Source organism: Coffea arabica, chromosome 10c (assembly GCF_036785885.1).
Source record: "Coffea arabica cultivar ET-39 chromosome 10c, Coffea Arabica ET-39 HiFi, whole genome shotgun sequence".
Classification (NCBI taxonomy): domain Eukaryota; kingdom Viridiplantae; phylum Streptophyta; class Magnoliopsida; order Gentianales; family Rubiaceae; genus Coffea; species Coffea arabica.
In genome coordinates this window covers 5,198,299-5,473,651 of record NC_092329.1, presented here as the reverse complement: position 1 = coordinate 5,473,651, position 275,353 = coordinate 5,198,299, and the positions used below count along the sequence as shown (strand labels likewise).

At 36.4% G+C, this 275,353-nt stretch overlaps 26 protein-coding genes and 5 long non-coding RNA genes across 48 annotated transcripts; 15 read left to right on the top strand and 16 right to left on the bottom strand.

The window, feature by feature from the left end:
* The first annotated feature begins 11,226 nt into the window (after positions 1-11,226).
* On the top strand, positions 11,227-13,401 carry LOC113714999 (putative receptor protein kinase ZmPK1). The gene has a single exon (XM_027239146.1). The coding sequence runs from the start codon at positions 11,242-11,244 to the stop codon at positions 13,399-13,401; it is 2,160 nt and encodes a 719-aa protein (XP_027094947.1). The 5' UTR covers positions 11,227-11,241.
* A 3,613-nt stretch (positions 13,402-17,014) lies between these two features.
* Positions 17,015-19,410, bottom strand: LOC113714391 (uncharacterized). The gene is made up of 3 exons (XR_003453702.2): positions 19,108-19,410; positions 17,688-17,746; positions 17,015-17,286 (listed from the first exon to the last, which is right to left on the bottom strand). It is a non-coding gene; the product is annotated as an uncharacterized lncRNA (long non-coding RNA).
* Positions 19,411-28,093: 8,683 nt separating this feature from the next.
* Positions 28,094-30,193, top strand: LOC140015698 (uncharacterized). The gene is made up of 3 exons (XR_011822322.1): positions 28,094-28,409; positions 29,788-29,910; positions 30,009-30,193. It is a non-coding gene; the product is annotated as an uncharacterized lncRNA (long non-coding RNA).
* Positions 30,194-36,090: 5,897 nt separating this feature from the next.
* Positions 36,091-41,377, bottom strand: LOC113714998 (uncharacterized). 3 transcript variants are annotated; one of them, XM_072069618.1, is made up of 9 exons: positions 40,948-41,377; positions 40,636-40,739; positions 40,336-40,489; positions 39,195-39,446; positions 38,302-38,478; positions 37,831-37,912; positions 37,618-37,725; positions 37,268-37,366; positions 36,091-36,626 (listed from the first exon to the last, which is right to left on the bottom strand). In XM_072069618.1, the coding sequence occupies exons 4-9, from the start codon at positions 39,444-39,446 to the stop codon at positions 36,316-36,318; spliced, it is 1,029 nt and encodes a 342-aa protein (XP_071925719.1). In that variant the 5' UTR covers positions 40,336-40,489; positions 40,636-40,739; positions 40,948-41,377; the 3' UTR covers positions 36,091-36,315. The 3 variants fall into 3 exon arrangements, with proteins under 3 accessions (XP_071925719.1, XP_071925718.1, XP_071925720.1); XM_072069617.1 differs by lacking the exon at positions 40,636-40,739; XM_072069619.1 differs by lacking the exons at positions 37,268-37,366; positions 40,636-40,739.
* Positions 41,378-43,172: 1,795 nt separating this feature from the next.
* Positions 43,173-48,911, bottom strand: LOC113714320 (uncharacterized). 7 transcript variants are annotated; one of them, XM_027238108.2, is made up of 8 exons: positions 48,073-48,911; positions 47,378-47,463; positions 45,754-46,003; positions 44,699-44,878; positions 44,533-44,614; positions 44,132-44,239; positions 43,647-43,808; positions 43,173-43,556 (listed from the first exon to the last, which is right to left on the bottom strand). In XM_027238108.2, the coding sequence occupies exons 1-8, from the start codon at positions 48,109-48,111 to the stop codon at positions 43,345-43,347; spliced, it is 1,119 nt and encodes a 372-aa protein (XP_027093909.1). In that variant the 5' UTR covers positions 48,112-48,911; the 3' UTR covers positions 43,173-43,344. The 7 variants fall into 7 exon arrangements, with proteins under 7 accessions (XP_027093909.1, XP_071925860.1, XP_071925861.1 ...); XM_072069759.1 differs by having other exon boundaries at positions 43,237-43,556; positions 45,754-46,026; XM_072069760.1 differs by having other exon boundaries at positions 43,237-43,556; positions 48,132-48,911.
* Positions 48,912-50,235: 1,324 nt separating this feature from the next.
* LOC113713796 (uncharacterized) lies at positions 50,236-55,956 on the top strand. The gene is made up of 2 exons (XR_011822575.1): positions 50,236-50,539; positions 52,159-55,956. It is a non-coding gene; the product is annotated as an uncharacterized lncRNA (long non-coding RNA).
* A 7,099-nt stretch (positions 55,957-63,055) lies between these two features.
* On the bottom strand, positions 63,056-64,638 carry LOC113714611 (transcription factor MYB44-like). The gene has a single exon (XM_027238543.2). It carries the CDS (start codon positions 64,506-64,508, stop codon positions 63,447-63,449), a length of 1,062 nt encoding a protein of 353 aa, XP_027094344.1. The 5' UTR covers positions 64,509-64,638; the 3' UTR covers positions 63,056-63,446.
* Positions 64,639-74,272: 9,634 nt separating this feature from the next.
* Positions 74,273-76,824, top strand: LOC113715178 (probable carbohydrate esterase At4g34215). Of its 2 annotated transcripts, XM_027239418.2 has the most exons (4): positions 74,273-74,471; positions 75,180-75,781; positions 75,894-76,098; positions 76,550-76,824. In XM_027239418.2, the coding sequence occupies exons 2-4, from the start codon at positions 75,182-75,184 to the stop codon at positions 76,567-76,569; spliced, it is 825 nt and encodes a 274-aa protein (XP_027095219.1). In that variant the 5' UTR covers positions 74,273-74,471; positions 75,180-75,181; the 3' UTR covers positions 76,570-76,824. The 2 variants fall into 2 exon arrangements, with proteins under 2 accessions (XP_027095219.1, XP_027095220.1); XM_027239419.2 differs by lacking the exon at positions 74,273-74,471 and having other exon boundaries at positions 75,001-75,781.
* Positions 76,825-77,253: 429 nt separating this feature from the next.
* On the bottom strand, positions 77,254-82,207 carry LOC113714588 (putative receptor protein kinase ZmPK1). Its single transcript, XM_027238507.2, has 2 exons — positions 82,080-82,207; positions 77,254-79,801 (listed from the first exon to the last, which is right to left on the bottom strand). Exon 2 carries the CDS (start codon positions 79,758-79,760, stop codon positions 77,370-77,372), a length of 2,391 nt encoding a protein of 796 aa, XP_027094308.1. The 5' UTR covers positions 79,761-79,801; positions 82,080-82,207; the 3' UTR covers positions 77,254-77,369.
* Positions 82,208-82,246: 39 nt separating this feature from the next.
* LOC113714590 (probable carbohydrate esterase At4g34215) lies at positions 82,247-83,848 on the top strand. The gene is made up of 2 exons (XM_027238508.2): positions 82,247-82,852; positions 83,391-83,848. The coding sequence occupies exons 1-2, from the start codon at positions 82,247-82,249 to the stop codon at positions 83,664-83,666; spliced, it is 882 nt and encodes a 293-aa protein (XP_027094309.2). The 3' UTR covers positions 83,667-83,848.
* A 4,147-nt stretch (positions 83,849-87,995) lies between these two features.
* Positions 87,996-93,779, bottom strand: LOC140016201 (uncharacterized). The gene has a single exon (XM_072069661.1). The coding sequence runs from the start codon at positions 93,777-93,779 to the stop codon at positions 87,996-87,998; it is 5,784 nt and encodes a 1,927-aa protein (XP_071925762.1).
* A 2,301-nt stretch (positions 93,780-96,080) lies between these two features.
* LOC140015599 (probable carbohydrate esterase At4g34215) lies at positions 96,081-97,829 on the top strand. The gene is made up of 2 exons (XM_072068298.1): positions 96,081-96,833; positions 97,372-97,829. Exons 1-2 carry the CDS (start codon positions 96,228-96,230, stop codon positions 97,645-97,647), a joined length of 882 nt encoding a protein of 293 aa, XP_071924399.1. The 5' UTR covers positions 96,081-96,227; the 3' UTR covers positions 97,648-97,829.
* Positions 97,830-103,214: 5,385 nt separating this feature from the next.
* On the bottom strand, positions 103,215-105,472 carry LOC113713330 (probable isoaspartyl peptidase/L-asparaginase 2). Its single transcript, XM_027237031.2, has 4 exons — positions 105,172-105,472; positions 104,577-104,810; positions 104,038-104,124; positions 103,215-103,929 (listed from the first exon to the last, which is right to left on the bottom strand). Exons 1-4 carry the CDS (start codon positions 105,331-105,333, stop codon positions 103,435-103,437), a joined length of 978 nt encoding a protein of 325 aa, XP_027092832.1. The 5' UTR covers positions 105,334-105,472; the 3' UTR covers positions 103,215-103,434.
* Positions 105,473-124,061: 18,589 nt separating this feature from the next.
* Positions 124,062-126,111, bottom strand: LOC113713563 (cyclin-D3-1). Its single transcript, XM_027237316.2, has 4 exons — positions 125,396-126,111; positions 125,081-125,282; positions 124,852-124,982; positions 124,062-124,732 (listed from the first exon to the last, which is right to left on the bottom strand). Exons 1-4 carry the CDS (start codon positions 125,927-125,929, stop codon positions 124,427-124,429), a joined length of 1,173 nt encoding a protein of 390 aa, XP_027093117.1. The 5' UTR covers positions 125,930-126,111; the 3' UTR covers positions 124,062-124,426.
* Positions 126,112-133,074: 6,963 nt separating this feature from the next.
* Positions 133,075-137,055, bottom strand: LOC113713441 (protein DCL homolog, chloroplastic-like). 2 transcript variants are annotated; one of them, XM_027237167.2, is made up of 3 exons: positions 136,640-137,042; positions 135,406-135,520; positions 133,075-133,585 (listed from the first exon to the last, which is right to left on the bottom strand). In XM_027237167.2, the coding sequence occupies exons 1-3, from the start codon at positions 136,957-136,959 to the stop codon at positions 133,415-133,417; spliced, it is 606 nt and encodes a 201-aa protein (XP_027092968.1). In that variant the 5' UTR covers positions 136,960-137,042; the 3' UTR covers positions 133,075-133,414. The 2 variants fall into 2 exon arrangements, with proteins under 2 accessions (XP_027092968.1, XP_071925911.1); XM_072069810.1 differs by lacking the exon at positions 133,075-133,585 and adding an exon at positions 134,185-134,346 and having other exon boundaries at positions 136,640-137,055.
* A 6,128-nt stretch (positions 137,056-143,183) lies between these two features.
* On the top strand, positions 143,184-146,988 carry LOC113713224 (uncharacterized). 2 transcript variants are annotated; one of them, XR_011822220.1, is made up of 5 exons: positions 143,184-143,615; positions 145,328-145,397; positions 145,483-145,564; positions 145,933-146,013; positions 146,121-146,988. It is a non-coding gene; the product is annotated as an uncharacterized lncRNA (long non-coding RNA). The 2 variants fall into 2 exon arrangements; XR_011822219.1 differs by having other exon boundaries at positions 143,186-143,615; positions 145,483-146,013.
* A 9,381-nt stretch (positions 146,989-156,369) lies between these two features.
* Positions 156,370-158,309, top strand: LOC113713495 (F-box protein At1g47056-like). The gene has a single exon (XM_027237226.2). It carries the CDS (start codon positions 156,516-156,518, stop codon positions 158,151-158,153), a length of 1,638 nt encoding a protein of 545 aa, XP_027093027.1. The 5' UTR covers positions 156,370-156,515; the 3' UTR covers positions 158,154-158,309.
* A 1,706-nt stretch (positions 158,310-160,015) lies between these two features.
* Positions 160,016-164,276, bottom strand: LOC113713496 (mannose-P-dolichol utilization defect 1 protein homolog 2-like). Its single transcript, XM_027237227.2, has 8 exons — positions 163,980-164,276; positions 162,923-163,076; positions 162,649-162,721; positions 162,476-162,542; positions 162,272-162,331; positions 161,108-161,168; positions 160,973-161,014; positions 160,016-160,377 (listed from the first exon to the last, which is right to left on the bottom strand). Exons 1-8 carry the CDS (start codon positions 164,133-164,135, stop codon positions 160,274-160,276), a joined length of 717 nt encoding a protein of 238 aa, XP_027093028.1. The 5' UTR covers positions 164,136-164,276; the 3' UTR covers positions 160,016-160,273.
* A 1,604-nt stretch (positions 164,277-165,880) lies between these two features.
* LOC113713700 (uncharacterized) lies at positions 165,881-167,654 on the bottom strand. Of its 3 annotated transcripts, none has more exons than XM_027237486.2 (4): positions 167,409-167,654; positions 167,260-167,319; positions 166,458-167,180; positions 165,881-166,345 (listed from the first exon to the last, which is right to left on the bottom strand). In XM_027237486.2, the coding sequence occupies exons 2-4, from the start codon at positions 167,306-167,308 to the stop codon at positions 166,227-166,229; spliced, it is 891 nt and encodes a 296-aa protein (XP_027093287.1). In that variant the 5' UTR covers positions 167,309-167,319; positions 167,409-167,654; the 3' UTR covers positions 165,881-166,226. The 3 variants fall into 3 exon arrangements, with proteins under 3 accessions (XP_027093287.1, XP_027093286.1, XP_027093288.1); XM_027237485.2 differs by having other exon boundaries at positions 165,881-166,360; positions 167,409-167,641; XM_027237487.2 differs by lacking the exon at positions 167,260-167,319 and having other exon boundaries at positions 165,881-166,360; positions 167,409-167,638.
* A 4,360-nt stretch (positions 167,655-172,014) lies between these two features.
* LOC113715193 (protein RER1A-like) lies at positions 172,015-174,668 on the top strand. The gene is made up of 3 exons (XM_027239433.2): positions 172,015-172,536; positions 173,898-174,078; positions 174,205-174,668. Exons 1-3 carry the CDS (start codon positions 172,154-172,156, stop codon positions 174,259-174,261), a joined length of 621 nt encoding a protein of 206 aa, XP_027095234.1. The 5' UTR covers positions 172,015-172,153; the 3' UTR covers positions 174,262-174,668.
* Positions 174,669-178,414: 3,746 nt separating this feature from the next.
* On the top strand, positions 178,415-180,644 carry LOC113715094 (truncated basic helix-loop-helix protein A-like). 2 transcript variants are annotated; one of them, XM_072069836.1, is made up of 8 exons: positions 178,415-178,560; positions 178,680-178,866; positions 178,978-179,031; positions 179,115-179,246; positions 179,344-179,452; positions 179,577-179,618; positions 179,694-179,750; positions 179,844-180,644. In XM_072069836.1, the coding sequence occupies exons 2-8, from the start codon at positions 178,703-178,705 to the stop codon at positions 180,375-180,377; spliced, it is 1,092 nt and encodes a 363-aa protein (XP_071925937.1). In that variant the 5' UTR covers positions 178,415-178,560; positions 178,680-178,702; the 3' UTR covers positions 180,378-180,644. The 2 variants fall into 2 exon arrangements, with proteins under 2 accessions (XP_071925937.1, XP_027095060.2); XM_027239259.2 differs by having other exon boundaries at positions 178,416-178,592.
* Positions 180,645-183,111: 2,467 nt separating this feature from the next.
* On the bottom strand, positions 183,112-186,910 carry LOC113714646 (low-temperature-induced cysteine proteinase). Its single transcript, XM_027238621.2, has 5 exons — positions 186,316-186,910; positions 184,721-184,956; positions 184,491-184,631; positions 183,600-184,049; positions 183,112-183,498 (listed from the first exon to the last, which is right to left on the bottom strand). The coding sequence occupies exons 1-5, from the start codon at positions 186,782-186,784 to the stop codon at positions 183,397-183,399; spliced, it is 1,398 nt and encodes a 465-aa protein (XP_027094422.1). The 5' UTR covers positions 186,785-186,910; the 3' UTR covers positions 183,112-183,396.
* A 12,407-nt stretch (positions 186,911-199,317) lies between these two features.
* On the bottom strand, positions 199,318-199,922 carry LOC140016205 (uncharacterized). The gene is made up of 2 exons (XR_011822546.1): positions 199,526-199,922; positions 199,318-199,375 (listed from the first exon to the last, which is right to left on the bottom strand). It is a non-coding gene; the product is annotated as an uncharacterized lncRNA (long non-coding RNA).
* Positions 199,923-209,140: 9,218 nt separating this feature from the next.
* Positions 209,141-211,183, top strand: LOC113715139 (probable WRKY transcription factor 7). The gene is made up of 3 exons (XM_027239348.2): positions 209,141-210,079; positions 210,269-210,394; positions 210,645-211,183. Exons 1-3 carry the CDS (start codon positions 209,280-209,282, stop codon positions 210,805-210,807), a joined length of 1,089 nt encoding a protein of 362 aa, XP_027095149.2. The 5' UTR covers positions 209,141-209,279; the 3' UTR covers positions 210,808-211,183.
* A 5,412-nt stretch (positions 211,184-216,595) lies between these two features.
* On the top strand, positions 216,596-218,342 carry LOC113714318 (uncharacterized protein At4g06744-like). Its single transcript, XM_027238106.2, has one exon. It carries the CDS (start codon positions 216,962-216,964, stop codon positions 218,216-218,218), a length of 1,257 nt encoding a protein of 418 aa, XP_027093907.1. The 5' UTR covers positions 216,596-216,961; the 3' UTR covers positions 218,219-218,342.
* Positions 218,343-225,257: 6,915 nt separating this feature from the next.
* Positions 225,258-231,249, top strand: LOC113713552 (probable inactive receptor kinase At5g67200). The gene is made up of 2 exons (XM_027237305.2): positions 225,258-227,238; positions 230,512-231,249. Exons 1-2 carry the CDS (start codon positions 225,807-225,809, stop codon positions 231,093-231,095), a joined length of 2,016 nt encoding a protein of 671 aa, XP_027093106.1. The 5' UTR covers positions 225,258-225,806; the 3' UTR covers positions 231,096-231,249.
* A 1,962-nt stretch (positions 231,250-233,211) lies between these two features.
* Positions 233,212-235,632, top strand: LOC113713575 (uncharacterized). Its single transcript, XM_027237328.2, has 2 exons — positions 233,212-233,644; positions 234,999-235,632. The coding sequence occupies exons 1-2, from the start codon at positions 233,483-233,485 to the stop codon at positions 235,362-235,364; spliced, it is 528 nt and encodes a 175-aa protein (XP_027093129.1). The 5' UTR covers positions 233,212-233,482; the 3' UTR covers positions 235,365-235,632.
* A 928-nt stretch (positions 235,633-236,560) lies between these two features.
* Positions 236,561-248,404, bottom strand: LOC113713669 (kinesin-like protein KIN-4A). 4 transcript variants are annotated; one of them, XM_027237451.2, is made up of 26 exons: positions 247,958-248,404; positions 246,108-246,254; positions 245,848-245,997; positions 245,487-245,740; positions 244,633-244,820; positions 244,423-244,547; positions 243,497-243,533; positions 243,299-243,390; positions 243,079-243,189; positions 242,841-242,954; positions 242,625-242,712; positions 242,338-242,450; positions 241,376-241,474; positions 241,178-241,291; positions 240,965-241,081; positions 240,790-240,870; positions 240,478-240,549; positions 239,811-239,889; positions 239,527-239,558; positions 239,344-239,441; positions 239,147-239,245; positions 238,775-238,996; positions 238,090-238,270; positions 237,631-237,777; positions 237,234-237,546; positions 236,561-237,019 (listed from the first exon to the last, which is right to left on the bottom strand). In XM_027237451.2, the coding sequence occupies exons 1-25, from the start codon at positions 248,099-248,101 to the stop codon at positions 237,319-237,321; spliced, it is 3,132 nt and encodes a 1,043-aa protein (XP_027093252.1). In that variant the 5' UTR covers positions 248,102-248,404; the 3' UTR covers positions 236,561-237,019; positions 237,234-237,318. The 4 variants fall into 4 exon arrangements, with proteins under 4 accessions (XP_027093252.1, XP_027093251.1, XP_071925363.1 ...); XM_027237450.2 differs by having other exon boundaries at positions 239,796-239,889; positions 247,958-248,403; XM_072069262.1 differs by having other exon boundaries at positions 238,108-238,270; positions 247,958-248,402.
* An 11,111-nt stretch (positions 248,405-259,515) lies between these two features.
* On the top strand, positions 259,516-264,704 carry LOC113715078 (SUMO-conjugating enzyme SCE1-like). The gene is made up of 5 exons (XM_027239236.2): positions 259,516-259,686; positions 259,889-259,972; positions 263,891-264,043; positions 264,144-264,257; positions 264,346-264,704. Exons 1-5 carry the CDS (start codon positions 259,618-259,620, stop codon positions 264,406-264,408), a joined length of 483 nt encoding a protein of 160 aa, XP_027095037.1. The 5' UTR covers positions 259,516-259,617; the 3' UTR covers positions 264,409-264,704.
* Positions 264,705-267,134: 2,430 nt separating this feature from the next.
* LOC113714366 (nuatigenin 3-beta-glucosyltransferase-like) lies at positions 267,135-269,046 on the bottom strand. Its single transcript, XM_027238175.2, has one exon. The coding sequence runs from the start codon at positions 268,804-268,806 to the stop codon at positions 267,346-267,348; it is 1,461 nt and encodes a 486-aa protein (XP_027093976.1). The 5' UTR covers positions 268,807-269,046; the 3' UTR covers positions 267,135-267,345.
* A 3,134-nt stretch (positions 269,047-272,180) lies between these two features.
* Positions 272,181-274,852, bottom strand: LOC113713774 (uncharacterized). The gene is made up of 2 exons (XM_027237563.2): positions 273,650-274,852; positions 272,181-272,993 (listed from the first exon to the last, which is right to left on the bottom strand). Exons 1-2 carry the CDS (start codon positions 274,581-274,583, stop codon positions 272,497-272,499), a joined length of 1,431 nt encoding a protein of 476 aa, XP_027093364.1. The 5' UTR covers positions 274,584-274,852; the 3' UTR covers positions 272,181-272,496.
* Between the last annotated feature and the right edge of the window lie 501 nt (positions 274,853-275,353).

Here is a 275,353-nt window from a genome sequence, read left to right as displayed (position 1 = left end):
CTGAGGGAACTTGGTTGCCTCTCCGCATACATCCAATCCAAGGCGATTTTGGCTGAGAAGTGGTAGAAGCAGACTCCTGGTATTTCCTTCTCATATCTCATGGACGACCGAGTCATTTTTGACCGGCGAATCATTTAGGTTGGTTGACTGGCGAAGAACTTGACTCTGCATTTAAGGATGCAGAATCGAGTTTGTTAAATGCAGAATCGAGTTTGTTGGAATCCTTCAAATCCAATTCGAGTTTCAATATACTGAATTGGTATAACCACAAAAATCAGAATGGTAACACGTGACTTTCTTGTTTAATCATGGGGACCAATCGGCAAAAACATATGTGTTTGGATTCACTAGTTTTTCAAAAATTAGTTTTTCAAATACTGTAAAAATTTTTAAAAAACATTCTAAAAGGTACTCTAAAAAGTAGTATACATTTTTTTTAATATTCAAAAAATATTTTAAAAACTCTACTACTCTTAAATATTTCAAAATATTTTCTAAAAATATTGCAAAATATACTCTAAAAATCCTGCTATAGTAAAATTTTTCAAAAATACCTCCAAAAATAGCTAATCCAAACGGAAATAAATTGCATTTTTTCCTTTTGGGGGAAAAGTGGCAATAAATATCTCTCTTTCTCCCTTATTGGTTGTACAGGTGCTAAAACTGTGTAGACTTGTTGACCCAACTCTCTGAAATTATGGTGTTGGATTATGAATGATATAAGAATGAGTTGTGGTCGAAGGGGGTTTGAATTCCAATCTCATGGATGAGGCTTTTTGGGAATATGGAATGTTATGTAGTTTTTTTTTTAAATTTTCGGTACAACTGAGAGCAGCATGTGTTTGGGTATATTTACCGAAATGTCCTCATTTTGGTACATTTAAATCTTTGATTTATAGAGACATTTGAGTATTTTTGGAATATGGAATTATTTTACAACTGTTTTGCATCGAGTACAACTCATATAAGCTTATGTGTTTGTGTAATTATTGAAATGGTGTTATAGACATATTTAATTGAAGTGTGACTTTTGTTGTGCAATTAACATAAAAATATATTAAAATATTGTGCAATTAACACGTTGCTATAACTAACCATTGAAGGGTATTCCTTTGTCTGAAACAACTTATATCTCCTCTTAGGTGATTTTTAACTGATATCTGTAGGGGACTTTTGGGAATGGTAAAATTGTAAAAATATTGATAAAGTAAAGTATACAAATGTGTGTTGTAATTAGAATGTACTATTATTAATTTTGTCATATTTGATGACTATTTTTTTTCTAAAATATACTATTTTTTGTCTAATGAAAAATTTTCTTTAATCATAGGTACCATACAGCCGCGCGATGCGCGGGCACGCCCACCTAGTTAATGGAAATATTATTGTGCTCATCCAATAGAAAAACTCCAGAAATGCTGCTAAGGTGTGATGTCGTTGTTTTACTAGAGAGTACTCCATATTATTAGCATGGGTTTCAATTGACAGATATCTTAATCATGGGTGGAACCAAATTGTATGATTAATTCGAAAGAAAATGGGCAATCCATCAAGTACTCTCTCTCTCTCTCTCATTGTTTGTCCTGGCCAAAAAGTTCTAGACTTTTTGTTTTAAACGTCTAAAAAAATGTGACTTTAGATTCACATGCTTCTAAGGTTAGGGACTTATCCTCCCTCAGCCAAATGTGTACAAGTGTTGCTACAACTTAGAAAAACAAAAACTTTCTAACTTGAAAATGCCAAAATGATGGGACCAGAATAAGGTGGTTTTTTCTTTCTTGATATTCTAGAAGTTGGAACTTGGAACGTGGAAATAAAGTCGAGTGATGACTGATGAAGCAAGCAGATTACATGTGACAAATGATAAAGATTATCTAAATGGTTCATGACAGCTAGAGATATCATCAGAAACAGGGAAAGGTGCTGCAACATTTCCAAATCATCTAGACGTTTTAGAGAACTACGAAGCCTAGCCCTGGACAGTGAATGAAGACTTTGAAATTTGCCAGCCAACAAAGAAAGAACTCCATCAATATATTCGTTGCCCGAGAAAAGCACCAAAGTAATTCATGAGTCTTATCTGAAATTAAGCACTGACAAGTACTGCTATAAATAACCACCGGGCAATGGCTCAGTGGTCATCAGGAAGGGACTTGGATTGTTGGTGAGGGTTCAAACCTCACTAGTAGCGAAAAAAATCTAAGGATTGTGCCATAACACTCCCTTGATTTAGTTGGGTCTGGATACCCACTAACCCTTATCACAAGCTCCTTAGGCTCCCCCTCCCCCTAGATTAGGATAGAGTAGATTATATAAATGTATTATTACTGATAAAAAAAAAAAAAAGTACTGCTATAAATACTCTAAAAGATTTGTGCAGCCCTACGTGACAATCTAGTGTGGCTTGCCATTTTGACCAACTGGATGGGATGTGGTCCATGTGGATATTAATTTTAATTATACACAACTTTCCCGCTATCTTATCCGAATGCTAGAGAAACTAATTGCATGTTTTACACTTTTCTTCGTTGAAATGACTGATTAAGATTTTAAGAAAATAATCACTTAGAATGGCAAGAACGACAGGGAACTATAAAGATTAGTTGTTTTTTCCCCAAGATATCATCTAGAATAAATTAGAATAACTTGGAAAGAATGATTTGCCTATGACCTTACACAAAGTAGAGTTTTCTTTTTCTTTTTTTTTTTGGAAAAAGCACAAAGTAGTGTTTTTAATTAAGGATTCCGTAAAGATAATTCAGTCTCTGCATTTCAGTAATTAATTGGCATCGCTATTTGTCCCATCATATTGAAACTTCGGCCCCGACGCCGACGGTACATTTTTTTAGTCAATAAATGAGACAAGCGATATTTTGACCCAAAATTAAAAAAAAAAAAAATGAGACAAGCGATAGTAGTATTGATTAGAGGTTTACGAAGACTATAGACTCTTGACTCATGACTCTCGACGAGGCCTGTAGTAATAAAAATAAGAGAGTCTAGCAGATGAGACAAAGGGGCTTTATTTTCTTCACTCCTCGAAACAAATTTCATCCCCCGGCATTTAGCGCTGCCAGAAGACTGTATAACCTGGTGGAAGCTATTTTACGCAGTAGCCAATAAATGACTAGGGCTCTTCCGTGCATTATGCAACTTGACTCAAAAACTAAACTCATGTATAATGCTACAAATGAGGTATGTACTAACAACTCGAATTTTTCTGTGTAAGATTACTTTTCTTTTTTTTTTTTTGTAATAAGATTACACTTAACCAACGACCAACATGTTACGATTCACTGAACATCTTAGCAACAGTTAGATCCTGTTCAATAACTCAGTTCAATATTTAAATTTAATAGATTCAAATTTTAATATTTTCAGACATGTTTGATTATTAAAAATAGAACATCTGAATTAATTAATTGGTACTTAATTACCTATGCGAAACTTATTTTAAAAAATAAGTGATAAATTATCCACTTTATCACTTAATGTGATGTACACTCAAATGTGATGTACACTCAAATGTGTCATATTTAGTATTTAACAATTCAATGACTTAATGGATTCAGATTTCAGATTTTAAATTTCAATTTTCAAACTGTAATTTGATCAAACACACCCTTAATCTTAACATGAATTCTGTGGGACATATTATTAGATTCATAGCTCACATCTAATGAGATTCAAAGCCAAAACCTATGCAATTACCAAAGGCATGTTGATTACTTGCTTTGGAAATTAACTTTTACAAATTCATTTGGACTGCTACTTTTTGAAATTTTTGTAAAAAAAAATAATAATAATACTGTAGCTATTTGATGTACATGAAATAAAAAGATGATTGAAAAATATGTTTACGGAAAACTTGAAAATTTTTTTGGAGAAAAATGGTAATCCAAACAATAAGTTTTTTTTTTCCAAATTCAAGTCAAAAGAGTTCTCTTTTCATTAATTCTTATTGAGGCATAATGGTTCTCTAGAATCTCCATTTATATGGATGGTCAACCGGGCCAACATGCACTTTGCCCTGATACCACGATACTAGTGCACAAGGATTTTGAGACGGAACTAAAAAGGAAAGGTACAATCCGGCGTCATCGGAGGCAGCGAGTACATACGCTAGTATCAAATCTAGGCTTTTACATGTAAATAATTTGTTTGCATGAGTGAGAAAGTTATAACTAATATGGTTTTGTTAATCAGAAAATTACGTATGAACACGTATTGTAACCCACCACGTAGATATTTCGCATTTGTAACCTGGGAAAAATCTTGGCCCAACGCGTAAATCGACGTTCAAGAAAAGCGAACTGGTGATGTTGTGGGACTTTACTAGTTCTCGCTGTTCAACGAAGACTTGCAAATTATGGGGATTAGAATGAATTGTACCTTTTACATGTTGAAGCCAAAAGGATTAACACGCCAACTCGGTTTTGTTTCAGTTGTCCAACGTTTATCTAATTTTTCCAATCCCTAACTTTCTGGAATGTTTTAGGTAATTATCTTGAGCCGGAAATGTATTTCCGGCTCAACGGAGAAGACAATTGCTATTATTTGACATACAACAAAATCACCAAATTATTGCCATTCATCTGCTTTAGTTAGCCTGTATTTAGGAGACATATTACGCTAAGGCAACCTTTATTGTCCCAATACAATATTCAGAAGTAAAAAAGAAAAAAAAAACTTTTTTTTCATCATCTTAATGGGTCCAATCACCAATGCAATATATGGACACATAGCTTTTTCTTCCTATTACCAATCATGAATAAAAACAAAAACTAAAAGAAACAGATAAAACTGTACTAACTTTGACAGAAGAGGTTTTTCTCAAGTGCTTCAAGGGAAAAGAGTGGTACACCTCCAAACAAGCGGCTAAGATTGGGACACATTGAAGTGGACACACCAAGAAAAAAGTTTGCATTTTATGAACGCAACAGACAAGACAAAAACATTCTTCATTTACCACAAGATTGGTGTAATCATCCAATTTGTCGATTTTTGATATTTTCAAAACTGATGACACAGTTTTGATGATGTTTAGAATTAAGTAATATTTGAGGTGACTTTGCCGTTCAGGCAACTGAAAAAGAAAAAAAAAAATGTGCCAGGCTTCTACGGTCTTTAGCTTACCATACACTTTAGTTTGTATTCTGATCCCACAAATTTAGTTTGAGCAAATTATTCGGATGACTACTGAGCTTTTGGAATCGTTGGATTTTAACCACTAAACTATTAAAAGTCTGATTTTGATCACTGAACTATTTAAAGTTTAAATTTCAAGTCATTTCGTCAAATTTAATCGTTAATTATGCCTCTTTCTTTTGTCTCGTGAATCGTGTGAATACTCAAATTTGTCATGTTTAACGATTAAATTTAATAGAATAGCTTGATATCCAAACTTTAGACCAGATTTTTAATAGTTCAATGGTCAAAATTCAACAATTTTAAAAGTTTAGTGATCATCCAAATAATTTGCTCGTGTAGTTTGTGCGCTTGTTTTGACTTCCAGGCAACTAGCCGATAAGGCAATGATGTAGTGGCTAGAATTAAAAATTAGGTACTAAACGATTTGGATACAAATTCTTTCTCCCGCTTCTTAAATACTTTTCCGTTGGAAAACAAGGTTAGAGAGAAAAAAAAAAAGGACCTCCAGGCAACTAAAATATTATTGTTTAAGCAAGAGTACATTAATCATCATGAGCACAGCCGCTGAACAAAACAAAAAAGATGACATGGTTTGCGATTGTGACTGCATGCTTGGTAGGGTGTATACAAGATGTATAGCAGTAACCGATATGCATAAACATCAAATTGGCCGAAAAAGAAAAGAAGAAATGAATCAAATTGGCAAAAATTAGCAAAGTTGGTAAAATTACTTTATCACACAACACACACCACTAAAATAGATAGTAGCCCTCATTCTTGCTCCGCAGCCGCTCCTCTTGGTTTGGATTGGATGCAGAGGAAGTGAAGAGGTCTTTATCCCCTGTTTGTCACCTCATTTGTAATCCACACATTATCGTATTATTATCCACTCTTGAATCAACTAACCTCTCCTTCTCTTGCCAACTGACCAGTGGAGAACGGAGACAGTCTAGAAGTGGTATCATTAGTTTTTAATGTACCAAACATTATTATTATTATTATATTTTTTTCGGCCTGGCGTGACACGTCATTGCTGGTTTAACTTACATGTGATACCAACATTAATTAATGAACCAAGATTTTGGACCATTTCAAAAGTCAAAACCCCTCGTCCAAGACTTGCCCACTAGATTTAAATCTAAACAAGCACATAATAAAAATTCTAATGTCCATATACTGTTGATTATTATAATGGATGCAAAAAAAGAATTGTATGGTCAGCAAGGAATATTTCAATACGGTTTTGTGTAAAGTTCTATACTTCTATTAAACCCCCATCCAAGAAGTCAAAGAAACACCAAAAACTCTATAGAAGCTTCCGCCGAATAGCGAATACTGAGTTAATTTTCTTGTACCTCAATTCAGTTTGACTCTTCCCGTTGGATCTAGTCAAGTCTTCGCAGCTGGCTCTTCCTCTTTATATATGCTACCATTTTATTTCTCCCTGCCCCTCTAGATTCAATTCACTTCCATACTCAATCCAAGATTATTAACTGTAATCCCGTATACAATCCCTTCTCTCCACTGATTCCCTCTTCATTTCCAGATGTTGCCTCCTCTTGTTTGTGGCAGTTTCAGCGGTCAAGAAGATGAAGATGATATCGATGAACTTCTCGGCCCGTGCTCAACGCCAAAGAGATCAAGAAAGACGAGTTATTCCAGTAGAAGTAGAGATAGCAATAACCCTTATGCAAATCGAGGTCTTGAGAAGTTCTCTGCAGTTTTGGCCGAACTTGAAGACAAGAAGCAGAAGATTTACACACAAAAAGGCTCAGAAGACATCTCCTTTGTTCGTTTTGTATATTCGAATTCCAACGATTGGAAACCGATTGTTGTGAAGGCCAGGGACAGGAAGCAAGGAAATGGTAACAATCATGTTGGCAATGTTAAAGAAAAGCAGATGTCACGCATGAATTCATTACCATCAGAAGATAAACATGCAATTGAGACCTCAACCGTTGTTAAAGAAGTTCGACAACAACAGAAAGAGGAATCCAGCCAAAGACCTGCAAAGAAGAGCATTAGATGGAGCTTAAAGTTGAAAAATTTGAGGCGCCCCTGTTGGTACATGCCGGTTATGATGGTCTTGATTCTATTGCTCTTGGTCATGTATGGAAGATCATTTGCGATACTATGCACATCCCTTGGATGGTATTTAGTACCTATGATTAAACAAAGGAGCTCAACTTCGGAGGAAACAAAGAAGACCAAGAAAGATTATGTAAGAAGATTAGGCGAAAAGAATATGGTGAATGACAAAGTGGCATCTCCAAAAAGTTCTGGATCGTCTTCTCCTAAGAGTGTGCTAAGTGAACCAGCAGAAAAACCAACTGGGCTTCATGCTCATAGAAAAAGCTGGTAAATCTGAGAATGGTCGTCCCAATCTTAATTTCTTGTGTATTCCTTTCTCTGATCCTCCTCCTTTCTTTTTTATTTTTTTTCCCAAGTTTAGTTTTGAGTAGAATTGTTTTTGTGATTCATGTAAACGTACGTTAAGCGTTTTTGATTGGATTGAAAAAGCAATCCATCTGTTGACGTGTTCACCGGTGTAAATTATCAAGAAACCAATCTGTATTCATGACCTGTTCAAGCCTTTGAGGAAATTGTCTCTACTTAGTTTTAAGTACTAGCTCGTATATGTTTCATTCGCTTCATTTAATATGGCACTCCCCTTAGGGACTGGGAAATCTGATGCTGCGGTCCGGTGATTGATGACGAAAAACTCTGAGCAGTGAATGGAGAACAAGAATTAGATGCAGTAGTCAATTTGTTAAACAAAGAAGACATGTTTTTATCATACGGAAAAAAGATATAGATGCATAAATCAAAATTTATAACAGGAATATCTTTTTGATTACTTATTTATTTATTTAACATTTTTTTTGGTGAAAAATGTTAAAGAATGTTGTACTTAGTAATAATATGTTTTCAATAGTGTTTTTTTTTCATATGTCTATATTGTAACTGTGCTTATCTTCGACAACCTCAAGCAAATTTATCACATTAACTGCATTTCGGTAAAACGTTTGAAGACAAAATGTAGGACTTTTGAACAATTAGCGTGTGCAGTATGTGATTGACTTTTCATACGCTGATGCAATTGGAATATCGTAGTAATCACTTGCTTCTAATAAGAGGAATATTTGAAACGGCAATGGGTTAATTGCAACTTACCCTCGCCAAGAATGTCGATTTCTCACTATGCTCTCTAATTTGTTCAATTGGTTCAATTCACCCTTTAAGTAGCGAAATTAAATATGATCTCACCATGTGACATGTGCCCTTAGCATAGAAATCCAAATAAACACTGAATAAAAGAAGTTTTTTTTTTTAATTTCGATTGAGAAATAACACATGAGAGCATACTTAGCTCACTTTTTTTTTTTTTGTGTTCACAAATTGTTAACTGGGTACGTATTTTTCGTTTCAATGTACGACAATACATGTTCCCGACCCAATCATTAATTTCATCGAGGGCGTATTTATCCTTTTCTGGCAACATATACGTCTCACATGGCAAAAACTTAGTTCTTTTATTAAAAAATAACAAAATTTATTAACGAATTGCTGGAAATTGTTCAGCACACTATGCAACCTTGATATTCTTTAATTGAGAAAAAGGCAACAACAATAGGGGTTGGATGGATTCAATTGAAAATGAGGGCGGGTGCAATAATAGGGATTTTTTGTTGACCTGATTTTTTAATGTGGTTATGACGATTGAAAAAATCAATTACATCAGTCAAATCTCGATATCTATAGAAACGAAAAAATGAAGCAACATGGACACAACCGTCCCCTCCCACACAAAAAAAAGGAAAAAAAAAATCCCACAATCCTTCATTTCGGTCAAATTCAATGAATTTATACTCAATATACATGTCGTAAATGCGTGAAAGGGGATAGCCTGAAGTATTTTTGCCGAAGAATTGAATCAAATAAACTAATTCTATTACCTTTCCCAAGGACGTTTAAGTGAAGCGCAAATCTTTACGAAGAAAGTGTGAAACACCCGATGGGACCTCATCAAAGTCGGCATAAGATAGGATTGCATAGGCTTCAATTTTCAGGCCATGAAATTTTTTTTACCCCCTTAATTTTAGGTCTGAAAGAAGGCCAAATGCCATGAAATCTTCCTTATGGGAGACAAAATAATTTCGGTTAAAATTGATGCATCCCATTCGTAGTTCTAGAACTCGCAGCTGTACAATATTACCTGTAGAAAATTCAGAGAGATGCAAACGGAATAATGGATGTTAACTTCCTCCTTTTTTTTCCTTTTTTTTTTTTTTTGTAACATGAATGAAGGAGAAACTCTAGACTTTACAAGTAAAAAGGGAAGACTGAATCGGGACCTCACGGTTGCCTACCGGAGTTGGGTTTCTGGGATTAATGGTTATTAAGGGTGCGTTTGATAAAATTGAAATTTAAAAACTGAAGTTTGAAATCTAAAATTTAAAATTTGAAAGTTGAATTTATTGAATTATTGAATTGTCAAGTGTTAAATCTAATATATTTGAGTATATATCACATTCAGTAATAAGTGAATAGTTTATCACTTAATTTTGAGAGCAAGTTTTGTCTAGAAAATTCAGTGTCATTTGCTATCAAATGAGTCTGAATATATTAAAATTTGAATTCATTAAATTTAAATGTGACATTAGATTATCAAAGAGGGTCTAAATCTTTTTCTTTTTCCAATACAAGGAGAACTCTTTGGAAGTGAAGAAAGGGAGGGCATAGTTAAGGACACGTGATTGCCCGACAGACACATATTGCGGACAATAGACATGAGGTAGCTGGGGATGCAAATTTATCACATTAATAATTGATCACCAAAGGTTAGATGTTGGGGACAAATGGGCTGTAAGTAGTGGGCTCCCCAAGGTTAACACAGTATTTACTTCTTTTTATTCTGAAAACATATAGAGAAACCAGTGACCCAATCCCCTCCGGCCTCAACCCAATTAGATTTTTTTTTTAGGGGAGTCCGGTGAACCATCCCCAGTTTAGACGGGACGCCCATGCACCTGCTAAATAAACATTTCCAGGAAAGCTTGAATGTTAGAATGTAGGGTAAAAGATTTGATTCATTGTCTTACATCCAAGTAGAGCATTGAAACTCTTTTAGTGATCAACTATTCTAGAAGTGGTTGGTTTGTAATGACAATTATCCAACTTACTCTTATTCTTAGTCTATGAAGGGAGTTTAAAGAGACTTGCATGGAAGTTGGGATGAACCACCCAATTAAATGAAAGGATACTTACCGAGGGGGACGAGCTGGTGACTAGGATATGAAAATGTTTCCAGTCCAAATCAGGAATTGACAAAAAAGAAAAACGAAAAGAGAGTGTTCTGTGTATATTAGGCTTTTCGTTGTATGTTCTATCTCTATCACCAGATTTGAGGATTTTAACAAGCCTCTAAGAAATAAAGTGTCATAGTTCTAGTAAGTATACAGGAAAAAAAAACTCGAGCAAATTATCTCCATAACTGGAAGTGTGCATCTCTAGTTTACATTTGAGCGATGATTCCCAGCTACACCAGTCTAATCAAAGCCAAACTCCTGAGAAAATTAAAAAGCAAAGTGGTTTGACTTCCAATCTGCAACAAGTAATTCCACAAACCACAAGAAGTCAAGAAGTCATGTCTTACGAGATACCACTCATACTATCAAAGTGGCTTGACTTCCAATATGCAAAAAGTAGTTCCACAAACCACAAGAAGTCAAGAAGTCATGTCTTACGAGAGACCACTCATACTATCTATATATTCCTCTACTTTCTGCCATGTTTGTCCACAAGAAGTTTGCATGCATGTACTTGCAAAATTACACTTCTCCAACTCCAATGGGTCTATTCTTTAATGCTATCTTAATTTCTGTTTTAGCTTTGTTATTAGCATTTGTATCATCCTCGAAAAGCACTGATAGTTTGACTACAGGATCATCACTTTCTTCTAAAGATGTTCTGATTTCAAAACCGCATGGAAATTTCACTGCGGGATTTTTCAGTGTTGGCGAGAATGCGTATTGCTTTAGTATATGGTTTACTGAGCTATATGATCATGGAAATTACACCATTGTCTGGATGGCCAATAGGGACCGACCGGTTAATGGAAAAAATTCCAGGCTTTCCCTGCTCAAGTCTGGCAGTCTTGTGCTGACAGATGCAGGACAGTTTACTGTTTGGACAAGTAGCACGCAATCAAACTCTTCTCTTCAATTGCAACTCCATGACAATGGCAATCTTGTGCTGAGCAATATAGAGGGCGGAAATCTTTGGCAAAGCTTTAACTCCCCAACAAACACGCTTCTTCCAGGGCAGTCGCTCACCCAAAACTCTGTTCTCATATCTTCCCGAAGCCTGACGAATTATTCTTCTGGATTCTACAAGTTATACTTTGGTGATGATAACGTCCTTAGCCTATTGTACCAGGGTCCTCAAACAGCAGGTATTTCATGGCCTGACCCATGGAAACATAGTTGGGACAACGGGAGGTACCCTTATAACAACAGTAAGGTTGCCACTCTTGATTCATGGGGGAGATTCCAGTCATCAGATCAGTTTGACATTATTACTGTTGATTATGGTCCAGGCATACAAAGAAGATTGACCGTGGATTTTGATGGCAATGTCCGGGTCTACAGTCTTGATATGGCAAGTCGGAATTGGAAAGTTACGTGGCAATCCACACTGCAACCATGCACAGTTCATGGGATATGTGGAGAAAATAGTTTGTGCACTTACGCCCATGAGACCGGAAGAAAATGCACTTGTGCACCTGGATACAAAATCAAAAGCCAGAAAGATTGGGCTTATGGATGCGAACCAGATTTCCAACTGCCATACAATGATAGTAATGCATCAGGTTTTCTTCTTCTCCAAAATGTTGAATTTTATGGCTATGATATTGGTTTCTTTAGTAATTCCACGCTTGATAATTGTCAAAATTTATGCCTCAACTATTGCAGTTGTAAAGGCTTCCAATTCAAATTTGATAAAGATAAAGGCTATTATAATTGTTACCCTAAGGCCAGTTTGTTCAATGGGTATCGTTCAAGTGGTTTTGATTTCCCAATTTATCTAAGATTGCCCCAATCTATTATAACCTCATTTGATCAAAAGCCTCTTCAACAAACCAACATAAAGTGCACAGTCGATGCTGCTTCACTCGGCCGAGCATACCAGAAAAAAGGTCAACATGGGTGGGTAAAGTCATCCTTGCGGTGCACTTTGGCAGTTGGGACTTTTGAGATCATCTGTTTCTTCACTTACTTGTTCAAAACCCGACGAGGACCTAGTGCAAGAATACAGGGTTACACTCAGGTTGCAACAGGATTCAGGAAATTCACTTTTGCTGAGTTGAAAAAAGCATCAAAAAACTTCAGCGCAGAAATAGGACAAGGAGGGGGAGGCATTGTGTATAAAGGCGTGTTGACAGATAATCGAGTTGCTGCCATAAAGTGTCTCAATGAAGCCAACCAGGGAGAAGCCGAATTTCTTGCAGAGTTGAGTACTATTGGCAAGTTGAACCATATGAATTTGATTGAGATATGGGGATATTGTGTTGAAGGTAAGCACAGGCTATTGGTTTATGAGTACATGGAGCATGGTTCTCTAGCAAAAAATTTGCATTCTGGCAGACTTGATTGGAAAAAGAGGTATGATATTGCTCTTGGTACAGCCAAAGGACTTTCTTACTTGCATGAAGAGTGCTTAGAGTGGGTTTTGCACTGTGATGTGAAGCCTCAGAACATACTCCTAGATTCGAATTACCAGCCGAAGGTGGCAGATTTTGGCCTGTCCAAACTATTGAATAGAGGTGGGACAGATAAATCAACGTTTTCTAGGATAAGGGGAATTAGAGGCTACATGGCCCCTGAATGGGTTTTCAATCTACCCATAACCTCCAAAGTTGATGTTTATAGTTATGGAATTGTTGTGCTGGAATTATTAACCGGAAGAAGCCCAGTTGAAGGCCATTCTATGGAGGAAAGCACCAGTGCAATGGAGCCAAGGAGACTAGTTACGTGGGTGAAGGAGAAAATGCACGAAGCTAATGGAAGAGCATCACCAATAGCAATTGCAAAAATTGTAGACCCTGTCATAAATGCTGAATTTGATATGGCAAGGGTGGAAATTCTTGTTCAAGTTGCTCTCCAATGCGTAGAGGAAGACAAAGATGCAAGACCAACAATGAGCCAAGTGGTGGACACGTTGCTCCATCAAGAAAGTGATGAATATTAGGATACATCTCACATACTTTTCAATGAGTTGTGATCATCTTAAATTGCTGTGTGTTAAAATTAGATATTTGATGTTCATATAATTTATATGTTTCCACCTTACTGTTGTAAATAAAATATTAAAGTAAGAAATATTTCTCTTTCTGAATTTAAGGCAAATAGTAATTTACTTTAAATGACAAAACAATCCTCTTATTGTTGAATAATAGAAAGAATTGTGGTTTTGATCTCAAATGTTTAGGGCATGAGCAGTTTTAGTTCATAAAGTTTAGATGAAAGTAAATGTGGTCCCAAGTATTTCAATTTTTAAGCACAATTAATCCCATTGACTGATTTTTGTTAATTGCTATCCAAGTCTAGTCACGTACCGTCACATGCTAACAACTAATTTTTTGAAAAAATTAATAAAATTTATGAAAAAATGTTTGTTAGCCATAATCTTTTAATAAAATAGGACTAATTACCCACGTAATCACGTTAGTAATAAGTCTTTAGCTCAGAATAGAATAGCACTAATTACTCCAGTGTCGATCACGTCACATGGGTGAAAGATAAGATGCTTGAAACTAATGGAAGAACATCACCAACAGTGATTGCAAAAATTGCAAACCTTGCCATGAACGTTATGACAAATATTGAAGTTCTAGTTCGAGTTACTCTCCAACTCACAGGGGAAGACCTAGATGCAGGACCAACAATGAGCTACGTAGTTGACAAGTTACTCCATCAAGAAAGTGACGAATGTTAGAATGCATTTCATATGCTCTTCAATCAGTTGCAATCATCTTGAATTACTGTTAGTATGTGTGTTAAAGTCAGATATTTTCTATTTATGATTGTGGACGAAATATTTGTTATTCAATGATTTTAACGTAAATAGCAATTTCCTTAAAATACCGCATAATCCTCCTATTGTTCAATAACTTCCCTATAAACTTTCCACCTTGTAGATTTATATAATATGTAAAATGTTTAAGGAAATACCTCTACTTAACCCCTGGTGATATGAATAAAGATGCCTTTTAGAATGTGTTTGACTCTAAATATTTACAGAAACTAGGAAGACATGGGTATTTCTCCTCCTAAACATAGATAGGAAGTCAATTTGTGTAAGAAAGAAAGAAATAATTAATTCATAATTGTACTCTTCATCGTCTAAAGTTCTTTTGGTTCTTTTTACCAAGCTGTTTAGAGCATATATAACTGGTTATATTCTCCATTTACAAGAACAAAGGACAAAGAGTAGAATTTTTATTCTTTTTTATGGATCTATCATCATTTTCCTTTTTAATCAATTTTTAATAGACCTATAAATAAATGCCAAACAAATATCATAACTTACTTGTTAAAGACCATATTATTTATAGTGGTTTAGAAATCATCATTACAAACTGTCAAAAAATTTAAATAAATTGTATATTATTAAATTAAGGCCAATTGAATAAATAAAGTTTTTAAGCTATAATAGGAAGTAGTCCCTTATTTTCTATTTTTAGAGTTAAATAGGAATCTGTTCGGCATTTGTGATTTATGGTCTTCAATTGATACAACTACATTATGTTCTATATTTTATAATACATGATAAAAGTTAATACAATAAATATCATAAACGTACATATAATTGTATTTTTTTGAGCATATTTCAATTTAATATCAACCACCTTACATGTGTATAAATAAGTATTTGTTATGTATTGTCTAAATTAGTAGATATTGTTGTCACACTTTATTGGTAGAAAATATGTGTTTCACTCCATAAAACACAAAACATCCAAATATCATCATCCATTTTGCAACTTATGCATGAGATGCTATACATTTGACAATAATAAATAAGATCTATTATACAACATATCAGAGTGTATAATAAATAAGAAACAATATATTTGTTAATGCATGTGTATTTTTTTCATATCTTTGTATGTTTGTTAAGATTAGTTAGGGGGAATTATGTAATAGATACTGTTGATAGGTTGGGGGTTTGTCGATTTGAAAAGCCTAAATCGTGGTAAGCTTATCTAATGAAGTTGAAGGATAGCGAGATAACAAAAGATTTCTGACTATTTGCATGTCAATTTCACTTGGGATGCAAAAACATATTTTTGATCCATGATTATGCACGTCCATCATTGATAGGAAGTAGAAAGCAAGCCACGTCCATGATCGATAGGAAGTAGAAAGCAATCATTAGAGCCGCTATCATCAAAGATTTTACAAGAATGTTTCAATCCTACCCTAACCCTTCTCCTTCAATTAGAGATTTCAAATGCGCCCCAAATATTATGAGCAAGCATAGAAAGTATCAACTAAATCCAATCCATCATAGGCTTCAACCAGAGACATGCATGTCAGTTCTTAGTCATTTGCCATCGTGCCCAACAACAAATTGTTGAACTCCTACCCAAACCCAACCATGATAATTACCAGCACATATGGACCACGTCATTATCACTAGCGAGAGAAAAGATTTTTGATCTTCAACTATGCATGCGCCTAGATACATAGCGAGAAAGTAGAAAGCAACCCCTAGGACAGTTTTTGCCAAACATTTTACCACTGAAAAAGTTTTTGTCCATTTGTTTTTCTTCAACCTAGAAATCACCAATTGCATAGCAAACACTACCAACACACCCAGAAGGCACAAAAAAAACACATTACACCACAGATGTTCATTAGAGAACTTCATATGATGATTCAAGCGTTTGCCATCAGGGCCAACGACAAATTGTCGAACTCCGACCCCAAACCCAACCATAATAATTATTAATACATATGGCTAGCGGCTGAACTTAACCAAAAATTTATAATTTTTCCTTATTTTCCTCAACATGCCAGCTGCCATGACAAGGTGGCTTTCAAGTTTATATAATTCCCAAGATCACCTCAGGCAGGAAGCTGTTAAAGCAAGCTTATGGTAAAACTATTGAAGAGTATATGAGAAAATAGGGTTTGGATGGCAAGGGTAGACATCTCAAGTAGAAGTACCAGGTGAAGCTGCCCACCCCAAGTATGTTAACCTCTAAGGATTATACTTAATCTTCTCTATTTAGATTACTGGATAAACTGCTAGGCATTTCATGTGCACCCATATTTATAATATTCAGAAAATATCTTTAAAATATGTATCGTGCAAAGCACAAACAGTACACTACAACCAAAAGCATTTATTAATCTGCGAACATGTAATTACAGAAGCTCTACTACTTCGACTTACATGGTCAAAATACGAGCATCATGCTATGTATGTGCTGAAAGCTTTACCAAAACCATTATCTCAATTGTTGGATGGACTATGAATAGTCATTTTTAAGTTCTTCCATCTTAAAAAAGGGGAAAAAGGCAATTTTACGCATTGCAATCTGGAAAATTTCACTTTCAGTCAAAACAAGATATGATTGAATCAGTTCTCAAGAAATGCAGGCCAAAGACAATATTGAATGACTAACCAAGCAAATAAAGCACCATTAAATCACCAGCATAACAAAATAAATTTTTATTTAGAATAAACCAAAGGAAAAATGATCAAAAGCTTAAACAGACTCAAAAGTCTTTAGCTTAAACTGTAACGACCCCACCTCCCCCTAAGGCGAACCAAAGGGTTTAGCGGGCCGCCTGCCCAGCTCTCGCCGGGACTCACTCACTTACTACATTCCTCAAGTAAATTACAAGGTACAACTCAAATAATACATCCAATTCTCCAAAATTACATATCATAAGCGAAGCGGAAACCAGTTCTAAGCATAAAATATAGATTTACATCCGATTCAATTCCAAATATTTATACAGCCCAAAAGTACATAAACCAAAACCAAAACTAAACTATACAAGATGTACGCCATCCAGCCACACAAAGATCCAAAAACAAGTTCTTCCTTTACTTCGATCCCTGTGGGGAGAAGAAGATAATAGGGGGTGAGCTAGAAGCTCAGCGAGTGACCAGTAAAATGAACAGCCAAGTATATTTCACAATCAAGCATTGATATGATGTCATGATGCAGTAATCAAATGTTCATTTATTGCTCATGTGAGCCAGTGAAATTCTTGTGCTTAAATATCCAATGCTCGTTTAGATCAAGTAACCGTGAAACAGAAGTAAGAAGCCATCGGGCTCCAAAGAATGTGTAAACAATAGTGGAGACATTGGTTCTAAGCACAAGACTTTCCAGGAACTCATTGGAGCCAAATTATGTCATGGCACACACACAAACACAATGATATGCAATTGTGCAATCAATGCAAGAGTCATGTCAAAAGTAATCTTTGAGAAGTAGTGGAGGGATCACTCACTCAAACTATAGTGCTTCACGTAGTCACGTTCAATTATACTCCAGGTTTGGAGTCCAGATCTGCGATTGAAATCCAATTTGAGAACTTTGAAACACAAGTAAGATTTGAAACTTAAACGTTCCGTTCATAAGAATCAACCAATTGAAATTCATTTGAAAGGCATTCGTGAAACACTTGCTCGCTTTTCAAATCATAAGGTTTTTATAGCATATATACTTGGAAACAATACTTGAGTTAAAAGTACAAGGAAATACAAGTTTACATTGGCCATTATATCTTTTCCTCAAGAGTACAAGTTCGTTTAGGTTTTTAACGTATAACCATCGATAACAAAGTAGCAAAAGTTCTCGCTAGTTCAAGTGGTAATCACTTAACCTTCACTCAAGTTGCAAATATAGTTTTCTAGTTCTCGAGTAAAAATTCGGGCAGCATGCCCTTTGTATTTACCTAATTTTCCAGCTATTTAGGCTTCATTATTTTTCTCAACCAAAATCCAACATCACATATATCAGCAATTCATGACAAGAGCCGTTCCATAGGCTCACAATATCATAATAATAAGATTCACAACGATAGCAAGTGCAGAAATTCAATCTAGCACAAAACAGATTTGACGTATGAAAGCGGAAATAACATATCCGAGGCTACGCTTATCGGATTGAGGTGCAACCTATGCCGTTTCGAAGCTAAGACACAGGGCTACAATGTTCATGAAGGTCACTTAGTCCAGTTTCTAGTGTAACTTGGTCAAATTCTCAAAATACTAAACCAGAAACCAATTCGTCGGCTGTTTAAACGCAGAACACTGTAATGGTCATAACTCAGTGTACACAAGTCCAAATCATGTGTTCTTAGAGGCATTTTAAAGCTACTTCAGAACACTACAACTTTCATGTTTTGGCCCAGAGCTAATTCAGAATGGATCCTGGTCAAAAATCGTGATAAACTGGACTGAACTGAAGAAACGGACTGCTGGGAAATACTTAGAACAGTAGGGGTATTTTGGACTTTTCACATCCTACGTTGCTCCGATTGAGCTGAAATTTTGTAGGTACCTATAAAATGCCATTCTCTACAACTTTTCTTCTTTGACCTAAGGCCAAAACAGCCTCTAACATATAGATAAAAATTCAGACAGAATGTTGAGACAATTTTCCAGATTTTGGAATTTTGAGTTTCTAGTGCAACTTTCCTTAATTTCTTGGTCTAATCACTACCACAACACCTTATAAAACCTCAATTGCAACATATGAGCATCATATAATAATTTGGGCAGAATTTCCATAAGCCCTAGTTCATCAAATAAATTGGGGAAAACTTCTAAAACATGCTAATCATCCATAATCTCACCATAAAATCAAGTTGCCAAGCTTACTTTAACAAATTTGAAAGCAAAACTTAGAGAGATAAACTCTCTTACCTTGAATAGAAGTCACTACAAGTAGCCCAAGCTTTCTCCTTCAAAAATCACACCACAAGCCACTAGCTAGTCACTCAAGAACAAGTTTAATCGGTTTACTTTGTTGGATTTCTTCCTAAGTTGTTGGATTTGAAGATGAAATGGAATGTTTTCCTTTGGGTTTTTCTTCTTGCTTCTCACGGCCAGCACCAGCAGAAATGAAGAAGAAATTGGCTAAGTGTTGGAGTTAAATGGATAGTAATGGTCTTGGTTAAGAAGCCATGAGGTGGTGACAAGTGTCACCACCACCACCTCTTTTTTTTCTCTTTCTTTCTTGCCTTTCTTGGCCACTAATTTCGGTCAACCTTGCTGCAATTTAAGAAGATATTATGTACAAAAGTCAACAAACTTGTTGGGTAAGAAAAATGGTGGTCAAGCAGTGCGTTCAATCGGTAATGCGCGGGACCCGCCGGTTCGCGCCGTTTTTCTTAAAAACTCACGTATTAGGGTTTTACTTCCAATTCACTAACCTTATATCATTGCCACTAGTCACATATTATTTCTCACTTAAAAGTTACTTTTAATCCCCAAAATTAATCCTTACTCTGTACCGAAAATTCATCCGGTTAAAAATCGCGAAAACCCTAATTTCGCTCCAAACTTGAAACCGAAGTGTAAAACCCTATTTTCTAGGTTTATTTACACTTGTGTGAAATAATTGGGTAGTGGGCTTTAATAAATAATAATTTTCAAATAAAAGGGTATTTTAGTACTTATTGGGCCTTATCGGAAAGCCTTAAAGAGCTGGCTCTTTAAGCTCTTTATGTGGACCGAATTTCTTCCAGATTTATGTGGGCCGGATTCCTCACAAAACTCTATTCACCAGAAATTTTTCCTTTTCTTCTGCCTCGGGGCGTTACATAAACACCATTAAAATAGGACTAATTACCCATGCAATCACGTTAGTAATAAGTCTTTAGCTCAGAATAGAATAGCACTAATTACTCCAGTGTCGATCACGTCACATGGGTGAAAGATAAGATGCTTGAAACTAATGGAAGAACATCACCAACAGTGATTGTAAAAATTGCAAACCTTGCCATGAACGTTATGACAAATATTGAAGTTCTAGTTCGAGTTACTCTCCAACTCATAGGGGAAGACCTAGATGCAGGACCAACAATGAGCTACGTAGTTGACAAGTTACTCCATCAAGAAAGTGACGAATGTTAGAATGCATTTCATATGCTCTTCAATCAGTTGCAATCATCTTGAATTACTGTTAGTATGTGTGTTAAAGTCAGATATTTTCTATTTATGATTGTGGACGAAATATTTGTTATTCAATGATTTTAACGTAAATAGCAATTTCCTTAAAATACCGCATAATCCTCCTATTGTTCAATAACTTCCCTATAAACTTTCCACCTTGTAGATTTATATAACATGTAAAATGTTTAAGGAAATACCTCTACTTAACCCCTGGTGATATGAATAAAGATGCCTTTTAGAATGTGTTTGACTCTAAATATTTACAGAAACTAGGAAGACATGGGTATTTCTCCTCCTAAACATAGATAGGAAGTCAATTAGTGTAAGAAAAAAGAAATAATTAATTCAAAATTTAATTCATAATTGTACTCTTCATTGTCTAAAGTTCTTTTGGTTCTTTTTACCAAGCTGTTTAGAGCACATATAACTGGTTATATTCTCCATTTACAAAAACAAAGGACAAAGAGTAGAATTTTTATTCTTTTTTATGGATCTGTCATCATTTTCCTTTTAAATCAATTTTTAATAGATCTATACATAAATCCCAAACAAATATCATAACTTACTTGTCAAAGACCATATTATTTATAGTGGTTTAGAAATCATCATTACAAACTGTCAAAAAATTTAAATAAATTCAATATTATTAAATTAAGGCCAATTGAATAAATAAAGTTTTTAAGCTATAATAGGAAGTAGTCCCTTATTTTCTATTTTTAGAGTTAAATAGGAATCTGTTCTGCATTTGTGATTTATAGTCTTCAATTGATACAACTACATTATGTTCTATATTTTATAATACATGATAAAAGTTAATACAATAAATATCATAAACGTACATATAATTGTATTTTTTTTAGCATATTTCAATTTAATATCAACCACCTTACATGTATAAAAATAAGTATTTGTTATGTATTGTCTAAATTAGTAGATATTGTTGTCACACTTTATTGGTAGAAAATATGTGTTTCACTCCATAAAACACAAAACATCCAAATATCATCATCCATGTTGCAACTTATGCATGAGATCCTATACATTTGACAATAATAAATAAGATTTATTATACAACTTATCAAAGTGTATAATAAATAAGAAACAATATATTTGTTAATGCATGTGTATTTTTTTCATATGTTTGTATGTTTGTTAAGATTAGTTGGGGCGAATTATGTAATACATACTGTTGATAGGTTGGGGGTTTGTCGATTTGATAAGCCTAAATCGTGGTAAGCTTATCTAATGAAGTTGAAGGTTAGTGAGATAACAAAAGATTTCTGACTATTTGCATGCCAATTTCACTTGGGATGCAAAAACACATTTTTGATCCATGATTATGCACGTCCATCGTTGATAGGAAGTAGAAAACAAGACACGCCCATCATCGATAGGAAGTAGAAAGCATCATTAGAGCCGCTATCATCAAAGATTTTACAAGAATGTTTCAATCCTACCCCAACCCTTCTCCTTCAATTAGAGATCCCAAATGCGCCCCAAATATTATGAGCAAGCATAGAAAGTATAAACTAAATCCAATCCATCATAGGCTACAACCAGAGACATGCATGTCAGTTCTTAGTCATTTGCCATCGTGCCCAACAACAAATTGTTGAACTCCTACCCAAGCACAACTATGATAATTACCAGCACATATGGCCAGAGGCCGATATTAACCAAGTTTATAATATTTTCATATTTTGATCAAGATGGCAATTACCATGACAAGGTGTCTTTGAAACAATGGGTGTGTGAGTTTTGAAAATGCACAGAACTTGGGTTTGAAGTGGCCCTGACTAAGTTTTTTTGGGTTTTGGAATGACGGTTGTGGTGGCTGCATGTGGTGTGATGAATTTGATAAAATGGATGGGAATAAATATGTAGGTAATTGGAAAGACTAAATAGCTGATATGACAATTAATGCATCAAAGAAGAAGACACTAGTACAAAGAGTAGGAACTCCAGTCAATCACACTATAAGCTATACCTTTGTCTGATGTTAGTTTCTTCACTTGAGTAGGAAAACCGTTATCCTTCAAGTTATACAGTTATAGGTACCTAACTCCATGTAAAACTTACTATTTTCATCATTTTTTACAAAGACATTTGCAACATAGGAAAAATTGATTATCCCAGTAGCATTTTTGAATCCAATCTATGGCCTTAAACAAACTTTTGCAGGTAAAACTTAAAGCAAACCTGTAGCACACAAAACCATATCCCCCTTAAGTCTCACCATTTGTATGGCAAATACTGCATAATAACCACAAGTTTCATGTCTCTGAAAAGTTACACACTGACATCATTTTGCATTACTATCAATGATAAGCATATCAAACTTTATTAACTAAAGACCATTTTATACCAAATATGACATACTCCAAAAAATATATACAAATGCAGAAACTTGAAAGATGGCAGGACACACAATTTGAACTGCAGTGATATTAACTCATAATAGCTTTTAAACAAACAATAGTAACAAACAAAAATGTATATTAGAAAGGGCAAAATATCCCAATGTCCCTCAAACTAGTATAAAATTTAATTTTTGACCCTTTAACTATTAATTGATAAGTTTAAACCCTTTAATTAATTAAAATATATAATTTTAGTCCTTTTGTCAACTTCAGTCGTTATGTTTAACAAAAATAGCATGACATGCACAACAGTGGCCTTCAAATGCCCTCCAGGACTTGGTCTGGCGGTTGTGGAGGGTGGGGAATAGTCTGTAGGGTCCACTCCCTGTGGGGGGTGTTTTGTCTTCACAAGACATATGTTAGGGTAAAGTTGTTTTACCCCATTTGACTCACAAATTAATTTACCAAATCTCCAATCATTGAATTTGACCAAAAGGGATGATTTAAGAAATTTCCCCTGAGATTTTTGACAATTACACAAATACCTCCAATATAAAAAATTACACTACTTTTCCCTTGATTGACATATTTGATAATAAACTAAATTCATGTTACAAAAATTAATCTTAAAAGAAATGAATCAGTCTTGTTAAACAAATTATATTCCATGTGTGTCCTCATTGAACTTACTAGAAAATGAGTTAAAATTTTGGACAAGAAAAATGGCAATAAAAAAAGAAGAAAAATTGGCACCAAGTTGATCCACTTAGGACATGAAAATAACATTAAACAAATCAATATTCTGGATAGTAAAGTCCTACAACAACCGTTGGAAGTGCAACGGTACTTTGTGGACAATATATAGCATAAAATGCTGATGAAAAAGGTAAAAATAAAGGCCAATTTCAACTGAATACAAAGGCAACCAGAGAAACATGTTTTCATCAAACTATCACCAAAGCTCATTTCATGCAAGCATATTATTGAGGATCAAAAACAGAAACTATGGGTGTTAATGCAAAGCAATAATTAAAATTTTCGAGTAGTTTGATGGCATCGAACCTAAAGAAGTAAGCAGTCGAAGACGAGAAGATCCAACGCAAGTTCAAAAATCAAAAAGCATTGGCAACAATGTAATGTCACCTATCCAAATACTGATAATAATGAACATGAGTTTACTAGCTATATTCATTTTCATTGAGATTGTAAAGTCCATTTGAAATATGGATAAAATTATAAGAATGTACCAATAAAAGTTGAGCCTTTGATAGTTATATAGTGGTTGAATCAGAAGGCCGCGAAATGGTGGATTTAAATTCATCTATAATATTTAGGAGTTCATTTATTATGCTTCAAAATCAAAGATTCTAGATGTACAAAGCACTATAAACTAAATAAACTAAAACAAATATTAAATATGATAAATAACAAGGTCATACGCTTCAAATTGGTTGAATACCCATAATAACCAATCCAAGGCAAAAAAAAATCATCTCAACAAGGTCATACACTTAATAGTGTCAAATTGCATATAAAAATACTAAACTTGGAAGACTTATATTTTTCCCATATTTCTAGTATTTTAGGGACAGATTTTGTGAGGGTATTTTAGTCACTTTATTACTATTGAATATGACATCTGGTCACATCAAAATGAAAGGAGGGCAGTGTAATTTTTGATATTGGAAGGTATTTTTGTATAATTGTCAGAAACCTCAGGGTGGTTTTTGAAATTATGCATGATCAAAATCAATTGAAATCCTAAAATCCAAAACCCTGAATAGAGAAATTTCAGTAAGGATAGGTAATTTAAATTAATTGAGTTGTCTTCACTTGAATTTAACACATTTTTGGTATTATTCCAAATTCATTGGGTTTATGTGCTTCTCTTGATGACATAAATCTAGCATACCATTCATTTTCTGAGAATATTTTAACAAGTCTTGGTTTACTTTGTAATAGTTTGAGAGTGCAAATCATGAAAGAGTAGAATTATACTTTTGAATTAGTTAGAGGGTTAAAACTTACTAATGAATAATTTGAGGGTTAAAAGTTGAACTTTGTAATAGTTTGAGGGCCACTAGTATCTTATGAATCCTTTATCTTTGTTAGATATAACGGTTCAAGTTGTCAAAAGTCTAGAATTATATGCTTTAATTAGTTGGAGGGCTAAAACTTATCAGTTAATAGTTCGAGGGTTAAAAGTTGAATTTTATAATAATTTGAAGGTCAATGGGGCATTTTGCCCTATTTGAAATATTTTTCTCGGGAAAGAGAAAAAGAATAGGTCCAAAATCACTTAAGCCAAAGTTACATTTCTCATGATGGAATTAAAAATTCACTAATAACATAACAAGTTTAAAGCAGTACATTTCGTGACAATGCTAATTGCTCAATTACCAATATGGTTTTTCCTTATTCTATGTTGCCCTTGGAAAAGGCCCGCCAAATAGTACAACCAACATTGAGAAAACACGCAGCATCTTTGAGAGAAATAGAATCAAGAACCTCAAAGACCTGACTAGCTGGTACCACCACTTTATCAGCATACCCTTCTCCATCAAGAATTGCACAGACCTGTATAATATGTTAATAATATTTCCTAAGCATGCCCTAAACATAAAATGGACTGACATGACATGAATGACTCTTGTCATAACCTATGGTGGAATGGATTTAGTTTTTGATTCCTATGCTTTTGATAATATTTGGGACATAGTTGGGAAAATGACTGGGATAAGACTGAAACACTCGTAAAATATCAAGTCAAAGGATTGTGTTCTATTTCTTGTCAAGTCAAAGGATTGTGTTCTATTTCTTGTCGATGTACGTAGGGACGTGCATAATTATGGATCAGAAATTTCTATTCCTAATGATATCTAACATGTAAAATTTTTTATTCTCTCTATCCATCTCAAAAATTTGAATAACTTAATTTCTTTTTTTTAAATAAACTCGTTTAAATAATACATTATAATTGTTGAGTTAAAATAATTAAAAAAATCATTTTAATCAGTATTGTATTGATATTCATGGTGCTTTGTATGAGCAAAGGTGGAGCCAATGACTAAAGAACACTTTAGAATAAATCACATCATAATCACATCGTGAATATAAATTCATCTGTGATTGGGTGATACACATATTTTTACCAACAAAATGTGACAACAATATCAACAAGTTTAGACAATATATAACACTATGAAAATGGTCAAATTATGGCTTTAAACTAGCATACTTATATGCATATAAATTGAAGAGCATCAAAAAGAAAAAAAATACAATTATATGTACATTCCTCATATGCAATATATAATATTTTATGTTATATTATATTATGGAAAACATAATGTAATTGAATTGAGTGGAGATCATAAATGTAGAATAGATTCCTGCTAAACTTTAAAAATGAAAATAAGGGATCACTTTTGTATTATAGTTTGGAAACTTTATTTACTTGATTAATTCTAATTTAATAAAGTATAATTTTTTGACAAAATAAATTTTGCAATGATAATATTTAAACCACTATAATTAAGATGGTATTTGACAATTACATTTTGGTGTTTAAATCTCCCTTGCCCTTTTTAAATCCTACCTTTCTCCTTCAAGGAACACATTATTTTTTAACTGGTGCATTAAGTGTTTGCATTTATTTATAGATCCATTGAAATTTGATTGAAAAAAGGAAAATGATGAATAGTCCTCAAAAAAGGACAAAAAACCTACTCTTTGTCCTATGTTTATGCAAATAGGGAATCATAACCATTTTTTTAATTTATAAACACTTCATTTTTTTAAATGAAAGATCTTGAATTCAATATCTCCTACTTATAACTCTTTTCACTTTTTTACCCAATTCAACCTTCTTCCCAAAAACATTTTTTCCTATCACTCCAAATGAGTCAAATCCCCATGGAACATAGCGTTAATACAGGAAGGCATTGCCTCAAACCACTCCACTGGTAATTCACTCATATACCGACTAGATAATGTGCCATTTCATTGGCCTGTCTCTGAATCTATTGAACTCTATATTCCTGGATATTGAGGAGAAATGACTTGGTATCACTTATTAAACTATGTTATCTATATGCAATACACAGTTTGGTAGAGAGAGAGACAGAAAAGAGAACTTTATGCAACGATAATGAATTAAATTCTATGAATCAATTTTCCCATCTTTTCTTACACAAATTGACTTCCAATCTATGTTTAGGAGGAGAAGTACCAATTACGTGTCCTTAGTTTCCATGAATTTAAAGTCAAACACATTTTAAAAAGCATCTTTATTTATTTCACTCTTGGGTTAAGTAGAGGTGTTTTCTACTCATTTTACACCATATGTAAAACTATAAGGTGTTTATATGAATATTATTGAAGAATAAGAGGAGTATGTGGTAATTTAAGGTAAATTAGCATTTACCTTGAATTCATTGGAAGACAAATATGTCTTACTTTAATGTTTCATTCACAATAATATGGTGGAAACTTGTAAATTACAGGACCAGAAAATATCTAATCAGAACACACATACTAGTCAGCAATTCAAGACTGAGCCATTTAGTCTAACTACTTGATTGTTGTTGTTGGTGTGCATCTGAAGAGCACATGAACTGCATCTTAATATTCCTCGATTTTTTGATGGAGCAACTTGTCCACCAATTGGCTCATTGTTGGCCTTGCATCTTTGACTTCCTCCAGACACTGGAGAGCAACTCTAACTAGAATTTCCATACTTGCCACATCGAATTCAGAATTTATGGTAGGCTCTGCAATTTTTGCTATCAATAATGTTCTTCCATTACTTTCGTGTATTTTCTCCTTCACCCATGCAACTAGTCTCTTTGGCTCCATCACATTGGTTTTTTCCTCCATAAAATGGCCTCCAACTGGGCATCATCCGGTTAACAATTCCTGCACAATGACTCCATAACTATAAACATCAACTTTTGAGGTTATGAGAAGATTGAAAACCCATCCAGCAGCCATGTAGCTTCTAGTTCCCTTAGTTCTGGAAAGGTTGAGTTATGTCCCACCTAGGGGTGTCAACGAATCGAGCTGCTCGCGAGCAGTTCAAGCAAAAGATCGGCTCGAGTTCGATAAAATCGAGCTCGAGTCGATCTCAAACTATTCGAATATTTCAACGAATTGAATTCGAGCCTAGAAATGCTATGTTCGATAGGTTCGCGAGCTTTTCGAGCTTAAGGTATATTTAAATATATATAATTTTATATTTGTAAAATTACTTAGATATATATAGTTGTAAGCTTAATTACATGTTTTACCTATTAAAATTTAAAATATAATTGGGGTATTCTTGTCTTTCCAGATAATTCCTTAAAAAAAAAAATTCACATATCAAAGTATCAAACTCTAATTAGGTCAAGCCGTCGAGAGCTTCAATTCAATCTTTGTCCAAAAACGCCGTCTTCTTTCTTCTTCCTCACCTCAGTGCACGGCTGTCCCTAATTACCTATTCCTTAATCCCCATTCCTCACCTCAATCCCTAATTCCAATTTCAAATCAAACCCATTTGGGTTGCTAGCTCCAGCCGTCCAGCTCCAGCCGTTTCATTTTGTTGTTGCTACTCCACCCATTTGGATTGTGCAGTCGGTGGCTCGGTGCAGGCGTGCGGCGACCGGCAGCTTGGAATCCTTGGATCTTGAAGCAGGTGCAGTCGTGCAGCAGGTAAGATGTTATCCTTAAGTAATTTGGCTGGTCCCAGCTTCGTCGCAACCTCGTCATTTTCATTTTATAAGGTTTGGCTTAAATTCTGTGATCTCTGGAGTATGATTCACTGAATAAATCTTAGCAAAATAGGCGCATAACTAGGGTTCATAATCTGTACGCTTCCGGCAAAAGATATTTACTAAGTTAGAGTAGCAATGGTTTTCTTTTACTAAATTAGCAGTAGCAACAAGCCCGGAAATGGTTTTCTGCTGCAAAACAGTAGCAATGAAGGTGATTACGACACAAATACTGGTAGTAGTTGGAAAAAAAAAGAAGAAAGAAAAAGAAAACCACCGACAGTTTTGCTTCCTGTTTGCGAAGGGAAGAGCTCGAGCTTTAAATGTTTTTGCGAGCTTTAAATTTAAATGTTTTTGTCAGCTTTGCTTTGTCTCTTCTATTGTCTAGTTAGATTTGCTTCTTTACTACTCCACCCTGGAGGCTCCGAGTTAGTAAAGACTCTGCATCCAGAATGGGAAACCAGGTAGAAGTCAACAGATGGTAACGAAGGGAAAAATTTTGAATTTCCCATACTCCTATATAATCAGCAATTGATATGATTCCTTTAAACCTCTGTTTAAACTTGTTCAATGTTTTGGGAAGGTTGTCCTGTTCTTTTGTAGTTTATGTGAAAACGGTTGAGTGCGCGAGTGTGTTTGTGACTGGCAGCATTCTGAGATAAAAGTAGCAACGAATTTAAGACTATTGCCATGACAGAGTGTAGGAAAAACTTTGTTCTCTTTTCCTGGGTATTGAGAATTAATGGAGGTCCAGTAAAATGGGATGGTATCCGTAATATTTTAACCCAATCACATGTTTTAGATTATTCAAACTTTTGCTAAAGTGAGAGTTCAGATTCCACAACCAATTTTTACTTCATACTTCCATCAATTCTTTCTTTAATACATTTCTTGAAGAAATTTATTCGTTGTTAAAAGGCTTCTATTAACTGATATAAAAGGAAAAATCATTCAATTAGCTTTTAATCTCTGGTCATTGAAGTTAGTTTTAGTTCGTTATAGTTTTTATTCTCAATCTTTATTAACTCTTGGAAGTAAAGGAAAAGCAACCAACTTAAAATTATCTATGACTGGTGCAATGCCTGCTATAGTTCTTTTTTAACCCTCTTGATTATTTTCAGGTTTGTTAAGTATAATTTTTTTTTATCTTCATTATTAAATTTCCTTGTATTATAGGAATTCGCTGTATTAGTTAAAAATGTTCAACTACTGGGATGAACTCGTTATGGAATTCGTTGTACTAGTTAGAATTAGCTCTTTTTTCTCATCCAAGTGCAGCTTTTGATTCGAAAATCAGCTAAAATTTCTTTTATTTTCAGGTCAGCCCATAACCGCAGTTGAATCTTATTCCAATCGAGTCATGTCAGGGGCAGATTCCTGTAATGTAAATAGGCAGCAAAAGAGATTCTACTTCCCATAAAATGAATGTGATAATTGGAAAGGTACATTATTTGTGTTTAACACTTCGATTTCTCTTCAAATATCTTGTTTTAGATTTTACCACTACTATTTTATTACTTAAATTATTTTTTTTATATAGGGCCTGCAGTTGAAATTGGAAAGTTGGAAAGGATTATCGTGGAATGGACAAGAAGTTGCTGTTTTACTGCTTTAATTGCAAAATTTGTTTCACTTTTTTAAGTATGATTATTTCTTGACAATTGACATTGCCTGTTGAAGACATTCTCTTGAATGTTGAGTTGTTGACACTTTGTCTTTGTTGTTTCTATTTGCGTGACTTGGTGGATGTTGGTTGTCTGACTTATCTTTGAATTTGGATGCTGGTTTTGATGTTAAAATATGTATGGATGCATTTGGATATTGGTTGACAACTTGGCATTAGGCTGCTAAATTTTTGACAGTTTGATGCTTTGGCTTTAAATTGATATTTAAAGCTGGCTTGTCTTAGATTCTCAATCATATGGATGAGTTTGGACTTTGGACAGTGATGTTCAGTGATTTGGTTCACATAAAAGGCTGAATGAAGGACAAATTCGGCTTAAAGATATTGCAGACTGACTTATTTGTGTTCTGTGTCCAGGTATTAGATGTATGATTTTAGCCTTAACATGTAACAAATGTCAAGGCTAAAAAGGATATTGCAGACTGACTTATTTGTGTTCTGTGTCCAGGCATTAGATGTATGATTTTAGCCTTAACATGTAACAAATGTCAAGGCTAAAAAGGAATCAGATGAATATGATTTTGTCTGACTAACAAGATACCTCTGCTGTCCCTCTTTGTGCTGCTTGAAATATTGATTACTAGAGTAGATAGTTTGAACGACATATTTTAACAATAACAGCTTGTGCAGTTACTTGGTGTATAAAAACGTCCTGCTCCAAGATTCAGTCAAACACATTTTAAAATATCTGTGTTAGTTATTAACGTTTTTGTGTTCTTTACCCCTTTCATTGTATTGCAAAATGTCGTTGATAGAGTATCTTTGTGTAGATCATTTGGTTCAGCATTCAGCAGGCTTTAAACGAGCACAATTTTAATGGACCTTCGAGCTCGAGCTCGAGCTCGAGCAATTTCGAACACGAGTTCGACCGTTCGAGTTCGAGCTCGACCACAATTCGAGCAATTTCGAACTCGAGCTCGACTACTCGAGCTCGAGTTCGATCGCTCGAACTCGAGCTCGATCGCAATTCGAGCAATTTCGAACACGAGCTCGATCCTCACGAATTCCTTACGAATCGAATTCGAGCATGTAAAATTAATATTCGTCGATCTCGAGCTCGATCTCGAGTCTCAAGCACCTTGTCGAACTCGAATTCGATCAAACTAATATTCGAGCTCAATTCGATTCGTTGACACCCCTAGTCCCACCTCTCTTCAATAGTTTGGAAAGGAAAAAATCTGCCAGCTTTGACTGGTAATTCGAGTCCAAGAGTATGCTCAGAGGCTTCAAACCGCAGTGCAAAACCCACTCTAAGCACTCTTCACGCGAGTAAGAGAGTAACCAACAGCAATATCATACCTCTTTTTTTTTCCTCCAATCAAGTCTATCAGAATGTAGATTTTTCACTGGAGACCGGAGAACCATGCTCCATGTACTCATAAACCAATAGCCTGTGCTATCGGTCCACTCAATACTATTGGGGAAATCATTAAGTTTGACTAAAAAACATATGCGCAAAGATAACCAAATCAACCTGTGAAACAGTAAAAAATATAAAATAAGGGTCATGAATTGGAGTACACAGATTTCAAGCATTATTTGTTGCCTGCTGTTTACATTAAAGAAATTACAGTCAACGTGTAATTTCAAGAAAGTCTTAATTATGACTAATAATAGAGGTCTTAGTTTGCCTAACAATATTAATTAAATTATATATATAATGTGAATGTCTTCAATAGTATAACTAATACAATTAAATAAATAATTATATATATTTAATTTTTAAAATTTATTTGCTTATGCAAGGGATATGGCGAATAATGTGGCAGGAGGCCCACCCCCCTCCGCCTGCCCCCACCGCCACGCCATCATTTCTATGCGCCCCAATTGCCATCCTTACCTCCGACCTGTCACGCCATCCCTACTTCTGACCTGCCCCAATTGCCATCCCTACCTCTTTATGCTGTTTACATTAAAGAAATTTCAGCGGTCAAGAAGATGAAGATGATATCGATGAACTTCTTGGCCCGTGCTCAACGCCAAAGAGATCAAGAAAGACGAGTTATTCCAGTAGAAGTAGAGATAGCAAGAACCCTTATGCAAATCGAGGTCTTGAGAAGTTCTCTGCAGTTTTGGCTGAACTTGAAGACAAGAAGCAGAAGATTTACACACAAAAAGGCTCAGAAGACATCTCCTTTGTTCGTTTTGTATATTCAAATTCCAACAATTGGAAACCGATTGTTGTGAAGGCCAGGGACAGGAAGCAAGGAAATGGTAACAATCATGTTGGCAATGTTAAAGAAAAACAGATGTCACGCATGAAATCATTACCATCAGAAGATAAACATGCAATTGAGACCTCAACCTTTGTTAAAGAAGTTCGACAACAACAGAAAGAGGAATCCAGCCAAAGACCTGTAAAGAAGAGCATTAGATGGAGCTTAAAGTTGAAAAATTTGAGGCGCCCTTGTTGGTACATGCCGGTTATGATGGCCTTGATTCTACTGCTCTTGGTCATGTATGGAAGATCATTTGCGATACTATGCACATCCCTTGGATGGTATTTAGTACCTATGATTAAACAAAGGAGCTCAACTTCGGAGGAAACAAAGAAGACCAAGAAAGATTATGTAAGAAGATTAAGCGAAAAGAATATGGTGAATGACAAAGTGGCATCTCCAAAAAGTTCTGGATCGTCTTCTCCTAAGAGTGTGCTAAGTGAACCAGCAGAAAAACCAACTGGGCTTCATGCTCATAGAAAAAGCTGGTAAATCTGAGAATGATCGTCCCAATCTTAATTTCTTGTGTATTCCTTTCTCTGATCCTCCTCCTTTCTTTTTTATTTTTTTGCCCCAAGTTTAGTTTTGCGTAGAATTGTTTTTGTAATTCATGTAAGCGTACGTTAAGCGTTTTTGATTGGATTGAAAAAGCAATCCATCTGTTGACGTGTTCACCGGTGTAAATTATCAAGAAACCAATCTGTATTCATGACCTGTTCAAGACTTTGAGGAAATTGTCTCTACTTTTAAGTACTCGTTTCTGTTTCATTCGCTTCATTTAATACAGCACTCCCCTTAGGGACTGGGAAATCTGATGCTGCGGTCCAGTGATTGATGACAAAAGACTCTGAGCAGTGAATGGAGAACTTATTTGTATGCCACAAACACAAGAATTTGATGAACTACTAGTCAATTTGTTTAACACGACATGTTTTTATCATACGGAAAAAAGATATAGATGCATAAATCAAAATTTATAACAGGAATATCTTGTTGATTACTTATTTATTTATTTAACATTTTGTCTTTTTTGGTGAAAAATGGTGAAGTAGGTTGCACTTAGTATTAATATGTTTTCAATAGTTTTTTTCCCCATATATCTATATTGTAACTGTGCTTATATAAGATCAATCTATATTTGGGACTTACTAAATGAGGAGTTCAAGTATTAATATATAGAAAAGAAAAATTAAATACGAAAATTTATAAATATAAGATAGAATTATAATTCTTAATGTCTTCATTTACATGATAAATTAGGTGTGATTTAAATGTAGCGCGTATCAACTAGGTACTAATATACCTGGCAATTGGGCGGATTTTGGGCGGATTAATATTGAGTTTTCACTTAAATGGGTTATATCCAATCCGTCCAACTTTAGATTGGGTTGATTTTGGGTTGGGTTATATTGGGTTGTCTCAAACCTATGACCCAAATATGACCCAACAGATTAATTAATAGATTTTAATACATAAACTTTTTCACATACATTTTAACACACAAAAAAAAAAAATTCACACATATAAACACATTTTCACATACATAAATGTATTTTCATGCACACAAACACACACTCACTTCTTATACTAAAAAAATTTAAAAAATCAGGAATCTTGTGATTACTTAAGATTATAATACCTGATCGAGAAAAGTAATACTACTACTATATCTGTTTGTAGCATATAATAAAAGTAAGAATTAATCTTTCTTACACTGACAATGTATACACTATCAGCGTTGGATGAATGACAACTGTGTAAAATTTGAATTTGAAATTCCAGATTGTTTTGAGTCTAGCAAATAATTGACAACCAATTAATTAAGGTGCACTTTGTAACTAGCAGAAGCAGAAGCAGGCTTTCCTTAATTCATTGGACTCTAATGATTATAAGTATAATAACATTATTAGTATCAACAATTAGAGTACTCTTGAAACCAAAATTTCGGCTTGCAAAGTTTATGCATTAGATATCGAGACCAAAAATTCTGTATCAGTCAGAATAGCTAGATTCGAAGAAAATGCTTTTGGACTACGTATGTGAAACGGTGTTCTAGTATTAGTATTAGGTATTCTCTTTATTTGTGTCCTGTTCAACATGTAGAGTCCATATGCCTTGTAATAAGTAAATACTCGTGTTCTAGAATGATTGTATTAATCACAACTTATAAATCAGTTTTAAGAGTTACATGCCTTTTAACAAATTGTCAATTTAGTACTTTAAATTTATGTTAGAATTTGTTTCACTACCTGCGGATCAATTGTAATTTTTTGTTAAACAGCAATCAAAAAGTATTGTGGATTTTTAAAAAAAAAAAATTTATCAGGGGAGAAAAAGAAGAGAGGGAAAGGACTGAATAATTATCTTCAGACCAATAAATCGGGTGGAGACATGATTTAAAAGAAAATAAAGATGGTGGCTGTCAAGTGTCATTTTGGTCATCTTGGGCATCTTTTTTCTTTTAAATAAAAGTTAAAAAAATTGATTGAAAATATATATATGAGAATTTTGAATACAAATTAATCAATGCATTATTAACACATGTCCAAATACAAATAGTTAAGCATATGTGTATTGAATAATGTATTTATTATTTTGAATTACTTTTAAACAAGTTAGGTATTGGATACCCAAATAAAAAATTCAACCCGTTCAATGAATAAGTTGGGTTGTTCTTATCCAATCCAATCCAATAAAACCCATAACCCAATTGACCCAACCCATCCTTTAAAATTAATGGACGGGTTGGGTGGGTTGTTGGGTGTTGGGCTTTTTTGCCAGCTCTAGGTACCAATTAGAAGAACCCATATATGATTCAATTATAGATCTGCCAAAATTGCTGGTCTTACAAAGTGGGTGGATGAGGATCAGCCGAAATGGCTTGCTCTTTCATCAAGAATTCTCAAAGACTCCAACCCCATGAATCACGACCATTCAATCTCTGCTTCATTTCTGTTATCTTCGACAACCGCTCCCAAAATAAAGGGTGTTAATTTTCTAACACAGCTCATATTGTTAACATAGCTCATATTGTTAATTTTCTTTCTGAAATTTTGGGACATTATATGTTCGGTGATGCTTTTAGACTCGTGTGTTGCGAGTTGAATGAGTTATTTCTTCGTAACCATGTTGACATAATTTGCCATGCTATTATTATATTTTCAAATAAGGACATGTGAAGGTGTATCTATTTGTTATAATTAATTTTACAAAACAAATGTTCTTACTTTTTTTTTCAGTTAATTTTTAACTCAGGACTATTATTTTTGTGCTAATGTTTCCAATTAGCAATGCTAAACAGAAACACTATCATGTTGAATCTGTATTTGCCATATTTTTTTATTCTTATATTGCTGATATTTTTCTAAATAAAATGTAATAATATATTTTAAATAATATTCTAGGTGGGCCCAAGCTGCGCCTTGGGCAGCTTGGTTTCCCTAGTAGTAAGACAAGAAGATAGAGGAGAGCGAAGGACGTGATGGGCGGCGAGAAAGAAGAGAGCAGAAAAGCCTTTCGATGCCTTCTTCTCCTTTCTTTTTTCTTTCAAAATATATAAATTAAAAAATTGGAATTTATGTGCTAATATCAGCACCCTAAATGAAAAAGCAACTTAGCAATTCCAGCTCAAATAACACCTACACGTGAAAATTGGCAAGTACCAAAAAATACCCCACACACGAGAACTTCATTAGGCGGAAACTGCAACCAATTCACCATTGACGCAACAAATCCATTCTTATGTTAGAATCCAGCATAAAGAAGTCTGCAACTTACATAATCATTAACCTTACAATACAACTTTCATGTCTGGACTGCAAATTCTCAAAATAGACACTGAAAATGTACGTGCCACACAATCTGAACTACAAAAATTTAGAATGGACAGTTCAAAATCCAAACATAGGTTTGGACACAATTGTAGCTTTTAGACCCCTGAAACTCTATTCTAATTTTCGCCTTTTATCAGGTTGTCCCTTCGCTTGACAATCAAGCAGTGTTTTCCCCTTGACGTGTTTTGCTAACATCCCCTTGTAAACAAAAGGCACTAAACTTGGATTCCATGAAGCCAAAGGGGACAACATTTTCTGACCTATGTTCATGCTCTCCATGTACCTATGAGCAAGATTTGCCTCAGAAAGATGGAAGCACTTTCCAGGATGCAATTTCACCAGTCCAGTATTGATTGCATCCTGCATATACAGCTTAGCGCCAAGAACGACTTTTCTGTCCAAATTTTGGGCCCTATCAACCACTGCATACACCAGCCAATACAGCTCATATGTGATAAGGCAATTGTGAAAGCAATCAAAGATCTAGGAGACCAAAAAAAATAACCAGATATAATAGCATTAAAGAAAAGTTAACTCCTATAGAATATAGACCATTTCTTGAGAATTACATTCATGATCCGCTTAAGAGTAGGTAAAATCACATACCTAATTCAAATTGTAACAAGAAAATACTAGTTAGTATCCAATCGAATGGACTTCCAATCCGCATCAATGGGCATTTCTTATCTAACACTTCATCCTATATAATGTGCAATACTAGAAAACACACAAGACTAGTGACTACAAGGTAACTTAAAACTAATGCGCACCAATTTATCTGAGATTTTTATGGCAAGAAGTTCCAAAAGATGACAGAGTCAAGCAGAATGTTGGCCTTCATAATAGATGCGTGCATTGCCAATATGAAGACATACTCAACCAAGTCAGGAAAAATTGTAATGGATAGGCCACTTAACCACCCAATTTGTTCTCCATTCCTCTCTATAACCCCGGCAACCATGCCTGGTTGGGTCCTGAAGAATGGTTTAGAGCTGAAAGAAGGTTATGCTTAATATGAGAGATACGTTATGCCACTGAATATCAACATCCACCAATGTTTTACCATGCATGTCCAAAAATACGACCACACCCCCGAAACATAAGGCTTCTAGATCTTGAGGCAAATGATCTCCCCTACTATCCAAGATAATTTCAATACCACCTGACATTGAATAATATTAATCAAAATTCAAAAATAGTAAACATAGGAAATAGCATGGATATCAAATGAAAGCATTTCATCGTATCTTCTAGTCGTTGTGCCAAAAGTTTGACTCTAAACAATTAAGTATATTCTCTAACTTATTCACCGTTCCCAACAACAAAATAAAATGAAAAACATTAAGAAGCCTGGATACTCAATAGTAAATACATTACTACAAATATCCCAAAAAGTTAAAATAAAAACTATACCTCTATCTGACGTTAGTTTCTGCACCTGAGTAAGAAAATCATCATCGTTCCAGTTGATACATTTGTAGGCGCCTAGCTCCATGTAAAAATTACTATTTTCATCATTTTCTACAAAGACATTTGCAACCCAAAAAAATTGATTATCCCAGTAGCATTTTTAAATACAATCTGCGGCTTTAAACAGACTTTTGCATTTGAAAACTGAACGCAAACCTGTAGCAACAAACACCCGAATCCCCTTTAGTCTTGCCATCTGTATCGCAAATACTGCATAATAACCACAGGCTTCATGTACCTGAAATGTTTCAAACTGACTATCATTTTGTATTATTATCAATGATAAGCATATCAGACTTTCTTAACTACAAACATTTTATACCAAATGTGACATTCCAATATACATAAACGCAGAAACTTGAAAGATGGCAGGACACACTAAACACATAATAGCTTTTAAAACAACAATAGTAACAAACAAAAATGCATATTTAAAATGTCCTCCTCAGCAAAAAGAAAAAGAATAGGTCCAAAATCACCCAAGACAAAGTTACATTTCTCGTGATGGAATAAAAAATTCATAACACAAGTTTAAAACAGTACATTAGACAAAACAGGAATTGGATTTTTATCATAAGAAAGTTGTAAAAGGATAGTTATTCATGAGAATGCTAATTACTCAATTACCAATATGGTTTTTCTTCTTTCTATCTTGACCTTGCAAAAGGCCTGCCAAATGGTACAAGCAGCCTCAGGAAAACATGCAGCTTCTTTGAGGGAAATACATTCAGGAACCTCAAAAACTTGATTGGCTGGCACTACCACTTTATCAGCATAACCCCCTCCATCAAGAATCGCACAAACCTGCATAATATGTCAATAATATTTTTTTCAAAGATACATCAAAACTAATCGGAAGCATCAGCAAATACAACTTTAGTTGACCTCATAATTCTATCTTACTTGCCTAAGTAATAGAATAATTTTCTCTTACCCTAGTGCATCCAACAGAAGGAAATATCAAATATCAAATACTACTATCCACTTTATGTTTTACGTTTTCATCCAATGCAATGAAAAAAATATAGAATAACGAGCAATTTGCTCCAATAAACAAAAAATTAGAAGAGCTAGAGCAACATATCGAGAGCCTTTCCTGTGTTTATGAGCCTGCCTTCAACGCACTATAAAATATACATTTTCTTGCATTCCAAGCACCATTTAAGTTGGCCAAATACACATTTAGGACATCGAAATGCTAGAGGAACCACCAAATTACGATAAATACAAAAACGCAAAGTTGAATTCAAGAATCTTTAAACACAAGATCCAAACTGCATTACATAAGCCTTCAGAGCACGCTCGACGAGGCAACAAAAGGATGTTTTTGGAGGGTAAACAGCTTAGTAGTTTAAATTGGTAACATTTTCATTCTCATATCACAAGTAACACTAATGCAATGAACATAGAAGAGATAATCAACAGTTAAATAAAGTTTTAGATTCCTTCCAGAAAAAGAACAATCAACAATATTTTATACCCATTTAACTTTATTTCTCATTCAATTGACTAAAACTTACCCGATCAGATGGCTTATGCTGACTGACATATTTCCCCACAGCTATAATACGCCCAGAGCATTCAAGCCCTGGACAATAGGCCACACCATTTGAGCACTTCTTCCCTTCTATTCTTTGGTCCAAATCTATTCTGTTAACCCCACACCATTCTACATCAATTAAAACGTCATAAATTTTGATCTCAGGCAATTCTAATTCTTCCGGTATTAACACATCCGGCCCTCCAGCTCTTTGAATACGGACAGCCAACATCTTCAAATTAAACAAAAAAGCAGTTATTGATTATGTCACAAGTAACTGACACAAATTATGATGATACATACTAGCTTCAAGTAAATCAAGGAAAGCAGCCTTTAGGAACCGACAGCTTGGGGGAGGGGCCACGTTATTAGAAAACCATTTTAAGACAGGGGACTACCCAGCTCCAAACATGAAAAAGGAAACTGAATGGAACTACCGTGGGCCACCATGGTTCCAACCACAAAATTGGAAACCAAATGGATATCCTTTTAGTATGTCTCTTCAAGATGCCAAATGATCAAAGATAACAAAACTAAATAGTCACTCAATACCAAATTTAGAGGGCCTGCTAAAGAGAAGTAAAGTAACACTGTGTAAGGTGCTAAATCAACTTTGAAACTCCAAACAAGTTGCCAAATGAGTTCATACATGCTCCACAAGAAGATAAATAAGGACAATTAAACAAGAAAAATGCATCTCAAAATAGCCAGAAACATACTATTAGAAGCATGTAATCATTGTTTTGATATCCTACATGGAAAGCATCACACCATCATTCAGTAATAACGAGTACAAAAAGGTGAAAATGAAAAAGAATAACATTTCAACAGCCAGCAAAAGCTTTAAGTGATAAAAGGAAAGCATCATAAAATCAAGTAAACACACATGGCCTTTACATTCCATATCAGGTAGTGATCACATTTTAGAGAAAATTTGATTACAAAATTGTCTCTCCAAAAATAAATGTTATAGAAAACTATTGAAATGCACTTATGTACAATTGTGATCACTAGCAACTGTTCACCCTGAACAGTTAAGCAATTATCATACATCAACTACATGCATTTTCTTAAGATAACAGAGTATGTGAGAATCATATGCTTGTACGAACTAGCTGTACCCCTTTGTGTTCTGCAGATTGTCAAGAAGCTATTAAAATGCCAACTCCTTTCACAAGCCACTGGTGCCTCTTCCTTGAGTGCTAATTGACCCAAAACTCCAATAACTAAACCAAGAGCCTATGGTTAACATTTGTTTCTTGCAACCGCATGAGTCTGCAACAGGACTAAATGTCAAGTTAACAACAAATATAAAGAAACAACATGCCACTGAAAGCATTATGATGATTGATAATAAGTGCTTGAATGATTAGTTTTCTACTATGGATTAAATGCTGCTATGTAAATGTTTCATTGTTTACCCCAGAGAATGGCAGCGTATGTCGCTAAAGTATATTTCCCAGTGAACTTGGTGACATCAGTCGCTTGAACTAGTACTAGCCTACCATTAGAAGTGTAACATCCCCTTCACAACAAGATTTGCGTCTAGGTCAGACTGGAAAGAAACTAAAATCTCTCTCCAAACAAAGAAAACATTTATTCAAATTATCTCCTAGTTCAGCCAACAAGGATCCACACATTCACAAAAAAAGGTTACCTTAAATTCTAATGATTAGATAGAATTACATCACAAAATAAAGGCCAAGGACCTCAGCCTGAATTATTAAGTTTACCTTAGATGGGATCACAAGACACTGCTCAACAAATTGAGGTGAACACGAGTAGGCAATGGCTTCAAAACTTTGCAATCGGTGGACATTACTATGGAGTCATAAATTAATTACTCAAGTAACTAGAGATGTGCCTAACCGCCCCCCAGGGTTGGCTCGGTTGGTGCTGGGGAAGCCTCTTCAGGTCCTGACACCGTGTAGTCGTGGTTTGATTCTTGTTATCGTCTTGTGTCTCTCGGGGGCAGGGGCCCAAGCACAGTGAGATTAGTTGGGCCCGGAAAAATAATCCGTCGAATCCTAGATACCCACTGTGTCAGAAAAAAAAAAAAAAAAACTAGAGATGTGCCTAACCAACCTCGTAGAACTAATAGAGTGCGTAAACTTGAGGGATGATGGACTCATAGAAAACTTGGGAGGACATAAGTGATGCATCCTTTTGTCTACAGAAATAATTTGTGTACATGGACCTTCACTGATTTTCACTTTTAAAAGTATGGACCTTGTTTGCTTGGTGATTCACTCTTCCTTTGTATTATATGGTGTTTTCAATCAAGGCACAATTACAAACCAACTAAATACACACTAAGTTCCTAGTTACATATCACATCTTATTATCTATACTATATTTACAGGAAGAGGGAGGTGGTGTAAACTTTTTATATCACTTCATGTTTTTTCTAAACTATCCTTGATAACTACCCACTTCCCACTTCCAATATATCCAATACCGACTAAGATGTATTTCTTATTATTTTGCTTTTCAACATATTTAGTAAACCTTAATTTTTATTAGCAACTATCTTTTATGGTTATGAATTACTACTAAATAATTATTTATTTATATATTTTATTTTAATGAATTTTCTGCATATTTACCATTACAGTATAAAACTAGTTCTCTTGAAAATAATTTCAAATATAATCAAAAAATTTGACATAAATTTCTTTTATTAAATGTGTGTGCCTCGAACACTAGTCAAAATAAACTTTGGTCATGACATGATACCTAACTTTTTCTACATGCAAGTCCTTCTAATTACGAAATTAACAGATGGAAAATAACAATTCACGATATGGCTAATAGTTTGGAATTTAGTTTAACTTTTAAGGTAGTATGCTACTCCACTTTTATAACCACATTATCGATCAATTCTTTTAGTAATCCAACATCACATTTTATAAACCTTAATCCATCAGTTAGTGCTGAGAGAATAAATATCTTTCAAATCAATAAATGTAAATAATCGTATTCATCTACTTATGGTCCTTGTGTAATTTGTGAGGTATGCTATATATGTTAAATCTACCAAATTGCTGAGAGAATAACTATCTTTCAAATCAATCAATGTAAATAATCTTATTGATCTACTTATGGTCATTGTGTAATTAGTGAGGTAATGTGCCCTACTATACATGTTAAATCTACCAAAACAGTTCATTGGATGTTATTTGGCTCGATTAGTTAGTTTACGATGTACCAATTCATTATCTATAATTCCACATAATTTTTCTTTAGAAAAAAAAAACACACACAGACACACAGACGCACATACAATCAAGTTATTTTTTTACAAGAATATCCTCATAAAAAGAAAAAGAAAAGGCACTTCGATTTATGAGGTAACCAAATATTAATACTTTTCATTTTAGAATAAAATGCAGTAAATTTCAGATTTTGTAAAGTCACAAAAATTTGTGTTGTTTTGCATTTTGTAAATAGGCCTTGGTTGGGTTAAAAAAATTTTTTTTTTTTTTTAAAAAAAAAAAGAGAATTTGTAGACTTTGCATTTAGCAAATGCAAACTCTTTGAAAATGCTAATGGACTTCGCATTTCCCAAATGCGAAGTCTAGAAAATTTGTGAAAAATACTAAAATTTGCTATACCTCAAATTTGCTGAATGCTAGTTCATTTTCAGTGAGTTTTATGGGATTAATGCCGGACAAATTTTTGTTAGACAATCAATCGAAATGCCATCGGAGGGCTTGGTAGCTCCAGGTCGATATAGTCGACCTCTAAACTCAAACCTATTTGCCAAACCATGGATTACTTTTTCTTAGTGATCGTTTAGACAAGGTTCGGAGTTGGACAATCTTTTTTCGTTTTGGAGCTGTAGTTTGTCAGAGTTGGCGTTACAAATTAATCCAACTGACGTGATTTTGAAATTGAAGTTAAATTCTACGTAGATCAATATTTGATTATAAAACTATTTCTTGGGCTTGACATTGCGTGCGCTTAATTTAATGTAATTTGTGTAATAATTCGATTGTTGCTAGCTGAAGCAAGCGCCAGAATGCAAAAACAAATTTTGTGAACAGCCGCTATTGGTTCCAACTATCAAGCAACTCCTATTTTATACAAATATGAGAAGGAAACTAGAGAGATTTTCCACCTTCCTTCCTTTAAGGAAGGTCCGTACGGGGTAATAGCACAATCTTTCCTCGATGGAGGTTCTTCTCCATTAAGGTGTGTGCTTGTGTGGCTTGAGCAAATGAGTAAGTCGCACAAATGTCCACAAGGTGGGGATTGTTGTTTAGAAGAGGCCAAATGTCTCGCCGGATCCCTTCAAGCATGTTACGCTTTCCAACCACATTAAAGGTGTTTATATTTATCCCTGCATTAAATAACAAAACCTACTAGTTATGCAAGTTTGACTATGGTACCTCAACACAAAAGATGAATGAAAAGTGTTAATAAGAGATACCCATGATTGTTGCATCTTTAGAGACAAGATCCTTCATCTCCACGGAACTCCATTTCCAATGATCTTTATATCCAATACATATAAGCTTACCGCCAACCGCTAGGCTTTTCAAATTCTGGTCAACAACATCATCTCCAAGACAATCTAATACACAATTCACCCCTTCAAAAGAAAAAGGAACGAACGAAAATAAACAATGCATTAGCAAACAATAACTAACTAACAACAACATTCACCTGAAAGTAATTAAGGATCAACTACCATGCTGAAACGAATTACTTCAGTGTAGAAATAAATTGAATCCAACTATACCAAAATAAATAAAATAAAGGTTTCACATCTTCTGACTAGTTAGCAAAATTTTGTCATGAATCCTAAAATAACATCGTACACTTCAAACTTAGCCAGGGAAGAGGCAGGGGAAGAAGGGGTTGGAGTGCAAAGTTTCCATACAAAAATATGTTAGACGAAACCAAAATATGTACCAGTCCCATTAGTTTCACGAGCCACGACCTCAGAGAAATCCTGCTTCTTGTAGTTAATGGCAAAATCAGCATCTAAAGTCCTGCAAAAATCTACTTTTTCCTCGGATCCTGGAAGAAAAAACAACAAAATCTAATCAAACCTTGTACAACGGTTAACTCGTCATCTTCAATCTTAAATCTTAAGTTTGAACCTAGCTAGCTAGCTCTTGTCTCCTGCCATGTAATGTCGATGTTCTAAAATTATCTAAATTCTTTTGCAATTAATTTAGGCAACTAACTAGAAAGACCAACTATTAACTTGTTCGTATTTTAAACAAAAGGAAAATTTGTATGTACAATCCAATGCACACATACAAGAATTTTAAGGCAACGAAATGCAAGTCAGACCAAAACCAACAAACCTGCTGTTGCAAATACAACACACCCTAGACTTTTCGCAATTCTGACCGCTAATGAACCAACTCCCCATGCTGCCCCATGAATCTGAAATGTTTAAAAAGAAATAATTTCTTATTTATTTTTATAAGCTCAAATAAAGAACACTCAGGATAACAAGCAAAGCGTTACCAAAACTTTGTCATCACGAATAAGATTGTTCCTTTCAAAAAAGCTGAGCCAAATGAGTGATGCTGAACATGGTATTGCAGCAGCTTGCTCAAAAGTTAACCCAGAGGGTATAGACATCACATAGTCTTCTGGAACAGCCACATACTCCGCATATCCTCCACCATTAAGAAGAGCGCAAACCTACAAGCAAATATCCCCTTAAGAATCTAGGCAAGTAAGCAGGACAGAATTCGGAAGCGGGAGAGGTGCAAGTAATATATGCTGAGGTTGGTTCATCTTGACAGACCAATGTCCAAGAGGGCAAAATTTATATAGACACAAGGACTGATGCATGGATGAGGATTTTGAAACCACTCTCTATGCATTACCAGATTGCCATTGGATCAAAGGATTTAGAAGAAGCTTGTGCTTCCTATATTTTAAAGGAGTTGTAGCATAATCAATTGGTAGAATGGATAGATTGGAACCTTAAAGTACCAAATTATCCACATCCCAAGATGTAAGCAAGCAGTTTTGTACTTTTCTTGGCAGACATGAAAAGCAGTTTTGCCTGTTTAAAGAGGTTAAGGTCAAGCTCACTTTTGCTGGTTGCCCAGGCAGTGGAGACTGGAGACCAATAAACTGGCATGATGAGGCAAGCAATGCAGATGAAAGAAGTCAGGTATACCTGTTAGCTATGTCTAGGCCATCCAATGTACCAAAAAGAAAAACTCGCATATCTTTGCTATTTTAAGCAGTTTTACTTGCTACAGTAACTATCTTCCACACCCCCTAATTTGGCATCTCTAATATTCTATAGGTGAACAGTAGCATGTCGCTTTCTTTTTGCTTTTACCGCCCTTGAATACCTCTCATGTTGCTTTAGTATCACTTCAAAGTTTAAACATAGAGGAAAAAAAAAAACTTTGTACCTAGTCAAAATTTATTAGTAGCAAGTAATGGACAAGAGGAACACAAAAGCATGTTTCAAAGTAGAAGCTGATTTGTATTGATTAATTTATTTATTTTTTGGAATAAGCACACAAAAATTTGCATGTAAATTAAGCTAAGCCAACCTTGGAGCCTATAGGCAATTTAGAAGCTGCTGCTCCTCTTTTTACAATAGTTCCCGAGCACTCAAAGCCCAAATATTTGTTCTTTCCCAAGTGTTGATATATGCCTTCCCGTATCCATAAGTCTCTTCTATTAACGCCACAGGCTTCAACCTTGATCAAAACCTCATTAAAATCGAGTACGGGATTTTCAACCACTTTCCACTTCAAGACCTTAGGACCACCACAGCTATCATACACTACAGCAAACATTCTTTGCAAAAACCAGCAAACAAACTGATTTATGTTATCAACTAACCATAAATGAAACATCAAACATCAACATTACTAAAATAAGCAACCATGTCATAAAACACTAGAAGATTCAACGGACTTAGTGTTTAGGACGTTCACAAAATATCAAATATCAATATTATCAAAATAACCTTCTATAAATAATTCCCAAGTTCAGCTCAGGCAGGAAGCTGTTGGAGCTGGTAAAACTATTGAAAAATATATGAGAAAATAGGGTTTGGATGGCCAGGGTAGACTTCTCAAGTAGAAGTACTAGGTGAAGCTGCCCACCCCAAATATGCAACCTCTAAGGATTATACTTAATCTTCTCCACGTAGATTACTGGATAAACTGATAGTCATTTCATGTGCACTCAAATTTATAACATTCAGAAAATATCTTTAAAATATGCATCGCACAGAGCACAAACAGTACACTACAACCAAAAGCATTTATTAATCTGAGAACATGTAGTTACAGAAGTTTTACTACTTCGACTTACGTGCTCAAAATATGAGCATCATGTTATTTATGTGCTGAAAGCTTTACCAAAACCATTATCTCAATTGTTGGATGGACTATGAATAGTCATTTTTCAGTTCTTCCATCTTAAAAAAAGGGAGAAAAGGCAATTTTACGAGTTGCAATCTAGAAAATTTCACTTTCAGTCAAAACAAGATATGATTGAATCAGTTCTCAAGAAAACCAGACCAAAGACAATATTGAATGACTAACCAAGCAAATAAAGCACCATTAAATCACCAGCATAACAAAACAAATTTTTATTTAGAATAAACCAAAGGAAAAAAGATCAAAAGCCTAAATAGACTCAAAATTACAGAGTATGCTTGGAATACGAAATAGCTTAGCCCAAAGAAACTAAAAATAAAACCTTCACTTGGAAAAGGTAGGAAAAGAAAACAAATACTCAAATTTAACTTCAATAAAAGTGGGCATTGCCATCAATGCCTCAGTATCAAGTTTAGAATCCATATGGATCCCAAAAAGAAAATCAATGAAATAAAAATATAAAAGATACCAATGCCGTGAAAGATACACCCACAACCTCCTCCTACGGGTATTTGGCAATTATGCTTCCAAAAAATATAATCCCGTGTCACCAAGAATACTAGCCCTGGAATAGTTCTTTTGTCCGAAAAATGTGACTTAAGGAGCAAATTAGTTCGCGATCGGCAACTTCTCTACAATAAGTCACTCACAAGTTGAATTAAATCTTAACTGTAAGGGATGCAACCAAAACACAAAACTAAGTACCAAATGGAAGACAATTGCCAAAGCAAACTGATGTAAACCACAGAGAATAGAAAAACAAAATGGGAAAATTTAAGTTTACTTAGCCTGATCGTGAATGGAGGAGTAGATCCAGGTAGGCAAACCAACCAGAGAAATGCAAATACCAGAGTACCCTGAAACTATAACCTGCAAGACCACAAATCACCATATAAACTGTGTCAGACTTATGGTAGAACCTACCATAAAATGCCGTCAGGTTTGTCCCGTCAAATAATAATTTCAATTGATCGAAGCCTAGAATTCAGCTAAAGAAAATATTAAGTATCAAATGCTACATGAAGATGAAATCACCTGTCGAGTCTGCAATTAACCAAATGACAAAGAAAATTAATAACTTTTGAACGAGGTTAAAAGCATCAAATTTTTTTTTTAGCAAAACAGAAATTTCAACTTCTGATTACGGGACTACTGAGAGCTAATCTTATTTCATGCTAATCTCTGTGCACGTTCAAGAAACAAAATCATTTAGACCTGAGTTTACAGCAAAACCTCACCCCAGTGTTATGTTAAATAAGTTTATGCATCAGGAAGTCAACCATAAAACAGAATACATAGCAAGAGTCGAGCTTTTTAACGAAATATTTCAAGCAAAATGGGTGTACATCAGACTAAATGCAAGTTTTATCATGTTTAGTAGAGAAACTATCCACTAAGAATAATCCGTTTTCACTTCAAAGCCTCAAGAACATCCTACTAAACATAATCACACATGGTGGTATTGAAGAAAAAACTCACGTTGCTTTGTGTTCTCGCCTGAAGGAAGAGATGCTTCATCCACTGAGAGTCACCATTACCAGCCGCGTGGCCCCTGATGCAGAACTCGTCTCTTGGTTGCTAATCCTGTTGAGTTATCTGGAAAGGGAATCCTACTAAACATAATCACACATGGTGGTATTGAAGAAAAAACTCTACGTTGCTTTGTGTTCTCGCCTAAAGGAAGAGATGCTTCATCCAATGAGAGTCACCATTACCAGCCGCGTGGCCCCTGATGCAGAACTCGTCTCTTGGTTGCTAATCCTGTTGAGTTATCTGGAAAGGGAATCCTACTAAACATAATCACACATGGTGGTATTGAAGAAAAAACTCTACGTTGCTTTGTGTTCTCGCCTAAAGGAAGAGATGCTTCATCCAATGAGAGTCACCATTACCAGCCGCGTGGCCCCTGATGCAGAACTCGTCTCTTGGTTGCTAATCCTGTTGAGTTATCTGGAAAGGGAAGTCGACGTGATTTTTATGAGGTTGCATTTGCCCTAGAAGACTCTCGGGATCTGCATATACTCACTAGAACGAAAATCCTAGAACGAAACAAAATTAAAGAAACAACTTTAATGATCTAACGATGTAAGTGGTAATCCAACGGTAGAAAATCCTCCGTCGAGAAATTGTCTGTCTTTATTAGCCGGTGTTCGGTAAGAGGATTTCGGAACAAAGAATTAGAATAAATTTCATAATTATTATTTGAATTACTACTATTAGAATTGAGACTTTGGAATCATGTCTAAAAATTTGGAATTCCTCGGTTCCCTAATAACCTAAAGGGTTTTGGATAAAACCCAAGCCTGATTTTTGTTTAGAAATGGAGTCCTTCTTATCATTGGTTTAAAAAATTAATATATAATTATATATATTATATATTATAATTATAGTATTTTATTATAATTATATATTTTAGTATAATATAACTATATAATATATTTATAACTATTATAATATATTTATATTTATAATTATAATTATTATATACGCATATACTATATTACATAAATATATATTATAATTATTTAATTAAATATATTTATATTTATATTTGCAGGGAGGATATATTAAATACTTTGCAGGGGCAGGGAGGATATAATACTTTTAAATTATATAAGATCAATCAATTTTAATGTTTTTGCATGGGAAATTAATATCTTTTCGAATTGATCGCTTACAATTTTGCAAAAGTAATTCGTGCAAAAAAATGCTTACACATTTTAAGCATTAATATTTACATATTTATATCTATACTGTATGTTATTCATCAGTTCAAAACTTCTAGAAGCTTTTCTTAATAATTTTATAGATTTTACAATTATTTTTAGTTTCTTCTATAATTTAGTATGCACCATATTTCAAATTACAAAAATTCGACAAAATTCACAGTAGTTTCAATTGTTAAAAGGTGCTATCACATTCATTAATGCTTTAAAATTCACCAAAAAAAATTTAAAGTACATTAATTTTTCTTTTTTTTTTTGTGTATTGCGCTTTTCACACTACAACATCTTATTCTTATAAAATACAATAAGGACTTTTATGATGTTTCGTGATTCAAGTATATACCTTACTAAAATATAAAATTGTAACACGGTGATTGCTACTTTTCCCAATCGCTACGACTACGAAAGATACCTAGTACAGCTTATATCCCTGCGAATCAATTACGTAGTTATCCCTTAGCAAACACTTCATTACAATTCAGCATTCAATCTTGGATCATTTTGTCTCCAATGCATACGAGTTTGTTACCTCTTCAAATAGGCATGGTACCACAATTTCCATGTCATTTGGATGCCAATCACACTTATCATTTCCCTCGTACCATGACATAATAAGTGCCTGCGTAGATATGCCAACATTTCTAAGACACAATACATCACAGTTACAGGTATAGATGGCAAACAAATTCATTTAATTAATTTTATTCATACTTGTCATTAATAACTGGATATGAATATATTAAATTTTTACATATGAATATAAATGAGTTATCCTTGGATATAATTAGGTAATTCATCAAATTAGGTAATTTGATTAGGTAGTTCATCAATTAACTAATTCACTAATTAGTTACCTAATTGGATATAATTAGATAATTCATCAAATCCAATCAACACATTTAACTTATATTCCTAAACTTGTATTTCCACCATCAATTGTTGTTGTCTCCACTATCACCTTCTCCTTCCCACCAGCAAGTCCACTGCTCCTCCCCTTCTCTTCCTCCGCTACTTGTTTCCCCTCCACCTTCTCTCCGTCTCTCTTTAATAGAAGGCCTTTGCCCCTTCCTCGCCCGATTTCAATAGCATCAAATCCACCTCGAAAGCGCAAATTCCTGAGCTGATCTATGAAAAAACCCGTGGTGTCTTGAAGATTTTTCCAGAGAATGTCATCCGTGATGCTGCAAGTAACTTTGCAAGCCAAAAGAGACGTTAAACAGGTTGGCAAATAGAACAAAATATGCTGTCCAGGCTAATATAATTATGAAGTTCCTTTCGTTTTATACTTGTGAGAAGTTGTATTATGCTTCCAAATATACTAGCTACTGTTGATTGTTAGTGTTCGAATTGGGTTGGAGGAAAGGGGGATTGGTTGGTTATTTTTTGTTATTGAGATTGAGTTTACATTGCAATTACTCATTTGACTCATTACAGAGCAATTCTTGCATACTTGGTCGATGAGTAAGAAAGAAGATTGGTTTGTTTTTCTAATTTTTACAAGTTTTTAGACTAGTATATTTTTGCCAAATTTCTTTCTCATTTCTAAAGATAATTGATTCTACCTATACATGGTTCATCTCTTTGTGAAAATTGTTAAGATTGAGTCGTTTTGCTGTTGCTAAAACTATGTTCAAAGCACAAAATAAATTCTTCTAAATAGTAGTCTATGTAGTGCTTGGTGCTTGTTCTACCATTTTCTTTCTTATCTTCTGAGGGAAGTTAGTTCAAAAACATCTCAACTTTTGGCATGATTGCTTAAGGTCGTTTGTGGCTTATAAGTATTGAACATTGATCTCATGTTTTTTCCATTAGAAACAAATATAGGTGGCAAACAAACTCATTTATATGGCACAAAAAGTATAGATATGTGGCCTTTTGCCTTTCGGTTGGGACTTAAAGAATCCAGAGGAGTATCTGGAGGAGCAAGGGAAATTGTAAGGCATTGATTTAGGTCTAACATCTACCCAGGTAATAGGATTTTAAAAATCTAAGTGGTTTACAAGGCAAAAATTGACTGCTATTGAGGAAAATAGTTCTCCATAATGTACCACTTTCTAGAATTTAATCTCTAATTTAACACAATTCCCTATAGGTGGGAATAATAATGGCCGATGCGATGAATCTGTTGATACATGAATTTTCCCTTTTCTCTTTTAATTGTAAGAAGATACAATAAGATATTTACTTGCATGTTACTGCTAATGTTAAAGCTACTCTTGGGCATTACTTTTTAAGATCCCAACTGGTCTGAAGGCATGGGTTTAGTTTTAAATTTAGTAGCATTCTTACAGCAACAACTGTATAGCATTTTGCTGTACTTGACTTCCATCCAGCCAGTTTAGTATTTTGAATTTGAATACTCAGTTGAGTAAATGCTTTTCTGAAATTTAGCTGTAAAGATCTCTTAGAACAACCATTTAGCGTCGATACTAATTGGCATTTCAATTTGATGAGGTTGTTGTCCTAATCACATCATATATATATATATATATATATATATATATAGCCTTGCTAATCTTTCTTATTAAATATTTCTGAATTTGAGGCAGTCGTGTATCCAAACACAGTTAGTATTAGAATGAGCTGATTTAGCTCATTTATGTAAGATGGTTAGGTGTTGTTGCTACCTTTCGTACCTGTGAATTTTGTTTACTCAAACTTTGAGTAAATATGTGTTTTCGGGCTGAAAGGAATCTTCTGTTACGGGTCATTTTTTCATTTACACATGTTGAATCAACAATGCATGTAAGGCAACAGTGTGAAACAGGATATCTTAGAAGAAAAATCTTTTAGAGGTAAATCAGGGATCGGTAACATATTTCTTGTTGTATTTGTTAAGGGTGTTGAGAGAGTTAAGGGTGCTGAATTTGGGATCAATGCAAAGGTGTTTGCAGCTCCTGAGCATTCTGAAGGACATACGAATTACTAGTATACTAATTATTGTTGAAAACCAAGAAAATCCTTAACTCTATATGGTTCTGGTAACTATAGCTCTTGTTCAATATGCTTGATCGAGTATTGTGATCAACATGTATACCTTTTCACCAAGTAGGTATAACCTCTGATGTGAATGATTTGCTCCATAGAACTTAAAAAGTCACAGTGGTCATAATAAGATGAATCTGGTCTAAGCAAGTATTCCTATTCCATTTTTGTCCACAATGTAACAGCCTAAAGAGTTATAGTAGTAGGAACACTGGCGCCTTGTGAAGAAATAATTAATAGAGCAAAAAGTACCAAGCACTAACACAGTACTTCTACTACTACTAAAATACAAGGTAAAAAAATGGGTTGTATTACTCTATTGCTGCACTTCTGCGACTAAAGTTCTGTAGAGCAAAAATCTACTTGCAAGATTTTCATGTTTTGTACTACAGTACTTTGATCTATCCAACACTAAATTTCTCGATTTGTTGTTGATTTTATGACCACAAGCTCCAAGATGAGAGTCACTTTCACCTGTTCATTGCATGAGTGAGTATAAATTGATTGTATTAGCAGCTGCTTAATATTCCACCTAGTAAAAATTGACATGAGTGATGCAGTACACCTTCCCATGAGATGACGAAACTTCTGCCTCTTCTATTGCAACTTTACCAGCATTCTGTATATTCTCTTTTTTATCATTTTCTACTTGAATTACCTTCTGTGTTACCTAATCAAAGCTAAAGGGTAACATAGGCATCAATAGAGACAAATGCAAAGAGTTTCTTATAAAGAAACATGCTACATATAGAATATAGTTTAATGTGCATTTCAGCACACATCCAGGACAGTCAAAACTTCTGAGAGTCCCAACTTCTCCAGCCTGTCATTGTTTTAGTTCAATATTATGTGCACAATATGATGTTCTGTTGATGTATTAAGTTCCATTAAAACAAGAATACGCTGACCTACAAAATCTTACGGAGACAAAAATAGAGAAACATGAAATGATTAATAGTTGCAAACTCAAAATAAAAAGTAGCAACTTTTTCAGCAGTAATTTTCTAGTTTGTTCTTTGAATTTTATCTTAGATAGATGAAATTTTGTCAGAGCACATTCAGGAACAATGTTCTTATACAAGCCATGAGCCTACCAATACAGATGAGTTGACCCAAGGTTCTTCCAAGCGCTCGAGACAGCTCACATCATTGATATAGAAGGAATTTGATATATTGTACATTGAACCGGATGGTTCACAAAGAGCACAATGCAAATGGTAGTTTGCATCTTTAGTTGCTAAATTTACTAACCTTCATATTTAGGTAAGCTATATATTTCATAATTTTCTGGTCTTCTTACTCTAGTGTTGATAATTTTGGCCAAGATTATGCGTTTGTTTGACAATGATTTGTCTTAAACAACTGGCCCAAGTCAGCTCTTCCTTTTTTATTTTTTAGGATCCTTTTTTTCTTCATCTTTTACTGTTTTTTGTCGATTTTTTCTGTTAGGAGTTCCAATCTGGCTATGTATCCATATCGAATTCATGATGTGATTTTGCTTCTATTGCTACCAATTTTGTTGGAAAATACATGTCACCAGAGACCCCACTTCTGTTACTCATAGACAATAAGTTATGGTGCAGGGTAGGGGTGGCAATCGGGTCCAAATCCGCTGATCCGAACCTGACCCCGCCAACCCGAAATGGGTCAGGATACCTTACCCGAATCCGAAAATTTCGGGTTGGCGGGTAGACCCGAAATTTAATTTTAATTTATTAATTTACCATTGTAATTTGTAATAAAACCAATTTCACACAAGACTAATTACATAATCAAGTAATAAATTTTTAAATAAATAATCCCAAACCAAATCTAAAATAAATTAAAACACCGTAAAAGTGTTTTATCCCAAACCAAATATAAAATAAATTAAAACAGTATAAAAGTAAAAAATAATATAATACATTATTTGTCCAAATATAATAATTTCAACTTCACACAAGTTAAATAAATTCATTTAGGATTAAGTGATTAATGCCTTTGGAAAAAAAGAATAACTTAGTTTAGTTAGATAAAATAATTTTTATGTTTATTAAATTATTTTTAATTTGTAAACGGGCTATCGTGGTTGACTCGAATTCGACCCATTTTCTTTTCGGGTTCATCTAGTTTGACCCGATTCTGACCCGAACCTGCAAAATCTCAAACCAAACCCATTAATTTCGTGTTAGGTTCATGTCGTGTTTTCAAGTCGTGGCGGAAATTGCCACCCCTAGTACAGGGTAAGTGCTTGTGGATATACTCGGTTCATGTTATTTGTCTTGCATGGTTGCTTGGATGTTGTCTTCAGCTGATCAACTTGACAAAGAGCTGGAGAAGTGTCATGCTATGCAATCTGGAGGAGCTCTGTTATGCAATGAAAACGTTAGCGAGAAATTGTAGTTGTACGAAGTTTGAGAAGCTGAGTGCTTCTTAAGTATTTTGATGCATTAGGACAACTTTATGCTCGGTATTATGTACTTTGCAGTGATTTGATGAAGTTGGCTAGTGCTTAGATTTTAAGCAGTTAGGTTTCTATTGCCTTTAATCACCTTTTAGAATGTTGTGTTAAAGTGGTTAATTTTTATCTCAAACTTGATGTTGCGTTCCTAGTAAAATTACAATTTGCATGACCGAGTAAAATAGGTTTCCAATAATGTCATCACTGCCATAGACCCTGCTGCTTTGGCTTCTTACTTATAGAGTGAGGATGGAAACTAGACAATCATTTTCTTTTACTTATTCTGCTTCTGCTGCCTGTCTTTTTATTACAGCCCCTGACAAGCTTGCTCTTCTAATGTTTCATCAAGGATGCATTAGATATTCAAGAAATCGATCATATGGTTCAAAAATGATTAGGCCTATGAAAGTGCTCTGGTAGGAACTTTAAAAAAGTTTTTTTCTTGATTTTGGCAAGAAAGTTTGTCACTGTTGCATGGAAGAACTTTTAGCTGGAAGTCTCTTGTGTCTTCTTGCATCAGATGATAGATTCTAAAGGGGTGAAAAAAAAGAATTATGTGATGGAATTTGTGATTTCATGGTACTTTGCTAGTACAGGATACTGATGAAGAATCAATTCGAATTAAAATGGGGTCGAACTCTCAAGACCCTTTCTCTGATAGTCGGAGTAGTCCCATATCGTCCATTCGTTGACCTTAATAATGTAGACCATAGGTTAAGGGTCATGCATCCCACATCTTAACTTCCTTGAGTTTCTGAAAAATGGTTAGCTTCAGAAAGTGAAGTATTAACATGTAAAAGTTTCATGGATTCTAAGTGTATGTATTTTGTCTACCAATTTGTGGGAATTCAGGTAGCTGTTGTTTATTCTGGTGCTAAAGGTTGGCAAGAAGTTTTGGCCATGTAACCTTTCACTATTCTATCAGTTATTCCAATCTATTGAAGATTTATCTTTGTTTGTATACTAAATGAAGTAATTGCTAGTCCCATCAGGATGGCTTGCAGTTCTCAATTGAGCCAATAGTCTTGTTCATCAGGATGCAAATTGTAATTTTGCTATCCTTGTTTTAAGCGAACCATCTTGTTATAGCTGTCAAATGTTTGTGCCCTTTATGCTAGCGAAAGATGGATGAGAAATCAATGTACAAGGGCTACTATGCTTCGTGATGTTAACTACTTTTATTTTATTTATTATTATTATTTGTTGATTTTATCTTTTCATTTTATTTCTTTGTAATTTGTTAGTTTGGTCATTTTTAAGTATTACCAATTTATGACAAGATTTAACCTCCTTTCTTACCTTTTCAAAATGAAATTTTAAAATTGTGCACGAAAAAAATACTAGGGGTTCAAAGTTTTGAATTAAGTTTTTATGTTTACTTTCATATTATTTAGTCCAAATTTTTAGATTCTTATTGTTCAATTATTAAATAGTATGTAATTTTGCGACATATCACACGGATGGAAAAAAATTGGTAATTAGACTTATTTGACATAATAAATAAATAATTAAAATTAATGATGGATGCAAAGTGGTATAAATTGATAATTTAATTTATAAAATGAATTTAGATGAGTTTGTAAAAAATTAGAATAAATGGGTTGTAAATGGGTAATTGGGTTATCAAACTCACTTTTTGACTTATCCATTGATACTCCTCTAATTAAATGGGTTGATTCATTTATACTCATTACCCATTTTACTCAACCCAAATCACTCATTTTGATACCTCTAGTTACAAGTCTCGCCTAAATTGATATTCCCAAAAATAAGACCCAAATTACTAAACCCAAAAATATGCGGGGTTCAATTGAGCAATTTCATTTCATTTTCTATCACTTTTCCACCACCTTCGGTGTTTTTCATTTGTGGCTTTTTTTGGTTTTTCTTTCCTTTTCTTTTTTTGGAGTTAAAGATCACCAAACTCAATGTAGTGAGTTTTAGACCACTCGGTCTACAGGGTCTACGGGCTCACTCGTAGACCAGATTTACACAAGTTTTTTGCCATTGAAAAATAATTCTATCTCATGTTTGGTTAGAGATTTGATAAATAGGATTACTATGTTAATGATCAAAATGCCCTTTAATTTGTAGAATCATCTAAATAAAATAATTTAACAATTTATAACTTTTATTAAAATAAAGTAATTTGAAACTTTAGAATTATAAAGTAAATCAAAGATTTTGATATATAAAAATTGGCATTCACTCAAATTCAACTCGTTCAGGCACTTAAAAATAGGTTTTAACACAGTTTTTTAATCTAAATTTGAAATTTAATTAAATATTGGGTCAAATTTTGGCTAAGTTAAGGTTTAATTAAATAAAATCCAACCCATTGAAGAGTTTTAAATGACCCAAGTTCAAGCCAATATAGAAGATTTTTTTTGGCTAAATTTGACCTTATTAAAATCCTCATTTGCAAAATTCAATTAATAACATTATGTATTTTATAGAATTTGGTTGAGAAAATAAGGTGAGTAAAGGCAATTTAGTTCAAGGGCAATATAATCCTTTTATTATGATACAAGTAGGGGCAAATTAGTCAAAAATTTTAAATTAATTAATGGAGATAAATTTGTTAAAAATTTAAAATAATAAACATGGGCAAAATAGTTAAAAAATTTTAATATAATTAATAGGGGCAAATTAGTCAATTTATTATCATATTATTATGTGAGAAAATGGTTATATAATATTCAGAATGAATTTGTATCATCCATAAGAGCAAATTAGTCCAAATATTGTTTTGTTAGTAGTAGAGGTAAATTAGTCAAAAAATTTTAAAGTAATTAGTAGAAGCAAATTAGTCCATTCATGTTATATTATTGTGTGAGGGTAAGATTATATAATTATGAGAGTACAAATTTATATTATTTGTAAGGTTAAATTAATTTAAAATTTCATCATTCTATCTCTTAGTCATCGCGTAATAACTAATACTACATCTCACATGGGATTATTTTATCCCATGTGTAGGAAATTAATTCAGTTAGTTAAAATTTGTCATTTCATATGTAAAATACAACTAAACATAGAATGATACGAGATAATCTAATCCTGTGTCATCTAATAACCAAACAGACCCGAAGAATTAGTGTCTTGCCTTTTTCTATTGTCACGTTTGTTGATGTCCTTGATAGGTTTTGTCGGCCTAGGGCTAGATGAGCTTAAAAGACTCCAGCCCAAATGAATTAATTTTATTGATCATATTAAGACATTATTGATTGGTCAATGTGGGCCTCAAGTACTTTATTTAGGCCCAATTGATTAATCTTAACTTACTGTTTGATTATCTGGTATGGTGGATGTGCTGTCTAAGCTATGACCGGTAGATTTGGCTTAATAGACTAATATTAGATTACCACATTATCACCCATAGATAAATTTTAATTAAACCCTAATTACCGTTCTCTGCTAATTATGAAATGACTTGATTGGAACTCACTGCCAATTTAGAAAACTAACTCACTGCTAATTTAGAAAACTATCTTTCATTTTTCTGCCCATAATTGCTTTCCTTCTTCCCAATTGTACCTTTTTGTTTTATTGCCATAGATTAACCTTGAGATTAATGATGGATTTGACGTCTTTAATAAGCTTGATTGGTGTTCTAGCTTAACAAACAAACGAGAGTGGCATTGGTTCGCCGCTGTACTGACCATTTCTTCCTTAGTTTTTTTTTTCCTTTTCCCTTCTATTTTTTACACTTTTCTTGCTGAAAATTAGGAACACCGGGTTTTCCCTTATTATTTTGTCATCTCTATTGATTATAAGATATTAGGCTTTTCCTTTGATTATTTTCTAACATGTAATGGACATTTGTTCCTATTTTTGCTTTATTTTTATGTTTGTACTCATGTTTTTCCATCTTCCTTTTTTTAGTTTCTTGGATAATCTTCATTTATACTAAGTGCAAAGGCTATGTTTATGTTTCTCTCCAACTTGGTTCTGTTGTGTGCTTAATTAAGCTTTTATGATTTTTGTTTGAAGTAGTTAGAGATAGCAAATGAGCAGGATGGATGGGATTTGGGCAACATTTAATTGGGACTCCAAAATATGGGTTATACCCAAACAGTCCCATATTAGTCATGGGACAATATGAGGGGATTAAAATGGTCTCACCCAAATACCCAATAATCTCATTTTATTTTTTTAACTCCATTTTCCCTAATCAAATGTCTCAATGTTACCTTTTTTTTAATATCATTTAGTTAGGGTACATCTAATGAAATTGAAGTTTAAAACTGAAATATGAAATCTAACATCTAAATTCATTAAGTTATTGAATTATTAAGTACTAAATATGCTACATTTGAGTGTATATCACAATAAATGATAAGTGAATAACTTATCACTTATTTTTAGAGTTAGTTTTATCTAGAAAATTCAGTGCCACTTAATTAATTCAGATGTTCTATTTTTTGTTATCAAACGCGTCTGAACATATTAAGATCTGAACCATTAAATTTAAATGCTGAATTGAGTTATCAAACAAGGGTTTACTTTGTTTATTTTGTAAAATTTCCCCCATCAAAGTCATGCATTCTCCTAAAATATTTGATGATTCAGTTTTGTACTTGCCCAAATTTCTACTTCATACGACTAAATGTTGCCCATGTTTACTCCAATAGACGATCTTATACATATTTGTACAATTCATGTCATGATGAAATTGATCAGTGCTAATTCTTTGCATTGTGGAAAAATCATCTAGTAAAACCTATGTCAATTGATCCTTTTTTAAAAAAAAAAAATTCAGTTTTCGAGCACTAAATTTCATAAAATTTGAAAGTGAACCTACTTTTTGAAGTTCAATTTGGACATAACAAATTTTGCTAATCAAATGTCTCAAAATTGGTGGGTGGTTTTGGCTTTTAGAAAAATCAATATTTTTAGGTTTTGGGAGAAAAGAAAGACCCATGGAAGTTCAAACTAAGTCCCAATTAGATCCCAATTTTAAATGGATATTATTAGATATATTTTCAATTATGTCCATTTACATACCCATTCTGTCCAAAATAAATTTGAGCATGGGAGCCAACTGGGTCTTGAGACTTTTTGCCACCTCTACAAGTACCGGACTTCTTTCTCTGCTTGTAGAAGTTCGAAAATGCAATGTAGTGTTAGTCCTAAAAGCAAATGAGCTTTTTTTTTCCCCTTTTTCCCTTCCTTGCTTTCCATTCTTCTTCTACCTAGTTGCGCAAGTGGACTGTTAGATTGCTCATTCTATCTTATAATATTCGCTTCAAATTAGACCAAAAAATATTTTTCTTGGTATCAAATTGTACTCTTTTCAACCAAGCATGAATTAATATTTTTGAAGCATAAAATCAACAATATCAATCAAGTGAAGTGACTGCCACCCATGGGGCGAAGTCAAAGGCAAGAAATGGCGAGAGACATTCTCTTCAATGCAAATTGAGACAATCTCCACTAGTCAAATAACGCCAGAAGATAAATACTCGTGCAGTTCAGATCTAAACCCAAGCATTTGCGAGGAATACAACCCTCTTTATATCAATTAAAGCAATCATTGCCATATGGTTATGAAACCAAGGCCTTGTCTGATAATTTAATTGAACACTTAAAATTTAATGGATTCAGATCTTAACATGTTCAAATGAATTTGATAATAAAAAATTGAACATTTGAATAAATTAAGTGGTACTGAATTTTCTAAATAAAACTTGTTCCAAAAAATAAGTGATAAGCTATTCACTTATCATTGAATGTGATATACATCCAAATATATTAGATTTAATTTTTAACAATCCAATAATTTAATGGATTCAAATTTCATATTTCAATTTTATCAAATGCATCCTAACGCTAGTAATCCAAGTCAACTAGGTATGCATGATCATAAGTGAACGTATTTATGAAGTATGATGCCTTAGCAAAATGGTTAGATAGTACGGCCAAACTGTTCAATCGTTATCGTTCAGAAGGGTATAGCAAGTAACATACAATAACGTAGGTTCAAGAGTTCCTCCAATGTGAAAATAAGACAAAACATTTAAGCCCTCCTGAAATGAAATGCATACTAAGTTGTAAAAATGCCCAATTGATTTATTTAGGTAAAATGTACAGTAATGTTGTCAACTCAACTTGGTAGCATTAGAACAATCTACTGCATATATATATATGGAATAAATAGGTAATACATATATATTAGGTAAAATTATCCCGCATACATATGGGATAATTGCAGAAATCTCTCCTGAGATTTCTAACAGTTGCACTCACCTCCCCTAATATTTGAAAAATAACACTAACCTCCCTTGAATTTAAAATTTTGATAGCAACTTCAACCCATGTTAGAGAAAGTGCCATTAAAAAAGTCTTTTGGGATGTGAGATAATAATTTTGTTTCATTTGTATCCTTTTTGTTTCTTGTGAGGTTGTATTAGTAAAAGAATGAAAAACATTAAGAGATAGAAACATTAGTGAAACTTAGAGGATATATGTGCAAAGAGAATAAGCGCAGCAATAAAATCTACAAGAAGCAACAAATATATGTTCAAAAATCTAAGATTCTAAAATATATAAAAAGACTATTGATCAAGTAAAAAAATTTACCTTTGATCAATACAAAAGAGTTTCTTATTGTCATACTTTATAGTATATCGATCTAACACTATTTACCATATTTTGTACACAGTTATACTCTCTTATGATCGACACAACAATTTCATCATACTATAACTAACACCACAATTTTGTGTATTAAGTTCAGATGATAAGGATTGCTTATCTATCATCTTCTGATTGCCACATATTTTTAATAGAAAAATCTTTAGATTTTGCCTTGATTTCTGCTTTTTTTCTCCTTTTGTTTTACGAATGCATAAGATGAAATAAGTTCAACCAAAACCACTAAAATTTATTCTTTTATGAAACTTTGTTTGGAGGTTTATTTATCCTACATTTTTCTTGTTTATGCTTCTCTTCTATGTAGAAAATATATGATTTTTTATTGTTATTTCAAGTGTTGTCAATCACAAAATGACACCATATTGGAGCATCAATTAGCGTCATTTTGTAAGTGCACTTACAGTGCCTAATGAAGCGAAAAATAATCATTAATCTTATTTAATTAATTATTTTAGACTTGTTTATTGCCCTAAGTTTTTTTACTCAAATTCGTTTACTAATAACCTTAAACTCTTAGGGTATAGAAGTAAATTCATCCTATCTTATGTCAACTATAAGCCCCAAATTCATACTAAGGCAAGTTGGTGTTATTTTTCAAACCTTAGAGGAGGTGAGTGCAACTGTCGAAAATCTCAGAGGAGGTTTTTTGCAATTATCCCTATATATCGTCTTGATTAATATGTATATATATACACACATATTAATCAAGACGAAAGAGGATCACAGTCAACATAACAACTCCTCCCATGCAATTTGTCATCGTCATGCACCACTCCTGGTCCCATAATGTAGCCCTCCATTTCCTCTTTTTTTTCTTGTATAACTAGACGATGCAGATAAAATAATGCCTGCTTTTGTTCAACTCAATCCGGTTTAGAGATAGGTTATATAGATAAAACCAAGCCAGCATGACAGGCCCCAGAAACGGGTGTCGTGCTTTCAGAATTGGGTTTGGCCCAACATGCGTACCCCCCAAAAAAAATATTTAATGCTTGTCTACTCTTCTAATCACCATTGTCAAGTTTAAGTCCAAAAAATTAGCATGCGCTTCATCTCCATGATTTTCCTGATAATTTAGTCAATGTACAAAACGAAACTTGATTACAACTTAAAACTAACTTGGATTTTGTGTGTCATACATAATAAGAGCCAATTTAGGATGAAGATTTAAGTGAAAAATTACACGGTAACGATTCGTATACATAGTCCTAGCAATCAGAGAGAATTTCGACTCGATCATGTGAAGTCCGGTTGGCGATAGGCTTTTACTTGTGCACTCTACATATCCAACGGCCAAATTACTAGAATATTATTGTCCACATTTAACGTTATAGTGCCAATATCACTTTTCCTTTCGCAGAAATCCAAGAGAGAGATTCAACTGACTGCGCTCGCGATTCAACTTAATCACCTGCCACAAGCCATCATTTATTTACTCCTTCAACGGCTTTAGGAAGTTGTAACCGACTTGTTTACCATCTCTCAGAATCTCTCGCCAGTTACCATCCAAAATTCAAATTTAGGTTGGAAAACAAGAGTTAAAGACCCGAGAACAAGGAAACTGCATTCGTCCGTCTTCAACCAAATTGTAATTTATCCAAAGGCAAAGTCATATTAATCTAAGCAGTGAAATAGGCACCTAAGAAAAAATAGATACTCGGAACTGATTATTGTTTTCTTCATTTTTATTTTTTTTTTGGGATTGCTTTCTTCCAGCAACTTCTGTTCACCAGGAAATATTTAACTCGCTCCCCTCATCCTCTCTTAGTCTGTACAATAACCCATCTAAAGATTATTTTTGTATAGAAGAACCCAAACGGAAATGCTAATCGCCCCCCCAAATTTAAGAGCCCAACAAGAAAAACAAAATTACTACTTCCCTTCTATTGCCCACTTCTCCCTTCACCCCACCAATCAATTGATACCAAAATTCATGTCCGCGGACATGGACATGAAAGAGATTTTTCGTGGCCAATTCGCAGTCCCCCACCACTCAATCAGCATTCATTAATTTGGTCCGGATTTAATTTCTTTGCATAAATTATTTAATCAATTTTGCTAATTCCAATACGCTTGACCACAGCATTCCTGATTGCTTCAGTCTGCATACACATCCCATTCTGCTCTATCCCTGACATGTAACTCCTCACTTCTTTCCTTATCATTTCCTGCAATACCCCCAAGAATTCTGGGCTAAAGAACTGCCTCTCTGCTACTTGACCCGGCATGGGGGCTGGGGCGGGAACCGGGTACACGAATCCTCCCTGCGACTGCGGTGGTGCCACTGGTGCTGCTTGCGGCGGCGCCATTGGGGTCGGTGGCGCTGGTGCCAACGGTGGCGGCGGGGACGGAGGAGGTGGCGGGGGAGGAGGTCTTACCATGACCTGAGTTGGCTGCTGTACGGTTTGACCCGCCGCCCCGAGTGAAGGGGTTGGATCATCAACCGACTTGGAGTTCTGGGTCGGACTTTTTGCGGAGCTGGAGCCGGGTAGGGATAGGGTTAGGGATGTTGGCGGGTCTGGTGCTGCCGACGAAAGCGTCTCGATCTGTTGAACCGGAGGGGAGATCCCGCCGGTGAGAGCAAGGGGTCGGAAAACATGACCGGATCCGAAACCCGAAAGGCTCGAGTCACTCAAGTCGGATCCAGAAGGGCTGCTCGGGTTGACATATATGGCGGAAACATTCGTACCGGGACCGACGCTGGCGGATCTCTTGAGAGGCTGCTGAGGGACTTCGAAGTTGAAATCGTCGGACATGGAAGAGCACCTTCTCTTGAGGGTGGAATTCCAGTGGTTCTTGATGGCGTTATCGGTTCGACCTGAGAGCAAACGGGCTATGGTGGCCCATTTGTTCCCAAACTTGGCATGAGCCCGAATGATCTTCTCGTCCTCGTCGGCCGTAAAAGCCCGATGCTCCACCTGCGGCGAAAGTTGGTTACACCAGCGGAGCCTGCAGGATTTCCCGGATCGACCCGGAATCGACTTGCTAATCAAGGACCAATTCCTGGGGCCATGCTTCTCAACAAGCCTCTGTAACAGCTCATCTTCTTCGGGGCTCCACGGACCCTTGATCCGATCCGATTCTTTTCTGTGCGCGATCGTCCCCATGGCTGTTTGCTTTGTTAACCTAATTATTAACCACCTAAGAGCCTAGAGAAATTTACGGGTGAGTGCCACTGTACAATTAGATGGGGGAGGCGGAGCCTCGCCTTACTGCTAATATAAAAAAGCAGAGTGAAGAGGGCAAATTGGGGGGTATAAATATGAGAGAGTTAGGATAGGGATGACTGGTTGGAGCCGGTTGGGATAACCGGTAAAAGGCAGTTAAGGCGTAGGATACAGCTGGCGAGGGACACGCGTCGGTGGGCGAGAGAGCGGAGTGGACACCTATATGAATCACACTCACTAAAATCTCGGGTTTTTTTGGATTATGGGAATTTAATTTCAAATCACCGACCGTTTTGGAAGTTAATTATATAATGGAGTGTGTGAGTGTGTGTGATTTTTTAAGTGGGGAGGGGAGTTGATTTGAATTGAGTGTACGTACGGTTGAGGAGGTTGGATGGACTTTGACTGAGCCAGGCTGGAGAGCATAGAGGGATTTTATTTTTTTTTCTCTTTTTCTTTTCTTCTTTCTTTTTTTTTTTGGGATTATTAAAGTGTTTTTTTAAAATTATTTAATTCTGGATTTTTAGTTGGGGAGTTGGTTTAAATTGGAGTGGGGTCCTAGGGGGCGGGTGGTGATGAGGTGGCGCTAAAGGACAAAAACGGACGCAGAAATGGGGGGACGAGGCCAGGCTGTAAAACTAGAAACTGACCACTCCCCATGCTTAACTGCCTATCACTTTGCGGGTACCCACCTCCACGTGCCAGTCACACGTGGCCCCTTCTCAATTTTTTGAACCGCCAAAACCGACTTTAACGTTTTTTCCTTCCGCGATGACGCGCTGTGCATGGGGCATGATATTGATGTTTCTCTTTCCCATCAATGTGGGCATTGTTCTGGGTATTTGATTATGGTTGTGTCTGTTACGCCACCGATAAAAAGCACAAGTCGTTATTGGCATGAAATTTAATTCTACGAACAATAATAAAGAATCACATAGGTTGAATTATCTCTCTCTTTAAAACATTAATAATGACCTGAAGATAAAACTAAAATAATTGAAGAAACTCGGAATAATTAATGTCTATCTTCTTAACTTTCCGGGGATTGCTTGATTCGGTTCCCATATTGCATTGATTCATTAAGCTATTGCAAGGGAGCTCCTCTTCTCATTAATTGGTGATGAAAGGAAATGAACCAGAATAGAATTGAGAAACTGCAGTATTGTGTTATGCTTAATCATTGCGAGCTAAAAAAAAACCCATAAAAAAGGAAAAGAAAAAGTTCGTTAGTGTCATTTATCATGCTTTGGATTGTAGCTTATTTGTAAAATTTTACTTACACGTATTATCAGTATATTTTTCAATCGACTTTTTTTTATCTCACATGCATCACATATAAAAAGTGTTACGTTATTCTTTTTTTAAAAAAAATATCTCAAATAATCTAATATTCAGACACACTATCTGTTTATGCTTTTTAAGTTGATGTATAATTTCCCTGCTTTAGTAAACTGTTGTGTTGTTTTAGCTATTATGGTAAAAGACACTTGGTATGAATAGGAATATTGTCAAGGATCAATTAACTGTAAGAGTTATTAATCTTATTTGTATTTCCATGGCTCATCATGTATTATACCTTTTTTTTTCTTGGACACGATACAAAATAGACTAGTTTCCCAAGAAAAAGTTTAGCAGATCGGAATCTCATTTGAAAAATTGTCGCGTATCTTAATTCGACGGCTATTCTTTAATGGAGGAACTTAATTGTTTGCGTCTTTCATCGATAATTGACCTTCAATAAGCACGTCAATCTTGATTGGACAAGGCTTTTGCACAAAGTAGATCAAAATTAAATTGATGAATGCAGTTGGGACGTCAAATTAATTCCTATCGCTCACAAGTCATTCCTTCAAGGCGTCACTCATGAACTAATATTATGGTGACAATATTCATGTCAATTTCATTGTTTTTAAATTCTGAAAACCTATTCACGATACTCATATACTCCTAACTCATTGTTTTTTTTTTTTTGCTATAGCAAAATTTTGGCCTTTTTTGGATTGCTTTTTTTTTGGATATTTTATAAAAAATTTATTATAATGATCCGATATATGAAAAATAAAAAAATAATTAAAAAATATATTTATAGAAAACGTAACAATTCTTTTTTGATAAATGGCAATCCAATCGAGTTTGGTTTCTGTTTCTGATGCGTGAAAAAAAGGGGGTTGGTTTCGTAATTTCCCGTGGTCTTTTCGCATTTCGAACACCACGTGTTTTTTAGTTAGCTCAGAGTTTCTGGAATATTCCGGAGACAATAAACCGTTTCTAATTTATCTCCCTGAGGATTGAGGAAATCGCAGTTACCGCAAAAAGAATCCGATCCGATCCGATCCAATTCGTAAAAATAAAATGCTAACAGAGAAGACAAATGATGCAGTCCGTTTCTTGCTGGTTACGCTGGGGTGACAGCTGTCTGGAGAAACGTACCACTGAAAAATTTTTCTGTCTTTTGCCACGCATGCCGGTGTCACGTGCCACCATCGTCCGTCCCTCACCTAATTCTGTCCTTGGGCCGTACCCGCACGTTCACACCCGATAGCCCATGCCAATTACCGAACCCATCACGTGACTCCAAAATTCACCTCACCCCTCCTCCCCCCACCCCGGCTCCCTTTCTTTTTTTTTCTTAATTTTGCACCTTCGGGCTATGCTCCAATTTTTACTTCAGTCCTAAACCAGAGTTTCAGAGTTAGCCTCTCCTTTTTTTATTTTTTTTTTGAGTGGTTCGTATTATAATTCGCTAGCTGCAGATCACTAATGTCTTACTCTATTGCTACATGGCAACAGGGATGGAATGTATAAAAATGAGTCCAAGTAAACTACCTGTCACATACTACTAGTAATGATAGAGTGAAAAAAAAAAGTTGTGAACAAATCCATATGGATTAAATTTCGTAGTAACTCGTGGCCCGTATTTTTACAATTTATGTGGAGAAAGAAAGTAAAGGTTCTAATAAAAACTTTAGATTTGTGCAGTAGTAATTGAGCAGCTATTGTTATAGTTGTCATTAAGGAGACAACATAAATGGTTGTACTTTGCGTCTTCTGAGGTTTAGAGTATTAATAATCGATACACCAATGTGCCTAAACTTATCTAGCAAGAAAACTGGAAGTGTTAATACATTTTTAAAATATATATATATATATATATATATATAAAGATAATTTTTTATACACTATCAGTATATAATTTTTTACAAAAAAAAATTAGATCATGTTATATAACATAAATTTAAATTTGAAATTCAAGTTATGCGTATTTAGTATATATCTAAAATTATTAATATAAAAAAATACTATACTATACTATCAGTATATAAAAAGTTAATCTTATATAAATACTCCCTCCGTCCCACTTTGATAGTCCTGTTTTCCTTTTTCGTCTGTCCCAAATTGTAGTCCACTTTCCAATTGAAGAATGTAAGTTGTTGTTACTATAAACCTACCCCATTTAATGAGAGTTGATTTTTTTTTTTACTATCAATTCAAGTTCCCATAAAGTTGTACTCTAATTAATGTGAGGGCATTTTAGGAAAATAGTTACCTAAATTGATTGTTCCAATAAAATTAACTATTTTTTTTTAAACTGTATGAAAAAATAATTAGGACTATTATAGTGGGACGGAAGGAGTATAAAGAAAATGCGTGGCGCAGTTAAATTACACCGGTTTCGTGACCTTGGAAGTCAGATACTCAAAGCCTTCCAATTTTCAAAGGAAAAAGGAAAAGCAGCCGAAAATATCTTCCGACCAGGAGGTTAGGTGTGCAACTTTAGACAACATTAACTAAAACTTTTGACGCTAATACACTGCTTTAATTGTTTTAAATAGCCATATTGGAGTGACCGGGGGGGGAAAAAGAAATAGAGAAAAATGGAAAACCGTCTTGATTCGCTTCACTTGAATGGGATAATGGAGGAGATGTCAGGCTTTATTGCAGTAGCTTTTTAGCTTTGCCATTCTTGCTTTTTAGGCAAGTAAGTACAAGTAAAGAACATCTGTGGTACCAGCATTAATTAATCAACATATTCCGAATAAAGATGGCATTGTAATTTGTGGGAATCATTCGTCCGGGCTTTTGGTGAATAGTTAATACACCATTTGGATGAATGATCCACGTGGTGGGGAAAAGCCCGAGGGGAAGAGGATGCTTCCCCTCGTCTCCTCCGCTTCTTTTTTTTCAAGGGAAGTGACAAAAACCAACGTATTCTCTTCTGGATTCAACTTGTAGACTAAGAAGATTAGGGACTGTGGCTGATAATTAAAAGATTGTCAAACTTCGAAAGCTAATATATATATAGGAGCAATATAATATCAAAAGATCTTGTACGATCTCAAAAGCCCGAAAATGTTAGCCTGGATCATTCGATTGTTTCGAAGCACATCCATTGAATTGAATCTCATACCAGTAAAAAGAGAAATCCCAGCAACTATCAATTCTGTTTTCATTAAAGCTTTTTGATCAATGCAGCTGGCCGCATCGTACAGATGAGGACCACAAGATCACTGTTAAGATGCAGCACTACCAAGTACCATCATTTGTAACGGATAAACAAACCTCATAGCCACAGGTGACAAATTCAATTCACCTTCAAGAATCAAAGACCCAGCCAGTGCTTTCATTTTTTGGGAGCATTGATGCCACTGAATTTTTGTTTTTTGTTTTTTGTTTTTGGATTTCTCTTCCTTGGAAAATTGATACATGTAGTTCCTGCTGATCACATTCACAGGATCACAGTTGGAAAAATGGATTTAATAGACATCTTTACGTGAAGACAGCATCATGGTTCCGGGTCAGTCACTGTGATGTTTTAAAGCCAGATTACATTCCGTTGGTTCTACATTCAAATCCAATGCTACCTCAACGTTCAGGGATTCCTTTTTTTCTTTTTTCTGGGCATCGTTTGTTTTCCAAAGCTGCTTTTAATTCAGTGCAGCAAAACTACATTCAAGATTTGCAACTGTCAATAATATTGAAATGTTTTTGCAAACTACATTCAACTGCCGTAGTTCCTGTTCTTCACAGAAGCACCCTCCTGAGCCTTAAAGCCCTCCAGCCATGCATTGCGTTGGTGAAAGAGAAAAGCGAGAAAAAGAAATAAAGCGATAAATACTAACAAAACAAAAAAAGAGAGAGAGAGAGAGAGAGTTTACAAAAAAAAAAAAAAAAAAAACGTGCATGCTTGAGAATCAGTAACCAACTGGAGTAATTATTCATCAGGATTTCACACACACACACACACGAGATAATTCTGCCTGTCTCTCTCTTGAATTATTGGGTACAGTACAACAGTTAACAGCATGGCTTGGAAAGTACCACTCCAATACTATATGGCGCCGAATTTCCGCTCCAACGGACAGTTGTGATGGTGGGACCCGAGAGGAAACACGTGTATTAAGGGCTGATGACTAAACGCCCGACATGTTACAGCTTAATCATAAGATATCTGTCTTGCCACGTCGGAAGTTTGTTAAGTGGGATCTGCAGCGTCCATTGTCCGTTTCTGAGTGATGTGTGCAAAACTTTAACGGGCCTAACTGCAACTTTTGAAATTTTCACACATCTCCGCGGTCCCCCAAGTCCCAGGTCATTAGTTTTTGCCAGCTATAATCCACTTCTTTCACGAGTCTCCATACAAAAAAAAATCATCTTTGCTGCTTTATGTCTGTTCTGTACTTCCGTTCTTTACTGGACTCTCTCTATTAGTGGTAGTTGTGAACCTAAGTTGGCTCTGCTCCGTTGATAAATTTATTCACGAAAAATGCTGAATTTTTTTTTTTTTTGTGAAAAATTTCTTTTCAAATAAAGCAATATATGTTCTGACTTGCAGTACCGACCGAAGGATAGATTCGAATAAAAAAAATTACTAGTAGCTGTTTTGGAAGAGCTACTATAGTAATATGCAATTTGCTGTTGTTGCTGTTGATGATATAATAGTTTAAAATTTGATATGATTAGTGGCAGAAAAATAGGAATTATCCAATTTATTTTTCTCTTACCAAGATTATATTTGGATTAAAAAAAAATTGTCATCTTTATAAGAATTACGTCCGTATTAAGGTCTGAATTATGACGATTATTTCTTTTCCTTTTTTTTTTTTTTTTTTGTAATGTCTTTTCCTTTCTATGACGCGGGAATTCGTAATTTTATCAAAGCTTATCATGGAAGGTGAGGTGGCACCATCCTATGATTGCTACATGCTAGTCGTAGCGTATTTCTGTGACTCTTTATTGGATGCACCTTATCAAATTGTTATAAAAGCTCATCCCACGAATAAACCTAGCGTTCAATATACCCCTTTTTTAAAAAAATTTTTGTGAAGGAAACCCAATCATCTTTTTTTTTTTTTATTTCTTTTTCTGGAAAATAAAAACTTACAAGTTGTCTCCTTTGATCTTTTTGATCATGATTTAGTACGTGGAAAATACTCGTAGTTGATAGTGATCTGGATTAGAAGAAAGAAGGAAAATGATTGAGAAAGTTCAAAGGGATGAGGAAGGGGGTATTGGGACCATAAATTACCCAGCAGAACTTTGCTTTAAGAAGTGGACTTCAGTCTTTCATTTAACCAATTTTATTAAGAAGAGTAATTAATAAGTGGAGGTAGTTTCCAAAATGTTAACAATAATATAAATTAAACCAATATTGAGAAGACCTTCTTTATTTATTTTTTTTTTGGTACATCGGAGGGAGAAGGCCTTCGATCATTTGCTTCTTGTCTTCTCCTTCTAGACTGAAGTTTCTATGTAACTAAACAGGTTGGATTTTGTTTCTTCAATTCAAAGCAACTAAAACGGTGGACAAAACGAAAACCGTTTTCATTTTCCAATTTTCATTCTGTTTAAGCGGTCAAACTTGCAACGAAAATATTAAATAGACGGGAAAGAAGAAAGTTCATTCTCACACCAACTAACAAAAATTATCACGCCACCAGTTGTTTCCATAACAGCTTTGACTAAAAAAAAAAAAACAGTAACAGCTGTTTTAGGACTTCAGCAGTTCTTTCCAAGCAGTTTCTCGTACACAAATTGCAACCACTTCTCGTGATTCACCCCAAAAACCAAAAAAAAAAAAACCGACACCAAACTAAGAAAATCTTTGACTTCGGAGACAGATTTTGTAAACAGCGCTCAAAATAAAGAACTTTGACTCAAAATATTTTTCCTGTTGCATATTTGAATGATATTTCTTAAAAACATATTCCTACGTTTTTTTTTGGCCCGCGCCGGCGGTGCGATAATATAAATGTATTTTACTTTATATATATCAAATCAGTACAGTATTTTTTTTTTTTATAAATAATCCAGAAAAATGGAATCCAAAATGAACTAATCTAAATGCAAATGCAAATTGCTTCACCATTTAGAAGGTATAATTAAGGAATGATATTTTAAAAAAAAAAAAAAAAGTACGAGGTGGGACCTTAATATGCATACACTACTGTGTTTTGTCCTGATATCCTAGCTAAGATTTTACAAACTAATAATGCAACCACTAACCACCCATTCTGGATGAGTTGTATTTCAATAGCAGAGTACTATCAATTATGAATAGCAGCTGAGCAAACCAAAAGAAAGACAGAAGAGATAGAGAGGATAAGTATCGTGAAAGTCGTGGTTCTCGTGTTACAATTACTTTTCCAAATTTCCCGTACTGCTGATTGAAAAAGACCAGAGGGACCCTTTTGGATTTGACTACTTATTAAATTAAGAGACCAAAACAAAAGGGCCAAGGAAGAGGGTCTCGTACATGAAGAAGACTCCGCCGCTGCCGGAGGAGCCTACTCATCCGACTTGATGGTCTCTGTCTCCACTTTTTCTCATTCCGCTCTCTTTCATTGCATTAAAAAAATCGCAGTATTTTAACGCATCTCCTTTAGTTTATACGCTTTGGGGTCAAGAAGTGGATTACAACTAACCAAGAGTTCAAGTTGGATTTTGACAAATAAATTGTAAATTAAGCCAATGATTTGTCTAAAAGTCTAAAACAAACAAACAAAAAAGTTAACTTGCAATCTAGCTGTATATTTTTATCGTTTCATTATACCCACGCTGCGCATCTTCATTAATCCTTGAGGGATACTCAATTAGAATAGCTAGCGAACCCTTCTAGAATTAAGTTTTGTTTTGTATCTTTTTGATTGGATTTGGACAGGTCATGTCAAATGAGGGGTCAATGGATTTGATTGAAACCAAATGCTAACAGTAACTTGTGTTGGGATGATGGGTTGACCCTGTGGATATCTACGACCATGAATCATCCATCCATCCATCCATCCAGGGTAAGTAAGTAAACGTGTCGGAATTAATTCTTGAAGGTAGACGTGCTTGACTGGGTCAAAATTGGCTCTCTTCAAAATCACCGTGCTTTTGCTTTCGAGGGCCGACAATAATGATACCTAACCTAAGTTACGAAGACAAAAAAATAAAAAAAATTTAACGTTGTGCTGTGCTTGTGCATGCAAAAAATTCCTTCTTTCGAAATAATTAGTGTGCTTAGCGTGAGATTGTGAAACTTCCAATCCAGATGTGACAATGTGCAAAGCTTCAAATTTCAACCCAGAAAAAAGTCTAATCCAGATGATTTCCACTTCAGGCTGATGAGCCCCAGGAAAGAATTTTAAAAGGGCTAATATCATTTACGGGTTGAAGTTTTTTTAATTAAAGATATCCTGGATACGAGTCGTCTCTTGTATTCAACTAAATCTTGCCAGGGCGAAAGACAAGAAAATCTGTTGTCTTTGACAATCGTAAATTCAAACAAAAAAGAAAAGAACCAAATATATGCTGTACAGAAAAAAAAAAAGAGGTCAATAATATTGTTGAGACTTGGGAGGGCTGCTCCTTTCCACCTGGATCTTGCAACTTGCCAAACACTAAGAAGGAAATGATGGCACAAGCAATATTATGAGCAATAGAAAAGAAACATGTTGATAGACTAAATATATTATGACGAGTGGAGGCCTAATGGCATTCAGATTTCGGGGATTAAGTCCTAATTAAGCAATGGTTTTATTATTAGAGAGTTTGGGGGGAGGCAAGACTGAAGAAGAAGAACACGTTGACTTTCTAATTTATTTCCAATTAATGCAGCCATCAATCAGCCATGATGCAGGTTGACGTGGTTTTTTCCTGTCCAATTAGCTGCTTAATCAAACTCTGTTTAATCAGAATCGCAAATCGGGCCCTGAAATCTACTACGGCCCTGATATTCGGTTGGACTTTCACTTTATGGAATTCGTTTGGCCTGTGGAGTCGTGCGGCTTGTGACAAAATGTTTTCCCACTTTCGGGCCACAATATTCCATCGCTTGCGACTGCTGTCAAACCTGGCGGCTACCCTTTTTTTTTTTTTTTTTGTCATTTTTTGGTTCCTTTTTCTGTTTTAATAATTCCTTCACTCCATCTTCCTTGTCTATTTTGTTTCTCTTGAAACATTGGGACCCTACACCTTCTCAAATTTTCCATGAACTAATTAACCGCTTTTGTTTCTTTCAGAAGTTCAAGAACCAGGCAAAACTAGTTGGAGGACTCGTGCATAGACTTTTTTTTTTTGGGGTCATGAATATGATGTCCTTTTTATCTCATTGCCATCAAAAATATTATGAGTTGGCTTGATTGAGCTCTGAGCTTCATATACCATTCTGAGACCATAAATGCTCGAGCTCGGCTCAATTCAGATGCACCCTACTTACAAACACAGGGGAAAAAAGTAAAGAAAAAAAAAAGGCCATAGCGAATTGGTCATATCCTCTCTCTCCCTCTCTCCAGCTATAAATGTACTGTGTGAAAGTTAAATAGAACTGGGCTCGTATCCTTTCTGGATCAACTGGTTAAACAGAATTTTGGAGTTAAAGTTTGACGACTCTGAAACATGGGCCATGAAGCCTGACAACCAGAGGTATTTTGTATAGCAGGGGAATGGGCTAAGATTAGTGTTTGACTTTTGATCTGCAATTGGCATTCTTTTGCACTTGGTTGTATCCAAAATAGTCTTCGACTTTCTCTTTTTTCTTTTTTTTTTTTTGGGTTTTCATTCAAATCTTGTTGCTGTTGCTTTTGTTAACTTGTTGGGGACTGTAACGTGGATGATTCCTTTTTCAAAAAAAAAAAAAAAAAAAAAACTGGATGATTCACGTGCGTGTTGGGATTACTAAAATAACCGAGTCAACCCCACCACAAATTCAATTCAAAATATTAATTAAGTTGGATCTTCGCTATAATTGTTCGTAGAGGACTTAGCTTTTGGTATTTGGATATAATATAATCGTACCACAAGGAACACATTATTACAACTTTTTTCTCTCTTGGTATGTGGAAAAGAGGGAAAAAAAAAAAATGCACGCTTATAATTGTTGTAACGCGCTCCTTCCAAATGACAATAGCTTAATTTTCCCGTTTGATGAGCCAACATAGTCATAAATGTGGGGCTTTGCTGCATCATCCTGAATATCAAAAAGCTACATCAGCCAGCTTAGGAAAGACCTGAATAAATGTGTTTCCAATTTTGAATTTGGATCAGCATTAAGTTATTGATTATTCTAACACCAACAGCTTTGTATAAGGAGGCAGTTTTCCCTAACTAATTTGATACAGCATTGCTCTGCAGAAATGACGATTGAATTTCTCTTTCTGCTTTCGGCCTATGTAAGCTTTATGAGTGGCAATGCCCAGGCGACTGATGGTTATGCTACAGATTCACCAAAGAACGTATTCATCTTAGCCGGACAAAGCAACATGGCTGGCAGAGGAGGAGTGATTGATGGCATCTGGGATGGGATTATTCCTCCTGAATGTAAATCCAATCCGTTCATTCGACGACTTAGTGCAAACCTGTCGTGGGAGGAGGCAACAGAGCCCTTGCACAGAGACATCGATGTGAATAAAACTTGTGGGATTGGACCAGGTATGGCATTTGCTAATTCAGTCTTACAAGGGGACCCCAGCTCGGGGTCTATTGGCCTGGTCCCTTGTGCCGTTGGAGGGACGAATATAAGCCAATGGGCTCGCGGCACCGACCTGTATAACCAGCTTATCAGGAGGGCTAGAGCGGCCGTTCAAAGTGGTGGAATAATCAGGGCTCTGTTGTGGTATCAAGGCGAGAGTGACACCGTCAGTTTCGAAGACGCCAGACGTTACAAGAGCAATTTGCAGAGGTTTTTAACGGATGTTCGCTCTGGTTTGCAATCCCCTATCCTCCCCGTGTTTCAGGTCATTCTTTCCAGCCTTTTAAACTTCTATTTGATGCTTCAGAGAGTTCAATGTTTCGATCAAATTCTGTTTTCTTGATTCAGGACTGAATTTGTTCGACTGATTTTCACAGGTTGCATTGGCATCCGGTGAAGGACCATACGTTGAGATTGTGAGACAGGCTCAGTTGGGAACTGAGCTTCCAAACGTGCGATGTGTAGATGCAAAGGGTTTAGAGCTGCAGCCGGATAATTTACACCTCACTGCTCAGGCTCAGGTCCAGCTAGGGGAGATGTTGGCTGATGCGTTTTTCCAGACTCTGCCTTATCCTCTTCCCAGTAATGCTCACAGAGGACTACATTAGTTTTGTTACCAATTTTGCTCTTAGCCCTTCAGGCATCCACATTGGAAATGGATTAACCGTTAAGTTAGATAGAACATGAATTGACTAATTGAATTATACATGTAGCAACTAATGGAGTCCAAAAAATGGACAATATTTGTTAAAAAGTTTTTGGAACCAGACCTCAGTAGCATACTACACAAATACTACAAAATTAAAAGACACTAAGCTATTGAAATTCAGTTTTTAGTCTTATTATATGTAATTCCAAATTCAATATGTTTTAGCTCTTTGGTTCTGTTAGGAGCAGTTGATTTGTCGTAATCAAACATCAGCAAAGTTTCCTTAGAATATGGAATACCAAACGTTACACAAAGAAATGAATAGGAATTGATTCCATATAACAAAGCTTTAAACGTTATTAAATTGAAATCTCTATTTTGTAGGAAACAGTACAAAAGCTTGAATGACAAAGATGATGACCAAACCAGCTGCATTTTGACGTCCAGTTGAAAAGACTCGCATCATTTCACCAAGCTAGAGCTCCACTTGAAGATCACCAATTTGTTATCAAGGCAGAAAAGCTGGTCTCCGATTTTCTCCTGTTTTCTTTGCCGTTCTCTATGATTTTCTGTACGTTTAGCTGATTTTGTTAAAAATTGCTTGCTTAAATGAGTCGGACCATTTGATAATAAAAGCAAATTCGCATCTTTATCTGTGACTTTTTTCCTCTTTTCCTTTCCATGGTTAAGGAGAACAAATCTTTGACGAAATCACTAACAAAGCAAATATACGATTGCAAGTATAGTGCAGTTACCATTAAACGATTATGAATTATAACAACTGTATATTTGCTTTCTTCGAGTAAATACTGAACCGGTGAACCAGTTGTACTTTCAAATTTCAATTAGACAGCTTTTTCTCCAATAAATGTTCATTACCGTTCAATTCATCTTTTGGTTTCAGGTTGTGGAACATGTTTCCTGAATAACATTTACATAAAATATCAATGCCAGGTATTGATTAGTCCATGGGATTAGATGACAAAAATTCCCCATTTCCAAGCTGCGAATATTTGTGCGCAGCAATGAATGCTGTGGGGGCAAAGCAATTAAAACACCTGTGTAATCAAATGATCCAAAAAAAAAAATTGAAAAAAGAAAAAGGGTGGATTTCAATAAAACCAGAGACATATAACTATTGATTAGGACATACAACATTTACAAGATTTCTTGAAAAAAATTGAATTTCAGAGCTATAGGCTTACTAGAACATTACTGCTCCTTCACTCTCTTGATGAAGCAGAATGTCCACCACCTCCCTCATTGTTGGCCTGGCATCTATGTCCTCCTCTGCACACTTCAGAGCAACTTTAACCAAAATTTCCATCCGCTCCATATCAAATTCACCATCCAGGGCAGGGTCAACAATTCCCATAACAGATGTAGGTGATCCTCTTCCATTAGCTTCCTGCATTTTCCCCTTCACCCAACTCACAAGCCTTCTCGGCTCAACCGCGCTGCTGTCATCATTAGAATTTCCACCTGTAGGTTTCCTTCCAGTTATTAGTTCCAACACAACAATTCCGTAGCTATAGACATCAACCTTAGAAGTGATTGGAAGGTTGAAAGCCCATTCGGGTGCCATGTAACCTCTAGTTCCCCTAATCTTGGAAAATTGTAGATTGTCGATACCACTTCTGTTCAGCAGTTTAGAGAGCCCAAAGTCTGCTACCTTTGGCTGATAACCAGAGTTCAAAAGTATGTTTTCTGGCTTCACATCACAATGCAAAACCCACTCAAGGCACTCTTCGTGCAGGTAAGCAAGTCCCCTGGCTGTACCTAGAGCAATTTCATATCTCTTCTTCCAATCAAGTTTATCAGAATACAAACTGTTTGCTAGAGTCCCGTGTTCCATGTATTCGTACACCAAAAGCCTGTGCTTCCCCTCGGCACAATAGCCCCATATTTCTATCAAATTCATATGGTTGAGCCTCCCAATGGTGCTTATCTCTGCAAGAAATTCAGCTTCTCCTTGGATTGCTTCCTTTAGATACTTGATTGCAGCAACTCGATTATCCGACAACATGCCTTTGTATACAACACCACCCCCTCCTTGTCCTATTTCTTCGCTGAAGTTCCTTGTTGCCTTCTTCAGCTCGGCATAACTGAATTTCCTAAATCCCGTTGCAACCTGAAGGTAGCCCTGTATCTTTGCACTAGACCGTCTTTGGGTTTTGAAGAAGTAAGTGAATAAACAGATTATCTCGAAAGCTCCAATAGCCAGAGTACACCACAGAAAAGACTTCACCCAATCTTGGTTTTTTCTTTCATAAGTCCTGTCCAATGGCGTAATCTGGGCACTGCATTGCAAATTTAGATCTCGGCTAGGCTTAATCGTATTCAGATTTATTGTGGGTACTCTTATGTACATGGGATCTGGAAAATCACCCGAACGATATCCATTGAATAAAATAGTCTTGGGCTTACAACTATAGTAACCATTTACTAAGTCAAACGTATATTGAAATCCTTTGCATTCACAATAACTCAAGCATAAGTTTTTACAACTCTCGAAGGTGTAATTAGTGAACGAGCCAAGATCGTAGCCATTATATTGGACATTGAGCAATTGGACAAAACCTGATGAAACAGTGTCAGTGCACGAGAGCTTGAAATCCGGCTCACACCCATTAGACCAATCCGTCAAATTGTTCATCTTATATCCAGGTAGACAAGTGCATTTCCTCTCACTGTCAGGAGCAGAGCTACATATGCTGTTGGCGCCACAAATGCCAGGAATACTGCATGGTTCAGAGCTTTGTTGCCATGTAACCTGCCAGCTCTGAGTGGCCTTATCTAGACTATAGACCCGAAGGTTGCCATCAACATCCATTACCAATCTTCTCTGAAGTCTAACACCACAATCAGAAGTATTAAACTGAAGTGTATCAGATGACAAGAAGTAGCCTGATGAGTTTAACATGGCAACTTTACTACTGTTGTAGGTGGACCTGCCTGCGGTCCAGATAACAAGCGTTGGATCAGGCCAGAAAACATTAGTTATTTCAGGACCCTCGTACCGGAGATGCAGGACATTATCGCTACCGAAATATAACTTGTAAAAACCAGAGGAATAATTAGTTTTGCTTCTGGAGGAAACAAGAATTGAGTTTCTGGTAAACAGTTGCTCGGGAAGGAGAGTATCTGTAGGGGAATCAAAACTTTGCCAAAGATTTTGGCCATCAGAAGTGCTCAGAATAAGGTTACCATTATCATGAAGTTCCAATTGAACAGAAGAGCTTGATTCTGTAGCACTTGACCAAACAAGAAGCTGTCCCGCATCAGTCAACTCAAGATTGCCTGAATTTTGTAGAATCAGCTTGGTGTGTTGTCCGTTAACCAGCTGATCTCGATTGGCCATCCAAACTATTGTGTGATTATCATCATATCGCTCAGCGAACCATATAGAAAAGCAGTAAGAATTTTCACCGACGCTGAAAAATCCAGCGGCGAAAATGGCATCTGGGGTCGAAACAAGAAAATCTCGAGTCGAAAGCGATGAGCCCTTTGTTAAACTTGTATAGGTTCTCGAGAAAGATGGAAGTGGCAACGACAGGAGTAATGAAGAAAGGAGAAATCGAAGCAGGGTAGCCATGGCATGAGCAACAACTGCGACTGCTCCAATTAATGATCCACCTGAATCAGGTTTGAATAAATCTATATGTAGTCATTCTCTGACTTCGTATAAGTTCATAATTAAAAAATAATTGAAACTGCCGTTGACTACAGGATTCTTCAGCAGCCTCATGACGTTGTGGAAATAAAATGATTTGTTTTTTTCCCTTCCGGGGGAGCATGTAGTGAGAGTTACGATTATAAAGTGTTTGACCAAAGAGGATGGTTAAATAATTTTTGTCAGGTGATAACTCATCTTTCACTACCTCTGTCAGAACAGAAGAAATAATTTAAGGTTAAACTAAAAATTACCAAGGGGTTCTTTTTTTTTTTTTTTAAAAAGGTACAAATATATATATATTTTTAGTATTTAGTGATTTTATAGATATGCAAGAGAAAAGGTCACAATTAGCAGCTGCTACTCCAATATAAAACTGCCAAACTGTTAATTGACGTGGTCTTAAAAGCAATACGGACCAACGGACACAGCTTTGACTTTCAGAATTGATCAATTAGATAAATGAGAAAAGTCAGTCTGGACTGTTAATTTCCTTCCAGAAATTGTCCAAAGCTTTAAAATTTGGACCAATTCAGGAATTTCTCGTTTTAGTTTCCAGCATCTTCCTCGACTGAAAGTCTTACAGGATGCCCACGATTTTCCATATCTAATGATGCACTCTAGAAGAAGTATAATTTTGTACTCACATAAAAACGATCTTTTTTTTTAAAAAAAAAAAAAAAAAAAGGAAGCTCCACTTCTCAATTCTGATTTTCAGATTTTACCCCAATTCTAGTCACAACCGATACATGCTAATAAATCTTCTTTACAATTCACAGCAATTGTTGAAAATTATCCGCTCCGAGGAATTCTTACCTGTGTCATAATTTGTAAGGAATTCATATATCTATATATATACACACACATCTTTAAAGTAAGGCTAAAAGATAACCATCCAAAACAATACTTACAAGTCTTCTTTTATATATATTCCAGCATATTCTAACAGCGTTATGAAGTAGTTTCTGAGTCAAATAATTTCAGCCATATATTTCTCATTTCTTTTTTATTTGTGAAGTAGCTGTCTTTTCCCTGAATTGGACCACAAGTTTTTGCTGATATGATCGAACAGCGTTATGTTTCTTGAGGCCCACCTGCAGATTGAATGGGCCTCCATTGAGGCCACCCACAATTGAATTTAGTACTGCCAGTTTCTAGGCCTCCAGAACTTGGATACAATTTAGTACAATTAAGGCCCTTCACTGCACTATCCTCAGAAGGGCCCCTAATTTCTGTGCCTACAAGTAATGGGTGGTCATCCGATCCGAGTGCTTTATGCCTTAATTATCGCTTGTTCTTCATCCTAAGAAAGTCAGCATAGAACTTGGAAGGACTCAAAGGATGCCCCAGTCAATAAGTTAGAATTCGATCAAGAATATCAAATCCTGACTGACTGACCTTGGTTTAGTTTCTCAGTTTCCACACGGCTTGAATAACATGTAATATCTCAAATTAGTCTAAATCATATATATAAAGAGAACTCAGTTCATTCAAAGTCTCTATACGCCTTTAGTGGGAGGCCAAGAAATAAAAGTACATCTATATATTTTCGTGTAAGGAACTTTCAAATAGTTTTTCAAAACTATGCATAAAGATGCCTTGATCCTGAACTGAACACAATATAGGTGACACGAAATTCTTTTTCTCTGCTATTATATGAGTATATTGACTTGAGTAGCAAGCAATTCTTAAAGCAAAAAGCTATTGACTCTCGAGCAGTTGAGATCTTAGAGATTATGTAAGGGAGGTTTAACTTCATTCTTAAAAACATAACCAATCACTATGCATAATATATGCATCAAAGTCAAATCCGTATGTGTATTGCTTCTACCAAAATGACATATTACTATCACATTTAGGCATCTCTTTAGATCTCTGCATGCAATGCATTATTAATTTCTGCCCCACAACGACCTAGTCAGTGACTACCGCGTTTGGAGATCATTGTTCCTCTTCACATTTGATTTGACTAACAACATTGGAACCATTAGAAAATTAAGGCATTAGCAAAAATCAAATTTTTTTAGAGAAAAAGAAAGTTTGAATACTTTTGATTCTATTTATCAACGCAGAGATTGGGACAAGGCGTGTATGTTAGAACTAAAGGGTTTCTTTTAAGAGCGAAATCTTCTTTGTAAAAAGTGATCCATCCTTTCTTACCATTTAGTAAATCAACATATGTTGGCGTGGAAATCGTCGGATGTGTACGCGGCAATTCTTAGCAACTCAACGATTACTAACCTGTAATCAAAGTTTGCGAGCGAAGAAGTTATAGTCCGTCACTATTTAATATCATCAGGCCTGCTTATTATATTCTTGCTTCCAAAGTGGTCCAACTAGCTCTGAATTCCATACGGACAGCATAAGGTTTGTCTGGATTGGGTGCTGCATCATCTATCAATAAAGGGATGTTTGCCTTTCTTTGGCTAATGCTTCTAGCCTACGCCTGGTTGGTGAGCCCTGTGAATTCCAACAATGTATACTCTCCTCCTCCTTCACAAGTCCAGAGCATATTCCTGCTGGCCGGGCAAAGCAACATGTCCGGCAGAGGCGGCGTAATCAATCGCACCTGGGATGGTGTCATCCCATTTCAGTCCCAATCAAAAACACCAAGCATTCTCCGGCTGAGTGCCGTCCAGACTTGGGTGCAAGCTCAGGACCCCTTGCACAAGGATATAGATGTGAACAACACTTGTGGGGTTGGGCCGGGGATGGCGTTTGCAAATTCTGTTATGAGTAAGGACTCGAGTATTGGGGCCATTGGTTTGGTCCCTTGTGCCATTGGAGGTACAAAGATCAGTGAGTGGGGCCGTGGCAGAGAGCTGTACAACCGGCTGATTAGGAGGGCGGAGGCCGCCTTGCAAGGTGGCGGGATTATCAGAGCACTTCTGTGGTATCAAGGAGAAAGCGACACAATTGAGCATGAAGATGCCAAATTATACAAGATCAGGTTGGAGAGATTGTTCACCCATCTGCGTGCTGATCTACAGTTGCCTGCACTTCCTGTGATCCAGGTAAGAAGAATTAACTTAGGAATGGGGAACTGTCGTGATCAGTGCCAGCCATTGCTGATAATATCATAATTCATTGTTTATTACACCCCAAAAAAAAAAAACCACCAGCGTCTTCGAGATGAAAACAAAGGTCCTATGCACCAAAGACTTTGATGTTTATTAATTGACCACTCTACATTATTCACAAGCTAAATTCCAAGGAGAAAACACATTTGTACATATCACATGAATGAAGTAAACTAAGGTCCATTATTAACGTATAGTGTATAGTTTAAAAACTCAAAAAAGGTGTTCCTACATTAATAACGTATAGTGTATAGTTTAATAACTCAAAAAAGGTGTTCCTACATTAATAAGACAGACACCTCGTGGCTGGCCGGCCGGTCGGCGAAACATATCCAAAATTTATTTGGTTGGTTGTTCTGCATGTGCATTTTATCTACTCCATCATCATAGAATTTGTCTTCTTTTGCGTCGTTGGATTCAGTGGCCATTAATGCATTGGGGTTGAGTTTGTTCGGTGGTTTGTGGGATGTAGGTGGCATTGGCATCAGGACAAGGACCATACGTGGATGTTGTGAGGAAAGCTCAGTTCGAGGTTGACCTCCCAAATGTGAAAACGGTGGATGCCTATGGGCTACCCATGGAGCCGGATTCCTTGCACCTCAGCACTTCAGCACAGGTCCGGCTTGGGGAGATGTTGGCCGATACCTTTCTTCAGTCTGTGCCTCTGCTGCCCGTTCACGTTCAGAGTAGTGCCTGCAAAACATGTCAAAATTTTGTTTTGGACACTTTTCTTAGGCCATTTAGGTAAAGTCTTTGAATCATGGGTAAAATGCATAATATATCCAGCCTCATTGATCACACTTCATGAATCTATAGCAAAATGCATGTATTTAATTCAATGAATCCAGCATGGTATTTAATTTCTTCTTCTTTTTTTAAACTTGTAAGAACCCAAAAATTAATATCTTTATAACACCGACAGATATCTTATTTGAATTGTTACTTTAAATTCTGTTGGGCGTTCGAAAGTTGAAATGAAAAGCCTCATCGGCTCTTCCAATTTTAGTTAGGTAAGGAATTCCATGAAGGCCATGACCAAGAAAGGAACAGAATGATCTTTTCTAAGCATGAAATTCGTCGTAAGCGTAAGCAAGAAGGCCGGTCAAGCCCACATTCTACCGGAGAACAGAATGTATCCTGCTTCCTTGCACAAGTCTAAATCCTGAGAGGTATAAGATGTACTAAGTAACCAGGAAACGAAAACCTTTCGCAAATTTTCAGACGGGTTTCATTGGTATTTCAACTTTGTAGAAGCAGATTTTCCCGTTTTAGACTTCATTTCAGTATCTTGTTTATTTGTATAACAAATTAAAAGCCAAAAGTAGATTTTTCTTTTTAGGCTTTTCCAAAATCAAATGCAAGCAGAATTTGTTGGATGTATCATATATATTGGAGATTAGTAAAAGCTGCTTTTATAGATATTTTTTTTCATACCAAAAAATAACTGTTTACTGTGCATGCCTGCTCTAACAATATGTCTCCGAGCAGTATCAAAAAAATAGTTTTGATATTTTTGTTTGGAATTTCATGGTTGATAATGATCATGACGAATGCTCCTGTACAAAGAAACCAAGCTGATGCGACTGCCAAAAACCGTATCCGAGCTGAGTTAAGACGGCCGGGCTGTTCAGGTGCTGCCGACCTGCAAGGGCGAGTCGAGCTGGGGGTCCTGAAAAGAGAAAACCGGAGGCGGGACGAAAGTCCCTGGAATAGCTCCGACGATCAAGTCAGTTTGGCCGGAGAGTATAGTAGTAGTAGAGAATACTTGTGTCAGCGTACCTTGTGTAGTCTTGGTAGCGTAGTATATATAGGACCGGATGAGTTGTAGTTTCCTTATGGGAGTCAAAGTCCCCTTAGGGTTCGGAGTCTTCCTAGGATTTTATGCGGCGGCCCCTACATGTTCGGAGGCGGCGGCCCATCAAGCCCATCATAGGAGGCCCTTGACACGGCCGAGCTGGCCCCCTTATGCCGAGCTGGCCCGTGCAGGATTTGATATCCCCTGCGCCGACCTGATGCGTGCAATGTGCCGAGCTAACACGTGTCATGCGTGGATTATCCCCACTACACTAGCCCCCCTTGAGTCTAGAGTCACTGATAGGTCATGTGAGTCTGGACCAAATTTCGAAGCGTCAGGTCAGCCTGCAGTAGGGCCCACAATCCCACGACAGCGCGCCTTGTCCGAGTAACTGCCACGTTTGCTGTCATAACCGTCACTTCAAGAGTCACGTCCCCCATGATGGCGGTTGTCAGCTCAAGCGTTTCTCCAGGTCAACCGTCTTTTAGCAATAAATTCAAATTTCCAACTCGGGACCTTTCGGCTTCCCGCCCAGGGGGCTTATAAATAGGCCCTACAAGACGTCACTTTCACACCTCCCTTCTCATTTCTCTTCTTTCACAAATCCCATCAGCTCGCCTCCTGCCTAGAGAACTCCAGAGTAGCGCTTCCCCCTAAGCACACAACAGCTCCTCATCCACTAGTAAGTCTTCTTTTCCCTTTTATGTCTTCTTCGTCCACGCACTCAGATATCACTAGCTCGGTACCTAGGCGTAGAGTAGCCCGACCTGCACCTATAGAGATAATCTCCTCCTCCTCTAGCTCTTCTTCTTCCAGCTCGTCGGAATACCTACCTTCCCCCATACACTCTCCCACTTTAGAGATGGACCAACCCAACCAGCCTGCCCGACCTGACGCTGGGGCTGCCGACCTAGGGATTCCCCTAGAGGTAACTCCAGCTCGGACTAGGGCGGGACCTTCCAAGGGGCCGGATATCGACTTCGGGGAAGTCGAGCTTATCCCCCCTATCCTAGACCAGGGAAGTGTGGACGAGCTGGTGGGGAGGTATGATATCCCCCTCCAGTTCGAGGCTAAGGCTGCCCGACCAGGGGAGTATGCTTGCCGACCTCCTTCTGAGTTTGTGGCCATCTACAGGGATCAGCTCATAGCTGGTCTCCGTCTTCCCATTCCCCAATTCCTTTACCAAATTCTAACCTTTTGGGGAATTCGAATAACCCAGCTCGTTCCAAACGCCATCAGATCGATCTTCGGCTTCTTTATGATGTGCCGAGTCCTCGAAATTCCCTATTCCCTAGACCTTTTCAGGTCATTCTTCCAAATGAAGGTGAGCGGGCCAGTTCATGGCTGGTTTTATTTTGCTCGCAGGAGCGGGGGAGAACTCCCCACCCGCGAACTGTTCACGCACACCCCTTCTTCCATTAAGGGCTGGAAAGCTCAGTTCTTCTATGTGAAGAACACGGGCTTTCCTCCCTTGACCTGGAGGGAGGAGACCCAGGTGTCCGACCCCATTCCTTCACCTCTTCCTGCGGCCGAGCTGGACCTCCTGGTTAGCTCGGATGCTCGATTATCGGTGAAGGAATTTAGCAACGCCCATCTCCGGTCGGCGGGGCTGATTCGAGCAGAGGTGAACGACCCTGCGCCTGACCTCCGACCTCTCACACCCGAGGAGCTTACAGCTTGTAATCCCTTTGATCTTCTTTTCCTTGCTTTCCTTTCTTTTCCTTTGCCGCACGAACTGACCCCTTTCTTTGCTCTCAGTGAAGAGGTTCTCCCAGCTTCTGAACATAGGAGGGACAGGCAGCTCGCGCGCGGCTACCTCGGTACCCTCCTCAGCTCCTGGTAACGTGGTTCCTCCCCCACCAGAGCCTATTCCCGCAGCTCAGTCTACCCCCTTGGAGGAACCCAAAAAGAAGAGGAGGAAGACCACCGCCAAGAAAGCCAGGACCGAGGTGACCACCTCGGCTACACCTACGCCCCAACCATCTCCTACTGGCGCTTCCACGGAGCACTATGGGGTCAACACTGCCGAGCTGCAGGCCTCATCTGAGTCGCCCCCTTCGATGTGGCGGACGAGGAACATCATTCCTCTCAAGCCCCCCACCGAGCTGAGCACACACCCCCACCCCCTCCATTTCTGCCCGAAGTGGGGGTTGTCGATGAATGACCGAGCTCAGTTTCCAGAGGCTGCTCGAGAGCTCGTCAAAGGTTCGGTGCTCCCACGCGACCATCACTTTATCCAGCTCGCATCCAACTCCGAGTTGCTGTCGCACTACTACCTGAGCGCAGCCCAGGTAGCTTCTTCACTTGGTACTTTATTAGTATCTTTAATCCGTAGACTTCTCACAGTTGGACCTGCAGCTCAACGTCGCCGGTGCCGAGCTGGCTCAGCGATATGAAAACATGGGAGAGAATCTCTCCCAGGCTGATGCAGCCAAGAACAGGCTGTCCAGTCAGCTTGAGGCGGCCGAGGCAAAGCTGGAGGCTACGAAGAAGCAGCTCGCTGACTCCCAGGCTGCCTGCGAGCTGGAAAAGAAAAAGACCGCCGAACTAACTACCCAGCTCGAGGCTGAGCAGAAGAAAGCAGCCGAACTGACTGAGACGGCGAGAGCGGAATGGCGCCAGCTAGGCGTTCAGGACTTCAAAAAGTCCGATGTCTTCATGAATGATCTGGCCATCTTGAATGGCCCCGTCTTGCAGCTCGGCTACACCAAGGCCATGGTGGATGTTCAGTCCTTGAACTTACCGGGCTTTGACCTGAGCAAATGGCCTGACTACAATCCTCAGGCCGCCGATCAGATTGACAGACTTGTCACGGGCTATTCCAACGGGCGCGACCTGGCCGCCTTGGTCGCCGACCCTGCTCTGCCCGGGACCTCCCCCGAGCCGGAGCAAGAACAACAAGGGGAGAACTAGAGAGGTAGTGCCTTAGGCAGGTCTGTTAGGCTAGGCTTAGATTCGAGCTCGGCCAGCTCGCTTTTGTATGGCCCCCCTTATGTATGTCCTTTTGAAATGGAATGAACAGCCTCTTTTCTTACCCAACACTTGTAAAAATTTTCTTTTATTCCATGTTTTCGAGTACATTTATAATTCTTAGTACTGAACTAATGAAGAATAAGTCTGTCCAGCCGACTACCTCAGCTTCAGGCAAACTACTAAAGAAAAAACTTCTAGATTGAGGGACGCCCGTCCAGGCCGAGCTAACTAATAAAGGGGACTAGTAAAGTGAGCTAGATAAGCAAAGAGCAGACCTGTCCAGCTGGTCACCTCAGCTCGGGCAGGGTACTAAAGGAAAAGTCTCAGGTTTGAGTTGTGCCAGATACGCGGGACTTCGCTTCCATCCAGGCGAGCCAGCTTGGAATAACCTGCCCGGCCGACCTCTTTCACCACGTAGGGACCTTCCCAATTTGGGTCTAGTTTTCCCGTGCCCACAGCTCGGCTGACGGAGTTCTTGCGTAACACCAAGTCTCCTGCCTTGAAAGAAAGGTGTCTTACCCTAGCATTGTAGTAGCGTGCGACCTGGCCCTTGTACTTAGCCATCCGTATAGCCGCCTCTTCCCTTCGGTGTTCGATCAGGTCCAAGTTAAGCCGCATCTCCTCCTCATTATCTTGAGCCACAAAGTGTTGCACCCTACCTGAGGGTATTCCGACCTCTGCGGGTATTACCGCCTCGACCCCATACGTCAAGACGAATGGAGTCTCCTGGGTGGCTGTTCGAGGTGTTGTCCGGTAAGCCCATAGTATGGTAGGTAGCTCCTCTAGCCAACTAGTTCGGGCGGACTCTAACCTCGTCCTTAGGCCATGCAGGATGGTTCTGTTGACATTTTCGACCTGCCCATTGGCCTGGGGATGCCCTACTGAGGAGAAGTGCTGCTGGATGCCGAGCTCCGTGCACCACTCTTGAAGAGATTGGTCAGCGAACTGTCTGCCATTGTCCGAGACAAGAACCTTCGGTATGCCAAATCGGCAGACTATGCTCTTCCAAAGGAACTTCTGGATCGATCTGCTGCTGATCGTGTTGAGGGGTTCGGCCTCTACCCACTTGGTGAAGTAATCAATGGCTATTACCAAGTGCTCACAGCCCCCGAGGGCTCGGGGAAACGGTCCTAACAGGTCAATACCCCATTGGAAGAATGGCCACGGGCTGCTGAGAGGAATCATTTCCTGAGTGGGGGTGTGATGTACGGGGGCGTGCAGCTGGCAAGACCTACACCTGGATACCAGCTCAGCTGAATCCCTAAAGATGGTTGGCCAATAGTATCCAGCCAACATTCCCTTTTTGGCTAATACTCTCAGACCGACGTGGTTGCCGCAGATGCCTTCATGCAGCTCGCGTAAGACGTAGTTGCCCTCCTCAGGCGTTATGCACCTCAACCAGGGCTGCAAGTAAGATTTCCTGTACAAAATTCCATGTGTGAGTGCGTACTTCTGTGACTTGATGAGGATTTTGCGAGCCTCCGTCCTGCTTGGTGGAAGCTCCCCACGAACCAGATACTGAATGATAGGATCCATCCAGGAGCTCACTACCTGAATGACTGCAGCGTTTACCTGTTCATAGGCCCGACTTCTGACGACCTCTACCAGTATTTCCCGACCTGAGAAGCCAGTCGAGGTGGAGGCTAGTTTAGACAGGGCGTCGGCTCGCTTGTTCTGGCTCCGCGGAATCTGCTCGAGCGTGAACTGCTCGAACTGACCCTTCAGTTCACATGTTTTAGCCACATACTTTCTTAGTGAGCCTTCTTTGACCTCATAGCTCCCCCCTACTTGGTTCACTATCAGCTGTGAATCACTGTAGACTTTTATCGATCTGGCCCCCAACCTTCGGGCCATCTCCATCCCCGCAATCAGAGCCTCGTACTCTGACTCGTTGTTAGAGGCTCTAAAATCGAACCTCAAGGCGTAGGGCAGCTCCTCCCCAGTGGGGCTAATTAAGAAGAGCCCTGCACCACATCCTTCCTTACTTGATGCGCCATCCACGTATAATGTCCAGGTGGGATCTGCAGCTTCTGTGTCCTTTCCAGCCCGGGCAGTCTTCCCAGACAGGTCTGCCTTTACCGCTTTTTCTGGATGCGTGGCCTCAACGGCATCTTCGGCCCGCCCGACCTTAGCTGCCCCCTTGGTCTTTCCGACCTGGGCAGTTCCTTGGGTCCGTTCGACCTCAGCCGCTTCTCCGGCCTGCCTGTCCTTGGCAGCTTCTTCGGCCTGCTGGGCCTCAGCTGCTTCTTCGGACGGTCCATCCTCCGCTACCTGTATGGCCTGGATGATCTCAGCAGCGTCTCCGGCCTGTAAGACCTCTACTGCTTCTCGGGCCTGAGTGGCCTTGGTAGTCTTTGGGGTCTGTAAGGGCTTTGCTGCTTGTCCGTTATGTGCCTTTTTAGCATCTTCTCCATCGTTCCCGGCCTGTACATTCCTGACCTGACCGACCTCCGCTTCGGGCAATCCAAAGGAAACACCATCCGCTATGAAGTCCGCCAGGGCTTGGGCTTTGATGGCCGTCCTGGGCTGATATCCCAGGTCGTATTCGGACAACTCCACAGCCCATTTCACCATTCGACCCGAGGACTCGGGTTTGGAAATGATCTGCTTCAGGGGCTGGTCCGTCATGACTACTACGGGGTGAGCTTGAAAGTACGTCCTGAGTTTCCGAGCTGCGTGTACTAATGCCAAAACATATCGCTCCACCGCCGAGTACCTGGCCTCGGCCCCCTGCAGGGCGCGGCTAACATAATATACGGGCTTCTGTACCTTGTTCTCCTCTCGCACCAGCACCGCGCTAACAGCTCCCTCACCCACAGCCAAGTAGATGAACAGGGTCTCTCCCAACTCGGGAGATGTTAGGGCTGGCAACCGAGCGAGGTGGATTTTCAGCTCATCGAACGCCCTCTGGCATTCCAGATTCCACTCGAACTGCCGACCTCCTTTCAGGGCTTTGAAGAAAGGCGACCCCCGAACTGCCGACTTGGACAGGAACCTGTTCAAGGCTGCCATCCTCCCCGTTAGGCGTTGCACATCCTTAATATTCCGGGGTGGAGCCATGTCCATGATAGCCTTGATCTTATCTGGGTTAGCTCTCACCCCTTCCTTAGAAATCATGTAGCCCAGGAACTTTCCCGACCTGACCCCAAAAGTACATTTTTTGGGATTTAGCCGCATTCGTGAGCTCCGAAGGACCTCGAAAATTTCCCTCAGGTCGGAGATGAACTGCTCCTGGGTTCGACTTTTTACCAACATATCATCCACGTAGACTTCCAGGTTCCGACCGATCTGATTTCTAAACAGCTTATTCACCAACCTCTGATAGGTCGCACATGCGTTCTTTAGCCCAAACGGCATGGTAACGTAACAATATGTCCCGTCCTCGGTGATGAACGAGGTCTTCTCTTGATCCTCCTCGTCTAGGGCTATCTGATGGTACCCCTTAAAGGCGTCCAAGAAACAGAAGATCTCATAGCCCGCTGTCGAGTCCACGAGCTGATCAATCCGTGGGAGTGGGTAACAGTCCTTTGGGCAAGCCTTATTCAAGTCAGTGAAATCCACACACATCCGCCAAGCTTTCTCTTCTTTCTTGACCAGCACCGGATTGGCCAGCCAGGTCGGAAAGTAGACTTCCTTAACGATCTTAGCCTCCAGCAACTTTCCCACCTCGCTCTTGACGACCTCCTTTCGCTCAGAAGCGAAGTTCCTCTTCTTCTGCTTTACTGGCCGGACGTTGGGATCCACATGTAGCCTGTGGACTGCCAGCTCGGTGGGGATTCCTGGCATGTCATCAGCACTCCAAGCAAAAATCTCAGCGTACTCCTCCAAGAGAGATTCCAAAGAACTTCTGATCAGCTCACCCAGGCCGGCGCCGACCTTTACTGTGCGCTCAGGTCGGTCGGGCTGGACGGGCAGCTCGGCCAATCCCTCGTCTGTCTCCAATCTTTCTCCCTTCTCCAGGTGTTCCCAGGATTCCAGACAAATTGTCTGAGCTACCAGTTTTTCTTTACCCTTGAGGGTGGCAATATAACACGCCCTTGCCACCTCTGGATCTCCCAGCACCTCAGCCACCCCCGCAGAAGTAGAAAATTTAATGCTGAGGTGCAAGATAGAGCAAACAGCCCGGAGGGCATTCAACGTGGGACGTCCCAGGATCATGTTGTAGGATGACGGCTCCTTAACCACCGCGAAGTTTACCGGGATCGTCCGGCACCTCGGGGCCACCCCCACCGTGACCTGGAGAGTGATCATCCCTTCCGGCCTCACAGGAGGACCAGCAAAGCCGATCAACGGAGTTCGAACCGGTACGAGCTGTCTATCCTCCAGCTGCAGCTCCTTGAAGGTCTTATAATAAAGCACGTCTATGGTACTCCCGTTGTCTATATACACCTTCCTCACCTTGAAGTTACAGGTGATGACTTCTATTACAATGGCTTCATGATTATTAGAGGCCAAAGGGACTGCGTCCTCAGGTCCATAGATTATTTCCTCATACATCTTCAATCGCTTGGCCGAGCTCTCCCCCGTGGGAGGTGGGCGATTGTGCCGCCAAGCTGCATGGCTATCTCCGCCAGCAGGTCCCCCGGCAATAGTATTAATCACCCCTGCCAGGTTCTGTATTTCTTGCTCGGGAGTTCGGCCACGGGGTAACTGAGGTCGGTCCCGGAAGTAACTCGGACGTTCCGACCTGGGCCTTCCCCGTTGTTGGTCAGCTCGTTCCTCCCGTACGAATTGCTCCAGATGGCCTCGTTTGATCAGCATTTCAATATCTTTCTTGAGGTGACGGCAATCCTCCGTATCGTGCCCCACATCCCGGTGATAGGCGCAATACAGACCTTGATCCCGTCTGCTTCTGTCCCCGGCCAAGGGCCGAGGAGGTCTGGATAGCCCCTCCTGCTCCATCACTGCGAGTACTCGAGCTCTAGGTGCCGTGAGGCCAGTCCAAGACTTGTCCTCTCCCATTGGGCGGCTCCTGGGGAGACGGTCATAAGCAATCTTCCTTCCCTGGTCAGGCCGCGCCCTCACCTGGTCGGCGCCCCTCCTGCGCTTGTCATCCCTCAATTTTTCCTGTGCACTCTTAAGGCGATTGGCCTCCTCCGCGTTGGCCTTCTCATGGGCTCGGTCCAGCATCTCCCGAACTGACTTGGGAGGTCTCTCCACAAGCTCGGTGTACAGCTTTTGCTTGCGCAGCCCATTGATGAAGGCGGCCATGACCACCTTGTCGTCGCGATCTCGAACTTGGAGGGACTCATTATTGAAGCGCACCATGTACTCGCGCAAGGGCTCCTCGGGCTTCTGTTGGATAGTCATGAGGTGAGCGGTGCTTTTAGAGTAGGCTCGCGAAGAAACGAACTGTGCTGAGAACTGCCGTGCGAGCTGAGGGAAAGAACTGATCGACCTAGGGGGGAGTCCCTGGAACCACTGCCGGGCCCTTCCTTCTAGGAACATTGGGAAGGTTTTACACCTGACTGCATCCGCGGCGGTTTGTAAACGCATCTGCGTCATGAACACGAACTGGTGGTCCTCCGGATCCGTGGTCGCGTCGTAAGGTTTCATGTTTGGAATTTTGAACTTCGCAGGCAGTTGGTATTCCTCGATATCGAGCACAAAGGGGGAAGCAATGTACCTGTCCGCTTCCGGGTCCAGAAGTAGGTCCAGTTCGTCCTGCACCTGCTGTCGTTCTTTCCGGGGGGAGAGGTCTCCCCTGGGGAGCCTCCGGACGGGCTCCGGGTGTTCAGTTCGGGAGTTCTTGTGAGAAGGCTCCATGACCTCGACTTGCTCGCGCGTGACCTCCCGGCGTGCCCGCTTGGCCCCAGTTTTGGTAGGACTTCCAGTTCGGGACTCGGACTGATCTGCTCCCTGAACCTTTGTCTCCTTGTCCTGATGACCTTCCGACTGCCCCTTGAGGTAGTCCATGATTGCCTCGAAGGTGGGCAGGTTTTCTGCCACCGTCTGAACCAGTTGTTCAGGCGGGATTCGTGAGGGCCCTGCCCCTCCTTCTCCGGGTGTGGGACCCCGAGAGGGGTTTTGAGGGCCACCTCGCTCGGTCCCCTTGGATCCGCCAGCATTCCTTTGCGACCTAGTCTTTGGCATGTTTTTCGCGAAAAAAGAGAATACTCGTTCCCACAGACGGCGCCAATTGATGCGACTGCCAAAAACCGTATCCGAGCTGAGTTAAGACGGCCGGGCTGTTCAGGTGCTGCCGACCTGCAAGGGCGAGTCGAGCTGGGGGTCCTGAAAAGAGAAAACCGGAGGCGGGACGAAAGTCCCTGGAATAGCTCCGACGATCAAGTCAGTTTGGCCGGAGAGTATAGTAGTAGTAGAGAATACTTGTGTCAGCGTACCTTGTGTAGTCTTGGTAGCGTAGTATATATAGGACCGGATGAGTTGTAGTTTCCTTATGGGAGTCAAAGTCTCCTTAGGGTTCGGAGTCTTCCTAGGATTTTATGCGGCGGCCCCTACATGTTCGGAGGCGGCGGCCCATCAAGCCCATCATAGGAGGCCCTTGACACGGCCGAGCTGGCCCCCTTATGCCGAGCTGGCCCGTGCAGGATTTGATATCCCAAGCGCCGACCTGATGCGTGCAATGTGCCGAGCTAACACGTGTCATGCGTGGATTATCCCCACTACACAAGCCAATACCAAATGGTCCTAATCAAAAAGCACGAATTCTTGTTAGCTGGGGAAAGTAACATGGCTGGCCGTGGAGGGGTGGACAAACACATTTGGGATGGTTTTATTCCCCAAGAATGTTATCCTGATCCAGCAATTCTTCGGTTAAATGCAGGACTTTCGTGGGAGGATGCATATGAGCCACTGCACTGGTATATTGATGCCAACAACACTTGTGGGATTGGACCAGGACTGGCTTTTGGTAATAGCCTACTGCAAAAGGCTGAGTCCAACTTTTGAGGCCATAGGTTTGGTACCCTGTGCTGTGGGAGGAAGTATTATTAAGAGTATCTAATTTTTCCTCAGATAAAAAATTATGATTTCAAGGGTAGTTGTGTCAATTAATTAATTAATTACACGCCCTCCTGAACTTAAATTATGTTAGTAATTAGCCAATTGAAATTAATTACCAAATAACTAATCACCATATCATAAATTTCCTTTACAAAACTAATTTTCATGAATAATATTTTTACCAAAATACCATAATTTTGATCACTTGCACACATCTAGAATGCGTCTTATGCACACATCTAGAATGCGTCTTGCACCCACCTGCAGATTGAATGGGCCTCCATTGAGGCCACCCACAATTGAATTTAGTACTGCCAGTTTCTAGGCCTCCAGAACTTGGATACAATTTAGTACAATTAAGGCCCTTCACTGCACTATCCTCAGAAGGGCCCCTAATTTCTGTGCCTACAAGTAATGGGTGGTCATCCGATCCGAGTGCTTTATGCCTTAATTATCGCTTGTTCTTCATCCTAAGAAAGTCAGCATAGAACTTGGAAGGACTCAAAGGATGCCCCAGTCAATAAGTTAGAATTCGATCAAGAATATCAAATCCTGACTGACTGACCTTGGTTTAGTTTCTCAGTTTCCACACGGCTTGAATAACATGTAATATCTCAAATTAGTCTAAATCATATATATAAAGAGAACTCAGTTCATTCAAAGTCTCTATACGCCTTTAGTGGGAGGCCAAGAAATAAAAGTACATCTATATATTTTCGTGTAAGGAACTTTCAAATAGTTTTTCAAAACTATGCATAAAGATGCCTTGATCCTGAACTGAACACAATATAGGTGACACGAAATTCTTTTTCTCTGCTATTATATGAGTATATTGACTTGAGTAGCAAGCAATTCTTAAAGCAAAAAGCTATTGACTCTCGAGCAGTTGAGATCTTAGAGATTATGTAAGGGAGGTTTAACTTCATTCTTAAAAACATAACCAATCACTATGCATAATATATGCATCAAAGTCAAATCCGTATGTGTATTGCTTCTACCAAAATGACATATTACTATCACATTTAGGCATCTCTTTAGATCTCTGCATGCAATGCATTATTAATTTCTGCCCCACAACGACCTAGTCAGTGACTACCGCGTTTGGAGATCATTGTTCCTCTTCACATTTGATTTGACTAACAACATTGGAACCATTAGAAAATTAAGGCATTAGCAAAAATCAAATTTTTTTAGAGAAAAAGAAAGTTTGAATACTTTTGATTCTATTTATCAACGCAGAGATTGGGACAAGGCGTGTATGTTAGAACTAAAGGGTTTCTTTTAAGAGCGAAATCTTCTTTGTAAAAAGTGATCCATCCTTTCTTACCATTTAGTAAATCAACATATGTTGGCGTGGAAATCGTCGGATGTGTACGCGGCAATTCTTAGCAACTCAACGATTACTAACCTGTAATCAAAGTTTGCGAGCGAAGAAGTTATAGTCCGTCACTATTTAATATCATCAGGCCTGCTTATTATATTCTTGCTTCCAAAGTGGTCCAACTAGCTCTGAATTCCATACGGACAGCATAAGGTTTGTCTGGATTGGGTGCTGCATCATCTATCAATAAAGGGATGTTTGCCTTTCTTTGGCTAATGCTTCTAGCCTACGCCTGGTTGGTGAGCCCTGTGAATTCCAACAATGTATACTCTCCTCCTCCTTCACAAGTCCAGAGCATATTCCTGCTGGCCGGGCAAAGCAACATGTCCGGCAGAGGCGGCGTAATCAATCGCACCTGGGATGGTGTCATCCCATTTCAGTCCCAATCAAAAACACCAAGCATTCTCCGGCTGAGTGCCGTCCAGACTTGGGTGCAAGCTCAGGACCCCTTGCACAAGGATATAGATGTGAACAACACTTGTGGGGTTGGGCCGGGGATGGCGTTTGCAAATTCTGTTATGAGTAAGGACTCGAGTATTGGGGCCATTGGTTTGGTCCCTTGTGCCATTGGAGGTACAAAGATCAGTGAGTGGGGCCGTGGCAGAGAGCTGTACAACCGGCTGATTAGGAGGGCGGAGGCCGCCTTGCAAGGTGGCGGGATTATCAGAGCACTTCTGTGGTATCAAGGAGAAAGCGACACAATTGAGCATGAAGATGCCAAATTATACAAGATCAGGTTGGAGAGATTGTTCACCCATCTGCGTGCTGATCTACAGTTGCCTGCACTTCCTGTGATCCAGGTAAGAAGAATTAACTTAGGAATGGGGAACTGTCGTGATCAGTGCCAGCCATTGCTGATAATATCATAATTCATTGTTTATTACACCCCAAAAAAAAAAAACCACCAGCGTCTTCGAGATGAAAACAAAGGTCCTATGCACCAAAGACTTTGATGTTTATTAATTGACCACTCTACATTATTCACAAGCTAAATTCCAAGGAGAAAACACATTTGTACATATCACATGAATGAAGTAAACTAAGGTCCATTATTAACGTATAGTGTATAGTTTAAAAACTCAAAAAAGGTGTTCCTACATTAATAACGTATAGTGTATAGTTTAATAACTCAAAAAAGGTGTTCCTACATTAATAAGACAGACACCTCGTGGCTGGCCGGCCGGTCGGCGAAACATATCCAAAATTTATTTGGTTGGTTGTTCTGCATGTGCATTTTATCTACTCCATCATCATAGAATTTGTCTTCTTTTGCGTCGTTGGATTCAGTGGCCATTAATGCATTGGGGTTGAGTTTGTTCGGTGGTTTGTGGGATGTAGGTGGCATTGGCATCAGGACAAGGACCATACGTGGATGTTGTGAGGAAAGCTCAGTTCGAGGTTGACCTCCCAAATGTGAAAACGGTGGATGCCTATGGGCTACCCATGGAGCCGGATTCCTTGCACCTCAGCACTTCAGCACAGGTCCGGCTTGGGGAGATGTTGGCCGATACCTTTCTTCAGTCTGTGCCTCTGCTGCCCGTTCACGTTCAGAGTAGTGCCTGCAAAACATGTCAAAATTTTGTTTTGGACACTTTTCTTAGGCCATTTAGGTAAAGTCTTTGAATCATGGGTAAAATGCATAATATATCCAGCCTCATTGATCACACTTCATGAATCTATAGCAAAATGCATGTATTTAATTCAATGAATCCAGCATGGTATTTAATTTCTTCTTCTTTTTTTAAACTTGTAAGAACCCAAAAATTAATATCTTTATAACACCGACAGATATCTTATTTGAATTGTTACTTTAAATTCTGTTGGGCGTTCGAAAGTTGAAATGAAAAGCCTCATCGGCTCTTCCAATTTTAGTTAGGTAAGGAATTCCATGAAGGCCATGACCAAGAAAGGAACAGAATGATCTTTTCTAAGCATGAAATTCGTCGTAAGCGTAAGCAAGAAGGCCGGTCAAGCCCACATTCTACCGGAGAACAGAATGTATCCTGCTTCCTTGCACAAGTCTAAATCCTGAGAGGTATAAGATGTACTAAGTAACCAGGAAACGAAAACCTTTCGCAAATTTTCAGACGGGTTTCATTGGTATTTCAACTTTGTAGAAGCAGATTTTCCCGTTTTAGACTTCATTTCAGTATCTTGTTTATTTGTATAACAAATTAAAAGCCAAAAGTAGATTTTTCTTTTTAGGCTTTTCCAAAATCAAATGCAAGCAGAATTTGTTGGATGTATCATATATATTGGAGATTAGTAAAAGCTGCTTTTATAGATATTTTTTTTCATACCAAAAAATAACTGTTTACTGTGCATGCCTGCTCTAACAATATGTCTCCGAGCAGTATCAAAAAAATAGTTTTGATATTTTTGTTTGGAATTTCATGGTTGATAATGATCATGACGAATGCTCCTGTACAAAGAAACCAAGCTGATGCGACTGCCAAAAACCGTATCCGAGCTGAGTTAAGACGGCCGGGCTGTTCAGGTGCTGCCGACCTGCAAGGGCGAGTCGAGCTGGGGGTCCTGAAAAGAGAAAACCGGAGGCGGGACGAAAGTCCCTGGAATAGCTCCGACGATCAAGTCAGTTTGGCCGGAGAGTATAGTAGTAGTAGAGAATACTTGTGTCAGCGTACCTTGTGTAGTCTTGGTAGCGTAGTATATATAGGACCGGATGAGTTGTAGTTTCCTTATGGGAGTCAAAGTCCCCTTAGGGTTCGGAGTCTTCCTAGGATTTTATGCGGCGGCCCCTACATGTTCGGAGGCGGCGGCCCATCAAGCCCATCATAGGAGGCCCTTGACACGGCCGAGCTGGCCCCCTTATGCCGAGCTGGCCCGTGCAGGATTTGATATCCCAAGCGCCGACCTGATGCGTGCAATGTGCCGAGCTAACACGTGTCATGCGTGGATTATCCCCACTACACAAGCCAATACCAAATGGTCCTAATCAAAAAGCACGAATTCTTGTTAGCTGGGGAAAGTAACATGGCTGGCCGTGGAGGGGTGGACAAACACATTTGGGATGGTTTTATTCCCCAAGAATGTTATCCTGATCCAGCAATTCTTCGGTTAAATGCAGGACTTTCGTGGGAGGATGCATATGAGCCACTGCACTGGTATATTGATGCCAACAACACTTGTGGGATTGGACCAGGACTGGCTTTTGGTAATAGCCTACTGCAAAAGGCTGAGTCCAACTTTTGAGGCCATAGGTTTGGTACCCTGTGCTGTGGGAGGAAGTATTATTAAGAGTATCTAATTTTTCCTCAGATAAAAAATTATGATTTCAAGGGTAGTTGTGTCAATTAATTAATTAATTACACGCCCTCCTGAACTTAAATTATGTTAGTAATTAGCCAATTGAAATTAATTACCAAATAACTAATCACCATATCATAAATTTCCTTTACAAAACTAATTTTCATGAATAATATTTTTACCAAAATACCATAATTTTGATCACTTGCACACATCTAGAATGCGTCTTATGCACTAATATTCATTGACCTTTCTTTTTCTTTACTTACAATTGATCATTGATTCATTTTGCATACTCTCAAAACATTAAGTTTAAAAAAATTACTCAAGGTTTGGGGATTGCATCGCATATTTCATGAATTTTCACAAAAATTTATCTACACAAATTGTGGCATGCGTCTAGGTAGTTAGTGTATACACGGTTAATTTAATTTGGATTAATCCTTTTTTATACCATCCATCCAATATTTCGGAGCATCACTTAGTGTTGTTAATATACATTTTTCATCTTTTAAATTCCTTTTGTATCTTTCTATTAAGAGTATTTAATTTTTCCTCACATATATAAAAATTATGGTTTCTTTAGTAATTTTGTTAATTAATTATTTACCAATTACTGGCCTCCTTTCTTTTTTTTAAGTACTTCATTTGTGAAATTTCAATTAATGTTAGTAATTAGCAAATAAGTAAAGACCGTACAAAAATCACCATCTCATAAAAATCCTTTACGAAATAAATTTCAAATTGAAAAACCAAATTTTCATTAAAAAATATATTTTTAAATGACCATAAAATTAATTACTTGTACATACATAAGGAAACTTAAGGCAACAGTGGTACGAATTTAAGTGATTCTTTGACTTTTGTTCTTTTATTTATTTATTGCTTAAGTTTATCAATCATTGATCCATTTTCACTCTCTCATAATATTAAGTTTAAAAAAATGAGCATCTATAGTTTCACTAATTTATCTAATGACCCAACCAATATAGATTGATATTTACTGTCCACTACTTCAGATAATATAACCTTTGCTGGTTACCTTTGGACCCCAAATAAATGGACAAAGATACCTATGCTAAGTTGTCATCTTAGCAATGGTTTTGCCTACCCATGCATAGTTGATCCGACTTTTCACCATAAAAGCAACCCCCTCATCATCGTAACTCATTGCCAACTAAATTCGTCAGGCCTAAAAGCACAAACACGAGGAGCGCGATCTTTCTTTGTCAATTGAAATGGTTGACATTACATTCAAACTGATTAGGGACCAAGCACGAGGAGCGCGGCCTTTCTTTGTCAATTGAAATGGTTGACATAACATTCAAACCGATTAGGGACCAAGCTGTGTCGCTGAATGAAAGATTCAAATCAATGCTAGAATACTGCCGGCTTGTCTGAGGTCCTATAGTGGGCTTACTAGCTGGTGGATGGGCCAAACATATTCCTTTCCCGCACTAAAACGTATTCCTTGTTTGAATTGCCATTTTTTCATTAAAAAAAAACTAGATTTTTCGTAAACATATTTTTAATGAAAGGAAATATTTTTGCAATGGATTTGGCTGTGAAAGGGATATAATTTTGTTCAAGAAAATTTCCATCAGATTTTATTGTTTATTAAAAAAAAAGACACAAACCAAAAGACTAGAATATATAAGGGTTTAGCCCAAGTAAGTGGACGGCCAAGAATAGTTTGGACAAGGGAATCGAGAGAGGCCAACATTTTGGTGATCACATATTTTTCGTGACAGCTGTTCTCAGATCAATCTATGTGCCAAGTTTTTTATGGAAAGTGTTAGAGAAGCTCAATTGAAATGTTATTCTGCCAAAAAAAAAAAAAAAGTCTCAATTGAAATGTGAACGATGAGGGACTGCCCCTTCAAAATGATGGCCTGCACCCTGCACCTTAGTACCGTTGCCCAATTTCAGCTCGGGGAAATGCTGGCTAACCTCTCCTAAATCTGAAGCCAGCTTAGGTTCCGTTTGTAAGATTAAAATCTGAATTCAAAAAATTAAGTACTAAAAGTATTAAGTTATTAAATTGATTAAGTTTTATTTGTTTGATAATTAACTGAATTATAGTGCTGAATTGAAATATTGCAGAAGTATTACGTTTTTGTCTTTAAAAATATTCGCCTTTATTTGTGCATTCAGAGAGAAAGAAAAGCGTGCATGTGTGTGTTTGAGATAAATAGAAAATAATGACACAATTTAGAGATGGAGGTTGAGTGTGCATATTTGTGCGGGAGAGCATATGTTTGCATGCGTGTGTGTCCGAACCAACAAAGAAAACAAATGTATATTTTGCCCGAGAACATGTATGAGAGCGTGTTATATGTATGACAATTATAATATGTGTAATCAATTCAATGAAAATTTTCACTTAAAAGTTCGTACACAAATTAAATAGCGCTTAATGCATTAAATGGTAAGACATTTCTATTATCAAACACAATCTAAATGAATTAATTTAGCATTAAGTAGAATTATCAAACAAAACCTTAATAAAGAGCCCAACGTTTTCTCCCCGCTCAAGAGTACTTCGAATTTGACCATTATGTACGCATAGCTGCTGCGAACTGTTTTTTTGTCTTTATTTATTTATTTTTCTTTGTGCCGTCATATAACTAAGTGGAACACAAATTTCGTTTCTTTCTTTCTTTCTTTCTTTTTGTCACCGGCACACCGCATACTGTATGTAATATATTACGTTTGATGCAAATTACAAGTTTGGCCACTCTTACAGCATCTTACGGTAAAAAGCAAACAATAAATAACGTTCAGGGGGCAGAAGTTAATTTATATAATGAAAGTTTTTAAGTTTGCAATGACCCAAATATTTGTAGAAATAGCAAGTTAAGCAAAACTTGAAATTAAAAAAGAAAAAGAACAATGAGATGCATTGTCCTCCGCCGCCGCCGCTTGCAATTTCCTTATTCCTTTCTTTATTGCTCCTATAATAATAATGCCATGTTATATTACATCATACATGCGTGTTCCTGTTCTTGCAGCCGTGGACGATTTAAAAGATGAGAATGCCCACCATTCAGTTACGTGTCAAGACCTTGGTGTTTTTCTGTCTGCCAACCAACTACGCTAAGCCACCGCTGCATTACGTGGCGGCATCAGTAGAAAGTCTTGCCCACCCCAGGTTTTCTGTTTGTCTGATCAATCATGATAATGATTGCAATTTAGCGCATTAGATTCATTTAATCACGTTATATATAACTCAAGAGTCAATAATAGGTTTTGGGATTCTTCATTAATCGAACCAAGACTTTGCAACCACTCTTGAATCAAAAGCCTGACGCATGGATTCTTCAAAGGTATGCAATGACTTTTGTTTCAGTTTCCATATTTCCATGCCTAAACAAATTTCCATGTGCCGGCACCGATGATAAGCCAAGGAAAACATTTTGGGCAAAACCGAAGGCACCAACAATGAGAAGAATAAGTGAAATGCAATTATCAGTATGGGAGATTGCCAAGATAGATATGAGCGCGCAAATTGGCTTGCCAACACAACCGAAAGCCCTTGTATCAGGCTATGTTCACCTCTAATAACTGCTAGTTTTTCAGCGAAATGAAAAGGGGGTTGTGACTTCTTTTTCACAAAAATCTGATCCTCCTGGCTCTAAGCTCAAAGCTCACGCTCGTCAGACAGACTGCTCAAGGATGCTTCCTTTCCTTGACGGTAGAAAAAAGCAGTGACAGTGAGAACTGTTGTTGTGCAAAAAATTCAGGCCTTGATGCAGAACTTAAAATGTCACAATCTGTGTGGGGCTTCAGAACTCGTTCTCAAATTTCACCATCTGCTCCATGACTTTATATCAGTGTCTGACAGATGATTGTCAATATCAATGTTCAACTGGTGGCGTTGAAGCAACTGATTGTAACGCAAAAAACGAGACAGATTGAGGCCTTAAATGATTAATAAAAGATTCACTACCCTTACCGATCATCAGCCCAGATAACACATTTTGTAATAGTTAAAATCCTACTCAAGATCAACAGTCATTGCAAATTATTCACCCATAATTTGCATTGCATGATCTTTTTATTCTGACGACAAAAGCTTCAGAACAACCAAAGCAACAGCAATCATCAAATTCTAAATTGTCAAAAAAATATTTACTACCATATACCAACTTTCATGAAACCATCTTCAGTAGCACACCCCCTAAACATTCCATTCGTATTGAACCCACACGCCACCTCCCCGGTTTTGGACACCGCAATCAAACCAGCCTTCCCTTCGTCCAGCCTTTTGTTGATCACATAATCCGCCGCATCTTGGAGGCTGAGCTCCTTGTACTCCATCAGAGCTGCCACGTCACGAGCGAGGGTCCCACGTATGATGGCCTCGCCTTCTCCGGTGCAAGAGACCCCGCATAGGTCACATGCGTAGGTCCCAGCTCCAATCAAGGGGGAGTCACCAATGCGACCGGTCATCTTGTTCATGAGGCCCCCGGTTGAGGTGGCGGCTGCGCACCTGCCTTGGCCGTCTACCACCACGCACCCCACCGTCTCCGGCGCGTATACGCTGATCGGTAGTCCATTCATTAGGATTGGGCTCTCAGCAGCTGCGCCGCAGGACTCCAGTCCAACAATTGGGATCCTATAATCGTACTGTCCCAAATCATAGGCCAAACCTTGTACTATTAGTACCGTGAATCTAATCGTTTGAATTAATAACAATTAAACTGTATACATTGTTTGTTTGTTGGGGCGACGTACCAGAATGGAATTAGCTTCTTTGGCTAATTTGAGCATGCCCACATTGTCTTCGGTGATGAAATATTCATTGTCCACCATCTCTACTCCCTGACGAAATGAACCCACATTTGGAGGGAAAAAAAATCAGCAGGCTGACAAAATAGAACAAGTCACGAGACGAGATCTACATCTACTGTAGATTCCAAACCCCCGCCAAAAAAAAATAGCATTCTAGTAAAACTTTCATATTCTATGGCTTCCACTAAACTAGACAGCTAAACAAAAACTGACTTTGCTAACGTGCCACATATGAATCTACCAAGAATCTAAGTAGATTCCCTGCAACAAAATTAAATAAATAAAGAGTTTCTTGTGGGACTGTTTGTTGGATGCAAGAAAACGACAACGGACTACATGTCATGACCCTCACGTGACAAATGATTAAAAAGTAACAACGTTAATTGTTTTTTGTTAATAGTTTTCTTCAGTGCATACCATACCAATGCCGCTTTTTTAAAAGTACTAGGATTTTACAGGGAATGTATATTCTGTCATCGTACCTGTTGTTTGGCAAATTCTTCAGCCCCAGAGAAGGCAAGATAGGAATGGGGAGACTTGTCCATGACAAGGCGAGCGAGAGAAATGGGATTCTTGACGGTGGTGACGCCGGAAACGGCGCCGCATCGTCTTTTCGGTCCATCCATGATGCTGGCCTCCATCTCAACCGTTCCATTCTCAGTCAGTGCAGATCCACGGCCAGAGTTGAACAAAGGATCCGATTCCAGTTCTCTAACCTGTACGTGTAACCGCACGCATGCAAATTACGGCAAAAGTAAAGGTCAAGAAACACCGCCTAAAATCGTGGTTCCCCACCAAAAACGAAAGCTAAATAAAAATAAAACCACCCCTTAATGACACTCTATTGAAATTAATTAATGTTTTAACAAAAATTTAGGAGTGAAAATTTTGTTAAAATGATGAAGTTTTGCTAGAGCTGAACAATCCTGGACAGCATTTGTATCCCTTTCTCGTAGAAATTGATACGTTTTTCTTACGGTATCGGTTTAACGAGCATGAAATATATGGCAAAGAAGAATAAACAAATAACTAAAAAAAGGAAAAAAAAATGGGAAGAGAATAGAATGGGGTGCATACAACGAGTTCGACGACGTCGATGGCGGGGAGGGAGGAGCGAAGAGCAGAGATGCCGAGATTAAGGCAACGAGTGAGGAGCTGTTTTGCTTCTTCTTGACGTTGGGGTGGGAGGTTGGGGTCCACCCCAGCGCCGCCGTGCACCGCTATAGCCCAACCACCCATTTTCTGCGTCTCTCACACTCTCTCCTCTTGATCCCCTCCGCCCTCTGTTTTGCTCTACTGCAACTGCTTCAGAAGGAAGGAAGGAAGGAGAGTGCCGAATGAAAACAATGCACGCCCTCACACAGAAAGGTGGCAGAGGTCCCCGTTGGAATTTATAGGCGTTTCCGGAATTTTGAACCAACTCTTAATCGAATTTGATTCTTTGAACCAATTGACTGAGATTCCGAAATAGCCCTCCTTCGACTCCCGGGGGCAGGTAATATGTACACGTGCATTTCGCTTAGCTCGAGGTAGGTTCCCCATAATATAACTTTTCTTCCTTGCCCTTTTTGTTTCCCATGTAAAGTAATTAAGCTAATTAATAAACTGAAATTTCATAAAATTGGAGTTTAAAAATTAAAATTTTAAATCTGAATTGGTTAAATTATTAAATCAGTTATATATATCCCTTATGTGTATCAGTGTAGCCGCAGCAGCCATGTTTGAATGATAGAGGGAAAAAATTACTTTGCTTCTTAGTCATTCTCTTGTGATTTCCTGCGGATTTATGACTCATTATTTGATTTCGGTCCATCACTTTCAAATACACGGTACAAATTTTTTTTTTTTCGGTGAGCTAAACGACACAAATCTTGGTTGTCAGGTTATAAATTTTTAACTTGGTGATCAAATGATGATAGTCAATGAAAAGGTTGTTTGGCACACGACTGTCTACCACAGCCCAGCACCTCTTGGCTTTTTAAGACACTACGGCATGAGGGCTACTAAGATTCTTTGGTGTAATATCTTGCCCTTTTTAACTTGGTAAATATCTTGTCCAGTATGCAAGGCAATCAATACTAAGCATAGGAAAATGATTCCACATCAGATAAAAAAGAATGGATTATTAATATTATATATATTATCAAAATGTACACTATTACCATTAAATATATGACGCATGTGAAAAAATTTGAATTTGAAATTTAAAATTTGTTCATGTGTCATATATATATATATATATCCAATCGTGACTTAAAATTACTCTAAAAAAGTACTAAGCATTTTCTATTTGCGTTGCAATAAGCAAATTTGAAACTTCGTCCCAAACACCCTCCATTGTGACTTACAAATGTCAAATCCCTATTCTTTTTCCGGCTTGTAAATTTTGCTCCAAATGTACCAAGTTTCCTCTTGAGTTTCGTCATATCTACCAGATGGCCTCTTGTCATTTAATTGCATTTCTTTTAGGAAATTATTCAAACCAAGAGGCTAAAACGAGGCTAGCTCTAATTCAATCACGTTTAGTATGATATTGAGAGGACAAAATTAAGATAAGTAACATTATTATATTTTCTTCCTAAAATTGTATTGTTTGCTCTATCAAAGTGGACCTTATGCAATAGACCTTTCAACATCATAGCATCTATGAGCCGTACTAGATTTACCATAAATTCGTTCATCCAACGTTGTGTGCATGGCACAAGTTTAGCGGTGTCAGGTGTGTCGAACTCCATCAATTATTCACCGAGTGCGTTTACAGACACGTGATTCAATCATTTTTGTAGGTCTTTCTAATCAATGTCTATTGAAAACTTGATAATATCGGATTCAGTTGTTAATAATTTAGAAAAAGTATAGTTGAATAGAGAAAGTTTATTAATATAAAAGTAAGGTAATAATTATTAATATATACATTTTTAAGTGTACTAACAAATACTCACTAGGTAAAGTTTTTTTTTTTTTTTTTTTTTTAAAAAGCACCATTCCCTTGTAGATCTCAGTGCAATAAAATTACGTCTTCTCAATCCAAATTTAGTAGTACAAGAACAAGAGAAAAGACATTAGTGAAGCTTTTCTATGAACAAAGTGGTTTTTTTTATTTTTTTTTAAAGGAATTTACAACCCCCAGATGAGCTACTCCATCCATAGATGACGTGAATAAACAAGTGGTTCTTTTGCTTCAAAAAAAAAAAAAAGGAGGAAGAAGAAGAACAAGAACAAGTGGCTCTTTTGCTTCACCCAAAAAAAAAAGTGATTCTTTAATCAATGACCATTTTCGTAACAATCCAGGATTTGAGGAATCAAGGGCTGGCGGCTCGCAAAGAGAGGAAAAAAGGTCCCCACCCCATGACTGGATGCTGAGATGACTAACCAGGTAGACATGCTCCTGTGTTGCCGTTCTTGTGGGGAAGATTAGTTAATTAATTAATGAATTGATAAGGATGGGGTGATTGGTTGGATTTGCTGGGGTTAATGACTAAGCCTCGAGAAAGCTTGACATGTTTTTGATAAATAAAAAGTCTAAAGTTCCACGTAAATGAATCAGGATACATGTATTAAGGGTAATTAATTAGTAATATATTAATGGCCTAGTATGGCAATTTGCACTTCCCTAACCTCCCTGATGGGTTCCGCGTACTCTTTGTTATAGGCTTCTGGCCTATTCTTGAGACAACGTGGAAATAGTATCTTTTTCCCCCCAATAAAATATGGCATACAGTAGCAACCGCAAGGAAAAAGAAGCTTATATGGAATACATTGATTGTATTTTTTTCAGAAAAAAAAAAAGAATTTCACAAAGTTATATTAGGAGAAAGCCCCTCCAAAAATGAGCATGGACAAAGCAAATTGAGAAAATTTGTAGTGTTTCAAATGGTCAAGCAATGGGTGAGATATATCCGTTCTGTATTAGACGTAAAAATATTTCAGGATTGGACAGAAAAATGTACAAAAGATAGGCATTGAGCGTACTTTATAGTATGTGTGGAATGGAAATTGGCGTGGAAGGATATATTCAAGTTCTTGATTTCATGCTAGCAAAATTTTGACTACTTATGGTGGCAGTTCATTGTATCCGTCGCAGCCAGTTAATGTAGAATTTTAGTTTCCAAACTTTGATGCCCCTTCCTAGCTCCTAGGGACACTTTCCAGCTCAAAAACAAAAAGTCAATAATAAAAAACTGAGCGGCCGGGGTCGGGGTCGGGGTTGGGGTTGGGACTCGGCGCTTGGAAGATAAAAGATGAGTGGCTCCGTGCACGTCCTGTTTCGGATTAGGGGCTCTCCTAACTGGAGCCATGCGCGTCTTCATTTTGGACTGGAACAACTAATGGTCCAACGTCAAAGAGAATTGCTACTGTTATTTGTCCAAAGATAATGTAGCTATAGCTTCAGCTCAGATATGCTAATGTGTACCGCACGATGGTTGTGCATTGTAGGTAGTTGCAATTAACAAGAACTTCTACATATTCCCAAATTTGCCGAGATACCAAATGCAACTTAATATTCTGTTTTATTGCTGCTTTTGCTTTTGGCCCATCTTTCCTCCTAAAAAAAAAGAAAGAAAGTAGATGCGAATATAAATTGATTGAGTTTGGCAAGAACGGACTACCTTCTTATAATCTAGGAATTTTTTTCTGATTAATTCGAGGTAGTAATTGAAGTTAAATTCATCTAAACTTTCAAGAACATGTTTTAATCACGGTGCGGTGACGACCAGCGTTGAGTCCATCCAAACTTTTATCTGTAAAAAAAAAAAAAAAAGGGTAAAGAAAGTAAATGGAAGGCACGTTGAAACTTTTGTTCAGCAGTCCTACTTCAAATTCCATATGTTTTAACCGTGGCGCGGTAACGACCAGAATTGAGCCCATCCAAACTTTCATCTGCCAAAATGAAAGTAAATGGAAGGCTTGTAGAAACTTCTGTACAGCATATGATGACTGACCTGTTCCACACCAATGGCTTCGTGATTATTTCTCTCTTTAGAGGCCAACAAGACACCGAGCGCAGCCCCAGAAAGAGCAGGGAAACGTCCTATAATCCAGCTAGAAGCACGGTCATTTTGCTTGAGAGTGAGAGCCTACTACAGCAACTTGGAACGGAAAGCCAGATTCTGAAAGTTGCAGTATCGCGATGGAAGATGACGTAGATCACACATTAATCAGTACTTTTTGTTTTTTATCGGAGTCCTGTCCGAGTCTCAAACAAAATTATTCCGTACCAGGACAAAATACTCGGTGGCTGAGTAGCCTAAAAGTTGGGAGCGTGCTCTTACTGTGGACAACAGCAGCGTGGGTGGAATCTTCAAGAGATACTCTTTCCTCCCTTCGATGGAGACACCTGACTGCATGTGCCCACCTTTCCAGATTCGGATCACATCCCATGCACGCCATTGGCTAGTCGTCCTCCGAATTTTAATCCTATTTATCTTTTTTTTTTTTTTGGTTTAAATCCCCCCGCCTTCCCTTGGAGGGTCAGGGTTGGTGGCGGGGGTGGGAGCATTATACATTAATTAAGTGAAAATGAGATTTCTGAATTGTCTAAAAGTCGATTCAAACTTGCTCTTTGGTGAAGACAAAGCATTTTCAAATATATATATATACATATATGTATATCTGAGCCTCTTCAATAGATTATTTCTTAGTTATTGGGGGTTGCTTCCCTGCCAGTCCCACTCTTATTACAGCTAAAGATTACCCGAGGAATTGAGCCGACATCTTTCGGCAGCGATTTATTTAGTAATTAAAGGGCCGTGCCAGTGAAGTGGAATCCAATGAAGATTCCAGCTTAGAGCTGCCAAGTTGCAAACCTTTTTCCTTTTCTTACAGAAGTCGTACACTTTTCTCGTTCTGGAAATTTAAGTCGTTGCGCCAAAACTTAATAGTAAATATTGACCTTTTGAAAAAAGTGACCCATGTGACGCACCACAAGAATGCCTACTTTTCAGTCCTTTTCGAAAAGATGAGCTAAATGACGTGCTAAAAGTTTCACTGAAATTACTTGAAAATGCAAAGGTAGTACTTTTTGGAATATCAAATGGCTCTGTTTGGTAATCTAATTGGGTTTCTAATCTAATTGGGTGTGTATTTCTATCTCTTGACAGAAAAAAATGGCTCTTTTTGGATTTAGACTTTTTTTAAAAAATAATTTTTCATCTACAATGCTATAATAATACACAAACAAAAAATAACTCCAAAAACACCATATTCATACAATACATTAAAAACAATTCCAAATATATAAAAAAATACACAACTATCCATCAGTCTCCACCACCTTACCGCCACCACCCCCACACCCACGGCCCTCTCTCCTCTCTCTCTCCGCCCATCTTTCCTCCCTTTCTCCGCTCCTCCTCCATTTTTTCTCCTCCTTTCTCTCTTCTTCTTTTCCTTTCTCCGCCCCCCAATTTCCTTCCCCTCGACTGACAGCAACCTTCCTAATCACGATCAAATCTGATCGGGACCAGAAGCCGCGACCAAGACGGTCGTGGTTAGAGTGGTGGCTAAAGTCGCAGCCACCACCAGCGAGCGAGAGAGGGGTTTGGGGTTGGGGGGAAGGAAGGGAGAAGGGAGAGGAAAGAGGGAGGAGGAGGAGAGGAAGAGAAAGGAAAGAGGAGGAGGAAAAGGGAAGGGATAGTGATGGGTCGTGTAAAATTTTTAAAAAAATATCCCAAAAAAATTATAAATTATAAAAATATTCAAAAATATATTTTAAAAATACTTCTAAAAACAATCCAAAAAAATTTACAGTAAAAGTTTTTCATATACACATCTACAATAAAGTTTTTGAAAAACACCTCCAAAAACACATAATCCAAACAGAGCCAATTTGTAGTACTTTTTGGATATAATAACAAAAGTGAAAGTAATTAGAAAATGTACTTAATATATAACAAAAGCATTTTTGAAAAAAAATCTAGATAAAGCCATATTTAATCCACAAAATATTTGTTTGGATAGTTGATTATTTACCAAATTTTATTAGCTTGTATCATTAATACATTTTTCAATCACATTTTTATTTCACACACATCACATCCAAAAAGTGCCACAATAATTTTTTAAAATAATTATCCCAAAAAATCTGATATCCAAACACACTTGCAAGTGTCACAAGTTGTGCTTTTATAAATTAGTGGTGCACGGTTTTCAATTACACCAACATATATACATTTATGCACAACCATTATCAGTAATTCGAAGAATAATTTGTTACCTGACATGTATTTGTGCTGTCCCCACCACCCCCCGCCCCCCAAATTTCATATAGCATTAAATAAAGTATTGACGGGTTAAATTTTGCTTTATGCTAACGTATTCAAATTTGCGAAGCATAAAGTTCTTACCAAGTTTTACTACTTATATACACCTAAAGATATGTTTTTTTTTGGAAATGATATTTACACATATATTTGATATTCATGTATCCTTACCACCTTAATCTCTCTCCTTCGTGAGGGGGCGTGGGTATCAAATATGGGTAAGAATTTCGTTTGTCTTATTTTTCTAATAAAGTCTCTCCTATAGTGAGAATTTTCTATTTCTCCCAGAGATTCCTAGTGAGAATTTTTTATTATCGAAAAGATTCCTATGGAGATTTTGTATTTTTTTGCTTATTTTATTGTTAGATATAAGTTTATTTCAGATCTCTGATTTTTTTTGGATCTTGAATCTATTTCAATAATCTCATCATCATTATTGAAGTTTAAAACTGTTAATTAACAGACCTGATTATTGCAATATGTAGAGAAAGGAGTTACAGTAATTTATCTATTAAAAGATGAATATAAAATTTATTATATTTTTCAGATCTTGATATAAATATGATTAAATTGTAGATATCTATAATTTCTAGTGCATGTTTAACCTACCATTTGGACAGTGATGTGAATCAAATCATGTTGTGCTTTGTTAATGAAATTTGCTTTTTAAAAAAAAATTAAGGGTATGTCATAATATTCTTTTTATTTTGTGATGCCTTCAAATTAGCAACTCTAAAGCTTACAAATTGAACAATATTGGAGAATTTTGCCATTGATTTCATGTGAAGGCCTCAAACTTTGAATATACGTTTGAATTGGGCCTTACTCTTGTGTTTTGAGGTAACTAATTGGACTTTCAACATCCCAACCGCTTTGACACTTTGCTGATCGGACAAATTCCAATTATTCTGAAAATTCAATTCTTTTAAGGAATCATCGCCTCAGTTTTCATCAAACCATTGATTCACACGTCACTCAATAATGACAGTGATTTAAATTTTAAATGATTGTAATTGTTGCTATCCAAGGATCAAAATATATGTTATTTCAACTTCTTCTGGTGAATTTCAACTGGAGATGATGTGATATCCAAGAGGGGCTGTAACACATTCCAATTCTTCCCCAGCGTCTAAAATTATTCTGGGGAGATTTTCCAGTTTCCACTTATTCGAGCACAAAGGGACTATAATTCTCTGGGCTTCCGGGTTCGTTTTAGTTTTATGAGTGGCGCACTGATTCCTTTTGGTCCTTTTCTCCCTTTGTCCCTAGGCAAATGAATTTTAATGCTAAAAGTGAGCAAACTTATCTTATGGGCCAAAGCCAATGAAATTGTGCACCAATTCAGATTGAGTATTTACCTCTTTTTTTTTTATATATAGATAGCCGAATATGTATCATACTTGGGCAAAGCCCAACAAGAGTGAATTTGTTAAAAAAATATTGAAAAAACATAAAAAGGTGATAAGGTCATCACATTTAGATCATTGACCTATTTTGGTCATATAAAAGTCATCACAATCGGGAAAAAAGATAAACCACAGTATGCGGTTAAGAAAAAAACATTTTCTTGTTCTATTAACTTTTAAAACACTGAGCCCGTTGGGATTGCTATTTTCTGGAGTTTTTATAGAAAAATGTTCAGCAGCGATTTGATGTATATGGGATAAAAAAAATATATTTTCAAAACAAAACTGGAAAAAAATGGCAATCCAATAATTGCTCAAAAAAGTACTAATAAACCCCTTAAGATTATATGTTGAAACTGCGGCTGGATGTGAAAGAATACTGGATATCGCTGCCTCAGAAGGTTAGGAACAGTCGGCAGAATGCTCGGAAATTTGCCTTACCAATAATGCGGCGTTCATGCCAACGGACAATGATAATACAAATATAAGGAAGTTCTTAATCAGTGTCATTGCTCAGGAGTCAGGACCATTAATTTTATTTTTAGCAATTATTTTAATTTTTTATAAGTGAAGCAAACTGTAGTAGATCGACAGGAAGTCCTAAAGTAAAGGTCTAGCCATCTCAAACGAGAAAATTGATACGTGACATTATCAATAAAATTAGTTTAATTTTCCAAGTGAAGCGAACTAAGGCTCCGCTTGGATTAACTGTTTTTGAAGGTGTTTTTTAAAACTTTACTGTTGCTTTGTATATGAAAAACTTTTACTGTAGATGTTTTTGGATTGTTTTTAGAGGTATTTTTAAAATATATTTTTGAATATTTTTATAATTTAGAATTTTGTTGAGATTCTTTTTAAATATATACTGGCTATGTTCCTATATATTAATGTTATTTATTTATATATATAATATTTTTATTTCAATTTTGTTTTTTAATATGTATATTATTATATATTTAATATACATATACAAATATATATATTAATACACATTAATATACATATTATAAAATAAAATTGATATGTATATATTTATATATTTATATAAATATATTTTAAACAAATATTAATATTTATATATAAATACATATATTTATTTCAATTGATATAATATATATAATATACATATTAATATGCATAATTTAAATTACATATTAATATTAATATAATTTATATATATAATAAAATATACATAATTGAAATATACATATTATAAAACAAAGTTTAAATAAATATATTTACATATTTATATAAATACATAAATAAATATATTTATATTTATATTTATATTTAAATAAACACATATATATATAAATATATTTTAAACAAAATATTAATATTTATATATAAAAATATAATATTTATTTCAATTGATATAATATATATTATACATATTAATATACATAATTGAAATATATTAATATTACTATAATTGAAATATATCTTATATTCATAATTGAAATATAAATATCAAAATATACATATTAATATATATATATTAATTTACATATTATAAAAATATTTGAAATAAAAATATTTAAAAATATATATAAATATATTATTTATATAAATATATATAATTAAATATATTTATATATTTAAATAAATATAAAAATTTTATAAATATATGTAAATATATTTAAATAAATATAAATATATTTATAAATATATGTAAATATATTTAATTATATATATTTATATTTTGTATTAATATTTATATAAAATATATATTTATTAAACAAAATATATTTTTGTATATAATATTTATATATTAATATATTTTTTGTATATTTGGAGTTGTTTTTAAAATATTTGTTTGGATATGGTGTTTTTGAAGTTGTTTTTGTAAAATTTTTACTATAACATTGTAGATGAAAAACAAATTTTTGAAAAACTCTCAAATCCAAACGGAGCCTAAAATAGATCCACAACAAATGATTCATCTACTAAGAGAAGAATTAGAACGGTCGTAATAAGAAAACCTCCTAACCAAAATACTCTCAATTGATATTAGAACAACTTTTTTAATGCCTGTACTTTGTCTAGGACCACAGAATGACACTACTGGATAGTAGGACAATAATGCGGCTCCTATAAATTTTTTTTTTTTTTTTGAAGGATGTGGCTCCTAAAGTTCAGGTCCAGAAGGGTCTTGTTTGGCAGACAAGTTTTTTGCAAAGTTTGTCTGTTACAAGTTTTTTAAAAACTTTAGTTACAGTAATTTCTCAAAATTTTTAAACTATACACTTCAAAATATTAAAAAAAAAACACACTTCAAAAATTTTTTTAAAAACTTCTACAGTAAGTTACAGTAAAATTTTAGACAAACACTTAAAAAATTCATTTGCCAAACGGGCCTTAATTTCCTCCAAAGACATAGATTTAGCATCCTCGGCATGCCACAGCTAAGGGCTGGTTGGCGCTGAATTGGTCTTTGAATCAGGGAAAATGATTCATACGTCTGGACATGGCCCAACATTAAACATTGTTTTGTCCCTTTTGCTCTGGCTTTGTATAGAGACAAGTAAGGCCTGAAAGCCGTAAGCTAAGCTTTGATAGCGGTTGGCAGGTACCCACTTGATCCCTGCTTCACAAACAACTCACTGCTTGCTGCAAATCCAACAAGAGGCCCATCTAATACCCTACCTTCAGGACCACTATCCCCATCTCCATTTTGCATATTAATTCTACTTTTGTCATACGAGGCACAAAATCCCTCCACTCCATTTTATGGACAAGTGACAATCAACACTTGATTTTCTTAATAATATCTAGCTTATCTCCATCAGTAGTGGCTAAGTCAGTATCAATATAGATAAGAAAGAGAATTTCAAAAATATTGAGTGGCAAAGTTGATAAAAATAAAATATTTCAGAGGGTGCAAATAAAGAAGTAACTTAAAAATTTTCAAAAATTCTATACCTAAATCAAAATTTTCTCAAAGTTGAGGGTGGGAGGGGCAATTGCCGCCCATCTTCATATTCATTTGGCTCTGCCCCTGTGACCCTGTCCCTCAGCCTTGAGAAAAGAAAAGTTCAAATTCTCACCGTGCAAACTTTTACTAGTGAAGCTAAATGCATGTCACGCAAGTTCTATTTAAATTTAAAAAATTTATTTTGGCTTGCATCTAAAACTTCTAACGTAAAAAATTAATCCTAAACATAAAATGCATCTTTTTGCATCCAAAATCCCTTCCGGTACAGTTTCGTAATTCAGCAATCGCGTGACATGCGCAAATAATTAGCTTTTTTTCGTCTGTACACTTCAAGGAGACAAAAATATCACTAGCTAGATGTTTGAGCGTATCCTTTTCTTCGGACATGTTAAGGAATTAGCTACTAGTCGGTGGTTTTTTCAAGTGAAGTCCAGATTTAGACACGTCATACCAAAAACGACTTACAAAAACAAGGGACAATAAGAAAATTTATAAGTAGAATGATATCTACTAATTTTGTATATTAGGCCAATTAGCTCGGTCCCAGCGAAAGACCCCAAGATCTAATGAGAATCCGCGGCTTTTGGACCGCTGAAGATTGGACCACCGGTGTACGCTTGGGCTAACGTCGTTTGGCAGCACCGATAGGCCTAATTGTTCTCATTATGCTGCTACTTCCACACGATTCGCCTACACCCACATTTTAGAAACCGGAATAGTACAAAACTTAAATGCAAGGGGCCTGTCTAAACCTGGCGGTCCATTTGAATGTTATGTTTGGCATTACCTCTGAGATGGTGACACCTCACAGCCTGCAGAAAGTAAAGACACCCCAAAACCATTGGATGCTCATCTTCTGTGTGCACATTGGTGATTGCCTTCTTGTTTAATATGTACATTTCTTTTCGTAATTCCTTATTTTTTTTTCCCTAAGAAGAAAATCACTTTAAAAATGGTGGAGATTTGATTTGCCTGCTGGTTTCATATAAACTCAAATGAATCGAGGAACAAGTCAAGAGGGCATTGAGGATGAGTACAATAAGAGAATGCTAAAGGCAAATCAGTTATCAAGAGGGATTTAAAATTTCTTGCGTGGCTGGTTAGTCAAGAATTCAAATTTGGCACTTGACACACGTAAAAAGTACTAGTCTTAATTTTAGATGACTCTTGCGGGTATTTGGAGTTACGTGGGCATAGCGGGGACACATATTGTGTTTTCTGGTCTGTGCTTTTGGCAACCATCTGGCATTAGGTATGATAGATCTAGAAATATTTTGGGACGAACGCACCGGATACGTTGGAATGGGTGAAGGGTCAAATGGCTTGGCAATTCCTCCTCCTGAGGGGATTTATCCAGAGATTTTTAACATTTTATACGAGCCAGTTGAGTTCCCTGCTCATTCCCCTTAAAGTATATGCATATTGCTGTTTGTTAAAGAAAATAATAAGGAACACGGTCAAGATTGGCTTTTTTTTTTTTTTTTTTGACCCAACATGTGTGATTTTTATAATACCACAAAGAAAGAATTTTATAATACAACATCTCAAGAAATAGGATAGATACAGAAAGCCCCGGGCATTAACAATTATGCCAATCACGCAACGAATGTGCATCCCCTGGCCAAGTGGCTGGATCAAATTGCCCTTTCCTCCCAAGTCTAGTTCCAATCAAATCTTATTCTTGCAATATATGTATGGCCCCTTACATAAATTCGTTGCAGACTACATACTACCGTTACCTTCATGCAGATGAATATTCATTCAGCTTAAATGATGATACGATATTCATATTTTTCCATTCATTTTGTTTGGATTGCGATGACACCAAATTTTTTACGTCTACCTATAAATTACTGAAACATTTCTATTTTCTATTAGAAGATTCATATGCTACGAGCATAAATTTATCTTCTGGACCACAGCCATGAATTGGTGAGGCTGGAGCAAGAAATTCTTATTTTTGACCTCTTAACCCTAACTCTCTTTTTGGCTGAGACCATTTGATAGCAGACGATGCTGCTGAAACGGTTATTTTAGCAAATGAACAATAATTTGTTTCTTCTATTAGTGAGAGCTGCAAATAATCCACATGATTTATACACCTGTCAGATATGTAAGCACCGTAAACGGACAAATTCTAAAAATTCATTGGTTGTTAAAAGCGTTCAGATGAAAGACTTGGCTAGGGTTTGGTGTAGGTCTTTAACATTATTGGTTGGCTGACTTTTCTAAGCCCTATTCACACAACAATGGTGATTTTTTTATTTTTTTTTTTGTTCACTTTCTTTTCTGGACTGGCTACACCTATAGGTAGCTCAATTGATTATTATTATTGTTACTACAAATATGTAGGCATTATTGTATGCAAAATTTGGGTATGGCTTAGCACGGACGTTAGGTATGATCGCAGGAATAATTTCAAGTATAGGAGGCCTAAAAACAACGACTTGTGCTGATAGATCATAGAGTTATGGGGCCGTCAAATTTGAGAAATGGAGAATGGTTGGTTGTCCAACATCTTCAAGGAATTCTTGAGAAGCCTACTTAACATGGAAATGCTTTTCTTTTCTTTTTCTTTTTCTTTTTGGGGTAAAGACATGGAAATGTTTATTTCTTTGGGAGATTCTACAATACCCTCTGTTCACTGTACCTTTATTTGAATATGAATATACATTGTTAGATAAAGCTATTTAACCAATTTTATAGATATATTGAACTAACAGTAATAATGCCTTCACGGTATTGTAAAATTTTTTATTTTTATTTTTTTAGGATAAATCTTTTGTGCACTGATAGTGTATACATTAATCAATTTAGATGCATGTCATATATACAAATTTTGATATTTAAATTCAAATTCAGGTGCTGTGATATTCAGTTAATTTTATCGATATATATATAATGATAGCGTAAAAAATTATTTTTTTCTAGTATAAATAAATGTGAATTAGTTCCGGAGTTTTATGTCCGGTCGTACTGGTGGTCGCATTTATTAAGCATGTGCATTAGACAGATGTTCTTCCTTTAACCAGTCTGAGGATATCAATTGAAGCTTCGCATTAGTGATTAACATTTTGTCTTAGTCATTTCTTAGAATCGACCCATTTGGACGGCCGGTCCCCGGACAAATTATTCACATGGAGAAAAGAAAAGAAAACGAAATGCCAACTACTCAGATCAATAACTCTGATTATTGATCTGAATTGTAGCTCTGCTGGAAAATGATGTGAAACGAAGTAGCAACGATCCTAATCCTTTTTCTTTTTCCCTGAAGCAAAAAGCGTAATTCTTTTTGAATCTATATTCTAAATGCCCATTTGGATGGTTGTTTTCGAAAATTTTTATAAAAAATATATATATATTCTAATGATTTGATATATATAAGATAAAAAAATGATTAGAAAATATATTGCAGTAATTTTTATTTCTGCAGTAACTGAACCAACAGAAAATAGCTACACAAGTGCCCAACCACCTTGTTTGGATTGCTTATTTCCGTCCGAAAATATTGTCGTTTTCCGTGATCACATTTCCCTATCACCTTTTTCCCTCACATATATCAAATCGCTACAGTAATTTTTCCATGAAAAATGACGGAAAATGCAATCCAAACACAATATTACTACTCGTATTTTAATCTTTGTTTAGTTTACATATCTAAGAGATACCTTCAAAACAAATAGTAGAAAAATAGATACCTATGCGACGGTTTTGATTCCCAAATATTAAGTGAAATAGGCGCTATAAGACCCCGTATATAGCTGTTAAATGTTCACTTGCTTAGAACTTACTCCTCTGGACGTATTTCAACTTTTTAAATTCTAGAAATACGCCTACTTTTTTTGACTTGAACCTGTCTTTTATTGAAAATTATGTGATGTACGTCTTATCTATAGATTTCAGCCATTAAGTTTATCATCAAGCTTTACCTTTGCCGTTAAGAATCTTCTTTGCAGTTTGCACTTTAAAAAGAGCCCTTCCCACATCTTCTTTTTCGACATTTTTCTGATTCTCTTAGTCTTTTTTTTTCCCATTTTCTTTCTCTTAATTTCTTTTTATCAAATTCTTGAGAATAGAGATTGTTCAAATTGATATTGAAGGCTCTAAATTTTGCAATAAAATGTTCCTTAAGGGAAATAGTTGTTTTTTAATATTTTTTAAAAAATGCCATACTTAGCAGTAGAGTGTTTAGGACATTGATGTTCAGAAGGTCAAAAGGATGACCGAGAGGATTGGACCTGGGGAGTAAAGGACGGGCACTGTCCCAGAAAAGAAGAGGAAATGTTACCTGGAACCAACTCCCCATTCTCTCTCTTGTGATCACAGCAATATATATCTTTTTCCTTTTTCTTTGTGAGTTGAAATACACTAAAGTCTATTCCCTTAACTACCAAAAGCAGTGAACAAAAGAGCCAATAAAGACATCTCAAACAAAATCTAAAGATATTGTCCCCCAATTTCAACATTCTCCCACTTCACCTTTTCCCCCTTTTTGTTTTCTGGTTGCATCCTTATTGAATCTAATCGCATCCAAATTGTCTTTTAATCCTCCCTTAAGCAACCTTTATGTCCTTTTAACTTGCTAATTCTTCTTCTTCCTTTTAGAACCTCTACAATATTCTATTCCAACACTTTCCTCTTTGTCCCTCATTACTAGTCCTTCATTCTTGTTCTCAACTTTATCAAACTCCCACAACGTGGAATTTTCTTTTCTCTTTTTTGATCTTAGAAAATAAAGGGGCATACGGGATGGACAATAAAAATGAAAATTTTTTTTCCTACTTACATCGTCCTAAATTATGAGCATTAATATATTTCTATGATCCCAAAGTTCCTTAGAAACCAAAATACTAATAAAGTTCTCTTTAATATACGAGTTTTATATATATTTTTTGGCTCAAATTATGCTCACAAAGTCAAGAAGTGTGAGTGGCAGAAAGGAATAGATGGGAAATGTGGCATTTAAGAGAAATGATAATACAAAAAAGGAAACACATATGTAATCCCTTAAACCACTATGATGCACTTTGAGTCGACTTAGGACAGAAGTTACTGTGATTACAGGCAATTGATATTTGCATTTCTATTTTAACCTCTCGCACTTCAAATAATTCACTAAATAATATGTCTTTATGAGGTGCGAGGGGCTAATTTGAATGTACAAATATCACTTCCCTTCTTTACATTTTTTAATTACTTTTTGTATTTTTTCTGAAGAACATATATCTCTTTACATCTAGTCTAGCACGCTTCTACTTATCTTTTTTGTTTCAAGAATACACAGATGAGAATCGATCACCGGACCTGCTGATAACTATCAGATTACATAACAAATTTGACTACCTGTGGGGGCTCGCTTCTACCTATCTGTCTCCCGTCGTTATTTATGCTTGCAGAATATCTTGGTAACATTAATATATTGATATACACAAAGTTTTTGAAAGAAGACAAGAAAATTGTGGTAAGTTTTTATGGTATTAATTGGCACGCTTAGTTCATACTGCTGTGCAGAGGCAGGACCGCAGGAGCCCCTCTATTTTCTATGAACCAGTCAAGAGGAATGGACCTGTGTATTTTTGGTGTTTTACACCCACGGGCCACACACACTCACGCACTCCGGCATTCACGGTACTCTTCTTAAAGAGCGCGAATAGTATAGTATCAATATAAAAAGACTTGAGAAAGGATAAAAGAAGCCCAAATTAATTGGGATTTAGTAAAGTTTGGAGTGGTTTAGAAAGCACATGGAAGGCTTTTTGTGAGTGTCTTGTGTGCTAACAGCAAGTGTAAAGCTAGTTTAGTAGGGATTATAATAAATTAAAAAAGTTGATTAAGCTGCTGCCTTGTCAATAGGTCATCTATGCGAGATTTGCCAAATTTTTCGGAGAGATTATGAAAAAGATAATGCCTTCGTTCCTTAAACGTTCTCAACTTCTACGCCTGACCGACATTTTAGTGGTAGATAGAAGACTGGGTCAATAATAAACTTTACTATATTAAGAATGTCTATAATATTGTCTTAGGTAGCAGAATAGGTTTACGACATTAATTAAGCGAATGTCTACAAAATGGGGGTTGAAATTTGCAACTCTTTTCCTTATTTTTTATTTTTTGGGTATGAAAATTCGCAACGTTTAGATTTCCAACAGAGGCGCTGTCACCCTCACAAGCTTGAAGTCACGTTATGATACTACTATCTATTATAAATAATAGTTGGGTGGTTTGTGTACAGGTGTGCAATTATCAGTGGTTAGTGTTGGGGGGGGGGATTTAGGTGTCAATTTTTTACGAAAAATATAAGTTACATTGAAAAATTTTAAAAAATGCATCATGGAGGAGATTATTTGCCCAAATATATTTGCTTACATCACCATTATAATTTTCAATATACATTTTTATCTTCTCAATTACCTTTTTATCTCACATACATCACATCACAAAAAGAGCTACAGTAAAAATATCTCAAATAATTTACAATCCAAACACACTGAATTGAGTGTAAGTATAGTATTCTATACCCATTAGATATGCTAGAGAAAATCAATATAAGTACAGCTACTCATGTTCAATATATTTCAAGTGTGTTTGCCTACTAGTACATGAATAACCATGGGTTGCAAAATAATAGCTCAAAAAAAAAATAAAGCTTGTTTGTCAAAGGTTTACTCCATATCTCTTACTCTTTCCATTTCTTTTTTCATCGGTTCCTAATTATAATCCACATTTCAATTGAATAGTATAGTTAATTTTTAACTTCTCTAATATATCCTTATTTAATAAACTTGGTTATCAGCCAATATAGCCTATATTATTTAATATATTCAATTTTTTCACTAATAATTGTTTCAATATATATTTTAAATAGTGCAACATACCAGTATTATTGTTGTTATAATTAATGTAAAATTGTAGTGATTATTGATACTCATGATATTAATGTGAGGATATTTTAAAAAAATAATAGATTAAATTTACTTTTTCTATAATGTTAACTAAATTTCTTAAACGGTGTAAGAAAAAAGAAGACTATCAAATTGAAACGAAGGGCGTATGTACTAAAGCCTCAATTTTGTTTGATTTAAAAAATCTCAAAATCAAGTTCCATAATCATGTTTTATTGCGAGGCTTCAACACGAACCTTTAGTACGCATAAAGGATATCGTAGTACCTGAGATTTTTACAGCTGTGAGCAAAGAAATAGTTACTCTACATGAAATTTTACAGGTGCTGCCTTGAAAACCAGTCCTTGAGATTTTTTTGACGTATGAAGGATATACTAGTACTAGTACTATTTTCCAAACCACATCATGCAAATAATAGAAAAAATAAATGGTACAAAATGTGGATGAAAAAAAAAAAGAAATTACAGTCGAACAACAAAGATAATAGTTGCCCTAAATGAGACTTTAACAGTTCCCTCGAAAAACAGTCATTGAGATTGTCTTGGAAAAATCATAATTAACACTTCTCAAAAAAACCTCATACACTCCTTTTCTTCTTTTGCATTAGATGAAGTTCAAAGAGTATCTTAAATTTTTTGAAAAGTGCTTATATCATTTTGAATTAAAAAAAAAAAGAGAAGAAACATATATAGATCTAGAAGTAAACATTCTTATGAGAAAGAAAAAAATATGCAAAATACTCCATCAACAAAATAAGAGGGAACCTTCCTCCAAATAATATTTCAAAAAATGCTACGATACTGTTAAAACTCTCTCTCTCTCTTTTTTTCATTTATACAAGTGAAAAGTTTCCTGTTTGGACAGCAATTTTTCAAAGAAAATTGCTACGTTTTTCGTGAACACATTTTCGTATCACCTTTTTACCTTATATATATCAAATCGCTATAGTAATTTTTTACAAAAATAAAAAAATAAAAAAATGCAATCCAAACACAATCAAGTATTCTATTTTACCATCCAATCCTTCCAAAACGCTGACCGAAATCTAGTCACTCAAGTCACTTCAGTCACGTTCGTTTGGCTTCAAATTCAAACGCGAGTCGCTTAATCGTAGGTGAACCAAAATCTCTTATAACGAGGTCAAACAACATGAAACTAAAGCAATTGAAAATCTAATCTTAACAAGTAGCATAGCCTAAATAAAATGGCTAATGGCCGACAACATGTTTGTCCATCCACATGCAAACAAAATTTCCCCTTCCCCGGACCCGTTTTGATATTTTCTGGCTCACACCCGTCCCTTTCGTTTGTTGTTGAAAAACGGAGCAGACCCGATCAATCTTTGTACCAAAAATTCCATGTCCAGCCACACCAAAGAAAAATGACAGGTTGAACTAAAATTATTAGCTAACACATTCTCTCTTTTATTATTATTCAACTGAATTTCCATAGACACATCCGCTACTCATTAATGCCACAGCCGATGCTGTGAGATTTTTCCATTTCCCAATTTCAATAAGAAAGAATTTTACAGGTAGATAATAAAGAGGAAAATAAATGACTTGACTCGGTAACTAAGTCCTTTTTTTGGGTACTCTTCGAGAATATGTTCAAGTTCCTAGCATATTTTACTAATTCTTCCGGATAAAATGCCCACCATCTCTACTTCCACAGGTTCATACAGCAGTACCCAAATGGGATTGAATTGCAGAGATGGTGAGCAATTTAACATGAAAAAATTTATTGAACATGAAGGTAGTGGTAGACTAGTTATTTACTAGCTAGTCCAAAAGAAAGATTTTAATGAGAGAGACCAATATCGACGGACTATCCGGGGGTGCTATCTGATGCGGTTGCATGGTCAAGTTCTTGTTCTTGTGCATGCTGTTGTTGCTGGTCCTCCTTTTGACCAGCCTGAGCCCTACTCTTCTTAGTCAAAGGCTCCGGTGATGAAGAAACTGATGCTCCTGCTACTGACCAAGAATCATTGGATGAGCTCTCAGAGCTGAATGACAAGTCCATAACACCTTTTGGGCTGCCAGGAAATGATCTAAACTTGCGTTTGTTGGATGAATGGAAATGATAGGCTGATGCCACCTCTGAAATTAGCCGATAGCATTCCTCCACTTTGTCCTGTTTCACCACACAAAGCAAGTTATTTACAAACTAAGTATGGATAAGATTTCAAGAAGCCAATGATGGACACAAGGAAACACGGGTCTTAAGGTAAAACTCAGTGATAAGGAGCAAACCTTGTTGATGCCAAGAATGCCCAAGAGTTGGTCTTGGTATTCTACTCCAAGACAGGGCTCTACGCTGACGATAACATGCAGCATTGTGGCAGTGGCCATCACAGAAGGAAGATAGGACATAAATCTGCAATCTACAATTGGAAATAATTAAGCTGCCGAATAGGAGAAGGATAATTAAAGATATCAATTTTAACTGATATAGAAGTACTTAGATTCATCAAATGCTTACCGGAAATGATAAAGAGAAGAAGGAACTCGCATCTTTTAAGGAATTCCCAATAAATGTGGTTCTTTAATCCTAGTCTTCTTGTCACAAAATCAAGAAATGAAAGTGGGGTCACAGGGTTCATTTTCCACTCAAGAGTGGACAGAACCAGGATCTCCATTCTCTGTATTGTCTTTGCCTCAAATACATATTTAGATTCTTCCACCTAAACAAATCAAAGCAAAGCAATCCGAAGATTAATTACCTCTCCACAGATAACAAAACAGACGTGTACACAAAAGATTCAATTTTTAATATACTCCTAAGTACCCATCATACTTGGAAATCCAAAAGGAGGGGCACTTGAGTCTCCTCAACTTTGGCAGCAAGAGAAAGACAAGCCACAGCAGCAAGTTGAGTCATCCAAAGCTTCTTCTCATTGTGGGATTGGAAGCTGAAGAGAAACCGATCCAAATAGTTGACTGCAAGAACTGCAGTAGGAGCAGAGAAAGAGTAAAAAGCAGTGACCTTTAGCATCCATTCAACTGCGTCGGTTCTAGCCCCAGCCAGAGACGGATTTGTCTTGAGACTATTGTACAAGTCATTTTCTTGTTCTTTGTTGAACAAAGAGCATAACTCTTCCTCTCCCCAGAACAAGTCTTGCTCCATTAACAATGGAGGTTTACCGTCAATACGGCTCTCTTCTTCATTACTGATGAAACAGTCCTCTTTATCGAGTCCTTCCCAGTGCTCTTCTTCACAGTACAAAGCATCTAATAAAAATGGAAACTTCTGTTTTTCATTTTGATGCTGATGAGCCATCTTCTTTTGGAGAAGCGCTGTGGTAATGGTCAGATTCAGATTTTCATTCATTCTATGTCAAGGTCAGACTTTGAAGATAAAGAGAGATAAGCCTAGAGAAATGGCTGGAGCCATCTCCCTCTCTCACCTCTCTCTCTCTCTCTCTCTCTCTCTCTCTCACTCAGCTGTTTCAGACTCAAGGAGGAGGAGACTGTGGAGAGCAAATGGAGGGGAGTGAACAATGGCTTACAGTTGTGTTTTTATTTGGCTTTTTGGCTTTGCTTTTTGAGTTAGTTCGTAGGGACTTTCCTAATTTTCCTTAAATTTTTGGATGATTGGGGAATCCTTGGTCAAGGCAGATTTACCATCATACCATGTCGACTGTATGTTGGGGCGCGCACACTCGAGATTAGTTAGTAAACATTCGCGTTATTAATACATACTCCAGTTTGATAGTTTTAGTTTTGACTTTTGATAGTCCTAATTTTTTTTTACACGGTTTAAGAAAAAGTATTCTCTCTGTCCCACTTTAATAGTCCTGATTTTTTTCACACAGTTTAAGAAAAAATAGTTAACTTTGTTGGAACAATCAATTTAGGTAGCTATTTTCCTAAAATACCCTCATATTAATTAGAATACGACTTTATGAGAACTTGAATTGATGGTAAAACAAGAATCAACACTCATTAAATGGGGTAAGTTTATAGTAACAATAACTTACATTGAATAAGGGTATTTTAAAAAAATTAAAATACAACTACATTCTTTAATTAGAAACTGAACTATAATTTGGGACAGACAAAAAAATAAAACAGGACTATCAAAGTAGGACGGAGGGAGTAGTTAATTTTGTTGGAAAAATAAATTTAGATTGCTATTTTCCTAAAATACAGTTGACTTTTCATATATCAATATATTTTGGAAAATCTAAATGCATTAAATGGGTAGGTTATATTCAATACTAATAATCTACATTAAACAAGGTAGTTTATAGTAATAATAACTTACATTGAATAAGGGTATTTTAGAAAAAATGAAAAGACAACTACATTCTTCAATTGGAAAGTGGACTACAATTTGGGACAGACGAAAAAGGAAAACAGGACTATCAAATTGGGAGGGAGGGAGTAACATTTAAAAAAAAAAATTGTATTTCATACATTTTAAAAATAGTCTGAAAGACCCTTGTACTGTTCAACTAACCATATAAGATATGTAAATAAATTTTTAAAGTATTATACTTCATGGCTTATATTTCATTTTTTTAAAAAAATTAAAATTTGAGCAAGAATAATGACATACTTTTTGAGTTACATACAAATAAGAGTGATTATACATCATAATAAAATCTAGATATATATATATAAGGTGTACATATACATATTTAAGTAATTAGGTGCTAAAATTTTAATAAATATAACATCTCATATATAAAATAAATTTGAAATTGCTATAAAAGTAGTATAGTTTTTGAAAACTATAGTAATTTATCAGTATTTTTAGTTTTGTAATTCTCAAATATGTTCATACTATTTACGTATGAATTTTTATACCTAGTTTTGTTGAACACACATTTTTATACTAAACTTTTCAGCGCCCTTTAAAAAAAATCATATACCATGCATACATATATTACCTTGTCTTACACCCGTTTTATATTTTACTAACCATGCACTCAACCACAATTCATTTTTTTTGCCAATCTAACTTGTGCTATAAATTAACTTTTGGCATACTAACATTCTATGAATTTGCGGATTTGAGGCGAGGCATATCATTTTACATTTGGATTCCAAATATGGCACATATAGCATGTATTTAGATTCCACATACACACAGTCAACGTAGATAGGATTGACTAGGAGCTAATTAGTGCTTACAAATCTTTTTGGGTGGATTTTCTTATTTTTGTGTTCATTTGTTGAGTGAATCAGAGCTGAACCGTATCGCTCATGCAGACTAATAACTGGACACGTGACACTTGAGCGTGTAACAAGGATTAGTGGGCCCAGTTACCAAAGATACCCAGTTATTGGGTAAGAGCTGTGTTAAGGTGAAATAGGATGGGATTATACAATGTTGCACCTTCCAATCAGATGATATTTCTTTTTGGGGAGATCCAATCAGGCGACTTAGCGACATGTGATGCAACGTACGGCCGTTGATGGGTTTTGGTGGGTCCAGTTAATAATCAAGATTTTGTAGGACAACATTGGAAGGTTACCAATACAGGGTCCCCAATTTAAGATGGAACAAAAAATGTAAAACTGCATCTTATCGTTTCCACAGACAACAGAAGTTTTCAGTACAGCGGAATTAATAAGGGATAAATTTTCCACACACTCACGCTATATAATATGCATATATATATACATATAAAAGAGCATAAATTGGATGTACGCCACATGTGTATAATATGATATTCAATTATAAATAATAATTAATTTATCTATTCTAGAGGAATTGCGAGGAGTGAAGAAAAACATGTAAAAAATCTAATAGAGCAAAGAGTGTCCTCTAAGGAAAAATGCACAATTATACAATTATATGGGTTTGTTCAAATTGTAGTTTATTTGTTAATTTTTATTTATTTGTATTATCAACGCATTTTTCATCATTTTTTATCTCACACACATCATATTAAAAAGTGTTGCAGTACAGTATTAAAAAATTATTTCAAATAATCTACCGTCCAAACACACACATTAATTGAGGAAACAAAAAAGAAAATCCAGCTTGATTAGGCACACAAGAGGAAAGTTAAAAAATGATAGCGCAAATGACTTCTGACGCATTTGCTAAAATCCTGCTATGGTCCAAGCAATATATAATTTCTTTTGTGAAATGTTAAGCCAATTATGGCACTGTAAATTATTTGATAAAATGCATGAAGTTAGATCATTATGTCATACTCTAGACTTTGGAGCATTAACAAATTGTTCATTTTCTACTTGTATGAGCTTGGCGTTAAACTTAAAGTAGGTTCTTCCCCATCAAATTTCCAACATAGAGGAATATCAATATCCCATAGGTCCCTTTTTTTACGAAAAAAACAAAATTTCCTTCGGTAAGAAAAGCAAAAAATTCAGACTATGTTAAGTAACTAAATGACATTTTGCCATGCTTAATAGATTAATATGCAAACTAGCCAACGTGCAGTATACTATACCAAGGGTAGAGGCCAATAATTAATAAGAAAAGAGTCGTCTCTGCCTCCAACTCAGTATGAATGTTTTAATAATATGTTAATTCCATGAGCATCTGATGGTTACATGCATTATAAGTAGTGTGCCAGTCCATAATTAATGATCATTAATTCACAAACAATAAAGCCTCTCATGCATGAAATTTTCAGGGAGGGAAAAGAACAAGGAAAAAAGGGGGAAGAAAAAAGGGCCACCAAATTGCACTAAGTATATGCCGTTACAGATAAAACCTTTCCATCATACATTTATAAATCGCAAAATTCGCAGATGTCTCACTTTTCTTTTCTGGCTGATTGTGGTACGAGCCAAGACTGGCATGAATCACGCAGCTGCATCAATATCACTAAGCCGCCTGCTAATTACTTCATTATTTATTTCTTGTTTGCATATCCCGAAATGTTACCATCACTTTTTGCATAATTAATTTATGATTACATGAATACTCGAGCTCTAAAATTCCCGTCTTCTTTTAAGAATTACCAAGAACTACCTGCTTTTGTTAAATCTTCAATGCGCTTTATACGTTTTTTGCTGGAAGGATCGTGGATCATGGAATGATCTTCTCGTGTACGAGTAGCGGATAGATCTCTTCTGCTCTTTACCAAAAGCGCAGAATAGTCTCAAACAAAAAGCAGCCAAAAGTTGCACCGCAGCATGCCTTATGGTACCTATGCCACTCTGCTAGTTATTGCTTTCAAAGCGTAGACTCTGCTACCAGTGCTGCCACAGCCCACAAGTCCAAAGAAGATTAAATTGAACCTCAATATCATTCCTTCCTTTTTACTACCTTGTTTTTTCTTCGGGGGATTCTTTAATACTTTCCGAGATTCAACACAGTGGAAAGGATTCACCACCTTCCTAAATCAATGGTTTCTTTTACTGTCAACCCCTTTGGTTTATAATATGCATGCTTGGGTTTACTAGTATTAAGAACTGCCGTCCAATTGCACCAATTAGAGCAAAGACAGAGTAGAGTACAGATGGAGATGGTAACTAGGGAGGGCGAAACTGCAGCAGGAGAGATTTGTCCTGCCCTTTCTTGCTCCCCTTTTGAGCCATTAATTAAAGATGTATTTATGTGTTTGCTGTAGTAGCAGCAGCAGCAGTTGTAGTAAAGTATGCAATTCTGATTCAAACACAACAGTTAGAAACATGAGGCAGCTTGCTGCATTTTTACCAGAGTTATACATGGTAATAGAAATTATGAATTATAGCATATAGCTGTACAAGTTGTTCGCCAATATAGGTGCCTGTAGGGTTTCTGCTATGATGTGTTGCTTTCTTTCTTTTCTTTGCTTTGCTTTTCTTCTTCCCTCCCTCCCTCTTTTGTGGCTCGATCTCCAAGAAGTACTGAGGCTAGAGACCACCATCCAAAAAGGCCAAAAAAAAAAAAAGGAAAAAAGAAAAAGAAACGGATGCAAGCACTTAATGTTCATGCATCATCAATGGTAGTCGGTGCATTTTTTACCGAAAGGAAGCAAATGGTTGTTGATGCTTGACCACTTGATTATTTTTCTTCCTGATACATGAATTGGATTATTAGAGAATAATTAAGTGGAACATTGGGAGTCCAATTCAAATAGTCCACTTGTGTATAGGGTTTAACTATTGGACTACATTTTATTTTCTATTTCCATAATAACCTAATTTAACTTGCTACTGCATGATCAATTTGAGTTGAAGCTCTTTGTTCTTCCTATTGAAAAAGAAACAAAAAGAGTGGTGGGTTTTTTTTTTTTTTTTGGAAGGAAAAGGAGTGGTAGGTTGATGGGACTTTGGAGGGGGTAATGGATCGTGGATGCTCCCTTAGAGGTTTAGTATAACGAGTAATGGAGTACAAACTTTTGTTCTTTTTATTTATTCATTTTCTTTACATATGAAATTACAGCCTAAAGGTCATTAATTACCTGTACAGAATTAACCATAACTGAAAGTAGTCAGTAGTTGCTGCTGATTTATACAGTGAGTGCAAGTTAGTGAGGCCATCATGCTACGCTTGCTTTTGGGCTTTGAGGAGTATGATGATTGATGATCATTTCCTTTTTTCGCATTTCTACCTTCAAACATCACACACCAATTGAGCCATTTTGTTTGTTCATTTTGGTCAAACTCTGATCAACCCGCGACTCTCTTCTCTTCCCACTCTCTGAGCAGAAAGTACCAATCTTTCTCTGCAATTTAATCACAACCACAGGAATCCAAAACCCTTTATTGGAACTCGCCGTTCATCTCCATTCTTACGCATGGTTTCCTGTAGATTGTACTGTTTTAGCTGATGGGGGGTCATGGCCTCATGGGACCATACAAACCTTCAAATGTCGTCACATACCGTAGCTATCGAAAGAAGTCTTCAACCAATTAATTATGTTATTAATCCATTTTCATACTTTTTCTTTTGCAAGTTAGTCAAGTGCAACAAAGAATTCAAAGCAATCTGTACTAGTACAACAATTGAGAAGCTCATTATGGCATGCAGAGGTAGAGCAAGAGCACAAAGGATAGTTCCCTTCCTGCTGTGAGTTCTTTCTTTTTCATCAGCCCACCCAACCAAAAGCCCTGATTTTAATGATACATGTTTGTCCTCACAAAATAGCATGTGCAAGCAACTACAACTTAGCTACGATAAAAAGTTTGCACATAATTCACCAGCAGGCTTGTCAGCCATGATTCTTTGTTCCAGTCTTTCCAATAAGAACGGAATATTTTTGGGTCAACTGAGGGAAAAACATCGAATCCGCAGTATTGTGCAACCAGGAAAATGGAGGTGTTTCTTGCAAACATGAGCAGTTACAATTCTCTGGGACTGGAAGAAGAGACAAAAAGAAATAACTGAAACCGATGGAGAGGCCTGCGATGCCAGTGCATATCTTTTCTTTGCTGGACGATGATCACAAGTCATCAGATTATTCTTTTCTTCTAAAGCAGAGGATAGATTGTGTAGGATAAAAGATTTAATGTAGTGGAAACCTGTTTGTTGGAAATATATCATCACAATTCTTCTTCAACTTTTTATCGTTTAACAGGGGCAGCCATCTTCCAATATCTGAATCAAACACCCGCCTCCATATTCATTCTTATTGACCATTAAAATGCTTTTTCTTGCTTTAACAACACATTAACTCAAATCCATTGCAAACGAACTACCCAGCAATTCGCCTTCGTATGAACTACGGTTTCGATTTTCTTTTGAACTTGGGCCAGCTTACTGTTTATGCTATTTGCCCAAAAATTGGAAAGGAATACAACTGGACGGTAGGCAAAGCTTTGACTTTTTCAAGCTCGATCTCAACCACTGTACATGAGATCGTGACTTGATGTTTCCATTTTTCGGATACATCTACCTTCACCACACCGTAGAGAAAAGAAAACTTGGTGGCTAATGAAATTGTCTCCTCCTTAAGGGGCTCATGTTCCGGACTCCACAGTTGCAGCCGTCATTTCTTTTTTTTTTTTGCCAGATAACTAAAAAGTACTATGACACAACTCTTAAATTTTTTTCACTGCAGGTAAGGTTTGAACCCTCACCTACAGTCCAAGGAAGAACTTAAGCCCAGTGGTTTGCAGCTGTCCTTGCATGGTCACTAAATCTATGATCCCACGGCATACACAGTTGTGGGCTGTTGCTACCTACAACAACGATAACTAAAAAGTGGGTATGCTCATGATCTACCTAATCTCTAAAAAGTGGGTATGGCTCATGGCCTGATACCAATCGTTTTGCTGGGGCTGAAGCAAGCGAGTCCTCCCACAGATACGTAAATAGTTGCACATATATGTGAAATTGTAAGGCAAAGACTGCTAACAACTGATTATTTTGGTTTCGTATCACACGTTCCGATTCATCTTTGGAAAGCTAAAATGGACCAAGTCAGCCTGTTTGACTTCTTTCAGCCAGCTATTCCTAACCCTTGTATGTTTTTCCAGCATCGTACTTTGTTCTTAATTGGGTACACAAGAATATAAAAGCAAAATTGGCAGATCTTTCATGTTTCTGATCATGCGAGCTGCAAATATAAAAATTTCCGTGGAGGATCATTAAGTCGAATGTCAGAAAGAAAAAATAAAGAAGATGCATATCCAAGGCAGTCAGCACAAGTAGCAAAGCCCACGAGACTTACCCAACTCAGCAAAACTAGTATTAACTTACAAATCATTTTCTCTTGTCCCGCCAAATAAAACAAACATAAGATGCCGGTCAGCAAATTAGCAACTACCACATTGACAAATGGAAAGACAGGAAATTTGAGTATTGCATTTGTGCCCATGAAGTCTCCGGCAGGAGCAAAACCATCCTTGCACCAAAATATCTCACGCATACTTGGCTAAACTCCAACATATACTGCATTATCACCTAACTGCTGCTACGCTTAAAATGTCCTTTTATAAATCTTTCAGCGTGAGAAGGGTACTTATCTCGAATATAAGCCCGAAGACACTTCTGGTAGGAGAAGTCAATCCATCCACCATCAGTTCTCACGACAAAGAGGCACCTTGAGTGTCTAAATTGGGGATGCCGATCCACCTGCATACAAAGTACAAATTCAAGAGACGTTCTGTCGATGCATAATTGAAGAGTTTGCCAACTGGCTCAACACAAAATCTCTTGAAAGGTCAAAGTAATAGCGACCACCACTCAAAGATATGCATAATCAATTCTCCATCAATTATAATTTTCACCTCATTCTCTACAAAGGTATGGAGACTGACAAATAACTGGAAAAGTGACGAGATTACTAACTCAAAGAGCATGATCTAGACCCATATAACTGCGAGTGCAGACCATGACGTCACCAGCACCCCAATACAGAGGTCATATAAGAAAGCCAGCAAAAAGCTAATAAAGTTGATCTTCTGATTCTTGCCTCTTACAAAAAATTGGCCTCATCTCTTATTTAAGAGAGGAGGAAAATGCCAAATGAACTAGCCTTGTCTCTAATTAAACATCAGCATCCTCTTATCTATGTCATTAAGTGTTGATAACCAGATAATTGTCATCAAACAAAATTTATATGCATAATTACAAGAACCTGAGAACACCTGGTCATGTTCCAATTCACTTTCCACTGATTTACGTGAAACTATTCAGATGAATTTACATGCACCTACTTTTCCTGATTTCATCCTTTTAGTTAGGCTTTATTCAGATGTAATTAAACTGGTTACAAATAAGCACTGGAAAAATCCATACTTAGAGATACACAAGGCAAATTCGTACTTGCTGTCCAGTGCACATGAAACTCTTAAAGATGTTGCTTCCTGTGTACAGAATCCACAAGAAAGAGCCTATGCAAATAATTGATGGCAAAAAATCAGCAAGTAAAACCATTGGGAGGTTATTCATGTTTTTGTGCCTGGTTGAAAGTCCAGTAATGCAACATGAGAGAGAGAGAGGGATCTAAAAATGAATGAGCATAAAACAACTGACTCTTACTAGGACAAAATCAAATTTGGAACACTGAGCAAAGGAGCATAAAACAACTGACTGTTTCTTGGATAAAATCAAACTTTGGACTATTAAGCAAAGGATGTTCCAAGCTACTGTTGATGAAGTAGAAAGAAATTCCTAAAAAATTACAACAGATGATTAAAAAAAATTACAAGCAACTTTTGTCAAGCTTCTTTCTTCAGAAAATATTACCTGAGAAAGGAACGACAACTAAGTATTAAGCAATAAGTTTCCATCAATTATGCCCCAAATCCACAGAAAGCAGCCATAGGCTTGCATGTCGTGAATGACAAGAAAAGTCAATAAGAGCATTGCAGCGTGACTTCAGACTTTTCATAATTGAAAACATGACGTGATCTGGGAGAAAACAAGAGACACAAAGAAGATGCAAAAAAGAAAGAAAAGAAGAAGAGAGAACGGGAGGAATATTACAAACGGGGAAAAAAAAAATGCAAACACCAAGAAGAAAGCATGGAAGATTTCAAAGCTCTTGCAAAAACTTTTTTCAAACATTATCCAACTCAACTGATTCCATGATTGCATGAAATCTTTTCTACACAATTTAGGAGCATCTGTTGGCATCTAAAACAAGTCTGGATCTTTAGCAGTTAAACTGATTAGCAGCTGATAATTAAACCCGACGAAACCATTCAGAATGCATCTTCACAAGATATATTTCCAAAATACTAGTACGATTATTGAAAGTTCTCTTCTTTGTTCAAATGGCTTGACCATGCAAATTCTCCCAAAAAGCCTGGCACTAGAATAAATTTAACATAACCACCCAATATCGTGAAGTTTTAACTTTGTTAGCATCCAAGTTGCTGGAGAAACATTTAACTCAGTTATCAGGTCTCCACCAACTACTTATATCTTAAACACATGATGCAACTCACCATGATTGAATCAAGTCCACATCCAATTTTATCTTCAGAATGAGGGTGATAAGCAAGAAGTCTCTCGATCACAGTTTTCTCATCTTCTGCAGTTAGCCGTTCACCATCCATGTACCTATAAGGCAAAGAAAGCAGAACAATCGACAAACTCCAATACAAGAATAAACAGTGCCATTATTAGACATCATAAGCGGGAAACATTTAAAGAGAAGAAGAAGAAGAAAAGGAACAAGAAAGAGCCTTAAGCATACATTTACCAAAAAAGCAATGATAGCAAATGATACCTGACACTATATGTGAGACAGCTATTCTGTCCGTTCGCCCCTCCCCCCAACCCCAAAAAATGAATAAATAAACATACAAGGAAAAGAACAACATTCCTTAATCAGCAACAAGGTTATGTCCATATGCTTTTAAAAGCAACTAGTATGGAATTTTGGGTTCAAAAAGGGAGTGGAAAATATAACAAAACTGATGGTACAAAATCAAGGAACTCTAATACTCCATTTAAAATCCAGAAAGATCAAGAAAACAACAGGGAAATGCCTTCCAAATCACCAAATATTATCCATACTACAACTCCACAACCTAGATCAGTTTTCCAAAACCAAATGAAAAAGTCTAACATGGTGAGCAGAAGGACAAATCAAAACACAGACCCAAGCTTGCCCCACATTAACGGACAATTGAGGTAGACAAAGATCACAATGTCCTCAACAGGAAGCCCTATTTGACTACAGAGACTTCAATAGAGGAGAATAGCGTTACAAACACATGCCTCTCTTTGAAAACAATGTTTAACGACCTCAGATAAGTTCGTAATAGTATTTGATTTTAAAGCCTTCAACTGCGTATCATTCGGAGACAATGCCTTCTTTCTCGTACATGAAAAAGGATGGTATTTAGGCCTTTGGTAAAATAATATTCGGACACCACTTTTGCAACATTAACATGACACTAAATAGACGAATTCAACTATACAAGCATCAATCAAGTGCATTTGCTTATTCGCTGGTTATCTAAATTGTAGCTTAAATTTATGTTAAGCCTATTCAACTAGTTGCACCTTCTTTACCGGCAAACACATGCTCAATTACCAAATTTGATAGACTAGCTAAGAAAAGAACTCAACGAGCAATGGTGCAAAAGAATGACATTGGAGGACAATTGAGCTACATTTTTGTTTTTCTTTTGGGTTTACACAAAATGGGCAAGGAAGGAATGTAAACTGTACCTGTTAGAATGGATGATTTCTTTGGCTAAAGAAATTACGGGCTCGATATCTTCGAGTATTTCAGCTTCCTTGTCTTTCCATTTTCGGTAATCTGGGTCGTCCCAAGATCTTCTGGGGTTTGCTACTGAGTCTCTGGCGCTCAGTCCTGGAATGGTAGTGGTCTGGGTGGTCGTGGAAGGACCAGTTTTGTCGTCAGGAGGGATGGATTCCACAGAAGTGAACCACGGGCGGAGAGAGAGCGAGCCAAGTGTTAGGCGGCGGCGGTGGAGGTGGAGGCGGTGACGGAGGAGTGGCAGGCCCCTCAGCAGTGGTGCAGCCATCGTATTTTCGACTCGTGTGCTTTACCCAATTCCGAGTCATGAACCTGTTGCACATTAGGGAGCCACTGAGCTAAAAGCTTAGCTCATTGGCCACCGCCGAAACCTTTAAGTTGGTAGGTTGGGAGGTCGAGATTCGAATCTTTTCTTTTACTATTTGTCACTAAAATGCAGCAAATCACTTTAAGTGGCTTTTAAATGAATGCGATTGATAAGTGATTCAGTTCCTTTCGATTTTTTCTTTAATTTCTTTAGGTTCCCTTCCCCATAGTATAAAATAAGTGTAGATTTATTATATCCGATAAAAAAAAAACCTATTGTATATCAGGGCTCAGTGAAACAACGTCTTTTTGTTTTTCAAATATATCAAAATTAGCCAATTTTGATGTGCCAATCTTTTTTTTTAATAACTTTTTTACATTAACAAATTTAGATTATGACAGATAATATGAATTTAAATTTAAAATTCAATCATACATATGTGTCATATATCTAAAGTTGCTAATGTAAAAAATATCACTATATATCTAAAGTTGCTAATGTTAAAAAATTATTATACTATCAATGTATAAAAAATTAATTTTGTTTGCTTAAATACATTTTTTCCCCTTGTAATTAGGGGACGATTACCAAACACATTATTTTTTTAATTGAACCAATTAATTGTCGCAAATAATCAATTATCCAAACATATTCATTGTTTTTTAGTTGAACCAAAATAATGTGGGCCAATCAAACTTAAATATACTTTGGGCTACTTTTCACCTCAATTGGGGGAAACCGGTTTATACGTTCCTACAGTGTATGTATATATATGTGTGTGTGGCCATAAAATTTATTGATGTGACCATGATTAAGTCTTTACTGTTATGAATTTCCTCCTAACGAAAAAAAATTAATGTTTTCCACCAATATAATTTTTTTTTGAAATGATTAGTTATTTAAACGTGTAAATCTCAAACATATGGAGTTGTAATAATGTCACCTTGTAAAATTATAAAATAATTTTCTATTCACAACCGTATGTGCGAGAAAGATGTCAAATGAAACTATTATTCAACTATTTAATAGTCACCATTCTTTTATCCATGACATCTAAGTGTTGATAAAAAGATTTATATTGTAAAACTAATAAAATAAACTGATAAAATAAGAATTTGAATATTAGAAAAAGAAGTAGAGAGAGAATTGAGAACTATATTTCAATATTTCAACTGATCAAAAGATATTTCAAAAGAGGTTAGGATCCCTTTATATATAGGTAATACAGGATCAAAGGTACACGAACTCTATTGAACCCTTATTCATGAATTTAGTATTTCGAGTACAAGAATTGAATAGTTTCATAAATAGACTAATGAATAATGAAAGGATTCATTCAGTGTACCAATGAATCTTGTGGATGATTATGAATCAATCTTCTCGAAAATATAAATGAACATGTACATCTTTAGTTACTTCATAACATTTTTGTTCTTTTCAAACAAATGCATATATGCACAACTATAGGAACCTGAGAAGACCTATTCATGATCAAAATTTCGGTTCATGTGAAGCCAAATTTACATGCATCGAGTTTACACGATCGAACTTTTTAGTTAGGCTTTTATATAAACTAGTGCTCAATACACACCCAATGCGTGTGCAATCAAAAATATATAATATTTATGATCATATATTTTAACCCAAACCCCTTCCTCAGACTTTATACATAGTATAGATACAAATAGAGATAACGGTAAATTTATGATATAGATAGAGATAAAGGTAAATTTAAAAACACACAAAGTTAGCATTAAATTGGTATTAACTATCTATACAGGTTTTATTATTGTAAACATATAACAAGATTAGTTGCAAATAAGGCAAAATTCCATACTTGTAGCTACATGGGACAAATTACTACTTGTTATTAAGTGTACGTGGAATTCTCAAAGATATTACTTCGCGTCTACAAAATCCATAAAAAGCGAAGCCTTTGGAAATATTTGATGGCATAAATAAGTAAAACGCCTTCGGATGTTATTCATGTTTTTTGTGCTTGGATGAAAGCCCAGTCCTACAGAAAGAAAAGTCCAATCTATATCTATATAAATTTGAGAAGGGATTTTTAGCAACAAGCCTTCACAATCCTTCCCACTCTCAACTCTATTTTTATAGCATTTTACATTTAAACACTCCCAAACAAGAAGTTAACTCCAACAAGAAGTTAACTCCAACTAAACACTCCCATGTTCCCTCAAACAAGAAGTTAATTCCAACTAACTCTCCTCACACATCTTCCCACTATAATTAAACCTCTTCCAATCCAATTCCATGATAAGATTGAGCAAGATCTCTTCCCACTTGCTGTTGGTATCCTTATTAGCCCACGCGTGTCAGATGGTCGTCATGCCACTACTGATTCCCATAAAGGTAATTCAATTTATTTTCACTTTATTTTATTTTATTTTTATAGTTTATCAATAAATATAGCACATTGTGCAGGACCGTCACTTTATACTATTCGAGCAAGCAAATTATATGTCAATTACTACTTGGATTTTGCTCAATACCTACACAGTTGGTAAGTTTTACAAATACCAAAATATTAAATTATTAATAATATTTCATACTTTTACGAATATATATTTGAAAAATTTGCAGGTTTGAGAATGATAAATGTGCTCAGAAATTAGTGACGTGGTTGCGGTCATGCAGTTTTATAATGTCCCAAGCATTATTGATATCAAATGCTAAGAGAATATGAATATCCGAATATGCAGTTATACCTACAGTACAATTCCTCTCAATTAATTTAAGTAATGAACAAGTATCTATATGTAGTTTCGAATTAATAATTGTAATCTATACATTCTTTGGATTGTTTTAGATTAAATATTTTCGGATACTTGCTTACATTTAAAGTATCAACATAGACAATATGTTCCATGAGTTATGCAAAAATTGTGGACAACCATGTCAATCTCATTTTGTAAAAATGGTGTGTATCCATTGTAATGACGTAGTCGACACTATTGTCAGGTAATTATTTTCATATATTTTGAATTTTAATATAATTTTTTACATCATACATCACAATTTCTTCTTAACAGATACAATGTTAACATAGAAGTTAGAGATTTCAGTGGTAACCTATACCTCGCTCTTCAAGACAGGCATGCACGATTCATGTTTCGTTGTGATACTTTTTGTCTTAGAGATTTAAAAACAAAGGTATACATTATTCATATGTATATATTTTTATACAATATTATTTACAAACTATCTAAAACAAAAGATAATTTTGAATTATGTATGCTTTTAATTGTCAGGAAAATAGAGGTGCATTGTTCGACCAACGCATTAGTTCATGCAAAAATCGTGCATTCTAATTTATAGTATGAACTCCACAAAAATCAACAGAATTAATTAAACCCCCAATACTGGCGATCATACTCAGAATTGATTGGTGTGAAGAATGTTCACGCCTTCGTAGAAGATTATCAAATCGAAGGCAAAATGTTTGTAAGTATTTCATTTATTTATCAAATTAAATATTCAATTATATTTAATTGGACCCTTATGTCGCTCAATTTATGATATAGATTTCTATTTTTTTTCAGGATCCAACCTTCATCAAAGTGATAGTTTATAAATAATGGAGATGTTTTTATCATATATTGAATTATTATTACAAAGTTTCATTTTTTTAAATATACTTTCATGTGCCCGTGATTATAATATTTTACTATTTTTAAATTCTTCTATAGATTGTAATTTTTTTCAAAAATGCAATCTACTGTTCGTAGCACTGGTATTTATACTAGTATGACTAAGATGGGGAAGCTTTAGTTTTTTTTTTCTTTTCCATGTTATTGTATAATTTTTTTTGTTAGTGTTTAACTATAATCTTAACTGCATTATTTGATCTTTTTGGACGAATGATGTGGAGATTGTCATAATCGTACTAGTGTAAGAAGTAGGCTTTGACGTAGAAAAGGAATTAATGTAGGTCCATGATGGTTTAACTGAAAAGATTTGGTAATTTAGCTAAAGCTTTTGAAATTTTAGATTGTACAATCCAGAGAGCTATAGCCATAATTTTGGAATAAGATGAATTGTCTAAAATATTTCCAAGAATAAGCTGAATTGTCTAAAATATTTCCAACAAAATGATTTTTAACCTATAGGATGTGGCTATAATAAGGTTCAAGCATAACTCTTTCAATAGACATACTTCCCAAATTATAATAACCTTCCAAAGGAACATATTGAGAGTTCTAGAAAAAGAATTATATTTAGTGAATGAGTTTAAAAAAATTCACTAAATATGTTTCATACAAACAAAAAAATGCATTTTGTAATTGCTATCTTTTGAAAAAAAATTTGTCTTCACTTAAATGTTTTTCGCTTTCTCTTTAAAAAGATATTTGAATTCGTAGATATTTAGAGTTCTGGAAAAAAATTATATTTAGTGAATGAGTTTTAAAAAATTCACTAAATATGTTTCATAAAAGTAAATGTCTAGACAAACAAACAAATGCATTTAGTAAATGCTATTTTTTGAAAAAACAAATCGTGTTCACTTAAATGTTTTTCTCTTTCTATTTAAAAAAAGATTTGAATTCTCAGTTATTAAGAGTTCTGGAAAGAATTATATTTAGTGAATGAGTTTTAAAAAAAATATCACATTGATTTAAATGTTTTTCTCTTTCTCTTTAAAAAGACATGTGATTGTGGAGGATCTGAGGTCATTGGATTCGATAATGGTGGTGAGTTGGGGTTTGTTTTCTCTGTTCTCGTGTATGGGGTGGCCGAGGATTTTGGCCTTGCTGATTGTTTTGTGGCGGCGAATTTTGGGATTGCTGTCAAATTACCTGTCACCCCCACAAAGGCGGTGACTAACTCCAAATTTAATTTAAGTTGCTTTTAGGTTTTAATGATTTGATTAAGGATGCCATGATTATACTACAGTTTGTTTCTGACCGAAAAGAAAGTAGAAGATATTTCTTTCTTAATTGGCAACTGTAGGTTGACTCATGGAGTGAAGTAAATTGGGCTCTTAATGCAATCAAATTTGGGAGAATAATTTCCCAATTGAACTTCTCTTGGAACAGTGTAATATGGATTAGACATGATACTTGCATGGATCACCCCCTCTCCAATCTAAAATCTAAAGGCTTAGGTCGTGTTTGGATTGTAATTACTGTAGTAATTTGATATATGTGAGATAAAAAGGTGATTGAAAATATATTCACGAAAAACGTAGAGATTTTTTGATGAAAAAATCCCTTTTCAAACAAGGTTTTAGATTGTGACTTTACTAAACAGGTTATTAGTAGTATAATTTTCTTTTGGATAGGCATGCCTAGTAATTGTGAACAACCAAAGTCATGTTGCCTAGTCAAACATTGAAGACACCAGTTTCCACCTTGATTGGGCGAGCCGTCTATTGGTCATACATAAATCATATTTTGTTATCATTTTTGTTTATCCAATCTAAGAACTGAAATAATTCTACAATTATGTTAACTTTTTATGATTTTGTATGATGCCAAAAAAAGAATGTTCAATGTTCAACATCATTGGCGTGCATTGAACGTTTTCTCACTTTCGTCTAAGAAATCAAACATACGATTTCAAGTTCAACTTAAAAAAAAAAAGGTTAAAGTTATTATGAAAGTTGCAATGAAGTTAATTTGCACAATTTCATTTTTTTATACTTCTTTCTTTCTTTTCTTATACACTTATAACCATAAAATATAATGAGGAGCTTCAAATAGCACGCGAATTAGCATTTAGCATGAAACTCTTTTTTGTTTCTCTTCCTTTGGGTTATTGAATCAAATCAAAAACAAAATTTATCCACTCGCAAAAGTTAGCTAAAACTGATTGTCATTAGAACAGCTGTGACGCCATAATTTCACAACCTAAACAAGTTGTAATGTAACCTCGTAACGTACAATAACGTAAGAACCAATAATACAGAAGACACAAATCGGATGACCGATTCCGCAATCTGAGTCGTGATTGTACCAAAGCGGATCTATGTTATACCAGCTTGGCTTAACTTGACTTTGAGATGCCAATTACTTGGAACAATTGCCGAGCCACTTAATTCTAGAAGACACTCAAAGGTTTCCCATTAGGAATGCAATGGAAGTGGTTGATTGTTTACATGTTCTTTATAAATTCAAATTATAGATTTAAAAATACTTCTATGTCATATACTACTCGATTCTTGATATTATTAAAGTTTGCTTCTTCCAAGTAGTAATGGCTCCGTTTGGATTTGCAATTTTTTCCAAAAACTGTTTTTGTCTTTCAATAACACCAAATGTTGTGACCCAATAACAATTAAGTGTATAGTTAAAGAAACACAAAACTACGTCATTTTTCCCAAAAGCCCCAATTGTCTTGTTTTCGACCCTTCTTTGCAAACGTAACCCTAAACCACTTTCCCAAAGGCACAAGAGTGTAAACGCTGAGAGATTCCCTTACGTGAACATCTCTGCCTCTGCAAAATGCTCCACTAAAGCACCTTTGACGACTGAGTTTGGCCACTCTGCCTCGACTCATACGTTTTCAGAACGCATCCAAGCAGAGACTCGTAGCGCGACTTCAGCTCTGATAGCAAGGACCTCTGACCCCCTCTTCAGCTCTACAGGTCGAAAAAGGTACGTTTTTGGCATTTTCCTGCTTTCAAATGCTTCTTAGCCTTCTATTGTAAAGAATAATTTCTGAACTAGATTGTTTTGCGATGGGGAAGATTAAAAATGTGTAATTGATGTGGCCAAATCACAAATATATGCGATACACTTGCGATCTTGAGTATGAATAAGGTTCGATTTCATCCAAGAATGGACTTCATTTGCGGATTTTTTTTCTGTTTCCGGAGAATTTTGGAATGATTATACACAAAATTGCTTGCTTTATAATTTGAAAACCTTTTTATGTGTGCATCGTTAGAACTGGCTTTGTCTGATGAGCTAATGAATGCGAACATATTTTCCCTGGATTTATTTGGTTGGATAAAAGAGAAAGAAAATAATGACATACCATTTGTCTTTCCTTATACTGCGAAAATAAGAGAGAAACACTTATTTTTGTTAATTAAGTAAAAATGAACCAATTATTTCTGGCATGCTGAAATAATTACTATACTGTGCTTTTGTTTGGTAAGAAGATCTAGGAAAATATTACAACTTGTATTGAGACAGTTTGATATGGTAATTATTGGATATAATAGAAAGCATTAATCTGAATGCCGTGCATTGAAGGCATATATTCACGAGTAAAGGCTCTTGAAAAGACACTCAAGTTGTTTCCCAAAAGCTAGTGTGCTTTTCTGAACTTGCTTCCACATTCTAGCCGTATTTCAAATTGAGTTTTTTTTCTGATTTTTTCACGAACAAGTGTGCTTTGTTCCAAAGGATGTATAATCACAGAGTTGATGTACATAGAGAAAATTTTTCTTTACATTGAAATTGAAAGAAATTATATCATATCTCACAAGAATTACTCCAACCGAATAAAACTCTAAACTAAGAACTATTGTTGCTTCCCTTGTCTGAACCATTATGAAGAAGTAGCTTGTTCCTTTCTTTATGGATATCTCAATTCCTTAGAATTACCATTCTTGTCATGCTGTTCATCTTTGATCTGCAACTACTAGAAATTGAGATGCTACCTTTCCTTTTTGATGTGTTACAACTAGATGGTCTGTAGGTGCAAAATAGAAATAGTAACTGCATCAATAAATGCTTAAAGAGGATGCTGATGTGTGACAACCTAATATCTTCTTCTGCTTTTTGTCACTTTATTTGATTTAACCATACAAGAGGAAAAAATCAGCACCCAAACAAATGGGAGCACTTAAGTTTTTAACTGTTTGGATTGTCAAAAGCACCATCCAGAATTGCTGGACCATAGCCATCAGCGTTGGAATTTGACTGTTGTTTATTCCAGTGATTTCAAATGCCAGCAGAAACCTTATTGCTGCTTGAGTGTGTCAGTTTTATTTTAGTTATGAGCGTGAAAACAGTTCGGAAAACCTGTTTTAGCCGTGTTGTGTAATATTGTTTTGGATGAGTAGTTCTTACTTTAGTATGTTAATTTTTGATTTTTTCTGTTTTTTTTCTTACTTTAGTATGTTAATTTTCTGTGTTTTTTTTCTTACTTTAGTATGTTTACTTAATTTTTGGTTTATGGCCTTAATATGGAAAACCTGTTTAACTGTTATTTTTTCTTACTTTATGGCCTAATTCTGTGTTTTTTCCCTGAATGAACTACTGCACGCTATTTAAGGCTGTTAAATTTTTCTTTTTGACCTCGAAAACACTTGATGTCTTTGTCTAACTTCATACTGCTGTTTGGTGCTAAAAAATAGGGTAGTTTGGTTACTCTGGTTGCTGTTTTCTAAGACTACATGCCCCCTATTACCCGCCGTGCTGCCAAAGGTATATTTGCTTGATTCTCCTTTGTTTTTATCCTTGTTCAATATGGTCAGTAATTTTATATTATGTCAACACAACATTGAATCAGAAAATCATCCAGAATTCTCAAAAATCCAACTCAGCTTGGGAGGAAAAACGATTTAAGGCTGTGCATTGTTAATTACTACAAGGTAATTCTTGCTCCTCCTCTAATTTGGTTATTATTATGTCGTCTCTGTACCTTGAATAATCATGCCTGTCACTTTATTTATTTGTTTGTTTTTGGATTTATTTATGAGTTAATAAGATGAGAAAACAAAGGCGCAATCAAGGTGAGGAGCATTTATATTTCTCTAGGCAGCACGAAATTGATTTTGCCAACCACTTTGTGAACATGCATAGAGCTAGTGAAATTAGGGACAATAACATTTCTGTGTATGTGGTTCCCGAAATCCATCGCCGGTTGAACGGCCAATACAGCACCTCCTTCTCCTTTGATAGTATAAGAGCCAAATTCTATGCATTGCGAGAGCTGACCAAACTGTACATTGCCTTCAAGAGGCGGGGAACGGGACTGGGTTGGGATAGCCAGAAGTTTACCTGGCTTATGGACAATAGCAAGTGGGCCAAGATGGAGCAGGTATAACTATTGAATAATTGTGAGTTTTTATATCTTTTAAAACCTATTTTTAATACTTTTATGAGCTGGTTCCGTTAACTCCCTTTTGGCTGTGTTTTTTTTACCAGGTCAACCCAAAATTTGTAAAATTTCAAAATGACTGCACCGTCTATCATTTGCTTGAGGAGGTCTTTGTCAATCAAGGTGCAACGGAAACTTCAGCTTTGGTTTCGAGAACTAGCCCCGTACTTCAGCCGAGGAGCAAGATATGGAAACTGCTGCACGATGTGCATGGGGAAAGGGAAGGTCGGACTATCCGGCCGAGGATGCTGAAGTTGAGGTAGTAGGAGCGAATGAAGCGAAAGGGAAGAAGGGGAAAGGAAAGCGGAAGTCGGGTGATTGCTTAAGCGGTAGTCCTATGTCCACCGCCTCTGGTTCAGTGACAAATAGATATCTCAGGGCTCTTGATACCATTGAGTCGCTGGTTAGTCGAACGAAGAGCAGCAGCATGAGTGTGTCGGTTAGTTTTCCGAACAAGCATCGTTTCGGCCGCGATCCCTCGAAGAAAATCGACTATGAAGTTACCATGGAACAACTTCAGGGTATAGAGAACGTGGCCTACGTAGCTAAATACGCCACTGCTGAAATGTTGAAGGATCTTCAAAAGTTGGCTATTTGGAATTTAGCTGGATCAGACGCCAACCGCATTACCTTTATGAAGTTAAAAGGCTGTTTCCCGCCTGACACTCAGGAGCCCCCTCCCCTACCCCCGTTTTAGTCGTTTGCCTTGTTCATCGGGAGTACTTATTTGAAGGTTGAGTTGTTGCCTTTGTTTGTTTATACTTGAGACCGTTAATTGTATTTTTTGCTACCGAAACTTAGACTTTTTTTTTCTTAATGTTGTCATTTGTTTATTTAAATTCCGGATACTTTGTGGCCATGACTTTGATTGTTGAGTATTTTACAATTCTTAATGTTGAGTGTGGCCATGACTAATTGTTGGATAGTATTTAAATTCAGAATGACTTTGTGGCAATGAATGTGTTGGATAGTATTTAAATTCAGGATAACTTTGTGACCATGCTGGTTTGGATAGTATTTGAAATTAGGATGACCAAATACTATAAATGTGTTGGATAGTATTTAATTTCACGATGACTTTGTGGCAATGACTTGAGATAGTATTTAAATTTAGAATGCTTGGGGGGCCATGACAAGTTATCAACCTGTTTTTGGTTTTAAGGTTATTGTTTGTGGCCAATCAAGTGATTGCTCTAGTATTTTTAAGATATTGCTGGCTAATACATTTTAGTATCATTCTAAATTTATAGTGACTGAGGGATACTATTTGTTACTAACACTGACTTTTGTATATTGTCTTGAAAAGGCAATTAATAACTTGTCTTTGTAAATCGCATATAATTTCCTCCAAATTGATTATTGCAGGTGTATAGGTATTTTTAAGTCATTTTTTGTTAATTAGGAGTCAATTGATTTTGATATTGATCATTACTGTTGCCACATTTTTTCTCTAATTCACCTTTAATGAAACTGTATCAATAACACTTGAAATGGATTATGATAATTATGCGCATGATGGGGATTTCTCTGACGAATCAGACGAGAATGAGCTCATTTTGACTTTCACCATTTTTGTATTTGTTGGATTGGCCTTATTCGATCCATACCTAAACCCTTTGCAGCGGCGACGAATCTGAGATGGTGCACAGTCAGGTGCTTAATGGGTTGTAGAACTGATAAACGGCCATCGAGATAGAATATTCGACAACCTTTGCATGGAAACTCCTCTTTTCTTGCAGTTATGTGACTTGTTGCTTGAGAGGGGCTATTGGGAGCCCCACCCGACACAACGGGTGGGAATTCATGAGTCTGTCGCCATTTATCTTCTGTGTTTGAGTCATAATGAACGACATAGGGTGCTAGCCAAGAGATTCCAACATTCTTTCGAGACAGTGGACCACCATCTACGACGCTGCCTTCGATCTCTCGTTCGATTGGAGCGTGACTTGGTCAGGCCAATAGATTATCACATTACTCATCCAAGAATACAGAACAGCGCTGTTCTGACCCTGATTTAAGGTTAAGGGTTATTTTGTTAAATTAGTTTTTTATGAAAACCTGTTGGAGACTAAACGCTGGCCTATTGTGATTAGGATTGCGTTGGAATTATTGATGGCACACACGTTTCAGCGTGGTGTAGAGCCGAAAACAGGGATCGTTACCGGAACAGGCATGACAGTTTATCACAAAATATTTTAACCGTGTGTGACCATAATATGAGATTCATTTATATCAGGGTAGGGTGGGAGGGTAGCGCATATGATTTTAGGATCTTACGAGATGTTTTACTTGATCCTAATTGTGCCTTTTCAATGCCACCAGTAGGTGAGTGAAAATTAAATCAAATAATGCCTTGCCTAATTGAGTTTTTGCTTTGTTTAAATATAAATATTTATAATGGATTTAATTATAATTACATGATATGCAGAGAAGTATTATGCGGTGGACGCGACATGCACAAATATGTCAGGATTTATTGTTCCCTTTAAGGGTACACGGGGAACCCCACAAGAGCGGGCAGCAAGAGCATTTTTCAACAGACACCATGCATCGTTAAGAAACATTATAAAATGCACGTTTGGTGTCTTGAAGAAGCGATTTTCGATATTTAAGGGCCCCATGCAGAACTATTTGATGGCAACACAAAATAATATTGTCCTTATTTTTTGTGCCTTGCACAACTTCATGCGCGATCATGTTCCCAATGACGCATATTTTGTTGAAAAAAAAGCTGATGTAGCATTGGCAGATAATATAAATCAGGACAACCAAAAGGCCGGAGCACAACCACTTGATATGTCAGCTCAAGGAATTGCTGGCTGGAATGAAAATATGAGACAATAGCCGATCACATGTACTATCACCAACATTTATAGAACATGTTGGTCGTTATCTATTTTGTGTTTTTCTAACTATAAGGCAGATTGTCAATGCCAAAATAATAATTAATATTTTCACGGACATATTATATCTGGCATGTACACTTATGAAAATCTCTATGTATTAAGTTTACGTTTAATTGTATCACTACAAATGACATTAAGTATTTTAGGAAGGATATTTATTGAACTCCAAAAAATTTAACTGTTGTTTTCAAAAATAGTGAATCCAAACACTTTTGTTTTTCAAAAATAATCTGTTTGTGAACGACAACTAATCCAAACAGCATTTACTGTTTTTCAAAATATGAACAGTAAATTTTTTGTAAAACGCCCCAAAAAATAACTAATCCAAACGGACCCATTAATATTTTTTGGTTCCATCTATGTGTGGCTTAGTGCTTATCCAATAATTGGCAAATTGAATGAGGAGTCTTCTAGCAATTAAGTGTTATAGTATCTTGTTTTTGGCAAAGAATGAGAAGTCACTTATTTTTGAGTTATTTCTGTCAGACAGATTTACTCCTCTCCTTCTTCTTCCTCCTCCTCTTCATCTTCTTCTTTTTTCCCCAACAAACTTTTACATGGTATTGATACATTCATGTTACTAAGCATATTTGGATGACAATTTATCCTATAATACTTGGTGAAAATTGGAAGAGGAACATGTCATTTGTAGACTCTTTGGTATGCAACAAAAAAAATTTGTTAAATAGTATTTCAATTGTAAATATGATAAGAGTTAAAAAAAAGGAAATATTCTTTTCCCACACGACTTCAAAGATAAAATAACATTTCCTCAAAAAAAAGAAAAGATAAAATAACATAACATAGTGAAACAATTCTACATCTCTCAATATAAATAGTAATAGTAGGGAACATGCATGGTGAAAATTGAAAGACAACATGATGCTTGCAATTGGGTGACTATTTTCTGCCATCGAACTATCATTCTTCCCCGCTGCTTCTTTCTTCTTTTTTAGAATTTAGAATTGAAACTAGGGATAATTTCAAAACTCCCATGAGATTTCGGACAATTTCACTCGCCTCCCTTGAAATTTTCAAATAACACTAACCTCCCATGTAGTGTGTGATTGGAGAAAAATTACTCATGTATCCTAAAATATTATGTCTTATTGGAAATTAACATATGGCAATTAAGTAATTAGGACACTAATTAATTGATAGTAACTAATTAACGAAAATAGCTATTGGGAATTTTTTTAATGATGAATACTAACATGCAATTACAAAATGGTGCCAATTTATGTACCAAATATTTATCCACCCTCATAAATTGATATTCCAAATTGATATACGGATCACTAATTTGTTTGGATTTTTTGTACTCTAAAAAATCTTCACCATTGTCTTGCGATTACACTTACAACATTTGTTCTTGATGTTAAAGAATGTGGATGAAATTTATGATTTCCTCCTATAGTTTCTGCACATATACTTCACATTCAGCTTGCATAACCCAACACAAAATCACTATTTTTCCATCTAAAATTTTGTTACTGGAAGTAAAAATGAGATCCATCTTAATGCTTCTTGATGCTATTTGTATGCAAAATGGTAAGGACTTTGAAAAATTAGCCGTTATAATCCAATACAGTAACCATTGGTTTAGTTCTATAGGGAAAGTCAATTACTACTTATTTTTTGTTATTTGCTATTTGCATTTACCTTCCCTTGCTTTTATTAATTTGTTTTTCATTTCTTTACAATACAACTTGTACACAAGCATAAAGGTCAGTTGTGAAATAAAAGTTTTGTATCTCTTCTTAAAGCACTTTTTTTTTTGATTTGGAATGATTTTGTTATCAAAATCTTAACCTTCGAGAGGTTAGTATAATTTTACAAATCTCAAGAAACATCATTGAAATTGTCGAAAACGTCAAGGCAGGTTTTCTAAAATTATTCCTTGAAACTAATCTTCCATATTTTGGGTCAGAGAGTGCAATTTAGCAAGTCTCATTTTAGACCAGATCCATTCAACCTTCAGACTCTCACTTGTCTATTCAACCTTCAGACTCTCAGTCATGGCCACCAATTAACGGCATGGTGCTCTAGTAAGTTACAGTGTTCAAGCCCTATTTTTACACTCCATTCCCAACACGCGAATGTTTTAGGGCCGATAAGAATTCTTTCAAGAAATGATTTATGACCCAATTCCTGAACATCATTCAATTGTGCATCCTCCAAACATGATTATACCAAAACATATGCCCCAAACTGGAAAGTCAAAGCTTGCGTACACAAACCAAACTAATCTTGTTAGTACTATTAATACGAAATCGTACCCCAGGCATATTCTTTAACTGCCCAAAAGGGTGTTTTTTCGCCATTTCAGATTAGTACGGAAATCAAGAGACTAGTAGCAAAAGTTAAGAATTTACTATTAAAAGTGCAAAATCGATCGGTACTCTCTAAGGTAAAATTAGTGTCCTCTAATGGTGAGCGTTCACGTGACAAATGTTCATTCAGTTTCTACCCTGCTGAATTCGACACCACCATGATATAACACCCTACACCATTGTTAGCTTCGTGCAGAAATCAGTTACTATAATAAAAGTTAGAATAATTATTTATTTGAAAGGTATCAACTCCAAATCGCAATGATATATTTGTGCGGATAATTTAAAGTAATTAATAAGAGCAGAAGGTGGATTGTAGGACTGGTCCAGCCGAAAAAGATGCTGCTTGAGCATTTGCTAATTCCTTTCTTTAGTGGTTGAGACTTGAGACTATTTTTTTTTACTCTTCTTTCTTTCTATTTGCCATCTCTTGATTTCTTAATTTTGATATGGTCAAGATAGGCGCCACCTTTACTTTTCAATGACGAAAATGAGCACCCCAAATAAGCCATTATATCCTTTGTCAGAATTAAACACCACAAAAATTCAACCAAATCGTCCCTCCAAAGAACTTTCAACATTGTGTTCCTGTTGATTTTTAGGACATAAATTAAGAAGCAATGCATTATTTAGTAATAGAAAAAAAAAAGCTTACTTTTCATTCATCAATTTCGTCTTTTATATAGGTACTATAACAAATTAATCACAGATATCTCCTAACAAATCTTAACAAAAATAAAAAATATACTTGTTAACAACTCAACACAATCTTTTGCTAACGAATCTCCTAAACAATTTTAACAAAATTTTGAAAATTCTAACAAACTAGAAATAACCAAACACTAAAAATATTGAACAACTCCTAATAATAAGATTTATTCAACCACTATTTCATTTATCCTAGTGTTAGAAAATCTTGAAAAATTTGCAGAGAAATTGCATATTCCAACTGCTCCAAAATGGTGTCGCTTGTCAATTACTAAGCAAAAGAGATAAGATTGTATGTGATTTTCAATTCTGCTAAGCGGATATAATAGTTGAACTTTCTGAAGTGCCTCAAATTTAAAAAGTTCCAGCCAAACAAACAGATAAAAAGCACACGTAATTCATGTGGCACTTTTCTGATGCCAGGAATGGGCATTGTTGACAAATCTTGGTATATGCAGTTATTACTTTAGCCCAAAATATTCCCGTAGATGCACTCCCTTCCCTTTACCATGCTCCTCACAATTTAGGGGTCGTATGGTAGAGAAATTATCTAACTGTTTGAATGTTTTTTTTTTTTTCAAAAGTTTAGCATTTTTAAAATTTTTTTGGCTGAAGTAATCATTTGGCTATTAAAAGCAAATTTAGAACAGTAATGACTGTCTATAATTAAGTAAACTGGCGTGTGTGAGTGTGTGGAACATACAAAGTTAATATCACACGTGAAATTCAAATTTGAACTAAGTATTACTTATTTATTGCAAATGAAGACTCATCGATCTTAAGTAACATTTTAAGAGTTAAACTTCTTACATTACTCAATATGTTTTATTAAACATAATAATTCACAGTCATTTTCCTCTAAAAAAATTTTCATATTTTTTTGAACATATTTATTAATTATCTTTTTACTTTAGATGCATTAAATCGTTATAATATATTTTTGTATAAAAATTTTAAAAAATAGCAATTCAATCGGACTCTAAATAACTCTGTGCGTAAAATTGATCTTCACCGCACTTTGGGACTTCACTTTGGCCAACTCTGTGAAAGTGGTATTTTCTCAAATTCATGGGAATATTTTCAAAATAAAACACTAACCTGACCACGTGGTTAATAAAATGTCAAAAGTCCCTCTCCCTCCACCAGAAAATTCATCTGACCGGCGTAACTGGATTTTTATTTTACCTACGGGTATGATTTCTCTTACACATTCACATTATTATTATTATTATTTTGTTCATAAGCCAATATAAAAATCCGGATTAAATAAAAGTTTCAAGTCCGTCCTCCCACAAACCAGAAAGCATTATTATAAAAGTTTCTATTATCTATTGAAAAGTTTGGAGCACAATTAAAATATATGGGTCAATTACATACATTTGTTTGAATCATAGAAAGTAAAGAAGTTTTATATCTTTTGAGTCTAATATCTCTTAATGCTAAATATATTGGGGCGTCTACTCCTAAATGAAATAGAGGTTTTACTGCAATTTGTATTAAACCTATATGAATGTATCGATATCCTTTACTTAAATATTTCTGAATTGTACTATGATTTAGTAATGGAATTGATTGATATTCTTCTTGAATGAATATTGTTTCTTCATGTGTTTTAACTGATAATGCTGTTTTGAAATCTAAAGGGCCTATTCTATAAATATGTTCTATTTTTTCTTCTGGGATAGTCCAATCTGAATTATTTATAGGCATATGATATTCATGACTTTGTACTATATTATCTTGTTTTGAATTAGATCATATTTTTAATTGTCTAAGAAATGCAGCAATGTTTAATATTTATTTAAAGTTTTTACCTAATCAAGAACAACTGAGCACTATGCCGGAAACATCCTATCCTGGACTTACCAACGGTCTCACAAGGCTTCAAAGTCTTACAAATGATTTCAGTAAAAATTTAATAAAATATGTAAACATAAATGCATGAATTAGCCAAATCAAAATAGAGAGTAATTCAAATAAGGTAATAGTAATTCAAAGTCTTAAATATGCATGCTACTTATGTGTGTATGTGTGTGGCTCTGATACCACTTCCTTGTATTCCACTACCTTTGTTCCAAATATTTTAATAAAGAAATTCAAGGTTCAATTGTCTGCAAGCTTCCGTTATCAAGTAGTTCAATTTTACATCCAATTTCTATGTTCATTTCAAGTAGTTCAAGTAATCCTTATTTGAATTACACCGTCGCTCCTAGCCGCTCTCCCAAGCCCAGTAGCAGCCTCAAGCCCGAAAGCAGCACTTGTTCTACTTGTTGTAAAGCGGGTGGCTATGGCATTCGGTCCAGTAGCTGCAAAGATTTTCATTCCAAAAATCGTAGAAATGTGGACGAAATGGGCCGCCAAGTTGAAACAAAAGTTACAAAACAAGCAGTCAGGAGGGAGCATGATTCTCAAGCTCTACCTGCCGCAACTTGTGAGTTTCTACCACTATCATCCTTGTATGGTATAATAATTTTCAGGATTTTGATTGTGGGTATGTTCCTGCAGAGTCGTAAGGAGGATTAAAGGAATAATTGCTGTAGCAAAGTTACTTAGAGGCGGTGGCATTTTATGGGGATATAAAAATAAGCAATCGAATCAACACTATACTTTGGAGATTAATTTCCCAATTCTCTTGGAACGGTGCATTTTGCTATCCATGGCTGTCAAGGATCCTTTTGATTTGCTATCCATTTTCTCTATTGATGATCAGAAAGAAAGTGTATGCCAGGGCATGAATAGTAGTAGTACAAATATTTGTAGTATTGGTCAAAATCACAATGAAGGAATGCTTCTCTCTATTGTTTCTTCACAAGTTATTCCCTGCTCTCTCTCTCTCTCTCTCTCTCATGAGTTATTCCCTTTACCATGCTCCTCACAATCAATTTAGGTAGGGGTGGCAATTCCTGACACGACCCGAAAACACGACACGAACCTAACACGAAATTAATGGGTTTGGGTTGAGGGTTTGGGAGTTCGGGTCAGAATCGGGTCAAACCCCGATGAACCCGAAAAGAAAACAGGTCAATTTCGGGTCAACCTGTGGTGACCTGATATGACCCGATGTGACCCGTTTACGAATTAAAACTAATTTAATAAACATAAAAATTATTTTATCTAACTAAACTAAATCATTCTTTTTTTCCAAAGGCATTAATTACTTAATCCTAAATGAATTTATTTAACTTGTGTGAAGTTAAAATTATTATATTTGGACAAATAATATATGATGTTATTTTTTACTTTTATGTTGTTTTAATTTAAATTATATTTGGTTTGGGATAAAACACTTTTATGGTGTTTAATTTATTTTAGATTTGGTTTGAAATTATTTATTTAAAATTTTATTACTTGATGATGTAATTAATTTTGTGAAAAAATTGATTTTATTAGAAATTACAGTGATAAATTAATAAATTAAAATTAAGTTTCGGGTCATTTCGGGTCGACCCGCCAACCCGAAATTTTCGTGTTCGTGTCAGGTACCCTGACCCGTTTCGGGTTGGCGGGTCGGGTTCGGGTCAGCAGGTTCTTTGTTATACTTAAGCTTCAACCCGACCCGACCCGCCAACCCGAACCCGACCCGTTTGCCACCCCTAAATTTAGGGGTCGTATGGTAGAGCAATTATCTAACTGTTTGAATTTTTTTTTTTCAAAAATTTTTTTGGCTGAAGTAATCATTTGGCTATTAAAAGCAAATTTAGAACACTAATGACTGTCTATAATTAAGTAAACTGGCGTGTGTGTGTGTGAAATTCAAATTTGAACTAAGTATTACTTATTTATTGCAAATGAAGACTCATCGATCTTAAGTAACATTTTAAGAGTTAAACTTCTTACATTACTCAATAATATGTTTTATTAAACATAATTCACAGTCATTTTCCTCTAAAAATTTTTTTATATTTTTTTGAACATATTTATTAATTATCTTTTTACTTTAGATAAATCAAATCATCATAATATATTTTTGTATAAAAATTTTAAAAAATAGCAATTCAATCGGACTCTAAATAACTCTGTGCGTAAAAGCACTTTGGGACTTCACTTTGGCCAACTCTGTGAAAGTGGTCTTTTCTCAAATTCATGAATATTTTCAAAATAAAACACTAACCTGACCACGTGGTTACTAAAATGTCAAAATTCCCTCTCCCTCCACTAGAAAATTCGTCAGACCGGCGTAACTGGATTTTTATTTTACCTACGGGTATGATTTCTCTTACACATTATTATTATTATTTTGTTCATAAGCCAATATAAAAATCCGGATTAAATAAAAGTTTCAAGTCCGTCCTCCCACAAACCAGAAAGCATATTATTATTAGCCTCTAAGCCCACCACCCAGCTCCAAACCCAGAATACCAACGTTTCTGGAATAACCACCTGACCAGGGAAAGCAAGAAAAAAGGAAAAAGGCTCCAGCTTCGGATCCCATTTTCAGCTCTGACGGGGGTCCCAGCTCTCCTTCTCCTCCTCCTCCAGCTGCCGCCGTGGATTTATGGGCCAGTCAGCTTCTTCCATCGCCGGAGCTCAAGCCCTTCATCATCACCATCGGCCCAGCAAGCCCAGATCCACGGCTGCCGTGATCTCGACCGGCATGAAAATTCACAATTACATCGAAAATGACCCCGACGCGGACCCTGCTGACGTCTTCACCGGTGAAGGACTCGCCGATTATATTTCTAACCTCCCCGACGAGTGCCTGGCTTACATTTTCCAGTCCTTGAGCTCCGGCGACCGGAAACGCTGCTCATTAGTGTGCCGCCGGTGGTTGTTAGTTGAGGGACAGAGCCGTCACCGGTTGTCGCTAAACGCCCAAGCGGAGCTGTTAACGTTTGTACCCTCGATCTTCACGCGCTTCGATGCGGTGACGAAGCTCGCCCTCAAATGCGACCGCAGATCTGCTAGTATTGGTGATGACGCGCTGGTTTTGATCTCTCTCAAATGCAGGAAGCTCACGCGCTTGAAGCTACGGGCTTGCCGGGAACTCTCAGATGCCGGAATCGCCGAATTCACAAAAAATTGTAAGAATTTGAAGAAACTTTCCTGTGGGTCTTGTCATTTTGGTGCTAAAGGAATGAATGCTGTTTTAAATAATTGCGCTGGTCTCGAAGAATTGTCAGTAAAACGCCTACGTGGCATCACCGACGGGGCTGCCGCCGAGCCGATTGGTCCCGGGGTGGCCGCGGCCTCACTAAAGGTTATTTGTTTAAAAGAACTCTATAATGGGCAGTGTTTTGGGCCGATGATTATTGGGGCGAAGAATTTGAGGACCCTTAAACTGTTTAGATGCTCAGGTGATTGGGATAAGCTGCTGGAGGTTATAGCCGATCGAGTAGATGGGTTAGTCGAGGTGCATCTTGAGAGGCTTCAAGTGAGTGATGTGGGGTTGATGGCGATCTCAAATTGTTTGAATCTTGAAATATTGCATTTGGTTAAAACTCCCGAGTGTACTAATGAGGGTTTAAAGACTGTAGCTGAGCATTGTAAGCTTTTAAGGAAACTTCACATTGATGGATGGAAAACAAATAGGATAAGCGATGATGGATTGATTGCTGTGGCAAAGAACTGTCCAAATGTGCAAGAGTTGGTGCTGATTGGTGTCAATCCTACTCGAATGAGTTTAGAGAAATTGGCTACTGGTTGTCTGAATTTGGAGAGATTAGCCTTGTGTGGGAGTGAGACTGTTGGTGATGCTGAGCTTTCGTGCATTGCCCAGAAATGTATTGCGTTGAAGAAGCTTTGTATAAAGAGTTGTCCTGTGTCAGATCACGGTATGGAAGCGTTAGCAGGTGGATGTCCCAATTTGGTTAAGGTTAAGGTTAAGAAGTGTAGGGCTGTCACTTCTGAAGGTGCAGATTGGTTGAGGGCCAGTAGGGGATCACTAGCAGTTAATTTGGATGCCACTGAACCAGAAAACATGGATGCAAGTGCTAGTGATAGTGGGGCTCAGGAAGGTGGTGGTGCTGAGAATCATCAGGTGGGTGGCCAAGGTGGTCGAGCTAATATTGCTTCAAGCAGCACTGGGAGGTCAACATCTTTTAAGGCGAGATTGGGACTATTGACAGGGAGGAGATTAGTATCTTGCACTTTCAGAAGGTGGTCGAGCTTTGGTGGTAGTTCGCGAAATACTTAGAGAATGACTTAACCAGGCATTGGAGTGGGAAAAAAGGAACACTCTTGGCCTGTTTGCATTGTTTTGTGCTGTATTTATTGGCTCCTTTGTCATTGGACTGCAGTTTCGTGTGTGGTTTTAATGCCTTTTGAGATTGTTAATCTCCTTATTGGGCCTTATGGGAGTCTTTAATGTTTTCCTTATGTTTATACCTTATTATACTTGTCAAGTATATCATTCCTAACGTTCCTGCCCTTTACTCCTTGTGGATGGTAGTTATAGTTAAACAGATTTGCATATTTTGGTTGTGATAGGTTTCTCAGTCAGTAATTCGTGAGTGCCATTATTGCGGATACCATATGATGTGCACTTTCTTGTGTATCGATCAAAGTTACGCAGGCCATTCATGCTGCATTATAGGTTATCATGTTCTAGGCGTTCCTTTTGTTTGCATCCAATATTCTTAAACTGGAAACTACCTAAATGAACAATTTTATTCCTCTATGTCGATTATATTCATTTCATTGATTTAACTAGTATGTGCTTATATGAGTTAACTTATCTGTTCATTGAATAATTGTCGATTTTGATGTGGTTAGTCAGCAAGGTACTTAGTATTCTCTATTTTTGTGGTTAATGAAATCAAGAAAATTTATTTGTTTGTTGAGTTGCAGACCTGCAATAGCTATATATGATGCATAACATATTCAATTTAAATGCTTTTAGTTTATAACTTTTTATCCTTGAGGTTTGCAATTTACTTTTTTGCTTGTGTGTATGACTAGATAGATACTGCTAGCCGTGTTGTTTAGGTGGAGACTGAATGTTCTGTTTTGTTGGTTGATGATCCAGCTTCATTGTTGAAATTTCCATATTCCTGATGAATGTCCTGCTAGGAATTGCCTTGTCTCACGTGCCTACTTATTTGTGAGGACATTCCTTAAATACCTTCATCCTCCTGGCAATGAAATTAGTTTTCTGTTTCAGCAATGAAATTACCTAAGCTGATAGGATGGAGATTGGCTAGCATATTTTTCTAGAAATTTTCATTTTGCAGCCGGAGATGAAGTGTTTTTAAGTGTCTTAAATAGCTCCTGCTCCAGTTAAGAGTTAAGACCAATATTTTTTGGGTCTCCGTTGAGTGTTGCGCTAGTTCTCCTTAAGAATGGGTTGTTGAGTTGTTCGTATAAGTTGGAAGGTAAACAGAACTGTCTTCGACTTTCGTATAGGATGGACGTTTTTTAAGGCAATGGTGGCGTCGTCGATTCAAGGTACATTTGTCAGCCACTCCACCGACTCTTATGTGCAGGTATCTTGAGAATCGCAGGCTTCAAAAGGCTCAAGCTACTTCAAAAGAATACTTTCTTTACCTCTCATAGCATTTAGAATTGACCTTCAGTTAGGCTTATTCTTTTTAAAATTCCTCTCTATTTGCTCATCCTCAGAGCTTGGAAAAACAATTAAGAGTCTTTGGTCAGTGAATATTTGGACGACGCAGATTTATAATTTTATTAAAGAGTTTGCAAATCAAGAGAAATATGTAAAGGGATGTTGACAAGCACTGCTGGAATAATCTTATGAATGAAGTTTCTTCACACTTGATCGCTCGCTGCCCAACGGGGGCTTGAGAACTGAAATATAGCATTGAATTTGTCAAGCACGTCTTTCCTCTGCAGGGCTTAATTATCTTACTTACTTTTTTTTTTTTTTCCAATCTTTTGTTGGCATTTGGCAATACTTACTAATAATGCGTCTAAACGTACTCAAGAGATGAAGTTAAGTGAAGTGCATGCTCAGTATTTATTACCACTGGAAAGGGTTTCTACTTTTTTATAACCATACATCCTATATCCAAGTTGTCTTTCGTGCACAAAATGTATAACTTTAGCAGGAAATTCTCAACACCGAACGTAGGTGTTTTGGATACAAAAACAAATATCAAATGGGTGAAGAGCCATAAAAATCTGAATGTATCACGTCGTTGTCTGTGAAAGGAAACTTTCTTCTGAACCCACCACCAAATGGTAGCTAAGATACCCCAAGTCTCGAATTGATAAAAGAAAACATTATCGATTCTGTCAGTTGCTGAATAAATAATTAAAGGCAATAATGATGCTTGGAGTCCGGAAGAGCCAAATCTTCTAATCCGTTTTCTTCTCTTTCTTCGGCTGTGGCTTCTGATATATTATTATCTGACTCAGGATGGTACCATTTGTCACCACACCGATAGCAGAACCCAGAACAACTTCGAGAAATTAAGGAAATCACCACAAGTGAAACGAACGGTCAGTAAAAGCAAATTAAGAAGATGACAGGAGAGCAGAATGGTGTAATGAAAGCGGCAATAGTCAAGAGACACCAGTAATTCAAGCAGGCATATCAGAGTAAATAAAGTCATGTTCAAATGAAGCACAAGAAGGTATCATTTCCATTGGCCAAATGATTAACTTGTGATGGAAAGGCTAAAGTAAATCCAGAATACAAGCGTGCTCATCAACTGCCATTGAACTCAATTTATTATGCAACGACAAAGTCGATAATTCCAAATGGACTTCAAAATTATCATCACTTCAACTGAGAGAAAATTATATCCCCTCTAGAAACCAAATACTACTATTTGCATATTAGTACTAATCATCTTTTATTGGTGGACGAGATCAAATTTCCATCCAAACACCAGTATGCAGTAGTTTAATAATCGTATCATACGTCAGGATGTAAAATAGACATATTGCTTGCAACAAGACAGACACACTGCACAGGAAGTTTGCATGCAAATGAAAATGACTCTCTCAATAGCAATTTAACAAACGGATCAGACAAATATGGACCAAGGATACCACTTGTTGGAGCTTTCTCCTGGAGGCTGGTAAAAACCCTAACTGCCAATATTGGAAAAGAAAAAAATAGTTAGGAACTCCATGCCGAAGATGAGGAAGTACACAACAGTATGATGGCAAACAACATAAGCTTACCCATGGAACCTGCGAAATTCATCAAAGAAGTCAAAAAGCTAAGTTCACCAGTACTGCCGTTCTGCAATAACAATCAACAATTAGTAACCTAAGAATACCTTCATGTAGAAATACTACTGAAATTACAAATGGTTGATAGACCTACTAGGACTAACAATAGCAAACTTAAGTGAAGAATTAGCGTCAGCCCCTTGTATAGAACTGTACCATAGACAAGAAGAACACCTAGCCAGCAAAAACAACAGCATACTATGACTAGCTCCATAAAATTATGGTACCTCGGTTGTTATGTTCTTGTTGGAGATGCCTTTAAAAATCTATATTTTTATCACAGATTCTCCTTACAACATATGCACCTCCATTTACACACAAAAAAAGATTAACTTCCAAGAATGATAGTTATGAGTTGCATTTACAATATAAATGGACATTGCATACAGAAACTTTGCACTAAAAACTACTTATTCACAATGTTTTTGCTCCTAGGAAAACTTGAGCTCCCCTTTTACTAAATGTTATTGTCCGCATGATATAGCGGAAATCATGTCCTGCCAGATTTAACAAGTAATCAAAATATCAATGAAACAGTAGGAGATCCCAAAGCCAGGAAAAGAATCTATTCATCCAAATGTGGTTTTGCATCAGAATAGTCATTTTAGAGTTCCTTGAATCAGGGAATTCATTTCTCAGAGATCTAACCATTTCAATGACCAAAATTGGGTGATTGTGCGGACATATCAATGAGCAGCATACAAACTACAACGAAGCCAAGGCACAGAGAAACCAATTCATGAAAAACTAAAGGTTGAGCAACATCACAAACAGCCATATTGGAATTTTGCTAATCTTTGTTGACATTTCAAGACTCCCAAATCATGGTGAGAAGACCGGGAGATAGAGAAACCTCCTGTCAACCATTCCCTATGAACCCTTCTCCCCACATTCAACATATAAAGACGCTGGAATCAACCAAAGACCCCTTCTCCAGACATGAGAAAATATAAGATTTAGACCAATAATAACATTCTAGTTTGCATCACAAACCCACTAATTGTATTGTTTTGCCCAAAAAAAAAAAAGGCACACAATCTCATTTCCAGATTAGAAATGGAAAATGAGACAACAGTGGAAGAGGAGTAAAGAAAGCAGAACTTGAGTTTTCACCTTAAAATTCTCAACTATCTGTGGGACCCTGGCAAAGAAGAAAATTGCATGCTGGGATGCCTGACACAAACAAATGCAAATACAAGCTTCAAAAAGGCATACAATTCCAAATTTAAACTTAGCAACTATAAGAGCATAAGAACAGTTAGCCGAGAGAAGAATAAGCCAAACTAATGGGATAAAACATTAAATCATTCTACTGACATATAATGCCTCGAAGAGAATGGGATCAACCCGACCAGCTAAAATAGTTGGTGCTATAGCACAATATCTGTGATGAACATAGTAAAGGAAGCAATATGTCATAAACAAGTCATCAATTAGTCTAAATTGCAATGGTAAAGGGAGCACTATTTTTTGAGAAACATGTAGGATACAGTAATGCCCTGATCCATGTCTTGGTTCCTAGAGGTTGAGAGAAGTAATAGATGATGGCAACCAATATTATAGCTGCAACAGGGAAAGTGAAAGGGTTAGAGCCACTTATCTCATCATTTAATAGCAAGCAAGCACCATGAAGATTAACTTCCATAAAGAAATATTGCATAGTGAGTTCTGTCTTAAAAAACAAATCCTGAAAAAACCAAATTTGACTTTCCAAAATTACCACGAGGGTTGTCAAAAAAAGATGTACAGCAACTGCATCTGTACCTTGTACTAAAAGAAATGCCAACTCTCCATAGGCTGAAAATGGAAGCCCTTTATGAAGACAGTATGCCAAGGCAATTGTATATCCAATTACTTCAAGTTCAAAGGCGACAATGCTTAGGCCTCTAATGCTTTGATGTTTCAATATTTTGAGTATCTACCATATGAAGAGGACAGCAACAAACCAACCATAAGGAGTTAGCAAAATTAAAGTGTACTTTAGAGGAAAAAAATGACTGCACAAAACTACTGAATGCAGATTCTAATGCAGAAGCACAAAGTTTACTCATATAAGTGTGGAAAACATTTCTTCGTTAAAATTAACAGCTACAAAAACCTCAACACTTCTTTTCATGCAAATATCGTATATCCTAAATATGTGGAGCTTTGTGAAAAATAGAGTTTTCTAAGCTTACATGTACTGCTCTATAGATATCAGTCACCAAATCCAGAAAAGACATGTAACTCAGAAAGACCCTGATAGAAAACAAGTTTACCCGTACAATAACTTTGTATTTAGGAAAACACAGTAGACCTGCAGCTCAACCAAAGGCAAAACTGTAACCAAAAACAAGTTTCAAAGATTCAACCGACAATGTAGCCGGGCCACTTTCAACCTGTAGTCTCCACCAAGAAATCACACATGTATACAGAAAAGCAAATTTGGCCTCATCTAAAGCATTATACAAGGCTTAATACACAAAATTCATACTTTTTGAATAAATGCTTTCTTCCTTTTTATCCCTTTTCTTTTTGGTGCGAGGGTTTTTTTTTGTTGTGGGGGGGGGGGGTGTCGTGTAAGAAACGAAAGATAATGGGATAAAACATTGAAGCAGTAGGAGCTGATTCACAATGAATAAAGGCATTAAAGTTGGGACTGCAGGAGTCGTGTTAAACTAATTACAAATGATGAAACCATTAAAAACAACCAAACTTTGTAAGATTCCCAGCAGAACAAAATCCAAGAACAATCAGTAGAACGACAGGATCAAGAACGGTGATCTGATCAAGCAATTAAGAATTCAATACGTGCAATTAAAGGGCTTGAAGACTAATTCACCTGAGGGAGTTTGACAGTGGTGGAGGCGGCTACGATGCAGTAGCCCAGAACCTTGGATATCAGCGGAAGCAAACAGTCCTTTTTTGGGATTTGACCATTGCTGAGGGAACTCAATGCACAGCCGAAGTCCAACCCAAGAAACTTCGGTTCAATCATCTTAATCGATAATGATTGCAGACAAAAACCTTAACTTTACCAACACGTATCCGCAATTCAATTTACAGTCCCCTGATTTATCAGGTTGATGAAGAAGTCGTATTTGGTTCGCGGCTTCTATGTGCGGGAAGCTATTTTTTTCTTGCGCCCTTCTTTAGATATTTTAACTTATTAAGTGCACTTCGACAAGTTGTGATTTTCTCAAACAACCCCTTATTATGTCAATTGTCGCAGTTTGGCCCATAACGTTCCAAAGATGTTATGGACTTCGATGGTAGGAGGGCTTAGTTTGTCTCTTTCCTCCTTTGCTTTCAGTTATTGACTTGGGTTTCCATCAAATCATACTTGTAGGTCACACAACGAGTTACCAGTATGATTCAGTTAATGGAGTCTAATGATTTGGATTGCGGTGTTCTAATAGATGACTTTTGATTTTTGTACAATAATTTAGACCTCATTGGGATTGCTATTTTCTGCTGTTTTTGTAAAAATAAAAATAAAAAATAGTGTAGTGATTTGATAATATACGTGAAATAAAAAAGTGACTGAAAAATGTAACAACGAAGAACGTAAATTTTTTTTTTTTTTTTGGAAAAATTGCAATCCAAATGAAGCATTACATGCTTGGAAGTATGTTGAATACCTAGGTCACTAAATATGTTTGGAAGTATGTTGAATACCTAGATCACTCAATAAGGCATTGCTGCTCATAGTCTTGCTAAATATGCTTGTAATATTTCAAATGCTTGTTTTTTGGGAGCTTCTCTTCTATCATTTGTTATTTCTTCACTTGATATGGGCTTGATTTCTTCTTAATAAAAATTCCTTTTTGTATCAAAAAAAAATCAAGAAAGCATTATTAAGCAGCATTCCTCAATGGCCAACACATTACTTAAAGCCTCTTAAACACAAACCCTCCCTCAATCAAACATGAACCATAAAATTAGCAAAAACTCAACTAAATGCACTGAATATCTATCTCCCAGACATGAATCCTACATCCTCTTCTGCCAATGCAACCAAATCTTCGGTGAGAGTTCAATTTTTCTTTATTTTATATAGACATGAAAAATACTTAAAAAAACAGAATTATTTGTCCAACAACTAGTGATCTTTGTTATAGAGAAAAGTACTTGTTATAATCATACTAGTCGATTAGAACGTTTTTCCAATATTGGATGTGGGTTAGTTGATCATTTTTATTCTGCTGGAGTATGTACATATATATTCTTTTTCCTTTAGAATTTTTTTTTTTGGTGTGTAATCTATTAAGACTTGGACAGCTTGCGCTGTAGTTGGCAACATAATTTCGATGGATGGATTGGAGTCTACTGACAGACGGGGAATGATTCCTGGCAAATGCCAAAAAAGAAAAAGGGGGAAAGAAATGTAATATTATGGGTAACCTATTGTAGAATGGAAAATAATTGACCAGAAACGGTAATTAACTATTTGATATGGAAATATTTTACTTTTGGAGAGAATCAACTGCCCGAGTTTATTCACACTCTCAAGTCTCAATGTTGAAAGGATTAGTGAGAACTTTATTATATCGGTGACCAAAAAGTTCTGTAACACAATACAATACTACTGCAAGAGGAGATTCTAAATCTCGTATACTGACCGCAAAACTTCAGCGCTCAAACCTAAATTACTTTAATTAGTATCAATTTCATCATGACTTGAAGTTGATCGTTCTCATAAGTCAAAGAAGAAAGGAAGAAGCAAATTCTCGACACTAAAAATGAAAGCGACAAAATATTTTTATGAAGCTGATTACAACTAACTCGTTTGATCTCCTAATTGTTCATGATAAATTCATGAAAAAGAAGCAGATTAAGAAGATGTTTTCTCTTTGCCAATAAAACCAGCCCGCCAAACAATCTAAGCTAACAAAACCATTCTATTATTCTGATTTCGAGGAAGAATAAAGACTGTACTTAAATATAGGAAAGAAGAAGAAGAAAGGCTTAATTAGTCGTCGCCATAACTGCAAATTACTCATGCACCGACTATATGATCATGAAGGGTCTATCCATTTGTCTTCTTGGATACCACATTTCTCAATCTCGTGAGGCTCTATTTGAGAAACTAATACGGTCGCGGGGGGTAAAATCCACCAGCTGGAGCTGGAGGTGGTGGATATGTTCCTGGCGGTGAAGAATTAGTCTGGGGATAGTACTGTGAAGATGGAGGCGGAGGAAAGGTTCCTGATGGAGGAATTACTGGTCACAGATCCGTAATTTCAATCAGACAGAAATCAATTAAAAAGTTCACTATGAAAGATTTTCAACATAATCAATAGACCAATATCACACATACCTGAGGGATAACCACTTGGGGCACCAGGAGGAGGATGCGGAGGATAACCTGTTGGTGGACAGGGCTGGGGAAGCCCAGCAGTTGACTGAGTGTAAGGTGTTGCTGGAGCTGGCTGCGGAGGATAAGTAGAAGATTGAGGTGATGGTGCTGGAGGATAGCCAGATGATTGGGGCGCCGGAGGATAGCTTGATGATTGAGGTGGAGTATAAGGAGCTGGCTGTGTTGGGGCTGAAGGATAGCTTGATGATTGGGGTGGAGTATAAGGAGCCGGTGGTGTTGGCGCTGGAGGATAGCCAGATGATTGAGGCGGGGCGTAAGGGGCCGAAGGTGTTGGCGCTGGAGGATAGCCTGATGATTGAGGAGGTGGGGCGTAAGGGGCCGAAGTTGTTGGCGCTGGAGGATAGGTAGATGACTGAGGGGAAGAATAAGCTGGTGACGGATTTGGATTTGGACCTGAATTTGGAGGGAATCCAGGGAAAGGGGACGGAGCTGCTGAAGTAGGAGGATGAGGATTTGCAGGAGGTGGATTTGGAGGGGCATTTATGCTTGGAGATGGTGCTCCTGGATAGGCGGCATTGGTGCCTGGGTAAGGATTAGCTGCTGCTGGAGGAGGTAAGCCGCCATCGTATGGCAAGAGAGTGGAAATCGTAGCGTTTGGTGTTGCATACATTTGCGCTGGTGGTGTATGCTTTGCTGCAGAATCTGGATTCTCGTTCACATTACCTGCAGCAATAGAAAGCAATCAATCTCCATTTCAGGCATGCTTTGATTCACAATGGTTAGAAATCTACAAGAACATTACCATAGGGCTGGGCTTGATTTCCATGGAAAGGGAGGGGTGCTCCCACCATGATCGATGAAGCTGCAAATGGGATTTGTCAAACACACTGAATTTTTTTTCTTTCATTTTATACATATGAAGTGCAGAAGGAAGCCGTGTAGGAAATTTACCTTACTCGGGAGTTGACTTGGAAAAACTGATGATTGTCACCGAACTCCCAATTGATCAAGAAAGAATTGGCAAAAATTAATGTAGAAGAAAAACTTTAAAGAGAATAATAGTCTTAAAGTAGTATAATATTATATACCAAGTCGTGCTATTTTAATCAGTCAACTCGGTTACATCCACTTTCACATTCGCAACTAGTTCGGCAGCATGTGAATGCATAGAAGACTTTTCTGAGCATTTGAAAAAAAAAATTTTAGTGCCAGAGAGGAAGCCCCTTGATTCTGCCTTTGATGGCAATCCACTTGATCAAAGATGTGATGCCATTGATGGGTATTAATAGAATAGCGCTGAACGATGATGATCTGATAAAATGGAGTTGGTGCTGCCACGCCCAAGGCTTAGCTAGCACGTTAGTTTCTTCTGTCCAATATGCAAATTCAACATTTTAGAGTCAATGGCTCGTGCCTCCAAATGGAATCCCAAGCTTACCAAAACCTCATTCACTCTTCTTTCCAAGGCTCAGCCTAGTTATCCTTCCGACATTCTGTTCACTTTTTTTTTTTTTTTTTCGATACGATAGAATTCCTATAACTTAAGCTAACCTATTCTAGGGGTAGGGGGAGAGAACTCGATGTGAGTAGAAACTCCATTGAAACTGATCAATGAAGATCGTCACATATTGTGACAAATTTTGTGGGAGGTAAGGTTCGAACCCTTGACCTCCCGCACCACCAAACCTAAGAAGGCTTGGGATGGCGACATTCTGTTCACATGAAAATAGAAAAAGAGAGGAAAGAAGCAACATGCAGCTACTTCGCAGGGGTGACACCAAAAATGGAAAAACAAAGAAAACATGCAAAATAGGCTGAATAATTTGTTTCGTCACCTAAAGAGCTATTTTTCCATGCAACCATCGATTTCTCAAAGTTTGAGCAATTTTTACTTTTTTTATATATAATTATGAGCTGGTGAAATTTTGTGCTGGATGGTACTCCTTTCCAAAAAATTTATTGTGCTCGTGAAATCCCGCAATTCCGAATTCAGTTTGGAATTGAAATGAATTCGGTTAGCTCCAATACGAAATTGAAATAAGTTTGAGATTTTATAGGTCAAATAACTGAATTTACAAAAATTGGGCGCACTGAATTATCGATTTTGCACCGAATGCTCACTCCTACTGTACGCGCCATTATTAGGAAGTTCTAAAGGAAAAATAGCAGAAAGAAATATAGTAAAAGATTTAATAGAGCTGGAGGTCCATTCCAGGAGGATGAAAACGGTTGATTTACAAATTATAGAGGAAAACTAAGCTAGAAACAAATAACAAGAGGTTTAAAAAGTCGAATTCTTTCCAACTACTACTATATCTATATGTTAAAATATGTCCAAGTAGAAGAAATTCAAAAAGATTCTACAGAATTAGTCTTCCCCGCGTCAAGTTCATCTTGCGCACCAAATGGAGTCTACTTATATCCTTCATTTTCCCACCATGGCATCAAATCAAACTCCCTTTCGGTTAACTTTGACTAGATCCTCTCATATATCCGTCTTGTCTTGTGGTCTAAAAGCAAACTGATTCATATTTGTCGGTCCTCAAACTTTTCCAAGGCATCTAAACTTTAATAAAGGGTAAAGGATTAATCTTTACCGCATTACGAGCGCAAATAATAAATGCTGCTTGAGCTCGATCTCATATCCGGATGTATACCTATATATATACAAACAGACACACATCCCTAATTAAGATGAAATATAAGCTTCTTTCTTCTCACCAAAAGCACAAAGTATTTCCTTTGTGCCAAAACAAACTCGGTTTTGCCATCACAAAATAATTTTGGGTGACAAAGTCTAGAGTTAACTGTAGTAAATTGGAGCCTTTACCAATAAGAATTGTACGAGATTGACGGAAACTTACAGCCTTTACCAATAATAAGAACTTGGTACCACGTTAATGATGCAGATAGAAGCGCTATCGGACCCTTAATCGAGTTTCAAAAAAAAAAAAAAAAAAAAAAAAATTTAAACTTGAGGTCATGGTTTAGAAATTCAAGCATCATAACCGCGTATAACATGAGCTTCGCTCAAGCCTAAGTAGTGAGCTTCAGCCTAATCACTCACTACTTAGCTCCAAATTAAAGAAAGTTCTGCCCGCTTCCTATCTTCTCTTTTGTCAATTTTCTCAAGTTCATGGTATCCTGGCCGGTGCTTTTAAGGTCATCTCCATCAAATACCATTTCATAGAAGCATCTCCCGCTTGCTGGGTGTTGCCATCTTTCAGGATGTATTTTGAGAGCTCCTGTGAATTGGTTGGATCTCCATCATGCAGTTTTTAGCCATGTGATCAAGAGCACCAACGTTAGAAAGCAGCCTTTTCCTTCATTCATTTGGCCTCTGCGCCTATACTGGGACCAAAGTTTTGCAACGCTCCGGCTGATATCAACATGGATATATCCGCCATAATCAATCAAAGCATTATGCATGCCGAAGTATGCTTTGTTCACAGGCCTCCTTATCTTCAAACTCAGTAAAAGCATGCCCCACAAGCTATCTAACAGTTCCAAAGCGCGAAAATATTGTATGCAGGTCTCCATCTTCAGTTATTGGATTCAGCTTGCAAACAAACGGCACATTATCCGGAGGTTTTACCTCAGCCTCAGGAATGTCCCCAACGCTTTCAAGCACAACCCATGTGAATCTTCTACATTGCAGGTAAATAGTAGGCTATTGAATTGAAGCTCGATCCCACGCCCATGTGTATCTATACATCTATACATTCTCAGACATACAACTCTAATCTAAATTCCCCATACGTGTCTCCTCCTAATCACCAAAAACCCTTTGGGTGCCACAAAAATTTTGCCATCGTCCACAGAAATAACTTAATAGCATATCCATAGTTAATTGTAGCAAATTGGAGCCAATAGACATATAAGAATTATACGAAATTAACAGTAAAATTTAGCAAAATCTCAGCCCACAGCCAAAATTAGAAACATTCCAAACTTGGCTAAAAGTAGAAATAGAATTCAAATCAAAAGCCAAGCTGCATCAGCTTAACCACAACTTAGCTAGATAAAATGATGATCCAGCTTTACTATCAAAACAAATATTCAAGTCCTTCTCCAAAAAAAGAATAAATATTCAAATCAAACATCAACAAGATTTTCAAACTCTTGAAGATTTTCACCATTAAAGAAAAACTCTTGAAAAATTCATAAATTTAATAAAATTACAGTGTTTAACTTGTCACACTCAAGTGGGTGAGGGGGAGGGGGGGATGAAGGATTATATTGGATGATAAGAGGGATGAATTGCAACCAAGACATCTAGTTCAAAACCTCTTATTTACACACAAATTACTTTTTTAAAAAAATTTTTTTGTTGCACTTGCATTCGCATTCAAAATGCAAAACGGGCCTCTGAGTCCAATTGGGGAAATCCTGCTGGGCTTCTGCTTCGTGAAACGTTTAAACGAAGCCCTATAACATTTTATTGGTGATAATTATAGAAACCTCCCTTGAGATTTCTGACAATTACACTCACCTCTTTGGAGGTTTGGAAAATAGCACTAACATCTCCTGAATTTAAGATTTTGATAGCAACTTCAGCCCATGTTAGAAAAAGTATTATTTAAAAGGTCTTGGGAAGTGAGATAATAATTTTGTTCCATTTGCACCCTTTTTGTCTTTTGTGAGGTAGTATTAGTAAAAGAATAAAAAATATTAAGAAATGGAAACAATTAGTGAAACTCAGAAGATATATGTGCAAAGAGAACAAGGGCAGTAGTAAAATTTGAAAGAAACAACAAATATATATTCAGAAATATAAGGTTCTAAAACATATAAAAAGACTGTTGATTAAACAAGAAAATTCATCTTTGATCAATACAAGAGAGCTTCTTATTGTCATGTTTTGTAGTATATTGATCTCATATTATTTACCATATTTCATACACAATTATGTTCTCTCATGATTGACACAGCAATTTCATCATACTATAACTAACAGCACAATTTTGTGTATTAAGTTGAGATGATAAAAGATTGCTTACCTTGCCATAGATTTTTAAAGTGAAAAATTTCCAGATTTTGCCTTGATTTCTGCTTTCTTTCTCCTTTTGTTTCATGAATGCATAAGATAAAATAAGTTCAACCAAAACCACCAAAATTTTTTCTTTTATGAAACTTTATCTAGAGGTTTCTTTCTCCTACATTTTTTGCTTTTGCTTCTCTTCTATATAGAAAATATATGATTTGCATTGTCCTCTCAAGTGTTGTAAATCACAAAATGACACCATATTAGAACATCAAAATGGCACCATTTTGCAAGTGCACTTACAGTACCTAATAAAACAAAAAAATAACCGTTAATCTTGTTTAATCAGTTATCTTAGACTTGTTCATTGCCCTAATTTTTTTGTGTCAAATTTGTTTACTAACAACTTTAAACTCTTAGGGTATAGAAGTAAATTTATCTTATCTTATGTCAATTATAGGTCCCAAATTCATGTTAGGGGAGGTTAGTGCTATTTTCTAAACCTCAAGGGAGGTGAGTGCAACTGTCAGAAACCTTCTGCGTTTATCCTTTTTCATTAATCCAAAATCCAAATCAATTTCCTCCTCCGCTTCCCAAGTTCAACAGATCAGTTAAAACGTGACAAATTCCCTTCCAACAAAAATACTGGTAAATACAAATTAAAAACCGAAAAACCAGAGAAAAAAAAAAAAGTACTCCAGCAAGTTAGAACATGAATGTCGGTGGCGGAGGTACAGATGGAGCCGCCGGCGAATCATCTTCGGCAGCTTCATCGGCGATTTCGAAATGGGTTTTCTCGATGTCACGGGGTTACCAACATATGCTCGACAAATCGACGCCACAGGTGCTCAACCGGTGGATCTTCTTGGTGGTGATCGCTTTCATCTACACCGTACGCGTGTACTTCGTTGAAGGATTCTACATCATCACCTATGGGCTCGGAATCTACGTCTTGCAGCTGTTGATCGCCTTTCTTTCCCCTCAGGTGGACCCGGAGTTCCAAGAACTCACCGCCGACGATGGACCCTCTTTGCCCACTCGCGGCTCCGACGAGTTCCGCCCCTTTGTTCGCCGCCTCCCTGAATTCAAGTTTTGGTAGCGTCCTCATTTGCTCCTATTATACCTAAGATTTTTAATTATTGATTGAAAAGATCAATATTTGTTTTTTAAGGCCTCCGAGGATGTAGAAAAGTGGGACTTTGCGCTATCAATTTATTGCTTTTATGCAACATAATTAATGGGTTGAGAATATTGTGATTTTGATAGTTGCTGTTTGCTCCCAATTTATTGTCATGGTCACCTTTGCATAAATTTGGGTTAGGACAAATTGGGAAAAAGGGTTAAAAAAGGAACTGATTTTTAACTTTGAACAGAATTGTGGGCTTCAATGGCTGTACTGGTTCCAAGTTATGGTTGACTTTGTGTGGTTAGAAGATTTGGTGTTTGCAGGGGCCTAGTATTTCTCTATACTTCTATTTAAATATGACTATTCTCGTAATGTAGCATTGAAATATGACTATTCTCACCATCCCCATAGCTTATGAGACAGTCATATGCATATCATACTGCTATTTAAGTTTTGCAATTACAAATAAGATTCCCTGACAATTGGTAACCTGGAAGCCGACGTATTAATTTTTCCAGACACTGAATGCGTTTGCTGCCCTGGAGATATATCCAGCCAATATTGGGGTGATCATAATCATTAATATACAACTTTAGAGTTCATATTTTATGATGCTGTTTAGGATTTGAGAGAACTACATTTGAGTAATGGCCTTTAATAAAATTTTGTGAACTGTTGCCAATAGGAGAAGATTGAGTAATTTCCATGCTCCCTCCCTATACTTGAATGAGCATTATGCTTGTTCAGCTATTGTTTAAATTTACTTCTTTTTAAAAGGGCGGGGACTTTTAGATAATGTTGTTGGACACACTGATATTGAATTCCTGGCATGGAGTTGTCTAATGAGTCACGAGTCCATCCAAATCACTTTCCTGGATGTAAAATATTATTATCTGTAGAAAAGCCATCTTTTGTACTTCTGAGTAGTGAAATGGATAGGATGTTAATGTTGAAATCAATGTCTGATTGTCTGAATCAGCTACTAGCATGTTCGACTCAGAGACCTTAAGTAATCAGCTATGGTCACACATGATTGTATTCTGGCAAAATATTGCTGAGCTATATGGTCGCTACGTTTATTGAGGCTTTGATTTCCTGTCTATATGATTTCCTCAGTTTTAACTGTGTATTTGTCCAACAATATTTCCTCTTTTGCAACTTGTCATTTTACACAGTCTTAGTTTCTCTCCTCTTTAATCATGATTTACTGTCATTCATCTTACCTTGACAGACTTCACCTGATGCTTTATCTTATGAGTTCCGAATACCATTATGCAGTATCTGTTACTGGAAAATGGAAGGATTAATCTTCTTTACTTCTTAATGACAGGTATTCACTCACAAAAGCCTTCTGTGTTGCATTTGTGCTGACTTTTTTCAGTGCGTTTGATGTACCTGTGTTCTGGCCAATTTTGTTATTCTATTGGTTGGTTCTATTCATTTCAACGATGAAGAGGCAGATAATGCACATGATCAAATATAGATATGTGCCCTTCACCTTTGGTAAACAGGTAGATACTCAACCATTTAGTTATTAGATATTAATTGGTCATTTTTAGTATTTTGTTTCTGTTATCCTGTCAGATTTTATTTTGGCATTTGTAAAGTAGTTGAAACATTTCACCCTTTTGACTCAGCGTTACACCGGGAAGAAAGTAGTTCCCTCTGATGACGCTAGCATTTCCAGGCCTTGATGGTTCAGGTAAAGATGGAAGACTTTTACCTATATTTTAGGTTGTTTAGGCGGCTATAATCTTCAGCAATGGAATTTCATAGTTATTCCCGAAGAATTCTCCAAGTATCTTATTTTTGCAGTGAAGGATAATTTAGTTTTCTGGTGCCTCTATGCTCATATAGAACACCTTTTTACTTCTAACTGATATGACACTTATTCCATTACATGTCAATGTAAATGCAGAACGATTAAATCCTAAAATGTATTGTACTATTCACAGATATTTTAGTATCTAGCTTTCCTTGCTCTCCTATTTTACAATGTTTTGTTGTATTTCTCATGTCATTTGACCTGAGTAAGATCACCTCTTCAAAGGCGCTGATCCTTTCTTTGACTGGCAGATTTGTATCCCATGCTTTTGGTAGATATCTTGCTCTCATGTTGCAATTCCTTATTTTTATTTTTTATATGATTGAGCCCCCGAAAAGTCGATAGATGATTGCCTTGGAATTTAAGTTGGCAGTCGTGCAATGCTTCTGGATTAAGAGTTTTGATTGGGATGAATCCATTTTTCTATGGGGTTTGTCCTGAGGTGACAAGTTCTTCTCACATTTTAGTGAGTGTGATCTTAGTTAGTATAGCGTGTTGATTGTTATATGAAGTTGATCAGGAAAGATGAACATGATTAAAGGTAAGCCCAAGCGATTTATTTTTAATCACGAAACTTCACCAGTAGGAACTGTACTTGAAACCTCTATCCTAAAAGATAAGGGAAGGTAGGACAAGTGATTATTGAGGGGGCTGGAAGGCCCATGCCATTGATGTCTTGTTGGAAAGTGTTAATATACCCTGTTGGCCTACAATCTGGAGATGTCAAGTCTTGGTACCTGCTTCCGTGGGGTTGTATTATCTGCCCCTTGCTTTCAAGATGCCACGGTACATATTATGCCTTTTATCTCCATTGTCATTGAGTAGGGAGCACGATTCTTTGTAATTGAAGTTTACCGTTGTCTCCAGTTTTGTGAAGGTTGAGCTTGTTGAGAGCGCTGACATCTATTTTCAAATGAAAGAAGGTTTCAAGAGAGAGAAAAGGCTCTTGGGTTAGTTAACGTGGAAGCACAAATTCTGCACTGTGATCCTACATATTTTAACTTGGGATGGGATCGGGATTGGAATTAGGATGGAAATTTTGGTGTTAAAAGTATTTTGCGACCCTTTTTTGGTGGAGATGATAGAGTTTTAAATAAATTTTCTCTGCGTAGTCCACCTGTCCGTGAAATGAAACTTCTGATGCATTTTTCCTTCATTTTTCTTCTTTGGTTTTCATTTGACCCAAGCTGAGGCATTGGAGGATTGGTCTGGTAGACGCATTGTTACAAGTCAAGCAAGATCATCGGTGGACTAAAGTGTCTGATGCTTTTAAGTGTCGATTCCGAACTTGCATGAGACCTCCATTCTATAATTGAAGCCGGTAGGAAAAGTATGGTTTGTTTCCGATGGTCAAAAAAGTCGACCTCAACAAAACTAGGATGGATGCGGAGGACCCTGATTTATCAGTCTTGTGCAAATGAAACCATATATCTGCCAGGACTTGTAACTTTCTAAGCTTGCTGATTATAGTTCTCAAATGATGCAGCTTGTGGTTGCAGCGTCCTCTAGTGATTGATGCTATTCACCCTGATAGATGCATAATATACATATTCCCATTTCTTCACCGTGGCTTCCTCATTTTCTTGAGGTTAAGAAATATTGGAGTCGCTCTTTCCTATAATAATTTTCTGCTCATCCATTCGGTGGCCAATGCAAGGGAGCCAGAGGGACACGAAATATAGCCCAATAAAACAAATAGCACGCCAGCAAAATGGATTTTGCAAGCTAAGATCAACATCATGGAAACGGTATACAGTGAAGAAAAAATAGGTGTGTCCGGTTGTAAGAGGTAAGACAAAGTTCCAAATCAATCTTGATGATGGACTTGGGACAAGATTTAGTGCACGGCGTGGGGTGATATGACCACTCAACCTTGCAGGACCACCTGCAACTACAAGCAATTTGTCCTCGAGGAGGCCTCCTCAAGATTAGGATCCAGTCTCTTGAATGTCATTAGGCAACTTACTGTGATCTCTAAATGAGGATACCATATGCCCTCATCTTTTGGTTAGAAATTTCTTAAATTACTAGACATGTTTGTGACCTTAACGGACTGTAGTATTCAATTCTGCAGACACTGAATTTGGAGTTGCTCTTTCAGCAGTTAAATTGGTTGGATTATTTGAATTAGTCTGGGGTTCTTGAGGAGGACCTAACTATGGCACACAATCACTCAAATCTCCCTACGACTGCGATGTGCCGAAAGGTAAACGAACCAACTTGGCATAAGCTTCTAATTGTCAACATCTTGTAGCTTCAAACAAGTGAATGAATAAAACTAAGGCCCTGTTTGATAATTCAAATACAGCACTTAAATTTAACGAGTTCAGATTTTAGCATGTTCAAACACATTTAATAACAACAAATTAAGACATCTGATTTAATTAATTAGCATTAAATTTATGAGGCAAAACTTGTTCCAAAAAATAAGTGATAAATACACTCAACTGTATTACATTTAAAACTTAACAATTTATTTTTCAATTTTCAATTTTATTAAACGCACCTTGAGACTTCTTCTCAACTAACTTATTGGGTTGTGTACCACATAAAGTGATTATATAACCATAATTTCGGCTTCATCAAACTTGATGCTTTTAATTTTGGCTGTTTAGCTTTACTAATTTATCATCTAGTATTTAGGAAGATCGTCGGCCCCCGCGTGAATGGTCCAGCGGCAGCGCCTCTCACCCGTGAACCTTGAGGTCACAAGATCGAGTCTCCGCTCCGCTGGATTTCTCCGCGCACTTAACGCGTTTGGACCGGGTTGGGGCGCCGGGCCCAGGCCGCAGGGGATTAGTCGGGCCCCGTAAGGATTGACCCGGACACCCCTGTGTCGAAAAAAAAAAATATATATATATTAGGAAGATCGTCTACTGTGTTATTGTCCCTTTTGACAAATTGTCAACAATAAAAAGAGGTGACCATAACTGCGTTGCTAGGACACAACTTATTGTTATCGGAGCCTAAAGCTGCAAGAACTCGCGGTCACATGAATATGGGATAGGCCACAATTTGAGGTGTAGATGGCGTGTCGTTGGTGGCCATTGGTTGCTTGTACGTAGCTGAATGATGTTAGGAAGAGGTGATGGAGTCTAGGAAGGGAATGGTTTGTCATATAAAATGTTTCAGCTGAGGTAATCGCTTGAATAAGCAAAGTCAACTTATCAAAGCTTGATTGGGCAAAATTAATAGTCTGTTTACCATCAAAAATACAAAATGGGAGGGGGGGAAAAACGAACAATTTTCCATTTCGAGTAACAGACAGGTTCCACTTTTCTCGTCCACCAAGAATGATTAGCGGAAAGAGATTTTCATGATAGGTTGTAAGTCCATTTCTGATGAACTAAAAAGTAATTGATTAGAAGAAGGCACAATCATGACAATGCCCTCTAAAGCAAGCAGCTAATGTGCGTCGTATTTACTTCTAGCAAAGAATTTGGGGAGCTGTACATTTCATCGGGCCTGACCAGTCTCACCAAAGTCTTAGGAAAATGAGACAGTTGTTAAGCTGTGTAGAAAGACAGCAGCATCAAATCTCATAAGCTCAGTACCGTAGTGGGAGTAACTTCTGTCATCTACTTCTGCCAAGGACAATTAAAGTGTATTAAAGTTCAAACAGACTGCTAAGAGATTTTTTTTTTTTTTTTTGGGTAGTCCCCGAACGTCAAAATTCATCCAACAACACTACTGTTGATTTGATTATTATGTTGACAAAATAGTTCACGGGCCATCTCAAGAAATTTATGTATAGAAAACGATGATCAAGACTTTTGAGTTCTAATAATTTAGCAGTAGTTTACTACTAGTTTAACGCAGGAATACCCGATAAATATAGGTGGTTTTGGATTAGCATTTGCATATAAACTACTACTTACTCGTGATTTCTTAGTTTTTAATCTTGAACTTCTTTGGACAAGTCGTACTTGATGTCTGATAAAGATGCACAAACTTTCAACTTTCGTTTTTTGGACCCTTGTCATTTAACCAACCCCCTGTTTGGTATAGTCCCTACTCGTGTTCCTTCCTTCAGAGGGCAGGGCAACTATATCTTTTCCAGCTCCATGACCTCACATTTTCAAGTACTCCCTGATTCCTCTAGTCAGAGAAAGTCCAAAAGCCAAAGAGTAAAAGGAAAAAAAAGAAAAGAAGTTTTGGGGTTGCAAAAGTTGTGCAATTCACTCTCCTCTCTTACGCGTGGTTATGCAACTTTTCTTTGTTTGCTCTTTATCCTTTAATTGTGATTGGAACCTACACCGAAGTTGTAAGCTTGTTTTTCTCTTTCAGTCAGTTCTCTCTGGCTCTGGACAATGGATGGTGGACTTCCCATGCTTAACTGTCTTTTACAGCACACTCTCAGAAGCTTGTGTACTACACGAACTAGTACTGCTTCTAGTTCAGATTCTTCCACCTCTGCTAAGTGGGTATATTCTGTTTTCTGGAGGATCCTGCCAAGAAATTATCCTCCACCCAAGTAAGTACCTTAAATGTTTCAATCCAAATAATGAATTTCAAGAATTCTTGAAATGCTCTTTTTCGGTAATTGTAACGTAATGAAGATCATAATTTGCTCGAAATGTTGCAGGTGGGATCATGGAGGAAGCATACTTGATCGTGCTACAGGGAACAAAAGGAACTGGTAAAGTTTTTATTTGAGAATTATGATCATTTTGTGTCCAATTACAACTCATCAAGTAATCTAACTTCCAATTTTTGGCTCAGGATACTTGTTTGGGAAGATGGATTCTGTGATTTTTACGAATGCGAACGAGCAGGTAGCGGATATGTGAAGGGAAGATTTGGAGCTGATATTTTCTTCAAAATGTCTCATGAGGTCTATAACTTTGGAGAAGGGTACATATAGATAGCAGTTATGTTCTTACTTAACCTTCTTGTGATTACTGTTTAAGTGGATTAAAATTCCAATTATCTTGTATGATCTTGGTTACAGATTGGTGGGTAAAGTTGCTTCAGATAACAGTCATAAATGGGTGTTCAGAGACTGTCCAAATGAAAATGATCCCAGCTTCATCCATTCATGGAATGTATCCGTTGATCCTGTAAGCAAAAAATTGCCCTTGTGAGGAGTTGAAACCAAATTTCCAGTATTACCTCTTTTTTTTCTTTTTTTTTTTCATGTCAATTGATTGCATTTTCTTGTACTTGATCTTTCTTTTTAAACAGCAACCAAGAGCATGGGAGGCTCAATTTAATTCAGGCATTCAGGTTAGTGTAAACTCCTATACATATTCTTCTCAGTTCCACCAAGATCACATCAAAAATTGTTTCAATCCTTGGCAGACGATTGCAATTATAGCAGTAAGAGAAGGCATAATACAACTTGGCTCGTTTGACAAGGTCCGTCTCTCCTTCTCCAACTCTTACGGAATTTTCCATGGTATCCATCTGTTAATCAGTTGAGATTTACAACATTTCAATATTTAATTTTAGGTTGCTGAAGATCTTAATTTGGTGATAAGCATCCAAAGGAAGTTCAGCTACCTGCAGAGCATACCAGGCATCTATGCTATACAAAGACCATATTTACCAATTCAGCAGCCCCATACTTTCAGGACCAATACAACACCCCATTTGATGATCGAAACTGGAGAAACAGCTTATGGGGTTGATGATAAACGCCAGCTAGTTGGATCAAAGAGACTCTACTGTGATCGACCTGACGAATTTCCAGTCAAGTCCATCAACTTAGGCTTCAACAGTCCCCATAATGGCATGATTGGACCACCTCCGGCATTATGGTCCATTCCACCTCTTCTGCCCTCATCAGCTTGCAGTCCTGGAGCTGCTTATATTCCAAAGATGCCTTCCATCTCACCATCTTATAATGCAATTGAAGCAACTGATACTCTGCTGCTGAGCAAACAGAATTGCACCATGAAAACTTCAAGCCAGTCTGTTAAGGTCAATGAATTTATTGGTTTAAGTGAAATGCAAAGTGGTGATATAAAGGCTGAAACAACCTGAGCAATGGAGGCAGCTCAAGAAGGAAAGCCTGGAACTTTAAGCCATAGTTTAGGAGTGGAATGTAGGGTAGTGAAACTGGGGTTTGGACCCCAGTCAGAAGAAGAGTGTGCTCTGAACCTTAATTAAATAGCTGGATATTAGTTCTTACCGTTGTCATGATTCTAATGTTAAGACTATCAAGAAGAGTATTGGATTTGGCGCTGGCAGCTTAATTTTAGATGCATAAAACTCTGTATAAATTTAATGAATCTCAGCTCTTATTGCAAACTGCAATCTTCAACATTATGTTTGAGATTTTTGATCCTCAAATGCGCATATATGCACTCCACGTTCTATCTGGAATTGAAACAAGAAATGTTATTATGGATAACTTAGAATCCAATGGTCTTTAACACAATTTTGAGTTATGCTTTGTGGTCTTTAGATAACCATACAAGATTATAATCAATTCTACCATGATTATGATCATCGGGTCAAGACGAGCGGAAGGATTACATTTGAATAACATTACAATTAACGCACATAATTTGAGTTGTTCTTTTTTTGTCAGACGACAACTTCTTCTAATTATGCAACATATTCCTGCGATATACAGATAAGCGCAGCAGCAGCAGCAGCAGCAGTATAATACAACGTAGTTCCAAGTTAATGGTGACAACACTTGTCTCAGGGGCAATAAAGACAGGGTTGGAAGGAGATGAAAATGTCACCACTAGTAATCTGAACTCCAGAAGCTTGAAATTAATGGCGTCGGCCCAATAGAAATATCTTGGATTTTCGATTCAACCTAACTTCTTGTACCACATCTCCATCTCTTGGAGGAAACAGTGTCACATTCAAGCTGTTAGTACACAACTACATATCACATCATTACTTATATATATATATATATATATATATATATATATCTGCTATATCGGCATCTAGGGAATGGATTTAAATTTTGCTTCCTACTTACCCACTTGTAACTGCAGCTATGTGCCAATATCTCACTAATTGCCAAATAATTTTTTTTTCTTTTGGCCACCAAAATGTAGGTTATGGAGTATTACGTAGTGCTTCTGATTTTTGGAACCATAGAGTAGAGGTACAAACAGATATCCAATCTAATGTTGTCACGCTTAATTGCACTTTAGGATTGCTAGTTTGCTGACTAATAAGCGTGCGTTTGGATTGCATTTTTCTGGATTTTTTTGTAGAAAAATTACTACGGCGATTTAATATGTGTAAAATAAAAAGATAATTGAAAAATGTATCCACGAAAAACATAGTAATTTTTCTTTGAAAATCTGCAATCCAAACACACCCCTTGATGAGAGTTGATGATATATATATATAGATTGGTCGTCTGTTCTTGTTGTTTCATTAGCAGGACTTGTAATTGATGCAGTCACAAAGTTGCCAAGGATACACTAAAATCTGTCTACAGATGAGATGAGGCTATTAATCCTTAGCTCTACCCAATTGTCAATTCATTCCTTTCGAAGAAAGCAATAAAAATTTTTGCGATTGACAGAGGCAAACTGGGATTGAGAGAAAAACAAAATGATAAATTTCAGATATTGCTACTCTTTTTTTAACTTTTCCACTAAGTAGAAAAGATATATATATAGCATCTTGACTGAAAAAGGAACAGATATACCATGAAAGCGAAAGAAGAAAAAGAAGATAAAAGATGGACAAAAAGATGAGTGAGCAAAGAACAATGATCAAATTGTGGCGCGTGAAAGAAGCTGGATATGATATCCAATCTTTGACAGATTGGATGGTCCCGAACCCTAACCCCAATTTTTTTGGGCTTTTCTTGCAAGGTGGTGCGTAAATTCGGAGAAAAATAATTGCGATGTTTAACAGGACATTGATGTGGCCCCTTTCAATCATACGACTCGTTGATTTGAATCTCAAACAATATATGTGGTTTGTCTGGGAGTATTGTCCAAAGTAAGTTTATATGCTCTTATTATTTGCATAGTCTAAGATCAATTTTTATTTGCTTTAGCTCATTCTTTGATTTCTTGTGCAATATAAATATGGATAGGATTTGTTCATAAAAAATCTGTAGAAGAAATAGTTTTACACTTCTTTTTTTTTTTTGGGTTAAAAATAGTTTAGCACGTCATTGGTTGAAATTTTGTCATGTAACAAGGATGAAAGCCAAGGAAAAACTTGGAGGTTGAAAAATGTTAGGGGTACTTGGGCCCCGTCCTTAAAAGTGGTTAAGGCTGATAGAAGAATTTGAAAGGGTCATCACAGTCAAATTTGGATAGCTACCTAAATCGGCAAAAGGCCCAGCCCCATCAGAAATTCATATCCAATATCAGTTTTTTTTTTTTTTGTACGACGAATTCCTGCAGTCATGGAAGTTCACCACCATCCATCCAAAGGGAAAAAAAATTTGTTCATCAGCTGCAACTGTTCAAGATCAGCCTCGTTCAAGCCAAAACACAAATATGAATTCACCCATTATTCGATATGGATTAACTTTATTTGCTTAAAATTTTGCTGCACTAAATTCACATAGCCCCGATGATAATCAACTAACCTCCCTCGTTCATTAAAAGTTCACCGTTCCTGTGAGGATCTCAAAAATATTTCCCAGAATGGTTTTCTCTAAAGCCTTTACATAACCACCTTTTGGCCAGTGCCTAAATAGCACTCATGCCGCTGCTAAAGCTTTATGTAATATATAACCAGTAAAGCAGCACATAAACTGTTAAAAGGAACCAGATCGCCATTGACCGAAATGAAATCCAAGCCAGCATTTAAATAAGATTTAAGTACACATAAACAAGTCAGATTGTAGCAGATGAATGTTCTACTTGTTCTGTTTGCTCGAATAGAAGTTTTAGATAGATATTTAAAGCCTATATACAGATGACCGTCTAATCATCTTTAATCAATCATCAATCGGATTCTGTAACTTCAGTGGTGGACTAGAGGCCTCTATGGAAAACAGGGTGATAAACCTCTGCCTTTCCTTTCCTTTATCCACCACTTACAGATTGGTCATCAGGTCTTTTTAAGAGCTGCTCTTCATTCCTTCCGTGCCTGACTTCATGCTCTTAATAGGCCTAGCAAGCATGTGCTTCATAACCTTCACTCCAAGAGGGTTGTCCTTGCTCTGTGTTAAAACAAGAAAGTTGGTTTTATAAGCAAAGATAAAACTCGGTGTATCTGCAAGAAAATTATCTAAGGACAAGTTAAATGACAGCATTTACTTACAAGTGAGCAAGTGCCTGACTGAACATGGCAAACGGGGTAATCGTGGGGGCAGCAGCTGTAGTGGTCTTCACAGCATACGGCACCTTCTAGAGGGCAGCATCCCCATTCGAAGCACGAGCCATAGAACTCGTAGACGCAGCAGCAGGTGTTGTCCTGTGGGCATTCATAGTAATTATCACAGGCTGCCGGAGGCTTGATTGGAGATGGAGGGGAAGGACCAGGATTGGGAGGATTTGGGCCTTTCTTGACAGGGTAAGAGGGCTCACTGGTGATGCCACATAGGCCTGAGTTTGCTTTGACATTACGCTCCATCCTGATGTAGCCATCCTCCCCCCACTCTGCACCCCATGAGTTCCTGACGATCCAATAATCCTTACCGTTTGCTGTACCGTATCCAACCACATTCACACCGTGATCTAATGCAGTCCCACAGTTGCCGGTGAATACACCCTGAAGTTGTTCAAAGTAAATATATATTAACAGGCAAGTAAAGAGCAGAAACTGTGCAGAATTAAGCAGCATGTTGTGTCCTATCCCTATAGAATTACAGAGTTCAGCACTGAACTCGAAAATCTCACGAGTTGTAGCCTTCTACACACTAAAAAATTAAAGAGTCTTGCTCGTGGTAAACCAACAAAATTATGAGGTGAATGGGAACCAGTTTTCAATAATAGAAAGGAGCTAAACCATTACCTTTCAGTTGCAGTGAAGTACTAGGAAGAGAACAAATTAACTAATTAAACAATTATTTGATGACAACATAAAAGTTTCCGTATATACATCATTGTTGCAATGATTGCAAACATCCTCACTTTAAATCATGAAAACATATTCATTCAACGAAGGAAAACTTTTTTTGGCATTTTTCAATGACTAGAAAGATGAACTCACTTTCAAATAGAGTTGGAAATCTCTGCTCGAACCTTCAATGGCAACACTGACGGGTTGATTGGCCGCGGCCTTCTGCAGTGCCCTCTCATCATAGGGAATTACATCTTCATAGCCGTCAATTGTGACCACCCTGGCATTTTTCTGCAAGCAAGAGCTAGGTTCTTAGTCATTATTTTTTTTGCTGATTAATTTTTTTTTTTTTAAACTAACATAAAGAATTCAATGCGTACCCTGTATGTGTCACATCTCATGTCCCTGCCTCTGTACGGATAGTCCTCCTCAGTATCAATGCCACCATTGTTGATGATGAACTCAAACGCATAGTCCATGAGGCCACCGTTGCAGCCTTCATCATAAGAAGTATCACAATCCACTAGTTCTTGCTCAGACAGGGAGATCAAATCACCAGTCACAATCTGGTTGATCCCTTCCACGGCAGCAACTGCTGAGAAGGCCCAGCAACTCCCTTCGTTTTCCCATTAAATTAATCCACAAAACAATGTAAGATCAGCACACAGACATTAACAAGGGTAAGTGGCAAACGAAATCACCAACTCAACGAAACACTTTGCTGGTGCTCTGCTTTTCTTGATTACCTTCTCATTATGTTAATGAGCAATACAGTACAAGATTCTTAGCTATTTAGTTAATTGCTAATGTGGTACGGCAAGTTGATTAAAGAATTTCTTAATGGGGCGTCGGATTGTGAGATCAAGCGAGTCCTGCATGATGCTTGCCTCTGCTCTTTATGCCTTCTTTTTTTCATATTTTCTTCTTGTGAGGGTGGGAGCCATTGGTCGACAAAAAATGAGTCGCACACATATCTCTGAAACAAGGGCCATTCATATCGTTCCCGTGTAAAAGAAAATCAAGGACACCATCACCAGTAAGGCCTACAACAACTAGATTTCTTCCCAAATCCGAACATGTATATACTGCTAGTATCTTGTGAAATTGAATGCTCACCAACATAAGATGAACTAACAACAAAGAAATTAATGTTCGCAAGTAAGTTAGGTAGGCCAGAAATTAGGCACGACCAAAATATTTGGTAGCTACTAAAAGGAAGTGTGATGGAGTATTTTGCCGGAGCAAGAAGTTGTCCATTATAGAAACAGGTGTGAACTGTTAATAAGGCACAACTACGGAATGATAAGAGGGCTTAATCTTGAGAGAAAATAAAAAGAATTAATGTAGCAACATCAACAACATTAGAAAAATTAGTATATAAGCAACTAAAACTTGGAAAAAAAAAAAAAGAGTCTAATCTACCAATAGTTTCAAAGCCGGACTTGAATTTCACGGGAAAGTGTGGTAGAATCAGTAGACGCCCCCCCCTTCCCCCCCCCCCCCCCCCCCCCAAAATTAAATAAATAACTCTAGTTTAATTTTTATTTTCCTTTTTTTGTTTAAATAAAAAGGCCCAGGTAAAGATGTACGACAAACCAAAGCAATTAATACTAATATTCACCCAAAGCAATAATTAATCTAGATTTCCGATTTACCAAAATACCCACCAACTTTCTCCATCATAAAACTCTGCTAGCTATTACTACAGCTTGACTACCTTTTTTTCTTCTTTGGCTACTTATATTCATTTCTTACTCGGATTTTCCAAAAATTTTCTACATCTATTCATAAAAAACACAAAATAATAATAATAAATAAATAATTCTCAACCAAAACATACGGACCAAAGGAGTTTTAAGCAAAAAAATTTGCTAATGAAACAAGCTCCAACAAATCTAACCATCAAGCAAGATGAAAAAGAAAATAAAATAAAATAAAAATCAAAGTAAAATATAGAGCTAGGAAAACTTCATACCACAGCTTCCCTGATCTTTGACCGGAAGAACAGCACCTTTTTCTCTCCAGTCAATGGAGTTCGGCAGGCTATCACCTACTTTTGGACGGTAGCGATCGCTGGAAGTCTTGGCCAACCTCCTTTTGGGATCAGGGCGGGTTCCCAAGTAAGTGGAACGGTACTCCTCGTTGCTCAGATCAGCAAACCGGTTCAGCCCGAGCTGGTACGTCCTGTTGGGCAAGCTGTTTTGTTCGTCGATGTACCTAAGATTATCCTTAAAAATTTCAAACCTTTTATCTTTCTCTCCCAGGCCGTTGTACGACTTACCATGTTTCACTAGCCATTCCTCGTACAAGGCCATCACTTCTTCATCCGTCCTCCCACTGCCACTCGTCTTTAGGTTTGCGTTACCGTAGCTCAGGATGGACATGTCCTGAGCTGATGCGAAAGAAAGCAAAGAAAACAAGAGAAGTAACGAAAGAGTCGCCATGTTTTGGGATTTCTTTTCTGTGGCGGAGGGCCGGCCGGGGAAGACTGAGTTGGGAAATGTGGCGAGGGAGCCTAGAATTATAAAGGGAGAGACGAGGGGTAAGATTGGTATTATGAGTGTGTTGATTTTTTGGATTAAAGAATGACAGAAAGAAAATTAAACAAGGATGGTTGAGTACGGTTTTACGTATGGGATGAGAGTTGAGTGTAGCGGTAGTATAATGCGTATTTTCTACTGTATTTTCTGATGATGTTGACAGGGGAAGAGTTGATTTTTTTATTTTTTTTTTTTTTGGTGGAGAAGATAAGGAATTTTTCTGAGGAAAGCATGTGATGGAGGCTATTTATAACAAGTCGGGCAGTAGCTGGAAAAGATAGGACTAGGAGTGATGGACGGAGTGCGTGAAAAATGCAGTATGAGTAAGAGCACCACTGAAAACAACAAAAGTCTGATTCAGGCTGTTGAAAAAAGTAAGAGCACCACTGAGTCAAAACTGGCCATCAGAGTGGGGTTAAGTTCAATTTTGAATTATAGGTTGGGAATTTGAATCTTAATTAAAAGAAAAATTTTAAAAGACATGTTTGAACATCTTTTTGATTTAATGTTGGTATCTGAAGAATATGATAGATTAGATTATAAAATCAAAATATCATTGCAGAAAAAAAAAAGACTAGGAGCCAGAAAATGGGGAAAAAAAACTAGAACAAAATTAACCAACCGAAGAAAGGAATTGATTTAGGGAAGACTTTTGCCTTTAGTTTTGTCTTTGAAGTAGGAGAGCAGGAGAGGCATGTTTCCGGGTAAAATGGTGTGCTATGGTGGCTTTGGTCATCCAAGGCTCTAATAGTGTGTTTAATAAGCCATTACCTTGAAAGTTTAATAAGCCACCTTCCACCCTCTTTTTTTTGTGTTACATTTTTTTTTTTTTTATCGGTTACGATAGACCTACACTCTATACTAGGGGACTGAATCACCATAGCACCATACGAGTACATCACGCACTCATATGGATTTTTGTTCAATAAATCCACATATTGTGGCAATTGGTGAGAGGCAAGGTTTGAACCCTTGACCTTCCACCCCACCAAGTCTTAATGTTTTAGTGGTGGCCACCAACTCAAAGTGTGGTAGTTTTTTTTTTTTGTTACATGAGCTACGTGGAAACTAGTATAAAAGAAAAATGAAATAGTGAAAAGTTCAAGAGGAATTTACACTCCGATTAACAAAAAATGAACCTCCTGCCCAAAAAAGAAAAAAGAAAAAGAAAAGTAAAGTGAATCAGGTGGAACAAGTCCAATAGTGCCACTCGTGACGATGAATAATGAAACATAAAATAATCCAAGGAAGAAAAGTTAAATTAGTAGTAGTAGTAGTAGTGTAGTACAACACCACCACTCATTTTACGGTCGTAGACTGATAGACGAGACTTGGTTTCGTTTTGGACAAGTTGCTTGACTTAGAGAGAGAACCCTTTTCCTTTCCCAAAAATATACAGCAATCAATACCAGTACCAATACCCAAAACCCCGGAGTTAGGTCCCTGTAGTGTTTTTTTAGTTGTTGTAATTCCAATTATTTGTGAATTAATTTGCTATTTGCATAACCCTCGTCACTGTAAATTTCTTGCAAGTAAGTGAAACTACATTTTATTGCAATTACATATCTTTAGTCCTTTTTTCTTTCTCTATCTACCTTATTATTTTTATACAAATGGCAACACTTATATTATCTTACTTTGAAAAAAAAAAAAAAAGAGGAAAACTCGATTGGATTATACAAAGAATTGAAAGGAAGTCCAGCCTACAGATGTGCACTGATACAACAGTCTTTGTATTTTAAAGTCATGGTGACGGTTTGAAATAATTTTTTTTTAATTATTAAGCAAGGACTCAACTGAGTCAAGAAAAATTAAAAATAAGATAAAATCATATCTGAATTGAAAAAGTTTCACTTTCACTACAACGCATTCCTTTGGATTTGGAATTGGATTTAAAGAGGCAGGCAAACGGGTCTGATGGTTTGAATTTTTTATTTTTTGTATTTAAAGCAATTTAGTTGGTTGGTTGATGGTTTGAAATAATTGGGTGTGAACGAACATCTGTCACCAGCAATGCCAATGCCCAGTGGCCAGTGGGTGGAGATTTGGACGGCAACGAGCGATGGTACGGGGGACGAGGGGCCACGTTGCATATTCTAAGCGGCGGCTACGAAAGCTACACATCAGGTTGTTCTGCAAGATTTTAAGGACTTACTGAGTACTGACACGTTGAGGGCCCCACCTTCTTTGTTTTTTTGGCCTTTTTTCTTTGAAGAGCGGACAGCATCATTTCCGTAGGACGGCCGTATTTAAATGCAATTTGAATTAGACGGGAGAAAGTTCATCTGAACTTTTTTTCAAATGAAAAAAAGTTCAGGTGAAAAATATATACGGTACTTAATTAATAGCATGAATTTTGTAATGGCAGGCGAATACAATTCTACTAATTATGTTTACTTTAAAATAAAGTAAAATATTACAGCTTAAACTTTTTCTTTTACTTTAGAATTTATCTCCATGTTTTTAGATTTTATAATTCTTATCTACTGTCTAAAATCACAAAGTGTCTCGAGCAAAGATCAAGAAGGGTAGCCTTCATACTCCACATATTACATCTCCTGACATTTTATTAGTTTTTGGATCATTTGTGAGATTTATCTATCGCATTTTCCCTAATATTTTTCGTAAGGTGTACTAGTAAAGAAATAACATTTGTTGAATAAGTGTAGCTTATTCTCGTGAATTTCAGACATTTGAATAAACAATAAGAGTAAGAAAATATCTAGTTTCGTAACTAATTCTAAAATTTAACTAATGGAAATTTCTGCACAAATTTTGGGATGCTACAAGATGCACTGCATCGTAGTTTAGGTAAATCTTTTGTGCACCGTTAATGTATACATCAGCGAATTTAGATGTATGTTAAGTATATAAAATTTGATAGTATTTCAATTTAAATTGAAATAATGTGACTTGCATCTAAGCTTATGATAGTATATGAACGATTAATTATTATTATAGATTAAGTGCAACTTCTTGACTATGTACGGTCTTTACGGTTCAGGTAGCAAAACTAAGGCAAAAATAAAAATTCGAAGAGTCGAAGATGTGAACGCGTATTGAACATTGGAGCTCTTTTCATTTAACTAGTTGGGACGGCCTGCGCGTTGCGCAGAAGGGCGAATATTTCCCGTGTTAAGTTGCACAAGTTTTAGTTATTGTATATTTGTTGTAGTATAGAGAATTATATAGGTGGTATAAGTTTGGCTTGAATTATAAAATAATAGTGCGGTAAATTGGTTGGGTGAATATAGTGTTAATAGTTTGTGAAGTATGAAGGATATTTTGTAATATAATGGTTAATAAAGTACTATAATTGAGACAATGCAGTGTCAACATTTTGTGTGGTATGATTTGTATAAATTATGTGGTTTGGGTGAGGTAATTATAAAGATACCCATTTATATTTATGTATATCTCTATTACTCACTAAGTTCCATAAATATGGGCCTATGTCTTTTTTTTTTTTGCACAAATTAAAACATTTAATCAATATAATCACAAGAATTGCTTTTCTTTCATATTTTTGTATAATGTCACTCACTAATATTAGATCATTAATCCACATTAAGAGCCATGTATTATTACATTGTTTTTGAAATTTACAATACTTTAATTTTTTTAATGTAAGAAACAATGGAATTAATTATTTCAAGTAATTAATGTTGCATGTTTGACTAAAAGAATAATAAAAAAATAGCATACAACATTGCTTTTCAATTTAGAGTAATTTAGAGCCATTAGGAAAAATGAATATATACACATTAAATTTAGAGCCATTAGGAAACATTTTATAATAATTATATATATACATTAAATATGGATATTTATCTAACAATATAAAAGCGAGAGTTGCCCCATGAACAATGTTTTTTTGTCAAGCGGTTATCATGCAATTGTTATTGGATGCCAGGACTATTAGTAAATAACATATTAATTATTCTTTTCTATAGAACAAAAAATAAGAATAAAAACAAGGGCATTAAAAATTTGTAATTATATAGAGTAATACAAATATATAGACTAATATATCTTTATAATTGTATATTTTAAAAAATAGTAGGATTAGAAACCATTTTTAGTCCATGACACCTTAACCGATTTTGGTTAATTGTGATAACAATGTTGGACTTCATTTTTTTTTTTTTTACTGCTGTTCAACTTTTGGGAATCATTCAGTCAAAAGCTACTACTGAACATGCTAAACAATCACTGCATTCAACAATTTTACAGAGCACTATTTTATTTCATTTGTTTGCAATATATGCATTCATTTTTTTCCAAACAATTTTTATTTCATGTCGCAGTAATAAAATCCATTTTTTAAAGTCATTAAAGCCAATAATAATTTATTAATTATTTCCTCAATAATTGTGTAATTACAGAACACTCAACATTAATTAGATTGTTTCTTACATTTAAAAAATTAAAGTACTGTAAATTTAAAAAATAATGTAATAATACATGGCTCTTAATGTTGATTAATGATCTAATATTATTGAGCGGCATTTTACAAAAATATGAAAGAAAAATAATTGTTGTGATTATATTGATTAAATGTTTTAATCTGTGCAAAAAAAAAAAGAAGGAAAAAACCAACAAATACACAGATTATCAAGAATAAGAAACAGATAGAAATGCGTGAAACCTCAGAATAAAATTAGAAAAAATATATTAATCCAACTTGATTATCAATTTTTATTTTTAGCCCAGATTATTTGTATGATTCTTGAGCTTTATCTGACTGAATTAGAGAAAATCTATACAAGTTCAGAAGCTTAACTGCTGCGACCCTTTATTGCTCTTCGTACAGATACATAGAAAGTTATGCCTTTTGCCTTTCTTTTTTTTCGTTATTATGCTTTGGTTTTGAGCTCAGATTTCATCACCGTAGCATTTGACCAGAAGGATGACTGGAGGCTTCTCAATGACCAAAAGACCAAAAGTAGGAGGAAAAATAGGAGCTTTGTGCGGCTCACTTGGAGAAACCAAACACACACCTGAAGGACAAATACAAAAGCCAACAAAGTTGTCCATAATTACGGAATAACTGCTTGACCAAAGATCAATTTCCAGCAGAGCCATTGCCATCCAATTCCAAAAGACCAAAACGCCCCTCAAAGTCACAAAAATAGCAGCATAACCGCTTGACCAAAATTCACTATTCATTTGCCAACTCTCCCTTTTATTATATATTATATATATAGATATTAGAACCTACTAACAGGTACCTCATCACACCATGCCTATGCACGGCATTGCAAAATACTCTATAAAATAATCCACATAGAGAGAGAGAGAGATGAGATTGCTCAATGATCAATATATTCAAAACATGTTTGCTTGTATCGTGCGCTACTTCTAACCTCTATAAATGTTGTAATTAACCTGATACAGTATGACTTAGCAGAAAGATGGAAAAGGAAGTAGCGGGACCATGACCAGCAGCCCTCTTCTCTCCACGTTTTCCTCAATTCTACCGCAATGTTCATATCCTTCGAACAACTACCCCTGAGGTAGCTTGGCACCGCATCTCTTGCGGGACGAGAAGTCAAGGGTACCTCCTATTAAAGTTATTATTTAATGTGATTTTTTTTAATATTTATATGGGTGTGTAATGTATATGTATAATCCGATGATTATTTAGTTCAAATCTTGTTTTCTCATTAAAGTTGCCACTTAAACTTCTCTTTAATCCATATAGGTACGTAATGCATCCGTATGATTCGATGGTGATTTAATCTCTATCAATTTCCATGATCCTGTTATGTCGCCCCCTCGACTGAGTTAGAGTTGGAGTAAGAATTGATATGGATATAACAATTGAAAAGAAAAAAAGTTTCCTGCTAGGTGAGGTGAAGCTTCCTTTGCTTATTATAAGTTAAAATGTACAGCTTGTCGATCTTCGTCTTGATTGTCTGATCAACAGGTGTAAAATTAACAGCATAATCAACGTCTGCACTTTTGATTTTGTCGGCTTTCTCTGCGGAAAGGCATTAAATGAATTAAAGAAAAAGACTTTAGCATCCGAAATTAAAGAAGAAAAATGGCTTTGGTAAGAGTCAAGATTATAGCCTTATTAAAAGTAAAGATTATTTTTATTTTCCGCTTGATCTCCACGTAATATATACATGCGTCTTCAGCTGTAACATGCGTGTTGTTGGTAAAGGTGGACAAAGATAAACAAGATGTAAATTATCAATACCTTTACTGCGAGTTAATAAAAAAGAACTCCGTTTGATTTGACCTATTTTTTAAAAATCAGTTTTTTAAATATAATATTACATTAATACATAATAATGGGTGGGGGTGTTCGGTGGATGATATTTTAGTTTTCAATGGGATATGTTTTGTTCCTTGGCAAAACAACATAATCAAATGGACTACGATGCCAACAAAAATATCTGGCATTGAGGCTATTGATGGATTAACAAACAAATGCAAGAAAAAGAAAGAAAAGGGATTGGCATTGCGAGTTGCGAATGGTAATCAATAAAGAATCCCTACCTCTCCCTTTGCTGAGATTTTATTTAAATGCGACAAGTACGATAAAATTATATGATAGTAACACTTTCGATGAGAACCCTTTTATTCGTGCATCAACACCAGCCCTAGAGTTCATTCATTTCGCCTCATGAATTCGATACGACAAATCTCGTTACTTATCAGAAAAAAAGGTTAGCATACCCAAGATATTTGAATATTTTAGTTCAAACAGATGTTTATTATTATCAATAAAGATAATCCAATAGATTTTATTTTATTTTTTTCATTTACGTTCTTGAGGCAATGGATAAACACGCTACTGAATAACCACCACGATAAGGATGAGCTCACCATAAAATTCTCACGTTGTCCCCATCCTTTAATATGCATAAATTTATTTTTGCCATGAAAATTCAAATTTAGACTAAGATTAATTGTTATGTAATATGTTTTATTAATATATACACTATTACGAGGGATCGACAAAAAAAAAATTATATATATATATATATATATATACTAACTAGTTCATAGTTTATGCCGTGTGCTTGCGTCGTGGAATAGGATAACGCATGAACACACCATACCAGACCAACTAGCATGGCCGTTACTAATTTTTTTTTATGAGCAGCCTTGATTCCTGGATCGCAACTGGGAAGGAGAGTCCCGATTGGCAAGTAATAAGGTCAAATCAATCGACCCATGCCGCGGCTATGCTAATGGGATTTGGGGCAGGGACGGTCATACTGATGACCGTCCCTGCACGGTTAAGGGTCAAGATTTGCCCTCAAAATTTTGTGCAGCTGAGATTACATCATGTAATTCGATTTTCTCGTCAAGTGTGGGGTCCATCACTATCTGTTGTGAAAATACATCCTATAAAAAAAAAATTACACGATGTACAAAAAAAGTTACGCGCAGTTGATAATGACTAAAATTGCTCGGGACGGTTGCACCTACAACCGTCCGTGCCCCGAGTCCATGGTAATGGTGGAGCCACATTGATGGATCTCTTTGGTAACAAGTATCGAAACTCCATTGGGCCTGGCTGATTAGAAATACCTGTGTCAGGAAGGGGACATAAATATCAAAGCAAATAAATACTCGGTCGGGTCCACTTTTCCCACTTGTCAAGATTCCAATTCCATACGCCTCTTACCGGAATAAAATAAAAAGATTCCAAACGCCGCAGTATTTCTCTTTCAAATGCTTGAAAGGTTCTACGTGGTGGGCCCCCTTCTTCATAGTATCTGCCACTGGTGGTACGTTCTTCTATTGTACAGTATTTTATACTGCCACGGCTGACACTTACGGGGTCCACATTTACTACTACTGGACACTGGCATGGTATGGTCACAGTCCATGTGCGTGTAAATTTTGTTGATTGAGGAAAAAACAAAGGTTGTGTTTGGATTACATTTTTCATGATTTTTCATGGAAAAATTACTGTAGCGATTTGATGTATGTGAGGAGAAAAGGTAATAAGAAAATGTGATTACGGAAAATGACGTAATTTTCCGACGAAAAACCGCAATCCAAACAAGGCCGAATGAAAGTAAGAGGAAGAGAGAGCTACTCCATAAACGTTGGTTAATTATTTTATCTGGTATGGTACTGTATTTTGCTCTCTATTATTGTGCTGATGAAATGATTCCAAAGATGAGGAGGAAATTTTATTTTTTTTTTTTACCAAAATCCCTTCCTTTAAATAAAGTTTTAAGATAGTAGTGTTCTAATTTCTTTGCAAGAACGATTATGACTACTGTTAGTTGAGTGGCATTTTTTACTGCAAAGACAGTAATAATTGACATGAAAAAATGTCAAAGCAAATCACCTAACTACGAACTAAAGGGAATAGTCTGAAATATTACGTGAAGTAGTTGCTTGGCTCATGTATCATAAAAGTCATACTCTTAGGTGGCGTTTGGTAAAAGGGTTTCGGAATAGAGAATTGGAATAAATTCCATGATTTATGTTTGGTTCAATACTATCGGAATTGAAATTTTGGAATGATATCTAAAAATTTAGCATTCCACAATTCCTTAGTAAGTTGGTGGGTTTTGTCAAAAAACCCAACTGTGATTCCCAAATCTTAAAATTACATAATATTTAGTATAATTAATATTTATATATATTATATATTTATATTTATATTATAATATATACATATATATAATATTTATAATTATATATTTTATTATAATATTAGTATATTATATAAATATATATTATAATTATTTAGTTAAATATAATTATAATTATATAATATATATTATAAATTTGTTAATATTATATAATAATATGTTTATAATATATATGTATATTTATAAATGTATATTATATGTGCATATAATTATAATATATATACATGTATATAATATTAATAAATTAATAAAATATATTTATATTTATTATTTTTAAATATAATAATAACTATATTTAATAAGTAATATACATTATATTTATATAAAATATTAGTATAATTAATATTTTTATATTATATAATTATATAATTATATTTATATTATAACATTTGTATAATTATAATTAATTATATATATAATATTTAATTTAATTAGTTACAAACTTATAATAATGATATTATTATATTATTATATTATATATTATAATTATTTAGTTAAATATAATTATATTTATATAATATATATTATAAATTTATTGATATTATATAATAATATATTTATAATATATATGTATATTTATAAATGTATATTATATGTGCATATAATTTAATTATATATTTAATATTTAATTTAATTAGTTACAAACTTATAATAATAATATTATTATTTATATGTATTATATAATATATATTAATCTATGTAATTTAATTGATATTATTAATTATACTAATAATTATACATGTTTACTAATAGAAATTATTAATTAGTTATACTAAATTTACTAATACATTTATACAATATATTTAATTAGTGAAAATTTCTTATATCCCATTTACAAAGAGCCAACGAACCAAACATCAACTATATTAATGATATACATTCCTTCCTGGCACTGAATCAAACAAATGTATTGTAATGACTGATTCCATTCCAAATCCATGATGAATGATTCCGAATCCGAATCCGATTCCAACATGCGAAAAAAAACGCCACCTATATTATTCTTCTATTTTTTTTTTTTTTTTTTTTTGCTGCAAAGTAATTTAAGGATTGATGGTCCTTTCATTTGAAATAGAATCCGACAAAAATTGGAACCAACTACTTCCCTTCACTCTATCTTTAAGTGAATGATTCGGGGGAATTTTTTTTGTTATTTTGTTTTTTTTTCTGGGTGGGGGTGGTGTTGGAGCGGGGATGAGGCAGGAGTTGGTAAAGTAGAAGGATCTTGGAGAAAAGGCTCACTGGGACAACTATGAACCTTCCAACCAACCACCAGTGAGCGACAAAAGTCCCATGAGTGGTTTTAAACTCCTTGTCTGCATTTCTCGTTCAGGATTTTTTGAAACATTTTCAAAGGTAGTTTAATTTCTTCTGAATTCTCAATAATTTAGGTGGATCCATCTCCAAAAATGTCGCCTTCACTCTTGCAACAAGTTTGGAGCAGGTTCTTGAGAGCTGTGTTCATAACTTCATCTCCTCATATTTAGTTCACTCTTCCAGCTTTCTCGTTTCTAATAAAAATGATAGAAATTTAGTTGCAAAATTAATGAACCAAGGGCCAAAAATGTCGCCTTCACTCCTGCAACAAGTTTGGAGCAGGTTCTTGAGAGCTGTGTTCATAACTTCATATCCTCAAATAGGCAAAAACAGAAGAGGAAAAGAAGAGAGAGCTGCAACTTGTGATTTGATGCCACTATCTTGAAAGTTTTTAAAGCTACACATGCAATATCCTTGCCTATACACACAGGGTAAGTAAAGGGGTATAATCAAGGATTGAAATTGCAGGCAACAGGAGGATTATGGTACTCTTTATCATTTGCGGCAGAACAACTCTTTAGCGCAATTCATTTAAAGCTACCCAAGCAATATCCTTACCTACACACACAGGGTATGTAAAGGGGGTATAATCGAGGATTAAAATTGCATCTTCCCGCGTATTAAGCACGTATTTCCTTCTCCTATGAGCTTTTAACGACAGTTAACTGACCGTAGTAAGAATAAAATAACGATTGTCTTATGCTAGGAAATGTACGAGAATTTACAGGCTTCAACTGCTCCAAAAAGAACAAAAGCGGATCCATGCAACAACTCCACTCATCTACAATGAAAATGAAATTATTGTCTAGAGTTATGTCTTCCTTTTGTGTTGAATACATAAATTAGAGGTTTTGAATTTAAACCCTCGCTTTCACTCCCTATTTCTTAAATCTCACTCCTCTTTCATTAAAAGAATTGCTAAAAAAAAAATAAAAATTTATGGTGTGCTAAGCTTGTAAATATGCTGGCAAAGATGTTAGCTCTTGACAGATGGGAAGAAAGGATGTTCGCAGTAGATTTAACTACGGAGATCTTAAAACTCTGGCTACTGCATCTATGTAATACTATTTCAACTTTACAATTTCTTCAACTAAAATGAGACTTTTACAAGTTTATTAGCTGTGGGTTACTCTGCACTATTTGTTTTTCCTTATAGTAGTTTTTCGTTTTCTTGTCTTGTTTCACTCTAACACATTTTTTCCTTCTTGGCAGAGCTCACCCGTGATCCATCTAAAAGACTAAAACATATTTTGGAAATTCTGGCAGGTGACCCATCGGAAAAGGGTTTGGAGAACCACGGATCCTAGAGTCGTGATATGCATGGAGTAAGGGTGCCACAGCCGAATTGGCCAAAACTGGTCCTTCCAATCGACAGGAACCGAATAAGCAGTCCATTTATTTTATTTTGGAGGACCTTCCACTTTGTATTCGACCAAGAGGAAATGGTTATGGAGTCAGATTCAGCACTTGGCAACTGTTTTGTAAGCTTTGTTCTCCATCCCTCTGAAAGCTGAACTCAAAAATATACTACTGCCATTGCAAGATTTTCTTGTTTTTAACTGAACAACGCGTGCTTGATCTTCCATGTCCAAAAAGCAAGAAGAAGACAATACAACGAAGCTACCGGTTCCAAGTTAATTTCTATGACCTTGGTTCACCCACGTCTTACCTTTTTCAGGTTGGGGCCACTTGGGTTTTACAAACTGCAGATCATGTGATCATCGGATTGGAGTAAATGAGAAGAGGGATGGTCTATGGATTTCTTATATTTTAGCGGATCGGATCGGATCGGTTTGGTTGGCATTTTGGGTGGCCATTGTTTATTTGAGGCCCATGTTTGTCGTGATCTCCTATATTGCCCTTCTATCTTGAAGAAAACGGCAAAATTAAAGGTCTGTTTGGTTGGAAGTAAAATATTTTCCTGTGGAAGTAATTTTCCATGAAAATCATTTCCCTTTCATCATTTTCAGGTGTTTAGTTAGCTTATTGAAAATATTTTGGGTAAAATACACGGAACCCCCTTATGGTTTCGCGAAAAGACACCTTACCCCCCTATCGTTTAGAAACCTACATATAAACACCCTAAACTTCATAACTAAAGTGGAAATTGACTTTTTAACTGGCTGAGTTACCAGTTGTAGGTCGAATACCTTTGTCTCTCCAAAAGAAGAAGAAGAAAAAAAAAGAAAAAATTGTTACAAGAGCATCTTTAATGCTTTTTACTTCCATCTGTAACTCCTAAAAGAAAAAGAATGCCCATCAGAAGCTATTGAAACTCTTGAGATGGTCGGTGCTTTGGCCAATGGAAATGAAATCTTTAGCTTGCTTCCGCCGCTTTAAGAAGACCAGAGGAAAGATCTTTTCTTTACCCGGGCCTTAAGGCAGAGGACATTCTTTGGTTGGTTGGTGAAGTGCCCTTAAGAGGAAGACCGAAGGCCGAAGCTTAAGATTGAATTCAATTCCCACTTGTAACTCATAAACGAAAGAGAATTTCATCCAAGGGGTGAGGAGTGAAAAGCTATTGAATCAGCTGCTCTTGCCGGGTATGCTATGCGTTAAGAAGCGAATTAGGCAAAAACAGGGAAAGGCAATTCGAATTGGAAAGCTTTAGATTCCGGCGTTATCCTTTTCTTTCTTTTAGGTTACATCCAGTAATAATAAAAGACACTCAAGATGAGAAGAGGAAGAAGAAGCTTACCCGTGTGTTGAACTCGGGGTCGGAACTCAATCGAATGAAAAGGATCGGTCAATTGGCAAATGGAATGCCTTGCTCTTCTCTGAAAGTACTTCCCCTTCCTTACTTGTTTCATTTTGTTACTGCCCCTTAGATTCCTCGAGCTTGTAAACATGACTCTTTCCATAAAGCATTTCTCGTCTGTCGCCCAGTTTGATTGAGGGTGGGACCTGATCAAAAGCAACCGATACTAAAATATACGAGTAGAATGTGACGGTGATGACAGATCGATCACTTTGCCGCGGAAAGAACGCAGTCATGATTCTTGAATCATAAAGGAGAAGATCAAAAAATATTTGTGTTATTTAGGAGGAGAATAGGGGAGGGAGGATTTTCTTTACAAAGGATTTTCGCATATCCATCATCATTAAGTCGCACGTCCGGTTACAAGTCAATTTCCACTTTAGTTATGAAGTTTAAGGTATTTAGGTGGAGGTTTCTAAACGATAGGGGGTAAGGTGTCTTTTCGCGAAACCACAAGGGAGTTCCTTGTATTTTACCCAAATATTTTCTTACTTCATTTTTCTGGTGTTTGTTTAACTTTTGAAATATTTTCACTTTTATCTCTATCTTTACTTTCTACACATTATAACTACATACTTCTTCCCATGCAAAATAAGAAAATTTATCTTATTGTTTAGCTTTAAAAAATCTTGGAGAAATGTATATATGAATAAAAAATATCTCCTTAAACAATAAACAAATTGCTGGCCATTTAGTGTCAAATATCAATCACATGCAATGCTTATTGTGACATATATCTTGCACTCTCACTGCTGAAAGTTTCTCTAGAAAAGAATGTCCCTATTATACATAATTAATTACTAGCATAGGATGAGCATGATGAGGTTTTTTTTTTTATTTTGAATATACTAGGGGGAGGGTTGGGTTGGGTTGGGTTGGGTGGTACAGGGGAGGGAGTGTAAGGAAGAGGTTTTGGGTTCGAATCCTCCTGTTTACACTGAAAAAAAAAAGAACATACTACAAGATGTTTTCAGTAAGTTTGGAACATACTACAGGTGGGATGCATGCATTTCGGAAAACAACTTCAGTAAGTTTGGAAGGGAAGTTGTTTTCCATAAGATGAGTGAAAATATTTTACATAGGAAAATGTTTTCAGTAACTTTTGTGCAACCAAACACGGGAAATTAGGAAAATATTTTCCTGGAAAACATTTCCACCCGAAACAAACGGACCCTAAAAAGAAAAAATAATCGTAAGGGGAAGGGATATGATCAGAGCAAGATTCTGATTGTATTTTTGTGTGCACTAGGGAACTTGGAACTCTCCAAGCTAATGTACAGCATACACAAAGGAGGAGCAATCAGCCATTCAGCCTAGTTAGGTATAACCAAAAAATGTCCGCATCCGTTTTACGGTTTGCGACTAATCCTGTTCGAGTCGGATCGGATTCCTTACAGGGAAAAGCTCTCCCAACGTTGTTTTTCCATTTTCATGAATTTCGAATCCGAGACCTCATGGTTAAGGGATGCAAGCCCCTCCCACTTGCATCAACATCCATTGCTACCACTCAGCCTAGTTGAGATCAACATATACGCTGAAAAAAACACAGCCCTTATCATTTGTTGATCTAGAACTGCGAAGGTTCCTCGTTTATTTTGCGGGGGAAGGAATACGATGATACTCCAAGAATCAAAGGCCCTTAATTATCCAAATGCTATTGGCTACAAATTCTTCGAGCTAAACCTGTCCGCTAGAATGATATATTATTGGGACTTAGATTCCCAATATGCATGGGGAGCATGGGCCTCCCAGCCTCCTTAATTGGGAGTTTGGACCATCCATCTTGGAAGTTGGACCACGTTGCCATTTGTTTTTTTTTTTTTTTTTTTGTTCGAGCCGCGAAGTTCACGTTGCCATTTGTTTATCTGGTCTAGGCTCAGCTTATGCAACTCTGTTCTAAGCTTTCGTTATCCATCCCGCCGAACTCCAAAGTCCAGACTCGTACTTGGGAGGATTTGTTACCTTTAACTTCGTTGAGGTTTAACTAAATTGCAAAATGAGCCTCAAGATTTGACCAAACAACAATCACACCCTTTAAATGGGCAAACATTTATCAGAATGCCCCTAGTGTCTTGTGCCGTTAGAGATGGTGTAGTTGTTAGTAAAAATTTATTGTCAGTGTCCAATAATATGCCCTTATAGTACCTATTTATTACTGTTTTCTTTGCTAAGTACCCAAAAAATTAGTTTCATCTATACTCTACCTAAAAAAGGAAAAATGGCAGTCGTAAATTGAAAGAGTCCACTGCTTCCCTTCCTTTTGGAATTCCTACTTTTCTCACTTCCTTCCCAAGCAACTTACTCCAACCAATTTGTCTATTGCCGCTTCCTCCATCTTCTTTTTATTCTTTTTTTTTTAATTAAAAGCAAAACTCCAAATTCTATGTGTTTTACTTTACAACATCATTTTAATTTGCAGAAATATCAAGAACCTTCCACAACCCTCCAAAGTGCAGCTTGAGCATCCCTGAAGATTCTTTAATCTCCAAATTTCAGACAAGCAAATGGTTATCATGGATTTTTTCTGTTTGTTTTTTCTTCAATTAATGACTCCAAACTAGTCTTAGGCAAAAAAGATTGAGCTTATCAAGATTCCTATTTGCTCGACGAGGATCTTCTTATGAACAAAAATCTTAATTGGAATTGTGGATCCGAAGAGATGAAATGGATTTAGACGTTTGGGGTTCTTGTCTCTTGATTGGCGATTCCTTAATAAAAGTTTGCTAATTTGTGGACTTGTTCATATTTGTGCACCGTAATGAGTGTTTTGAAGTAAATATTGTGGGATTGATCTTACATTTGAGTGGAGAAGGAAAGGAGCAGCTGTTGATTTAGGCTATTTGCATCCATTCTTTTGCCCAATATAAGGCAAGAATTGCCATCTATGCAAACAAATTTGAGTATTAGGTGAAAATTTCACTGAATTTTGCCATTTGCTAGCAATAATCGATGGTCACGGGTGAGGTTGATGGTAGCCAACAAAGTCAGGCTGTCATTGTTATGAGCATTCCATTAAAATCCTCCAAATATTAGTCATGAAGAAGACGAAGATAAACTAAAAAGGAAAATAAAACAAGAGGGTGATAAGGATTTTGTTTAAATTATGTCATTTGCAATTGTGGAATTTAGTCTTTTCACTGGTTTTGTTTCGAATATTTAACGGAAGTTACTTCAAGTAGGGGTGTGCATCAAATTCGAAATCGGTAATTCGGAACTTTGAATTCGAAATTTTTCGAAATTTTGGTATCTGATAATTCGATCAAATTCGATTTCGAATTCACCAATTCCGAATTCAATTCGGAATTCGATAAATTTCGATTTCACCGAATTCGGAAAAATTTATATATTATTATATAATATAAAATATATTATATTATATAAATTATATAAATTTTATATAATATTATATAGTATAAATTTTATAATTACATGTATAAAAAATATATTTATATATTAAAAATGAATTTGAATTCGAAATCGGAATTCGAATTCCGATTTCGAATTGTGAATTCGAATTCCGATTTCGAATTGTGAATTCGAAATCGGAAATTCTGATTTGAAAAACTCCATTACCGAATTCGAACCAAATTCGAAATATATGAATTCGGAAAACCCGAATTCGATTCCGATTTCCGATTTACCGATTCGAAAATTCCGAATTTAATTCGAATTCGGTCAGTAAATGGGAATTTTTTGATTTTGCACACCCCTAACTTCAAGGGGGTTTTTTGTTATTTGGCCGAATCTTGGGGTTTGAATGATAGTTTGGTCAAATCTTAAGGGAGATATATGTAATTAACACTACTTTGAATCTTAAATTTCTTCTTCTGCCCTTAATGAAAGTTATGATGCTGCTTCTTCGATCTTTCATGACCAAAAGAGTGGAAGAAGACAATAGAACTGTGCCACCAGTTGCTTAGTCAAATTCTTCCAACCTGGGTCCACACCAGTGATCCTTTTCAGAGTTTTTGGCCCACTTGGACTTTTTCCAAGCAGCGCTCATGCGATAAACGGATGATTTAGGGATGTCGTAGCGTAACCGGATTGGGTTGCTTGGCATTGGGATGAACGTTGTTTGAGGCCCATTCTTCTTGGCTCCAAATTGTGGGAGAAAACGAGTAAACAACATATTACGAAAATGATTAATCTTATATATACTGTAAGTATATATATTATTATCATTAGATATGTGATACATGAGTAAATTTTGAATTTTAATTTCAAATTTTGCACATGTATCATATATATTTAATAGTGATAGCATTCACATGTATCATATATCTAATAGTGATAGCATTTGAAATTCAAAATTTGCTCATTTACCATTCATCGAACCGTGTTAATGTATATACTGACAGCTTCTCTTAAGAAAAAACAAAAGAAATTAGTGGTACTAGTTATGTAGAGAAATTTGAAAATGTCTTGGGTACTACCAAAACCCCCTTTTTTTGGGAAGGGGGGGGGGGGTTCTCATTGGGTCTATGTGGAGTTAATAGGAAAAATTGATGGGAAGCCTTTGGTCAAGTAACAATCATATGAATTGTAGTGTAGTAGCAAACTTGTATTGCCCTAGCGAGTTTGAGGCATTAGCTACTCGCCTTCACGTACAGAGATGGAGTATCATTTGGTTCTCCTACCACGTTCCAAAAATATCCGTTCCTTCTTTCGGATATTTTGGTTGTCTTACACTTTAGGACCTGGTTCAAAATGCCTTTATATTTCTCTTAATTATATATTTCTGCGTTTAGAGGCTAGAAAAATTGTAAGAAAGTAAAACCACAGTTGGCATGTGTTCTAATTCAAACAATTTGAGTGCACATGACTAGGAATGATCTTCGATGAGGATGATCAACATAACTTTGGCTCAATTGATAAAAATTGATTACTTTTTTTTTTATTATAAAAGATCATATATTCAAATTTTACTATTATAGTAAAGATCGTGTTAGAGGCGATATGTAAAAATTTTTATAAGTGACCTAAGAATCGAAAACATGTTCTAATGGAACTTGACTCATTCAAACTCTACCTTACAAGAGAGAGAGAGAGAGAGAGATCTTCTACACGAATGAATCTCCGGTATCAAAATCCAACGAAGTGTTCAAGACACGAGAATTGTCAGCATGCATTAAGCCTGGTTATATTGGTAAAGACCCAGACGTGGGCTTATGGTCGCTGGACAAGTATAGCTATTGCAGGTTGAGGCATTTGTCTAGTCCACGGCTGAGTTGAGGCTTGAGTGGATCTCAAGAAAAGAAGAATTCCGAGTCCGTGAATAAACAGAATTTGATAACTGGATCCATTTTTTGGAGTATTTTTGTCCACATCAAACCAAACACAAAAAAAAAAAAAATAATAAAAAAAAAATGCAGCTCTTGGCTTCAGGCTTCAATGGTAGGATCTCTGAGTTCTTTTATGAAGGGTGATTTATGAACGATAAATAAATTTAACAACCCAGATAATGTTACAGAAGTTCTGGGGTGAATATGCATGTACTATACGGATAATAGAGTGAAAAATGAATTACACGCAAAAAACTGTCTATAACTTATTGTAATTTCCACATTTGTAGTAGTAATTATTATTGTCAATACCGGTATGGGTTGTGGAACCAGCAGCTAAAGATTTTTTAACTAGTATGCATACCAAATGTACACCTCCAAGAAGTCTGTGACGCAGGACAATAGCCAAAATCATTACGAGTAAATAACCTACCGAAAAATTATCAAGAGTTTAGGTTTTTTTTTTACTTAGGGGTAATCCAGTTTTTCGATTAAACTAATCCCTTAAAGTTGTGTAGTATTTTGTCCCAAAAATACACAGTGAGAGATCATACAAGAATCGACCATGGAACCTACTGATAACTACCAGACTATGGAATCAGTAGGTCAGACTACCTGCGAGAGCTTATCAAAAGTTTAGTTGCCTGAGACGTTTTCTTGTCAATTCATAATAGGGTTCCAATAGGAAATTAAGAAGAAACTTTTGCTAAAGGGCGTTCAAGTGAAAACCTCAAACAGAAGATTACAAGCAACCTTCCAAATAATGTAAAATATTCAAGTAAATATCAAAGTTAATTAATAAGCTCATTACTAAACGACTAAACCTATGGATATTCGAGCGTTTGACACTTTTAAAACCTGGAACGTATGTATTGTTTAGTAGTTGGAGGCCAACTAAATAATTTTTTTTTGTTTTTTTCTTTTCAATCTGGTTTAGTGGAGGACATAGGTTATATCTTTAAGACCTAATTCAAGACATACTAATGGAAACCCAGTAGTTGAAGCGTGGTATACTAATGGAAAAGCATTCCGATGGAGTACTTTATGTGTGATTGACTAGGAATCAAGCATTAAAAAAAGGTAATTAGCCGTGCAAATGGAGCATAAAGCCATGGACACCACAAAGTCAACCTCAACAAAGAATAAAAGGGAAATGACGAAACGTCCACTATCACTATGTATCCCTTTGTTAAAGAATTAACGCAACTTAAGAGTTGACAAACACTCTTTAACATTTTTTAACACTGCAAGTTGCAATGACAATTGCTTTTTGTCTTGCAACATCTAAAGTGTACGCATGCGATCGAGGATGGACAATTGCCCTCATCAAATTTGATAAAATTATACAATCATCTTGAAATTTTTTAAAATGTTTAAATTTATGCCATATTTGTACTTTTTGAATTTCATAAATTTCCCTCATTTAGCTATATTGCCCCTCTTAAATTTAAGAATTTTTTTTATTTATTGTTTGCCCCTAACAAAAATCTTGAATCTGTTCCAAATTAAATATTAACGACACTTTGATGAAAAAAAATGATTTGGATTTTTTGTTAGGGAGAAACACCTCGAGAGGTGGAACCAAAGAGCCCAATATGTAAGTTAAGAACTTAATTCTAACCCAAAAACTTAAGTTATTAGGTCTTGAGCCCTTACTTACATATTAACCGCTCTTTCTCCATCTCTCGGACCAATGTAGGACATAACCCTTTACTCATGAATCTAACATTTTTAAATCAAAATAAATAATATGTTTCTTATATAAAATTAACAGCATGAACTATCTTAAAAATGACCGTTAGGTCCCCTCACCACAGGATCCTAGTTCTGGCACTAATTGTACCGCGCTAAATACACTCATTTGCCAATTGCTGATAATTAAGTTAGCATTTGCATTGAAGAGGTAGCATTTTGAAATATTCGGAGCTTCAAGACAAAGGAAAATGGAGGTATAGTTCTCGCGAAATTTCTTGTTGACGCATAGTCAACGATGAGACATGATAGATGCCAGTGGGAAGGAAAGAATTTCGGGATGGACTAGCGCTCGCTTTTATGTTTTCCTCAGGCACGGGAAGGAATTTACATAATCTATTTACTTCCAAAACACACCACCAGTCCACTAGCAGCCAGCCGCATTGGTTTCTCATTTCATTTCTTCATCGTTAAGGCAGCAAAATAGAAAATTGCTCAAAAGAAGGAAGGAAGTCAATGCTCCCCATGATGAACAAGAGTATGAGAGGTTCATGATCCTGCATGTATGCCTTGATGAGCCATCTTACACTACTTTTTCCTGATCTTTTTTATAATGCATTTATTTATTGCAGGAGCTGAAAAGATTTATAGGAAACCAATGAATGAATAGACCAAATATGCACAAGGAATTTTGGAACCAGAAGAATGCATGAGGCCGAAGCATATACGGAAGGAACATAACTTGAATTTTGGAACATATTTGCTTTGAATTTTTTTTTTCTCCAACTTTGAAGTCGAGTATAATTATTCACTTGCTGCTATGGTCATCCTATTCCGAGCCATCAAAATGTACCAACTGAATTTAGAAATATGATCATACACGAAGTTGGCTCCCTCATAATCGACTCATTCAAAGTTGGTTACGGTTATTTTTACTTTGACTAATTTTCTTATGTTCTGCACCGTAGAATTCTATAAACTACACCTTTTCTTGTTTTACTACACTAATTTACAAAGTCAACGTCCTATGTAATGCACTTACATTGCATCATTCTTAAAATATGAAACCGCTCAGCAATTTATCCAAAATATAATAGGATCCCTGAAAAAAAGTCAATTGATAGCAATTAACAGCATAAGAAAAAAAAAAAGATTTGTGCAACCTGATTTGTAAAAGTTGTCAAACCAAAGCTAAAAAAAAAAAAAAAAAAAGTGCCAATCAAACTACATGTTTGTATGTCTTGGTAAATGGTAACCTCAGGATCCCATCAATTGATCATTTATTTACACTAGGACCGCTAGGGTCGTTAGAACCATTAAATTAATTGACACAAAATCGACTGTATCTCAATTGATTTTGTTTTATTTAAAACTGGTTAGAGTTATTCTTACTCGAAAGTTTCCTTTATTCTGTATATTAGATTTTTTTTTTTCCTTTTTAGCTTACAACTTTTCTTATTTTTCTACCACATTACAAAGTCAACGTCCTTATAGTATATAGTATATAGCACATTGAATTATGTAACAAGAGCGCACTTAAAATATGTAACCAGTCTACAATTTATTCAACAAAAAAAAAAAAAAACTAGGTATGCAAAAAGTCAATTGATGGCAATTAATAAAAGTGTGGAGCTAATAAGGGGCCAAACCAGACCACATGTTTGTGAGTGAGTCTTGAAAAACGATTGATTAGCCACAGGATCCCATCAATTCAATTGACCATCTTCAAATCCTACCAAATATTCGTCATATCCTACATATCTACGGCTGCAAGTTGGATCTCATCCTCATCCTGTGGTGTGGTGAAATCTGATTAAGATTTCCATTAGGCAGATCAAGTCATCCATGATATTCCATATATTATCTTCCTCCCATCCAAAACTAATGATAGCTGTACAAAACTACTAATCTAGTAGCACAAAGAAAGAAAAGAATCCGAAGCTGGAAAGAGATCTCTTCTTATATTCCCTTTGACACTTTCCAAGGGCAAGCACCTCACAAAAATTTTAAAGAAAAAAAAAATGGAAAAAATTAACCAAGGAGACATCCGGTGTCCGGTAAAAGCCGATGCAATGTGGGTCCCGGAAAGCCCCAACTCTCCCAGATGCGGATAGACTTTTGCATCAAAAGCTGGTAAAAGTCAACTCTACCTCACTGGCACCAACCTAACCACAGTTAAACACCAGAAGACCCCACGTACTTCCCCGATTTCAATTGATTGATTCCCCAACCCCCATTTAATCCAACGGCTCATTCCTGCCTTTTGACCTTCTGCACCCCCTCATTCTCATCAACTCCACACATTTCTGATTTCTCTCCTCCACCGGTTCACCCCTTAACCCCCCCACCCCCTAAAGAAGGAAAAACAAGCGATGGAGTCAATGCTCTTTCACACTCTTTCTCAAAAGCAGACAAACGGAAATAAAGAAAGTAAATACCACGTGGGCCCACCATACTGGTTCTAGCCTTTGACGGGAAGCTGGTCAGAAGCGACAGACAGGAGAGAGAAAAAGAGCATCATAAGTTTGACTCTCCATCCCCCCGGTCCCCGTCCCTCCTATACAAATCCTTCCGCCCCTCACCTTGTGCCTCATTTCTCAACCCCATCAGCCCCCTTAACTCTCCCTTTTATCTCTCCCTTTTACCATCATCTTCTTGGCCTCTCTCTTTCAACTTTCAACCCCATTTCTTCCTTGTAGTGGATGGTTTAGGGCCTGGAGATGGCTGTGGAGTTGATGACAGGATTCAGAAACGATACTTTTGCTTCCAAAATGGAAGAAAGCGCCGTTCAGGAAGCCGCGACTGCTGGACTTCAGAGCGTTGAGATGCTCATCAGGCTGCTATCCCAATCCCAATCTCAACCCTCTCAAATCTATCAAGATCCTTCTTCAAAACAATCGTCCGATTATCAAGCTGTGGCCGATGCCGCTGTCAATAAGTTCAAGAAATTCATATCCCTTCTCGACCGCACCAGAACCGGCCACGCCCGGTTTCGCCGCGGCCCGGTTACTAATCCCCCTCAACCAGCACCGCCGCTGCCGCCGACCCAACAACCGGAGCAGCCGCAAAGACAGCCACCCCAGAGTAACCCTGCAGCAACAAGTCAACCCGCGAATAATTTGTTTCAAGAGGATGATAAGGAGAAGGTGAAATCTAGTTCAAGGATTTATTGTCCGACGCCCATTCAAGGGTTGCCGCCGCTGCCGCACAACCACCACCAGTTAATGAAGAACGTGAATATTGAGAGGAAGGAGTCCTCCACCACCATAAATTTTGCGGCTGCATCGCCTGTAAATTCATTTATGTCGTCGTTGACCGGGGATACGGAGAGCATGCAGCCGTCTATGTCCTCTGGGTTTCAGATTACCAATCTTTCTTCTCATGTATCGTCCGCCGGTAAGCCCCCGCTCTCCACGTCGTCGTTAAAGAGGAAGTGTAGCTCCATGGATGATTCCGCTGTGAAGTGCGGTGGCGGTGGCGCTGCTTCCTCAGGTGGTCGATGCCATTGTCCTAAGAAAAGGTACCATACTCTTGACCCCAGGCAAAAAATAAGAGGGAAAAGGAACAAGTCAAATTGGAGTGGTGTTAGCAATTATTACTGCCAATATTGACGCTGGATCCTTTCTACTAGTTCAATTTTCTTGAATTCATTTTTAAGACTTTATTGGAGTCATTTGATTGATTAGAGTTTGATCTTGATTTGATTTAGGAAATCAAGGGTGAAAAGAGTGGTTAGAGTGCCAGCTATAAGCATGAAAATGGCCGATATTCCACCGGATGATTACTCCTGGAGAAAGTATGGTCAAAAGCCCATCAAGGGATCTCCTCATCCTAGGTGAGTGAGTTGACTCACTAGTTCACTCGTTGACGCGTGAACGTACAATTATGACCCTGTTATTTGTTTGAAAAGTACCGAAAGCCATCAAAGACTTTGACTTTCTAGAACTTATCCCAAGGGTTTTCCGGTCATTTGGCAGCTTCTTCTTCTTCTCTCTCTCTCTCTCTCTCTTTTTTTTTCCAATGTTCAAAGTTGACTTGATCCGGTCTACTCACTGATTTATCTGGGATTCAATTTCAATTTTCAGGGGATATTACAAGTGTAGCAGCTTAAGAGGGTGCCCGGCCCGTAAGCATGTGGAGCGGGCGTTGGATGATCCGACTATGCTCATAGTTACATATGAAGGGGAGCATAATCACTCACATTCTGCTACGGAGGCACCAGGAGCTCTAGTTCTTGAATCATCTTAATCTCAACCGTCAATCGGTTGATTGGCACCATTCCACGGAGCGGAGAAGTTTTGGCCCCCCGGCCCCCACCACGAAGATGATCTAATCAGAACCGTCCAGAAGAGGAAGGCAGAAGGGAGAAAGGTCTGAGGAACGAAGCTCAGTCGGTCAACCCTCTTAGGGTCGGGAAGCTGCCTAGACATTAATGGTTAACAGGGGCCACTTGTACATTATTTTGTTCTCTCTCTTTGACTAATTGTATTCGGCATAGAGTAACTTTCCGAAATGCAAAGAAAAGATGGCAAATTTGTGGATTTTGAATCAGTCAATTAGTGGGGCTTTCTTTGTTTTCTTGTTAACCTTATATACTCGCTCCATATCAATGGGGTTTTATTTATTTTCTTCCTTCCTTTAAACTTCAGTTTCAGATTGATGAACGGTGGTAGATGTCGTCCACTTTCACTAATGTTCCCTATTTAATTGTGGTGGTTGAGTATTAATTAAAGTAATGAAATGCATAGGCAGATATGTAGTAGTCAAAACCCCCTATTGTGGGTGAAGAAAATTTTCAAAAAATGGTCAACTTGTGTAATTGATGGGCAGCAGACGTGTCGTGTATGGCACGATGGATGACTTGCTTAGACTTTGTGCAACCCCATTAGTTAAGCGGCCAATTGTCATTAGCTAGCTAGCTATAGCTCCTTTTGAAGTTTTTAGCAATATGAAATCTTCACAATTTTGTCAAAAGGAGGAAAACGTATTTTGAGCATTGGCATTGGCGTGCACTAAAAATTGCATTTCCGTATGGGGTTGCGGTGCATTTATAAAAAGCATTAAAAGTTTCTGGAAAAGTTTTTGATAATTTAATAACATTTTTGTTGAAAAAAAATACTTATATTAGAATTGTTTCTTTATAAACTACTGTAACTAACTCCAGACGGGGCCTTAATCATTTTATTATTATAAGTCTGTTTTTTTGGAAATTAGCCTACTAAAATTTTGTTCCTTGGTAAAATCGATTAATTTGCCACATTGACTTTTATTACTGCTATACTACATCTCTTTTCTTATTGGTAGGGGGACGTGATGAATGGCTGAGAGTTGAGAAGAGGGGTGGGTGGATGGTTATTACTTATTTAAGGCATCAACATTTGACTTTGGGGATTGGCAAGTTGTTAATAACGCTACATACATATGACGTGTCTGAATTAATTATTAATTAAATGAATGGGTGTATGTGTATAATAAGTGCATGGATGTGGGGGAGATTAGATTATATGCGATTATGGTCGGATTTTGTGGGAATATAATACAGACAGAATACTAGAAAGCAGAGATGTTGGTTTGATCTTTGATGAGCATTGGCGTTGGTTGATGTGTCATTGACCATCCAACGCTTATTGCGCAGATGGATGGCAAAGTCAAAAAGGGATGGTGGATTTGATGATAGCTTACGACTTTTGAATTTCAATTCTTTTATATTTCAATCGTTGGAGTGTTAAATAATTTAGATACCTTTAATTGTGTTTAATTATTACACGAAGATATTTGTTCCTTGTTTGTTGTTGGTTGCATTATGGAGTAAAATAGATGCGTGACCATGACATCCAAATGTTTATCAAATTACGCAGCAGCAAGTCATGGAGACGTAGCAATTTCTAGTTCACATGTGCCAACATTTCATATGAGCCTGTCAACTCTAATCTCTGAGAGAGAGAGAGAATTTCAGCTTTGCATTTGGCTTTTGTAACCTTTCTTTTCTGTCCGGTCAAAAGCAAAGAACAGTTTTCTTGATGGTATCCAATGTATCTAAGCATTTTATTATGAACCAAAAAGAAACAAATATTGCAGCAAATTTTCAGTTATCTCTGCGCTCTTGTGAGTGCATCAATGACGAAAGTCTTGTTTGATTCTCTCTGGGTTCATTCAGTCCAAGTCAAATATATGTACTAAAAAGAAAATTTTTTCCAAAATGCACATTGTGGCTTATGGTTTTCATTATTTTTTTTTGTTAATTATTTTATTCGTTTTGGATTGGATTGGATTTATCAACTCTTGACTTCTCACATTTAAGTACGAATTGGTCGTTTCGTCTTTCTATAAGTTTAATTATTATGGGCTGATTCTACTTGAACAACATTTTTTATGCTTCATTTACAGCTTTGACCGATGGAAGCTTCTCTTGATTTTTTTTTTTATTATTGACAAGAAAACTCGTAACTCTGTTGTTCAAGAGTGCACACTGAATAAATTTCAATTTTACGCAATAGCCCTCCAAACACACATAAGCTTCTGTTGATTTTTTCCCAAGTTCTAAGCAAAAGATACATTTTTTATGCTTCATTTACAACTTTGACGGATGGAAGCTTCTGTTGATTTTTTTTTATTATTATTATTAAAAGGAAACCTGTTACTGCTATTCGAGAATGTATATTGGAAAAATTTTGTCCCGTGCAATAACCCTCTAAACACACACGAACGAACGCTTTTGTTGATTTTTTTCCCGAGTTCTAAGCAAAAGATAAGAGTGTTTCTCAAGGAAAGTAATTCTATTCCGCAGTGTAGTCTTCTTCTTGGAGTTAAAAGTATTGCTGTCACGAGGCCTTGAGCTAATCGTTTAAAAAAAAAAATCAACTGTAAAAAAGGTTTTGTCAATGATTAAGCCAAAAAAAAAAAATCAATAGTAAAAAATGGTTTGTTTAGATTGCTACTTTATAGAGAAAATTTGTTTCTTTTTCTTGAATATTCATTTGACCCATTTTCTTTAACTATCTTTTAGTCTCGCATAAATCACGTTTTAAAAAATGTTACAGTAATTTTTCTTCAAAATCCTTTTAGAAAATGCAATCCAAACGGGTTCGAAGACGTTATTTTCATATAGCTAAACAGATGCACTAGAGTTAAAATAAGTCAAGAACATTGGTCTAAGACTCTAAAATGTTTCAAGTCTCGTAACAGCTACTGATTCCATATTTTTTTCTTGCGATATATATTATTGCTTCTTCTAGAAAGTCGGCATTCTTATCTGCTAAAGCATTTTTCCTGTGTGTAAAATAAAATCTGGTAACTAAAGTCAAAACTCAAGGCAGAAAATTTAAACGATTGACGTGGTTAGACGACGATAAATTACTTTGACTAGGAGTTCAATTGATGTTTCGTCAAGCAAAGCTTCTAAAGTCAATGGATGGATACATCGCGTTTCCCCAATTTACTTTTGCTTCATCGAATAAGTTGAAGACTCGGGGCAACTTTTATATGGTGAATGGCGTTAAAATTCAAATGGTCAAAAGCACACCACAATTATGTTCTGTCTTGCCGGTGTGAGAAAGCGACGACGGAACATCCATTGTGGAGTCCGTTTGACGAGTCGTAACATATCATATCTTGTAGGAGTAGGAGTATTTCTTTTCATGGCTGAAAAACGTTTTTGTTTTGTCTGTTGAAGAAAAGTATGACGGGCTTCTATTGTTGTTTCATCGTACGGTTTTGAATGAGTCGGTCAACATTTAAATTTATTTGTTTTAATTCAATGCATCATTCCTACCACCAAAAAAAAAAATAAAAAATAGTACGACATTCTTAATAAATTTCTGAACTCTGTGATAGTAGTTTAAAGACTCAATCATCGATTTTGGAAAAATGTTGTTCTCAATGAAACCGTGGGCGGCCTCGAAATAGATAAACTCATTCAACTCGGCTTGTGAAAACTGAGAATCCAACGTCAGACTGAAGTGTACAGGGCTCCAAGGGGTATTTGTGTTTCTACCTTGGCCTTGTTATGAAAAGAAGGAAAGGTGACCAATAGCCCAGTACTGTACTGAGGCCTGGTTTAAGAGTCTAGGATAGAAATTTAAAGAAGAGAGTGAGACTGAGAGGTGAAGAGAAGAAGTGGAAATTTAAATTTATTCAACAGGTTTATAAAAACAAGATGGATATTTTTATTTTTAAAAAAATATTAGCAGGCTCCGAGCAAGTTTCTCTCCTTTTCCGCTTGAACTTGGGCGGAAAACTTTTCTAAACGGTAGCTCAATTTTATTGGAAGAATAAATCTAATTTAGTATTTTTTTAAAAAATACTCTTACATTAAATGAAGTATGACTAACTAGCTTTATATTAAATAAGTTAGGATATATTCAATAATAACCTCTATTAAATAAGGGTATTTTAGAAAAGTTACAAGTCAACAACATTCTTTAATTGGAAAGTGAACTATAATTTGGGATGGATGAAAAAGGATACAAACCTATCAATGTACGTGGAATGGATGGAATATAATATGTCTCTAGAAAAACAAACCCTATTTAAATTGGTACCTTTTCAAAGGAATAAACACTTCTTAAGAGTTATAACTAACATTACTGTCAATTGAAACAAAATTTTAAGAGTGAAATTAAAATTAATTTCAGATCTTGTGCCCTGAGAGTCTCCGAGTGCCAATCTTATGACCATTAAATGTATATTAACCCAATAGTCAAACAAGACAAATGCAAGTGAAATTTTGGAATTTCTCTTCATAATTTCCCACCATTTAAATCCATTTAAATTGGCGTGTAAACTTCTACAAATCTTTTCATCTTTTGTGAACTCAAAAAGGATGTGAATACCTGTGATTTATTCCCAATAATAATTTTTTTTTTTTATGAAATCTCCAATGCGGGATCATAACTTGCTATATCCAACAAAGTCAAGGATTCTTTTCCTTGACTTTCTTTTCTTTTCTACCCAAACCTCTCCATCCGAACCAACTAGAAAACTTGAATTTGCAGACGGGAAATCTCTAATATGTTCGTGTAGAAGAAATTGAACTAATAGATTCGCTGTCTTGGCCAAGAAATTTTGAAATTAAGATGACCAGACGTCTCGAAATGCTTTTGTGGAAGAAGGTCTAGTGTGAGCACCATTAATTATACGTGATACTATTTAGAACTTACTTGCTTAATCCTTCATTATAGTTACAATTGGAATATTTTATAAACAAATTTTGCAGCATCATGGTTTGAAAGAAAGCAAAAGCTTCTGTTCAATTAATTAAACCACTTGTAACAAGTACTTGAGCGAAGGAAAAAGTGCCGAAGAAAAGAGACTAGTTTCAGCTCATTTCTGACAAAATTAATCATCTGTGATTAATGTTTGCTAATGCAACAACAAAAATTTGGGTCATTTAGAAAATTTAGGATTGTGAACATATTGGGAAATAAAGCTGAAGTAGTCCTACCAAACAAATTGGAAACATACCTTCTTGTATTCTAAAAGAAAGCAAAGAGATGGATCAATGTTTCCCTCAATTGTTTTGTTTTTACAAGATAATTTCAGTTTAATTAAATCTCCCATTGTGAATTAAAAAAAAAAAGAAAAAGCAAATACGCTCGAACTGTTAATGCTGCTGCTTTCTCGAAATCATAAATAAATATGGAAATAACTATCCTCGATCCAGTCTCCTTCCACTTTGAAGATGCAAGATTGTTTTCAGTGGAATGCAGACACTTCCAATTCTTGATGCTAGATAGCTGGATTAGGCCTAAAATATATCACAAATAGCGAATCCACACACTTTATTAAGCATTTTTCACTCTCCCGACAAGAAAAATGACAGAAGAAAAAGGAAAAAAGGAAACATAAACATATTATTATAAGGAGGAGATGAGACTAGTCAGTTTATCTAAATCGAACAGCAAATTGTCTAAAAAGAACTATAGATGTCCTCTTCAGCCATACCTTTAATAATGGAGAGCATGCGCGCACCATTGTGCCCACCATTAAACCTTTTGTTCTTGGTGGCCAGTTGGAGTATTTCTTAGTAGTGCATAGCGATCTTACTGGAGTAATTTTTATGTGTTATAGATCCTAGTTATGCATTTTATAGTTATTACTAAGTGCATGGTGCATTTTATAGCTATTACTAAGTGCATAGTGGTCTGTTGTTGTTGTTGTTGTGCATGTTTGCTAATATGTTATCAGCAGAACCAAAGTAGTGGTCTGTAATCCCATGTTTAATGTTGGCTGTAGTCTAGAAGACTATCAATATTGGAGAAGAATAAAACACAAGCCTAGCACGCTGCACACCACAAAGAAGTTTCAAGACTAGTAAATAGTATTGGTAGTATAAAAGAAATGATCTTCCCTTTTCTGCAATGGCCTTTGTTTTCTTTCTGCCTCTGGCTTTCTACTGAACAGAATGCATAGAATTTTTACCAATATTAAGCATCTTATTCTCAGCCTCATCTTAGCTTCTCTGATTGTTAGCACCCAAGGAAAAAATGCAGAACCGCTTGAGGTCATCATTGGTGGGAGCAGCAACCAATTGTCAGACGCACCGGTTGCAGAACCTGTAGAAGGAAGTTTGGAGCCGCTGATTTTTGCAGACCTGAGATTGGCTGTGGTGTACCCCATTATCCTGAAATTTAAGAAAATAATCACCTCTGATCCTCTAGGAATCACCAAATCTTGGGTTGGGGCTGATATATGCAACTATACAGGCTTTTATTGCACTAGCCCCCCGGACAACTGTTCGGCTATTGCTCTTGCTTCTATTGATTTCAATGGATTCCAACTTAGTGCTCCAACCCTGGATGGCTTCCTTGATCAGCTCCCTGATTTAGCCCTGTTCCATGCCAATTCCAATAACTTCTCCGGGACCATCTCGGCAGACATTTCCAAGCTTCCCTACCTATATGAGCTAGACATCAGTAATAACCAGTTTTCTGGGCCATTTCCTACCGCCGTTCTAGGTATGAATAGTCTGTCTTTCTTGGACATTCGGTTCAACCTTTTCGCAGGCTCAGTACCACCTCAATTGTTCACGCAGGCTTTCGATGCAATTTTTCTGAACAACAACAATTTTATGCAGAGGCTGCCTGAAAACATTGGCAACACTCGCGCCTTCTATCTCACTCTAGCCAATAACAAATTCTTTGGCCCCATTCCTCGCGGTTTATTTAGAGCCATGGCCAGTCTGACTGAAGTGTTACTCCTTGACAACTTGTTAACCGGTTGCCTGCCCTATGAATTGGGTTTTTTAAAGGAAGCTGTGGTATTTGACGCGGGTAACAATCTGTTAACAGGTCCTATACCTTTCTCCTTGGGATGCCTGAAGAAAGTAGAGGTGCTGAATTTTGCCGGGAATTATCTGTATGGCATGGTGCCAGAGGTGGTCTGTGCGCTGGGAAATTTGGCCAACCTTTCGCTGTCTGATAATTATTTCACAACAGTTGGGCCAATTTGCTGGAATCTGATTAAGAAGGGAGTTCTTGATGTAAGGAAGAACTGCATTGCTGGTCTACCATTTCAGAGATCAGTGTGGGAGTGTGCTCATTTCTTTGCACGACCAAGGTACTGTCCTTACTGGGCAACGTTCACCTACATTCCATGTTGGCTTCCCCACTTTAAATTCCCACCATTAGCCGCTTCTGAATCGGCCCCTTCTCCTTCATAGCTGATTGCACTTTTTCGTTTTCAACTATATAGTTTGCAAGAATTATCATGAAACTGTAATCTAAGCATAAAGGTTCAAATTACTGAACCTTCCTGAAAAATGCTGAGTTTGTGCACTTCCCAAAGTATACTCTGTTTTCCAGTGTTTTTTTTTTTTTTTGGGGGCAGTTGACATGCAACTGTGTAACTTTTTTCTCGCTTTTGCTTACCTCGAATCTTGGCGATTTTGGCAATTTTTGCAAGTGCTACGACTATCATGGTCCCATGAAAAAGTAGCAGTCCTTAATACTGCATCTGCAAGTTTCAAAAACGTACTTGGCGCATTGAATTTCAAAAATTGTGTGTACCACATTTGTCCCGGAAAGAAAATGACTCCACCAATCCTCCCTTGTCAAACGCTACTAGTTGTTTATTTATCACTTCTACAAGAAAATATAATGGCGAGACTTGAAGTGACGTGACTCGATCAGATTATCGGAGGGTATACACAGTTCCAGTCAATCGTATCCGATTATTTTTACAAGGTACAAACTCATGGTATGGATGAACTCTTATGTATAATGGTTTGGCTATGAGGTACCTGATAAACACTCATTATAAAGGTCTCAAGTACAATTTTTTTTTTGTAAAAGTGGTAATTAATTTGATGGAGTGTTTAAATGTAGGGTAGTACAATAATAGTGATTGTGTGTATTCGTATAATAAGTTAATAATTTAGGTGTGTTAATAAGTGTTCACTGAGAAATCTTTGATCTATTTTTTAAACAATCTTTCAATAGAATTGAAATCAAATTTGGTGCTTGAGGTACGTTGTTATTCCATTAGAACAATTAACAATCCGGGCGAGAGTTCTAGAAAGTTCTACATTTTTTTTTTGTCAAAAAGAAAGTTCTACATACTTGATAGTCATAGTATGGCAAGCACAGTCATCAAATTGATCGTCATTGAAAGATTCAAGGTCAAGATTGACCCAAAAAATAAAATGTAAGGTAAGATCACTATATATACATATACTTTTAATGCTTGGTATGAAATTTACAAAATTTTGTTTTATATTTACTTTGTATTCAAGAATAAGTTACGCTTTAAAGAAATAAATATACACGTTGTGAAATTAGACAAAAATAATTGACATGACATCTCTTTGTGCCAAGTCAAACATAGTAAGACTCAACTAACTCACTCTGAATTTCGACCTATGGATTTCCAAACCATCATCATGTCAGCATGTCCACCAAGAGGATCAAATCAATTAATCATCATTTATTGGTGTTAGATGACGTGATGTCACGAAGCCCTGAGTCACAGATCACATATTTTTCCTTCTAATTAAATTAAGGCTATCGTTTTAATGGAGACATTAGCATGACAGGAAGAAGTGGGAAAATAGTTGAATTCTATAGAATCAGCTAGGTTTGATTTAGGGTTGCGGCGACCTATGAAAAAACACATATGATACAAGGGCTCTTAAGTAATCAAATACTAGACTCCTTAAAATATGAAAAAAAAAAATTTTTTGGTAACTCGGAACATATCCTGACCTGAGTCCTTTGGATCCGAGCCGGCACACCAAACCGGAGGGAAGCCGATAGCCCCATACAACTTTTCCGGGCAAGTCAGAATGTGCAGCGCAGCGGGCACAAATCGAACCCCGGTCAATGGGAAAGCTAGCAATTCAAGGCCGACCCCTCAACCGCTGCGCCATATGCCCTGAGGGCTAAAATATGAAATTACTTACTCAACATCTTAAAAGTACGCATTTTTTGTTATAAACTCACCGCAACATCGAAGGTGCTTTTGTATACTATGGCTACACCTTTTCTTCCTTCGCCTATAGGCTTGCAAATTTCACTTCCACTGTGTGCCACGTCCCAAAAAAAAAAATTTAATTCAGAACTTTCTTGAAAATTTTCATTTACTTTCCATATTTTTATCCAAAAGCGGACGGGAAAAAAAGAAGAATAGAAGCTCTGTGTATTAAGCATGTGCAACCATTAAGCATCAATCGAAATGCTTGATTTGCCTAACGGGTAACAACTTAAAAGAAGGTAGAGCTAGAATTGCACGACATCTTCTTCTACGAGTGGATTATAGTATAATATATGTCCTGTTTGGCAAGTGAATTTTTTGAATGTTTGTCTAAATTTTTACTGTAACTTACTGTAGAAGTTTTAAATTTTTAAATTTTTTTTTAAAAACTTGTAATAGACAAATCTGGCAAAAGACTTGTCTTCCCATATTTTGATTGATACATCATGCATACGTTAATATGACCTCGATCCATCTTAGCATATCAGATGTTGGCACCGTACAATGAATGAATGCATTGCCACTGCTCCATGATTACATAGCGGATTCACTAATTGCGTGCATTCCAAAGATTTCAGAGTATGACAAGTGTCACTTTCTCAGGATACACCACAGTCCAATGACGGAGCCAGGGGAGGATCACCGTTCTCAAAGTTCGAGAAATTCATATTTTCTTTTTTTGAATTTTTGTAAAAAATTTCAAAAATTTTTAGGATTAATTTTTTCTACACTGTAGTGTATATACTGTCAGCATTGGATGAATGACAACAATGTAAAATTTGAATATAAAATTCAACTTTTGCACATATGTCATGAATCTAACAGTAATTGTGTATACACGGTTAATGTATATAATATTTGCTCAAATTTTTATATATACATATATTGAGATATTTGCACCTTTCAAGAGTTACAAAAAAAACAATTATGTTGACTACAAAGTTTATGTGTGTGTATATATATATATATATATATATATATATATGTATGTATGTATATATTTGACCTTAGAAAATTTATTTTTCATTCTGTCACAGGCTCACGGCACCATTCCAGGATTTGAGAACGTATTAAGTAGCACATTTCGTGCAAAGAAAAATTTTTATCATGGTAATGTGTTAAACTGATTACAGATAGTTGTTCAAGAGAAAATCATTTAACCACTAAGACCTTAATTGTTAATAAATAGCATGAGGCTTGGTTTAAGTTTCATTGAGACTAAATTCTTGGTGGCCCTTCAACAGTCTTTAAGTTGGCGTGATCATGTGCCCGGTTGGAGTTGGACGCAATCTAAGTTCAATTAAACGCATTCATCACTCGAGTAATGTGCGGGAAAAAAAAATGTCATTAGTTAGACTATCCCTCGAGTAATGTGTGCAATATTCTCTGACAAATATGGAAAGGTCGGAGTGGAGAAATATTCTCTGACAATGGAGCGCCCGAGGAATCAAGAATGCATTAGAATCAACACAGATGCAGCAGTGTGTGTCATCTAAGTCGATCTAAACGGGGATGGGAATTGTTGCAAGAAACTGAAAAGGGGAGGTGGTGGCAGCTTTGGGGTCTCCAGGAGCAGAAATAGGTGAAGCCTTTGTCGAGAAGAAACTATGGCCTTGTGATGGCAAAAGAAGGGTGGAAGAAAATTGAGGTGCAATCTGACTGTCTAGAAGTGGTGCGCATACTCTGAACATATTAAATTTAAATATTGAATTGAATTATTAAACAAGATCGACTTTTTAGAATGTCAAGTGGAAGATGGACTTTCCATTGTGGCCTGCGAAGCTTGCACAGGACGATCTAGAGGGCACGTTCTCTTGTAATATCAAGTCATTGTCAATAAAAATTTGCTGTTTTGTCAAAAGAAAAAAAATGGTGATGTGTGCAATAGGAAAAAAAATGGATTATGACACATGGACCAAGGTACAATTCGCTTGGGCCAAGTATAGAGAGGCCCACTGCTTACGCTTTGTTTATGTGTAAAGGAGACCGGAGTCCGTAGCACTAGGGAAAGTACTTCCATCAACTCAAGCAAAAGGTTCTATTTGAAATTCATTCAAGGAAAACATTATTAATATTGTTTGGATGATGAATTATTTGTCAAAATTTATTTATTTACATCGTCAATAGATTTTTTTAATTACTTTTTTATTTCAATACATCATGTCAAAAAAGTAATACAGTATTTTTTTAAAATTATTTCAAATAATCTATTATCCAAATATGTTGATTTCGTTTGGGAATTAGGACATAACAAAGTTTTTGTATTGATGGTTTTGGTATCATGGTATGAAACTTGAAATTCTTCCGTAGAAAAACATTAATAAATTGAATAATTGTTTAGTTCAACAAAAAAATTTAAACGAAACATCAATTTGTTACCAAAAACTTTGACAAAAGAAGGAAAGAGATTAATTGCTCAAGCTAAAAGATTGCATTAGTCTCATAAACCATATTAGCTTCAATAGCAATTGAAATGATGCTGCAAAGTGCAGGGTTGTGCGTCTATGTTCTCAAAATTACTTGCAGCTAAACAATTTTCACTTTGATTATCAAGATTTGCCAAAAAAAAATTCTATTTTTTTTAATTTGTATCACAAACACAATTTTCAACTTTTTTTTATGTCGCAAAAAAGTGCTACAATATTATTTTAGATATTTTTTTTTCAAATAGTCTCCTACCCGAACGGACTGATAATTGTCTTTTTCAGCAAATTAAATCTTAAAACCTAGCGTGCCATTGGTGTATTGTAGAGATCAATTCAACTGGATCAATCTTCAATAATTAATTACTGATCCGAAACAGCTTTTCCGTCTGATAATATATATATATATATATATATATATATATATATATATATATATATATATATATATATATATGTATATGCAGACGCATTTTCCAGACACAGGCACAGGATGTGTCCTTGTCTTGGAACCATCCAAGAATAAAGAGATTAAGCTGACAAATTGCATTCTATCCCATTAAAGCGTGTTTCATATGGGCACGCTTTTTGGTTCTTTTTATTAGTACATTAATCATCGAATTTATACTTGGCGAAATAGCGAACGAAAGAAAAAAGAATAAAAGCAAAGCAGAAAAAGATAAAGTTGCCCTTGTCTCTCTTACCATTTTGTTTGGATCGAAAATTTGACGAAACATTTGGAATCATCTCAATTTCCTTTAAATGTAACGTAATTTTAAAGGTATTTGAATTTATAAATTACCAATTACTCTAGTATAATTAAAATATATTTTAATAATTGATGTATTATAAATTTAAATATACATTAAGGAATCCAAACAAAATTTAAGGATGTCGGTTGGATGTAAGAGTAGAAAAAAACTTTGGCATTTTTGGTGCCTACTGCCTAGCGAAGCAGACTTTGGGGATAAAGCCCCGTAATGAATAATTGACCGGACCACAGACCAAAAGCGTGAGATGTTAAAATTTCTGAGAGTTCCCAGCCATCCTCTTTCCCCACTCGCCTGAGCCACTGGGTCATTACTGATTCAGCCAACCTGAAAAAAGCTGTAGACAAATGTTCCAGAAAGGAGAGTAATCATAGAATAGGAGAGATGGGGCCTCTGACGATGGTAAATGAAAATGGCAATATTTTCATTTTGGGGCAGTTTGCTGTAACAAGGCTTTAGCTCCGTAATTGATTTGCATCCACATTTACGTGCATGTTTTTGGGGTTTATTTCGAAATTTTCACTCTTTAACTAGCACTACTATTTAACCGTAGATTAAAAATATCTTCATCTTCCTCCTTCAATTGCATAATACAATTCTTCCTAAATAGTTTAGTCGCAGTACTCACCAAAACATATTTGGATAGAGATTATTTGTCAAATTTTATTTACTTGTATAATCAACACATTTTTCAATCATCTATTTATCTCAAATATGTCACATCAAAAACTTGTCACAATATTTTTTCACAAAATTATTCCAAATAATCTACTATCCAAACACATATAATTCTTCCGTCGTTGACATCTAAAAGGTTAAAACTAGTTTAATTGAGCTGTAGACTACACTCTTGAAGCTCTTTTTCTTTTTCTTTTTCTTTTTCCAGGAGTTTAAATTTGTTTTTCAATTTGATTGATTATATTTACTTCAAACTCAAATGAATATTTATCGAGCTGGTCTCGAGTTGAAAATTATTTGGGGAAATTTTTTTGGGACATTTCCTAAACAAATTTTCATAATACCCTTCTATTTAACATATATTACATATTAAAATGTGCTTTAATAAAAAAAAAATTCTAAAAGATGCAAACCAACTATGTTTTTGTTTAGATGTTATTTCAAAGATTTTCCTTATCAAATCAAGCTTAAGAGTTAAATCTAACGAAAATCATTCAATACTAAATTTTTTTTGTTTTAAATAGCAGAGGAAGGGTGTGACTTAAGAAGTGCGGTGAGAAAAGAGAGTTTGAATTTAGAACCTATTATTCCTATGCTAGATGAGATAATACGAATTATGTATTACAACTAGGGGTGCAATCCTACTCACAAGCCGCTTGGTCAAAAGCGTGGCTCGAGTTCGATCAAACCGAGTTCGAGCTACTCGTTACATTCAACGAGTTGAGTTCGAGCTCAAAAAATAAATACTCGTGTGCTCGACGAGCTTAATCGAGTTTTCATATTATATTTATATTATATATTTTGAGAAAATATTTATAGGTTTAGTTCAAAACTCGAGCTCGAGCTTGATATTGACTCGAACTCAAATGAGTCGAGTTCGAGATTAATTTTATTTTATCGAGTCGAGCTCGAGTCCAAATTTATATACTCGTTCGAGTTCAAGTTCGAGCAACACTGATTGTGATAGAGTTCAAGTTCGAGTATGGTGCTATTCGAACTCGACTCGGCTCGATAGCACCTTTAATTACAACTTGCAGGTAAATACTTATTTAGACACAAATTGTAATGGATTTATTTTGGATTGCTTATTATTTAAAAAAAAAATTGATTGTATTATAAATACAATTTTCAATCACTTTATTCAGACACAAATTGTAATGAATTTGTTTTGGATTGCTTATTATTTCAAAAAAAAATTGATTATATTATAAATACAAATTTCAATCACTTGTTTTATCTTTTTAATTATATTTTTATTTTATATGCATCGCATTAAAAAAATGATACATCATTATTACACGCAAAAATTTTTCAAAATAACCTTCTATCGAACTAAATAATTATCCATATCTCACGATCGAAAGTGGTAGAAGCAAGGTTGGGCAACAGGGCAAGTACGTAGTCACAATTTGAGATCATTCGGCGAGCGCAAGGACACGAGTCAGACCATAGCAGAAAAACAGAGTAGTTCTCAAGGCAGTGGGTACTACCCACTGTGTCAATACCGACAATAACTACAGCCACCTAAAACTTTAGAAGGGCCATCGTAATTCCCCACCCCTCAACTTTCTTTCATTTCCTTCTTCCCGACTTCACGTGATTCTGACTTTGTCTTTGCAGTTTGCAGTACACTTCGGACAGCTGCCTTTGCATGCTTTTGTCACTTACTGCCCCATTCTGTTCCAGTCCGGCAAATCCGCCTCCTTCCTGCCCTTCAAATTTCATAGCCCTTAACCCTCAGATCACATGCAACCGAAAAAATTGTAGGCCAATGTACTGCCACTATTAGGCTACAACCCCAGAATCAACAGCAGTCCGCTCAAGAACAATCAAGAGATAAACAGAGGGCTTTGCTAAAAAAATTCTCATTTCATCATCATTTGTACAACAGGTTGGTTTTGCTTGCACAATGAGAGCACATTTGTTGTTGCGGGACAATGTGATTTCTCTCCTAATATTCTGCTCAAGCTTCTTAGCTACTTTGGTTCATTCTTCGCGTTATTCAATCGATGTGTTGCCATTATCTGATGCCTCAGCTTTGTTAGCTTTTGAATCAAAAGCTGGCTTGAGAAGCAAACTTGGGTTCTCTCCCGAAACAAGCTCCTCATTTTGCAAATGGGCTGGAGTGCAATGCTCACAAACCAGAGTGGTCCGGTTTGTCGTCGAGGGAATGGATTTAGGTGGAGTTTTTGCTCCGAGCACATTGACTCGGTTGGACCAACTACGAGTTCTTAGTCTCCAAAACAACTCCCTCGCCGGTCCCATCCCTGATCTTTCCGGTTTGGTCAACCTCAAAGTTCTCTTCCTCTCCCACAACTCCTTCACCGGCTCAATCCCACCTTCGCTATCAACTCTCCACCGTCTCAAAACCCTCGATCTCTCCCACAACAACTTAACCGGTCCGGTCCCGATCTCTTTCAACAACCTGGACAGGCTGTACACCCTCCGGTTAGACTCAAACCGGTTCAACGGTTCGATCCCAGCATTAAACCAATCCACACTTCAGATGTTCAACATTTCTAGTAACAACCTCACCGGTCCAATCCCTATCACCCCGACATTGTTACGCTTCAAAGCGTCGTTGTTCAGCTGGAATCCCGGACTTTGCGGAGAAATAATACACAAGGAATGCCGTGAAATGCAACATTTTTTCGGTCCCGTCGCCTCACCTCCGCCGCCGAAATCGGTATCCGCCGATCAAAGCTCACAAATTGAACGGGGAAAAGTAGGCGTGAGCAGCCAACCAAGCAGGAAAGCGCATGGGAAGGCGGCACTTATAATCGGGCTATCCGGGAGCGGGCTATTTTTCATTTGTTCGTTCATTTGTTTTGCATTTGCCACGAGGACGGTAAAAAAGAAGAAAAAGGAAAGTTCAGCTGGGAAAGTTTTGGTTGGTGAAGCAACTGCAAATGCCAATGCCGAGGCATTGATGAGGATTGAAGAAGACAATTACGAGCTGGAGGAGAAGGTGAGGAGGGTCCAGGAGGGAGTGCAAATCGCCGGGATGGGGAAGAGCGGGAATCTGGTATTCTGTGCGGGTGAGGCACAGGTGTATACGCTGGAGCAGCTGATGAGGGCATCGGCGGAGCTGCTGGGGAAGGGAACGATGGGGACCACTTACAAAGCAGTGCTTGACAGCCGGTTGATTGTCTGTGTGAAGAGACTGGACGGTACTAGATTGGCGGGTACAAGTCAGGAGGTGTTTGAGGGGCACATGGAATCAGTGGGGTCCTTGAGGCATCCGAATTTGGTTCCCCTCCGGGCATATTTTCAGGCTAAAGAAGAGAGGCTTCTGGTTTATGATTACCAGCCTAATGGCAGTCTTTTCTCTCTAATTCACGGTGAGTTCTTGATAATTGCTTCTATTAATTACACTTTTTTGCTTATTAATCCTTCCTTTATCTCAGCTAGGAAATAAATAGTATTCACTCACTAGTTGATCAAGTAACTTGAGATGATAATATGGAATATGAACCCCATGCAAATCGATATTGCAACCTCTCCTGATGTCGAACCTCAGCTGTAAGCCACTGGATTATTGTCTGACATGCTCATAGATATTGCTTTACCATTGTCATGACATATGTTAAAATGTCTCATTTCCTAATAAATTGAAGTCCCAGGCCAGGCCATCAAATTTAAGTGTTGTTTTTCTTGAGACACAAAAAATATTAAATGGGGCCCTCTCGTGATTTTTTTTTTGTCCCCAGTCCAGGATTTTGTTACATCTACTGCTTTATTCGTGGGGTAAAGTAAACTCGAAGGTTTGAACTTTAAGATGCGGGGATTAGTATCCCAAACATTTCCCTATAAAAAGGACAGTGGCTGTCCCGTTTTGGATGGGAATCTGACTCTGGTAAGCTGTGGCTTCCAGCATAATACTAATAGAGAATCTAGCAGCTCCCTTTGAGAATTTGACTTCTTGTCGACTTTGAATTTTGCGTACCCGTTATTACAGCGGCTTTTTATGATGGTTTTTTGTAAGGGATGATCATTGGACATTTATTAACATATCAAAAACTAATTTAACTTGTCTTACATAATTATTATATTATTTTACATCTCTATATTTTTTCTATTTAATCTTATCTTGTATTTTCTATTTATTTTTTTGAATTAACCTTATAATATTTCAAAAAATGTGACATCATATATATATATATATATATAATAAAGTCGTATTCTCATCCTTATCCTTTTAGTTTATCTCTTTCCTACGTGGCTTATCGACATAGCAAGTAGGTGCAACGCGCTCTATGAGTTAACCCTTTAATAACCTACGCTATCCTATCCCTCTTTTTTCTCTTGACTTTACAATTCTAGATAATCCTTCCATAATTATCTCTTCCATTCTCTCACCTTTTTTTTTTTCCTTAACCCTAATCGTCAAACCTAAATTTCCTGGGGATTAGTATAAATAATTTTGAATTATGTTTTTAACTCTCTCTCATCTTCAACTCAAAAGTTCGAAACATCAATTCAAATATTAGATTATATTTACTAGATTATCGCTATCGATGCCCTACATTTTTACTCATATATATGGTTCTCAGTCTATTGCTCATCACTTTATCAAGCAAAGCAGATGTTTACACTTTTCCACAATTTTTTTGGAAAGTTTTTTTTTTTTTTAACTTCAACGCAAGGACTGGATTTGGAACTTTATTTTTATTCCCTTCAATGCAAGGACCACATTTGGATTTTGTTTATGCTCGCTGTATGTGGTCTGTACTTTCCTACACCTTCTTCATAACTAGGTCATTGAATTTGAATTTTCTAAGTCTTCAAAAGTTACAGTTTGATTTTTATTTCTGGCAAGGTTTTTGTAATTAATTTGTTATTTCAATTTATGGATTCACTCTTCAATTCAAGTAGAACACATATTGCTTTTTTGGTTAGTGATTTAAAAGTGGCCTTTTAAACTTTATGTTTTTACACGATTTTTTAATTGTCTTTGACAATTTATTAATTGTCTTCAACAACGTATTAATTTTTTTTTATTTTCTAGGTTTTTGGGGTTAAAAAAATTTTGTGCAGTTTTCAATGTTTTTTTTTTAGACTTTGGTAGAAAGCTTCTAAAGAACAAGAAGGTGTCATTGATTACATAAATGGCAAGGTATCAAGTTTATTGTCATATAGCAATTCATATCATGCAATATACATCAGACTATTTTTGATTTTTTATGTTTTTGACTTAATAGCAAAATACATCTTATGTTTTCGTTTTGGTTTCTATTAGCCATGAATAGATTTAGAAGGTTGCTGTGTTCCTATGACTTGATTGATTCTGAATTCTATCTTTTATTAATATTTCATTCGGCTTCTTTTCTTTTCACATTAACCTTTATGCCATTTAAATTAAGCACCAAAATTGATGTTTTGGTAACGGGTTGGCCATTCTTTTGTTTATAGAAGATCAGCCAAGTTTTGATCTTCCCTATTTTTAAGTTTTTGAATATCATCATATTGTCGATTTTTTTTTTTTTTTACATTTTTGAATTATTAATCACTGAATTAGATGTTTAAATTTACATTATAAGACTATTTTTGAATAATAATGTATTTAAGAAAGGTTATCATAGATTATACAATAAATTTGTATTTTATGTAAATATTTTTATGAACTACACTAAATAATTTATATTCTACGAATGGGTGCAAAATTAGTTTGAAATATATTGCTGAATGGACACCTGTCAAAAAAAGAAGGCCCCTTTTGATTTAACCCGTAGGTAGCTGCATAATTAATGCAATAAAGCTCGGGAAAACACAACACTCTTTCACGTGTGCCTAGTTTATTTGGTTTGGTAGAATTGAAGAATTGTTCCATCACGATTCAAGTATCACAACTTCCTTAGCATTATTCTTTAGGCAACCTTTCTAGTATAGTCTCGGCTTGGACCCCACCAATCTCTCTCTTTTTTTTTTTGAAGATGACCCCACCAATCTCTTTAAGCCTTTTAATCAAGAGGTGTCCTGGGGAAAAGATTGTGGGTCCAAAATGTCAGTGCACCCCCAAGATAGATAGAGGCCTCGAGTCAAGTGTTGATTTTTTTAAAAAAATTTAAAATAAATTGAAAAATTGTTTTGATACAGGAGGTCAACCAGTAGTGTGTTTGGATTGTAAGTTATTTGTCCAAATATATTTGCTTACATCACCATTATAATTTCCAATACACCTTTTTATCTTCCCAATTACCTTTTTATCTCACATACATCACATCACAAAAAGTGCTACAGTAAAAATATCTCAAATAACTTACAATCCAAACACACGTATAAATTATATGTGAATATTATTTTTCTTGTAGAAAATATCTACTAGTTCCTTCTAAAAATAATTTGATTAGTTGGATTAACTTGAATTAGACGGATAACCTAACCTACCTTCAAATGGAAAGCAATCTTAGTAATATGTTACTAGTATTTTAAGCGATTTCAAACTAGTTAGTTATAGTTATGTAGCGATTCTAGTGAATCCATCCATCCACGTTGCATTCTTTGACTGGATCACCTCAATCCTAGTACAAGCAACACTTTTTCCCTCGAGCTCAAGCAAACGTAATTGTAATTCTTTGACTTGTCAACATGCAAACGTAATTGTAATTCTTCAGGTTCCAAGTCAGCAAGAGCAAAGCCACTTCACTGGACATCATGCTTGAAAATAGCAGAGGACGTAGCTCAGGGCCTCTCCTACATTCACCAAGCTTGGAGGCTCGTCCATGGCAATCTCAAGTCTTCCAACGTCCTCCTTGGCTCCGACTTCGAAGCCTGCCTTACCGACTATTGCCTTTCCGCCCTTGCAACCACCATCGCTGCCACCGCCGCCTCCTCCGATGAGGAGCACCCTGATTTTAAGGCCTATAAAGCTCCGGAAGCACTCAAGTTCAACAACGACCAAACTCAAGCCAATACTACAACATCCAAGTCAGATGTTTACTCATTTGGGGTTCTTTTGCTTGAGCTTCTCAGCGGGAAGCATCCGTCGCAACTTCCAATTCTGATGCCCGGCGACATGATGAACTGGGTGAAACTAAGCAGGGATGAGGAAAATAGAGGGGAAGACAACAAACTAGAAATGCTTCTTGAGGTGTCTATTGCTTGTAGTGTCGCCTCCCCGGAACAGAGGCCGACAATGTGGCAAGTCTTGAAAATGATTCAAGAGATTAAAGAGGCTGTTATAATGGAGGAAAATTGATCGAATATACGCACCAGACCTGGTCAGCTCTCAGTGAGCTAGTCGATGTCGGTCTTTCTTGTATATTGGTATTTTCTTTTTCTTTATTTATTTATTTTTTTTTTTTTTGCATTTTATAACGGTGAGAAGTTGCAATGCTACCACCCTTAAAGCTCTTGCAGGAAAGTAAAATTAAGCTTTAAATTTAATAATGCCGCCATTCTTTTAAATACTTTTCACATTCATTTAACACTCGCACCTAGCCGTAGAAAACCAATTGAACAAGGAACTAAAGCTAGGGATATCGTACGTACGCTACAGCTCACAACCACAAGAAACCAAAAAAAAAAGAAATTTTTTTTTGCATTCCTTCCACATAGACAACAAACAGAAAAGTTTTTGAGAGAGTCAAATGATTTATCAAATCAATAAACGATCTCACACGATAACTAAGTAAGTGCAGTAATCATATCTTTGATGCTTTCAATGATCCATCTAGCTAGTACATTTTCCCAAGGTAATTAACAAAATCTCAAGTGAGATTCTATACAACTCTCTAATTACAAGTATTACTCCTAAATTAATATATTGTGACTGTTATCCTTTTGTTTCTGCTGAACGAACTTCTTAACGATAAAGAAATGGAAGAAATTATAGAATTGCAAAAGAATGATAAAATTAAGGCGAATTGACTTTATGCATCAACGTATACTTCTAAGTTGCCAAGGTTAAGGACATAAACTCATTGTGCCAAGGCCTTTTGATGTCTCATTGTTTTTGAGATTATAAATCTTGCCCCTCCTAATTATGTGTTGCCTTTCATAAAGAATAACTTGCATAAATATATTACTACTAGTCCCTAAAACCTAGCATAGCATAGCATAGCTGCTAGGTACATTAATCAAGTGACCATGCATGCGGTCTCCAGTTTCAACTCTCCAGCACTCTCCTTTTTCTTTTCCTGTTGTAAGATTTAGAGTCTCCAAAGAAAATATAAAAACTGCTAATAATGTTGTTTTATGTTTACATTAGGGTAAGGGTGTTATTTTTTATTTTATTTAGTGCAAATGGGAGGTTTTGAACTCGGAATCTCACTTAAAGTCGCCTCCTACCACTCAATCCATCCCACCCTCCAGGTAAGGGTGTTATTTGAACCGCAACGGATCTTCTGTCTCACACTCTGTGCCATTCTCTGTCCCACTTTTTATTATATTGTTATTTCTCCTTCATAAACATCATGTTTTAGTTCTTTTTTATTTTTTTATGGTTCAATAACTATTAATTCAGTAAAAAATAATTTGAACTCTCGCATGTCGTTATCCAAGTCCAAAAGAGACCCCATTTGACAAATGAGTTTTTTGGATGTTTATCTAAAACTTTATGGTAGTTTTCGGTAAAAGATGTAGGAAAAATTTTTAAGATGGAAATTTTTGTTCTTTTCTTTTTCCTTTTCTTTCCTATCTTCTTTTTCTTCCTTCTCTCTCCCCTATCACCTCTCCTTCCCAGCCGGAACAAGCGAAACAATCTTTTTTTTTTTGTTTTTTTCTCTCTTCCCCTCTTCTCCCTCTTCTCCCTCTTCCCCTCTCCTCCCCTTCCCCCTCCTCATCTCCCTCTTTTGCCACCCTTCCTCTTCTCCTAGCACGATTTGGTCGCATGACCAGATTCGGCAGAGAGGGCAGGAGAGAGTGGTTGGGGGGGGGCAAGAGAGCGAGGTGGCGAGGAATAGGGAAGGAGAGGAGGAGAGGGATGAAGGAGGATAGAAAGAAAGAAAAAAAAAAGAGGTGGCCGGTGTCGGAATCGAAGGTGGTGGTGGGTTGAGGTGGAAGATGGAAATTTTTTTGGTGTATTTTAGGTATTTTAAAGTGTGTAATTTAAAAATTTTGAAGAGTTTTTTGAAATTATTGAACGTAAAGTTGTTAAAAAATTGGTAGAAGACAAATTTAGCCAAAAGCTCGTTTGCTAAATAGACCCGAGTTCTTGGATGAAGGAGCTTGTTTTTTTTGTGTGTTGTGGGTTAAGTTGCTGAAAGATTGGCACCACAAAACTGACGCAAGTCCAGTCCTAAACAAAGCCCAAAAGGCCCTAAAAAAACTATCGCTTCGAAAGTACAATTGCCAGCGACAACAACTACTGTTGAAAAGAAGAAATTCCTAGAACCATCCAGTTCCAAATCGGAAAAGTTCTCCCCTCGGCCTTGGCCTTGAGTTTCTCTGTTTTTTTTTTTTTTTTTGGACATTCTTTTTAAGCACACAACTTCTTCGTAAGAAGTGGTATCTGCAATTATTTCTGCATAGATACCATATTACGATAATTATTTATTTATTTATGTATTTTTGGTGGAATGAGAATATAATCGATTAGTATTAAGAAACGAAGCATTTTGTGGTGAGACTGAAAATTGATATGCCATGAACCACGGGATGGATGCTGACATGATGGAGGCGGATTCCACCTCCTCGCCACCGCCACCGCCACCTATTCCGTCCGACCAGAGCGATGTCATGACGGGTCTGCTCTCGACGGCTCGCCAACTAATTCAGCAAGGCAATCCTTCCCAAGCTCTCCATGCGGTAATTAATTTATTACTCCTCTCTCCCGTCCTTCCTTGTTCTAATTCTTTTGATTTTCTCGACTCCTACAAGTAATCTCTGTTGTTATGGCTGATTAAGAAATGGGCTTATTTGCAGAGTTGTTTGTTATATTTATTTTTTACGTTTATTCACGTTGGTACTTGGAAGCATCTACGGGCCATGAGCTGCAGATCTATTGGTTATTAAGTAGAGATTTTATTCGTGATTTTATATGTTTCCTAGAGTGCATTGTGCTCAAATTTCTTGAATATGTTTCAAGTAACGAATTCAACTTTGTTTGTGCCTCTCTGTGCATGGTTCAACTAAAATCTTATTCTCTACTGTGTACTTTGTCGAACCAATCTGGAAAGTCATCGTAATCAATGCTTTCTGTTTTTGATGCAAATTAACGTCTTACTAATCGCTATCATGTCCAATTCTGCCACGTGAAGCTACAGTGCATGAGGGAAAATGGGGGAGGGTTTGACCTTGAGGGCCAAAACCAGGGCACCTCATTTTGCTCTGCTGATGTCACATCCTGTTGGGGATTCTACTTTTGATTTGGCCATGGACCATTTGGTTTCTAGCAAAGCAGCGAAGCATACCTTATTCCTCCTCAAGGGGCAAGAAGAAGAGGGATTTTATTTGTATTGAATGAACTGCAATAGCTGCATATCAATTTTTTTTTTTTTTTGGGTGTGCCCTCCTCTTTGGTGTCGAGTTTTTCAGTGATGGTAGTTGTCTAGGATTCTCAGTGGGGTTTGTTGTATTTTCACTTGCCAGAATTGATGTAAGAATTTTAGTCCCATTAGGTCACTTGAGGATGACAGTTAAAGAGAGTTAGTAGATACTGACAGAATTGTTGCTATAATTTGCTAAATTGTTAACAGTAGCCTAGTTAAATTTAATGTTCGAGTTTGATTCGTTATACTATTTCTTTTGATGTTAATATGCTTTAACAATGGCCTTTGAAAATTAAGATCGTAAACAATATGGTTAAGGAGACTTTTAATGTTATGTAAGGAGTGCAAACTAAAACTATGAAGCGACATGAATTCTGACTTGTGAGACCACAGCATTCTACATAAATATTCTGAGGCTTGTAGTACTGGATGAGATATTAGTGATTTGAATTGTAAACCATGGCTAAGTTACAAATGTTTTCAATTTATCATTTTTGTAGTGTGTACCTTTAGGCTGTTGGAGGTTGTAAATGCTCGTCTTTTGTAGTGCGGACATGGATTGATGGTTTCAATGTGTCATTCTTTTGTACTGAAAATGCTGTTACATTTTAAAGCTTGAGGAATGGTTACTTCATTTGAACGTATCTAATTATAGTTCTTGTTGGTAGCAGGTGGTGATTGCAATGAGGATGAGAGGTGGGGAAGAGGCTGTATATCATGCTCTTAACCGGGCTAGGGAGCTGTACAGGAACAAAGTTCAAGAAAGTATTGCTGCTGATGAGTTGGCAACCCTGCTTGCTGAGTGTGCACTTGCAGAGGCAACGCCGTTGAATTCTCAATCATCTCAACACAACAAGGTGGACCAATCTCGTGAGCTTGATGTTGATGGAACTTCAATACTTGCAGAGACCGGCAGGAAGCAGATTGTGCTGGATGCATTTTCTGATGGAAGCAGCTTTGTTTGCTTGCAATGTGGAGGTCTTGTAAGCAATGAGCGGAAGGAGGAGCATTATGCTTTTTGGTGTTGCAAAACCTGAGTTCACTTCTTACTGGGATCAGAAGTGGCAGATTTAGGATTGAGCTTTAACCAAAGGGAGAAGGTCATGTATGAGGATGATCTATGTATCGCTCAATGTGATGAATAATGCTGTTCAATTCCCTCTATTGTATATATTGTATACTCGAAAGAAAATGCTCAGAGTTTGACATCACCTTCGTATCTTAAAAAGGGTCATGATTCTGGGCACTAATTGAGAGTCAATGAATATTTAAGGAGATGAAGTATGATACGGTCCTGTTTCAGAATAGTTGTCTTCCCTACATGTTCATTGACATGAATGTAAGTTTCTTTTTAAGGGGAAAAAAAAGGAAGAGAGGGGGGAAGGGTATATTTTGATTAAAAAAAAAGGTCAAGATGAGAGTGATGGACTAGATAAGTGTAAGATTTGGTGGAATGGAGACTAATTGCCTTTTTTTTTTTCTTTTGAGAATATTAATTAGCTTGCTGTTTTAATCATCCTACTTTACTGTGCAGCACTTAATTTTGAGTTGAGAGTTCAGACTTCAGAATGTAGTCGAGGTGGCTGGAGAATAAATAGATGCTTACGTACATAGTGTTCCAAAAATAGATATAGGTGTTCTTTCTATTATTTGTTTTCTGAATTTTATCATACATAAACATGTGATAGTGAATGATTAAATTTGCTTCCTATCAACATCAATATTTATATTTATCCATGAATATTCTATAATACTAAAAAAGTTTCAACCTCCATTAAATTGCTTCTTTCTAAAATAGTGAGGTCTCCCTAAGTTAGATGCATCATTCATTTGCCTGCTGATAGAAGGCCAGAAGGGTAAAGCATCGTATTGGTGCAATTTGCAAAGCACCAATACCTAAATTATGAAGCACTCCTAGCAAAAACGTCTGGTTGAAATTTAATCCGATATCTGACACTTTTTGTCTAAATTAAACAACAAAAGAAAAGAAGAAAAAGAATCATCAATAGACTGTGTGTGTGTGCGTGAGAGAGAGAGAGAGAGAGAGAGAGAGAGAGAGAGAGAGAGAGTCAAATTGTTTGCAACATTATATATCCTTTTACTTTTACTTTCTTCCAGTTAAGGGTAAGAATAAAGAGCAGTACAATATAGTGCTAAAATGGGAGGCTTTCTCTCTTTGTCCTTTGCAGAAATTCGATTGTAGTTGCACACAACTAAGATACAAACTAGAATCTAGAATAAAAGAACCTCCCTGCTATAAAAAGAATGCTTAAGATTCATTTCTTTGCACAAAATCAATCTTTCAGGCTTTAACACAATATATACTAAAATGAATTGGCGAAAACTAAAGGGGAAAACCTAAGAAAAGAAACGATTAGAAAAGATTATTGACATGCTTCAGTCAGTTATTGAAGAGACAGCTCCCTTCAAAATTTTTATATTTGACCAAAATGTTGGCATGACCACAAAGATTTACAGTGGTGAATTGGCGTTGCAACTCCCCCATTTATCATTTGATTTTGTTGCTGCTTCACGCTGGAGTCCTGCGTGATGACACCACATGGATTGAGATGATGCAGCTGATGAACTTCAACTTCTACAAAATTCCAAGTCTGAACAAAACTTCCAAACTTCAGTTGGTCCTGTACAAGAATCGACAAAAATTTCCCCGAACTGCCTTTTCACACAGCACCTGCTTCATATGCAATAAATATATACATGCATATGTAAGAAATTCATCGCCATAACTCAGGAACAAGAACAATTGGCACGGGAAAAGAAGGATTAATCCACAAGTATATAACATAGGTTATTGGGAGTCTAGCAATGTCAGCAAAATACAAGTCATCCTGAAAGACAATGAAATCATTTACTTGATTTTAGGACTGAAAAGCAGCTAAATTTACCTGCAATCATTTCCACGTACTTCATTGTGCCATGTGTTGAGAGCCGAAAAGGGAAGGAGAAGAATGTACAAGCAAGAACAACAAACTACCGTCTATTTCTACACATGATATCCGGTAGAGCCTGCTGGCGAGGCCTTGCTCTCATGATAGTCTCGTCACTGTGTCTAATCCATTCTGAGAGTTTCCATGGCTTCTGCCACTTCCATTTGAACTGTAATAGCCATTGATGATGACTCCTCTTCCACCTCCATAATTTCCCACCTTGCCCGACGACTGCCAATTTCTTCATTGATAACTGTCCAATTGGCATCATCTGCAAAACCCGAGCTTATCACGTGTGAAACCAACCAGGCAAATGGACAGTAAACTGGTAAAAGAAAACATGCAGTAAAGCAACCTTTCGAGTTTGATCCATGAAGGCTGCTGACTCTCTTACTGAAGCATTAGCAATGCCTGCAGTATACTTGAGCTGTTTCTGTGCTGGCACAGGGATCGGAGACAGGGGACTGCTCATCTCATCAGCCAAGTGTTTGTTAGAGTTAGCCTGTTCATGGAGAATTGTACATAATCAAAAACCTGCTTAAAGGAATAACAGCAAGAAAAGGAACTGAAGGATAGAAAGCAGTAGAAACTAGTGTAACTTGCATGAGAACTGTTGAATTAGATGCAAATATGAGGCCAACAAGGTCGAGTGAAGTCAGAACCAGCTCCGTAGAGGTGATTCATAAAGAGAAATAGTATTCAGTGACATCTTTTAAGTCCATAATTTTTTTCCCTCCATCAAAATGGCAAAGCAGCCCCAATGGAACATGTAGGAGCATTGCAAATGAAATGGAGAACTAAATGAAACTATTACAAGAATGTGGAAGCTTACGGGTGGCGGTGTGGCCAATCCACTGGCAACCGCCTGCTCTCTAACTTTGAGCTCCTTCTCAGTTTCCTTTCTTCTAATTTCACTCTGTCGCAGTAAAACCACAAGTTCTTTGAGCTGCTCCTTCATCTCCTTGATTTCAATTTCTTTGTCCCACAACTGGCACCTATGAATAGCGTTAGAAAATGATGAGGTGTGTTTTGAAAGTCAAATTCCTCGTTGCCTGACGGATATATCTTTTTAGATGGTAAAAGTTTCAGAAAAACGTGTGTTGTAATGAAAATTTGACACTGTTGCAAAGCAACAATACTTTCCGCTAGCTATTCAAGCTCACCAAGACACCAAGTCTATTCATGTCGCAGGCAAGAATATGGGGCAGCTATTAAGGGACCTACATTCTGTTCCCTCTATCATGTGTCTATTTGATAGAAATGGAAAGATGAATTCTAGTTTGGCACCTCAAAGAAGTAAGTAAAGAAAGGTGTCAAAATAAGAAAGCAGGCCACCATATAACAGGGCTAAGTAGTTTGGCACAAAACACACCTAAAGACATACTGCACTTAACATTCAAGCTTTGAGGATTATTTATAAAAGAAATTTCAGAGCCCTGCCAAAGAAAAAGGGATGGAATCTGCAAAAAAGCTAGAGTCTAGAGCAGGTAGAAAAAAACCTTGCATCTCCAAGAGAATTAAACATGTACTGGAGCAAGTTTCTGGCATCCCCCATGGACCGTAGTTGATTCCATCGTCCACGACTAGTAAAAGCTCGCTCCCGTTCTTCAGCTTCTGAAAGCTGTGAAGCCATTGCTACAAGTGAGTTGGATGAGATGCTTAGCATGTTTTCAAGAGAAGCAATTCTTGCTATTCTTGCATTTGGTGACATTGAAGCTGCCCTGAACCCAATAAGATATTAAATAGTTAGTCTATGACAGGCATTGGTGCATCAATTCAACCTTAAAGCCACAAACTTCAAGCTTACAAAATCAAATACTGGACAACATCCAAGAAATAAGAAATTTAAAGAAAAGGAAAAAAATCCACACCTAGATAAACCATTTTTCACTCTTGGAGGGCTCATTCCTTTCGCTGCAAATTCATCTGCTTGTCTCAAGACAGACAACTCTTCTGCCAATGCTGCTCTTCTGCAGATGAGGAAACAAGCAACCAAATGAATGAAAATTTTCCTCCACAAAAATAATCTTTAATGCCAGCACAACATTGTGATCGAAGTGATACATACACTTGACACTGCTTCTCGTACTCATAACGTACTTCGTGAACATTCACCATCACTTCTAGTTCATGGTCAAGCCAGCGCTGCAAGGATTTCTCATTTCCCTGAATACAAAACTTGGTATCATCAAACAATTGCCAAGTTAAAGATACAAAGAATGACATGCAGAGGGCAAGGTCTGACCATTACCTGCCCATTGGAGCCAGTTCCATTGCTAGTTACTGCAAGAAAAACAAAGCAGTGAGAAACGAGAAAGCACTGTGCACATTTGAAGCAAAATTGTGGTAAAGAAGATATTTCATTCTATTAACCAGTAGAAGTTCCATCACACCAGTACATTATCAAATTTCCATTTGTTTGAGTTCTTAATATCCAACATTTTTTACTTCAATAAAGAAAACAAAGGACTGAAATTAAATAAACAAAAAAACATTAAGCACAAGCTAAAGAGATCCAACCTGAGTTGTCACGACCTGAGGATTTACGTGCTTCTAGCAACTCTTTGAGCCTTTTAGTAGCCATTGCAGCCTCTTCTGTTTTTCTTTGAAGAACCTGCAATGAATTTGTCCCATTAAAGCGCATAAATGAATTTACTCAATAGGGACATCCAACATAAAACATGGTTTTATTTAGAAGATGAGAATTTGAACTGAAGGTGGGCTGTCAGAAATCCCAATATACACATAGGAAAACAAGAAAGATTCATAGACTTTTTTCACCCTTGAAATTCAAATGCATTGTCAACTTCACAAGTCAAAAATTGGAAAATATTTGTTTTTATGTTAAAAACTTCATGGCTAGAAAATAAAGAACAAGTACTTAGCCAGTTTTTTTTTTAAAAGGCAATGAACAGATGGAGAATTTGTGAGAGACAATCAATGATGTAAAATGAACCTTTAAAGGAAGCTGTGAACCTTTCAAGGAAGGATGCAATATTGGTTAAGAAAACTAGATAAGTATCTTCTATTCTACTGTTTAGTATTTGAACACTGATTTGGGAAGTTTAAGTGGGAAATACAATGAACACCAATACCTCACTCACCATATTATATTACTGCATTGTGGGTTACAAACAAATGAGAAATCTGGATTATTTCAAATTGGCATCAAAATCATTTTTCAGACTAAATGAGATCCTACCATTTTCTGACGCTGATTCAAAGCTTGCAGCTTGTGCCTTTCATACTCGTTCCTTCTTCCCTCTTTCTTCAACTGCAATTGTATGGATATGCATATTAATACACAGCATAATGTATCATAATCTATGTGGTTATAAATGAAGCGAATCAATAATCAATCTTACAAGAGGGGAAAATAATCTCAGTATCTTAAGAAATGGACGAATCAAGTTAATAAAATAGGTAGTCCAACTTGCAGCAAGCCAAGTGAAGCAGAATCAGAAATTAGGACTTCAAAGCATAAATGTTAAGGCAGCACCAATTTGAGTAATACCTGCAAGAGTTCCTTTTCACGAGATGCCTTCCACTGTCGAAATTGTTCGGACTCTTGTTTGATTCTTTGTTGTAATTGGACCTATAGTTTCAGACACTGTTTGGTCAGTCTAGCTCTTAAGAATTTTTTTAAAAAAAAGGGAGATGAAGAAGAGAAAGAATACATGCAATTCTACCTTCTGAGCCTTAATGTATTGTATTTCATCTTGTAGCCGCTTTGCAGCCTCATCACTCTTTTGTTTTTGCTTTAGAAGCTGAACCTGGCTCTCTTGTTTCTTCTTAAGATCTTGAATCTGTTGGCCACATATTTGAAGCATTTTGGAAGTCAGATACTGACAAAAAAAAAAAATAGATTCTCAGTATGAAAGAAACACTCATCAAGATATGACCTGTGCTTCAAGGGATTTTAGCTTCTGGGAATGCATGTCTTGCAATTTTTGAGCTTGTCCATCGGAGTTAGCAGCAAGGTTTTCAACTTCTGCCAACAATCGGTCTCTTTCTTGCTACACCGAAAGAAAAAGCAAATAATCAATTTTGTGGGTTTAGAATATCATGCACAGTTGAAGTCATTCAGTAGTATTTTTCACCTGAACAGTCCTTTTCTCTTCCTCAAGTTCAATAATCTTTTTACCAAAGTGTTGTTTAAGTGCCACTGCATCTAATCCTCCAAAAAGTTTCATCTCAGACTGCAAAAGCCATTAAAAGGTACCATAAGACGAGTCATCATGACATGCACTAGTTCAGATTAAACATAATGAGTGTGTTTGGTTAGGAAATTATTTGCCCAAATATATTTGCTTACATCATCATTACAATTTCCAATACACCTTTTTATCTTCCCAATTACCTTTTTATCTCACATACATCACATCACAAAAAATGTTACAGTAAAAATATCTCAAATAATTTACAATCCAAAATGTAAAACAGAGAGTTATTATAAGATCACCTCTACTTGAATACTCAAATATTACTCATGAGAGAAAACAACATAATGGAAAAACACCACCACATATCGACATAAAGGGATCGGTTTGATGTCTAATGGAAAAGCAAAACACCAAGCAATATATAAGAGTTTACAGATGTTCGTTTTTACCATGAAATTGCAAAATACTCTCAACATGACAAAAGCAGCAATTCAATAACTTCACAATTTCCTGTAGATGGCTCTTTAAAACACCACATAGTTATTACACCACATAGTTAGACGGGCTAAAAAGTGAGAAAACTACTGTATAACAGCCATCACCCAAACTAATAGAGGCAGGATAACACTATGTATCCCTTCTGGGAGGACCTGTTAAGCCTTCTTTGTTCTTCTTGTTGGAGTTATTTTACAAAGACTTGCCAGATCAAGGAAGAATGGGCAAAAAGCAAACTAGGAGAATGCAGTACAAGATCAAAAGAAAAAGAATCTAAAAGTATCAATACTGACGGTTGAAATATACCCAACAAAAATGCATAAAGCACGTAGAGAATTGTAGAGATACTCATATTGCCTCTTGCCAACATATCAGTCAACATGGAATTAATTGCAAAGGGGTACCTCCTTTTGCTCCAGACGTTTATTTAGCTTATTCAACTCTTTGTCCATGGAATCTTGAAGAAGGGTATGCTCCCACTCCTTGGCTGCTTCTTCATCAATGTCTCCAGAATCACCTGCCAGGTGTCAAAACGACCCCAAAACAAATTAGATTGTTGGTCTGGATAGAAAAAAGTGAAGAACACTAACTCACCCAAGAGAACGATCAGTTTCTACTTAAAGCTCATACATAGGCCAAGAGAAATGGAGAAAAAGTCTCAAACAACTTCAGAATATGAGAGAGATCATACCACTTTCACTCATTTGATAGTCAGATGACTCCATACTCTGCAAGCCCCTTTTAAGCCCTTCGCTTTTCAGAGAGAAGGAGCTAGCCAACTGGAAAATAAGTTTTCCAATTTATAAGCAAAACTAAGAAAGGAGTTTTTATTCACCAAAAAGGAAAGCATTTCTTCTGATAAGAGAAAGCAAAACAATAATAAAAGCATGTGATCTCGATTGTATACCTTAGCATTTGTTTCACACTGCTCGGTCACAGGGCATCTACTGCGATATTCATGGAGTTCACGACAGAGTTCCTCATTATTTGCTTCAAGCCAAGCAACCCTTTCCCTCAGAACCTACAAAAATTACTTCTTATCAAGACCTTTTCTCCAGAAATTGAACAGAATCTCAAGGGTCTCAACTGTTAGGAATAATAGCAGCCAAACTAACTACTTTATCATGAAACACAATTTTAAGAACCTGTATTTCATCAGGAGAACATCCGCCTCCGCGGGCACAAAGTTCTGCCTGCAAAAGCTCTAGCTGTTGCCGCATCTTCAACATCTCATTTGTTATGGGATCTCTATTGATCTGTTTAACAGAAAACCAAAACCTATTCATATACAACACCAAGAGAGAAGTAATCTCCAGAAAGATAATGTCAATACCACAAGAAAATAGAAATTTTTCTAAAACCTACCACCGGCTTATTTTGGATATTCCGAGCACGATTTGCATATTTTAAAGTGTTCAGAGTTTCCTCAGCATTTATGTCAGCAGGACTAATGCAGGCTGGGCAAGTCCATTCAGAAAGTATAAGCACAAAGCAAGAAAAAAATTTCATTAGTTGCAACAGAAGCATATCTGGAGTAGGAAACAGCGAAGAAAGCATAAGTACCTATCATGAAGGTTCTGCTATTACCACCAAGTGAATCCTGCCAATAACCAAAACTTAGACAATGAATACACGTGGAGGGAGAAACAAACAAACTATAGAATGTAAGAGCATTTCTTTTGAAGATTGGCACACCAAAAACAAAGTAAAATCCTTTAAGCCTTAAGTTGGTTGTCTACGACTACCTGAGTTGACTATTTGAACTCCTCTTAGCCTGTTAAGCACAAGGTAAACGTACATCTGATACATGTTAAGTTAGATACCCACTTAGCCTGTTAAGCACAAGTTAAACGTACATCTGATACGTGTTAAGTTGGATAGCCTCAGTTTGTTGCTTTCTTATTCCTGGTTCCTCTTTAGTATGTGTTGATTTTTAACTGTACAAGTGGTATACAAACAAACGAATTTGTTTGGCATGGAATTCACTGCACATGATATTAACACTGGGAAAGTTCTAGGATTTGAAGCCAAATCTTTCGAAGGAGCCATGTGCGCTCAGTTTTTTTATTTATTAATTCCTTAAAATGATTCAAACATAGGATAACAAAAGTAAATTACGGAAGAGAATTATGGGTACAGTTAGAGATAGATGTGTGAAAGGTGCCATAACTTAACTCTCATATCATAATAATGAAAAGTAGGAAGTTCTATACTTCTGCCAACTACAAGAGATGTCTCTGACACTAAAGATTAGTACTACTATGTCTTTCCAATGAGAAAATCAACACCTTGTGCAATTAACAGTCTTTCGGGTGGCTAAAATATACAGTTCAAGCACATTTCAACATGTTCAATGTACAAAGCCTTCATAGGGTAGGCATTGAAAGCCAATCTAATGATACCCTTTGTGAGTTTCTTATTATCAAATTCCAAGCAAATAAACAAATGCAAGCTATATGATGCCCATAATTAATAACAGCATGCCAGACCTGCAATAACCGAGTAAGTTTACTGTCCCGATATGGAACATGAACACCTTCTTTCCGCTTTTTCTCATCCCCAAGTGCACTAATAACATTACCAAGGGCTAGAAGGCCCTTGTTGATGTGAACTCCTGTAGGTAGAACAATTTCATATAAATTTTTATGTTGACCCAAAAACATGCTTAAGACAGTAATTAAAAAGGGAGTTTTACTTACCTTCCTTAAAACGAAGACCATCAGAACCTGTCCTTTTGGCACGCTCTGATCCAGCAAGATCAACCAAATGCAATTTGGCACAAAGATATTCTTCATTTGTATACTCATTTGCATTTCCATTACTCAGAGTCATTGGGTTAAGCTTATGCATCTGTTCCATTGTGATGGTGAAAATGGCATGAGAGCGGCTGAAAGAGACAGAGCAACCATCATAATTGAGTATTGAATCATCTACTTCTGCATCAAATCTATTACACAAAAAATCTCAATGACCATTTTCCCAGCCAACTTTCCAAATTACATTCATAACCAGTTGCATAATCAATTGAAGCATAATGTGAGAAAACACATTATGAACAAAAAGAATATAGACATTGCACCTACATATTTACATACAACAACTTAATCCAATATATCAGGAGGGCAAATCACCATATGAGGTGTACGGATGAAAATCAACATATTATCGTTGATCCAGGAACGAAAACCATTAGCGACATCCTCCAAAGAACTTAACTTTTGCCTTTGACTTTGAACTTTCTCCTGTTTGTGGCCTTAATCTACTACACTACAGGCAGACACTTAATGAGCTTTCCAGTATTATAGGGAGAATGTCTAATATATGAGGTTAAAGGTTGAAATGTGAAACTCAAGCAACAAAAATTGCTTAAACAAAAAAATTTAACTTGAAAATTTAATCTTTTCTCCAATGTCAATGAATGGCCTATAGTTGTCCAGGATTTCACAAGCAAATTGATTATGAAGGCCTATGTCCGGTATGTTGGCAGTAAAGAAACTTAGATTATTTCAGCTTTTTTACAAGCGAAAGAAATTTTAAGCAAGTCTGGTTAAACCTTGACTGATTGTTCATATTTGTACTTCCAGTTGCCCTGCTTAGTGATCCTTGCTCCAGGCAATCAGCCATTTCTTTCAGTGTTTGGATGCTACGTTCAGTGGATCCTGCTAATGTAATAACACCATTTGATGTTTCACGAATTTGTATCGGTGATTTTCCAGGGATTGTTAGTTTCCCAACGTGCCCATTTGTTGTCTCCGACTTGTTAGCGGAACTTGGATCCAGCAAGTCCCTTACTTCTTCTTTATGTATCTTCACAAGAAGATTCAAATGTTAGATGGTTGCTATAGGAGATAAGGAACGACATACATCTAGTGAACCGTTATATGCATGTGAAAGAAAGGAAAATGAGGCCAAACCTCAATGAATGAGACATGTAATTGAAATTCTGTTTGATGCTTCAGAGTTTCAATCTTGCTGAACAAAGCGTTCATCGCTTGGGGAATTAGTCCTGTTTGGCAACCATCTTTGAAGCTGGTACCCATTGTATACGTTTTACCTGAACCTGTCTGCAATTAATGATACAACCATGATCACATTGCACACTCTTTGCAACGAAGTATACGGTTGCAGTCCATATGTAGGAAGTACAGTTCCTTCAGGATGGCAAAAGCATTACCTGACCATAGGCTAGAACTGTGGCATTATATCCTTGAAATAGGCCATCGACAAGAGGAGCAACACACTCTTCAAACATGGCAGATGATGGAGATCCTGTGCTTCCATAAACTTGATCAAAAGTAAACGAGTGTGTACCAATTTGTACCTGTATCAGAATCAAAATTAGCAGTGGACACTTGAAAAAAGGAGGAATTGAAGTGCAAACTCAAATATATTGGTATAGTGCTTCTCTGATTTTAAAAGGTGTATAATTGCAATGCATATGCAATAGCAAAGAGTTTCACACTAAGACAAAAGAAGGAGAAAGAAAGAGACAGTTAAATATTAAGTTTACATCAATATATGTAATAAAGTTTACGATAAAAGAGAGAGAGAGGTTTGAGGTATATGGTATCTAAAATAAGAGGTTGAAGGAAATCCAAAAAAAGACGCAAGAAGAGCTCACAAACACCGAGTCAGAGTTCTAGCAAATGAAAAAGAAAATATCACTTGCAGATAACGGGTGCATTATAATGTCCTAAATGTCGTCAACTTTTGCTTATGGTCGTGAACATGCGATTTGCAAAACAATGAACTCCTTATCCTGTCTTATGCAGAATTTGGAGAACAAAGCTTTTAAGCTAATAAATAACTAAATTCTTGTGTCTGCTGTGAAGAATTTGACTGCTTAGAAACCTCAGCTTACAAATTTTTTGCCTAGTTTTGAAAAATATTTCCCCAATTAGTAAAGTACTTGCAGCAAACGAATGTTTTGACTACATATCCTATTGATGAAGGGACGTGTCTTCATCACTTGAATGTTTCCGAGATAAGTCCCAAAAGATAGGGAGATGATCTAGCATTACGGATTCAGAGATTAGCATAAATGCAGACAATTAAGTAGGTTTTGATTTTTTTCAACATGGCATAGACATAATAATGAAGAATTATTGTGCCAGAACGAGCACCAGGCACCAATAGCAGAAAGTAGTCTGCCAGCTTAAAAAAGGGAAAAAGTTGAATAAGGTGCACTCCTTTTTTTTTATTGAATAAGGTAGACGTATGATGACAACACCATAGACAAGAAGCATAATTAACATCTCAGTGGTGGATGGAACACAAAAAATTACATTTTATCTTAACAAGAATATGAATAAATAAGATAAATGCTAAGCATGCATGACTCTAGTTGGACCTGGGTTTTGCTAAATTGAGATAAATTCAGGGGGTAAAAGTTATAAAATTTATAAGAAATAACACAATAGTAGATCTAGATTAATCCATTGAACCTCAAATTCATTGAGTGGAGGCAACACTAGAAGGTTAAAAACTAGACAGAGTTCTCTGAATTTCATTTCTTCAATCTAGAGTACATTGAAACTGAAATCAGCACTCCATTCTACTAAATGCACAATCAAATTTAGAAAAGAAGACAGCCCATTGACCTTACCGCTAGCTCAAAAATTTTCCCAAGATAATAATTCTGTTACTCCGTAGAATACAGAATAAACTTATCATCCATGAAAAGAAGAAGTAAGCTAAAAGAATCAAATACGCAATGTAAAGAAGGGAACTTTATGACCACCCTCTACAATTAATAAGGGGAAAAAAAGAAAAATTTTCGCACAAAACAGCACAGACTGCAACATGCAACAACTTGATTTCCCCACAAGCAAAAGAAGCTAAAAAAAGAAGTTCTGGAAAACTTGAGAATCACATTAAGATCCACAAGCCCCCAAGAAAACTAAACATTGAGAGAAAATAAAAGCTGATCTCAGGATGCATTCCAATCATCAACCAAAGTTTCCAATTACAGTTCAGTCCAGAGTACTCAGAAAGCAGCAACCGCATTACTGTGTGTGACTGTACCTGAGGCTTTCCAGGGACCACTGTTACACAATCTTTGCAACCCTGGAGCCTTTCATCTCCTATAAGTGGCCTAATATGGACTGCGACTTTCACACAGCAATCCTTATCTTCCCCAGAATGGTTAGCAGGAGCAGCAGTTTCCATTGGAGAAGCACAGTCAAAAAAAAATAAGAAAGAAGTAAAATGGTGGTAAACAAAAAGATTGGGTTTTACTTGAAAACGGTTGGGCTAATATTTGTTGTTTTTTCACAGAGCTGGAGAGAGAGTTTAGGACTAGAGAGTGATGCAGCAACTAGAAAAGAACCAGTTGAAGAACACAAGCCAAACAAAAGATGTACTGTTAAAAAACAAACAGCTGTTGGGGATTCAGGCTTCGGACAGAAACAAATGTACAACAAATAGAAATGGAAAGAAAGGAAAGAAAGTATAAAAAAAGGGTAGTTGCGGGAATAGAAGAAGTAGCCTGTGGGTGTATATCAAAAGAAAAAGAAGGTTGGCTTGTGTGCTAGAGTAACTGCTAGGACAGCAGCAATAACAACAACCACTTTCATGTCTTTTTTCTTTTATATTCTTTTTTTTTTTCAGAGTGGGAGGGGAGAGGCTGGGGAGGGTCTTTTTCCTTTTATTACATTGCAAAAAAAAAAAATTTTTTTTTGAGAAAGAATTTTCAAGAAATTTGTCAAGGGCGCGGCTTAAAATCTATGAAAATAAAAACGACAACAAAGAGCCAATCTTTTTTTGAACAAAATTAATAACAAATTAGAACAAAGATACAATACTTGTGATTTATATCAATAAAAAAAACTTCTTTTATTTTATTTTATTTTTTGGGAATCACACAACCTGCAGCAATGCGGAAGAGCCTCGGCAGTGGCCAATTAGTGTGTAATCTTACATCACAAACTTTCCCTATTTGCCCCTGAAGGGTTCTCAACGGCTTCTCTAAGATTTTCTTGTTTATTTACAAATTTTTATTTATTTGCATCATCAACATATTTTTTAATTATTTTTTTATCTCATATATATCATTTTAAAAAAGTATTATAATATATTTTTAAAAAAATTATCTCAAATAATCTACTATCCAAACACGCATAGTTTGTTCTTTTTTTGTCCCCCTCTCCTCTCCCTGTTCTAGCGGTTATTTGTCTACCTTTTTGCCCTTTTCCCTTTTTTGGATTATTTGTTTACCTTTTTGCCCTTTTCTCTTTTTTTTTTTTTGTTTCATTGTATGCCACCTATTTAGTCTTGTTTTCATTCCCATTCCAACTTCAGGTATGGCATTAGACAGTTACATTGGTTCTTACAGATTATTTATCAATTAATTAACTAGTTTAAGGTGATTATTATGGTACATCTCCTACTAATTGCATGATTATCTTATTCTTAGCGCGTACTAAATCAAAATTGATCGACTGTATGTAAAATAAGAAACAAATAAATTCGGCTTGATTTAACTTAATTTTTTCTATGCAAGTGGCACTAAAAAATGTTGAAGATATTTGGAATTAAACTTTTGATTTTAGTAGCAATTTTTTTTTTAAAGGAGCTATTGTGTTATTAAAAGCGCTACCTTCACTTTTAAGTGTTTGGATAGCAGATTTCTTCAAATAATATTTTACTTGCATTATAAACACATTTTTCAATTCACCTTTTTATATTTTCAATCATCTTTTAAGTGTTACAGTAATTATTTCAAATAACACTCTATCTAATTAACTAATTTTCTAGGAGTATTATTTTGTCTCAAAGACTCTGTAAAGTGGGACTTGTTTTTTGTGTTCGTCTCAAAGACCGTGGAGGTGGGAACATCTCTGGTTACACACAAATTTTATGGTATTTGCATGTACACGCACGTCTGGAGAATTGGGGGGACAATGCTGGGATGTGGTGTAGACTTGTGGTGGACGATTCTACGGTTGGCCGCCTCAAACTTGGTAGAGTTAAAAGGTGCATCACAGCGCAAGCCACGTGACGCGGAATCGTTTTCCATTGTTTTGGACACGAGCAGGCTATGCAACAGATGATGCCACTCCTGCCCTTCTCTTTTTTCTTTTTCTTTTTTTTTTTGTTTTTGTTTTTGTTTTTGTGTGTGTGTACCACGTATGTACCAAACAAATATATAGTCATTCTACGTACTTCTTGTTCTCTGTAGCTTTGCCTTTCCGCATCCAAGCCACGTACGCTCAATTTTTCTTTTTGTTTCCTTTGGAAATATCATTTTGAATGTCCTCGTATTTCGCTAAATAAATTCTTTCAACCCTCACTTTTAAAAGGATAATGTTACATCTTTTATAAGATTAAATCAATAAAATTTGATTACAATATAAATTTTTGATCATTTTTTATTCTTAATCTATTACATGACCCATACATAGTCACGTTTTTTGGGTAAAAAGATTAGATTTTATTTAAAATTTAGAATCAAGTAACTGATTCGATCCGTATTCATTTTATTGTTCATAAAAAAATAAGTACTGACCCAAATCATATTCATTTTTCCTTAATATAAGGGAATATGACCCAATTCATATTTATTTTTGCTACTAAAAAAGTGGGATATGACTTTTTGCACATAAAATAAAAAATAACTGCATGTGATTTTAAATTTAAAAAAGTAATTAAAAATTTAGGTCGAGACAAAAATTTGCTAACTTAAATTTGTAATAGACGTGAAGTTAATATTTTTATCAAAAAAAATTTTTTTTTTTACTTTAAAAACACGTTTTTCAACTCTTGTTTTATATTCTCAATTTTTTTTTAATGTCATATACATCACATTACCAAAAAACAAATATTGCAGTATTATTCTAAAAAAATTTCTCATACAAAGTATTCATTGGGTTTTGGGAAAATTTATTGAGAATAAAATGTTAACGATTCGCTAACAAGTAAGAATCACACATGATATTTTGAGATTGTATAACTTGAGTAGCGGTGAGGTCGAAATCCAACAATATACTTGGGAAATGGTGACTTAAACTTCTTAAATCGACTTCTTTTTTCCTCCATGTCTCGCACCAATTAACTAATTTAATATTGAGTAGTTGTGTTTGTTGGAAAATGGAACGTACCCCTACAATAAGTTAACCCCATAATATAACTTTGACAAATTAGCAGTCCTAATTAATATTATCGAGAGAATACAAATGCACAAATAGCACTTTTTCTTTGTTGCTTATTGGTTTCCTAAGATTGTCACAGGAAATCTTCTTCGTCCAACTCTCATTGGATGGGAAGTTGGTCCAGTTGTTGATTAGGTATAATAAAACTCCCACCGGTGTGCTGAACCCACCTCCAGTGGAGAGAAGAGGGTGGTGCCGTGGACCAGTAGCATGGTTACAAATATTTTGAGATTGGATGATTCAATAATGATTAGGTTGATAAAAAATTGCAAAGAAGAAAACAAAAAAAGGAAAACTCCCTTGTGGTTTTCTTCTTGCATCTCCTAATTTGATAATAGATGCCTTTGTATCAATGAATAAGTGTTTGTTTGGTAAAACAAAAAAAAAAAAGATGAGTGTTCGGACTCATGACATTCAACCCTTACCTCCCAGCAATTTGTATACATGCTATGTTTGTGAAAGAATAGAAATTCGTACTCGACGGCTTCTTATTGGCATTAAAAATTCCTTTTTTGGAGGCAAGATAAAGTGCTCTCTCCAGAGTACCATGATTATCTAACACGTAGTAGATATATTTCAACTGTAATTATTCTTGGCAATCTAATGCACATGGTTTTGTTTATTTTTTTTTGGTAATAGTGTGTATATGCTGTATATTATGATCAAGATTGAGGGGCCAAGTGGTAATTGCCTTGGTCCCTTTCGCTTTTCTTTTCTTTTTTTTTTTAAAATTTTTACTGAAGCAAATGATGTATCCATAGTCATTACATTCTAGAAAGAAAATGAATAATAGGTAATATTCTTGATATAGAAAGAAATTCCTCCTTGTGTACCAAACGAACAAATTAAAGGGGCTTTTTGTAATAGTCTTGTTACTTGCATCCCTGAAATTCATGATTTTAGGCTAGGAATTAGGGATTGGAGTGCAGTGAAAGGGTTGGGAGTCTGAACACTAAGAGAGAGAGAGAGAGAGAGGTCCGTGAGTGCGAGGGAGGAAGAAATGAAAGGCGCCGGAGAGGACTTTGGCGGAAAGGGACAGTAGTGTGTGGGGCATAGGGATTACGGGAGGTGGCAGGGGAAGCAAGAAGTAAAGGGATCGGTCGAGGACGGATTGCCCCACAGATTTAGAGGCACTGCCAGCTGGTGGTCTCCTACCTCACATGGCAATTTTAGTCTCCTGTATAAATTATAATCGGCTGGCTCCCACATTCACTCACTCACACTCCAGCCTCCAGGCTCCTCCTACTTTGGCACAGAAATTAATCATGATTATCATTTTTCTTTTTTTGCAACTTTTAGGGTGCCTAATCTTCCGTTGAGCAATGGACACTAGTATCCTTATACCACCGGCTCTTCGACTGGACTTCCATTTGTGGTTGTTGTCTTATTATTATTTTTTTTAACAATAGTGGACAATAATCTACTCTATATCTATTATTATTTCTACTGTAACCTATTTTAAAGAGGGATCCAATTATACAAATGGAAGGATCGACGGGAATTGAACTACTACCGGACCAAATAGATGCACTACGCATCCGTCTGAAATTTTTTTTAGAGAACTGCATAATGTGACACAATCAATGGTTGTTGTCTTATTATGGTGGCTACAAATGCCAACTAGGGATTTGGAATTAACAATTGAGTTTAAGAATGTACTAATTATTCGGTTAAAGCATTTCACTATACTTTCAATGATTTAGTGTATATTGCCTGTTCACTTAATTTTCTCATAACAATGCACTCTTTTTTTTTTTTTTTTTGGTTAAAATGAGGAGTACCACAAAAAAAAATGCATTATTGGTTTCATTTCTTGAATTCGAAACTGAATAGGAGTAATTTGCAAAGAAAGAGTTGACAGAAGGGCGTTTACACTGTACAGTATTCAAGAATCAGGTTGCTAGTCAAATTTGGAAGCCACAGATCCGGCCTGAGCTGTAATAATACTTGGCTTGTGATTGATGCCTAGCTCTCTTAGAATCTAGACCTTAGGCTTTCTTTCTTTCTTCGTACTCATCTTTCTTTCCGGGATCAGCCTCGGAACGTGCACATTCATGCTTTTTCTTATCTCGCATCCCTTCCTGTTCCTCTATATTATTTGTTTATCAATTTATAGATTATTGGTTTTGTATTATGTGTTTGCAGCCCTCTCTTAGTATTTGCCATAGATGTTGGAATTTAAAGACAAAAAACCTTCGTTATGCATGGGTTGGATCGTAAAGGGAGGGAAGGATGAGGTACAAATTGTACGACGACCACTTCATTAAGTCGACAACTATAAAAAATCCCTTTAATTCTGATAGAAATGTTTGTTGTCTTTTGCTGGTTCCATGGATAATCAGATTAGGTTCCACCTTTCATCATTCACCAAGATGTTGGCAAAATACCGTTATGATGGACGTTGGGTTGTTGCTGTATTATTTCAAGCTAGGGACTATAACCATTAATATGTTGCTTTAAAAATCCTTCGTCTCTCTTTACAAATCATAATCAAAGCTCATATCTATATATATATATATATATATATGTGTGTGTGTGTGGGGGTTGTATTTATGCAGTAGTAGTAGTACTTGACTAATCCTATTCGTATTTGGGTGGTCCATACTTGCAGAGGAGCTTCTTTATTGCCAGGCCAAAAGCTTCTGGTCAATTAGGCAGCTGTATTTATTTGTGGTTGACAACCGAAAGAGATATAATAAAAACTAAAGAAAAGATGCTCACCTTACGACTTTACTAGATTAATCACTACTGGTCGGTGTAACTTGTTGGTGTCAAGAATATGGAATATTCACAATAATGTCTTAGTTTCACAGGTTTATAGTCGTTAATTAAAACCCTTCAATTTTGCAACATGCATGCAGCTTTTGCTAGTTTTGTATAGTATACAAAAATCTTGCACATTTTGAGGAATACTACTAATCTTATAGTTCATTCTCTATTGTAATTATGCTATCTTCCCGTGTTTAGAGCACACGGGATCCTCAGTGCCACTTTTGCAATGGTAATTCAGTGCTACTTCTATATTTATGCCAAGTGTCCTATTTATTTAATTTGTCATATGTTGTTTATTTAAATTTCTTCTACCATCACATGATTAATGGGATTGATACTGGATTTGGCACCGAGTAGTGGCACAAAAGATCCCAACTGTGTTTAGAGTACTGATAAAACAGATAGAATTAGTTTATACGTTAGAAGGCGTTTTTGAGTACTTGGATAAATAAGTCATTTTCTTCTCTAATGGAACAAGCTTAAAGATGACATAATATATATATATATATATATATATATACAGTTTAGTTTAATTAGGATTCTGTACCATAACAAGGAAAACGATGATGTTTGAAAACCTCAAGCAACCAACAATATTTTATACATAAACGTCAGCTATAAGAATTGGGCAAAAGACAAGCACCCTTTGAAAGTTTGAACAATGTGATACTGCATTATGCATAAGCCGGAAGGAAGACTTTTGTTTCAAACAAGTACAGAAGAAGTTGCTTCGGAAACTGCCATTTTTTTATGAATGACCTTTTCTTCAGGATTTTTGTGGTAGACTGCAAGCTAAGCAAATTGCCCCCACAAACAGGGGGCCAAATCTTGCAGTTTACCAGCTCCTTCATGTAGAAGAAAGAATTGGGAGGGCTGATGGAAATGATCTCAACCTCAGCTTTCCTTTTCTCGACCTAACGCTCCCTCCGCTCACTGGATTTTCCAAATCCTACCGTTAGCTTGGAGTTGGATGCAAACCAAGTAACTACGACTGCAAAGACCCCACTCTGCACATTTTTCTTCAATCGTGTCTTCGGATCTAGTTTTGCTTATATATATATATATATATATATATATATATTTTGGAAGTTGGTTAGGTAAATTTTTTCTACCTTTTTCCTCGTGCAGCCACCTAGTGCGTTGTGGTTAGTGCGTCAGCATTTGGCCTACAGAAAAATGACACAAAACATCCCAACTTGAGTAAAATAACTGTAGTGAAAGAAATGCAATTGTTCATCAGCCTTTTTCTTCTTCTGGTACTTGGGTTTCAAGTGCTTTTGTTTGTTGTTACTACTACTTCCTCAGAAAAGGCCAATACAATAAAGACAGGTGATTGAATCTTCTAATTATTCATTCCTTATGCCACATGGCCTTGTATCCTACATGAGGTCGGTCATTGAAGATTAAAAGCACAAAGTGCAAGAGTTTAAGCTAGACTTCAAGATTAACTAGTAGGTCCCTATCGAGGGGGGAAGGTGAAAGGGGGGGGGGGGGTGGTGTTAGACTTTGTACTTTTTATCTCAAAGCCCACAATCCTGCAGGCCAGCCCATCCGTCCTCCCTCTAACCATATACACACAAAAAAAAAAATAAAAAAATACAAGCTTTGGACCCATTTTTCTATGTGAAGAGCATAATCCCACATTCAATTCATCAAAAAGGTTCCTTACTGCATCCTCAAGCCTGCAGCTTTACCCAATTTTGCCGGGCCTTTCTAGTTGGCAATGAGATGTTTACAGCTTTCAGCGTTTTGCAAAATGCATGTGTACAATTTACCTTGCATTCATTCTCATAACCCGGAGGACAAACCACATGATTGATGTACATAACTCTTTCATTAACCAATAAGGTTTCTGCTTTTTGGCAAAATCAGAGCAAGAGGCCACTGCCCCCCTCATTCATATAGTCATTCACTAGCTTTTTTCCTTGTGGTTGGTCGCTTTTTCTAAGTTTCTACCCCATGTGGAACTTTGCATCACATGCTCACCCCCACCTCCTTTCCATCCCAGCATTATGCTTATCCCTCTCTTTTTACATCTTTCTGTCTCCTTTCATTTGATCATTTCCCAAAACCCAACTCTCTCTTTAATTTTACCTAAATATCAAATCATTAGTACCATAATTAAATCAAGATTTCCTTTCGGTTCAATACCGCGGCTCTGTTAATCAGTGCACTCAATTCTAAGTACATTGGCATAGATTATGGTTTGTCACAGCAAGAATGATTTATATACATATACATATATCTATCCCTTTGCGATGCCAGAGTCTGTAGCAACGCAATCATATCGCTGTGGCCCTCTTGCACTCTCAAAGCATTTATGCAATCCGATTGTGGTTCTTTGATTTTGTCTTCCATCATTCCTTGTCTTTGGATCAAAACTGCAACCCCCTTTTTAGACCTTTCTTTACATTCATCTCCAGGCATCAAAAGTTTTGTGGACATGTCATGTGCCTTATTGCAAATGGTCATCATATGGGTCTGGCTCCAAGATGCACCTTCGTACTAATTATCCAAGGGGTCAAAACTCGAGGAAAAACACGTTAGTGCAAAAATATGTGCAATCTACTCCGATCGAGCCCCTTTTAGCTTTTAGGCATGTACAAATTACTAGTCTTTGGATCTTATTCTTGGGAAAATTACTAGAATGTTCAATGGATGTATGTATTCATGAATTCGCAAAATATCTACGATCTAAGAAAAGGAACTTTGGTCAAGGTTCATGAGTTTCGTTTAAAACATGATGAACTAGCTGTAAATTTCCGAACCATACACAAGGATTAAGGACCACAAGAGGAAGCAAATGTCACAATCGTTTAGTGGCTTTGCCACTTGCATGGCACAAAATGTTTAAATGAGAGCTCCTAACGCAGGACTTCTTAGAACACGTTCGTGTGTATCATCTGCAAAAAAAATAACTGAATGGCGAAAAATGATACATCATAGTTTACTATTCTGAACAATCGTTTAAATCTTTGCAATGCCTATGAAGCCATAGTGACAGTACTGACAGAATTAATAACTGAAATTTATACGATGGGCTTCTTCTTGGGGCAATTGGTGGAGCTTCTCAAATGTACACAATATGCTGCTGCAATAGTGTAGAGCCCGACACCCTAGATGCCGATATACCCTAGGCAAAAGAACCACCATGCAGGACTTCGGCGATCATGAGAATTTTTTTTTTTTTTTTTTTTATATAGGAAAAAGCTTGGATTGGTTCAACTTTAATTATCACCGTAAATGGCGAGTATGCGAATGAGACCATAGACAGGCGTTTTTATCGAGGAAGCAGTCTTGCCAGCTGAATCAACTTTCATTTTTCGTATTCTTTGTAGAGGGAAATGTCTCTTGCCTTCTTAAAATGAATCCACCATTGAATGCAGAAATATATTTTGAGATTCGCGTATCTGAGCCCAATGGACTCGTCCAGGAGCGAAACAAGATAATCAGATACCTGAGTGGTTACTATTGTGGCCCATTCCCATTTGGGGTTGTATACAATACAAATATAATAAAATGATGGGTAAATTGAGTATAACTTCATTTTTACGACAAGGGAAAAAGAGTCTGGATCTAATTTGACTTGTATAAAGTGGATCCTGGCTCGTTATTGAATGAGATAAAGATGGAGTCACACTCAATGGGATTGTCATCCTAAGCTGTGCGTCCTCCTCAGAAATGGACCCGACCCTGGGGAGTTTCCTATTAATAATGTAATTTTTAGAAAAAAAAAAATCAGAGGCTGACGTAATTTTTAGAGTTACATACACATATAAGTCATTTATAGTGTTTTAATATAAATTAATCTCTTAATTCGATACTATTAACCTTGTTTTTTAATTTTAAATATATCTAACCTGAAAAGTGAACAAACATCCTCTCAATTTTTTAAAAAAAAAAAAATTTTTTTTTGAGGCGTTTTCATTGTATCTGTGATGCCATATAATTGTGCGACGTCTGAACTCGTTAGTCCACCTTTGGGTTTGATAACCATAAGGCATATTACTCATGTGATGATCAAGACAGAAAGATGATCAATTACATCACCTAGCCAGCTAATGTGACCGTACAATTACGTCATCATCATCTTTGGTTTTTTGCCCTTTTTTCTATTTTATTTCTTATAGCTACCGAAACTTGTAATAATTTGTGTTTCTTCCTCTTCTTATAGCTACCGAAACTTGTAATAATTTGTGTTTCTTCCTTTTGATGCCTTGCTTACTGGCAAAACTTTCACCCTTCTCCGTTGGAAGCCCGACAATATAAGCATGAAAGTGCAGTTATGAGGTCTAATGGCTTATTGCTCTTTTTTTTTTTTTTTTTCTTTGCTGATGCAAGGGCTATCCTGATTTACGCCAAACTAATTTCCTTGCAGTGATGCAGAGTCCGTCCCAAAGTATATCACATGATAACAAGCGAGGATTGAAACGGTAATCTCCAAATAAAGATTTAGAGAGCCAATCAGCAAACTACCCGTTTGACGGTTTTTAATGATCTATTACTCATCTTCATATTATCTTGTTACACCTCTCGCCTAAAAATTTCATGCATGAATAGTAATCTCCCAATTTTAAAAAAAAAAAAAGAAAAAAAAGGGAAAAATTAAACAGAACCATTATAATCACAAGCAAAATATGCTAACCGGTAAAGTGATGTCAAGAATGTGGTCAAACACTTTAAGTTCCAAATGATCTAGTCCACTAAGTGATGTTATCTTCTTCGGTTGTCACGTCAATTCATTTATATGTTGTACAATTAAAGTATTTAATAATATTTCAAATAATCCCATATCGAACACTTTTTCTGTTCTTATGAATACATAATACTCAGAAGAAGTGAAGAAATTCAGGAGTACTGAATCTACATAATTTATCAGAAGACTATTAAAGGTACCCAAAGGAATGGTAATTACATCATATTCAATTCTTTTTTTTTTTTCTAACATCGTTTAGTCAACAACTAGTTAAGATTTGCTCGCCATTTTTTGGTATAACTATAAAATTACTCTGCGGTGGTCTATATCGGCAAATATATGCACTAATAACTCTGATTAGTTTCACAAGTTAATTTACTACATGTGCATCACTGCAATTTGTATGTTTTTTTTTTTTAACATACACATGACTATGCTTAATATTTTTTATCTTTAATAGATGCACATTCTACTTAATTTTGCAGTTGTAAAGTAATTTAAAAGAGCACTCAAGACTAATTACAAAATAGAAGTTGGTGTTAACAAGAAAAGACTCAATGGGAAAATAAAGAATAATTCAAGATAAATGAAAAAGCATCTTATTCATTTAAAAGCTTTTTAAAATTCTTCTTATAAAAAAAGTTTTTTTTTTTTATTTTTTGGTGCCAATCAAAACAACACATCTACTTTCATTTTTTCCATGTAAAATTGTTACATCTTGGAAGTTAAATAAGTCAATTAAATCTTGGATGGCAAATAGGAGTAGTTATACAACTCTACACTAGAAAGTAGATTCCTAGATGATACATTGCATAGAAAAAGGAAACTTTAAAGAGCATGAAATTTCAATAGAATATAAACCTCAAGGGCTTAAAAAGCAAATATACTAATTTACTTGTCGTTTACCCTAGCACTAAAACAAAAAGCAACTAGTATTTTAAAAAAAGCAATTGTCCGCATTACTAACTGACGAAATAATCCGCTTATAAAATTGGTTGAAGAGTCAGAGAAAGAGAAGTAGAAGAAGAAAAGGATAGCCCAGAAAGAAGAGGAGAGGGAAGAAAAAAATGTCAGGAGGAATAGCCCGTGGCCGTCTCGCTGAGGAACGCAAGGCCTGGCGCAAAAATCATCCGCATGTCAGTCCCTCTTTCAATTTGCTATAATTTTTTTTGCTGGGTTTATCGTTTCTTTTATTTTTTTTGTTTGTTGCATATATTACTGGGTTTTCGTTGTGCTTGATTATTTTCTATGCAGAAGTTTTTGGAAAGGAATATTTCTTGTCTTTGCAGGAGGAGAATTGGTTTTCGTTTTTTCATTTTCTCACGTATGTCTTTGCAGGGTTTTGTGGCAAAGCCAGAGTCCGGTGCTGATGGGTCCGTCAATTTGATGGTGTGGCATTGCACCATCCCTGGGAAGGCTGGGGTAAGTCTCCTGCATTTTTATCTTTTCCTTTTTGAATTGAGAATTCCCTTTTGCAAGTGTCGATTTTTTCGTTGTGCTTCAAATATTTAATAGAGTTATACAAATAAACTGCCAAAAAAAGAGACATTTCTTATTGTATGTGGCGTGGCCCTTTCCATTTTATAAGGAGATGATGTGGTTGAGAAAATTTATGTGCTTTTGTATTAAGGGTTTTAGGTAATTGCATTATTGGTTTTGAAGTTTTGATTTTTTTTACCTTTTGTGGTGGTGTGATAGTATGAGACAAGGAATTGGTTGAATTAAATTGAATATTTCATGTCTTGATGCGTATATATGATAGAATTGCTCCAGTATTTTTTGGTGATAACACTTAGGAATGTACTTTTTCCAGCAGACACGCATTCTCACCGAATGTATGATTTTGGCTGAGTTGTTTTTGAGTGTGTTAATGGTAGTATGTGTTGTATTTGGCTAATTGTAGTCTTGCTTTCCTTCATGGGGTGTCGACTGCAGTGGTATAATGCGTGATGGGTGATAACTACGAGGTTGCTGATGGTAGGTGTTTCTCTTAAAAATATGGTATTTGCTGAGTACAGTTGAATATTTGAGTATTAGAAAGTAATTAGGTAAAGCACATTTGGGTTCTACTTTCGAATATTACCATATCATTACGAGGATCTGACGTATGTAAGCCTTATATCTGCATTGTTATCGTGTTTTCTTTTTTAAAAGTATTGCGCTTTTAAGGTAATGACAAATTCTTGTGCTTATCCAGTTGCAGCTTAGATATGAATGAGATCTTTAACTAAGCTAGTATGTTGTCTTTTCATTCAGTTTTACGCATTAAAGAGAGAAAATATGTGGTCTGTAGGCGTTGAAAATTCGAAGGAAATGGGAAAATAGTAATTGCTTATAGCCATCAATTTGGGAAATAAGAGTGTGACAAGTAACATACAGATTGGATGGTCGACAATGCTGATGTGAAAAACAACCAACTCCTGCTGCTCTGTATCCGGAGTATTCAGAAATATGTATGCAAGGATCGAAATAGATTTTACGTAATATCTTGGATGGTTTGGTTATGGTGAAAATAAAATTACATTTTCATGTAGAAGTACTCACATCCAACATAATGGAAAATTTCTGCTAAATCAACAAATTTGTGTTGGGATGATTGCCATAGGGGACATATGGAGGACTTCTGAGGTGGAAATTAAATTGGGAAAAGAGGTTCAAAAATAAATTACAAAGGAAAAAAAAGTAAAGATTGCTTTTGCAAGTATAAAGAAAAATAGAGGCAGAAGATAGTGGAAAAATCTTCAACAAATTTCTGGATCATTACGAACATCAACTCTTTGTTAAGGCAAGAACAGTAAAATGGCTGAGACAAATATTATATTTGCTAGGCTGACCTTTAAATCTGATGACATGAAATTCTTTGCAACTAGATCCTTAATTGTTGATCTAATACCCTCAACCTTTTTTTTTTAAAAAAAATCTACACCAACACTTTAGGAGAAAGCTTGTGTGATCTTTCAGAGGGCACTGAAGTGGCAGGACAAGTGAAATGGTTCATGTTGTTTTTACGAGCACTCAAAAGTGGATGAGCCACTAAGGCAGCAGAATTATCTTCATCATAGTAAAGGTGAAACGGTGGTTAGTATAGTTTTGAGACCACCTATAATCAGAGGTGCAGCTAGTGATACTGAAAGTGACAAAAGTTTAGGAATATAGTTTCTGTGGAAATCTTCATTTGCCTCAAGTCGGGAAATGTGCCGTCCCTTATCTGGGATTTCCCTAGGGGTTTGCTATGAGAAGTTTGGTGGGTATATCACTTTTGGATGGAATGAGGATGCCTAATGTTGGAATCTTTTAGATTGAGCTTGGGAATCTCAATGAATTTTACAAACATTCTGAGTGATTTTATCAGAAGCATGTGATTATGAAGCATTTATGGCATTAATAAGTTAACTATAGGACCATAACATATTGTATAGGCATATCCTAGACTAGAAACTTCTGTCAATTGTTATAGAAATGGATGAAAGATAGAGGAAGGTGAAAGCTAGTGCTATCAGAGGGAAATTTTGGAAATACTGCCAGACCTCTTCCTCTGATTTTTCAGCCTTTTTGCCCATAGTTGAACTTCTTAGGAAGCAATTTCCAACAAATATAGCAGGTTAGAAAGCTATTACTGGTGAAATCCTACGTCAGCCAAGTGAACTCATAGGCATGAGTGAGGAGTTGCAATGACCTCTTATTATTATTATTATTATTATCATCATCATCATCTTTATCATATATGTGTTGGAGGGTTGGTGCTGGTAGAAATAATGATGGGAAAATTGTGATTGTTATGTTGCAAAAGGGAAAAAAAAATTTACTTTTAGGTTCTGTTGAACTGTCGCCCATTGGCAAGCTATAAACAACACTATATGTATTATTGGTGATATGAATTGGTTCATTAAATAAGTTGGCATCCCAAGGTAATATGAATCTCGGGTACTCGAGTTCATGTTAGAGCAGTGTATACTATTGGTCCCCTAGATTAGTTCGCTGTTATGTTGCAAAAGGGAAAAAAAAATTTACTTTTAGGTTCTGTTGAACTGTCGCCCATTGGCAAGCTATAAACAACACTATATGTATTATTGGTGATATGAATTGGTTCATTAAATAAGTTGGCATCCCAAGGTAATATGAATCTCGGGTACTCGAGTTCATGTTAGAGCAGTGTATACTATTGGTCCCCTAGATTAGTTCGCTTCACCTGGGTGATCCAACAAAATGTTGTCCCAGCTAGTCAATATGTACTTTCAAGATGACATGATCTCTTGTTTTCTGTGAAATCAAATCATAAATCTCTATTGATGTGTTGTCTGAGTTCTGAAATTTGTGGCTAAACTAGTGTAATCTATAGCTTATGAAACTTGTGTCATGCTCATGTTCTTTGAAGTTTGATGGCATCCACACAGAGCTGTTGTTCACTACTTTTCTGGTTTGTGTTTGTTAAGGTCTTCTTACAATTTGGTTGAAGTGTTAGTGGTAGACACGCTTTCAATGACTGCAATATATTGCACCTTTTTTCTTTTCCATTTTTTCCACCTAATCTCGATATATTTTGGTGGAGCTGTCATCCATGTAATTTGTATGTTCCCGTTTCCCTTTGGTCTGATAGCTTTATTTTTTCCTTTGGCATGCACTTGGTGATGCTTTTATAGAGATCTAAAGGAACAGAAGCAAGAACTAACCTTTTCATTCTTGCAGACTGACTGGGAGGGTGGCTACTATCCACTCACAATGCACTTTACTGAGGATTACCCCAGTAAACTTCCCAAGTGCAAGTTCCCACAAGGGTTTTTCCACCCCAATGTCTATCCCTCTGGAACAGTGTGTTTGTCGATCCCAATTGGGGTTTTTCCACCCCAATGATCCAACAAAATGTTGTCCCAGCTAGTCAATATGTACTTTCAAGATGACGTGATCTCTTGTTTTCTGTGAAATCAAATCATAAATGTCTATTGATGTGTCATCTGAATTCTGAAATTTGTGGCTAAGCTAGTGTAATCTATAGCTTATCAAACTTGTGTCATGCTCATGTTCTTTGAAGTTTGATGGCATCCACACAGAGCTGTTGTTCACTACTTTTCTGGTTTGTGTTTGTTAAGGTCTTCTTGCAATTTGGTTGAAGTGTTAGTGGTAGACACGCTTTCAATGACTGCAATATATTGCACCTTTTTTCTTTTCCATTTTTTCCCCCTAATCTTGATATATTTTGGTGGAGCTGTCATCCATGTAATTTGCATGTTCCCGTTTTCCTTTGTTCTGATAGCTTTATTTTTTCCTTTGGCATGCACTTGGTGATGCTTTTATAGAGATCTAAAGGAACAGAAGCATGAACTAACCTTTTCATTCTTGCAGACTGACTGGGAGGGTGGCTACTATCCACTCACAATGCACTTTACTGAGGATTACCCCAGCAAACCTCCCAAGTGCAAGTTCCCACAAGGGTTTTTCCACCCCAATGTCTATCCCTCTGGAACAGTGTGTTTGTCGATCCTTAATGAGGATAGTGTGAGTAGTTTTTCTGCTTGCTTATGACCTTTTCGATTTTTTTTTACTGGTTTCTTATATATTGATGAATTACCTGGAGACTTGACTTGTCTTTTACTAGGGATGGCGACCAGCCATTACAGTGAAGCAAATTCTAGTTGGCATCCAGGATCTGCTCGATCAGCCAAACCCTGCTGATCCAGCACAAACTGAGGGCTATCAGATGTATATGCAGGTGCTTTTCATGCTTAAGATTAGATCTTTGGTTTGAGATAGTGTTGTGATGAGCTAAAATACTAAATAAGTCGATATGGCACTTGTAGGAACCTGCTGAATACAAGAGAAGGGTTCGGCAGCAGGCCAAGCAATATCCACCTATTGTTTGATAATAGGCAATTTGTAACTACCTTAGGTGGACAAGTGTCCCTGTTTGATTTTCAGCAACTTGTAATGTTAGTCAGCTGTTTTGTACATGTTCTATCTTTCACTTGGACCCGTCATTAGAATTTGGTGCCCATTCAACTGTCTTTTGGAGGTGTGCATATGTTGTCTTGGTTTTGATTTTAAAACGTCATTGCAAGATGTCATGTCTGGTAGTGACGTATTAAACTCTGGTATCGGATGGAAAAGCTTTAGGTAATATGCTGGTGTTAGGGCCATAAATGGCTTTTTTCTCTTGTGATGATGAGGTTCCTATTCTCAACCTTCCTGTTTATCAGTTTAAGTAATGGCATTAGCTTTAATTTTTTTCCCCCGCTTTGGAACTGATGTGGCGTGAGAATAAAGAAAGAATCACATGGCTTGATGTTCTTAAACTGGAAACCTCTCGTCTTTATGAAAATCAAGTGTACTTTATTGGTTTGCGTAGATGGGATTCCTTTGTGCTTTGCTATGGTAAGAGTGAGAATGCCAGCATTATTGTTCTGTGGTCTTATAATCATATTATGGTCCTGGTGCAATCCTTTTCATATATATGGACGCCAAGATAAGTGTCATGTATGTTGCATTCAAATACAACTGGCATGGCGTTAAGTTTTAGGGTTAATTACATTTACCTCCCTTGAGGTTTGACCAAATAACGAATCGATCCCTGAGATTTGACCAAATAACAGATTCCTCCCCCACACTAACTTCGGTCACTTACAAGTAATGGAAATAGCCAAAAGTCTGAATAATCCTTATTGATTTCCATCAAATTTTTAAGGGTTAATTACATCTACCTCCTTTGTGGTTTGACCAAACTACCATTAAATGCCTGTGGTGTGGTAATATTACAAGTACCTTCTTTTTAAGTAACCCCGTCAAAGATACTTAAATAGAAGTAGTAAAATGTCATAACTTAAATAGAAGTAGTAAAATGTCATATTTACCCTCTCTGTAAAAATTTGTAGTTAGAGAAAACTTACCGTTAAAAAATCGAAGGTGGTTTCAATAATAACAAATTAAACTAAGAGTTTGCTACTTAAATAAAACAGTTTTTAACCAGTATAAAAGAAAAAAATAAAACCAAGCATGTAATACTCAAATTTGATAAAATATGTGCATAAAGGAACAAAAGAAAGAAATTGAAGAAAGAAGGAAAGCCTAGAAAACAAAAAAGAAATTAAAATGTGAAAAGCAAAGAAAGGAATGGAAAAAAAAAGTAGAGTGAAAAAAGGAAACCGACAATTGAGCGATGAAAGAAAATTTATAGAAGCAATGTAAAGGTTCACTCAATCCACCACAAAAGAGTCTCTACAAGTCTGTAACCCTTTGTCGGCCAATAATCTTGTTTGTTGTATTTCCCTTCTCTGCAACTACCACAATCACATCGACCAATCCAGAGATGAGTAAAATCTCAAACTCACTCAAATTGGCAGTGAGGAATTAATGGTTATCAACCAGGATCTGACTTGATTCATGCGGGTATTTAGAGTTCCAAATAATCATTTTTTCAACTCTGGGTTATATCTGTAGTTGGTCATTGGGTTTGATATTATCAAATGGGTTTTTTCTCTGCTTATAACAGAGTTAAAAGGATGGTTGTTATGGGAATAATAGAGATGAGGGCAATTAAATTTCTATAAATTTATTATGATTTTGACAGTGAAAACATGCTCACCAAGAAAATGATCATGAAAGTGGGTATCGATAATATATCTCGATGATTTTGCTGCCATAGTTATGTCAACGGTGGTAAATGGAGTAGGTTAGGTTTTGAAGAAAAGCAACGAAGGGAAGGGAAGGTTATGGATTTAGGGGCAATCTAGGCATTTCATTAAATTTGTATGATGGCATCATTATAATCTTAACAGTCAACAGCAACAGACAAACGGGAGGGGTGTATCTGTTATACATCTTTCAATTTGAGGGACCTTTTTGTAGTTTGTCTAAATTTCAGGGAGTAAATGGTAATTTGGTTAAACCTCAGGGGAGGTAAATGTAATTAACCCAAAGTTTTAAGACGATGAGAGACGCAGGCAGTATATAACTTATGTTACATGGCATGGCGTTTAGTAATTAGTCGCCTATTAAATTTCTGCTTGATGTAAGTGTTCCCTTATTAATATCATTAATCTTTGGAAGCCGGCTTTCCAGATCAATTTTTGATGAAAAGCGGTACAATTTCACTGGGTCTTGTTCAAGACAGACAGAACCAGTAGTGCTCCTATAAGTAAGACTCTCCAGGTGACGAAGACACTTTCACCAAACAGTAAGCAACAGTAATTGAGTACAACGTTCTCAGCTTTTCAGAACAAACACCACCGATTAGCTGCGTGCTTAAATTAATTTCTTCTTATTCTGAAATTTGAGTGCGGAATCGGCTTCTTGTTCAGTTGTTTGTTTGCCAGAGATAGTATGGTATCAACTGTTTCCTGACGGGCCTCGGAGTTTCTTGTTTTTTGCGCGTTCTAGCTTCTGTCATTCAAGTTTATGGTGATTCAAGTTACCAGAGATGACTTCACTGCAGTTGACATCAAATCTGCAGATCAACAGTGAACCGACCCACTTGAATATGTATGCATTCTTTCTGCCCCATTTTCCCACTTGAATATACAAGTATTCTGCCCACATTTTCCAGTTTACAAAATTTCATTTGAGGATCACAGTAGTAGCAACGGATAACTAACAGTTGACATCGAATTTGAAGATCAGTAGCGAACTGACCAACTTGATTATGCATGCATTCTGCCAAATTACAAAATTTTCGTGGGAAGATCATAGTAGCAGTATGGATAACTAACTGTTGACATCAATAGCGAACTGGCCAACAAGAGTACTTGTGTATTCAGCCACGTCAAAAATTTTTATTCGAAGATCATAGCCAGTAGTATTGATGATAACTAACTATTGACACTAAAAGCACATGATTTTAATGCATCAATCAAATCAAGCAGATTTTGATAGGATGATCCACCTTCTTCCACAGCCCTCTTTGCCAACGCTGCCATCTCCTTTGCCCTGTCTCTGATCTCCTGACTTTCTTCAGAGCTGCTCATCAATCGGTTTATTGCTGCCTGTATATGTTCCGATTCCACCAAAGGATCCTCTATGATCGGACTTGCGTGATAATGATCTGCCCCAACACTGACTCCTACTTTTAGAACCTCGAGAAGAAGTTTCTCGTTGTAAAACTGCTCAGCAAACAATGGCCACGAAATCAATGGCACTCCAGCAGTCATAGCTTCCATCGTTGAGTTCCAACCGCAATGAGTCATAAACCCTCCAATTGCTGGATGGTTTAAGATCTTTAACTGAGGCGCCCAACCCCTGATGATCAAACCTTTGTTTCCTTTGGTTATTCTTTCTTCAAAACCATCTGGTAGCCAGCTTTCTTGTTGACCATCGGGGTTACTTTCCCTCTTCCTGACGACCCAAATAAACGGTTGGTTCAAAGCCTCAAGAGCAATTGCAATTTCATGCAGTTGTGCGTCGCCGAATTTCGCTATACTTCCGAATGAAACGTACAGGACTCGGTTGGGGGCCTGAGTATCGAGCCAGTTTAAGCAACCGCCCTTCCCATCAGCAGAATTATCAGTTTTCTCCTTGTAGGAGAAGTAGAAAAGAGGGCCAATGGTCCAATATTTTGTCCCCTTCACCTTTCCGAAGTAATCAGCATATTGAGGTTCAAACTCGTAAACGGTGTCAAAAGCCAAGCCAAAGCTCCTCAGCGCTGATGCTCTTACTTTCCTTGACAACTCAGCAAGCGGAGTTTCGGTCTTCATGTGATCCTCCAGTTGAGACCTTTTCATCTCGATCCTGTCTGGTAAACCAGGGATCAAGAACCTCTCAGAATCTGACTTAACAGACTTATGAGGCTCATACTCCCGCAAGCTGTGGGGCAAACAGTGAGAGATGAAGTTGTTCGGATAGAACAAGATTCTCGGTATCTTCAGCTTCTCGGCTAAATCAACTGTCCAAGGATAGAACATGTCCGAGATAATACAGTGAGGACTCAGTTCTTCAATAAATTCTTCCATTGCAGTCTGGAGCTGCATCACGCCCATGTATACTTTCCACAAAATTTCCGTTGTGGTGGCCGCGCTGAAGTTCTCAATTCCTTCAGGTATTCCCAATTCAGCCGATGGAAATTTCAAGTTGTGGACGGAGATGTCGTGGCCTAATCCAGTGGCATGATCGATGGAGGATTGAAACAAGACCGCGTTGTACTTGCTGGTGAGGATTGTAACCTTAACGCCCTGGGCGGCAAAGAGCCTGGCAACATTAACCAGAGGAATCATATGGCTTGGTGCGAAGTATGGGAGAAATAGCGCATGAAGTTTGGCAGCGTCCACCGAAGCCATGGTGAGAGGAACAAAGACAGTAGTCCTGCTGGAGAAGGGTCGACAATTGTTCTTGCCGAGTTGAACTTTAACTTGAACTTTAAAAAAAAAGAGTTGAACTTTAACAGGTTATGATGTGAAATGAAATGAACTTGACTTGAATTTTCTCTGTGGTTCTGACACTGACAAACAACAGGGAGCTGGCAACGCCGTTTAATAGCCTGTAGAAATGGTCCGGAGTCAGGACTCTAATAACTGTTACTGAATAGCCTCCACATTTTATTTTTCTGGCGCAACAAACGAAGTGGAATTGGCGCTCTTTGTCGCTTTGTTGCGCATGCAATGTGAGCTACATCATCGTCAGATAACACGTACGAAGACGTGCGCGTTGAATATACGTTGTTTTAACCTTGACGGGTTAATTTATAAAGGATTTTTTCTAACGCATTAATACACCTGATATTTATATAACCTATCATGCGTGTGTATATATATATATGTTAATAATAATTATTTTTGTTAATATTTATATATTTTTTTAATTTAATTTTTACTTACTCTCTCGCTTATATTTATTTTAATTTATTTAATTTATTTTATATTTTTAAAAATATAACACAGCCGTTAGACAGACAAACTGATTTATAAAATCTAGAAAAATGTTCCTACGGATCATCCGAGAGTTCGGATCCCACTAGAAAATGTTCCTAACTCCTTACACACACTTCTTATATTATACTCCGGATTGAATCGTCGTACAACAAATATCCCTTCTCCTATCTTTTTTATTTTTTAAAGATGTCTTTTGTTCTGATTAAGACTTGTTCAAGTCCTTTGGGAAAAAAAACGACTTGTACAAGTCTGATGGAAAAATTAGCTAACAATGAAAAAAAAAAATTTAAGTACATAGGAATCATTCATTGATCTCCTTCTCCCAAAAATTTTCTTTTAGATTATAACTCAGTCAAAAAGTTTACAAATAATTTTAAGGTTTTGAGATTTACCAATTAAATCAAGAAAAGAGATGAATGGTTCAAACGAATTCTAATTGATTACAGAAGCAATTTAGAAGAAAAAAAAAAAAAATTCCTCATGATGAGAAATGAGATCTTTTTCAAGGGATCATTTCATAAATCCGTTCCATTTGGCAAGTTGGTTTTGCAAGATTGGAGCCTCTGTTCCTAATCCAGCAAGGATTGTGATTGGCAACAAGCAATTTTTTATTTTTTGGGTTTGAAGGCCTTGGTTTAGTAGTTAATATTCAGGGTGATTGGGAGCAAGCAATGTGATTGGGAACAAGCAACTCGTGGCCTTGGTTTAGTAGTTAATATTCAGCCTCAGAACATAAGAGTTCTAAATTCTAATCCCCTGTGCCTTCTCGTTTTTTGAATCTCACTCTTCTCTTCTCCTGTCAGAAAACAATTTTAAGAAAAAAGGAAAAAATTTGATTGGATGATAAAGTGAGAGAGATTACAAATAAGAAATCTTAAGTTGAACACCTCTCACTTTAAAAAAATAAATAAAGTGATAAGCTTTGGCTTTTATTACGTCTTATGATGCATTTGATAAAACTGAAATTTGAAATTTGAATCCATTAAATTATGAATTATTAAGTATTAATCTATTACATTTGAGTGCATATCACATTTAGTGATAAAGTGAATAACTTATCACTTAATTTTTGGAGCAAGTTTTACCCAAGAAATTAAGTGCTAATTAATTAATTTAGATGTTCAATTTTTGGTTATCTAACTATCTGAATATGTTAAGATTTGAATTCATTAAATTTAAATGTTGAATTGGGTTATTAAATAGGATCTCAGTCTCTGGAGCAAGTGTTTTGGCTGTAATCTAAAATGCAAGAGGTTTGGTAGAGCGTAATGTAATCCAAACTTGGACATTGCATGTGTCGTAACATTTGTCATTGCGATGCATGCAAGGGTTTAGGACTTTGAAACATTCATCATTTAATTTGGCAGATTATTCCTGTGATTTTGACAAATGGGTTAATGAAAATGAAAGAACATAACTTCGGCACCAAAGCCTAATCCAGACTAGAGGATACGGATCGCAGTAACGGGTAGCCCAGGGCATGAAAGCTTATTCACCATGTCTTTGGACCAGATAAGGAGCCCAGGCCACGATTTGACATGCGAATTGTTTGCTACTTTGATGGGCTTGGGCTCGAGCAGAACTCGTTTATTTCAGTTTTTGCCTTCGAAAATAGCCAAACAGTTCAATTGAATCCCCAAAAGTGAAAGAGTTTGCATTGGCTCCCCAAATAAGAAACTTGTTCCACTTTGCAACTTTAGTTCCAGATTCCTTTGCGATGCCCCCTAGAGAGGACTTAATGATTACTTGAGAAAAATTCCAGGGCTGTTTTTGGACTTCGAATTCTACTACTGTATATTTATATTAAGAGGCAAAAGTTTTCAACTAGAAATCACTTTATTTTGCACTTTTCTCTTTTTTGTTTGTTCGTTTGTTTGTTTGACCAATCTATGCAAGACAGTGGGAATAAGAGTCTTCATAAATTCATTCCTCCAATGTCTTCAACATATCATAATCACTTCAACCAAGGGCTTCTATGAAGTCATGCGACAAACATACTAGTAATTAAAACACTAAAAAAAAAATGCAAAAAGTTCAACAAATTTTCGCTTTCGGAAGGCCAAAATTCAAGCATTTCTCTTTTGGTGGCTTTAATTAAAATGTTTGGCCACTTCAGAGAGGCCAAAGTGAATAAAACATACTTTTGTGTTATTGTATAATTTCTAAATTTCTTGAACCAATAATTGACTAGAAAGGTCAAGATTCTCTTTCTTCCTATACCAGCATGACCTCCATTCCATGACGCAGTCGATGCCCTGTTGCCGGTGCCTTAATTACGAATCAAATTCGGAGTCTGCCAGATTCAATCTAACCGACACCACGCGTAGAATCAAGATAAAAATTTGGTTGTATGTCATCTGTAGAATACTACTCATATTTTTTTGGTCAGCTGCAGAATACTTATTTTTATTTAGTTGCTTATAATATGAATCGTTGTACTAGTTTCAGCCCTAAACAAAACAAAAAGTTGTTTTTATCTTGGGTTGTTTTTGAAGTGATAACAGCCATACATAGATTACAATTTGAAGGGAAGGGATGTATATTATATTGGTCAACCATTTGATACCCTGTCCATGAATCGCTAAGGTTCATGCATCTAAATAGTAGAAATTGATTCACTGAATTCAGCAGATATGGTGCTAAAAGCCCAGAAGTATCTACAGTACAGTTGAGGGATGTAAACAGTTCTAATAATATCCCAGATTAAATACTCTGGCTTCTTGAAAGTCAATCAACGGGCAGAATGAAAGCAAGCTCTCCACCCCCTATACGAACGAAATGCATTTTGTCAAATCTCTTTTAAGTTTGATTCTTCCAAAATATGTACCCAAAGCAAGAAACTTTTACAATCTAACCAACTCTGTTATTTACAAAACATCTTCACAACTAGTCAAAATCTCAGTTTCCAAGGAGTATTGAGCCAAAAATTTCTCCCTGGTTTCTGCAAGGCGCAGTTTGTAAGTGTCGCTGGGCTTCTAATAAGATCAGGGATTCAGCAAGCAACTTCACACTGCAGGGCTGCCTTGTTCCAACTTCAACAATGCCATGCTTACAAGAGAAACAGGCAAAGAAAGGCTGACGAAAATCATGGGTGTGCCGCTACGATGTGTTCGTGATTGGTGATTTTCCATAACTATCTAAGACGATTTCAAATAAATCACCTTCAGATTCTTCATCAAATTCTACTCCTCTGTTCATATTGTTGCCAGGGGTGCTGGTGCTTCTTGTCGTACTTCTGTTTAACCACTGAGCATCTATTCTCCCCATTGAAAAGAGCTCTCTGCTGTCCTCATACCCCAATACCGGAGAATTTGCAAGAGGGCCAATGAAGCAAGGATTCGGAGTTCTTTGAAGATTTGCTTGTGAATATTTGAAGGCACATTGTCCAAGATTAACAAGAACTGTAATGTCACTATTTGCTGCCAATGTTGGGTAGAGTGGAGTTCCAAATTCTTCGGATTTACAGTGAATTTCATGCACAAGCTGAGAATCCACCGTGAAGAAAACCTTTTTCTGGCTAGGATTGTATCCACAACCAATCACTGTGTCTGCTCTTCCCCATTCTTCCCTTTCAGACTCGAACACAAGTTTGACACCTGGATACATAAAACAAAAGACTATGAATTAATGGTATTGCGCATAAGCAAGGGTCAATTTCTCGTCCTAACCTAGTCAGTTTCTTAAGAACGTCTATAACTACAAATAAGAACCGACCGTCTTCAAATCGAATATTTGCAACTAGTAACCAATATTTTCTTTTATCACCTAAGCTTGAGGAGTGGACCTCGTTCCCTTCTCTAATGTTTAAGTCGATTATATTCTCTTTTCTGACACCTATATTCTGAACATAATTTTTTCTGCCTTAGGCTATCTCTATAAAATCGAAGTGGAGCATCTTTTAATTGGGTGGTTAAGCAATATGGCGCATTTATCTGCGACGGTATATAATGACAACCGATTTCATGACTATCCTGAAACTAGTGATGTGCAGACAATGCAGAATATAGATTTTTTCAGAAGATAGTGGCACATTTGGTTGTGTAAGCAAATGGTGCTATTTAACTGTTCTCCATGTACTCGAATGCCTATTTGCTGGTGCAGTTCGAAAAAGAACGGCGCTGATTAGGTTGTTGTTCCTTTTTTTAATGCCATATCCCCACCTTTTACATGGAACAGCGAAAGTTTGACCGCAGAACAGTGTCTGACATTGTAATTTGTGTAGATTGCACGAGACAGCAAATGAGAAACTTACCATCAAGAAAAATGGAACCATTAGAATTGAATCCAATCGATCCTGGATAGCTTCCCGGAAGCTTAAGCGGAAGAGGGCCGCCTCCTGCAAGCCCAATCGACAGCACAGCAGCTCCAGTTTTTCCATCCTGTTTTCCAGCAAGTTTCATTTCCTCTAGCTTGCTATTGCCGTTACCATGGCCACTTGGAAAATTAATTAAAGTCTCAGGACTGACTTTTGCGTTGAAATCCTCTTGAATGAGTTTTATTTTGTCCCCGTCTAATCTACCTCCTTTTGCCTTGCCAACCACGTCATTTTGATCTTCACCAAAAGGTAAAATTATGATTTCAAAATAGGCTTCCTGTGGAAAAGCTGAATTTCCTAATGGTGGACCAGGCAAAGGCAAAGCTGTTCTGATCGCAGATTTAGCCACCATTGAAGAATTGATGGCCGTATTTGGTATTTTCTTTAATCCAGAATGAAGTCTAATTTTCTGCAGAAAATCAGCTGATCCTTGGCAAACTTCCCAACTGATTTCCACCTCCATTTGTCTGTCGTGATCCCCAGTTGCACACGGACCTAACAGGGATCTTGTTGATCGAGCTGAGGGAGATGGTGTAAAGGTTGTAAAAGCAAATCTTGACCATCCATTTTCAACAGCATCGGTGACAAGAGAAGGATGATCAGCCCAGTTGAAAAAAGGTCTTGTAGATAGCCCACGTCGGAAAACATAATAATTTGTTCTCTTGCTTCCATCTCGATCAAGATGATGAAGACTCACATGGTGAAGTTTTGCTGTTCCTGATTCCAACCTCTGAGGCACTGTTTCTTCATTTCCGCCAAGAATTTCTCTACGCTTTCTATTGGAACAGAAACATCTCTTGATGATCACAATTATCAACACAAAAGCTACTATACATGCTGCCACTATTGCAGCTTGTAACCATTCGAACATCTCTTCTTCCAACTTAAGTTCTCTTCAATCCTGGAAAAAAAAAAATTTTCAAGGAAAAAGGAAAAGGAGAAGTTTGCTGCTAAGTAATTTGTGTTGGGAAATTTCAAAAGGAGAGGAATGTTAATTGAAGAGAAATCAGGGGAGAAAGGTGCACACAAAAGGAGGGAGGGGATAGATGAAAGGTTTGAGGAGGGGGGCGTGGACTGGGAAAATTAAAGAAATGTTCAAGGAAGGCAGCAGCAGCGCCAGCAACAGAAACCAAAAAGAGTAAGAAAATCAGAAAACAAACAAAAGAGAATAGTTAGTAGTACTGATGGAGAGGTGGCATGCTCTTGAGATACTTCTTCATTAATGCCTTTCTTTATTGACTGAGTCATCTCTCCTTGCTGTCTCCCTCTCTCCTCATTTAACTATGCTAAATAAAATTAGGGATAATTTCAGAAACCTCCCTTGAGATTTCTAACAATTTCACTCGGCTCCCCTCAAGTTTAAAAAATTATACTTACCTCCCTTAGCATAGTAAAATACCTATAATACCCTCCACTTGATAGACAATTTTAAATTTAAGGCAATAAATTTACAAAACCCAAAAAATTCTATTTTTCTGTCTCTTGTTTATTTTCGCTCCTATCTTTTCTAATTAAAATAACATCTTTTTATTATCTTCAATTTTGTGGATATTAGCAAATTGAAATTCACAAAGCAACAGAGAGGAGATTATGTGTCAAATTAGAAGGAAATGAAAAGACTCACAGCGATAGAGAAATAAA

Excerpts from the sequence above, each read along its gene's own strand:
- LOC113714999 (XM_027239146.1), top strand. The coding sequence starts at position 11,242 with ATGGCCAATAGGGACCGACCGGTTAATGGAAAAAATTCCAGGCTTTCC.
- LOC113714998 (XM_072069618.1), bottom strand. The coding sequence starts at position 39,446 with ATGTTGGCTGTCCGTATTCAAAGAGCTGGAGGGCCGGATGTGTTAATA. Across the intron at positions 38,479-39,194 it reads AGCATAAGCCATCTGATCGG|GTTTGTGCGATTCTTGATGG; the intron begins GTAAGTTTTAGT and ends CATATTATGCAG. Across the intron at positions 37,726-37,830 it reads TCGGGTGTTTGTTGCTACAG|AAAATGATGAAAATAGTAAT; the intron begins GTTTGCGTTCAG and ends ATGTCTTTGTAG.
- LOC113714320 (XM_027238108.2), bottom strand. The coding sequence starts at position 48,111 with ATGAAGCATCTCTTCCTTCAGGCGAGAACACAAAGCAAC. Across the intron at positions 46,004-47,377 it reads TCCATTCACGATCAGGCTAA|AATGTTTGCTGTAGTGTATG; the intron begins GTAAACTTAAAT and ends GTTTTTGCAAAG. Across the intron at positions 44,240-44,532 it reads TGTTGTATTTGCAACAGCAG|GATCCGAGGAAAAAGTAGAT; the intron begins GTTTGTTGGTTT and ends TTTTTCTTCCAG.
- LOC113714611 (XM_027238543.2), bottom strand. The coding sequence starts at position 64,508 with ATGGGGACGATCGCGCACAGAAAAGAATCGGATCGGATCAAGGGTCCG.
- LOC113715178 (XM_027239418.2), top strand. The coding sequence starts at position 75,182 with ATGACGATTGAATTTCTCTTTCTGCTTTCGGCCTATGTAAGCTTTATG. Across the intron at positions 75,782-75,893 it reads CTATCCTCCCCGTGTTTCAG|GTTGCATTGGCATCCGGTGA; the intron begins GTCATTCTTTCC and ends TGATTTTCACAG. Across the intron at positions 76,099-76,549 it reads TCTGCCTTATCCTCTTCCCA|GAAACAGTACAAAAGCTTGA; the intron begins GTAATGCTCACA and ends TCTATTTTGTAG.
- LOC113714588 (XM_027238507.2), bottom strand. The coding sequence starts at position 79,760 with ATGGCTACCCTGCTTCGATTTCTCCTTTCTTCATTACTCCTGTCGTTG.
- LOC113714590 (XM_027238508.2), top strand. The coding sequence starts at position 82,247 with ATGTTTGCCTTTCTTTGGCTAATGCTTCTAGCCTACGCCTGGTTGGTG. Across the intron at positions 82,853-83,390 it reads CTGCACTTCCTGTGATCCAG|GTGGCATTGGCATCAGGACA; the intron begins GTAAGAAGAATT and ends TGTGGGATGTAG.
- LOC140016201 (XM_072069661.1), bottom strand. The coding sequence starts at position 93,779 with ATGCCAAAGACTAGGTCGCAAAGGAATGCTGGCGGATCCAAGGGGACC.
- LOC140015599 (XM_072068298.1), top strand. The coding sequence starts at position 96,228 with ATGTTTGCCTTTCTTTGGCTAATGCTTCTAGCCTACGCCTGGTTGGTG. Across the intron at positions 96,834-97,371 it reads CTGCACTTCCTGTGATCCAG|GTGGCATTGGCATCAGGACA; the intron begins GTAAGAAGAATT and ends TGTGGGATGTAG.
- LOC113713330 (XM_027237031.2), bottom strand. The coding sequence starts at position 105,333 with ATGGGTGGTTGGGCTATAGCGGTGCACGGCGGCGCTGGGGTGGACCCC. Across the intron at positions 104,125-104,576 it reads AAGAATTTGCCAAACAACAG|GGAGTAGAGATGGTGGACAA; the intron begins GTACGATGACAG and ends TCATTTCGTCAG. Across the intron at positions 103,930-104,037 it reads AAGAAGCTAATTCCATTCTG|TACGATTATAGGATCCCAAT; the intron begins GTACGTCGCCCC and ends GATTTGGGACAG.
- LOC113713563 (XM_027237316.2), bottom strand. The coding sequence starts at position 125,929 with ATGAATGAAAATCTGAATCTGACCATTACCACAGCGCTTCTCCAAAAG. Across the intron at positions 124,983-125,080 it reads TCTTCTCTTTATCATTTCCG|ATTGCAGATTTATGTCCTAT; the intron begins GTAAGCATTTGA and ends TTCCAATTGTAG. Across the intron at positions 124,733-124,851 it reads GCATTCTTGGCATCAACAAG|GACAAAGTGGAGGAATGCTA; the intron begins GTTTGCTCCTTA and ends GTGGTGAAACAG.
- LOC113713441 (XM_027237167.2), bottom strand. The coding sequence starts at position 136,959 with ATGGCTGCACCACTGCTGAGGGGCCTGCCACTCCTCCGTCACCGCCTC. Across the intron at positions 135,521-136,639 it reads GAAATCATCCATTCTAACAG|GTACATGGATGGTGAACGGC; the intron begins GTACAGTTTACA and ends TTTGCCTTATAG. Across the intron at positions 133,586-135,405 it reads GTGGACTTGATTCAATCATG|GTGGATCGGCATCCCCAATT; the intron begins GTGAGTTGCATC and ends CTTTGTATGCAG.
- LOC113713495 (XM_027237226.2), top strand. The coding sequence starts at position 156,516 with ATGGGCCAGTCAGCTTCTTCCATCGCCGGAGCTCAAGCCCTTCATCAT.
- LOC113713496 (XM_027237227.2), bottom strand. The coding sequence starts at position 164,135 with ATGATTGAACCGAAGTTTCTTGGGTTGGACTTCGGCTGTGCATTGAGT. Across the intron at positions 161,169-162,271 it reads AGATAGTTGAGAATTTTAAG|AACGGCAGTACTGGTGAACT; the intron begins GTGAAAACTCAA and ends TTGTTATTGCAG. Across the intron at positions 160,378-160,972 it reads GGAGAAAGCTCCAACAAGTG|TTGTTCTGGGTTCTGCTATC; the intron begins GTATCCTTGGTC and ends AATTTCTCGAAG.
- LOC113713700 (XM_027237485.2), bottom strand. The coding sequence starts at position 167,308 with ATGGTGGGAGCACCCCTCCCTTTCCATGGAAATCAAGCCCAGCCCTAT. Across the intron at positions 167,181-167,259 it reads AAATCAAGCCCAGCCCTATG|GTAATGTGAACGAGAATCCA; the intron begins GTAATGTTCTTG and ends CTATTGCTGCAG. Across the intron at positions 166,361-166,457 it reads CCCAAGTGGTTATCCCTCAG|TAATTCCTCCATCAGGAACC; the intron begins GTATGTGTGATA and ends ATCTGTGACCAG.
- LOC113715193 (XM_027239433.2), top strand. The coding sequence starts at position 172,154 with ATGAATGTCGGTGGCGGAGGTACAGATGGAGCCGCCGGCGAATCATCT. Across the intron at positions 172,537-173,897 it reads CTCCCTGAATTCAAGTTTTG|GTATTCACTCACAAAAGCCT; the intron begins GTAGCGTCCTCA and ends TCTTAATGACAG. Across the intron at positions 174,079-174,204 it reads CCTTCACCTTTGGTAAACAG|CGTTACACCGGGAAGAAAGT; the intron begins GTAGATACTCAA and ends CTTTTGACTCAG.
- LOC113715094 (XM_027239259.2), top strand. The coding sequence starts at position 178,457 with ATGACCTCACATTTTCAAGTACTCCCTGATTCCTCTAGTCAGAGAAAG. Across the intron at positions 179,247-179,343 it reads GTCTATAACTTTGGAGAAGG|ATTGGTGGGTAAAGTTGCTT; the intron begins GTACATATAGAT and ends TCTTGGTTACAG. Across the intron at positions 179,619-179,693 it reads AATTTAATTCAGGCATTCAG|ACGATTGCAATTATAGCAGT; the intron begins GTTAGTGTAAAC and ends AATCCTTGGCAG.
- LOC113714646 (XM_027238621.2), bottom strand. The coding sequence starts at position 186,784 with ATGGCGACTCTTTCGTTACTTCTCTTGTTTTCTTTGCTTTCTTTCGCA. Across the intron at positions 184,957-186,315 it reads CAAAGATCAGGGAAGCTGTG|GGAGTTGCTGGGCCTTCTCA; the intron begins GTATGAAGTTTT and ends GGGAAAACGAAG. Across the intron at positions 184,050-184,490 it reads ATTTCCAACTCTATTTGAAA|GGTGTATTCACCGGCAACTG; the intron begins GTGAGTTCATCT and ends GAACAACTTCAG.
- LOC113715139 (XM_027239348.2), top strand. The coding sequence starts at position 209,280 with ATGGCTGTGGAGTTGATGACAGGATTCAGAAACGATACTTTTGCTTCC. Across the intron at positions 210,080-210,268 it reads TGCCATTGTCCTAAGAAAAG|GAAATCAAGGGTGAAAAGAG; the intron begins GTACCATACTCT and ends GATTTGATTTAG. Across the intron at positions 210,395-210,644 it reads AAGGGATCTCCTCATCCTAG|GGGATATTACAAGTGTAGCA; the intron begins GTGAGTGAGTTG and ends TTCAATTTTCAG.
- LOC113714318 (XM_027238106.2), top strand. The coding sequence starts at position 216,962 with ATGCATAGAATTTTTACCAATATTAAGCATCTTATTCTCAGCCTCATC.
- LOC113713552 (XM_027237305.2), top strand. The coding sequence starts at position 225,807 with ATGAGAGCACATTTGTTGTTGCGGGACAATGTGATTTCTCTCCTAATA. Across the intron at positions 227,239-230,511 it reads TCTTTTCTCTCTAATTCACG|GTTCCAAGTCAGCAAGAGCA; the intron begins GTGAGTTCTTGA and ends GTAATTCTTCAG.
- LOC113713575 (XM_027237328.2), top strand. The coding sequence starts at position 233,483 with ATGAACCACGGGATGGATGCTGACATGATGGAGGCGGATTCCACCTCC. Across the intron at positions 233,645-234,998 it reads CTTCCCAAGCTCTCCATGCG|GTGGTGATTGCAATGAGGAT; the intron begins GTAATTAATTTA and ends TGTTGGTAGCAG.
- LOC113713669 (XM_027237450.2), bottom strand. The coding sequence starts at position 248,101 with ATGGAAACTGCTGCTCCTGCTAACCATTCTGGGGAAGATAAGGATTGC. Across the intron at positions 246,255-247,957 it reads TGGTCCCTGGAAAGCCTCAG|GTACAAATTGGTACACACTC; the intron begins GTACAGTCACAC and ends ATTCTGATACAG. Across the intron at positions 245,741-245,847 it reads TACATGTCTCATTCATTGAG|ATACATAAAGAAGAAGTAAG; the intron begins GTTTGGCCTCAT and ends CTTCTTGTGAAG.
- LOC113715078 (XM_027239236.2), top strand. The coding sequence starts at position 259,618 with ATGTCAGGAGGAATAGCCCGTGGCCGTCTCGCTGAGGAACGCAAGGCC. Across the intron at positions 259,687-259,888 it reads GGCGCAAAAATCATCCGCAT|GGTTTTGTGGCAAAGCCAGA; the intron begins GTCAGTCCCTCT and ends ATGTCTTTGCAG. Across the intron at positions 264,044-264,143 it reads CGATCCTTAATGAGGATAGT|GGATGGCGACCAGCCATTAC; the intron begins GTGAGTAGTTTT and ends GTCTTTTACTAG.
- LOC113714366 (XM_027238175.2), bottom strand. The coding sequence starts at position 268,806 with ATGGCTTCGGTGGACGCTGCCAAACTTCATGCGCTATTTCTCCCATAC.
- LOC113713774 (XM_027237563.2), bottom strand. The coding sequence starts at position 274,583 with ATGTTCGAATGGTTACAAGCTGCAATAGTGGCAGCATGTATAGTAGCT. Across the intron at positions 272,994-273,649 it reads TGGTTCCATTTTTCTTGATG|GTGTCAAACTTGTGTTCGAG; the intron begins GTAAGTTTCTCA and ends TTATGTATCCAG.